We start from the raw sequence: 288,358 nt of genomic DNA on the forward strand, positions 1-288,358 counted from the left end.
TATATTCAGTGTTTCACGTGTTGAGAATAGGAAGGAATGCCTGCACCTGCTTTGTCAGTTATGTGACTGGAAGTGAACCCTTATTTTCTTTTGTAACTTTATCGATGCACATTATCACAGGATCCAAATTCCTCTTGAATAAACTAATGATAGTTCTTATACAGACTCTGTAGTTTTCAAAGTTGTTTCATATACTTTGTCTCAGTTGACCCATAAAACAATCTGTGGAGCAGATATGTTACATGTGTTATCATCCCTAACAGCTGAAGTAAACAGAACCGATGATCACACAGTTGGGAAGTGGGAGGACTAGGCTCCCACGGAACTGCCTGTCTCTCTGCTCCCTCAAAAGGAGGAACTCTAGAACTTATATGCATGTATGTATGAACAATGGACATGGACAACAAAGGTGGAGACAGGGTGGGGAGGGAGGGGTAGGGAAATCAGTGTGTGTGTGTGGGGGAGAAACATCTGTAGCAAAAATAAATAAATAAATAAATTAAAAAAAACTATCCCAAAAAAGGAGGAACTCTAACATAGTAATCTCATTTCCAAGTGATCAGTTTAGGAATGAGCATGAAGTAATCCTACTATAAAACAGATTTTTAAGGAATTCTGGAAAAAGTTGCCTTAGTTCCTAAGAAAGATACAAAAAGAAATGGCTTCTTTCTTAGTCTGAACATTGATGTTCTAATTTTGGAACTCATGTGGACACCTTTCTATTCACCCAAGATCAAACCAATGCCAAGAAAGGCAGAAGGAGAGATATAGGACCTTAAAGTTATTGAGCCACTGTATCAATAAATTCTGCAGCCTATTCTCCCCTCAGGATTTCCTATATGATATCATAAATCCTCTTCTTAGTATGCCGGTTTGAATCACTGTTTTGTTACTGGAGAATTAAAATATTCTAACTGATAAAAGTAGGATGGGTAAAAATTCTGGGGAGTCAAGTGACCCCAACAAGTTATAGTAGTGTCTAGAAATAATTAGGATAAAATTTCATCAGGACAAGAGAATGTTCACTTAGGAAAATGGAACAAATAGTACAAATAGCTGACATAAAAATAATATTTGCACATTTTAGGAAAAAGAGGAAAGCTGAAATGCAAGAGATATATTTAAACAATGTAATATGTGATTTTTAGACACAGTAAAATAGTGCCAGATAATTTTTTAAATGTTTTTATTGATTTTTTAGAGAGGAAGGGAGAGAGAGAGAAACATCAGTGTGAGAAAGACACATCAATTAGCTGCCTCCTGCATGCCCCCTTACTGGCCATTGAGCCTGTAACGTGGGCATGTGCCCTAACTGGGAATTGAACTGGGACCTCTCAGTCCATGGAACAATGCCTAATCCACTTAGCCACTGGCCCGGCAAGATAATTTTTATCTGTTGAACCAACCTTGCATTCCTAGGGGAAAACCTCAGCTGCTGGATTTGGTTTGAAAGTATTTTGTTGAGTGTTTTGCATCTATATTCTTAGGGGATATTGGTCTGATACCTATCTTGTACTCTTTGTACAGCAATTAGTCTTTCCCACTTTACATACTCTCCATTTGGTGAAATTCCACGCCATCATATTCTCCTGGTTTCCCCCCTAACTCACTGGTAGTTTTTTCTGTCTCTTTTGATGTTTCCTCCTTTTCTTCCTGACTTCTCTGTCTCTGAAGTGCCCCAGGGCTCAGACCTTGCTCCTCTTCTCTTCTTACAGTCCCCTTGTAATCTCATCCTCTCTTGTGGCTTTTAATACTGTATATGCCAAAAACTTCCAAACTTATTATCTCTACTGGACATCCTTCCCAAACTACTCACTTGCATCTTCATTGAATGTGTAATCAATATCTCAAATTCAACAAATGCAAAACAGAATTCCTGATCTCCCCATGAAAACCTGCTCCACCTACAGCTTTCTTCATCTCAGTTGATGACAACATCTTTCTACTTATTCAGACCAAAAATCTTGATGCATCTTTGCCTCCTCTTTCTCTTATCCATACCCTGTTGGCTCTACTTTTCTAAGTATATCCTGAAACCACTTCTCACTACCTCCACTGCTACTACCCTGGTTTAAGTCAATTTTTTTTTTGTTATTATTTTTTTATCCTCACCCGAAGACATTTTTCCATTTTTTGTTCAGATAGAGTGGGAGGGAGAGAGAGAGAGAGAAACATCAACGTGAAAGGGACACATCGAGTCTTTGCCACCCGCATGACCCATCCAGGGCTGGGGACAAACTGCAACCGAGGTACGCGCACTTAGTAAGAACTGAACCCGGGTCTCTCTGGACTGCAGGCTGCCACTCTAACCACTGAGCCAAACTGGCCAGAGCTGGTTTAAGTCAACTGTATCTCTCACTTGGATTACTTGCAATAGTCTGCCATCTGCTTAGACGCTTGACTGAATATAGTCTATTTTCAACACAGAATAATCCTTTGAAATTATAAGATCAAACCTATCATTTTCCTGGACAAAACTCTATAATGATCCCCCACTGCTGCTCAGAGTAAAAACCACTGTCTTGTCTTTTCTTTTTTTCAATCCTCACCCAAGGACATTTTTGCATTCATCTTCAGACAGAGTGGGAGGGAGAGAGGGAGGAAGAGAGAGAGAAACATCCATGTGAGAGACACATTGAGTGGTCGCCACCTACACGACCCCAACCAGAACAGGAGAGAAATTGCAACCAAGGTATGTGCCCATAGCGGGAACCGAACCCGGGACTCTCTGGTCCACAGGCCAACGATCCAACTGCTGAGCCAAACTGGCCAGGGCAAAACCACTGTCTTTGACATGGTCTATAAAGCCAATCATGATCTTGTCACCTATTCTCTGACCTCCTGTATGTCACAACCCCCTCCCCCCCATGCCTGGTGTCAGCCACACTGGCCTTTTTTACTATTCCTCAAATATCAGGCATTCTCCCCTACAAGGCCTCTGTTCTAGTTGCTTCCCCTGTCTGGAATACTCTTCTATCACGTATGTTTGGTTAACTCCCCTACCCTTTCAAGGCTTTAGTTAAATTGCATATTGCAATCTGCCTCTCCTCCCCAACTCTGGTACACTGATTCCTCTTACTCTTTTCTTTCTTTTAATTTATTTTTTCTTTATTGATTTTAGAGAGAGAGGAAGGGAGAGGGAGAGAGAGATGGTAAAACTGATTAGAGAGAACATCAACTGGCCACCTCCTGCATGCCCCCCAGTAGGGATTTGGCCCACAATGTGGGCATATGCCCCGACCGGGGAATTAAACCAGACCCTTCCTGGTGCATGGATCCATGCTCAACCACTGAGCCACACTGGCTTGGCCCTCTTATCCTTTTCTATCTTTGTTTTACTATAAAACGTATCACCTTCTGACACATGATATAATTATTTATCATATTATTATTTATTACCAGACTCCTCTCCAACTAAAAAGAGAGGCAGGAATCATTGCTTTGTTCACCAATGTATCTTAAGAGCCTACAACAGTGACTGGAACATAGTAGGTTCTCGGTAAATATTTGTTGAATGGTCATCTTCACCTCTAGCTTTCTGATTGCTAATCCTCATCCATAACAAGCTGACCCAGACATACAACCCATAAATGTGACTGACTTTAATGAAAAGTTGGAGGCAGAAATAGAATGGAGTCGATTACAGCAATATGAACAACTCCCATTTAAATGTTAGGTATGTCACTCCATTTTAAAAATGTCCTTTGGCCTCTCCTCACCGGGGAATCTCAACTAGCTTTTGAAAATTTAAAAAGAACCCCCATACTATTAGGAAAAGACTGACAGTTCTACAGCCTTGGTAACAAGTAATTACCAGGAGTGGTTGTAGATCAATTAACTCAATCAATGACATATAGTCATAGTAACAAACAGCAAATGTGCCTTTAAACAATTGTATCGGTCAGTGATAACTTGCTTCAGGAAATATGCTTCTGAAGCCAAGCAATCATTGACAGCTTCAACCTTTGAAAGTCAGTTACGCTTTGGCTGGTTTGGCTAAGCAGTCAGAGCACTGGCCTGAGGACCAAAGAGTTATGGGTTTGATTCCTGGTCAAGGGCATGTGCCTGGGTTGCAGGTTCAGGCCTGGCCCCAGTTGGGATAGTGCAGGAGGCAACCAATCGATGTGTCTGTCTCACACCCATGTTTTTCTCTCTCTCCCTCCCACCCTCCCTTCCATTCTATCCAAAAATCAATAGGAAAATATCCTTGGGTGAGGATTAAAAGGAAAAAAAAGTTAAGTGGTGGCAGATTCCCAGAAACATACTTCTACGGCTGAGGTCAACCTTAAAAAAAACCACTCTCCCAAACGTGATTGATATAAGTAGCAGTTTGCTTTGCCAATGAAACTATGTTTGGCCAGCATGGCTCTCCCTGATTTCAGATATGCAAAGGTGGTCTCACCTTTGATGTCCTTATGTCATCCAGTCCTGCTCCTCCCTCCTATCTGCCTACCCCTCCACTTTTCTCTTCCCTCCCATCTCAGAAGCAAAATCCACCCTATCTCTGATGCCATGCACTTCAACCATTTTTATGCCTCGGCTTCTACCAATACTCAAGCCCTTCTATTTCAAATAATTTAAGATGCTTTCACAAATATAGTTCTGTCCCCAAAAGAAATTCTGGTGTCCAGTAAACTAATTTTGTTTTGTTATACATCATTTCATTTTAACTAATCTTCATGAATTCCTAAGAAATAATTTCTTCTAACCATTATTTTGAAAGTAAGGAAATGGAGGTAAAGTGAATTTAAGTCATTTGCCCAAGGCATTAAAAGGTAGAACTATGATATAAACCTAGTCCCTTCTAAATTCAAAATTTGTGTTTTTTCCCTCTACAATATGCTGCCACCACAGGAGCCATATTTCTTCCCTATCTCTTTCCCTCAACGTCCATCCCCCCTACCATACTCCCAATCTCTTCTTCTCAATTACTCTTCTCTAATGTTTCCTAGAAAGCTGCTGCCTTAGGATCAACGTCCCCCAGGGCAGGAATAAAATCATGGCCCACACGGATGAGGAAACTGAAGTCACCTTGATGCTGAAGCTGAAAATCCTTGTCTCCCTATTTCTTCTTGTGGCTTCCTCTCTTGCATATTGATCTTCTGTTTTTTTAAAAATCTATTTTAGAGAAAGAGAGGACAGGAGGGAGGGAGAGGGAGAGAGAGGGAGGGAGAAAAAGACAGGGTGGGAGGGGAGGAGGGAGAGAAGTAAAGAGGGAGAGAGAGAGAGACACCAATTTGCTGTTCCACTTTTTTATGCATTCACTGGTTGATTCTTGTATGTGCTCTGTCTGGGGATCAAACCTGCAATCTTGTTGTATTGGGACGACGCTCTAACCAACTGAGCAACCCAGCCAGGGCCAATCTTCTGGTTTTTAATTACAAATGTCCTTGACTTACAAGAATTCGACTTACAATTTGTCGACTTTACAATGGTATAAAAGCAATAAACATAATTATATGAGATACTCAACATTTTATTATAAAATAGTCTTTGTGATAAATGATTTTGCCCAGCTACATTTAAGGTAGGCTAAGCTAAGCTACGATGTTTGGTGTTTAGTAGGTTAGGTGTATTACATGCATTTTCCACTTATGGGTTTACTGTGACATAATCCTGTTTTAAGTTGAGGAGCTTTTATATATGTGAACCTTCAGCACAGTGCACACCTACCCCTTGTATATCTCAAACACTGACTCTTGATCTGTCCAACTGACTTTTGGATAATCACTTATTCTGATTACACTACTGAGGTGCTCTACTTTTCAGTGGCATTCCTGTTCCCTATGGCTGTGCCCAGGATTCTACCAATCCATACCTCCGGGTATTGTAACTGTTTCACCAGGACACCCACCTTACGACTAGAGTTGCCAGTACCCAATACAAACACAGAGCAACCACATTAAATGAATAAAGCCCCTTCATAACCAACAAGAGAAAAGAAATTAGACTACAGTCAAGTAATTGTCATATTCATTTTCCACACAGCTAATTGTAGCTGAAATACTAAACTGTGTCATTCCTTTGCTTAACCACCTTCAGTGGTGACAAACTATCATTCCTTTGCTTAACCACCTTCAGTGGTTACAAACTATCTGCAGAATAAAATCCAAGTTTCTTAACATGGTATAGGAAGTGTCCCCTGATCTGTTTCCTGTCTACTTCTTCACATTCATCTCCTACTAGTCCCTGAGACTCAACTTAGCATTCCAGCCACTCTGAACTAATCATAATTTATTGCCCATAGCCTGCTGTTTCTTATTTCCTTGTCTCTGCTCACATCCTGAAATGCCTTTCTTATCCTCCTAACCTGCTGTCTTTTTCTGTCCAATTTCCACCTATCCTTTAAAATTCAGCTCCAGCATAACCTTCTTCATGAAGCCATTCCCACACCCTTATGCTGGCTTAGTTATTTCCTAAATGTGCTCATAATATTTCTATCACTGTGTTATCATACTGCAGGGCAATCATCTTTTATGTATATGTTTCCTCCACAGGAATATAAGCTCCTTGAGAACAGAGACTATCTTACTGTTTGTATCTCAGAACCAAACACAATGTCCATTGTATATCTAGTGATTGTTGGATAAATTTTGATGAAAACAATTAAATTACCGATAGCAATAGGAGTAGCGGTCAGTATTTAATCCCTAGCACTGACATATCTCGGCAATGCTGAGTTCTGATCACATTAACTCCTATCATGTCACTCCTGCAGCACCTAGCTCAGGGTTTGCTTGGTTCACAGCAGTGCTTAAAGACTATTTTCTCAACTGAATTATCAAAACTGGTTATTACTACTTCTTTGTGTATACTGGAGAGTGAAGCTGGCGTAGGGAAACAAGTCACTTAACTTCTCTAAGCATTATTTCCCTCACGTATACAAACAGTTGTAATACTACCTACCTGGAAGGATAATTTCAATAATATGTGAAAAGCCATTAACACAGGTTGGAACTGAGTAACTATTTATTTACTTTTAAAAATCCTCACCCAAGGATGTTTTTTTGTTTATCTTCAGATTGAGTGTGAGGGAGGGAGGGAGGGAGAGAGAAATATCAATGTGAGAGAGACGCATCTCTTGGTTGCCTCCCGCGTGACCCTGACCAGGGCCGGGGACCAAACCGCAACTGAGGTACGTGCCCTTGACTGGAATCAAACCCATGACTCTCTGGTCCACAGGCTGATGCTCTAACCACTAAACCAAACCAGTCAGGGCCTGAGTAACCATTTAAAAGCAATATTAGATTGACTTATGATGTTGAACAGCTGTAGTCCTCTATAGATATGAAAAAAAACTTTTTCTAGAATTCACATGTAAATTCAGTTTTGAACAGAACAAAACCTATCTGTTTAATTTAATACCTTCCTTCTGAAGATGAATAAATTGACCAATAATCTAGAGATAAAAGGAAATTAAAGACAAAAGTCAGGCCTGGCCAGTATGGCTTAGTGGTTGAGTGTTGATCCATGCACCAAGAGGTTACCTTTGATTCCTGGTCAGGGCACATGCCTGGGTTGCGGGCTCGATCCCCAGTAGGGGGCATGCAGGAGGCAGCCAACTGATGTTGATATTTCTCTCTCGTCGATGTTTCCGTCTCTCTCTCCCTCTCTCCAAAATCAATAAAAACATATTTAAAAAAAAAAAGAGCACAGCCCTGGCCGGTTTGGCTCAGGGGTTAGAGCATCGGCCTGTAGTCCCGAGAGACCCAGGTTCAGTTCCCGCTAAGGGCACGTACCTTGGTTGCAGTTTGTCCCGGCTCTGGTTGGTCGTGTGGGTGGCAGCTACTCGATGTGTCCCTTTCACATCGATGTTTCTCTCTCTCTCTCCCTTCCTCTCTCTCCCTCCCATTCTACCTGAACAAAGAAATGGAAAAGATGTCCTCGGGTGAGGATTAAAAAAAAAAAAAAAGGAGCACCAATGGGAGCTCAGGCTGAACAAGTTTTATGTATATTAAAATATAAAAATATATAATTACCAAATTTCATGCTTTTCAGGCAACTGTCTGTATTCTATTTCAAGAGATACAATAAAGCCTTGGCCAGTGTGGCTCAGTTGGTGGGGCATCACCCTGTGCACCGAAAGGTTGCAGGTTAGATTCCTGGTCGGGGCACATAGTTTTGGGCTTGATACCAGATATGGAGCGTGCAGGAGGCAGCTAATTGATGTTTTGCTCTCACATCGATGTTTCTCTCTCTCCCCCCTACTTCTCCCCCCTTCTTCCCTCTAAAAATAATTAACAAGAAAAAAATTTTTATTGTTATTTTTTGGTACATGCTCCTAGAGGGAACCGAACCTGGGACTCGCTGGTCCACAGGCCGACGTTCCAATGGCTGAGCCTAACCGGTCAGGGCCAAAATATTTTTTATAAAAGGGAAGACAATAAAATGTTAGAGGAGTAATCCCAATATCAAAGTTCCAGGATTTTATGTTATTCTTATGTGTGATATTGAAAAATAGGAGACAAGGAAATCAACCACCTTTTTTTTTTTCTTACCTTCTGTGCATCTGAGCTACCCTTTTCTGGAAGTGCAAGATTTTTCTGAAACCATGTACAAATCTTTAGAAGCACGATCTCAAAAACAACTCCTAGGAAAATTAAAATAAAGAAGATTGGTATCCAATCATTTTGAGAAGTCCAGGACTTTAGAAGATCCCTTAAGTTCAAAATGTATTATCATCCAATCCATTCATCACTGCCTTTTTAGATAAAAAATTACTTTGACATTTTTATATATGTGAAATAGATGTCTCACTGTGAAGTCCTCCTCATCTCATAACCACATGCAGTGCTCTGCTAGAAAAAAAATGTCCAGTGCTCCTCAGTGTCTTACCAAGGGCAGCAGGGATCAAGTAAAGTGGGGTATGTGTCATAGTGAGTATTTAACTGTGTTCAGAGCAACTTTAGCAATAGTGAAAGTTCATTTATGAAATATGTGGTGCTGTAAGTAGTTTTTTTACTTAAAAATTTTTAATAATCCTCTATTAATTCACAAAAAGAAACATAATTCTATAAAGAATCCCTTAGCATAGCTGGGTTATCATTGCCCTGCAATTCAAATGTTGAACAAATATGACTAGACAACAATTTTCTATTACCACCAGGAATAGTGTATTTTATGCTTCTTGATAATCAGGAAAATATAAAAATGTAGGGTTGCCAGATATAGAAAAGCAAAACAATATGACCCAGTTTAATTTAAATTTCAGATAAATGCCCAAATTTTTAGTGTAAGTTTGTCCCATTATTACTATGAAGGACATGATAGCTTGTTTCTTACAGGCCTATGGTTTTGTTTTTTTTCCTGAACCTTATAATATTAACACCTAATTTTATATTTATTTTTGCTGGAGGGTCCATTGGCAATGTTCCTCTTCAACAATCTATTGTTATGCTGAAAACCAAAGTTAGATTTCACCATGGTCTCCTGGCAAATTTTCCTTTACACCCTGTCTGGTGATTCTAAGGAGTAGCTACTTGTGATGCTTCCTGATGTCAGAAATAGGTGAGGCAGAGCCAGATTTAAGTCCTGCTCACTTTCCCTCAAAGTTTAGTCTCAAATAAAGTAGGACAGAGTCTGAACTATTAATGAGAATGTTAACACTACTTTGGATTTAGAGTACTTCCCCTTTGAAGATGTAATTAAGTAATACTTTGTCTTCACTTACTCAAGGTGAGTTGAAGAAAGAACTACTACTCTTTAAACCAGAGATAATAGTTCAGGACTCTTGGGTCATATACGTTTGAGTGCAAGGAAAATATATGGGGCTTTTACTTTCCCTGAATATTAAAGATAAGATCAAAGGCACATTCTAAGTGTTAGAGTTTACAGTCTTCCAGTCTACTGGACCATAGCTTCCAGGTAATTATGATCTTTATTTAGGTTTAACTATTATCTTGGAGTTTGGCTTTGCAGAGAACAGCCTTCCAGAATGCATGGTAGGCATTCATTACTTCTAGGAAAAACTTCAGCGATTTCTCTGGATTTTTCTAGGGTAAAGTACACCCTCCTCTCTGACTCCCCACCTTCGTACAGTCAGGGTGATATTTTTTCCCCCTGTGAAATACAATGCTGCTGGTAAAACACTCAATTTCTCTTGCCTTATGGCAGACATTCTCTAGTTCTTTTAACATAACTTCTTTAAGGGGGGATTCAATATTTTAACACTTTACTCTCTAGTTCATTAGACTTTTCAGAGCTTTATAGCACTGAATGCCTTTTAGTACACCACTGAAAAGCTCTTAGAACTGAAAAGGAACTTCTGTGTAATGCTTATGCTGATGCTCAAGTCTGCAGAGGTAAAGAGTATCCCCGTCCAGAGCTTTGTTATTCATGTTTGTTGCTTATGGACTTGCCTACTAATAAAAGTACAATTACCTAGTTTTCTGCACAAATGAAATACTTCTGTGCTTTGCGCTATAAACCTCTTATGTCAGTCTCAAGTAAGCAGCACTAAAAGTAAATGCTAGCTCTGGTTGGTGTGGCTCAGTTGCTTAGAGTGTTCTCCCATGTACCAGAAGGTGGTGGGTTCAATTCCTGGTCAGGGCACATACCCAGGTTGCAGGTTTGAGCCCCTGTCGGGGCACATGTTGGAGGCAACCAATTGATGTTTCTCTCTCTAAAATCAATAATAAAAAAATTATTTTTTTAAAAAAGTAAAAGCTAAGCTAAATTTATTTTTAAAAACCACAGACATTAAAAATAATGAACACCAGGGAAATCTCATTACTAACAATAATAGACACTACAGAAAAATACTCAGAAAAAAAGTTTTTAACAATCTTTATCTACTAATGTCACATTCTTTGAGCTATTTGGACATTGTGAACTAGGTTTTTATTCTATATGTACCAGGAAAAAGTCCCAATAATAGGTGTTTCAATAGAATATATAACCAGGATTGCTCATAATAGTTAGTAATTCTCCTTCTGTGAATATCTTAGTTCACTACAACAAATATTTATTGAATAACAGAAGCATAAGGCACAGAATAAGTAACTAAAAAATGCTATATGGATACAAAGATGAATAAAAGCTATTCCCTGACTTGAAGGAGTATATAATTTAAATAATATAGATTACCTATGTTAATAACTTACTGAGAAGACAAAGTGTGAATAACAACAAAGAACAAGATATTTGGTTGGGATAATTGAAAGAAAGCTATTAAGATGGAAAGATAATGAGTAGATTTTGATAACAGGCAAAGACTAACCAAGAAAGTTTCAGGAAGAGGAGACAAACAAGCTTTGCATAGTTTCGAAACTTTGTGTAGTCCATGTTATCTGGAGTACTGTGTACAGGTTCTGAGTATGGGGGAAATAAGGCTAAACTGTTAATAAAGGCTACTGTTGTGCAGAGCCTTGAACTAAGGACTTTAACCTTAATAATCACCTTTGGAGATCTTCACAAGTTTTTGAGTTGGAGGTGTCAAGTAGCTTACTAAACCAAGGAGATAATAAAATAGGAAAATCAATTAAGCTACTGCAATTATACAGATGAGAACTGTTAAGGGTCTGAATTAGTGACTAAATTTACTGTAGCAAAATAAGTGTTGTTTTCCTTTTTTAAAAAATGACACTTCTCTGCAACATTACTTTCTCAATTGCACAGAAATAAGACAAAAGTTCCACTGTAACAAAATTCAAATGTTTAATTTTTTTCAAACTATATTAATAAAAATAAATTATATTTAGACCATCTTCAATATTTGTGCATCATCTTTATAGAACTATGCTTTCAAAAGACATTTTGTAAAAGACATCAGTTTCACAATTAAAACATGTTTTATAAATGGGGGAACATTAAACATTAAATTAGTTGAAAATATACCTCATAATGCTGAGAGTTATGCTGTTCTTTATCAAATTAACTGTATCTGTATTCAAAATAACATGGTTTTTAACTAAAAATAATTATTTCTTGTCCATTTCAGTAATTTCCTGGATCCAAAACAAAATTTGTGTATTTATTTCTTTGAAAACATCATTTGTTGACCGTCCTTTCACTGCCATGGAATGATTTGCCTTCTCAATCCAGTGGATTTTATTAGGAGCTTGCATTTTCTGTGTGACTTTCTCCAACAAGTTCTAAAGGGGAAAAAAAGAGGATACTAGACTAATGCTCTACTTGTATCTAATAAAATTTCTCTCTTCCGCCCCACCTATGCTAGCATCCATTCACTAAATATTCATTAAATACCTACTCTACAAACAACTGTTGAGGTAATGGAATGTGCAAGGAAATATCTACCAAAATGACAGGCAGTCCCTCATTTCTCGGAAACAGCAATACTACAGAACAGATCAAGCATTTAATATAAATGATAAAAATGAAGTACACTGGAGCAAAAAAAAAATCCTTCTAAAAAATATTATTTCCATGGAAATTATATGCTCTAGGAAATACACTAAATTTACTAATATTTACAAGTTACTAATTTTTTCTCCAGTCAATTTTAGAATCCACTTGAAACTTGAAATGATAAACCAAATGTAGTCTAGCAATCCCCAAATCACAATATTCAGATTATTCCTTCATTTCCCAAGTAAAAGTTAATCCATTTACCACTCTTTTTACCGCAGAGGCAGGGCACATTCAGCCCGTGAGCCATATAAGGCCCCTAAAATTAATACCAGCTAACACCTTACACCTCACCAAATATACCAGGCTAATTTTTAAGTTGATAATTTTGTATGGCCCAAGAATGATGTTATAAATATCCAAATGGCCCTTGGCAGAAAAAAGGTTCCCTACCCCTGCTTTACAGAGAGATTAATTTTGTCATTATGCTTATTTTAAGTACTCCAAAGCAACAGGGCAACTAAAGAACAAATCTAGCATTAGTTAAATCAGCATCTCTTTGAAGAGACTGAATGCTGCAGGTTAATACATTGTTCCCAAGATTTTTCTCTTTCTTTCTCTCTCATTCATACAAATATCAAGTTGTAATTCACCTTTTCACACATTTCATCTGCTGAGCCTGACACAAATAGTACAGGATCTTTTATACGAAAGAGATCTTCATCTCTAAGTTTATGCCGCTGCTTTGGATGGTGCAGTGGATAAGAAATACAAATGAGACCGCGAACAAAATCATTAGCAGCATCTGGCTCAATATGACACATTACAGAAGCAGCTGCTCTTGAGCCCATTGAACGACCTAAAATCAATTAAAATTAAGTTCAGTTTGAAGTACAGACATTCAGATAAAGTAGTGGGGGTAATGTGGCAAATCAGATTTCATTTACTGTTTCACCATCATATTTGTATATCAACAAATTAACCTAAAAGGTGGCGATTAACAAGTTGCAATACCCATAATGGATAGCTATAGCCTCTGAAGAGCTAAAAACTAATCCTGAGTCAAATTATTTTAAAATAAGGAATTCATTTTTCTTCACGAAGGAATCATTTAAGAGGTGAACCAGATATACAAATAAAAGGAGAAATCTTTGGGTTACAATACATCTATATAAGGTTTAAATTTGCTTTAAATATATAAAATACTTTGATGTTATACAAGTGACTTACCAAAACAAAAACTCCTTAGCTTCCTGTAATCTATTTTAATTCTCAATGACCTATTCCTATATTATTATTAGGTTTCAAAACAAGTATTAAAACTTACCTCCAAGGAAAACACCTGCAAGTTTGTATTCTCCTGAGGTCCTGAGGTAACTCTAAAAAAAAAAAAGTCAATGAAAAACGATCAGGTCTTTTCCTATAAAATATTCCACTGGAAAAAAAATCAACATATATTTCTCATCATTAGTGAAATGTATGAAGGTCTTTGCTAAAATAACCACAAAATTTTAAGAGATTCTTCTTGAAAGAGGTAACCAGTTCTTTGCTCTTCTGGTTATGCCTTCACTGTCAAATCATATGTTGGTAATACAGGCAAATAGGAAAAGCAAAAAAATACCACTTCACCAGTCTAAAAAAAAAAAAAAAAATCAAGTACTAGAATATTTTGACAGAACAAGTTATGTAAATATATTTTTAAAAGGCCAGTTAAAGCTTTCAACTAATACAAAATTTGATAATACTAACATCACATTTAAAGCTCTGAAAAACTTAGCAAGTTTAAAGTAATTTGGATTAAAAGAAATTTCTAATTTACTTATCTGGGGATTTTTGTTTCCAAATAAGAAAACCATGCTAAATTTGTACATTTATAGTACAACAGGCAAAATATCTAGAACTGTATTCTAAACTTATATAATTCCAGTAAGAAAATTACATCACAAGTAGCTTCCTTGGCAGTATCATGGAGGACCACTTACGATGTGAGCACTCATCTCCATGGAAACTTCATGTACTGCTGAGTAATAAGAATGAATCCTCATTAAAAGATATGTAAATTAAATCAAATGACTGCTAACAAAAGGTGTCTTAAATTTATTAAGAATTTTAAAACAGAATTCTGTTATAAGTAAATATAAAGAAATTTTCTTACCAAAACTGACTTATATGCCTTAATTCTATGTACAATATTAAGGCCTTTACAGGTGAACCTCAGGCAAAAAAACCCATGAGATGCAAGATGAGATGCCAGTGACATCAAATGAGGAAGATTCATATCTCCTGAAGCTCCGTGTGTAAGAATTATTCCATATGTTAAGCTCTTATTAGGTACCAAACAAACAGCATCTAGTAATTTATTTCCAAATGGTATTTTTAATTTAACCTGAAATTCAAAAGAATAAAGGGATCAAAAATTACTTCCCTGCCTATTCAGACAACTGAATCACTATGTTTGTTCTCCAAGACGCATGATTCAAGTAACAGCCTCTGAATAAAAAGAATATTAATAATAGATAATAGTTAAAAAGTACTTAATTTGTCAGGTACTATTGTAAGTTTTTTATATGTATTAACTCATTTAACCTTCCTAATAATACTATGAGGCAAATACTATTATCTCCATTCTACAGATGAGGAAACTGAAGGCACAGTAGGTTAAGTAAGTAACATGCCCAAAATTTTATAGCCACTAACTGGATTCAAACTTAGGCAGTCTGGTCTAAAGTCCTTACTCTTAACCATTAATGCTATACTGTCTCTCACAGTACAAGCTGAAAATAAGAAAATTACTCTGAAACATATGATCCCCCAGTGCACCCCCCCACCCAAAGAACCCTGAAGAAGCAGAACATATGAAAATATGTATTACCTCTGTATGACTCATTTTCACTGTTGAATAACAAACTTAAAGTGCATTACATCTGAGAAGCAAAGGAATCTCCCTGAAAAGAAGATTCTGTTGTGAAAGGTTGGCAGACATGAATATGATACAAGAACTATGAATGAACATATTCAGTAGCTGAAATAAACACATTTCTAACTATTTCTCTAAGAACTGGTATCTTTACATATGCATTAATTATGTCCAACGTTCCTATGGGCACTAAAAATAGGTGATAGGTCAAGGTGTGGAGCTGGCACATGTCATATAATATAAAGCCAATGTGATACCTTAACACGAAAGCCTTAAAATAGGATTCTGTATACACACACACACACACACACATATATACATATATATATTCTAAGCATCTTTATTCTTTATTCTCAACTCTCTTTAACTTAATTTCATAGCATCTTTCTACTAACCCACTTCCTTTATTATCGTGCTTAACTCTCCCTCTCACCATGCAACAAAGTGTATATAAACTCTACTGACTTCGGGTTTGGTTGGCTATGGGACTTGCTTTAACTAATGGAATAAGTCAACATTTCACTGTGCCACTTATAAGCAGAGGAAGGGCAAATTTCCAGAAGCCCTCTTAATTCTCATCCTCAACCGTGACAAAAGCATGCTCCAGGTATTTTTGTTTCTTTAGCCTGGGCCTCAGAATGAAGACACATGGAGCAGATCTGAACTCAAAACTAAAGCTTGGAGTATAGCCTAGTCCAGATCTAAAACACTGAATAACCATGAAATGTTGACCTGAAGAACTAAGAGCATGAAATGTAAGCAGAGATTCTGTTACACAGCATTTCTTCCTACAGTAAGAGATCTTTTATTGTTCAGGGTATTATCAACATCAGGAACTCCATTATTCATCTATTTTTCTCCCCATTAACATTTATTTTGTAATTCATTGGATGAATATGGCTCAAAGCTCAAACAATACCAAAAACATACAGTGAAAAGTTTCCCTCACCCCACTGTTGTCTTGCCACTCAGATCTCCTCAAAGGCACCAATATTATCCATTTCTTACATATCTTGCCAGATATTTTATATGTACACACCTCTCCTTTTTCTTTTTATAAACTGGTGGAACCTTTCTTTGACTCCCACCACACACACTTAATATGTATCTCGGTGATTACTCCTTTCTTTATATAATGAGCATCTTTCATTGTTTTTATATGGCTACAGAATATTCCAAGGAAGGGTTAAACAATTTATTTAATCAACCATTATTAATGAACTTTGGGGCTGTTTCCAATCTTTTACTAAAACTGTATTGTAATGAATGGCATTGCACTTACATTATTTTCACATGTGTATAGACATATCTGTAATATAAATTCCTGGGAGAGTAACTGCTGTGTCAAAGGGTATATTCATTTTCAATTAATTTTTTAAAAGAATACATTTTATTTTTGAATGGGTAGTATATGCACATGTACAAAATTTTAAAAGAACAAAAATGTATACAGTTAAGTCTTCTCACATTCTTTTCCACCAGCCACCATGTTCCTTTCCCTTCCCATAAGCAACCACTGAGATCAACTTACTGTGTATTTTCCTTTACATGTGTAGGTGTCTGTAGAAAAATTCTTTTCGAGCCTGAAGGGTATTAGTCTGACTGCAAAAGTTCTGGGATATGAGTGGGAGAAGGGTGAAGGACTTCAACCTTCAGTGTCCATTTTCATAAATGTAGCCCCATAATTAACTGTGCCTGGGGTCCTGTTTTACTTTTTTTAAATTTTTTTATCCTCACCCGAGGACATTTTTTGTTCAGGTAGAGCGGGAGGGAGAGAGACAGAGAGAGAAACATTGATGTGAAAGGGGCACATCAAGTGGATGTCACCCGCAGGGCCGGGGACAAACTGCAACCAAGGTACATGCCCTTAGCGGGAACCGAACGCGGGTCTCTCGGGACGCAGGCCAACGCTCTAACCGCTGAGCCGAACCGGCCAGGGCCTGGGGTCCTGTTTTACATTAAGATTAAAACCTACAGTCTACTAATGGGAGAAAGGTGTGGAATTGAGAAAGCGATCTAGGTATCTAATTAGTTCTCAAATAGATTTCACCCAAGTCATCTTTATTTAAGCCCTCCACATCCATCCTCAGCACAAGTACCTTCGATGCCAGTCACCAAGGTGTCCAGTGCTGCCAGTATGTGGGCACTGTGAAGATTCTGTGGTTTACAGGAAATTATTCCACAGTATTCCCTGCTGCAGGTTTAGAATTTAGCTAATATTCGCTAAGACTTTTACTTTCTAATGCCCAATATTTTATTGCTTTTGTTTCCTTTCCCATTTTCTCCATCTCTGTGGGTTTGTCTTTTGTAAAAAATCCCTTTAGTGCCCGTGTGGCTCAGTGGGATTGAGCGTGGTCCCATGGACCCAGAGGCTGCAGGCTCGATCCCCAGTGGAGGGCGTGCAGGAGGCAGCTCATGGATGTTTCTGTCTCTCCCTTCCTTTCTTTTATAAAAATAAAAAACCCCTTTACTGTAACTCGAGTGAGATTTCAGGAGGGAGAAAAATTAAGTACATGTATTCAATCCGCTATCTTAACCCAGAATGGTGTCTACCGTCCCTCAACAACTCGGACTTTTGTTTGTTTTCGGAAAACTCTCCTCCCTTCCAGTAGATGGACAGCCTGTTCTTCACAACTGGTGCACACGTTCTGGACTACTTCGAAACACTGAACTGCTCCAGGATATGACCTCACCATGACCTGGTCTGGACAGTCTCGGTTCTAATCCCTGGCTTTGGATTCCCACAGGGCAGGGTTTGAAACCTGGCTCGGTCTCCACATCTTCCCTGCAAAAGGAGAAAACCCCACCAACCTCAGAGACGCTGCAATAATTAATCTGATAATCTCTGTATTGCATTTAGTAGTGTCCCCGCATCGTCAGTATTCGAGTGGCTTTTGTGACTAATACTCAGACTGCAATAAGCGATCACGTCTTAACGCTAAAGGGTCAAAAAAAATGCCACACCACTGCAGCTTTCAACTGGAAAAACGCGCACTGTCCATTAAGTCGACAGCCGTACGTTTGAAATTATGGGGCAAACAAAAAACGTCAGGAGTTCAAGTGCTGGGGGCCGGGGGTGGGGGCGCGGGCGTCCATCCTCTGGCGGGTCTGCAACAAACAGCAAGTGGTACAAGGGCGGAGGCTGGAAGCGCGGTCTCCGGAGTTTGGGATCAAAGGCATCGGAGAAATGGCTTCTTCACTCCGCCGACGCGCCTGCGCCGGCCGTTCCCGGGGGGCCGGGGCGACCCCCTGGCTCGGAGGCGGCTTCAAGCTGGCCGCCAGGGACCGGCTCGTGCGACCCGGGCGGGCCCGCACCGTCCCCACACGCCGGCCTCCTAATCGGCCGGGCAGATGGAGCCCCAGCGGCCGGTGCCCGCGGGCACCGAACTTACACCGAACGCCGCACGGAGCGGAAAAACAGCTCCTGAAAAGCGACGGCCGCCAGTCCGAAAGGCTTCAGGCGGGGACGCCAGGCACTCTAGCACTCCCTGGAGAGGCCGTTCCCGGCCCGGGAGCGCCAACCGCCGCCGCCACACTTACCGGGGAAGGGAAAGTGGCCGGGAGCACCTAACCGCCTTGACTCGCTTCAGAGAGGAAACTACCGCGCTCGAAGGCACCGTCTCGCTGCAACAGCCAGAGCGTTCCGTTGCGGCGCATGCGCGCGCAGTCCCCGCCCCTGAGCGCGCGGGCTGGCGCGCGGGGCACGCTGGGGGCGGGAGTTTTCCCGCCGCTGCCGGCAGTGACAGCCACGTCTGCCGGTGGACACGCGGGCGGCTGACGAGCAGCCTCCTGCTTTGCCCCACCGCCAACTGACTCCACTCCGGGCCCTTCCCCATCCCAGCTCCTCCATTATAACAATGACGCAGGTCAAGAAATGTGGGGTCAACTCTGATTCTCTTTCGCACGCCCCCCACACAATTCGTTGAACCTGTTGGCAGTGTTTGCAAATAGATACAGAATCCAACCACTTCTCAGACGGCTACCCACCATCACTTTAGCCTGGACTATTGAAATAGCCGGTAGACGGTCTCTTGTTCCTATGCTTTCCCCCACCTCTTCACTGTTATCAACATAGCGGCCAAACAGACCCTCACCTCTTATTTTTCCACTTCCTCCTATTCTTTGTCCTGGCTCCTTCAGCTCCAGGCACCCCCCTGGGCCTCTTTGCTATCCTCACGCTCCCCTAAACCCATCAGACATGCCCCTATTACAGGGCTTTTTTACTCGCGGTCCCCTCTTCGCGGAGCGTTCCCACAGGCTAGCTCGGCGTGTCTTCACGTGTCATTTTCTCTGCGGGCCTTCCCTGATCCCCCCAGTTTACATCCTTCCTCCCTGGTGACCTAACGTAGTGGGAAGTATCTGTCTTCTTCCTGGACGGGGAGCTCCCCGCGCAGGCAGGGTGTTGTGTTCTTGTTGTACCTTGAATCTCCTGCATATGGACTAATGCCTGGCAAATCAATTTTTCTTGAGTGAACGCATCTTTCCCAAGCCCAGTGCAGTTGGTAACTGTCCTTTGTTCCGCCCAGAACATGTAAGGAAATAAAATCCAGAAAACCACTTGTCATTTATCTCAAACATTTCCCTGAAGGAACAAATCCCAATGAACGTTTTTTGAGTCCTAACTTTCCAGCTATGCTTTTAAAAACAGCTTTATTTGCATGCCATAAAATTCACTCTATGAGTTCAATTCAATAATTTTCAGTAAATTTAAGACCAAATGCACTGGGTGATGGGGAATTCCTGCTAAAACTGGATTTTATAAGGAAGTGCATGGATGCACCTAGAAGGTTCAGGAGTCTCACTACATTTTGTCAAGCACAGAATCTTCGTTAGTAGTCATATGGGTGTTTTCTTATAATTACTTTAAAGCTGCAGATACATGTTATATTTCTGTATATAAGATACAACACAATTTTTAGAAATTCTCACAGACTATTTAACTGTAAGATGGATGGAAGGGAAACTTAAAGGAACTTATAAAACATTATATTATGGTTCAGTGTAAGGATTTCAAGTTTTAATTCTCTTCATCACATTTCAAAGTGATTTTCCTTCATTCAGTCATCCATTTAATATTTATCAAGACTTTCTAGATGGATGTACTTTATTAGATTAAATGGAAAAGCCTGGTCTCTGTAGTCAACTTGCTTTAAATCTGGTAAGGGAAAGAGACAACCAACTAGATCACTCCCACATAGCATGGTAAATGCAATGATACAAGTATACAGATGGGAAGATTCAGAGGGGTGATTCCTGCAATGAACACTGAAAGCTGTCTAAGCCAGAAAAAGAAGAGAGTGTCATGGCATTCCAGACCAAGAGGAAAGCATACACAGACAAGGTAAGAAGTCACTGAAAGAATGCTAAGGGATTAAGATTTTGCTGGGCTACAGAGTACCTAATTATGAAGTGGTGAGAGGTTTGATTAAAGATGCAGGCAGAGACCAGATTATGAAAGGCCTTGTAAAATGTATTTGCTAGAATTAGGTTTGGCTGTGAGTGACTAAATCCAAAATAATAGTGTAAACAAGATAGAGGTTTACTGCTTTATCATGCACACCACGTTTCTGGGTAGGTGGTGGCTGTTGTGATGTTCCACACTGAGTCCTGGACCCAGACCCCCTCTCTTTTTACTGATCTATGATCCAAGTACAGTTAATAACTAGCATAAGACAGGCCCTTAAAATAAAAGTGGTTTTATTACAAAATTCTAAAAATGTGCTTTAAAAGACAGTCATGGGAATACTGCATAGTAAGAAGAAACATATCTTCATAACCCAGACAATCACATAGCAGATTTTATATTGTCCGTGGACTTGATATTAAAAAACAATTCTTCTTTTCAGTTAAGAAGAGTCTTCAGAGCACCATTATTTGAAAGGGAGGTATTTTGCATATCAGAGTTCATCTTTGGTCTGAAATTAAGAAGCAAAATATTTAGAGTCATCAAGAAGTCATATATGAATTAGGAAGACTTATATTAGTCTATTAATTGTTTTCCCTTAAAGATGAAAAGGTCACGCTCTCCCTCCCAGGAGCATGCCCACATCTTTTTCTTCTCCCTTTTCTTCCCCCTCAGACATGAACCTCTTAAACTCTAGGACCCCACAAGACTTGCAGCCAGGAGGGCAATGGGCAGTGGCAGCTCATCCTGGGCTAATCCCCTGAACCTGTCCCCAAGGCTGCCTTTTCTCTGACTTCTCAGTGAGCCAAAGCAGCCCTGTCTAATCTCTCTCCTGTTGCTTCTTCTATCGTAGGCCCTTTCTTGTTTCACTGTCCCCAGTTTTAATAAACATTCTTTCAAAATCACCTAGGATTAAAAAAAAAAAAGAGAGATGGAAGAAGGTTAAAAAAAAAAAAGCCAACTTACTGCTATAGTCTTGTAGGATCTAGAACTGTTTTCGGAATCACCCACAGGTAGAGTTTTATAGGGCTACTGATGCAGAACCCAAACACCTAAAGGTCTGTATACTTGTAAAGGGCCTTGTAGATGAATGGTCAGTGACAGGGTTGGGTAGACAATGAAGAAGAAATAAACAAAGCTGTCATTCCAGCCCCCCTATCTGCTATAAATCAATGGAATCATTTGACACCCCTCAAAACACCTAGACAAAGATAACAAATAAAAAGAGGAGTGGAGAGGGGAAGCCACCCAGTGTCATTTGGAGTCCACGGAAGAGTCCTGACACCAAATCACTAACTTTGTGAGAGGGTACCTTTCAATTCAGGCAATTTGTTTTGTCACTGGCAATAACTAATTTATGGTTTTGCAGCATTGACAGGAGTTAACATTGGTTGATGATGAACCACTTCGAAGGACTACTTGGTGGCAAATCAGTTCTCAAAACAAAGAAAACAAAACAAAAACAGTAAAACCAAAACTCTATTATTATGATGTTGTTTTAAAATGTCAACATTTTTTAGATCATATATATAAATCAAAATTTTATACAGTATACATTCTGTCACACAAAAACAACTATAATCAAAACAACCCTACCCTACTGTGCTGTCTTTACACACAACCATGCACACAATTTGAAGATGAGAGACTCATTTTTGGTCCTTGCTTTGCTGTAATCCAACTAGCTGATTCTGAACTAAATTCTTTGAGATTAGTTTTGTTCATTGTAAATGAAGGTATTTACTGGATAATTTCTAAGGCCCTGTTTAGCCCGACCAATTCCTACCTTTTATGAACAAAATCAGTATGTAGTGGTATCAACAGAGATTGCTTTTCATGAATAATCATGGTTATATATTTTTTCATCTCTAAATTAGGATGATGAATTTTGCCAAACCTATCTCACAGGGAGAAGAGGCTATTAGATGATACAAGTGAAAATACTTTTAAAAAACTAAACATCTATTCAAATGCCATGTGATATGAATTCTCACATTAAAAAAAATACTTTCCTCCACTTTGCCAGGAGCTCCTATGTCTTCTCACTTAACTGCATCTGAGCACCCTTTCGTTCGCCTTGTTATTATCTATTACATCTGTCTCTCTGGTAGAATGAATTGCTTGGAGGCTCCAGGAGAAACTCAGCTGCTGCCTGACTGAATAAGGACTTGAATAAAAGTTACTTGTCACTCTGACACTGGCTAGTTCAGCTTACCTTTTTCCTATGGCATGTGCAAGGAAAGAGGTCATCCTCAGTCTGTGCTTCTACCCTCTTCATGCCCTCTCGGATCTGGGGCTCACTCACTTGTAAAATGGCATATTCCTGTACAGGCAACAATACAAAAAGTATTCTTTATATAATGCTTAAAGTATATTTACCAAATTAGATATGCTAGAATATGGTCCCATTTAACTAACACGTGTCAAGTTACAATACGCAAAGTCCGCCATACTCCCCTTAAACAGTTAACAATAGGGCTTCCAAGAAGCGGCTGTCCTTTGGACACTGGCTGCCTATTTCTAGGGGATCTCTCCTTATTCATCCTTTATTTATAAGACTTGCTTTTTTAAATTTAGTTTTTACTGCCTTTGCCTTGCAGTGAAAATAACTGTGCATGTGATTTTCCCTAGACTGGGAATTTGAGGACTGGGACTATTCGGTCTTACCCACCATGGCTTATACAGAGTCAGTCACCATCATCATTCATTAAGTACTCTGTCGGTGGCAGGCTCTGGGCTAGGTGCTTATACGCTAGTATATGAGATGAGTGAATGAACACTACCTTGTAGATCTTTAGGAATTTGGATAGTAACTCCCCTAGCTCCTTCAGTTTATACCTTCACCATCTAGGAAAGGTTATAAAGGGGGAGAGGCCAGTGTAGGCCAGAAAAAAGACTGACTTTGTTTCATAGCAGAGTATAAGACATGGGGTGTGATATCATAATTCTGAGATTTAAAAAAGTTTAATTTATGGCCTGGCCAGTTTGGCTCAGTGGTAGAGCATCAGTCTGGGGACCAATGAGTTGCGGGTTCGATTCCAGTCAAGGGCACGTAGCTCAGTTGTGGTTCACCCTGGCCCTGGTCAGGGTCATATGGGAGGCAACCACTCGATGTGTCCCTCTCATGTTGATGTTTCTCTCTCTCTTTCTCCCTCCCCCCTCCCACTTGATCTGAAGATAAATAGAAAAACATCCTCAGGTAAGGATTAAAAGAATTTTTAAATTTGTATTTAGTATAATTATTAGCAAATTACCTGCTTACTAGTGCTTAAAAAAAAAGAAACTTTAAAATTGTTAGATATGCTTTGGTTATGATCCCTAAGTGCTTAGGTCCATGAAAATGATTTCCAAAAAAAATCATGGCTCATATGGAGTCGGCACAACAGGTCCAAACATACCTTGCGCTATGTAGACAAAGAAATGGTAAGACAGCAGTAATATTGTACAAAGGAAGAATATAAATCCATGTACAGTAATTTTGCAAAATCAGATGCTAATTTCCTAACCACACACCACATAGTTCTAACATTTATAATTTTCCTTTAATGATGTAGCATTATACACTAGCTAATCTTTAGTTTTCTACTATTTTCATTATTATTTAATGTTTGCCCTTGATTTTCACCCACATTTATCTCCTTATATAATATACTTTCAGACATTAAGTGAAATATTATTTTCTACTAATATGATCAATTACAAGTTAGATGTCATTTTCTTAGAAAATACTGACCTGGAAAAGTTTAAAATAATAACAGAATATGTCATCACCCATGAGATTATTTCTTGCAAATTCTTGTCCTGTTTTTGCTATCTTCTTTGCCTAGGGGGACAACAATAACAAAATCCTTCAATAAAACACTTTCCCATGCACACATATGAAAACTGATCTTCAGAGAACATTTTAGTGAGACAATAGTGGAAAAAATGTCTTTGAGGTTAGTCTTTCGTGGTACAGGGAACAGTTAACAGAGTATGTTTATTTTAATTAAAGGGAAGTTTTTTTTCAGACTTGAAAGTTTAAGAAGTCATATTAAACCTTCTAGAATTAAGCCTCTCTTAGCGAGAAGATATACATTAAATGAAGTAAAAATGACTGTAAAGTAAATGCAGGATTAAGCTTAAGGTACTACCCTAAAATTTTTCAGGAATTAGTTTAAAGTCTATTTTATGCAATCCTTCATTTTAATCCATAGCACAGTTAGTTTTTCCTTCTGTCAGGCTGGCTATCTTAATTTTTATGTTCCTAGTAGACGTGAGCGGGTGCTTGAGGCTCAGATCAATTGACTAAAAGAGAGAACATAGTCAAGGCTAAGTTTTAGGTTTCGGTTTCATGTGCCTGTGTTCACCCTGAATGCAGTTGTGTTATCCATGGGGCTTCCTATTTATAGGTAACGGTTTATGTCTGAGAACACAGAGCAGACATTTAAAATGAACCCATGATGTTGGGGTACAAGGAGACTGCCTTACCTCTTCATCGTGATCTTTTGCCCATTTAAGTTTTTCTAGAAGATCGCTCAGGTTGCTTTTCACTGGAATGTAGTGTTTCCAGGGCTGCAGCTCATTGTAAAAGTGTTCGTAGTAGATGGAGTCCTGCTTCAGCACAACACTGTCGCCCACGAGAAGATACGGCAGGCGATATGCTGCGACAGTGCCATCAATGTTTATTTGATACTTATGCTAGGAAACAGCAGTAAAATATAAGAACCTCCATTAAATTTCCTTTATTTCTACTCTCATTATTCTCCTCCGCTGTCCACACAAAAGCCTTACTGTCTTCAGATACAAACTGGCCAGATTTTTCCCACTGTTTTCACCACTTAGGAAGTACTATTGCATAACATGCTGACCTAGAGTGAAAGGCTTATTTTGATGCTCTCCTAAATTTCACAGAGAGACCACAAGTCTAATGTTGAAGCAGCCAATTAAATAATAAGTAACTGTTGTCCTCAGGCTACAACCTAAGGAAAGATCGACTTATGGTACCTTTGTAATTTCTCTACTACTTAATTAATCACACCTGAGCACCTGGTGATGGCACATTCTATGCCATGTTAACTACCTTTTAAACATCAGATGGCCACATACAAGTCTCAAGGAAATTAACAAGTTCTGAGGCAAGCACATCTATGAATAAAAATATTCATAGCATTGTGGTAATCAATAGTCTTTAGTGGTAGCAAATTAAACAGGTAGGAATAAGGCGAAGACATGACAAAATACACTGAGAAGGGATGGCTGGTATTGGCTCTCTTTGATTTCAACCATATTTCAAAAAATCTCTGCAATATGCATATGGAAACAATGGCAACTCAGCCTATGGCATTCTTTTTTTTTTTTGGTACATGCTCCTAGCAGGAACTGAATCCAGGACTCTCTGGTCTGCAGGCCGACGCTCCACCCACTGAGCCAAACTGGCCAGGGCAGCCTACGGTATTCTTTAGGTCTACCTGCTGCCATGTAACCCATCATCAACAACAGAAGAAACAAACTTGGCCATATACAGCATAGAAAGAGCTTGCTAGCCCTGGCCGGTTTGGCTCAGCGGTTAGAGCTTTGGCCTGCGGTCCAGAGAGACCAGGGTTCTGTTCCCACTAAGGGCACATACCTCGGTTGCAGTTTGTCCCCAACCCTGGTTGGGTCCTGTGGGTGGCAACCACTCGATGTGTCCCTTTCACGTCGATGTTTTTCTCTCTCTCTCTCTCTCCCTCCACTCTGAACAAAATATGGAAAAATGTCCTCAGGTGAGGATTAAAAAAAAAAAAAAGAACTTGCTAATCACTTGCCTTTCTGCCCATCACATGGGACTTCAAAAACTACTCAGTGGTCTAGAGAGCAGGGTGAAAAGTGGAGTTGTTAGAAAAAGAATCACTCCCCAGGAAATGTGAGCAATCTACTTCTAGTTACAGAAAGTGCTCCCTAATCTCCAGAATTCCCAGGCAGACCATTTGGATGCATTTCTAGTCATTTCCCTACAAGAAAGCCTGACAAGAGACACCTGGTTTATATCTTCTTTATCTGTTGTCAAGCTGTGGCTCTGGGGAGAGGTATGTGTAAAATCATTCACATATATTTATCAATAAAAAAAAGTTTTGGAACTGAAATGTACTTATTTTGCGGATCAATTGCGGGGGAAGTGGGGGGGGCATCATAGCTCTGCCCTGGCCCCAAGCTCCCTGATGTATATTTAATGTCAGGACTAGGTAGTGAGTACAGACCCAGGTTGCCAAACCAATCCCCAGGGCCTCATGCCTTGATAGTCAGTGAGTTTTATGCTCATCTCTCCCACCCTCTGTAAATTAAAGGCCTCAATTTCTCTCCCCCAAATGAAGATACAGTATACCCTTGAAAGATATGGGGTTTAGGGGCCTGACTCCCCACCCTCCAGCACTGTTATAATCCTGTGTAGTGTAACTTTTGACTCCCCCAAAACAGCTGTCCCTTGGTATCCATGGAGGATTGGTTCCAAGACCTCCACAGATGACAAAAACCACAGATAATCAAGTTCCTTATATAAAAATGGCAAAATCAATGCACATAGTCAGCCACCTGCATCTGCAGATTCCCAGCCTCAGATGAAAATACTGCTTTTGATCTGTGGTTGGCTGAATCCATGATGCAAAAACTGGGGAAATAGAGGGCTGACCATATATGGAGAAAAACCAGCCTGTCAGTGGATCTGCGCAGTTCAATCACATGTCATTCAAGGGTCAACTGTATTTGGAAAAACAAAAAGTATTGGTCACAGATGAGAGCGTACCTTGAAGAAATCAAAAAATGAAATGTGTTTGACAATGGGACCATAAAGACTTTCATCGTGTTTAAAGAAGAAAAAGTTGGTGAAGGCAGCATCTATGAGTTCTGGGTGTTTCCTGCTGAGTTTAACCAGCTCAAGTCTCTCTTTGCGGCTGTCTCGACCTCTCCAGACAGCTGTGGAGTTTTTGCTTTCCCAGGGAGGACCTGTGTTAGCTTGCACAGACATCATATCCAGACTTACTCTGGAAGACAGAAAGTACAACACATTTTCCTTCCAAACCATCACATCGAAAGGTTGTTGGGAAAGAACTCACCACAGAAAACAAACAAACAAACAAACCACAAAATAAACAAGCTCTGGTCATCTGTGACCAATCTCTCACCGGCCCATGGTTTCTAGAACAGAGTCAGTCAGGTCATAGGTGGGCATCACGATGTCCTTGGAATCTGTGGAGCCACACCAGGAAAAGATCGGATGGATGTGTGAACTGGATTTCTTTTTTTCCAAAGGCCAATCTCCCAAATTAACAAAAAACTCCACATCAGGCATCCTCACCTAGGAAAAAGAAAAGAAAGAGCTTACTCACATTCTCACATTGTATAATGCCTTCTACTGATCAGTGTGTTGGGAAAGGTGTCTTCTGCATGCAGTCTTCCTTGGTCAAATAAGAACAGTCTAGGGCCTGGTACACTTCCTTACCAAGACAGAAGGAGCCCTGACAGTTTGGGCTAGGCTTATATATCAGTGAGGGAATGTACTATTTTTATTCTGCTTAAATGCAGGGGTCAGTGGGCCTTAGGCACCACCAGCTCGTTGTATTTCAGACCCTACAGGAAGGGGTCAGGGAGCTTCCACTACAGCAGGAAGTGGGAGGGTATTTGGGTGTGGAGTGGATCCACTTGCCCTGGGGGATAGCCACACTGAAAGGGGCTGAACCTTGTATATTCTCTCTCCTCTGTTCTAAGCAAATGCTGGACCACTTGAGCCTGGTGGACCTGTTGTCTATTCTTAGCAACCTGAAACAAAGCACTGGTCTCTTACTGGGTGGCACCTACCAGCCCTTTAACCTTGGCCACACTCATATTCTATTCTATTCTGCAGTACAACATTAACATACAGTGAGCAATGAAACACAATAAATATTTGAAATTGTACCAAATGAAAAGCCAAGCTTCAGGTAATGATAATTATCTTGATTTGAACAGTGGGAGTGACTTTTCAGAATATTGTCACATGTGTAATACTGTCATATTTCCTTTCTAGGTGCCCATATGGGCCAACAGACTTGCTTTAATAGGGATGAAATAATAAAGGTAATCTCTGTTCTGATATTGCCAACAGACTCTAAGATTATCAGAGAGAAAGAGAATTACTAGAAAATAAGTACAACACACTGCACTTGGGACTCTAACTTTAGTTTCTGGTTAATAAGCCAGATGCTTCTATTTTAAGATATACCCCACGTAGGTGATGAGAACAGGATTTGAATTTATTTATTTATTTATTTATTTATTTATTTATTTTTTAGTACATGCCCCTAGCAAGAACCAAACCCAGGAATCTCTGGTCCGTAGGCCGATGCTCCAACCGCTGAGCCAAACCAGCCGGGGCTAGGATTTGAATTTAGGAAGCCCAACTCTAAAGACTAACTTCCAAGCTAGGCTGCCTCTGCTGGCACAAACATGTTGAAAGAACCTAGCCATGGAAAAATGTTAGGGGTATTTGTAAAACAAGATTTTATATATATATAATATATATATATATATAAATAAAACAAGATACATGCGTGTGCATGTGCGCGCACACGCACACACACGATATATATGTATATATACAGGCAAGAACTGCACTGGTCAGTTTGAGAAGCATCTTGAGAAACTGGAGTCTTTAAGAACTTCCTTATTTTTTCATGGGCTGATGTAGATGAGTAAGAAATGCTTGCCAGCACTCTGATGTCTTAGCTTAAAGGAGGCAGAATATTGATGCTATATAACTACCCATGCTCAAAATTAACACACTGTAAATGCTTTGCAATCTTAGGAGAGTTAACTCTGATTTTCTATGAGTGATTCAACCAAGATATGCACACCGGTTGTTCAATAAATAGCTAGTAAACAATTGATAAAAATGGTGGTATAGTTTTTCACATCAACTGTTTTAGTACCGCTGTCAAGTACTCCACTAGAATCCTGCTAAAGAACATTATACCAAGGAAGAGGATTCAAAATATGGCAAGTTTTCTTTGGGCTAAAAGTACGTAAGGCATTTCCCTCTCAAAGGAACTATAAAGGGTTTGAGTGTGTAACCCCAAAAGATATGCTGAAGTCCTAAACTCCAATATTTCAGAATGACATTATTTGGAAATAGGGTTGTTGCAGAGGTAATTAGTTAAGATAAGATCATATTGGAGTAGGGTGGGCCCTTAATCCAATATGGCTGTCATCCTTGTGAGAAGAGGTGAAGACATAAAGACAGGGATAATGCCATGTGATGACAGAGGCAGAGACTAGAGTGATGCTACAAACCAAGGAATGCCAAGTATTGCTGGGCACCACCAAAAGTCAGAAAGAGACAAGGAGAGTTCTCCTCTATAGGTTTCAGAGGAAGCACAGCCCTACTGATGCCTTGATTTTGGACTTCTAGCCTCCAGAACTATGAAAGAATGAATTTCTGTTGTTTAAAGCCACCAGGTACTTTGTTACAGCAGCCCTAGGAAATTAACACAGGCATCCCACATGACACAAAACTTCAGAATAGCATTATAATAAGGCTCCAATATAGAACACCCCTGATATAGTTATTATTTTTAGTTTGAAAAATTATATTATAAAACTTGAGCTTAAATTGTCTATTATACATAAGAGAAAAGAAATACTTACTTTTCTAGTCAAAGAAAGTAGAATGGCATCCATGAAAATTCTAAAACCTACATGTTCACCATGAGTCTTGATATAAACCTAAAAGATAATTGAATTTTCATTACAACAGCCTAAAAGTACGGGCAGGCTTCACTGAGGTAAAGCTTATCACAATGATCCTGAAAATGATTTCTAGTAAAACTATGTAGCTAGTTGTAGCCAAATGGTCAAAACAAAAAATCGCTGAAACAAAAAAAGCAAACCTCATTCACATATTATACCTTGTTATCCTTCAAGGTATAATGACACAAGCTCTGCCTTTGTCCAAATCTCTTTGGGATTTCTGCTGCAATTTTTTCTGGATCAACAGTAGGAAAATGTGCCAGATCTCTCTGAATCTGAGCAATGGTTTCTGGGCAGTTCATCTCCCGCAGCCAGGCTGCACTATCTTCCACAGGACAGTCACAGTTCTCATGGTAAACCGGCCCTAATGACACACAGCAGCAAAATTACACAGTAATAATTTCACTCTGAATTTGAAACACATAACAAATATCTATAATATGACTTCACAAACTTTGCCTAGGTTATTAAAAGGGTATTTTGATGAAAAAAAAAATTAAAAAACAACATTTAAAAACAAAAAAAACCCTGGGGCATCACTAGTAAGTCGGTCTTCTGTTCTGACAGTTTTTCACAGTAAGGTTGTGATATTTTCACAGTCAGGCCTGCTTCACACAACTTCAAAAGAAAGCCAATGGGTACTAATTTTTGCTCACAGTGGTTATTACAGTCCATCATTTTTTATGTTTTGTGTACTTAAGAATAACCAAACATTGGTAAAAAGATATCGAAGGAGTATACCTGTTTTAATGAAAGACAAAGGTATTACGAAATTACTATTTCAATGTTCTCTTACACAGAGAGTTTCTTAAAGTGCCTAAGGTATTTTCCTCAATGGGTAAATCATCATCAATAACAATATAAGTAAACAAAGAACCCCTACTATGTTTTTTTTCCCAAAAATTATACAAAAATAGAGTTAATCTTCAAAAAGTTCATTCATATTGTAATGAATTTAATTGCATATTTATAGAAATAACACAACCATAATACAGCAGAATCTGAATTGATATTTTACTGTCATTCCTTTCTATAATTCTGAGATTTCCAGGCAGCGGTCGACAATGGAATCTTTTTTTAAGGTTTAGCAGATTATATTGTATCATGTGGTCCTGGTGGAATGTTGACACATTTTAAAACATTTGCATTTCTTGGAGGTGGGGAACAAGAAAAATGTGTGTCTCTGTATACTGACTGCTTTTCCACTGTTATAGGGTACTATCTCCACTGAGATGGAAGGATACGGCTCTAGGACCTAGAGTCCAGGTAATGCAGCTGCACTCTCATCCTATATTAAAAAAAAAAAAAGATATTTTTTCTGGAAAAATACTACTGGAACAAAGGCCAAAAAAAAAAACCCCCCAAGAAAGCAGTAGTCAACTTCCCTACTTTGCCTCAAGCCCTCTCTCATGCCTAAGTGATCAAAAAAAATTTTTTTAACCTTTTTTTTTTTTTATCCTCACCCGAGGACATTTTTTCCATTTTTTGTTCAGATAGAGTGGGAGGGAGAAAGAGGAAGAGAGAGAGAAACATCAATGTGAAAGGGACACATCGAGTGGCTGCCACCCGCACGACCAACCAGGGCCGGGGACAAACTGCAACTGAGGTATATGCCCTTAGCGGAACCGAACCCGGGTCTCTCTGGACCGCAGGCCGACGCTCCAACCGCTGAACCAAACCGGCCAGGCCGAAGTGATCAAATTTTAATAAGGATTATCAGTTACTTGTCAAATACCCCCAATTAAGTAAGTGTCATCTATATTGTATATAGCTTGGTTATTCTTGCTAATGTGTGTTCAGGGAGAAAATTCTCTATTAATATGTTCTTTTCTCTTTAGTGAATTATAATTTCCATTGAAATCTTGCATTTCTCTCCAGGGCTCTCAATTTAGCTTTCAAAGGGAAAATGTCTATTTTTTTCTTTCAGTGAAAAAAAAATCATACTAACTTGTTTTTATTGATTAAATGACATGCATCATTGTATTCAAATAGTTGTTTTAAAATTATGTTCCAAATTACCTTTTAAAATATATGGAGATTTGGCCACATGTTGACCTTGGAATTTAACTTCTACCTTCAGATTTTTGTAGCTTGCATACATTCTGTATCTGACTATGAAGGACCCATCCTTGCGGTCTAAAATCTGGACACCAACTCTAGTGAATTGCTCATCTGGTGCTGAGATTTTAATCTGGAACACCTTTTCACCTGGAGAAGACGAGAACCTGTGATGGGTAGAAGAAGAATATATAAAGATTATTTGGAGGAACATATGCACAAAGATTATGCTCTCCAGTCTGTGAATCTTACTATTCTCTTCAATGTTCTTCCCCTAACATACACTTATCTTCTCTTATACTTTTAGTACCAGAATGAATGATGGATCAGAGATTTTAAAGAGGATGACAATGGCCAACATAACATAAAACAGTTTCATTAGAAAATTGCAAGGCAATATGTTAATACAACTAATCTATGTTAACATAGAACATTTATGCATTTCATATATAAAAAATATTCTTATCAACCTATTTATTTCATTCCCACATCTGGAAATTTGTGATCAAATGGTGCCTCTAACGATATTTTGAAAAATCTCTCTCAATGATTCTTTTAAAAAATGAGTATTATAAACCAGCATGGGCAAAAGCTGGTATAGTATATCATCTAAACGACACTGTATGAATTTTTTTTTTTTTTGAGTCAGTGCTCTTGCTGTTAAGATTATATTTAATATAAATTTATATAATCTTTTCTTTGCTTTGGAAAACTTATTCCCAAGATTTTTTTCTTTCCTACAAAATATACATGGTCAGCAATAAAAAAAAGACAATCATTTCAGAAGTATGTGAATACTAGAAATAAGTTTTGAGTATAATTTCAATTATTGAATTCAATGGAGTGAAAAAACGTTTGTTGCAAACATATAGGAGATTCCTACTTGGATACTTTCTCTCTCATTGGTTCTCAGCCTTCCTAATGCTGCAACCCTTTAATACAGTTCCTCGTGTTGTGGTGACCCCCAACCATAAAAATATTTTTGTTGCTACTTCATAATTGTAGTTTTGCTACTGTTATGTCTTAGGCGACACCTGTGAAAGGGTCGTTGGACCACCAAAGGGTCGCGACCCATAGGTTGAGAACTGCTGGTCTAAACTGTAAAGTTTCAAACAGTACTTGATTTTTCTTTTTGAGTTTCAAAGCACGTTGACCTGCACATGTCTAACAGAGGGCAGCACCAGAAAAAGATGAAACCAACCAAGTTTTTAACAACTGGATTTACATTCCTTATAACAGCTTATGCAAAAGTAGTTAGAAATCGTACCTCCACCAAAGTGCAGGGTCTTTGTTTCTCTAATTATGTGGGAATCCCTGTGAAAATAGCTAGGAGAAGAGCTAATTCGTAATTATTTCTAAAGATCTATGAAAGATTGGAACGGAGAAATGTAGTTACAACCAGCTGTGGATAGCACCCAAATATCCTGCTGTGGAGAAACGAGTTCTTGGGCGTTTAAAGTTTGGAGGAAGTAACAGTAAGCTTTAACTTCATTCCAAAATAGTTAGGCAGCTGTTTCTCAACTTACTTATTTCCTGAGGTATCCACCGCCTGGATATAGAAATATCGCGCAGGAAGAACAACAGCTGCTTTTAGCCCTGGTCCCCATATTTCACTTTTCTCCGGGCTCAGTCGCCTCTCTCCGCCGGTCTCGGCAAACGCTGGAACTGTCCCCAGAAAGAAATAGTAAAGCAGCAAAATGCTAAACATTTACAAGACGGACTATCAAAATGATCCACGGATAAATTAAATGTAAGAGGTGGACGGAAGAGCCGTGGTTTGGGTAGGGGCACGCTGGCCGATCGCAGCAGCAAAGACGGCTCCAAGAGGTGTCGTTTGCTGTGCAGGGCGGGCGCGCGGGTCTCCACTTTCCCCAGGAAAATCACAACCCCAGCGCGGGCTTGTACGGCTGAAAGATGCCAGTCGTTCTGCTGAAACGAGCAAGAACCACACTGCTGCGCTTTCTCGGGACAAAGATAAATTTGGGTTGCTCCTGCAACTGGAGCATCATTAGGGGTGAATCCGTCTCAGGTTCCAGTCCAAGGTGCCAGGCGAGGGGATTGGCCCCGCGCGTCGGATCCGGCTGAGTAAGGCTTTCTCTAAGTGGATGGCAGAGAGGACACGCGTCCCGGCGCAGTGGCTTCCTGGGACATGTAGTTCGCAACAGAGCTAGCGGAAATCCTGCCAGGTTTTACCATCTCTCACTCATTTATTTACTTTGCAGTAAAGGCTTTCTACATACTAGATGTCCAATAGAAGGGCACGCTGGCCTGGAGGCACAGCTAAAATGTTGTTTTCTTTAAAGTGTCACTATATCCTCCGCACGTGCAGAGGTCAGGTGTAAAACACGATTAAAGGAAGGTGTTATCAATGATATCTGATGATTGGTCTCTGGGAACAGCCGTCCAGGGCGCTGTCTCCGTACTATCCGATGGGATGAGAGACGCCAGCCCCAGGGTAACCCGAGGAGTGTCGCAGGCCGCGCGCTGTAAGCTGTGATTCGGAATCGTAGTGGGGTTTCGCCCCGGCCGCAGCGACCCGACCCCACCGGACAGGCTAAAGGTACCCGGGGCTATGGGCAGAATCAAAGTGGTGGTCCCTGGCTGTGCCCCCAGCGCACCGGGTAGTGCGCCAGGCACCCGCGCGCTGCGGGCTGGGCCAGATGCGGCACATTTGTTCTAAGCGCCGCCAATGCCGCCTTGGCGGCCAGGGGCCATGGACTTTCCGGAGCCCAGAGGCAGTCCGCGTGGAGGTCACTGCGTCGGTGCTCGTTCTCCTGGGAAAAAGTGGGGTGGCCATCTGGGCCGCAGGACGGAGGGAAGCGCTAGGGAGGTAAAGGACGAGTCCTCTCGGGAACAAAGCCTTTTATTTGGAGTTGCCCCGGCGTATATTGGTGGCTAATGCCAGGAGCCCGTCTGTCTCCCAGCCGCGCTCTGCAGGGCCCGGGTTCGGAGCGCGCGGTGACCATCCCCATGCCCTTGCACTTCCCTCGCGTGGCCAAGGTGGGCCCTGGAGGAGTCACAGTCAGCTCCGGAATCGGACCCGGAGCCTCCTCCTCTTCCTCGACCTTGCCAGCGGTCCGAAAAACCCAGACGGACTGGATGATTCCGCCAGACAAAGCGGGCCTGGGCGGGGGCCATAACGGGGGTTTCCTTTTCTGCTTTCTTTTTTGCATTTCTCACTAGTAATGATGTAAACGCGTGCATTCCAAAGTTCGAATCGGGGGCTCTCTTCGCCGGGGGACAACTGTCCAAGTCCCACCAGCCCAAACGCCTAGAGCACTAGTAGCGTCCTGGGGCGGGTAGGAGGAGGTCACCCAGCCAGCCTCTGCCCACTCCCCCTGGCGGCAAACTGCGGCTTCCGGCTGAGAACGGAGGGCGGGAGGAGGGGCCTGGACGCCGGGCTGCGACGACGGAACCTGACGCCGGCTCCTTAGGAGGGCACGCGGGCTGGGGAGGCAGCGGGAGGGGCGTGGGCAGGGGGCGCAGCAGCTCTTTTTCCTCTGGGCCAGCGCCGCCTGCGTACAAACCGGCTTGGCGCTGCCGGCACCGGCCTGCTCGAATGTCTCCTCCGCCTCCGAGCCCTGCGGCGCTGCTAGCTTCGCAGACGAGGGCGGTGAGAACTCCGCTCGCCTTCTGGGGAGCCTGGGCTCGATGCTGCCCGATACGCGGGAGGACCCCCGGTAAACATCACAGGCCGGCACTTCCGCCAGGCGAGTGGGTTCAGGGCTGAAAGAGGAAGAGAGGCCTGGGGGGCGCGGGATGGGGCGGGGGCGCAGACCAGAAGCGCAGGGGCTTACTATGTCTGCTTTGGCCCTCCAGCATTCCACCGTTTGTAAGTTACTCATCTGCTTCTGTACCTTAGTGGCTTTCCTATACAGAATATAGATCATAATAGTTGTCATATGTGGAAAGCTTTTCTGAAGAGACTTTTTAAGATGTTTAGTTCTCTAAGAAAACTTGATCCTTAAAAATACTGATTTAAAATATAACTGGAAAAGAATGTAACCTAGGCAGCGAGTGTTCTTACAAATGAAACATTTTGTTTGCAAAACAGTGAAAATCGTTTCTCTAGAGGGACATTTATAGCTGGCCATCTTATAAAATTTTGTTTGCACACAGTGTTGTTGCTTGTGCCATGATCTTATGAATAAATCATTAATTTGAGCATTACATCCTGCAATCATTCTTACTAGTAAATCTTAATATAGCATCCTCTCACTTACCTGGATTAGGGGACTTCCATTTTCACAGGTGAGAAGTAGGGAGAAGAAGAGTCCCCTTGGCTAGGCCCTCCTGGAATGTAGGCTCTTAAGCCTGGGTTTACAATAATGCTTGATGTGATGTAGGCATTTAAAAATAAGTATTTGCAGATGATGCTTCTATAAATGCTGGGCCCTGGGAATATAATAGTCAGGAAAACCAGACTTCCAAGAGGCAGACATTCATTATATAAACACACACATGTATAAATGTAAAATCGCACCCGGGTTAAAACCTGTGAAAGGTGCCTGAGCATGTAGCATATACAGGGTGACCTGACCTATTTTGAGGAGCAAAGAAAGTACCCCCTGCTCCACCCCCAAATTAGTACCCCCCCACACCACCCCCAAAGTAACATTTGAAGGATATCTGAAGGATAAATGGAAATTAGCTAAATACAGGAGGGTGAGTGGGAGTAAACAGCATTCAGAGAATGGCAAGTTCCTCAGTGTGGAGGGAGCCAGGAGTGAGGAATGGGGAGAGGGAGGATGAGGTGGGTCCAAATCGAGTTGGCAGAGGGTTTTAGGCAAAGAAGTTATATGGTACATGGTTTACTTTCTAATATCTATGCACAGGTCAGATTAGAAATGTCATCTTGGGGGTGGTGGGGGCTAGGAGTGGGATTGAAATTGGGAATGGTTTATAAAAATAGGGACAAAAGCAGCTAACAAGAAAATAGAGCTGCAGGCTATGCAGTGGAGGGACAAACTGCCTCTCTGTACCTAACTTTCTCCTGAGGAGGCTATAATTACAATAGAACACAATAAAGGGCATCTATAATGTCTCTGTTATCTGTAATAACTTGTGCTTAGTTCACTTGTAAGAAAGCCTGAGGGCACAATAATACTAGCGCCCTTGGCCTCCTGGAGATCTCACTGAAGTGGGGAGAAAAGACAGGATCAGACAGATAATAAGGAAAGAAAATAACACTATATCAGTGTTTGGGTCTTAGGATTTGGATACTTTTTATTTTCTCTGTAATATCTTTTGGTACTTTGCAATATTTTTCTGTAATTTGTTTCACTTGTGTGGTAAACATCTATAAATATTAAATATTAGTTTTTCAAAGACAGATTTTCATAAACAGCGGCTCAGTGCTAAAATTTGCGAACCATGCTAAATTTACTCTTTGCATTTATTGACGATCAGTATAAAAGATGCTTTTATGTTGATGATCTTTGCTCTTTATTAATTTAATTTAATTTTATTTTGATAAAAGTGCAATCAAAGGCATCACTTTTGATCATTGACCACTATTTGAAGGCAATCACCGCCCCCCAAAAAATAAAACCAGACTGTTGAATTTTTTATTAATTAATTGCTTTGTTTTTTCTTGTCTTGAACTTCCAGAAGCTTAGCCCCTTTTGTAGGCAGGTGCAGTACTTTCCCTCTGCATGTGTTTTTGGTAACATTCTCCTATCTAGGTTCCAAATCAGTGTCTTTCAGAACATCCTCAACACTGCCACACAGGGAGCTGGTCCTACAGGTAAAATTCCATTCAGTCTGAGGAAGGAAGCTCTGGCAAAGTGGAAGCTAAGCTTGAGATGAAGCGATAACAAGGGCAGTGCCTAGAACATTTCCCTACCAGACTAACACTTCCCTACCAGACTAACTTCTGTGCCGGGGTAATTGCCTTTTCCTGTGACCATGTGCTGCTCTCTTTCATGCCTCATCTTATTACAAGACACCCGCACAACCTCTGTGTTACAAATAATACTTCTATCTATTCTATGGCTTTTAGAGAAGGCATAAAGATAACAGATGAAAAGTAGAAAATGCTCCTCTAGGATATCTGCTAAAAAAAAAAAAAAAAACAACTCCTGAGAAAAACACAGTTTGGTGTGCACAAAATCAGGTATTCTGCTTCTCTTACATCTTCCTCCACCTCTTACATCTTCCTCCACTGTCACCATCATGTCAGGAGATGAGGAAGAAGGAGAAAGCATAACAAATTCCTGTCTAGAGAGCCACTATACCTACTCCTAGGATTTGTTGGCTAAAAACTAACAAACAAACAGACACAAGAAAGTTTCTAAACCATCAGAAGTTCCATCTTTGTTGGTAAAGCTCCTGCCAAACAGATCCTCTTGCAAATAACTATAAACTCTGAACAAATTATATGAAGGTTTGAATAGAGGGCATGTAAACATTCCTTAAAATAAAAAAATTAAAAAAGGAATCTTTTCCAGGATATGTGGAGTCCTCCCAGTATGGAGGGCTATTTGCTTAAATTATAAGAAGGACATACAGTATCTTCATTAATTTCTCGTCACAGACTCAGGGTAATCATCTGTTATTTCTTATCGGCTTAGTCATAGGTTTTGCTATTCAGTATTTGTATTACGGGTTTTATAAAATAATTCTCCTGTATTTTGTGAAAGTTATTCTCATTTCTAATTTTTTTTTTTAATCCTCACTGGAGGACATTTTTTCATTTTTTATTTATATGGGGGGGGGGGGGGACATCGACATGAAAGGGACACATTGAGTGGCTGCCACCCGCACGACCCAACCAGGGCCAGGGACAAACTGCAACCAAGGTACATGCCCTTAGCAGGAACCAAACCCGGGTCTGTCTGGACCACAGGCAGGGCCAGGGACAAACTGCAACCAAGGTACACGCCCTTAGCAGGAACCAAACCTGGGTCTGTCTGGACCAAGGCTGATGCTCTAACCGCTGAGCCAAACTGGCCAAACTAATTTTTTTAAGTAAGCAAATGGGCAGAGATATTAACAGGTAAATGCCAAACTGGTCATCCAGGGTGGGTTGAATCTCTTGAATGCTGCGCTATCACTAAAGCCCTGCAAAATGGTTTTACTCAACTCTGGCACCTGCATTGGGTTGCCTCCTACATCACCTGTAATGGTTTTATTCACCCAGGTCTTCCTTTGGTATAAATCTACATCTTCCTCGATGCTCTCAGTTGCTTTTTAAATTTTTCTTCCCTCAAGGAATCAGTTTAGACTTGAACTTTAGTGTTCCTGAGACTGTTCAGAAATTGGTGATTATCTGGATTGGTCCTGTTTTTTGTGAGATACTTAAAAATTTAAATTCTGGAGAAATCCCAGATGGCAGTGGAGTAAGTGGACCTTATACTCACCTCCTCTGAGGACCAAATGGAATTGCTAATAAAATGTAGAGCAATCAACCTGAATAACCAACTGAAGACTAGCTGAAGAGAAGTCTTATAACTAAGAATTTACAGAAGAAGCCACATTGAGATTGGTAGGAAGGGCAGAGACACAAAAAGAGCTGGCCCCACTCCCACGAGTGGTGGCTGAAATTCTGGAGGGATAACTCAGATGCCAAGGTTCCCCCTGAAGTGGGATCTTTACCCCAGCCCAGAGCACCAGAGTCAGGAAGAGGTACCCACATAACATCTGGCTCTGAAAATCAGCAGGGATTCTGTCCATCAGGGACAGATAGGAGTCCACTAGAAACATAGGCACCCTTGTCAAGGGCCAATGCACAGTATCTCATTCACAGCCACCCACCCTGTGCTTTGGCAGAGGAAGGTTGAGTAGACTAGACTCACATGAGGAGAGTCTGGGGTTTGTCCCAAAATCTATGGGACACAACAAAAGCAATCCTAAGAGGGAAATTCCTAGCATTGTAGGCCTACCTCAAGAAACAAGAAAAATCTCAATTTAACATTACACTTAAAGGAACTAGAAAAAGAGCAACAAACAAAATCTAAAGCAAGTAGAAGAAAGGACATAAAGATCACAGCAGAAATAAACAAAAGAGAGTCTAAAAAACTACAAAAGATCAGTGAAACCAAGAGCTGGTTTTTGTTTGTTTTTGAAAAGATAAACAAGATTTACAAACCTTTAACCAGACTCATCAAGAAAAAAATGAGGACCCAAATAAATAAAATCAGAAATGAAAGAGGAAAAATAACAACTGACACCACAGATACACAGAGGATTGTAAGAAAATATTATGAACAACTATATGCCAACAGATTGGACAGTCCAGAGGAAATGGATAAACTCTTAGAAACCTATAATCTTTCACAACTGAATCAAAAAGAATCAAAATTTGATTAGATAGATTATAACTGATGAAATTAAAGCAGTAATAAAAAAAACTCCCAACAAACCAAAGTTCTGTGCCTTTACATGTGAATTTCCAAACTTTCAAAGACAAATTAACACCTGTCCTGAAACTGTTCCAAAAAATTTAAGAGGAGGGAAGACTCCCAAGCTGTTTATGAGCCAGCATTATCCTAATTCCAAAGCCAGATAAAGATACTACAAAGAAAGAAAATTATAGGTCAGTATCTCTGATGAACATAGATTCTAAAATCATTAACAAAACATTAGCAAATCAAATCCAGCAAACTTAAAAAAATCATGCATGATGGTCAAGTGGATTTTATTCTGGGGATGCAAGGTTGGTTCAGTATCTATAAATCAATAAATGTGATACACCATATAAACAAAATTAGGGATAAAAATTACATAATCATATCAATAAATGTAGAAAAAGCACTTGATAAAATCCATCACCCATTTATGATAAAAACTCAGCAAAATGGTAATAGAGGAAACATACCTCAATGTAATAAAGGCTATATATGACAAACCCACAGTCAACATCATACTCATTGGGCAAAAATTACAAGTGTTTCCTTTGAGATCAGGAATAAGACAGGGATCTTATTCAACATATTACTGGAAGTCATAGCCACAGCAATCAGACAAGAAGAAGAAATAAAAGGCATCCAATTTGGAAAGGAAGAAGTAAAACTCTCATTATTTGCAGATAACATGATACTGTATATAGTTTATCCTAAAGAGTCCATAAAAAAAATTACTAGAACTGATAAATGAATTCAGCAAAGTAGCAGGATATGAAAACAATATCTAGAAATCAGTTGCATTTTTATACACCAATAGTGAACTATGAGAAAGGGAAACAAAACAATCCATTTACAATTGCATAATACCACACACACACACACACACATACATACATACCTAGGAATAAATTTAACCAAGGATATAAAAGACCTGTACATGGAAAATTATAAGACACTGAAGAAAGACAATTAAGAAGATATAAATTAAGTGGAACCATATACCATGTTCATGGATATGAATAATTAACAAAATTAAAATGTCCAAACTACCCAAAGAAATCTATAGAATCAATGCAATTTCTATCAATATACCAATTGTGTATTTCACAGAACTAGAACAAATATTCTAAAAATTTATATGGAACCACAAAAACCCCAAATAGCCATAGCAATCATGAGAAAGAAGAACAATATTGGATGAATCAGGTTATTTGATATTGAACTATACTGTAAGGCCATAGTAATGAAAACAGCATGATACTTGCATAAAAACATACATATAGATTAATGGAGTAGAACAGAGAGCCCAGAAATACAAACCTTATGGCACTTAATATTTGACAAAGAGTCAAAAACATGTAATGAGGTAAAGACAGTCTATTCAATAAATGGTGTTGGGAAAATTGGACAGATGCTTCCAAATAAATGAAACTAGACCACCTTCTTACACCATACACAAGAATAAACTAACAATGGATTAAAGACTTAAATGTTATACTTGAAACCATAGAAATCCTAGAAGAAAGCAGGCAGTAAAATCTTGGACATTTCTTGTAGTAATATTGTTTCTGATACATCTCCTTGGGCAAGGTTAACAAAAAAAAAAGATAAACAGATGGGAGTCTATTAAGCTAAAAAGTTTTTGCACAGGAAAGGAAACCATCAACAAAAAGAAAAGACAACCCAATGAATGATAGAACATATTTGCCCATGATACATCTGATAAGGGGTTAATATCCAACAATTATAAAGAAATGACAAAACTCAACACCAAAAAGTGGGCAAATGACCTGAATAGACACTTCTCCAAAGAGGACATAGAGATGGCCAATAGACATATTCAAAGATGCTCAACATCACTAATCATCAGAGAAATACAAATTGAAACTACAATGTGATATCTCCTCCCATCTGTCAGAATGGCTATCATCAATAAATCAACAACTGTTGGGGAGGATGTGGAGAAAAGGGAACCCTCATGTACTGTTGGTAATGCAAATCAGTGCAGCCACTGTATAAAATAGTATGGAGTCACTGCAAAAAATTAAAAATGGAACTGCCTTTTGACCCAGTGATTCTGGGAATATATTCAAAGAAACCCAAAACATGAATGCAGAAGAATATATGCACCCCTATGTTCATTGCAGTTTTATTTACAATAGCCATAATTTGGAAGTAGCCCAAGTACCCATCAGTAGATGAGTGGATAAAAAACACGTGGTACATTTACACAATGGAATACTGCTTGTCCATAAAGAGGGAAATCTTTTGTGACAGTGTGGATCTACCTGGAGAGCATTATGCTAAGTGAAATAAGCCAGTTAGAGAAGGACAAGTACTATATGATTTTTAAAAATATGTGGAATCTGATGAACAAAATAAACTAACAAAGAAAATAAAAACAGACCCATAGATACAGAGAACAGACTGCCAACTCTCAAAGGGGAGGGGATGAGGGGACTAGGTGAAAAAGATGAAGGTATTAAGCAAAGGAAAAAAATAATTTGTCTATAGAGACAATAGTATGGGCATTACCAGAGGGAAAGGGGGCGTAATGGGAGGTAGAAGAGGGTAAAGGGATACATGCTGATAGAAGAAGACTTAACTTGAGGCAGTGAACTCACAATACAATATACAGATGATATATCATAGAATTGTACATCTGAAACCTATATAATTTTATTAACCAATGTCTCCCAATACATTCAATACATTTTTTAAAGTCTAAAAGAAAGTAGTAAGCTACAAAAATAAAAAAGATTAAGACTGCTTTTAAAAAGAATATTCTGTAGTTTTTGCTTATGTAAATCTTTGTTCATTAGTCATGTATCCTTTATGCCTATATGTTTATTATTATTATTATTTTGTGTGTTAATCTTCACCTGAGGATCTTTATCCATTGATAAGGGAAGGGGGAGAGGAAGGAAGGGAAGGGGGGAGAGGAAGGAAGGGAAGGGGGGAGAGGAAGGAAGGAAGGGAGGGAGGGAGGGAGGGAGGGAGAGAGAGAGAGAGAGAGAGAGAGAGAGAGAGAGAGACATTGATGTAAGAGAGACACATGAATTGATTACCTCCTGAGGAGCCTCAACTGGGGATCAAACCTGCAACCTAGGCACACGCTCTTGACCAGGAATCGAACCTATGACCCCCTTCTGTGTGGCCTAATGCTCTAACCACTGAACCACACTGGCCAGGTCCCTTTTTGCTCTTTGGATAACCTTGCTAATGACTTATTTTTCTAGACAGCTTTATTGAGAGAAAATTCACACACACCATCCAGTTCATCCATTTAAAATGTACAAGTACATGGCTTTTGGTATATTCACAATATTGTGTATTTATCACCACAGTCAATTATAGAATATTTTCATTACTTCACAAAGGAACTACTTTACCCCCAACCTTCTCTTACCCATCAGCCCTTGGTAACCACTACTTTAGTCTCTGTCTCTATGGAATGGACTTGCTTATTCTGGACATTTCATATAAATGGGATTATACACGATCTGGTCCTTTGTAACTGGCTTCATTTACTTAACATAACGCTTACAAGGTTCATCCATGTTGTAGCATGGTTCACTACTTCATTTAGTTTCATTGCCTAGTCATATTCCATAGTATGAATAATACCACATTTTATTTATTCATTCATTAATTGATGGATGTTTGGATTGTTTCAACTTTTTTGCTATTATCATGCTCTTTGGCTATTAAAATACTGCTATATGAACATTTTTGTAGGCATATGTTTTCACTTCTCTTGGATATATATGCCCAGGAGTGAAATTGCTGATTACATAGTAACTCTATGTAAATGTTTCAGGAACTGTTTTCCAAAGTGACTGGATCATTTTGCACTTGTATTAGCATTGTATGAGGGTTCCAACTTCTCCACATCCTTGACAATGCTTATTATTATCTGTCTTTTTTATTATAATTATATTGATGGATGTCAGGTGGTATCTCATTGTGGTTTTGATTTGTGTTTCTGTGATGGCTAATTATGTGCTTAATTGTTCTTAATTTTCATGTGCTTTTTGGCCATTTCTATATCATCTTTGGAGAAGTGAATATTCATATACTTTGCCGATTTTTAATTGGACTTTTTGTCTGTTTTATTCTAATGCATTATTTTAAAATAATTTTTAATAGGACACATTGTCAATGATCATAATTCTAGGCATTTAGTAGTTGTAAAATAAATACTTATTGAATGAAGGCATATGACACTTGGTACATTTTTTTTTTAAAACTCATCTTTATTGTTGAATGTAGCACAGATGTTTCTGCCTTTTTTTCCCCATTGACCCCCTTCTGCCTAATCCTGCCCCCTCCTGCCTTCCCCACACTATTGTCAGTGTCCATTAGTTATGCATATATGCATAGAAGTTCTTTGGTTTATCTCATCCCGCCCTCCCTGCCCCCATCCCTTTGAGGTTCATTCTAACAACCAGTTTATACTTCTTAATTCCTTCATCTTTTTCACTCATCCCTCCAGCCCCTACACATCCGGCAAGCAACAAAAAGTTCTCTGTATCTATAAGTCTTTTTTTGTTCTGCTTGCTCATTTTGTGGATTCAATTGTTGATAGATATGTATTAATTGGCATTTTATTGTTCACATTTTTGTTCTTTTTCTCCTTCAAGAAGACTCTTCAACATTTCATATAATACTGGTTTGGTGGTGATGAACTCCTTAAGCTTTTTCTTGTTTGGGAAACTCTTGATATGTCCATTGATTCTAAATGATAGCTTTACAGGATAGAGTAATCTTGGTTGTAGGTCATTGCTTTTCATCACCTTGAATATCTAATTGCCACTCCTTGCTGGCTTACAAAGTTTCTTTTGAGAAATCAGCTGACAGTCTTATGGGAGCTCCTTTGTAGGTGACGAACTACTTTCTCTTGCTTCTTTTTGGCATTTTGATGATGATGATATGTCTTGGTGTGGACCTGTTTGAGTTCATCTTGTTTGGGATTCTCTGTACTTCCTGGACTTGTATGTCTGTTTCCCTTCACCAAGTTAGGGAAGTTTTCTGTCATTATTGTTTCAAATAGGTTTTCAATTTCTTGTTCTCTCTCTTCTCCTTCTGGCACTCCTATGATGCAAATGTTGGCATACTTGAAGTTGCCCTAGAGGCTCCTTACACTCCTCATTTTTTTTGAATTTTTTTTTTTCTTTTTGCTGTTCTGATTGGGTGTTTTTTTGCTTCCTTATATTCCAAATTGATGGTTTGCTTCTTGGCTTTACATATTCTACTATTGATTCCCTGTAAATTATTCTTTATTTCAGTTAGTGCATCCTTCATTTCTGACTGGTCCTTTTTTATGTTGTTGATGTTCTCACTAAGTTCCTTGAGGTCTCCTTAAGTTCCTTGGAGGTCTCCTTAAGTTCCTTGAAGGTCTCACTAAGTTCCTTGAATGTTTCACCAAGTTCCTTGAGCAACTTTATAACCAGTGTTTTGAAATCTGCATCTGATTGATTGCTGATCTCCATTTTGTTTAATTCTTTTCCTGGAGTTTTGTTCTTTTCTTTTCTTTCTTTTTTTTTTTTTTATCCTCACCCGAGGATATTTTTCCATTTTTTGTACAGATAGAGTGGGAGGGAGAGAGAGGAAGGGAGAGAGAGAGAGAAACATCGACGTGAAGGTACACATCGAGTGGCTGCCACCCGCACGATCAACCAGGGCCGGCGACAAACTGCAACCGAAGTACGTGCCCTTAGCGGGAACCGAACCCGGGTCTCTCCGGACCGCAGGCTGACACTCTAACCGCTGAGCCAAACTGGCCAGGGCTGTTCTTTTCTTTTATTTGGGACATGTTTCTTTGTCTTCTCATTGTGTTGCTTCCCTATGATTGCTTCTCTGTGTTTGGTAGAGTTGCTATTTACCCTAGGCTTTGTGGGGTGGCTTATTATTGCAGATGTCCTGTAGGATCCAGTGGCACAGCCTCCCTGATCACCCCACCTGGATCCTCGAGGTGCACCCCATAGTGTGGACTATACACACTTCTATTGTAATTGAGTCTTGATTGCTGTTGGCACATCAATGGGAGGGATTTACTCACGCTGAGCAGCTGCAAGGACTGGCTTGGCCTACTGACTACTAGTCTTTGATTACCTTGGAGGATCAGCTGTGTAGGGGCCCACCACACAGAACAAGACTTACTTTATCAGGGTTCTGGTACCCACTGAGTCCACTCATTGAGTGTGTCACTTGTGGAGGTGGTTCGGTGGTGGTATTTCAATGTGGTCTGAAGCTGTCCACTGGGTGTGCTGGCTTTGGGGACAGGCCAGCCACTGCCTGTGTTCTATCTGGGGCCACCCAGCATAAGCTACAAAGTGATCTGCAGATAGCTGCTTCTTGTGCTGGGCTTGGAGATACCCAGGAAAAACCAAGTTGTGAACCCAGGCTGGTTGCTTCTAGTGCCAGGCCTGGGCCACTTAACGAGAGGTATGGGGCTGTCTGAGACCAGATGCTGCTTGTTTGAGAGATTTTAGGAAACTCTGAAGCAGTACCCAAGACAGGCCAATCCTGTGGTAAAGCCCTTGGAAACAGCTTGGGTGGGCCCGAAAGTTGGGTGGAGCCGGGCCTCGGGAAATCACCAGGGCAGGGCAAACCCTGATCCAGGTTGCTGCAGTCCCAGATACGGCAGCTGTTTGCCGCCTCAGGGAAGGGCTCGCCAAAGGAACATCAGTTTCCGCTAGCATGTCTGTCCAGGAGAAAGCTGTGTCTCCAGCCCTTGTCCCAAGACCAAACAGCTCAGTACTTCCCTGTATGTCTCTGGCGCCCCTCAAGCTAGCTCTCCTCTGAGCTTAGAGGGGGCAAGTCTGAGTAAGTCCATGTGCGGGCCCTTTAAGAGGAACTGCCTGGGGCTCCCGCAGCTGCAGCCTCCCTCTGACTCAGTTCCCCCTGGTTTTTCCAGCCAGAAGTGATGGGGATTCTCTTCCTGGCACTGGAACCCTGAGGTGGGCACCTGGTGTGGGACAAGGACCCCTCATTCCTCAGGAAGGACCTTCCCAGCCGAGGTGTCCTTATAATTTTTATCTGCCACACGTGGGTGTGGGACCAGCCCTTCCGGGCCTCCGCCCCTCCTACTAGTCTCGATGTGGCTGCTTCTTTAATTTTGGAGTTGTAGGCCTTCCATTCAGCTCGATTTCTGGTGGTTCTGAATGATGGTTGTGTTGCAATTTTGTTGTGATTTTGATGTGGTTGTGGGAGGAGGCGATATCGCGTTTACCTGCACCGCCATCTTGACTGGAAGTCTGAAACTTGGTACATTTTATAGGGCTCTTTGTAGTGTCTGGTGGATTGTTGACCTTTATTTATCCTCCCTCTTTTCCTAGGAGTCCATTTTGCAGCTCTCAAGTTTTTGTAGAATGCTGTAAACCATTGTCACAGTTTTTCAAGAAACAGAAAGAGTTGTCATTTCCTCCTCCTACTAGAACTTTTATAGTTGCATTCAATGCCTAACATTGCAGAAGCAGAAAGGGCAAGTGATTCCGGAAATGGTGAGTGCAAATCTGAGAGAAAGTCTCCTGAAGAGAACCTACAAGATGCTGTACAATCTTTCTGCACACATGCCTCAGGAGCACCCTTGGCCCCCAAAAGAGATGGTCATTATCCATGGAGCTGTCCAGTAACCCATACTCGAGAGAAAATTTATGCCATCTGTTCAGACTACGCCTTTCTCAACCAGGCAACCTCAATCTATAAAACTTCAAATCCGTCCCGCTCTTCTTGCCTCCCTGATAATACCTCTTTATCTGCTGGAAATAATTCATCAAGATACATTGGCATCCCAACTAGTACATCAGAAATCATCTACAATGAAGAAAATAGCTTGGAAAACTTATCCAATAGCCTGGGCAAGCTACCTCTCGCATGGGAAATTGATAAATCTGAATTTGATGGGATGACCACAAATTTGAAACACAAATCAGGTAAGGAAGGAGCCATAAAGTTCACATGTGAAAATAATAGGAAAACAATGTGTCTTGTTTAAACTTGATATTAAACATGTTTTTCTTTTATAATACTGAATAGGGAACATTGCTATCATTGCAGTTAAAAGATAACCTCGGACATGGGACATTTGGTTCATTAATGTGTTGCCATTGGAAACTTCAAACATTACCCTTGCATTTTGAGAGCTTTGAAAAATCTAGGCTGCTGTAGAATACAAGTATCACAGATAAATATATGTTGACTTAGAAATGGTTAATGAGGTGGTTAGGATAACATACTACTATTTTATAGTTTTGCAGGGAAATGAATTCATATTTTGCTATTAAATATCTAGTCTTCTCTTCTGCCATATAACATTAAGACTTTTTTTGTTATACTTTTTTGAGTACCCCACAAGGTCTCCAGGTACCACTGCTCTTTTTTTTGTTCTTTCTTTGGGTTTACTTTGGTCATTCTCTAACTTCCTGTTTCAAGAATTTTCTACTGTAAGCACTTAATGTTCTCAATTCTTTCTAAGTCCTGTTTTAGCTGTAGTCAACACATTTTGATATTCTTTATTATTTAATTTGAAGTGTTTTCTAATTTCCTTTATGATTTCTTCTTTGATACATGCATTATTTAGAAGTATGCTTTGTAATTTCTAGATATTTTGGGGATTTTCTAAATATTGTTGTCTAATTCAGTTCCACTGTGAACAGAGAACATTTTATCAGCCTTTTTTTTTTTTATCCTCACCCAAAGATATTTTTGCATTTATCTTCAGATAGAGCGGGAGGAAGAGAGGGAGGAAAAGAAGGAGAGAAACATCGATGTGAGAGAGACACATTGAGTGGTTGCCACCCACACGACCCCAACCAGGGCCGGGGACTAACTGCAACCACGGTACATGCCTTTAGCGAGAACCGAACCCAGGTCTCTCTGGTCCACGGGCTGACGCTCTAACTGCTGAGCCAAACAGACCAGGGCTATCTCAGTCTTTTAAAATTTACTGGGATTTGTTTTATAACTAAGCATATGGTCTATGTTAGTGAATGCACATGTGCTTGAAAAGAAGGTGCATTCTATAGGTGTTGGGTGTAGTGCTCTACAAATATTTCAAAGTGTTTGAAAATGTTTCTCTCATGTTCTGTGTTTCAACTTAATTTTAGTCTTATTCTATCAGTTGCTGACGATGGAGTGTTAAAAATCTCCAACTATGATCGTGGAGTTGTCTCTTCTCAATTTAATTCTGTTGATTTTTGTTATCATATCATACAATCTGAAGCTCTATTATTAAGTACTCACATGTTTATGATTTTTATTTCTTCTTGATTAATTGACCTTCTTATCATTATGAAATGTTCCTCATTATTTATGTCAATATTTCTTGTTCTGAAAGCTATTTTGATTGATATTTATATAGCTCAGTGATTTTCAGTGTACCGTGACACACTGGTGTGCTGCAAGAATTTTTAAAACATATAGAACCTGACTATTTAGTCAGTAGCACTGACCTCTCTTACTTTAGATAGTCAAATAAAAATATGACAACAGCCAACACAACAGTAGCCATCTGGTGTGAATGAATCAAAATTATATCTAATTTTTTTGTCAGATCAGCAAAAAATATATTTTTTGGTGTGCCACAAAATTTTAGTAATTAGTGTATTGTATGTGTGCCATGAAATGACAAATATTGAAAATCATTGATATAATTAATGTAGTTTCCTTTATACTAGTTTTTGCAGGGTACGTGTTTTTCCATTCATTTATTTTCAACCTGTGTCTTTTTATATTTAAAGTACATGTCTTAAGGATAGCTAAGTATATTCAGTGAATTGTTTATTTCAGATATTATTTGTTTTAGTTCTACAATTTACAGTTTCAAATAGTTTCTGTTTCCTATCTTGGATATGATATCTTTTCATTCATTACTAGAGCATTTTATCTATCTCATAAAGCATAATTATAATACCCACTTTAAAATCCTTATCTGCCAATTTTAAAGTCTGAGTCATCTCACCGTTGCTTCTTTTCCTTAAGAAAGTGTCACATTTTTTAGTTTCTTCACATGTTTAGTAATTTTGGATTGTGTCCTAAATATTGTGAATGTTATCTTATGGTGACTTTAGATTCAGATACATTCCTCCAAAGAGTGTTTTTTTAAAAATAATTAATTAACTTATTTAGCAGCTGTTAATTTGGTTGGGCCCAATCAACTCTGTTTCTTGAGGACATCTTAAATCTCAGTTCAATTCTTTTAGCCTTAGCTGTGCTGTTTGGGGTTTGCTCTGTGCATGCATGGTTCAGGGATCAGGTTAGGATTGGGCCAAATTTATACCCAGAATTTAGATCTCCCCTTACCTGGCTCTCTTCTTCCTGGGGCCACCCTACCTCACTGTTTAGTGACTGTGATTGTTCAAAACTCTGTCTTGTGGTTCTTCAGGTCAAAAAGATGGTGTGCATTCTATTTTTATTCACTCTTCTTATACCTTTCTCTAAAAGTCAGTGTGGTGAATAGAGGCATGTATATAATATGTATATATATTTGGTCCTGGGGCTCTATGGGTGTGTTATGGACAGGGTGAGGTATGGAAGAAGGAAGATGGCAGTGACTGGGGACAATGGGCAAAGGTTATCGGAGTTGATGAGATGTGGGAGACAGGGTCTTCAGGTGTCACTTTTTTTTTTTTTTTTATCCTCACCCGAGGACATTTTTCCATTTTTTGTTCAGATAGAGCGGGAGGGAGAGAGAGGAAGAGAGAGAGAGAGAGAAACATCGATGTGAAAGGGACACATCGAGTGACTGCCACCCTCACGACCAACCAGGGCCGGGGACAAACAGCAACCGAGGTACGTGCCCTTAGCGGGAACCGAACCCGGGTCTCTCTGGACCGCAGGCCAACGCTCCAACCGCTGAGCCAAACCGGCCAGGGCAGGTGTCGCTCTTTTATGTTCCCCTCTCACCTTAGCTTCCACTTTGACAGAGCTTTCTTCTTTAAATTGAATGGAGGCTTGTTTTGGGACCAGTTCTGTGTGGGGTAGTGAGAGATGTTATAAAGGATGCTCATTTGGAATATATATCCTTATTTATCCTCAGGGTCTTATAGGAGTAAGCTCAGAACAGAGAATAACAGAGGGCAGGCTTAGGTAAGCATTAAGGGAAAGTGTGTGGGTACAGACCACTGCTGAAGTCATAGATTACCATGCCTCATTGGCCTCTAAAATTCTAAGTGGCTGGAAAAACTTCTTAGGGAATGCATTATCGGGCAGTTAAGACATCTCAAGAAATGGTGGAAAGTAGGTTTTCCATGTTCTGTATCTCTAAGATTTATTTATTATTACAGAAAATTTGTCATAATGAGATTACTTGTCTTTTTTGTTTTTTTAATACATTTTTTTTCTTTATTGATATTACAGAGAGAGAGGGAGAAAGTGGGAGAGATAGATAGAAACATTGATGAAAGAGAACATCGATTGGCCACCTCCTGCATGCCCCCACCACTGGGGATCAGGCCCACAACCTGGACATGTGCCCTGACTGGGAATCGAACTGGCAACCTCTTGGTGCGAGGGTTGATGCTCAACCACTGAGCCACACCAGCCAGGCTACTTCTCATTTTTTTAAGCTTGTTAACCAGTGGTTGTTTAGCTCTGTGAGAAATTTTATGTTCTCTGAAGACTTAGGAAGAATAACTAGAAGGAAGGGGGAAAAACTTGTTTCTGGATATTATAGTGTTTTTTATTATGACATTTTAGAGAAATTTCTGTATAACAATAGTTTCTGAGTTCCAGCTGGTTTGGGGTATTAAAGGATTTCATTGTACAGAATCTTTTAAAAAATATGTTTTTATTGATGTTTTTAGAAAGATAGAAACATTGATTTGAAAGAGAAACGTCAATCCTGCATGCCCCCTACTGAGGATGGAGCCCGCAACCTGGGCATGTGCCCTGATAGGGAATCCAGCCAGGATCTCTCAGTCCATGGGATGATGCTCAATCCACTGAGCCACACCAGCTGGGTGTACAGCATCTTAAATGAATAAAACGGATCCTTTTCCATGTTTGTGTTCTGGGCATATATCTATAATTTATGTTTCATAACTGATGAGTAACTCATAAAAATAAAAATAGCTTTTATTTAACTTTTATAACAGATTTAATTATTTCACTTAAATATAATGTGTGTGACATTATTAACATATTTGAGCATAGCTATCTGAAGTGTTAATGGTATTTTAATGAAATGAGGCTTGGATGTTATTAAAATTTTAATTTATATAATTTTTTGACTGAACAATCCATTAGCATGGATCAGAAATAAAAAGCATAAAAATTAAACGCTATATAGTCTAACTCTCATTTTTATCTTTTTTCTAGATCCCAATCCTTCTCCCCCCATGGGTAACCACTTCCACTTTATTTGTCTTATGTGTCTTTTGGTGAGAGAGAGAGAGAGAGAGAGAGAGAGAGAGAGAGAGAGAGAGGACATACATGAACACAGAAAAGAGGCTTTGTCTTCCATTCTAGTTCCTGGTGTTAAAGTTGCATTTAAAAAAAATCCTCACCCAAGGATATTTTTCCATTGATTTTTAGATAGAGTGAGAGGGAGAGAGGGAGAGAGAAAGAAAGAAACATCAATGTAAGAGAGACATATTGATTCGTTGCCTCCCTGACGACCTTGACAAACCTGCAACCACGGTATGTGCCCTTGACCCTGAATCGAACCCTTGACCCTTCGGTCCTAAGGCTGATGCTCTAACTGCTGAGACACACCAGCCAGGGCTAAAGTCACATTTTGATAATGCACATATGTGAATCATTTAAAATCCATTTTGTAGGCTCTGTAGGCCTGGAGATATTTTTAAACATCACATCATTGCATTAGTGGATCTAATGTTTTTATTTTTAACAGAGTTACATTAATGTGGTTTTATTGTTTTATAGAAAGGATTCATTTTCTGGAAAGTGGTCTAGTTAAATGTTTTTCTGTTGGTAATTTGATTTTCTAAATTAAAGATTTTGTGATTGATTCTTTTACTAGCAAAGTGACCAGCTTAGGAATTGGAATATACAAATCTGACAGGAAATAATGTTCCTGGTTGTTTAAATTTGTTTTTATTTTCTCTCTTTAAGATAGGAGAGTATTTTTTTGAAGATACATTTATTTCTTCTGTATGTTTACAAATGTCATTTTTAGAACTAGTGGCAGTTACTTTTTAATTTTGTTCCATAATTAATATCATTGTCCTGGCAGTTTACTCCCTCTTAAGCATTTTGCTTATTTCCTACTGTTATATTCTAGGCAATGGAAAGAAACAAATTTCCAAGAAAAAAACTTCAGATAAAAAAGGAAGACATCAAAGGGAGGGGCCTCCGTATTCTCCTCTTGAAGATATTAAGCAGCGGAAAGTATTAGACCTCAGACGATGGTAATATCTAAAAGCTGTGTTTTTCTTCCTTAACCACAACACCATTGTTATACCTAATAAAATTAACAATATTTCCTTAGTATATGATTTCTGGGCTAAACTTAGATTTTCCAGGTTGTTCTGAAAATGTCTTCACACCTGGTTGTTCAATGTGGGACCCAACTATGAACCATATCTTGTGTTTGCTTGTTGTGGCCCATATGTCTCTCTTAATCTAGAACCGTCTCCATCTCTCTCTGCCCTATGTTGATTCTAGGATATTGACTTACTGAAGACACTTGGCCAGATAGCTTGTAGAATGTCCTATCTTCTGGATTTGTCTAAATTATTTATATCTGACCTCAATATTTCCTGAAAACAGGAAGTTAGATGTAAAAATGAATACTGTCTAAGTGATCGTGTGTCCCTCATGTTGTATCACATCAGGAGGTGCATAGTATCTGGTCATCCGGTATCAAAGATTCTAAGGGTGATTACTGGATTTAGGAGGTGACAGCCTTAGCCCATGTTGTCAAGTCACTCTTTCCTCTCTGCAACCATCAAGTAATCAGTGGGGTGACAGTGGCAATGGGCTAATATCCTATTCCTACCAAATTTTCACCTAGTGGTTTTAGCCAAATCCATTGACAATCCTTGCCTGAATCCTTGTTGTAAAATGGTGATATCTCAGAATTCTACTATTTTTTTCTGCCTTTATTAGCTGGCATTCTTCTAATAATAAGAGCTTTCCTTTGTCAACTAGGGCTGTTTGGATACCTTAAAATACAGTTCCTGGTCTAAAGAAAAACAGGTTTATTTCATGATAGCTGTAAAATTGCTAATGTCTGACTTGAGGTTTTTAAAACTCTTTTACATTTTTTCACTTAATAAATATTGGACCCTTAACTATGAACTGCAACTACAGAGATATGGAAAACATTGTCTTTCTTCTCTTACCGTTTAAAATCTAATTGAGAAGAGGGGACAAAGCAGAAAATGTAAAATTTATTTTTTGTTAAATATACCAGATGATGGGTATAAATAAAGAAACAACTTGAGCCCTGGCTGGTTTGGCTCAGCGGTTAGAGCATTGGCCTGAGGACCAAAGAGTTGTGGGTTCAATTCCAGTCAAGGGCACGTACTTTGGTTGCTGTTCATCCCCGGCCCTGGTTAGGGTTGTGCCGGGAGACAACAAGTTGATGTGTCTCTCTCACATTGATGTTTCTCTCTTTTTCTCTCTCTCCTATCTCTCCCTCCCTCCCACTCTATCTGAAGATAAGTAGAAAAATATCCTCAGGTGAGGATTTAAAAAAAAACAACAAGAAAAAACTTGAGAGGAAGTAATGAACTCGAGAATGCTTCACTGAAGAGTTGGGGCTAAAGAGAAAAAATCTGAGGGGATAGACGGTCTAAGGTCTTTGGATGAATGTAAGAAAGTGTCTGGCATGTTGGTAATGAAGGGTAAACCAGCTTGTCTGGAGTGAGGCTCAGAGAAGCTAAGAAAATTCCCCAATATCACATGGAGAGTAAGTAGATCATGTACTGAGACTGAAGAAAGCCAGACTCCAAAGACTGTGTTCTTTCTTTAAAACACCTTTCGTGATTTATTTTTTGGATATCAGGCTAAGGATTTAGATTTCTTTTCTTCTGGGGCAAAGATAAGCCATTGATGATTTCTCAATAAAAGGATATTTACAGCCTGGCCTGTGTGACTCAGTGGTTGAGCATCAACCCATGCACTAATAGGTCGCTGGTTCGATTCCTGGTTAGGGCACATGCCCGGGTTGTGGGCCAGATCCCTAGTGGGGGGCATGCAGGAGGCAGCCAGTTGATGTTCTCTCTCATCGATGTTTTTATCTCTGTCTCTATCCCTCTCTAAAATCAATAAAGAAAAAAAATTTTTTTAAACAAAGAAGGATATTTCAAAGATAAATTGGCAGTAGTTAGTATGAAAAGTGTATTGAAGAAGAAACACTAGAATAAAAAACAGTAATGTTAAATTCTTTGGAGCAAAACTTTGCCCAATTTTGCTTCTAACCCCTTAGACTTAATATTTGTCTTAACAACAAATATGAATAATTATATTTTAATAGTATAACATGTGAGGCCATAAAGGCTTGAATGAGAAAGGACAGACTGGAGAAATAACCTGAGGGGTCATATTACCAGGATGACAACCTTATTTCCCACTAAGACTATTATACAGGATTTGGGTTGGATGGGAGACCCTCAGAAGATGGAAGAATGTTAGTAAAAGTTTTCAGCTGGTCATGAAAAAGACCAGTAAAGAAGTTTGGATTGATGAAGAAATATAAAAAAATCTTAAGGATGCCTAGGCTATGTGAAGAATTGCTTAAAATAGAAGGGGGAGATTTAAATATGATAGAATCTAAGTTTTTTTTTTTAACTTCATTCCCTCCCTCAAACTCATGAAATTAATAGCAACAAGATGAAAAACAGGGAAGATGCTGTCTTTGTTGAAACAAAGAAATACCAAAGTCTCCAAACTATAGGCTCAAACCATACTTATCAAATTCTGTGCATAAACTGCTGGGCTCAAACAATACAGGTTTCCCTAAAGTTCATGTGACTGATGGTCTTGAAACCATCCAGTGACCCTTTGGTTTGATCTAGGGGTGTGAGAAGTCGCATCAGCACTGAACCATTGGAGTTATTCGTGGAAGTCCAGGTCAACACTGCAGAATTGCAGGGAGGGTTGCAGAAGGAGACATTGTGCTGATTGCCACTTGATTATCTTACTCCCCAACTTCCAGCTGAAGATACTGCCTCTAGGGAGTTGCTGAGGAAGTGGTGATTGCAACAGTTGAAAGCAGGCCACATACTTCCTGCTTTCAAGACATATTACAAAGATATAATAATTAAAACAGTGTGGTACTGGCCTGGCCAGTGTGGCTCAGTGGTAAAGCATTGACCCATGCACCAAGAGGTCGCTGGTTCAATTCCCTGTCAGGGCACATGCCCAGGTTCTGGGCCCAATCCCCAGTGGGGGAGCATGCAGGAGGCAGCCAACCATTGTTTTCTCTCATCAATGTTCCTATCTCTCTCTCTCTCCCTCTCCTTTCCTCTCTCTGTAAAATCAATAAAGAGAAAAGAAAATTAAAAACAAACAAACAAAAAACAGGACAAAAAGCACAGTGTGGTGCTGTAGTAAAGACAGACGTATGGACCAATAGAATAGAGAGTCCAGAAATAAACCCTCCTGTAAATGAGTAAAACATCTTTGGCAAGGGTGCCAGTACCATGAAATAGAGAAGGGACAGTCTCTTCAGAAAATGGTGCTTGGGCTCAGCCTTGTATTCGACAAAGGCAAATGAGAAAAGTGGAGAAGAATGAAGTCGGATCCTTACTTCACATCATACACAAAAATTAACCCAAAATGGATTACAGACATAAATGTAAGACCTAAAAGTATAAAACTCATAGAAGAAAATATAGGGGCAAAGCTTTATGATGTTGGATTTGGCAGTGATTTCTGGGATATGACCAAAACCACAGGTAACAAAAAGCAAGACAAAGGGTACTACATTAAACTTAAAAACTTTTGTGCGTCAACAGAAACAATCAACAAAGTGAAACGGCAACATATGAAATGGGAGAAAAATCTTTGTAGGTTATATGTCTGATAAGGGGTTAATATGCAGAATATATAAGGGACTCTTAAAATTGAAGTTGCAAATAATCATGTATGTAGCTCAACTAGGAATTTACACTGAATAGTTGGTGTCTAAATTTATATACCATTCTATTGGTTTGGATAACATCCACTTTAAGTAGTAGTCATACTTAGCCGCCTTGATTAAAATGAATGATTTATTGTTGTTATGCATTTATGATGCATTTAATAAATATAAACATATTTTAAGCGAATAAAGTTTTTTTTTTTGTTTTTTTTTTGGTGGTACATGCCCTAGCGGGAACTGAACCCGGGACTCTCTGGTCCGCAGGCCAATGCTCAACCGCTGAGCCAAACTGACCAAGGCTTAAGTGAATAATGATTTTATACTGATTTAAATGATCAAAATTTTCACTATGTTAACACTTTTAGTTGCCATGAGTGTTATATATTTATATGCCTATTTTGTATTCATTCAAGTCTTGTTTTCCCAGGTACTGCATAAGCCGACCACAATATAAGACTTCTTGTGGTATCTCCTCATTGATTTCCTGTTGGAATTTCTTATATAGCACAATGGGAGCTGGAAAGTGAGTATGTTAATTTATCGGTGTCTCTAAACTCCCAAGTTATTTGGTGTTGCTTTTTCTACAACGGAAGGTTTTTAAGTATAGATTTTTCATAAATTGAGAAAAACTGCTGCTTTTTGTTTTAAACCTTTTAACTAAAAATATAAGCACACATTATTTTTGATAAAATATAAATTAAAAATATTACATTGTTTGCAAATCAGACAGACATATTAACATTGAGACAGGTTATATTTGTATATGGTTGGAATTTTAAAATGAAAGGCAATGTTTCTTTTGTAGTCTTCCACCTATTACTCAAGAAGAAGCATTACATATTTTGGGCTTTCAACCCCCATTTGAAGATATTAGGTTTGGCCCTTTCACTGGAAATACAACACTTATGAGGTATGAAGCCCTTGCTTAGAGACAGTACTTTATTTTTAGTTCTGTAAAGTAATAACACTGTAGATGTATGATGATGATAGTAAACTATGTATCCAGCTGTCAGGCCCCAACCTGTAGTGGATACACAGAGTTGGACTCTGCCTGATTTTCTCTAGAATTGGAATAGTGCCATGTTTGTTATGGAACTGTTGCTATGAGCAAATCTTCTTGTTATTTTCAGATGGTTTAGACAAATTAATGACCACTTCCATGTAAAAGGATGCTCGTATGTTCTATATAAACCTCATGGGAAGAATAAAACTGCTGGAGAAACTGGTAGGTAAACCTACAGAAGATTTATACACATGTACATGGACATGCACATATATCCTTTAGACTATGTCCAATATTAGCTGTTTTGGTTATGTAAATGCTAAACATAGTCTGTTACTTTTATATCTCTTTATCAGAGGGGAAAATCATAATAGTAATTTGTAGGGTACTTTTCAATATACAGTTTAATATTTTTAGCTCTTCTTATCTTTGCATATAGAGCTTTTATTTTTATATATATTTTTTATTGATTTAGGAAGGGAGAGAGGGGGAGAAACATTGATCGGCTGCCTCTTGCATGCCTCCTACTGGAGATGGAGCCCGCAACCCAGGCATATGCCCTGACCAGGAATCAAGCCAGGACCTCTCAGTCCATGGGACGATGCTCCGTGCACTCAGCCACACCGGCCGGGCTGCATATAGAACTTTTAAGGCATGCCATAAATACTACTTTACTCTATTGTTTCTATTGTTTGGGTCCATGTGGTGTATGAGTGAGTGTATGTGTTTGTGTGCTCCTGCACACACGTGTGCTGGTAAAACTCAGAAAGTAGCATGGAATTTGAAGTTTCTTCTCCTAAAAGGGTATGAAAGGATTTTAGAATATTTGGTGTTTGACCTGCATAACAACATAACAGGAAAATGGACTGTGAAAGTGTCAAAGTTCTATTATGAATAGTCTTGGTCACAACAGAGAATAATGGAGTTGATTTTAAGGACTGTTTTAGTTAGGTGCTAATTAAATAATTTTCACTGTTTGACAATTTTCAGTTTTTAATTTGACAATAATCTTTTGACTTTCAAGTCAGGAAATTGTAATACAGTGTTAAAGAAAGATTATTCTGATGTTGAAATGAGGAGGATGATTTTATTTGAGACTGTTATAGTAGGGGAGAGTGAGAATTCATAGACAACTAGCAAGGTAAGAGGTCAGTGGATGGAGAATTAATAAGAGGAGGCATTAAATTTGGAAGAAGTAAATTTGGAATTCACATGTTGGTTTTTACGCATACTGGTTTTGTGACCTTGAACAAGGAAGTTAGACACTTACGTACTGAGCCCAGTGTAGACCTTTGTCTTCACATATTTGTACCCATGCCATAGGGTCATGTGGAGATAAAGGAGATGTGTTTGTAATACATTTAGCCCCTTGTTTGACACAGAGGACTCAATAAATGCTAGCTTTTATTTTTACTGACTAAATTCTGTGCAGGGCAGAGGGCAGCTTTAAATGGTGTGTTAGTATTTTTTTTTTTCAGTTTCCAGTGAGACTGTCAACACACCTCTCTTACTAATTGATCAGACAATTAAGAGCTATGAAAGGGCACATTTTCTAGTATACCTAAGCCGTTCTCATTTGAGGAATGAGATAAACTATGCGTACCCCCATCTCTACCTTTCGGCAAGGGAGAGGAGTGGTTGCTGCAATTCTTCAATGACATTTAATGCTGGGTTTTCCCAGTTTTATGCCAGTTCTTATTTTCCTATAACAATATTTGACTCCTCGTTTTTCTTTTTCAATGTGTATTTTCTGAAGGATGATTGATCTGCCTCCCCACCTTGGCATTTTCTTGTCTTCCTCTTCAATAAACAGTGGACTTGTGCAAACCCTGCGTTACCTCTGAAGCTTTCCCTTCCACTTTAGAAGCTGATTCCTCTTAGTGCCCATAGTAATGATTATTTGCGTCTGTCATGTAGCTTGGTTTATGTAGTGTCTTTTCAATGTGTCTGTCCAGCTCCTAGATCACAGGGACTGCCCTTAGCAGCCCTTTGACTCCATATACGATGCCCTATGACCTCACACGTATTACCCTAGAACTTCTGATTGTATTCAGAGGAAGAGCGGTCCATGTGTCAAGCAAAAGTCTTTGTTCCCTCTCAGTGTGGAAGAAAGAGTTGCAGAAATAGGCTTTTCTCATTTGTCTCTGAGATATGCAGTAGTGAAAACCATTGCCACTTGTTGCTGTTTGTTTAAAAAATACTTTGAAATGTATCTTCTCTTGTTGTTTCAGTTATTTTCTAAGAGCCTTTAGACTTGTTTTCCACAATAGGCTTTAAGTTTTCCTGGGGACTCTGCTTCCTTGATTTTATAACTCCTCCATTCTTGCCGACATGCTCATTTCCTCAGCTCACTCATGGAATAATAACAAAATCTGGAGATTTTGACAAAATTAACAGATTTAACTGTTAATATTCATTGTAGTATGTTATTCGGAGATGCAATTACTTATAATAAAAGTTTGTGCTAAAGTCATCAACATTAGTTTCAAACCATTGGTTCACTTCTTACTTTTTACTTACCATTATTATTATTATTCACTTATTATTATCCAGGTAACTTCCAACTGTTGGTTCACTTAGCTACCAACATTTGTGCCAGAGAAGTCTAGATTCATTTTTTGAGTCAGCTAGCTTGAAAATTATACTTTTTCATGTATTTCATTTTATTCTTCCAGTAATTATTGTAACTCATTATTTTTGCTTGACAGTGAATAGTTACTTTTACCCCATCCCGACATAACTCATATATACCCTCACTGTGTCCATTGCTACCAGCTAACTGCAGTGCATTAGCGCATCTCAGGTGGACTTTGCATTAAGATTTTATTTTCCTCATCCACTTATTTTCTCCAATTCATAATAGACACAAGGCCAGATAAATCTTTTTAATGTGCAGTGCTAATAGATCTCTTTCTTTTTAAAGAGCTCTCCAGTACTTGTTTAAAGCATAAATTCTTTCATATCATTCAAAGACAAAAAAGATTGGCCTTCCACAGCTATTCTACATTTACTAGTTGTATTTAAAATATTTCAAGCCAATAAGAGCCTTGCAGGATATTATGTTGCTGGATTATAGAATCTGGTTCTTGTCTTTGAAGGTATAAAAATAAAGTCTAATAAATTGTTTTAGAGTTCTTTATAGTTCTATAGATGATCGGGCTGTGCAGAACAAACTCATACTAAACTCAGCAAATATCAGAATGTTGATATATTAATTAGCGTGATAAACAGAATATCAGGAATACCAGAGTTCTCTTGTTGGCCGCTTCGGATATATATTCCTCCTCATAGTACAGCAGACTAGCCAATTCTAGTAGTTTTTTCCTCCTTTCTTGATACTATATAGATTAGGGCTGTACATTTGGTAGTGGTGTTTTGTTGCTTAAATTTCAGATTTTTAAGATATACTCTGGTCTAGAGTGAACATCATCTGAATTTAGTTTCTATCTGTAACACATTTATAATGTCCAAAATGGAACTATTTTCTTGGATGACCATTTGAATGTATTAAATACTGTCTTTTATTCCAGAGGGTGATCTTTTTAGGACCTTGTCCTAAAATTCTTGGGGTGCCTCTCTATACTATTATACCCTATATTCTAAACTAGACTACTTGATGTCCTTTGAATATATCCCTCCCCTCCAGTGATTTTGTTTTCTCCTCATGCTCTTTCCTCTATCTGGATTGTTGACATCCTCCCATTTCAATAAGTTCCATCTTGGATGCCACCCCTTCTTGATTCCTTAGACCTGATGTGCTCTTTCTTCCTAGAATTGTAAACCTTTATTGTGGTGCTGTCTTATTCTACCCTATATTAGAGTTACTTGTTTTATCCTCCCTATGAAGACAGCATGATATCTTGTGTTATTACTTTTTTTTTTTTTTCCCTGCAGCTCTGATATAGTTTGTAGGTGCTCATAAATTGCTTATTGAATTGAGTTAAATGAAATTTGCTCTTAACTCTAGACTGGTGGCTCTCAAAATGTGGTCCCTAAAGCAACATCAGCATCGCCTGGTAACTTGTTACACATGCAAATTCATGGTCCCCATCCCAGACCTACTGGGTCAGACACCAGTGACCTGTTGTTTAACAAATTTGCACGCTCAAGTTTGAGAACTACTGCTATAGTCTTTCTAAAAAAGGTGTTATCTAACCTCTTTATCAAGAGCTTGTTTTTCCATTGATAGGAAATCTGGAATATATTCCAGGACATTAAAGTAATTGCTAATCAAGTGCCTACCACAAGCACCTACTTCACAAGACTGTGAGAGAGTCCAGAATGAGACAGTATCTATGAAGATACAATATGCTTGCTGTTTTACTTCTTCTGGATTGTTCCATTCCCTAGAATTCACTCCCCCACATCCTTCTCATCTTTCATGTTTCAGCTTAAATGCCACCACTTCCAAGTGGCCTTCACTAAATATTAAAGTCTAATGTCTGGATCGTTATTTTAAGCCAGCACATTGTTTATTTCATTTCAAGCACAAATTACCATCCATAATTATTTTATTTCCTTATTGTTGGTTTACTCCCTGGACAGTAAGCTCCAGGAGGCCAGGAACCCAGCCTGATTGTCCTGTTCCCTCTTGTCTTACATGGGAGAACTCAATAAATATGTGTTAAAAAAAAAAAAAAGTAATTTCTAATCAGAGTCACACTAAAGAAGTCAGATGTTTTGTTTTCCACTTGACTTAGGAAAGGAGGAAAGTGTTAAATACAGGTTTCCATTAAAAAGTTATATAAAAGGTCTTTTATTAAAATTTTTAGTTATTTGGCCCTGGCTGGTTTGGCTCAGCGGTTAAAGCGTCGGCCTGCGGTCCGGAGAGACCCGGGTTCGGTTCCCGCTAAGGGCATGTACCTCGGTTGCAGTTTGTCCCCGGCTCTGGTCAGTCGTGCGGGTGGCAGCCACTCGATGTGGTCCTTTCACATCGATGTTTCTCTCTCTCTCTCTCGTCCTCTCTCTCCCTCTCACTCTACCTGAACAACAAAAAAAATAAAATAAAATAAAATAAAATTTTTAGTTATTTGGGAAAATGTTTTATTTGGCATTTTCAAAACTTTAAAACGAGTTCTAGAGGTTTTTTTTTTCCTACACCAATTACATGTATAAGTATTTTTTGTATTTATTGAATTTATGAGGAGTCTAAATCTATATATTTACATTTGCTTACTATCCTGGAACCTATCCATAATCAAGTTTAGCGATGGAAATGAAATATTAAATATCTCCTGCATTTTAGTTCTTATAATTTTTCATTTAGAGCTTCCCTTGGGTGTCAGTTTTTAAATTGTGAAGGAACTCAACCAGAAAGATTTATTTATTGTTATAAAATAGAGATTTTAGCAGAAAAGATCACCTTGCCATGCATGTATGTTCTAATGGTAGGCCATGAAGCAAAAATCTATGAGAAAGGTCTAGAATGAAACCTTAGAGAAAAAAAATTAAAGACAGAAATGTTATTGTTTCCATGGAACTCAACAAATTGTGTGTATCTGCAGGGGTGGGGGTGCTCCTTGGCTCTGCTACAGCCATTGACCTGCTGTTCTTAGTGTTCTTCAGCTACTGCAGTGGCTAGAGAGTCAATCAGAGAAACCATGGCTTGCAAGCTTTCATCTACTTCAGCTATTTTTAGGATTTCCAGTTAATAGGCTATTTGTTAATGAATAATTTAGTTTCTTCCAGGAGATGGAAGTTACTGAAACCTCAGTTAATGGTTGTAAGTATTCAGTAGTGGTAAAAACTTGTTGCTTATGATAATACTTTTGAAGTTAGCTCACAACTAATAGAGCCATGGGAAATATACGAGGAGGAGCATTATAAGAGGATGCCATATTACTACCAGTCTGTCTGTAGAGATGTTCTTATCTCATCTTGTGAAAGCTGTTCTTATACTCTGTGTAACTTTTGGAGAAAGATTAAATTGTATATTGAGCGGAAGTTTCTATATTTGGAACTTTATCATCTGGAATTTGTATTCGTATACCTCAGTGGTCTTCAAATTGAGATGTACACACTATAGGAGCTATGCAAGATGATTCCTATGATATGGAAAGAACATATTAGAATGTGTATATATTTTTTTATTCTCACCCAAGGACATTTTTCCATTTATTGTTCAGATAGAGTGGGAGGGAGAGAGAGAGGGAAAGGGGTGGGGGGGGGAGAGAGAGAGAGAGAGAGAGAGAGAGAGAGAAATATCGATGTGAAAGAGACATATTGAGTGGTTGCCACCTGCACAACCTAACCAGGGCCGGGGACAAACAGCAACTGTGGTACATGCCCCTAGCGGGGGCCAAACCCAGATCTCTCTGGACCTCAGGCCAACACTCTAACCGTTGAGCCAAACCGGCCAGGGCTAGAATGTCTATATTTTAATCTAATTTAAATTCCCACTTTTTGTATATCTTTTAAAAAACATTAGTACAGTTGTATATGTACATAATTTATAATAAAAAATGCTTATAATGGGCATGTTTATTCAGAAATTTCTTTTTTTTTTTATCCTCACCCGAGGATATTTTTCCATTTTTTGTACAGATAGAGTGGGAGGGAGAGAGAGGAAGGGAGAGAGAGAGAGAGAAACATCGACGTGAAGGGACACATCGAGTGGCTGCCACCCGCACGACCGACCAGGGCCGGGGACAAACTGCAACCGAAGTACGTACCCTTAGCGGGAACCGAACTCGGGTCTCTCCGGACCGCAGGCCGATGCTCTAACCGCTGAGCCAAACCGGCCAGGGCTATTCAGAAATTTCTAGTGACAGATGTGCTCAACCAGAAAAGTTGAGACCATTGCTATATGCACTAAGTATTAGGTTTTTATACAGTAAATAAAATTCATAGACAAGTATGTGTGTTATTAGAAGGATTTGGTAAGGAAGGAATATTTCAGTTATTTGGTTTGCTATTCTGTTTATCTGAATTTCAGTGTTAAGGGTAAAGATGAAAATATATTCATTAATATTTTTTTGTATCAGCAATAGCTTCTCATTTTTCCCCAGCAGTGTCATGTGTTCCAAGTAATGTCTCTTTCAGTTAACTAGTCCTTTGTGTAAAGCATGGATAGTGCTTTATGGTCCTCTGTTGTTGTTTTTTTGTAGCTTCAGGGGCCTTGTTGAAGTTAACTCGTGGATTGAAAGATGAATCCCTGGCTTATATCTATCATTGCCAAAATCATTACTTTTGTCCAATTGGCTTCGAAGCAACCCCTGTTAAAGCCAATAAAGCATTCAGGTAAGCATTTCTATATGTTATGTGGATACTTGGCCATAAAGTGTGTTCTAGAAAGCATTTAAGAAATACTTAGTGCTTAGAAATTACAACACTTAGTGATTTCCTTTCCTTACATGAAGTAAGATTATTCTTTAAACATTTGAGCCTGTTATTTTGCAGAATTGCATTTGATTAAATTTTATTTCTTTAACAAAATTGTTTATTTACTTATTTTAAAAATGAATTTATTAGGGTGACTGAATATTAGTACTCTTTTCCCTCCTTAGCAAGTTTTCTTCATGCTGGGTTGAGATAATGCCAGAAGAGTTAAAAGCAAAGGAAGAAGGGTCCTATTTGAGAATGGTGAAAACAGAAGCCAGGAATACTTCGAGGAAAAGTATCAATAGGCATGGTTTTTCTCACCCAGCTGCGGTTCTGTTTTTTTTGTGTGTGTGTGTTTTTTTCCACGCCTGGGTGGGTATAATTGGTAACTGAAGTGGAGGAAGAAGTTGTACTATTCTCTCAGAGAGGACCAAAGGTCAGGCTGGAAGACTATGGCTTGGTTATCTGGGGGATAGGATGGGTTCTTTGAGGCTGGAGGCTATGTGACCTTTGTATCCCACTCAAGGCACTTGGCTGGGGTTTGGGCGGGATTGGAAGTTTGTTGAGAGGATCCTGAGATGGGCAGGACCCAGCTGGCAAAGTCAGGAAGCTGGACATTGAGTTTTTGTGAATGTGGAGCAAGGGGAAAACTACTGGCCTTTCCAAATCTTGAATTGTTTTACTCATCTCCCTAGAGGTGAGGCATGTATGTTTCTTATGTGGTTTCACCCTGCAATGTCACCTTACTCCAGACGTCCATCACATGTAAGATGTGAAAAAGTAGGTGCTTCTATTTTGTCCCCGTTAGAGGAGAGTTTGTTATCTCTGCCTGTACCTAAGAACCACCTGAGATGCTTTTCAAACTGTGCTCCACTCCAGACCTATTTGAATTAGAATTTCCTAGGGTAGGATTAGGTCATCAGTATGTTTAAAAGTTCCACAGGTGAATCATTGCTTTAGGACTTTATTTTTAGGATGCCTTTTGAAACTTACTGAAAGCATAGTAAAAGGAGAAGAGTAGCTGGAGAATTCTAGTAGCACGGTAGGTTTTTTTTTTTTCCATTTAGATGCTGATAGGTAGTGTATGTCAACCTTTTTAGCCCTAGATTTTATAATAGGGATCAAGACTGACATTTAATATATGCTTTTTCTGTAATTGCATTTAGACATTTGCACAAGCCTAAACTCCAATACCTATTCTAGTGTTAATGAATTCCATCTTTCAATAAATTTCAATATTGTCTTTTAATAATATATAATTGAAGTACTATTTTTAAGGGAGCGAATGACCTTTATTAAACGTACTGTGACTGTATTTTACATCTAGCAGGGGTCCCTTCTCACCACAAGAAGTAGAATATTGGATCTTAATTGGAGAATCAAGTAGAAAACATCCTGCTATTCACTGTAAAAAGTATGTTAACTTCCATTTCCTATGTCTGCTAAAAAGCCTGTTGGAATTTTGATTAGAATACAATCCATAGAATCCATAGTTTAGTTTGCAGAGAATTATAACAATATGGAATCTTCTAATCTGTGAACATAGTATACCAACATTTAATTAGGGCTTTAATTTCTCTCTCGCAATATTTTGTATTTTTCAATATAGAGTTTATAGGTATATTGTTCAAATTTTTCTCTAAGTATATTTTCTGATACTATTATAAATTTTTTTTTTTTAATTTCTCAGTTATTTTCTGGTCATGTACAGAAATAGAGTTGGTTTTTCTATATAGGCCTTAAATCTTACATCTTTACCAAATTCACTTATTCTATTAATAGTTTTGCAATCCAAAGCAGTTTATAATTGCTTTGGATTTTCCACACAATCATGTTGTCTGTAAATAAAGACATGTTGCCCTGGCCAGATTTGCTCAGTGTTTAGAGCATCAGCCCATGGACAGGAGAGTCCCAAGTTCGGTTCCCGCTAAGGGCACGTACCTCTCGATCCTGGTTGGGGTCGTGTGGTGGCAGCCACTCGATGTGTCTGTCTCACATCAATGTTTCTCTCTCTCCCTTCCTCCCTCTCTCTTTCCTGCTCTGTCCCAAGATGGATGCAAAAATGTCCTTGGGTAAAGATTTAAAAAAAAAAAAAAAAAAAGACATGTTAATTTTTAAGTTGTTAGAAGTGTATTTGGCTCAAGAGTTTAGCCTGGCCGGTGTGGCTCAGTGGATTGAGTGTCGTCCGGTGGACTGAGAGGTCCTGGTTCAATTACTGGTCAGGGTACATGCCCAGGTTGTGGGCTCGATCCCCAGTAGAGGGCATACAGGAGGCAGCTGATCAATGTATCTCACATTGGTGTTTCTATTTCTCTCTCCCTTCCTCTTTCTCTAAAAAATCAATAAGAACATATGAAAAAAACATTAGAGCTTAGTAGGTGGAACAATCCTGAGATAAGAGACTTATTGCCATGGTAATGTAGACTATTGCTCATGTGAAAAGTTCCATTACAATGGTATTTTGTACTAAAAAGAAAATTGTGTTTTATTTTTCCTTCTTAACTGTAGGTGGGCAGATATTGTTACTGATCTAAATACTCAAAACCCAGAATTTCTAGATATCCGACACTTGGAGAGGGGGCTGCAGCATCGAAAAACGAAGAAGGTAAGAACAGAATTATATTTGAAGGTATTTCTCAACTGGCCCAAATGCAATATTTTACTCAGCACTCTAGATTGCAAATAGTAGAAACTCAGTTTAGAACATCTTAGACAGAAAAGTGAAAATTACTTTAAGGACACGGGGTAAAATGAAAGGGCAAGGAGTGTGGCCTGGATTCATAAGGGCCTGGCACTAGGTAAAAGAATATTAACAGGGCCCTGGCCGGTTTGGCTCAGTGGTTAGAATGTTGGCCTGCGGTCCAGAGAGACCCGGGTTTGGTTCCTGCCGAGGGCACGTGCCTCGGTTGCAGTTTGTCCCCGGCCCTGGTTGGGGTCGTGTGGGTGGCAACCACTCAATGTGTCCCTTTCACACCTCCCACTCTATCTGAACAAAAAATGGAAAGATGTCCTCAGGTGAGGATAAAAAAAAAAAAGAATGTTAACGGGGACCAAGTAGCTAGTCTGTCTCATTCTTTTGGGAGTTATACGTTGTTATCTTTTGATTATTTACTTCCTGAAGATCATCATCATCATCATCTTTATGTCTCTCTTTCAGATGAGCAGTCTAGACTGAGACTGGCTCGCCTCAAGCCTAGTTCCATAGTCTTGGCCCAGCTTGGGTCAGGTATTCACTCCTGAGCCATAACTGTGGCCTTGGGGCAGAGCCAAATGTACTAACAAGACTACTGGAGGTATTTTTGAGAGAAAGGTATATTCTATAGATTGAGTACACATCCCATTGATATGATCCTACTAACAAATGAAGTGTAGGAGAGGAAGAGGAATGATAGTGTTTGGATTAGGCAGAAGGGGAGGTCACAGTGTGTGTGAGTGGCATATGGAGGGAAGGTGTTTTGGCTCATTTGTTCCCTGGTTCACTCTCTGAAGATTCTCAGTAAAGAGGCAAAAGAGAAAAGACTCAAGAAACTAGTCCTTTCTATTGGTGCAAATGGGTGCATTGATTCAGGATATTCTTGACTTTCTTAGTTACTATCAAATATTGACCAAGGTGTGGGCATTGTTATAGGTTTAAAATGGCAGCTGTTCAGGTAAGATGCAGGATAATGTGATCTGATGATGTCTGAAAGGATAGGTACTGTTTTGAGGCAGGTGAAGGGGTAATTCATTTCCCATCATTTTCTTCACCCACCTTTTTTTTCTTCTCAGGTTGGGGGAAATTTGCATTGTATTATAGCATTCCAGAGACTTAATTGGCAAAGGTTTGGCCTTTGGAACTTTCCATTTGGAACCATTAGACAAGAGTCACAACCTCCAACACATGGCCAGGGAATTGCCAAATCTGAGAGTGAAGACAATATCTCCAAGAAGCATCATGGGCGCCTGGGCCGGTCTTTTAGTGCTAGTTTTCATCAGGACTCAGCATGGAAAAAGATGTCCAGTATCCATGAGAGAAGGAACAGTGGTTACCAGGGTTACAGTGATTATGGTGGGAATGATTGATTATACATGGGTACTGAAAAACTCATGTTACTTATTGGTCTATACAGAACTGCGTTAAGACAGTAAAAGATATTATGAAGTCTACATTAAATAGGAACAGAGCTTGTGGTACTCAACAACCCTGTAGTTCTCCAGTAAATAAGCTTGTATATGATTATGATGGGTGATGTCACATATATAAGCAGATAAGCACAGATTATCTTTTTAAATTTAAGACTATATAAACATTCTGGACAATTTAACAAAATCCAATACAATTACATATAAACAAATACAAATTTACTTGATGACATCATGATTTGAAATAGTTAAGCATGACATGATTTCTTATGACTTGATCCCCAGACATTTGTTGCAGATAGCTTTACTCCTAAGCTCATGATGTAAGGCACCATCTGCCCTTAAAAAAAAAAAAAGGATATAGATTTCTGGTTTTCTCTCACGGTTGAAGCTCATTTAAAATTATTCAGTGAGTCTAGTAATTCTTTTACTTGTAGCAATATCTTGCCTGCCTCATTTGTTTCCTGGTTAACTTTCTCAGGATTCTCAATAAAGAGGCAAAAGAGAAAAGACTCAAGAAACTAAACCTTTTTATTGGTGCAAATGGGTGACCTAATGCCTTGTTTCAGGATGATCTTGACTTTCTTGACTTGGTATGTTACTGCCAAATATTGACAAGAACTTTAGTTCTTGAAAGACTTCTATAAGTCTACAATATGTTTTAGGCATAGAGTAAATGAACAAGTGGCATCCACAGTTTCCATATCCAAGGTAATCTGTGAAATGAGATCTGATATTTGGTCCCTCAGTATGGAGTCATATATTGATAACAGCACTAAAAATGCATTCAGAATGCCATGTTACTCAGAGGGCAACTATCCATATTCCAAACTCTAAGCTGTTCCCTTTTTAAAAGCATATAGACAATTAGTGGTCTGAAGTGAGTGTTAAATAGTTCAGAAAGTGTGAATTTCATATATTTGAGCTCCTCTATACTTTCTTATGCTGTGAACCATGACTCACAAATGACTAGGATCTCTTGTTATTTCATTTCAGGGGCTGTTCCAGAACTCATATCAGTAACTTGATTATTACAAGGTGCTGAATATGTTGGTAACCATATTGCAATACATCTCAAAGAGAAGGTTCAGATTTTTATTTTTTAAAAATTTTCGTTTTCTTCTCTTTTGAATTTTATATCCATTTATCCACTCAGACATGCTTAAGCCTACAAAAAGGGATATATATTACGAAATGGTAATTTTTCTGAAGGGAATATTTTGCTTGAAATGCGAAGGACTGAAAGAAATTTGTAGGTTGTTGATTTTGTTACTTCATACTGGAACTTTTATGAAGTTTTCATCAAATAAAGTTTTGTTTTCTACTTTTAATCACGTGAATGTTTTGAACCTTTGTTTTAGGAAGGGGGTATTATAATTTTGTTTGAAGTACATGATAATTTGTTAATTCTTTCCAAGTAGTGTGTTATAAGAAACCATTTTGTATATGACTTTTATAATTAATGGAATGATATGTATTATGAATATAATTTTAGATTTCTATAAGACTTTGTAACGGGAACTAGGAAATTTAATTCTCATTAGCTTGAAACAAATGAAGTTTTCAGTTTTGTAGGTTAAACATGGTTGAATATGGGCAATTTCATATAATTCAAATATTTCAGAGATGAGAAAGAGCCAAGAGGAAATGAGACAAATGCCACATAAAATAAAGAATACAGTGACACCTAAGAAGAGACAGTGAGTGTATATAGATTGCTTATTTGCGATAAACACTTTTTTTTATAAAAGTCTTGATCTATAACATCATTTAATAACTTGACTTATATGTTTGACAGTTACTAAAAGCACATTGAAGTTTACAGAAAGTTTTCCAGAAATAATAAGCAAGTTAATGCACACTTCTCTTTCAATATTAGTAACATTCCTATGATATTCATTTTCTTGGTCAACTCCTTAGGGTCTTCATAGAAGCAGTAAGGGTTCAAATACTGGCTCTGCATTTACTAGCTGTATCTCTTTGGCTCAATTAAGATTAATTTTTCTGTGCTTGTGTCCTCATTGGTAAAATGGGGATAATAGTATCTATTTTCTAAATGGTTTTTAATAAGTAAGTTAATACATGTAAAGTGTTCAGAACATTGCTTTGTAGATAGGAATTGCTATTTAGGTGCTTGCTATTATTAATCCGATGTGTATTTTACCGTTCTGAAACTTGAAAGCCCATTAAACAGCATCTCAAGGAGCCAATTCCTTATAATTTAGGTAGACACCTCTTAGTTGCTGTTCCTTCGAAAGAATATTTTGTACTTTAAGAAATGTTGCTCTGTTTTTAAAAACACAGTATTCACATGCCCATACTGGCTACCCCCCCCCCCCCCAGCTCTGAGATAGTGAATAATGTTCATTTAATTAAATCCTAAAACTCTTTTTTTTTTTTTCATCCTCACCTGAGGACATTTTTCCATTTTTTTTGTACAGATAGAGTGGGAGGGAGAGAGAGGAAGAGAGAGAGAGAGAGAAACATCGATGTGAAAGGGACACATCGAGTGGCTGCCACCCGCACGACCAACCAGGGCCGGGGACAAACTGCAACCGAGGTACATGCCCTTAGCGGGAACCGAACCCGGGTCTCTCTGGACCGCAGGCCGACGCTCTAACCGCTGAGCCAAACCTGCCAGGGCAAATCCTAAAACTCTTTATTGCCCACTACTGTTCCCCATTATTAGACCAAGCTGATACAACTATAACACTTTCCAACTTGCCTTCTCCCAGACACTGGAAGGGCTCAGGCAAGGTGCTCTGGGATACATCATATTCTGTATCTTAATTTTATCCATAGCATTTTCTCCTGCATTCACTCAACAAACTGGGTACTATTACCCACTAGGTGTTTCATGTTAAGTCACTGATCTCAGAACAACCCCAAGAAGATGGTGGCATCTCCATTTTATCCAGACTCTCACTGGTGAAGAAACTTGCTTAGGATCATAGGGTATCTTAGTTTGCTAGGGCTACCATAACAAAATACCACAGACTGGGTAGCTTAAACAACAGACATTTATTTTCTGAGTTCTGGAAGCTCAAAGTCCAAGATCAAGATTTTTGCCAGGTTTGGTTTCTCCTGAGCCTTTCTCCTTGGCATACAGATGGCCTCCTTCTTGCTGTGTCCTCACATATGTTCTTCTCTGTGCACAAATCATTGGTGTCTCTCTGTGTCCTAATTTCTTGTTCTTATAAGGACCCCAGTCAAACTGAATTAGGCTCACCCTAACAGCCTTATTTTTACTTTTTTAAAAGTAAACAATTTTAATGTTGACATAGGCCCTCTCTCCAAATACAGTCACATTCCGAGTTAAAGGGGGTTAGGGTTTCAACATAATTTTGGAGGGGGACACAACTCAGCCCATTAACACAGGGCTATTATGTAGCTCAGGAGGGATCTGGACTAATGTCTACCTGAGAGGAAATTCATCAGGACGGTGCAAGATGCACTGAAGAGCTTCAGACTAGAAGCTGAAGAGGTCATTTAGACAATACTTATGGGATCCCTGCTAAGTGTCGGGGGGGGTGGGGCACACAACAGTCAACAAAGTAGTTTTTTGGCTTCCATAAGTTTAGTCTACTGTGGAGGGAGACAAAAATTGAATAAGCAATTAATCTCTATAAAATACAACTAAGGACAATTTCTGGGAATTATCTTACACATGGTAGAAATGCAAAAAAAGCACTTTAATGTGCTGACCCTTGATAGACTATTAGTTGTTACTAGGGTAATCTGTGAACCATCTGTTTGGAGATAGCATTGGTTTTGCTAAAAGCTAATTTTTGATACATATTTTTTTCTGTCATAAAGCAATCATTTAACAAAATTACCTGCTCATTTAAACCAGCCTTTTCATTGAGTCTGAATCTAGTTTCAATAGTTCAATTATGAACCAATATGCATAAGCTTATCATTTATTAACTACTAGTGTAAGCACTCTGCATACAATCAGTTGTGGTCCTAGGTAAAACAGTCTGCAGGATTGGTTTTATGCCCAGCTTATAGGTGATAAAACCTAAGTTCTGAACAAATGTTACCTGAACAATGCTATACATTATAATGTGGTGTGGCTGGGATCTGAACCTTGGCCTAAGGGTTCCAGAGCCACCTACTTTTCAGGAGCTCCTTTAGCAATTAGTTTCTCTTCATTTTTGACCAGCAGAATCCTAAATTTTAGATGGGAGGTGGGGACTGGGGTAGGGAATAAACTGTATTTCAAGGGTTAAGCTTTAAATCGTATTATTAGAAGTTATCTAGTTACTACAAATTATCAAGTACTTAATTTAAAAACACCAACAAAGTAGCCACCTTTCTGTTGTTGCTTCACGTGTAAAACAATACTTAATATTAAGTTTTCACAAGGCCCTGGCTGGGTAGCTCAGTTGGTTAGGGCATCCTCCATATGGCAAAGTTGTGGGCTGGATTCCCTGCTTGAGAACACACAAGCAGCAGCATATGACTGCATTAGTACGTGGAACAAATCAATGTTTCTGTCTCTCCCTCCCCCTCTCAATAAAAAAAGAATTTTCACAAGTGGGTAGAAACTGATACCAAGAAAGCATGTAGAAAACCATCACCTCAGCAAGTGCACACTTTGTGCATTGCTTTAACGTTGACTCCGACAGAATGCCAGCGAGAAGACAGCACAGCACTAACAGGACAAACATTGCAGCTGAACTGACCCCTCACTTCCGGGCGCGGCGGCGCATCAATATAGCGTAAGAGAAGCGTATTTCCGGTCTGCGCGCGCATCCTATCAGACGGACTCCAAGAAGCCCCACTTCCCGCGAGTTTACGCAGCTACTGGAAAAGATAGTCTATCCAGGGGCGCCTCGAGGCGGTATCTGTCTCCTGCGCTCTCCCCGCACCTGGTCTGGCGTGAGGAGCGCAAAAGTTGGCACAAAGCTCTGGGCGATAGAGGACCAGTTCCTCCCCTCCCTCGGCCATTCCCTGTTCGTCTGTCTTCACGGAGGCGGTGTCATCCGCTGGGAACCGCAGGTTGTTGTCCATCTTTCCTGAGTTGGAGCAGGGCAGCTCTTTCCGGGTTTGGCAGTGGTGTAGCCGGCTGTAGAAGAATTGGAATCACAGGTCTTCCTCGGCCCCACCACGGGTTGCGCTCTGAAGACACGCCTGCCTCATGGGAGTCCAGGGGCTCTGGAAGCTGCTGGAGTGCTCCGGGCGGCAGATCAGCCCGGAAACGCTGGAGGGCAAGATCCTTGCCGTGGGTATCCTTCACGCGGCTGGGACCTCGGACGCGTGATTGCGCGCGGATTGCGCTACCTCGTGGGCAGTAACTCCACTGCCCCTGGTTTTATCACTTCGGGGGAGTGCTTTACGCCTCTCAAAGCTTTAGTTCTCCCACTTGGAAAGTGGAGGTGATGGTATCTACACACAGAAGGTTGGTATGAGGAATAAAGGGATTATTTAAAAGAAGGAGGCTTCGGTTAGTGTCGGGCACTGTTAATAAGGTAAATATTATCCCGGCTGGGAAGTCAGCATGGAGAAAATGAAGTGGGCTTCCTACCCGTAGTTTTGCTTGCTGTTTTGAGCCCTCCATTTATGTTTATTAGAGGAAAGGATAGTGTGGTCAGGTGTTTGCCCTTTATTTTATTTTAGAATAGGAAATTTCTGTGGTACAATACTGCACTGAGAAAAAATTCAAAAGATGTACAGTGAGTTGTTTTACTCCCAAGACTTTTTAGGGATTGTTGTTTGTGGGCATGTTTGGCTAGTTTTGTTTGCGTCTTTGGAATGAAATATGTTTTTCTTCATTATCAAAACGTGTGAGTGCTGTTTCTGAAATTTCAGGGGTTTTTTTGTTAAGCATTTTTTTTTCTTTTTCTTGATTTCTTTTAAGTGTCTGTTGTGTTCTAGAAGCTGGTGGTAACTTACGAACCTACGTAATATGATTATTATTATACTATATTTTTTGCAATGTGAATAATCTTGAAGTACACCTGTAAGGGATTTATGCTTACAAGTTTTTACGCAGGATACCTTTGGAGAAAGGGAAAGTTTTGTGTCTGTGTTTTAAAGCATGTGTTGTATTGCTGCCCTCTAGTGGTTCCTCAAATCACTGCTTCCTAAAGATTTTCTTCATAGAGCTGGATGTAAATGAAAGCAGTTTTGTCATGGGAGCCCTTGAAACTACAGCAAAGATTTAGGTCATTTTACATTGCAGCTCATATGAAGAATAAATTATTTGTAAAATTATTGAGATGACACATGAAGTTCAGCAATCCAGTTTTTTAGGAAGTTGTCCAAAGTAAGGAAAGGCAAAGCATTTAATTTAGATTATGTATTTTCAGAAGTCTTAGAAGCTCTTTTCAGACATGAAATCATTTTCATAGGGTTTTGGGGCTTTTTTGAAAAGAATGAGTCACTTAAAAGGACTGTCAGATACTCAAGTTGTAATGATAACCTCATATGCATGTGTCTGAGGTTGTTATAACTTGAGTATCTTTGGTTCAATAATTGATTTTGTTTTGTTCATTTTCATGGGAATTCAACTATCTGAAATGCATTCAGATTTTTTGTTTTGTTATTGATGAAATTTTCCAAGACATACTAGGTTCATAATTTACTTTTAGATCCCTGAGTAAACTGGTCTTTTGACCATCTATAGCCAGATGTCTTGTTTATTTATACAATCTAAATGGGTCAAATAATAAAGAATAATTTGACTTGACTCTTATGGACCTTAACATTTGTAAAATGCATTAAAGTCTATTAGCGAAATAATATGCTCTCTTTAGTTTGAAATGTCTATGAGGCATCGGATAAAGATGTTAACTAGGCCATTGTTCTGGGGTCAGGTTGAGAACTCTGTGGCAGATGTACACATAGGGAGAGGGTGTGGTGTGGGGGGCCAGGGTAGCCTGGGTGGAGAGAGGAGGAAAGAAGATGGCCTGAGAGATAATTACTGAAGTCAACACTTCAGTGGTGAGTTAGATAGGGGAGCTGGCAAAGAGACTGAGAGCAGGAAAACCAGCAGAGTGTTAGTTTCTCTGTCTTACAGACAAATAGAAAATAATTTGTTGAAAACATTTTTTAGAAAACTTTAAAAATACAAGACAACTCCAAGAAGGAAACAAAGTTACCTGTAATCACAGCAGAGATGTCCTTCTAGTATTTTGGTGTCTGAACGACTAGTTTTTAAATATTTAACATAATGCATGTTACAAAGTGGAATTATATTTTCCATACTTTCAAAACCTGTTTTACTTCTTTTAATAATATTTTGTGACTATTTTATCACTCTATATGCTTCTGCAAGTTCCATCTTTAAGGGCTTCTTGGTATTCCATCAAATCAGCATATCATAATTTAGTTTTAAAAAAAGAACTCTTGGAAAACTTAAATTTTAAAATATTTTTGTTATTGTAAGCAAACATTCTTATAAGTAACTCTCAATGGAAACCTGTTATGATTTCCTGAGGGTAAATGTCCGGAAGTGGAATTTTTAGGTAAAATACAATACAGGTTATGTTTTTTGCTATGAATTACCAAGTTGTTCTCCAGAAGAGTTGTGGTAATTTACTATAATTCCGTAAGATTATTAGGTTTTTTAAAGTAACATTTTCTTCTTTTCTTTTTATTTTGCAATTAGACTTCTTAAAGGTTACATGTGTCTGTGTAAGATTTTAAAGTTAAGTATGTGAACAGTAGTAATAAGTGTTCAAATAAAGTTAATTGATTTTAGGTAGATTCCATCAGGGCTAAACATTTTTCAATTTCAAATGAATTGTGATGAGTCCTTAGTTTCAATGTTTAGATGATATCAGTTATTAGGAATTTGAGATTGGAAGGATGAGCTCAGAAAGAAATTCCAAAATGGTTTTCGTTAACAGTTCTTCTAGATATTAGCATTTGGTTAAATCAAGCACTTAAAGGAGTCCGAGATCGCCATGGGAACTCAATAGAAAATGCTCATCTTCTCACTTTGTTTCATCGGCTCTGCAAACTCTTATTTTTTCGAATTCGTCCTATTTTTGTATTTGATGGGGATGCTCCACTATTGAAGAAACAGACTTTGGTAAGAGTCATCAATTTTTTTCTTTGCACATTCTTAGAAAGACAGAAGAGTTCAGATAAAATTTAAATTTTCTCTTTAGAATTTTGGAAACCAAGACTTATTTTGACATATATCCAATTTAATTTAAATTATCTTGAACAAATAAACACTTTTTCTTTAAAAAAAAAAAAGTTTATATATGAGACTATATCATGAGTGCAGTGATAAAATTTAACTTTTTTTTTTTTTATCCTCACCCGAGGACATTTTTTTTTGTTTGTTTTTTCGTTCAGACAGAGTGGGAGGGAGAGAGAGGGAGAGAGAGAGAGAGAAACATCGACGAGAAAGGGACACATCGAGTGGGCCACCCCCACGACCCAACCAGGGCCGGGAACAAACTGCAACCGAGGTACATGCCCTTAGCGGGAGCTGAACCCAGGTCTCTCTGAACCACAGGCCGACGTTCCAACCGCTGAGCCAAACCAGCCAGGGCTAAAATTTAACTTTTAATAAAAATACTAAATTTTTTACAATTGGGGGTTTACCTTTAGAGTATCTTCTTTGGTGTTCTACATTTGTTTCAGTTATGTTCCTATTGCCCAGCGCATTATAGAAAACCTATAGGGGAAATGCCTCCCTGAATCTGAGATTAGAGATTCTTTACTATAGCGAGCTTTCTTTTAAAAGCGAATTGAATTTTAGAAGTGAGCAATGGTATGTGTTGCCAAGTTTGACTAAATAGATATAAAAGAATGAGAATGAGTTTCTTTATTCTGAGACTAGCTTAAAAATGTTTGAACAATATTGTGAACTTTGGAGTAATTGGATATATGACTTCTATATGTTGAAAATGTCAGCTCATTACCTTGTAATCGTACCAGAGAGTTATTATCTAAGTGAGGACATAGAATAAAAGTAAGGATTTGTAAATACTTGGGGACATTTGTCGCCTCAGACTTGAATGTTACAGTTTTTAATTATACTCTGTATCAGGTAGTCTTTGGAAGGATTAGGAAAAAAGAGAACTCCAGAACTTATTTATGTACTGGTTGTAAATTTACAAAACATATCTCCAATTCTCCCACTCCTGACACAGGAGTTAGCTCTACCTTAGCAGTCATATTGCAGTATATTAAATGTATCAAACCAACACATTGTACACCTTAAAGTATGTTATATGCCAAGTAAATCTTGATTTCAAAGAAGGAAAGGACTTTTGGAATTTCTGCCTTATATTCAATGATCAGCATGGAGACTTACTTTTCTCTACTTGGACATTTCTTACAAGGTATTCCAATACATTTTTGGATTTCTTATAACATAATCTTGAATATTAAAGGACAGAGTTAAGTACTGTATTTTTATGAAAACTAATGTCGGAAATTGGTTTTGGCATAGCAGTGACATTTTAAAGAATAAGTTAGTTAATGTAATTCCTTTATGGGAAGCATTTACTTAATTATATATCATTAAGTTTTAGTCTTCTTGAGGACATTTAAAAGAAACTGAAAGTAAATTAATAGTTTTTCAAATGTATAATATCCAGTCCATTAAGTAGTAGCTAGGTGGAGACTGGGTGTCCTTTACATATGAGAAACCTGAAGATATATCCACTGGGAAGGCGATTATAGGACATACCATAACAGCTATAGTCTATAACATCAGAAAACCAAATTCTATGGGGAGAAATCGCAGAAATGTTTACTATTCTAATACCCTGAAGTAAAATCTTGTGTTCATTCTTTTCACAGGCTAAGAGAAGGCATAGAAAGGACTTGGCAACCAGTGACTCCAAAAAAACTACAGAGAAGCTTTTAAAAACATTTTTGAAGAGACAAGCTATCAAAACTGCCTTAAGAAGCAAAAGGCAAGAGGGAAATTAATTTAAAAGATTTATTTAAGCCTTTTTAATTTTTTTGCGTTGAATTTATGTGGCTGCCTTTTCCTAACTTTAACTCTCAGCAGAAAATAGAGGTTGAAATGAGAGGAGTAAGTGCAATGTTCCTTTGATTTAGTAATTTGAAGTAATTCTCTGTTCTGTGTGAATTAGCTCTGATAATGAGAAAGAAAAGCTGTAGTCTTGCCCTACGTGTTTGTTTTACTTTTATAAGGCGCTCCTTGTGTCTACGCTGGAGGCTGTGACCCAGGCACTGAGGAGCTGCAGCAAGTTTCCTCTTTCTCTAGACTCTGCTTACTTTTCACAGCAGTGGCCTGGGTAGCCATTGTCCCTGTTTTCCCCTTTCTCACCTCCTCAGCATGGTTTATGTAATCAATGGGGGAGTACTGTTCATTCAAAGTACTGTTTCCTATCATCTCTAAGTGTGTGTGCACTTTTTAGAGATGAAGCACTACCCAGTCTTACTCAAGTTAAAAGAGAAGATGACATCTATACTCTGCCACCTTTACAAGAGGAAGAAAAAAATAGGTAAATGTTTATTTAAAAATATTTATTTTCATTATATTCGGACAAACTTAAACCTTTATGTTCTATATGCATATTAAGGCATGTGTGAATCAATGCATCTAAAATATACTTTCTTGACACTATTTATAGAGTATTTTTCAAAAGTAAATTTTTTTTTTTTATCCTCACCCAAGGACATTTTTGCATTTTGTCTTCCATAGAGCAGGAGGGAGAGAGGGAGAAACTTTGATGTGAGAGAGACACATCAATTGGTTGCCACGTACACAACCCCAACTGGGGCCGGGGACAAACTGCAACTGAAGTACGTGCCCTTAATGAGAACCCAACCCGGGACTCTGTGGTCCACAGGCCGATGCTCTAACCGCTAAGCCAAACTGGCCAGGGCCAAAACTAAATTTTTTGTTAGTCACTTGTCTTTGTGTTTCGGTAGTTTGTGGTGTTTTTTTTAATTTAATTTTTTCTTTATTGATTTTAGAGAGAGAGGAAGGGAGAGGGAGAGAGAGACAGAAGTATTGGTGAGAGAGAACATCGATTGGTTGACTCCTGCATGCCCCCCACTGGGGATGGGGCCCACAACCTGGGCATGTGCCCTGACCAGGAATTGAACTGGCGACCTCCTGGTACATGGGTTGATGCTCAACCACTGAGCCACACCAGCCGGGCTGTGGTGGTTTCTTTTTCATTTTTGTAGAGCCTTTGCTAGGACTGTTGATTTATAATTCATGAAGATGTGAATTGTAGTTTCTCTTACATTTTGATTACACTTGCTGTTTCTATCTCTTTCTCAGCTCCATGTCTTCTCTCTCACATCACCACGCTAAAAGACCACATTTAACAACTTCTTCGCTAAATCCAGTAGATGCTGTGCAGTTCTCAGTTTAACGTGGTGCCTGCTGAGAACCTCTCTGGCTACTCTTTCTCAGGCTTCTTTGTGAATTCTTTCTGGCTAGCTCTTAATTGTCAGCAGCTTTTGTGGTTGAAGTGCAGGTGGAGGACCAGTTTGACTGTGTCTTTCACCTGCTATCATTTCTTTCTGTGGGTGCTCCTGAGAGACTAGGTAACTTTTGAATCATCCCAGTTCTCTGTGTCTTTATCACTGCCACCATAATCTTGTCTCTAGGTTACTTACTGGCTTCCAAGTTTCTTTCTGTGTCTCTGATCCTACCCTTTTGTAGGAACCCCTCCCTCCCAAGCCCAGTATTTGCTTTGTAGTGTAGAGTCTATTAAATCCCAAGTCAGATGTTGTCATTTCTTTGCTTAAAACACTTCCTAGCTTCTTATTTATTTTTTTTCTTTTAGGATAAAACGTCAGCCCTTTAAATCACATGCTTTTTTAAACAATGTAATTGAGGAGATTCCAAAAAGCTTTCAAGACGTCCCAAATTTGAGTGAAGTGACTCTTCGTCATACTTTTGGCCACCTGCTCTTCCCATGTGATAGGAGTAATTAGGTCATACTGTGATTGCTCACTGTACGTGTCCCCGCCAGACTGTGAGACCAGTGATGGCACATATCTTGCCATCTTATTCACCATTGTAGCCCCAATAAGCAGAGCACCTTGAATTCAAGAAATATTTTGTAAGTAGTCATTAAATCACAGTGTAAATGTGTTTGACTTTCAGTTCCGAAGAGGAAGAAGAAAAAGAATGGCAAGAAAGAATGAATCAAAAACAAGTATTACAGGTATTTAAGTGATTTTTGAATTTAGAATTTATGCTGTTATTTGAAATGAATGGCATTCAAATGAATAATTTTAATGCGGCAGTATGAATTTATGAAAAATTTCTGATTAGAAATAATGAAGACATGTCTTTTATTGCATGTGTATGTGTGATATATGTGTGTGTACATATGTATATATAAAATACACATGCATACACATCTATGTGGAATTATGCATATCTAGATATCTAAAGTAAGCAATTTTCTTTTATAACCTACCTACCAATAAATAAATATAGTTATACATGCTTGTGTGAAATACAGAATATATACCACTCACAAATAACTTCTAGTAATATTTTGTTATATATTAGTCCATCCTCCATCCCTCATATGGTTAATTATGTATGTATTTGGGTATGTGTACATGTATACATTTATATATGTAAATGTATATCTGTGTATTATATGCTCCAGTTATCTATTGCTATGTAACTTAGTGGCGTGAAAATGGTCATTTATTTTCATCTCTCACTGTTCTGGGGATTGATGAATTGAGTGAGGCCGTTCTCCCTCAGTCTCCTGTGTAGGTGCAGTCATACTGTAGTTGGGGCTGATGACTCCTCAAAGGTCTCCTCAGTTGCATGTCCACATGTCCAGCAGTTGACACTGGTTGTCAGCCAGAACACCTGCCTGCAGCATCTCCACGTGGCTTGCGTTCTTTCATAGCATGACGCTGTGTTCCAAGGGCAGGTATCCCCAGAAGAAGTGCCAGAAAAACCTGTTTCCTTTTCTAGCAAGCTTTGGAAGTTGTGCAGTATTTCTTTTAGCACAGTCTGTTCATTACAAGCCAGTTAAGGCCAGCCCATGTTTAATGGGAGGGAAGTTAGACAAGATAAGGGACAGAGAACCTGTATATGAATTGTTAATTCATGGTGTTATGTTTTACTCTTTACAGGAAGAGTTCTTTCGTAATCCTCATGCAGTAGATATTGAGTCTGAAGACTTCAACAGCCTGCCCCCTGAAATAAAGCATGAAATCTTGACTGATATGAAAGAATTTACCAAGCGAAGAAGAACATTATTTGAAGCAATGCCAGAGGTAAAATATATAACAGTACATTAATGTGTAGAATTGAGAACTTCAGCAACATTTGGGTTTCTTAATTTTCCACCCAAGATCAGATCTTGTCGCCCGCTTTGTCTTCTCATAGTACCCTATAACTTTTCTTTGTACTTTTTAGCACCCAGATGTGCCTATCTTGCCCACCTCTGTATTTTCAGCACCTAGCTCAGTATATTTCACATAGTAAGTACCCATTATATGCTTAGTGGTTCATTTCTTAGGCTGGTTCATAAAAGTTATTTTACCCATAATATTCATTGTATAACTCTTAATATAGAACCCAATCACAACGGAGAAGTTTGCTCTTACGGGATATTCCACGTATCTCTTCCTCTGCTACAAGGCTGGAAATGCAGCTGTATCTCTATGTTTCCTCTTCCTCTTTCTGGACAGTGGTAATAGGGAATTTTGTGCTAAATTCTTCAGATTAGAGTGTCTGATAGTGGCTCCACAGTCACAGAAACCCCCAGTGAGGTAGTGTTACGAGTTGGATTTTGTTGAGCATGTCTCCTGATCATGCTACACCATTATCACTGTCTTTAGTTAATGAGTTTTGTTCTCCTTTCTACTGCTATCACCTATTATTACTAACATAGTTCTTCTTTAACTGTAAGACAGAATACAAATTTTCACACCATTAATAATCCCAATGAATGGATATGGTATTATTTTTTCTACAGGCTTTTGAACATTTCTTAATTTGATAACAAAATAGGAAAAAGTCAAGAGATACTTCTTTTCCCATTATTCCTTTCTGTTTTTCCATGAAGAGTGGGAACACAGGAAGTAGCTGAGGTATTCAGAAATGATATACAAAGGGCAGAAGTAAATTTATTTTTATTTCAGGTGAAAAATCCAAACTCAGTCTCTCAGGTGTTTTATTTCTTGAGTGTGAATGCATCTTTGGCTGGTCTTTGAAGAAACAGAATTTAGATTATGTAAACAACAGTGGGAAGGAATAGGAGAGAGACTGTCCTTAATGATTTGCTCCACTTGTTTTTCTTTCTGCCACCACAGAGCCTCTGGGATTGGTAGACTAGGGTAGTACCGTGCAGTAGCTCATTGGATCTGTAATTCTGACAGCTAAGAGAAGTTCTTAGATCCAGGTTGGGCTGTTGTATCATCTGCACATTGGGCAAATACATTATTGATAATAGTAATGATGATAAGGAGAGTAATAGTAATAATCATAATAGTAATAGAAGCAATATAATATAAGGGTTAATCAAAACGTCTGCTTTTGACCCCAGATCTACCACTTACTAGCTATGTGGTTCTAGGAAGGATAGTTAACCTATTTAAGTTTCAGTTTTTTTCATTTTTAGATTGGAGATACTGATATTTATCTCATCGGTGGTTGAGAATAAAATGGGATAATATATGTAAGATTACTTAGAAGAGTGCCTTGCACAGGAAATGCTTTGTAAATGTTAATTATTATTAGTATTAATAACTGTAGTTGCTTATGATTTATTTTTTATGGGCCAGGGACTATGCTGGGCACTTTCCTTGCCTATTTACTTGCATTCTAGAAAGTTGTCTCGTCTGATAAGCCGTAATCAAAATGTCACAGGGCCTGGCATGCATCACATGCTCAATCCATGCTTTTTGAATGAGTGATTAAATCATAAACAGTACCCATGGTTTCTTTTGTTTTGCCCAATTCTTTTTGCTTTAAAGATTATGTTACAGTTTTCTCCTAAGTATTCACATTTTACTTTTATAATATGAAAATACTGCCAATAAAAAAAAATCAATTTCTCTTTATTCACTTTTTGGGAAAGAGATGGATATATGGTAATATCTGTATTTAATATGAAGATTTATTTTATTTATTTTGCTGTAGGAGTCCAATGACTTTTCACAGTACCAGCTCAAAGGCTTACTTAAAAAAAACTATCTAAATCAACACATAGAAAATGTCCAAAAGGAAATGAATCAGCAACATTCAGGACAAATCCAAAGGCAATATGAAGATGAAGGGGGCTTTTTGAAAGAGGTGGAGTCAAGGAGAGTGGTCTCTGAAGACACTTCCCATTACATCTTGATAAAAGGTATTTGGCACCATCCTTTATTTGACAGTTAAAAGCTGAAAATATGTTGTGTCTCTGAATTCTATAAACTACTACCCTGGATAATATCAATGAAGTCCTACTTATGTAATAATTGTGTAAAGCTACTAATGGATTACCTATTTTAGTGGGTTGTATCAACCCACTTTAAAAAGGAAGGAATTAATCCACCCTGGCTGGTTTGGCTCAGCAGTTAGAGCGTTGGCCCGAGGACCAAAGAGTTGTGGGTTTGATTCCAGTCAAGGGCACATACTATGGTTGCAGTTTGGTTCCCGGCCCTGGTTGGGATCCAGGGGAGGCAGCCAGTCGATGTGCTCTGGCATCGATGATTCTCTCTCTCTTTCTTTCTCTTTCTCCCACTCTGTCTGAAAATAAATGGAAAAATATCCTCAGGTGAGGATTTAAAAAAAAGGAGCTGAGTTAACTCTTAATTGCTGGTTAAATGAAAATGTATAACTTCATTAATGAAAACCAGTATACTTTTAGTCATGTTACTAGAAGTATATTATTATACTGTAAATCTACTTAATGAAAATGTTTTACTTTTTCTTAAGGTTTACAAGCTAAGAAAGCTGGAGATGTGGATTCAGAGTCTTTTCCATCTTCTAGCAAAATGCACAGCATATCTTTTGAAAAGCTGAAGCCAGAGAAAGAGCCTGATGCTACCCCTCCTTCTCCAAGAACTATACTGGCTATGCAAGCTGCCATGCTGGGAAGTAGCTCAGAAGAGGAGTTGGAGAGTGAGACTCAAAGGCAGTACAATAAGAGGAATGTATCTGCTACTGTAGATGAAGGCTCTGTATCACCACTGACTGTCTTGGCTATTCAAAAAGCTCTTGATGATGATGAAGACGTGAAAGTGCATGCTGGGAATGATGTGCAGACAGGGGAGTCAGGAGCGAAAAAACTGTGCATGAACAGTTCTGATGAGGAAACTGATGAAGGACTTAAAATGAGAGATGGAAAAGGAATGCTGTTGACACCAGTGCCTTATTCAACCAGTGTGAACTTTGTAGAGGAGCATGTAACCAGCTCTAATAATGAAAAGGAGCTGGCAGACTCAGCTCCTTTGTCAAGTACTGTCTTTTGTCAAGGCAGTGAATCTGGCATTCCAAGAGAACAAATATCACGTATGCACATGGTTAACGAAGCCTTTCAGACAAGCAATGAGCCTATGGTTAATGGTAGGAAAGATCCAATTCCTTTAGAAAATTCGGTAGTTCTACACATGAATGCACCTGGACTCCAGAGTGGAGAACTGACATCAACACCTCTTATAAGTCCAAGTTCTGTATCAAGGAATGAAACATACACCAAAGTGCTTGATCTACAGCAAGATCTTCCTCCATCTGAGAGCAAATATGATTCTTCTGTTCTTTCAAGTGATGATGAAACAGGATGTGAAAAAAATCCTGCTTCTGAAATTATTAATACTATCAGTTTGCAAGAAACGAGGAACACACTAAGTGTTCCTTCAGAGGCAATAAGTAACTTAGAAAATGCTAAAGAACATGAGAATTTCCTAAAAATCATCCAAGAACATGAGCCGATGGAATCTGCAGGCCAGGATTTAATTTCAGCTCCAAAGTCCATGGAACCAGTGGAAACTGACTCTGAAGAAAGTGAATCTGATGGTAAGTGCGTATTCTCTGTTAGAGATAAGAATGGTGGTATTTCACTTTTGTAGGAACTGAGATATCCTTTAGTATGGTCCAGTTCCCACTCTGTTCTGGTGATGACCTAGAGACCCAGAAAGGTGAAATGACTTTCCCAAGGACACACAGGTAGTGATGGAATCTTGACCTTTCCTGTTTTGCTATTCTTTTTGTTGCTATTTTTAAAGGGAGGGAGTACCCTAATTGGAGAAGATAAAAGTGAGTTTCCTTAACTTTTTATTTTGAACTTAAAAAGTCAAAAGAATGTTATAATACCTTCTGCTCTTTCATCCAGTACCTCAGCGGCTAGCATTTTACCACATTCGCTTTATCGTATCTCTCTGTCTGTCTCTTTATATGTACACATGTATATTACATATCTCTATCTATTTTTGTATACAGTTTATATGACCAATCATCATTATTCATAGATTCCATATTTACAGAATTATATTTGTAACCCCAGAATCAATGCTCTCTGCACTGTCTTGTTTTTGTTGTTGTTGTTGTTAATCCGCACCCAAGGACATTTTTCCATTGATGTTTAGAAAGTGGAAGGAAGGGAGAGGGAGAGAGAGAGAGAGAAAGAGAAACATCGATGTGAGAGAGAGACATCAATTGGTTGCCTCCCTTGCGACCAGACTGGGGCCGGGGATTGAGCCTGCAACCCAGGTACATGCCCTTGACCAAGAGTCGAACCCGAGACCCTTCAGTCCATAGGCCGATGCTCTAACTGCTGAGCCATACTGGCCAGGGCTCACTGCACTGTCTCTGTGGTCTTTCTTGTACATGCATAGAGCAACTAAAAACTTGAGTCGACACACTGTTCCCAGCTGAAGTTGAGCAAGGTGACACTACCTTCGTGTTTCAGCTCTTCTACAGAGAAGACCCGAGGGATGGGAGAGAGCAGTGCAGTGTTGATCAAGCAGCTTTGGCTCTAGGGCCAGTTGGACAGAATTTGAATCCCAACTCTTACACCAGTTAGTAGAGTAGCCTTAGGCAAGTCTTTTAACTTCATTTTTTTTGTTTGTTTGTAAAATAAAAAAAATAGAATTTAACAAGATGGGTTGTTTTTAGGATTTAAGATTATAAATATATTTCCTCTAGGTACAAAGATTCAGTAGTCATGTATTTAGTGTTCTTAGTGACTTTATTAATAAAACATAAGTGCTGGCAAAGAGAAGAAATGACTATGCCTCCCTCTCCCCTAACCCCCACAATGGTAATTTTTTTCCTGGTGTCTTCCAGGTTTCTCTACTTTAAAGTTGCTATTTTCCCTTTGTAATTAGTAAGGATTTTATGGAAAAGATTATTGGGAGCTATATAAATATGCTGTTACTGAACAGACCTTCACCCACTTGTTTTGACATCCATTGATAATTTGGCTGTGATAGTAGCCTAATGGTAGTTTTCTAACTCCATTTATTATATATTATTTGATATCTTACTATAAGGAAGATCTTTCTCTTCTCCCCATTTATTATTTTTTTATATCAGTCTAAACTCATAGACTCCTGTTTCATTCAATGAGTTATGGTACTATCATACTTTGTTGCTTGAATTGTCTCAGCTTTGGCCAGTGGCTAGTTTGTCCCTTGAAGTTGGTTCCTGTGACTTTTGACAATTAGCCATTATAGTTTGAGCATTTCTTTACTTTCTGGCCAAGATATTTCAGGTTTACCTTATACTTTCCCTGCCCTTCCCTGAAACCAGCCATTTCTCCATGGAGCCCTGGTTCCTTGTAATGGCATGTTATTTAGAAACCAAGATGTGGACACTGAGTGTGCTCACTGTTATTGGGGTATCATTGATTTAGGTTCTCTCAGCAGCAGAGCCAGGACATATATTTATATATGCACACGTGCGCACACACATCTAATTTATTTCTATCTATATATTAAATTCCATAAATTCACACTGATACTGGCACTTTCAATCGAACATCACATATTTCATTCTGACTACCACCTTCTTTGTAATTTCCCTTTTTAACAGTGAGAAACCTTGCTTCCATTATCTTCAGTATATGTACTTATTTATTTATTCTCTCTCTGTTTATAACCATCTCCTGATCCCACTGGCCTCCTCCTTAGCTTAGCTATCTCCTCACTCCAGGCTGCAGGCCCTGAGAGCTCCTGCCCACTCCATCCTGATTGTCCTCAGACCCAGCTTACTCTGCCTGAAGGGAAGGAACAGAATCAACACAGTTTTAAAAGAAAAGACAAGAGAGAGAGGAAAGAAAGTAGAAGAGAAGAGCTGTTTTTCTTGAGTATTTATCCAGAATTTTCCCCTATTAAGTCACCACTTTTATTTTTTGCTACGTTCATAGTGAAATTGCATAAAAACTTATTTAATAACCTCCATGATTGTTACATATCCTAGTATTTCTCCTTTTTGATTTTTAAAACAGTAATAGTTAATTTAAGGAATATATTTGTGTAAAGTTCATATGCAAATCTTTGAAATCTTGGTTCCTAATTTCAAAGACAGTGCCAGTTTATTTAATTGAAAAGGTTTATTTTGAAGTTATAGCCATCTATTATTAAATTTATGTGATAGTAATATACTACAGTCACATGTTTTCTATTACATTTAGGTCTTTTTAGGATAAACAGTTTTTCATAATACTTTGGAAAGCTGTTGATGATTTTAGGATAATTTTAACGTTTCAGTTGTAGATCAAGTGACCTTATTATTTTTGTGTAGGAAGTTTCATTGAAGTACAGAGTGTACCTAGTGATGACGAACCTCAAACTGAGTTAGCAGAAGCTTCCAAACCTTCCTCTGGACAAGGTGAAGAGGAACTGATAGAAACTAAGAAGGAAGAAGCCATTGGTGACTCTGAGGACCTCCTAAGAGACAACTCTGAAAGTGAGCCAATGGGTTTTGAGTCACATGAACAAACTGAAAAAGATGCAGACGATTCGCTCAATGAATGGCAAGATATTAATTTGGTAATAATGTTACATTGCATTTTAACTTATTGCTAAGGAAGCCATATTAAGCAGCTTTTGAGTTTTAAGGAGTTACTGGATGAATATTTATTAGCTATTTGCATACATTTTTTTGTTCTGGCTGATGGTTCCTTTTTTATGTAGGTTATTGTCTGGGAAAGTCTCCATTTTTCACTGTGATTTAGTGAGGGAACTCTAAAGATATAGATTTGCTCAGAAATCCAAGTGGAAAACTTTATAAGGAGAAAAGCTTTATAAGGGGTAATTTCAGCCAGACTAAATGCAAGTATCTGTAACAAATGGCTTTAATTGGATTATTGGTGTTCTCTTTAAATGAAATTATTTTGTAGGAGGAGCTGGAAACTCTGGAGAGCGACCTTTTAACACAACAGAATTCATTGAAAGCTCAAAAGCAACAGCAAGAACGGATTGCTGCTACTGTTACAGGACAGATGTTTTTGGAAAGCCAGGTAGGTGTACCATCTTGGACCTCTTTTAATAATACCTACTGATATTTTTACTCCATCAAATTCCCTGAGGGAATGTGTTAAATAAAATGTTTAAGCACTTCTTCCATTTCTGGATCAAGGCCAGGTATTGCATTTCAGTAGTGGTCATTGTTTATCTGTAACTCTTCAGGAACTTCTTCGCCTGTTTGGAATTCCCTATATTGAGGCTCCCATGGAAGCAGAGGCTCAGTGTGCCATTCTGGATCTGACTGATCAAACTTCTGGAACAATCACTGATGATAGTGATATTTGGCTGTTTGGAGCACGGCATGTCTATAAAAACTTTTTTAATAAAAACAAGTTTGTAGAATATTACCAATATGTGGACTTTCACAATCAGTTAGGTAAGACTTCAGAGTATGATTACTTTTCTGAAGTTTACCTTCGGAATTTGTATTAGTAATGTTTTCTTTCTAAGGAACTAATTTGATGCATTAATGGAAATGGTAGGTCTGTACAAATTTTCATATAAGTGATCTTTTGCTTATTAGAGGAATAGGATTTTAAAATTAGAATTAAGAAATTAAAATCCTGGTATGTTTCAGTATTTTCTGCAATTGAATCATCTGACTTGGTTAGACTCTGGTTACCTGAGATCTCAAGAGTGAACCAAAGGTGGTAGAGAGGGGAGGCAGGTGGGAGTCTCTCCTGCTGGAATCATGAACCTCATGGCCTTATACTGGTGTTTCTGGAGGACTTTCATTCTCCCATTTATCCAACAAGTATATATTAAGTGATACTTATGTGCCAGTTGTTTTTGGCAATGAGGAAACAGCAGAGAATACAACAGTTTAATAGGAGAAACAGATGAGAAAAACAGACCATAATTGCACACTTAGTGGTATGTGCCATATAGAAAGCAAAGCAGTGAAAGAGGAGAGAGTCACAGAAAGTGCATGTACCAGTCTCTGTGGAGTTTTGGTTGGGAAAGGCTTTACTAATAGGTAATTTTTGGGCTGTGGTCTAAAGGAAAGCAGAAGCTAGTATAGATATTTGGGGGGTGAGCATATCAGACAAGGGACTAGCATGTGCAAAGGCCCTCCAGCAGAAGCTTGGTTGGTGTGTTCTAGGGAAGCAGGAGGTTATGTACTGAATTATGTCCCCTCAAAATTCATATGTTGTAGTCTTTACCCGCCCTGTATTTGGAGATACAGTATTTAAAGAGGTAATTATTAAATGAGGTCATCAGTATGGGCCCTACTTCATTCTGACTGGTGTCCTTATAAGAAGAAGAGATTGGGATATAGAGGAAAGAGGGAAGACCATGTGAAGACACGAGAAGACAGCCATCTGCAAGGAGAGAGAGGCCTTCAGAAGAAACTAACCCTGTTAACATTGATTTAAGACTTCTAACTTCCTCCCTGGCCGGTTTGGCTCAGCGGTTGGAGCGTCAGCCTGCGGATTAGAGAGTCCTGGGTTCATTTCCCGCTAGGGGCACGTACCAAGAAAAAAAAGACTTCTAACCTCCAAAACTGGGGAAATGAATTCCTGTTGTTTAAGTCATTCAGTCTGGGTACTCTGTTGTGACAGCCTGAGCAAACTAAGAAAGAGGCCAGTTTGAATGAATGAGGAGGAGAATGGGAAGACTTAATATTGGAGAGGAAGGAGGAGACCAAAACCAAGTAGGGTCTGTAGTGCTGTAGAAAGGATTTGTGGGTGGATTGGGTGTGTAATTTGAGAGAAAGAGAACAGCCAAGGATGACTCCCCATCCTGAGCAGTTGGTAGAATGGACTCACCAGTAACAAGATGAGGGACATTGGGGAAGGAGCAGTTAGAGCAGGAGAAATAGGAAGATCCAGGTTTGGATCTGTTATATCTGAGATGCCCATTACATATCCACATGGAGGTGTTATGTGATGAATGTATATGTGTGACTGTGGTTCAGAGGTGAAATCCAGGCTAGGTAGCCTAATTTGTGGGTCAGAGTATAGATGGTATTACAAGCTGTGAGATTGGGTGAAACTTGAAAATTCTTAATAGAATACCATTTTTAAAAAGGAGCTGTTTTCAAATAGTAAATAAGAGATCTTAGGCTATTGGATGAGACTCTATATACGTATATATTATTCATATAATAAAATGTCTATAAATGTTATGTAATGTTTATAAAATAAAATTTAAAATACATGATAATTTTTACTCTTATAGGATTGGACCGGAATAAGTTAATAAATTTGGCCTATTTGCTTGGAAGTGACTACACAGAAGGAGTACCAACCGTAGGTTGTGTTACAGCTATGGAAATTCTCAATGAATTCCCTGGACATGGCTTGGAACCTCTCCTAAAGTTCTCGTAGGTTCTTTCTTAATTTCTTTAATCCACATGTTCATATAAATACCCAGATTAACAAACATAACTATTATTTATACCATGAACTGTTATAAATCATCTTTCATTAAGAAAACTGGAGGGAATAATGGTTGGGATTGCTAAAGTGTGTTTTCTCTATTCTAGAATTCTGATGAAATTAGAGACCCTGTTTTTTGATGTTGCCAGACTTAATCCTAATTCAGGGGCATAAGCCAGTTCTGTGGGATTTGCTGGGTGTATAGAAGTTGCTGCTTCATTCATTAAATACTTATTGAATAGCTGCTTTGTGTCAGACACTGTACTAGACTGAGATGGAAAAAATGACTTAAGTTATGGACCATTCCCTCCAGCAGCTGCTATACTCTAGGCCAGCGGTTCCCAACCTGTGGGTCACGCAACCCCTTTGGGGGTTGAACGACCCTTCATAGGGATCACCTAAGACCATCGGAAAACACATATTTCCGATGGTCTTAGGAACTGAGACACCGCTCCTCTATCCATCTCCTGGCAGGTCCGCCCACATGCAGATACGCCCACATACAACATGAGGAACTGTATTAAAGGGTCGCGGCATCAGGAAGGTTGAGAACCACTGCTCTAGGCGGTGACAGAGAAACAAACACTTGTTCTGCTGTTTGTTGAGTGTTCTGAAAGATGTTGACCAGAGAGGAACTTTATATTAGGCACTGCTGTCCTTTTTCTCACTGCATGTATACTGTGATGTATGCAGTGCTGGGTGTATTCCACACAACCTAGAGTTGTCCTGGACTTGGGTGCTCCTTCAGTTTTGGAGATTCTGAGATGGTGGTAGTTATGAGTATGTCTTTGAAAGTAGCTATTTCTTACGATTGTCCCTTGATGGCGTCTTTAAAAAAAATGTTGAAGTATAATTTATATACCATAAATTTCATTCTTTTAAAGTACACAATTCAGTGACTTAGTCTGTTCACGAGGTTCTGATGACATTTTCTAACCATCAATTTGTCATGAAATACTATTTGGCAGCAGATTATTTAATGACTTTTTTAGAGTTCTATCCATTTGTATCTCCTGTATGTGAAAAATTCTGGGTTGTTTCTGGTCTGAAGAATCAGTGATGAGAATGAAAACTTAGATAAACAAGATTGATGGACCCTTAGCTAGACTCACCAAGAAACAAAGAGAGAGAACCCAAATACACAAAATCAGAAATGAAAGAGGAGAGGTAACAACTGACACCACAGAAATACAAAAGATCGTTAACAACTACTATGAACAATTATATGGCAACAAATTCGACAATCTAAGCGAAATGGACAAATTTCTAGAAACACATAGTCTCCCAAAACTGGATCAGGAAGAGATAGAAAACTTGAACAGACCAATAACAACTAAGGAAATTGAAGATGTAATCAAGACTCTCCCAGCAAACAAAAGCCCAGACCCGGATGGCTTCACAGGGGAGTTTTACCGAACATTCAAAGAAGAACTAATACCCATTCTCCTCAAACTATTTCAAAAAATTCAAGAAGAAGGAAGACTTCCAAACTCGTTTTTTGAAGCCTGCATAATTCTAATTCCAAAACCAGAAAAAGACACTACAAAGAAAGAAAACTACAGGCCAATATCCCTGATGAACATAGATGCCAAAATCCTGAACAAAATACTAGCAAATCGGATCCAGCAATACACCAAAAAAATTATCCACCATGACCAAGTGGGATTCATCCCAGGGATACAAGGCTGGTACAATATTTACAAATCAATAAATGTGATACACCACATAAATAAAATGAACAATAAAAACCACATGATCATATCAATAGTAGATCCCGAAAAAGCTTTCAACAAAATCCAGCGTCCATTTCTGATAAAAACGCTCAGCAGTGTGGGAATAGAGGGATCATATCTAGACATAATAAAGGCCACATATGAAAGACCTACAGCCAACATCATACTCAATGGGCAAAAACTAAAAGCATTTCCCTTAAGAACAGGAACAAGACAAGGAAGCCCACTTTCGCCACTCTTATTTAACATAGTACTGGAAGTCTTAGCCACAGCAATCAGACAGGAACAAAAAATAAAAGGGATCCAAATTGGAAAAGAGGAAGTGGAATTGTCATTATTTGCAGATGACATGATACTATCCATAGAAAACCCCAAAGACTCCATCAAAAGTTTATTAGACTTAATAAATGAATTTGACAAAGTAGCAGGTTACAAAATTAACGTCAAAAAATTGATGGCATTCTTATACACCAATGATGAACTCACAGAAAGAGAAACTAAGAAAACAGTCCCATTTACCACTGTGGCAAGAAAATTAAGATACCTGGGAATAAACTTAACCAAAGAAATAAAGGACCTATTCGCAGAAAACTACAGGTCATTGAAAAAAGAAATAGAGGAAGATATAAAAAAGTGGAAGCACATACCTTGTTCATGGATTGGGAGAATTAACATCATTAAAATGTCCATATTACCCAAAGCAATCTATAGATTCAATGCAATCCTCATCAAAATGCCAATGGCATACTTCACAGAATTAGAACAATTATTTCAAAAGTTTATATGGAACCAAAAAAGGCTTCGAATAGCCACAGCAATCTTGAAAAGGAAGAACAAAGTTGGAGGGATCACAATACCAGATTTCAGGTTATATTACAAAGCCACTGTAATCAAAACAGCCTGGTACTGGCACAAGAACAGGCATATAGACCAGTGGAACAGAACAGAGAACCCAGAAATGGACCTAAGGCAATATGCTCAATTAATATTTGACAAAGGTGGCAAGAGCATACAGTGGAGTAAGGACAACCTCTTTAATAAATGGTGCTGGGAAAATTGGACAGCTACTTGAAGAAAAATGAAACTAGACTATCAACTTACACCCTACAGGAGAATAAACTCAAAGTGGATAAACGACTTAAATGTGACTCATGAATCCATAAAAATCCTAGAAGAGACTGTAGGCAACAAAATTTCAGACATCATACGCAGAAGAATATTTACTGACACATCACCTAAGGCAATAGAAACAAAGGAGAAAATGAACACATGGGACTACATCAAACTCAAAAGCTTCTGCACAGCGAAAGATACAATCATCAAAACGGAAAGGCTACCCACTGTATGGGAGAGCATAATTGCCAATGATATATCAGATAAAGGGTTAATTTCCAATACATATAGAGTGCTCATACAACTCCTCAAAAGGAAGACAAAGAATCCAATTAGAAAATGGGCAGAGGAACTACATAGACAACTCTCCAAACAGGACATATAAATACAAAATTGTTTTAATGATTGCTGTCCTCCAGCCTTAGCACACATACCAATGTATTTTATTTTATGCTTTCTTTATATCTCTTTTCGTAATTTTATTGTTGAGTAAATGTACATTACTGGAGGTAAGTTATTAGGTGGCTTGTAGGTCATGATATTTAAATAACCTGAAAAACTACAAATAGCTTATACATAATAGGGAAATTATAAAATATGGATTAAAAAGATTACAGTTAACATTTTGGCTTATATAATTTCAGACTTTGCCCAGTATACTCCTATGTTTTTAATATATATATTATATTTGACTCTTGAACAACACAGGTTTGAACTGCATGGGTCCACTTATATGTGGATTTTTTTCAATAACTATACAGTATTCCAGATTTTATATCTGGATTCAACCAATCATAGATTGAAAACAGTATTTTTGATCTGTATTTGGGAATTGGCAGATGCAGAAGGCCAACTGTATGCCTTGTTCTATGCCATTTTATATAAGGGACTTGGGCATCCACGATTTTGGTATCTGCAGAGGATCCTATAACCAGTCCCCTTTGCATATTGAGGGACAACTGTGGTTAAGTTTTGGGGGAGTCAAAAATTACATATGGATTCTTGATTTCTGTGGGGGTTGGTGCCGCTAATCCCCTCATTGTTCAAGTGTGAACTGAATAGTCACACATACACACACACATATGCACATACACGTATACTCATGTGTGTGTTTATTATGTTTTTACAAGAATGGGATGATGCTATATACTTTTTATGTTACCTGTAACTCATTTGGTGAAAGAACAAGGCATATCATCAAAGTATAGATTTCTATCATTGTTTTTAATGACCCCATAGTAGTCTTTTGAGGTATAATGATTTATTTAATCAAATACCTGTTGTTATTTCTATCTTTTTAAATATAAACAAACATTGATTTGAGTGTTCTTGAGTTCTTATCTGATTATTATTTTAGGATAAGTGAAAATGATATGTAGCTTTTCAATTTGGTATCCTAATTATTAGTGAGGGTGATTTTTTTCATATTTATTGACATATTTTTTTCATATTTATTTCTGATTTAGTGCCTAGCCTGTTTGTGCCTCTTTTCTTTTTCTTTAACAGTTTTTGCTCCTTTGTTGCCAGTTGAATGGTACACTTTTAGAGTCAGCATTGGCGGTTTCTGCCTTTGGCTTCAGCTCATCAGTGCCAGATGCGGACAACCTATGCAGTGCATGGGTCGGCATGGGGACGCGTGCAGAGGGAAAGAGCCAGAGAAGCGGTGGGAGAGCCCTAGAATTGAGAATGCAACACGTCGCCCTGCTTCCCCTTCTCCTAAACAGACTCTGGCGAGTCACTCCCCCAGTCAGTGCAGCTTCTCATGACTCTTCTCAGTCATGGAATTGGCTACTGACATTTAAGTTTGGGGAGATTTCACAGAATATTTTGGATTTTCTTGGAGGAAAATGAGATCTGAAAATAGTGTCCTCAAATCCTGAATAAGCCCCCAAACAGCCGAGGTGGAGAATAGCAATTCCACTCTGTTTTAGGGCACAAATCTTTTAATATTATCACTGGTGCTACCACTTCCTGTTGTGTTCCTCACACTTCAGCTGATTGGCAGATGCCATCTTTCATCTTTGTGTTAAGTGCCTGATCCTCTTGCTTGAAAGAGGGGTGGGCTCAACTTCTGTTGTGCTTATCCTTCTAGCTGACAATTATGCTGACTGTTTCAGAGATGGAATTCAAACAGAGTAGGGGAGAAATATAGGTATTTTCTTTCTCAGCGCACTCTTGGAAACAATATTGTAAAACTGATGAAGAAAGATCTCCTTTTCTTTTTGCATTTTGATTATACAGTCGAGTCTGTAGTTAGCTTTTCTAGCTCTAGATGGCACTCCTGCATCAGAGAAGTAAGCTGGCTGAGCCAACAAATCTGAGTTGCTGATAACTGTGAAGCAGTGGAACATGAAATGTAGGGTTTTTTTAGGTTCTATTGAATGCATAGATTGGTGAGAGTTATATTTATATTTTAACTTCTATGCCATTCATTTTTTAAATTGTATACGTTCTTCTGGTTATCTATTGCCATATTATAAACCACCTTCAAGCATCAACTGTCATTGATTTTGGTCATGAATCCTCAGTATGGTCAGGCCATGTCTGGATGTGTCATCTCTGTTCTGTGTGTGTTAGGGCACAGCTCACCTGGACTAGAGGGGTCACTTGAGATGGCTCACACGTGGCTGGCAGGTGGTGCCATCACCTAGGAGCTCAGGCATAACTGGTCTGTTGGCCTTGGACCCTCTATCTGGACCTTGTTACAAGCTGGGCCTTCCTTAGAGCATGTTGGCTTGGCTGCTTCCAAGGCAAATTGTCCAAGAGACAGGATGTGGAAACTGTAGTCACTGAGGGCCTGGAACAGTGTCACTGCTTCAGTCGCAGAGCCTGGCTCAAGAGGAGGGATGTGGACTCCGAGGATATCTTTCCACTGATTTTTAAATAGAGAGGGAGGGAGGGATGGGAAGAGGAGAGAGACAGAGAGAGAGAGAGAGAAAGATCAATGTGAGAGAGAGATATCGAGTATCTGCCTCCTGCATTACCCCAACCAGGGCCAAGGATCGAACTGCAACCAAGGTACGTGTCCTTGACCGGGATTGAACTCACGACTCTTTGTCCTGCGGGGCAACGCTCCAGTGTCTGAGCCAAACCAGCCTGGGCTAGACTCTACTTCTTGAAGCGAGAAGAGTCAAAGACTGTCTGGCTATCTTTAACTTGCCATAATAATTGATGTTCATAATGGAAAAAATGAAAAATGAATAAAATATAAAGAAGAAAATGGACAGCAGTATTCTTGCCTAGCTCACAATGAAATAATGTTGCTTAAATATCTCTGTTTACTTTTTCTCTCTTTCTCCACTTCATTTTCTTCTAAAATCTGGATTATATTATACATAGAATTATGTTCTGCATTTTCATTTAATTTTCCATCACCATTTATCCCCTCTATGCCCTCTTCTACCTCCACGGTCTCCCCTGCAATCACCACACTGTTGTCCATGTCCATGATTTCTCTTTTTTTTTTTCTTCTTTTTTGCTCAATTCCTCCACCACCCCCCACAAGCCCTTCCCCACCAGAGCTATCTGCCTGCTATCTATGAGTCTATTTTGCTTGTAGTTTAGTTTGTTCATTACATTAAATTCGACATATAAGTGAAATAATAATACTTGTCTTTCTCTGACTATCTTATTTCCCTTAGCATAATGTTCTCCAGGTCCGTCCATGCTGTTGCAAAGGGTAAAATTTTCTTTTTTATGGTAGAGTAGTATTCCATCGTGTAAATATACCACAGCTTTTTTATTCACACATCTACTGATGGGCACTTGGGCTGCTTCCCAACCTTGGCTATTGTAAATAGCACTGCAGTGAACATAGAGGTGCATATGTTTTTTCAAAATAGTGTTTCGGATTTCTTCAGATAAATTCCCAGAAGTGGAATCATTTGCTGGGTTGTAAGGCAATTCTGTTTTTAATTTTTTGAGGTAATTCCATACTGCATTTTATAATTTAATATGTTCTTGGCATTTTTACATTTTATTAAATATTCTTGGGTCCATTACTGTAGCTAATTCAAAGTAAATAATACAGGTAGGTATATTATCTCCATTTTATCTCTGAGAAAGAGACCCGAAGAAATTGTGACTGTTTTATGAGTATGGGCTCTGGAGAGAGATTGTCAGAGTCTGACTGCACCAGCCCCAGCTGTGAAATCATGAGTAAGTGACCTCTGTTTGGGTTCAGTTTCCTGATTGGTGAGGTGAGGACAAGGATAGGTCTGTCTGTGCTCATGTGATGCTTGGGCATGTAGAATAGTCAACACAGTGCCAGACACAGAGTAACCTTTCTTTAATCACTGTTTGCCTCATTATATATTGTGGTTAATAGCACTAAAAATAATAACATTTGTATTCTCTAGGTCATAGGATTTGTTTCGAAATTCAGAATTGAGTTTTTGTCTCCTGACTTGAAGTTGAGCTTTATCTGTAGTGCATCTACTACAGTGCCTTACTACTTTATAAAGACTTGTTTCTTTGCCTTATAGAGAATGGTGGCATGAAGCTCAAAAGACTAAGAAGATAAGCCCTAATCCTTATGACACCAAAGTGAAAAAAAAGTTACGAAAGTTGCAACTCACACCTGGCTTTCCTAACCCAGCTGTTGCAGATGCTTACCTCAAACCTGTGGTGGATGATTCCAAGGGATCATTTCTGTGGGGGAAACCTGATCTTGACAAAATTAGAGAATATCCTTTTACTTAAAACATAAAGGAACATTGAGCCAAATTTGTGTTTTGGTTTAAAACTTATAGAACATGAACTTGCATTTTCTAAATATTCCATTTGTCTTAAGACATTCTTTTTAAAAATGTGTGTGTGTGTATGGTAAAATGCACATAAAATTTACATTTGTAACCATTTTAAGTATGCAGTTTAGTGGTATTAAAACACTGCCCTGGCCAGTTTGGCTCAGCGGTTGAGCGTCAGCCTGCGGACCAGAGAGTCCTGGGTTCGGTTCCCACTAGGGGCATGTACCACAAAAAACAAAAACAAACAAACAACATTCACATTGTTGTGTAACCATCCAGATCATCCATCTCCATAAATCTTTTCATTCTGTAGAACTGAATCTGTATACCCATTAAACAATAATTCTCCATCTCTCCTGGCCCCAGTTCCTGTCCTCAAGATTGTAGCATGTATCAGAATTTTCCTTCTTTTGAAGGCTGAATATAGTCTGTTGTAGATATACCGCATTTGGACACTGGGTGGCTTCCACATTTTAGCTATTGTGAATAATATACTTAATTTTAAAGAGAATCTTTATTTGAAATAAGTAGTGATAGAATTCATAGATACAACCACATGTTTAAGTATTTTGAAAGAATGGAAAGAGAATTAGTTTTTTTTTTTATTACTGATGTTCCTTTCTGCATATTTAAATAATCATTTGATTAGATGATTATTTTTTTAAAGGTTGCAATAGAATTAATTTACAGTTTTTTTCTTTCAAAGAAATATAATATCTGCGATGTTTTTATTCTAGGTTAATTTTTTTTTTGTAGTCACGAATCTTTGATGTCTTAAATAAGAGTTGGATATGTTTTATCTTAGGGGATATTGAAAAGAACTCAGTGTCAGATGATTATGTTGGAGTAATTTGTTTTGTTACTCCTTTTATCATTTATCTTTTTTTTAAATCTTCACCCAAGGACATTTTTGCATTTATCTTCAGATAGAGCGGGAGGGAGAAAGGGGGGAAGAGAGAGAGAGAGAAACATCAATGTGAGAGAGACACATCGAGTGGTTGCCACCCACACAACCCCAACTGGGCCAGGGACAAACTACAATCAAGGTATGTGCCCTTAGAGGGAACCAAACCTGGACTCTGTGGTCCGCGGGCCAATGCTCTAACCGCTGAGCCAAACTGGCCAAGGCATCACTTATAATCTTTATAAATATGAAAATCTTTGGGATATGGAGAATGGAATCAGGGATGGGTTTTTGGATCTTATTATTTATCACTTGTTTAAATATCTTTAGAAATGTGTATAAGTCTTAACTGCCTGCATATTTTGTCAGCGGTATTTTGGCTGGAACAGGACAAAGACAGATGAGTCTCTGTTTCCGATATTAAAACAACTGAACACCCAGCAGGTAATCATGGTGGCTCTTTTCCTAAATTCAGGATAAAGAGTTACTCTTATATTTTAGGGCTGTAACATACATTTAAAAAAAAATAATTAAATGAGAACAGAAGCAAACAAAAAAAGAAAAATTGGACTTTGTCTTCAATTTTTAATGTCACCCTTAGAGCTGGACTTTGGTGTCCTTTTGATTCATTCTGATTTGAAAAAAAATGTCTGATTGTGTATTGTACACTGAGGTGTTTATAATTAAATATTTTATCATTTTTGAACTATATTTATTTTTAACAAGTCCAGGAAGTGTCCGGTACAAAGCAATTCTGATCATTAATGTCTTGACTCTCTTTAATTCTGTGGAGGAATCATCAAAGGTAGAAGTTCAATCATTATTGTATATTGGCAGGGGAGACTTAAGGAGAAAAGAGGCCTTTGTATGGTCCTCAGTTCCCCTAAGTAGGTAACAGCATCTTGTTTATACATGAGAATGTTTCCACCTATACAGAAACCTTCTCCAACCCCAGAGAGAACCCACAAAACATGCATACAAGTAAACCATGCATGTGGAAATGAGGCCATTTCCTGTTTAAAGTAAATCTTTTTCCATTAGGTTCAGTTAATTTTTAAAAAATGTAAAATTGAAACAACATTTCCAGAAAACAAATCCTGTTGTTTCTTTGATGACTTTCTGTGCAGAAAACATTGTATGCCAGCAGACAAAGAAGGCTTAGTGACTGATAAACTCCCTAGCTTAAGATAAATTTTGTTGCAATACCTCTTTCCTCTTTTCATTGTAGAAATAATATAAACTTATACCCCAAAATTAGAAAGTAAAAAATGAATTAAAATTATTATCTACTTCTAATACAGATGTTAACATTTAGTTTTTTATATTTTCTTCTTCCTATGTAAATTTATGATACATAAATGCATTTTGATATATCTAACTCCCCCATCTTGTATGTAAGATTTTTTTCTGTGTATTGCATAATTTTCATAATTTTAAATGACCAGTTTACATTTTATCAGGGATTTAACTTCATTGGTTTAGTTCACTTAGTGGAATCATTTTTAGGTTTTCATAAATAATGTTGCAGTGTACATTGGGCATATAACTTTCCCAAATATAACTAGTTTAAAAGAATGTCTTCTTAAAAGGAAACTTGTTGATCAAAAAGCATGAATATTTTTATGACTCTTAATATATAATACTGTAAATTTGCCTCCTAAAAGTTTTCTGTAGTAATAATCTTTTCTTTTTTTTATCCTCCCCCAAGGACATTTTTCCATTTTTTATTCAGAGAGGGAGGGAGGGAGGGAAAGAGAGAGGGAGAGAGAAAGAGAGAGAGAAAGAGAAACATCGACGTGAAAGGGACACATCGAGTGGCTGCCACCCACACGACCCAACCAGAGCCCGGGACAAACTGCAACTGAGGTACATGCCCTTAGTGGGAACTGAACCCGGGTTTCTCGGGACCGCAGGCCAATGCTCTAACTGCTGAGCCAAACCGGCCAGGGCAGTAATAATATTTTCAAAAGAAGGAGATAATATAATTTAGGAACAGACTCTGTGAGATTTTGTTCCTCCAAAAGATGATGATATATTTGGCTATTATTATAAAATGAACTTTCTTTGAGTGCCTAGGAAGGGAATTCTTATTTGACATGTGGACAGAGGAGTTAGTTGACAGAGGTGATGCAACTACTACATTAAGTATAACCTTGAAAGTAAAATTTACTGTTACTTATTTGAGAGAGAACTGACTTTTGGGAGATAATAAATTAGTATTCTCTGAAGAATCATTTAATGCTAGTGATCGAGGTGCAACTCTCAGATTTGCTTCAGAAACTCTACTTGTCTGATTTATTATTATTTTATTTTATTTTTTAGACCCAGCTCCGAATTGATTCTTTCTTTAGATTAGCTCAGCAGGAGAAACAAGATGCTAAGGGTATTAAGAGCCAGAGACTTAACAGAGCTGTGACATGTATGCTGAGAAAAGAAAGAGAAGAAGCAGCTTCTGTTGCCATGGAGAAAGAATTTGGGTTCCCTGATAAGGCAAAAGGTAAGACCCAGAAGAGAAGCATAGCAAATAAATCGAAAGAGTCATCAAGCCTGAAAAGAACGAGGCTTTCGGATTCTAAACAAGAGAGTACGTGCGGTGGGTTTGTGGGGGAAGCCTACCTCGTTCAGTCACCTGATGCGTCCTCGAGTGAGGATGCTGAGGATGCTGAGTGCTTGTCTTTAATGAACACGCAGCAGGGACTAGCAGCTGGAGAGGCAAAAGTCATCTCTTCAGGTTTGCAGAACACAGTGAAACCTGATCCTGGAGGGGACGAAGCTGCCACTACCAGCAGCTCTAGTGACGAAGACAGAGAGAAAACAAAACCAGTCCTGGTGACTGCCAGATCTGTGTTTGGGAAGAAAAGGGGGAGACTGGGAAGCTCAAGAAGAAGAAAGAGAAAAGCCTAGTTTAAACATGTATTCTCTATAATTGGGTACAACTTATATTTTGTAATAAATTTGTTGTGAGGTAATAAAATTAAATGTATGCACAATCTTTGTATTTAGTGTGTGGTTTTTAAAAATATGGATGCTTGACATATATTTATTTTTCAATGTTACCTTTTTCTAGTGTTTTTTAACCTCATTGACTATTTCCTTGCATTCACAGACTTTGTTCATCTTTCTGTTATCATACAATGTCTGATGCTTTCTGACGACATTACAGAGAAGGAAAAAAGGTTTATATTGATCAGCACTCACTCTCAATACACATCCCTCTGACTTTCCAACCTAGATGAGGAGAAAAATATCCTTATTTCTCCTTTCACAGCAGTGGTAGTTATACCCAGCTCCATAGAGTCTTGTTCCCCACTGCTTCCCATTTTCCCTCAGGGTCCACTTAAAGGAACAGCAAGAGGGAATGCACCTCACTGCTGCAGCGTACTTGAAGACTATGTCTGCAGTGATTAGGAAATGTAAATGGGGTGCGTGATTCCACCTGTGAGTGTTAGCTGAATGGGAACTCTGTGCCATGATGTTCTGCTTTTAAAATACTTTGGTTTTCCCAAGCTGACTTCTGTGTAAATGTTGGGGGGAGGGGGGTGGCTCAAGGCTGTAGTTGAAGCCGTCTGTGTAGGTGGGTTAACTTTATGAGTGGCTTCCAGAGGTTGATTATTTATTTATTTATTTTTATCCTCACCCAAGGACATTTTTCCATTTTTCGTTCAGGTAGAGTGGGAGGGAGAGAGAGGAACAGATAGAGAGAGAGAAACATCGATGTGAAAGGAATACACTGAGTGGCTGCCACCCGCACGACCCATCAGGGCCGGGGACAAACACCGAGGTACGTGCCCTTAGCGGGAACCGAACCCGGGTCTCTCAGGACCGCAGGCTGACGCTCTAACCGCTGAGCCAAACCGGCCAGGGCCAGAGGTTGATTATTGTTAACAGAGAGGTCCAGCCAAAGTTAACTTGTGATTCCTCTGCTGAGACCTCTCACAATAAAACAACTCCTGACGTGCTGGATGATTAGAGTTAAGAACAGTCTGAGGATAGAATTACCAATTACTTTGAGCATGGGTTCTTTGGCCTTTGGGTTCTGTCTTCCCAAATCTGTGTCTTTTCTGGCGTTTTGGTGTTTCCATCTTTCCTAATTTCCTTCCCTCAGTCTTCAAATAGTTGAAAATCTTCACCAATGAAAATCAAATACAAATAAATACTTTTCAGTAATCTTTGAGTGATTTCCTGGATGTTTTTTATAGGCTCTCGTTTATGTTTACTTTTCAGCCCAACTCCCGAAATATTTGGACTACAGCTACTGTTTTTCTTTGCTCTTTATTCTTTCCAATTTAAAACGTCTCCTGCTTTTCAGTCTTCTCTAGCGGCCTTCTTCTCAAGTCAACAGGGACTTGCATGTAGATAAACTCAAGTCTTAATGCTTTTCTCTGGAGTTACTTGAAGCAGAACACTTTTGGGGGAGAGGGGGGAACTTTACTTTTTAAGTTGTTCCCAAAGCTACTTATAATAGGGAGTTTTCCACATTGTGTTTGTACGTAGGATAATACTAGTTTTGCTAAAGAAATTAATTTTGTTGCCTTTGATCAATAATTTGCATTTGTTTTATACTGTAATAGCTGGCTTGAAGGCTAAGCTGCTGTAACACGGAGATGTTCATAAACAGTGACCTGGATAAGCTGGATCATTATCTTTTCCTCAATGGTCTGGCGCATCTGAGCTGGTAATGCCGTTGTGTACCATGAGTCATTCAGGTCTCAGGTTCAGCCACTACCTGGGCTCCTATCTTATTTGAGTAGTCTCTATTGGTTTGCCGTTACATCTCCATTTCTAACCTGCTGGAAGAGGAAAGAGCCAAAGTTCAGGACAACCAGAACATTTTCTGTTAAAGGTGACTAGGAAAGTCACTTTTACTCCTTTTCCGTAGACCTGAACTGAGCATAGTGCTACAAATACTAAAAAATGCCATTTCTATTTGAGCCTTGTACCCAGGAAGAGGGGGGGAAAAGCGATGTGCAAGACTATTAGTAGCTTATGCCATATGTATAGTATTAAAAAAAATTTTTTTCCCCTTTATTGATTTTAGAGAGAGAAGAGAGGTGTGTGTGTGTGTGTGTGTGTGGGGGGGGAACAGCAATGAGAAGAGAACATTTGTCGGTCAGCTCCCACATGCCTCCCACTGGGGATCAGGCCCACAACCTGGGCATGTGTCCTGACGGTGAATTGAACTGACGACCTCTTGGTGCATGGGTTGATGCTCAACCACAGTATTTATAGGACAGTTTGATATTATATCCTTTTTTTCCCCTCTTAACCCTGTGACCAAGGTATATCCTTTTACAAGGGAAGAACTTATTTTAGAGATGCTAACCAGCTTTACCAGATTCACCCATCTAGTACGAAAACGTATCCTGAACCCAAATCTTCCAACTTGAAATTCAGGGTGCTGTTTTACCTATTTAAAAAATTGCCTGTTTAAAACAAACAGCAGCAAAGCAAATTTATCATTATTCATAGCAAGGTGGTATATCTATAACTTATTTAGGATAATGGCCATCGTATACAGTTTTTATAAAATTATCTTTCAGCTCATTAATATTTTCATTAGCTGTCTCTACATTTGCTGTTAAAGAGCTCATCTATTGAGCACTTTATTTCATTTATTATATTTTTAGTTTTATTTGACTTAATTTTATAGATTCCAGTTTCCAGGTGTAATTCTTATCATCAATTTTTGAACATTTTAATCACCATTACTTTGGAATCTGTGTCAAACAATTCCAATATCTGAGTTATCTCTGTCTTTGTATGGCTAGTAAATTTTGACTGAATGTTGGACATTGTGCATTAAAACTTGTAGATATTCTGTATCTTCCTCTAGAGAGGACTACAGAAGGTTTTCTGGCAGGGAGCAGAGGGTAAGATCACATCACTCTGATCTGAACTGAGTGACTTCAAGTCTACTTTGCAGCTTTTGCAAGACTCCCTCTTCCAGTCACTCCCAACCCCTGCCCCACTTTCTAAAACGTTTTCAAGGGGGCACCAACTCACAGCCAGGTGTTTTCTTTTGAGCTTTGCTTTTACCAACTTGATGCTTAGACAATTAGCCTCTTACCCTAAACATCTTACTGAGGAAATACCTTGAGAGGCATAGCAGGCTTACTTTTCTGTCCCTTTCTGGGATCTTGGACCTCCCCACCCCCACTCCCCAGTTTCTGGGTGCCTTGCCAGCTCCAAACACTTATTTTGTCTTCCCAGTTCTGTGTGATTGCCTAAAATCCTGCTGACATCCTTCCACATTGTCCTCTCTTTGGCTTCTCAGCCTCTTTACAACAATAATCAACTGAAGTATGGAGTTCTTGTCTGTCTGAGCTGCTCTCTGATGCCTTCTAGTGAGAGAGAGAGAAAGAGAAAGAGTTTAAAATCTGCTTTTCTAATTCTCAATATGAATAGAGCTAGCTATAAGCTACATAAGGCTGGAGGCAGAAGTCTGTGTACTTTAAACAGTGCAATATAATTAAAATAATTATTGTCATGTCAGTTTAGATCACTGATTTTCAAACTGCTGTGCTGCAAGAATTTTTAAAACATGCAATACTTGACCAGTCAGGGACATTGACCTCTTTTCACTTAGATTGTCAAATAAAAAATGACAATAGCCAACACAACAATAGCTTTCTGGTGTGAATGAATCAAAATTATACCTACTATTTTTGTCAGATAGGCAAAAAATATATATTTTTTGGTGTGCCACAGAATTTTAGTAATTCGTTTATGTATGCCGTGGGATGAAAAAGGTTGAAAATCGCTGGTTTAGATAGTTTAGGGATGCTGCCTCTTAAGAAATCCAACAATGAAGTTTCATAGTCTTAAATTTATCCTTGAAAAATACAAGTGATTTTTATGCACCAAATGAGTCTTTATTCTTGTTTTAAGAAGAGCCAAAAAGAGGCAGTATCCTCTGCCTAGAATTAATAGCCGATGAATAAGTTTAAATTGTTTAGGATTTTGCAGGTCCAGAATGTTAAAATTCACCTAGCATATTCATCCCATAGATACATATTATATGCCTCTTATAACCCTGTTTTATAGATGAGGAGCCTTGAAACATATTAAATAAATGCCTAAAGTCACAAGCTGATTATTGGCAGGAATGACCAAAATTGGGATCCCAGACCTCTAGTTCTGTTCAATATATCAACATGACCTCAGTTAAACTTTGTGTAACTTATGGAATGTGAAGTATTTCTCAGGAGCTGTATTCACACTCCTGAGTTTGTTTAATTTCACAACATTGCTTGATTTTGTTATCTATAATAAATTACTACTAAGGATATTTTCATTAAGAATAGAACTACCATATAATTAAATAAATCAGATGGAAGAGGACAAAATCATGATTTCACTTATGTGGAATATAAAACAAAAAGTAACAAATGAACCAACAAAATAGAAACAAACTCAGAGACAATAGAATGGTGGTTACCAGAGAGGAAAGGGGGTTGGGGGAACAGTGAAGTGGGCTAAGCGGGTCAAATACAGGGTCACAGAAGGAAACGACTTCAGGGGTGAGCATGCAAGAGTGTACAGCTGTTGATTTTTAATGCACACCCCAAAATTATCCTATTAACCAAACTTAACCCCAATATAACTTTAAAAAGATACTTTCAGTGAGCAGGGACATTTCTGTGTACTCTTAAATGCCACTTGCATCCCACGTGCAGGTGGACAGAGCCCTCAGCCTTCCTATTCTGAGTAGGACGGAAGCCTGGTAATTTGATGCCTGCGTCCAGAGCACAGCTTCACACGTTCAAAAACATTCTGGTGTGGTTGTCTGATTCTAAAAACGATGCTTGCACCCAGACAGTTGACACGAAAAATACGTGGCCTCTGTCTCTCAGAACGTCATAACTGAAGAGTCTTAAATAACTCTTGGCATCAAAATTAAAAAATGGACAGCTTCACCCGAATAATCTTCAGTCACTTGCAAGAGCGGTTTATATTCACCTATGAACTCTAGCTGTATTCATGAGACACGCACATGGACTATTCCTGCTGTTCTTCAGGCCCCTCATTCATGGGCATTCCAACCTCACCGCTGTATAACCCGAGGCTCTGAGCTGCAGCTGCCAGGATCCTTCTCCCTTCTGCGAGGACGTTGCCAGCGTGTACAGTAGCAAACTGCGAGCTTTGGTGCTGCTTTTCAGGTACCATCAGAGGTCTCATCAACAAAACAAAAGTTGTGGATGATACATTTTAACCTTCCAGAAATTCAGCTAACTCCTGTAGGTATGTCCAGACTTAACATTTAGTACAAGTTGACCTTCAGGCAGACTCATATAACAAAGACCGCTCTCTTGAATGGAAGAGAAACGAAACTGGGAACAAAATGCATGATCACTTTTGGTATTGTTTAACCATGTGACCGCAGGGATGTAATTTAACCTTTGTCTTTTCCTCATTTGCAAACTGTAGGGGAAATAATTTGTCTTCTAACTTACCGTAAAGAAAAATGTGGCTCTGAAAAATGTTTTGGGATCCTTGGAAGTAAGGAGTGCTATATAAAGTCATGGTTGTATAGTGATTATTATGACTCAGATTTCAGATATAAGACATCAAATTGTTGTTTTCCAAAGTTGGATAAAACCTTGTTTAAGCTTATTCACATGATATGCTCTATTTGAGCAGCATAAAATACTTTAATTTCTTCAGTTTTAAATATGTTTGCTGAGATGGTATGGATTCTTTAAATTAGAAGCACTGAAAGACCATTTGGCAGTAGGGCTATTTGACACGGGTGCATGCTAATGACGCTTTGATGGGAACAATGTGAACTCTGAATGTATTGCTATGTAGAAGCTTTATTTTAGATTAATACTATGGTTTTTACTACACTGAATAGAACCCACTTTCTTCCAGTGCTTTAATTACCTCTTTTTGGATTGCTATATAACTAGTAATATAAAGACCATGTCTTTCTTTGTGATAGCTGACATTGTTTCTGGTGAACAATGTGTTTTCTTTCTCCAGTAGCTTCTAAAATTTCTACTCCAAAGCCTTTGTTTGAATTTTGATTTGTCCTGGAAAAATTGTGTCCCCATGGTATTCCTTAAAGCATGATTTTTTAATATATAATTTTTAAATATATGATATAAGGAATGCTTTAAGGGTATTCCTTAAAGTATTTCCCTGCCATATTTGAAGTTAAACTTCATTATTTGAATATAAAAGCACTCCATACATGTTAATTGCTACCATTTGATATTTCAGTGTATTATTTGCCTAGTTTTTAAGAAATGATCAAGAAAACAACATATAGTCATCCATTAGTTCATCGGTTAATGGATACAGAAGCTCAAAAAGGTAAAAATTTTATGTTTCTTTATGTAATTTGACTAATTGCAAGATGACAAACAATAGAATATAAAGCCTTACCTTTTCAGTATTTATTAATGTCTTAAATGGAGCTAGGACTTTTATCAATTGCATATTATATCTTGGCTTTTGATTGCTAACCTGTAAATATTTCTAATACTGTTTTTATGTTTACTTCTATATCTATGGTCCTGATATGTTAGAGATAATTTTGAAGACAATAAATTAAATATATATACTTACTAAATATTTATTTTTTTAATCTGCAAAAGTGGAATAATTTCCCCCAAGTGCTATGCCCATGATTGTGATCTCAGTTATTTCATTTCAGATAAGCAGATTGTAAGAGAGATGAGAAGTCTTATGTAAAACTACATGTTTTTACTAATGCTTGGATAAAAGATGATTTTAGACTATAAAAACACTTCTAGCATTTCTTTATGGTCCCTCTGAGGTATTAGTTAGAGACAAATACATAATTTAATTTGACCTCTTGGGAAAGGAGAATTTAAGTTTGAATTCTACTACCAGTGTAATTATTTGAAATGGGGCCACCATTTTTACATCATATTAAATAGTGTGACTTTGCCTGGATTACATAATATAACTATCCCCACTATTTTGAGATAAAAAGTGAAGACATACACTCTTGACATAGACTAGAAGGATTATCACCATGTTTTTGTAGTATACATTTTTTATTTAGGCTTCTTTTTCTCTCTCCTTTAGCCACACACTGTGGATGTTTTCTAAGAACTATAGTCCTATTTTTTTTTCTTTTTTCTTTTTCAAGGCATACCAGTTGGCCCCTTCCTAGGTGAGCATCTTTCTAGGCCACAAAATCTGGGTGTATGCCCAGTGTTGACAACCTGTGGGGCTTAAACACTAATGGTTTTACTGTAGTGATTTTTGCAAACCTAAACATGTAAAGTTATAATCACATAGAGAATCCAGCCATTTAGATGATTTGAATGAAGAAGCAAATTTCTGTGTGGTTTATGAATACAGTTACATCATCATCAACAATGCTTCTGTGTATGATAATTTGGCAAATTACAAAGGAACAAAAGAAGTTCAAGGTAATGTTGAGGCAGAACTAGTATTAAAATATTTTGCAACATGAATGATCACACCCCATAACCATCTCCATAGCCAATTAAAGCTTTAAACACATGTCCACAGCACAGTGCTAAGGGGATTAAGTGTATGTTGTTGGGGTGGAGTCAGAGGGCATTTTGTTGGAAAGACTTTCACTAACCAGAGGAACACTCAGTTCTCAAGTACTAAAGGATGTTGATTTGTCCTGTACTAACTCTTTTATACTTAGTATCTTGTACGTGGAAAGGCTGGAGCAAACCCATAGCCCAGTTCTTCTATTTCAATGGTGACCTGAAGATCCTAGAATTACAAAATGTCACTTCGTTATAGTACACAGATTAAAGTTAGGACTATGGTGGATGCTAAAAATTCCTCTGTAGTTTCTAATGCTAGATTATAATCTAAACTGTTTAAAACCTCCTCCACATTATTTCAAATGTTTTTTGTTGTCTACCTCTTGCCAAGAGGCACTTCTCCAGTTGTTGGCGCTGGTAGCACTGTGTATAAACTCGTGGTATGCTCCTTAGGATCTGCACCTTTGGAGTGGGTTCATCCCAAGCCAAGGCTCAGTGATTCCTGTGCACAGCAACTCCTAAATGTGTCCCCTCCCCAAGCCTTTACTTGATGTCCTACATTCTGCCTTCTGTCAGCTTGGCTCCTTCAAGAAAACAGATGCAAAAATGGGATTAACTATTCAAGAGCTCTTACTGGGAGAAATGTTTGTGGAGGGTAAAGAAGGAATAGAAGTAATCAGGGAGACCTTCAGACCATGATGCAGGTCTGATACCTGTGTGAGAGAAGAGAGAAGAGGTTGGGTAGGAAGAGCCTCAGATGGCAACACAGTTCTGAGAAAGTCTGACAGGCTGACAGGGAGTCCCTGAGCAGAAGCTGTTCACTAGACGAGTGTCATCTATGGACTGGGAATGGGCTGGCTCTAGCAGGCAGCCCTGGAGGAAGCCTGGCCTCCGAGGAGCCCAGGGGACAGCAGCTGGCGCTGTTGTTAGCTATGCTCCCCAGAGCAGGCTCTCTTTTTTTTAACCCTCACAGGAGGATATATTTCCATTGATTTTCTAGATAGGGTGGATGGGAGTGGGAGGGAGAGAGAGAGAGAGAAACATCAATGTGAGAGAGATATAGATTGGCTGCCTCCCACACAACCCTAACTGGGGCCAGGGATCGAACCTGCAACCAGGTACATGCCCTTGATCAGGAATCAAACCTGCAACCCTCCGGTCTGCAGGCTGACACTCTAACTGCTGAGCCAAATGAGTTAGGGTGGGTTCTCTTTTTTTAAATCCTTACCAGAGGATATGCCTATTGATTTTTTAGAGAGAGGGAGAAGCATCAATATGAGAGAGAAGCATTGATTGGTTGCCTCCTGTGCACTCCCCTCTGGTTGAACCCACAATCTTGGTGTATTAGGACAATGCTCCAATCAATTAACCCATCTGGTCAGGGCCATAGCAGCTTCTCTTAATCTGAGTGGCATACATACCTCTGTGGCTGGCACTTCATGCCACTATTTTTTTAAAAAAATATGCATTAAAAAATCATTTTTCTTTGCCCATTTACCTCTCCACCTATATTTTCTATCTCAGTTTATGGTAACATCATTTCCCTGGCTATCCAGAAACCTGGAATCATACTAGTCTTTCCCCTTTCTTCATACCCTTCATTATTAAATCTCATTGATTTTACCTCGTCACCTGTTTGCAGCATCAGCCTTCTCCTCTTGATTATTATAACTACCTTTTAACTGGCTGTCCCCCCCGGGCTTGCACCCTCCCCCCATTTCTTTATTCTCTCTAGTTCTTTCTCCATAGCCTGAATGGTCTTTAAAAAATTCACATCTTGCTACATTTGCCTTCCATTGAAAAATTTTCAGTGCCTCATTATTTCTTATAGGATAAAGTTAAGACTTCTTAGCATGACATAAAGTGTTTTATCTCATGTTACTACCATGACTTATCCTACATTCTAGTTCTCAAAGTTTCCCAAATTGGAAACTTGGTCAAGAGTCTTTTTGCCAGAGGGCTTTTGACATGTTGTTTCCTATGACATGTATTGCCCTCTCTAAATTGACTCACAAAGTCATAATCATCGAGGCTCGGGTCATTCTTATTTTTTACCCTCACCTGAGGACAGTTTTGTATTTATCTTCAGTTAGAGCTGGAAGGAGAGAGGGAGGAAGAGAGAGAGAGAAACATCGATGTGAGAGAGACACATTGAGTGGTCACCACCCACATGACCCCAACAGGGCCAGGGACAAACTGCAACCGAGGTACATGCACTTAGCAGGAACCAAACCCGGGTCTCTCTGGTCCACAGGCCGACACTAACTGCTGAGCCAAACTGGCCAGGGCTGGTCATTCTTTCTTGAACTCTCTGAGACACGGAACTTTCTCTTTTTATTAAATTTTTTTTTCTTTATTGATTTTAGAGAAAGAGGAAGGAAGAGGGAGAGAGAGATAGAAACATCGATGAGAGAGAACATCAATTGGCTGCCTCCTGCACGCCTCTCACTAGGGATTGGGCCCACAACCTGTGCATGTGCCCTGACTGGGTATTGAACCGGCAACATCTTGGTGCATGAGTCAATTCTCAACCACTGAGACACACTGGCTGGGCTCTCTTTATATTTTTGAGTTAATTAATTGAGTCTCTATTATAGCACTGATATGCTTCTCTCTCCTTGTATTCATAGTGCCCAGGTACTCAATAATTCAGTGAATTAATGAATTAGGTATAAGCGAGGCCTATTTGCGGGACTTAAAATTTGCTCATTAGTGATGATTTTGTCTTTCTGGTCACCAGTCTGTTTAATCTTTTCAGGACCAAGTATAATATATTACTTAGTGAAATCATATAAAAATCTTTCACAAGGATCTTCATAAATCTGTAATAGAGTTGGATTAATGGGTAGTATGGCTTTTAGAAGCAATGTTGCCTTAATGTATGAAGAAGAAAGTTTTATTTGAGTAATTTTATTGCTATTTAAGAAACATATCAAACTATAGTCTGAAGCAGTATGTTTAATAAACTCGTTAGAGAACCATCACACCTATGATTTCTGAAGTGAGAATCATTCATCAAGACATTTTACATGTTTTAAAATAACCTGAGTAAGTATATGCTAAATAAGTCTAATAAGTTTCCCACATATTGAATAAAAAATAACTTAAATATAACAATCTGTCTCAGGGGTCTTCAAAAGTAAGGTTTAAATGTCAAGTCTGAGTGTCTCCCCTTCCCTGAGGGGAGGTCTTCTGCTACTTCACAGCTCCCAAATCCGCGCTTGGCTCCTGGATCCAGTGCTGCTGCCTTAGTTCAGACACTTCCATCTTTTGCCTAGATTATTGTATCAGTCTTCTAATTAGCTTCTCACTTAGCCTTCAGCTGCTGCTGCCAGAGGTAAGTTTTTAAATATCAATTGTGATCATGTTACTTTTTGTTCCAATGATCTTTATTGACTCCTCCTCGCCCTGTAGAACAGAGGTCAGCATTGCCCGCAGATCTGATCTCAACTTGCTCCTTCAGGCTTATTTTCTACAACACCCCAACATGCACCAGCTCCCCAGAATCTGATGGCTTTCCAAGCTTGTCTCCAGAGTTGGTGGATGTTCCTTGCCTTTGCTTCTTCCCTTCTCTGTCTGGCAGCCTTCTTCATCTCCCCAATTTAGCTCAACTGTCCCCATTAGAATGCTTCTCTAGCCCTGGCCAGTTTGGCTCAGCGGTTAGAGCGTCGGCCTGCGGTCCGGAGAGACCCGGGTTCGGTTCCCGCTAAGGGCACGTACTTCGGTTGCAGTTTGTCCCCGGCCCTGGTTGGTCGTGCGGGTGGCAGCCACTCGATGTGTCCTTTCACGTCGATGTTTCTGTCTGTCTCTCCCTTCCTCTCCCTCCCTCCCACTCTGTACAAAAAATGGAAAAATATCCTCGGGTGAGGATTAAAAAAAAAAAAGAATGCTTCTCTAACCTGACCAATCAGTGATGCTTACCGTCTTACATCGATGTTTTTATCTCTCTTTCTCTCCCTTCCTCTCTCTCTAAAAAAATCAATAAAAATATATTTTAAAAAGTTACAGCCTCTGTACATTCTCGAAATTAAGCAGACTTATAGACAAAAAAATAGTTTTTGAAATCCCAGAAATTAGTTTCAACATACGGGCCCAAGACCTTGACATTATTGAGGCATTCAGAATTCTCTTTCAGGTTAGCCTGTGACCATTTACTAATCTGAAAATATCTTTAACATTTTTTTCTTTTTAATCTCTAGATATTTCTTAAGAAGCAATGACATTCATCTTTGAATAGAAGATTCAACTGAATGACAGTCTCTTTCATTTAGTTGAGGGGTTTTTACTTTAAATTTTGCTGACAGGTTTCATGACAGCCCTCTAATGGAAGCTGAAATTCACTTGTCATAGCTATTAAGGATTTTTTTTTTTTTTTGGTGTATTTCTGTGATCCGACCCTTCCATTTATTATTGTTGTTACTGACCTTAAAAGCATAAAAGAGAAAAATACAGACAGACCCTCTATTTTTGAAGACTTGCTGCAATTCAGCCTTGGAAGTCAGTTCTCTTTTGAATTTTCCTCTTAAGAGAATCATCATCATAATGTGGCAAAATCTTGCTAATTTTCACTTCATAATTAATTCTCAGGAGAACAAGAACACCTGGTAGATTTTATTCACTATCAGCAAAGATTTTGGAGCAGGAAATGGTGTTAAGATGTGTTTTTTTAATATCAAAAAGCATTAAAATAGATAAGCTCAAGATAGCAACATAGTTGTAATACTGTCTTGATTATGTTTTATTTACAATCTGTTTTAATATTTATGTTTCAATATTAAATTCATTAATAAAATAATACTCTAAGATTATAGTACATAGTTTTTATCTAAAGGTACAAATATCAGGAGTATTTTGCTTTTTATATAAGAAAGCCAACATTCATCATTTTGTGTAACTACGAGATTTTAGTAGTTTGTCCTGGGGCCTGAGTGCTAGGTACCAAGGACAGAATATGTGTGGAAAAGTTATTCTTCAGAAATGTACATGAAATTTCATTGCATGATAATGCTGTTATCTTTTTGAGGCAGTTCCTCTTCAAAACATAATTAAAATCCAAAGAATATCTACTCACTTACTAATCTTCTCAAGATTCAATCCCTTATTCAACAGTAACTATGCAATTCAAGGGGTCACGTTTTTTGTATATTACGTTTGGATCATAGATTTTTCCATTTTACAACGACAAGGCAACTCTAGGGATTCCCTACACTAGTGCAGCTATTTTCATTAGATTCCAGTTCAGAGGGTCTTGTCCTCAACCTTGAAATGGGTAGTGATATTGTTAAAACTTAATATCAAATATGTCTTTTGGTTTAAATTAATAACTACTATTAACATTATGTCAAATCTTTAAATAAAAGTTAATGCTGAAAAACAGCAGTCAGGGTTTTAAGGTGGAAATAATTGTGTATGTGTGTATATTTGCTTTTAAAATCTCACATATCTAGACAAATTATTTTAAGCAGCCAAGTTTAGTATATTTTGGTTTCTTCGTATAAATTATGCTAATTTTTATGAGTGTTAGCTTCTTATGGAATGGCTGTGATGGTCATATAGTATGTAAATACAGAAGAGAATGTTGATATAAAACATTGTCATTTAAATTTTAATTCAACATGATAATGCTTTCTATATAATATGTGGTCATCATAGGTGTATAACTAACTTATAATTACCATCAAATGGGTAGAATTGTGCTCTTTTAGAATGGGTATGCAATTAATAATGGTTATTGTTTCATGAAATCTCTTTGAAGATTATTTTGGGGTATAAGTAATCTTTGTTTATAATAATATATTCACACACATATATATATTTCAAATCTCATTTTCTTATAAAAATAAAGATATGGCCATTCTTAAAAAGAAATAACTAGCTCTTTATGTAGACAACAGTAAGAAAATAGCAATTATTTGTTATTACAGTGTAGTTTTTAGAAGAAAAGCAGTAATCTGGCCAACTAACCTTTAAAAGAAAGTGTAAAGTCAGAGATGTCAGTTTGTAGCAGTAAATATTCACTAGAAAACTTTTTATATCAAAGATTGGAACTTTAGGAGATGCTCCTGGGATTTAGTGTACTCAAACATCTATTAATCCCTGATACCTTAGGTGACTTGTCAAAGAAGTGCTGCATTTACAAGGGTCTGCAAGGAGGCCCAAGAGGGCATATTCAGCTAAAGGTCAAGGAAGCAATTAATGTTCTCTGCTTTTCCCTAAAGAACTTCCACAGCAAACATTGCACCCTCCACACCCTATCTTAGCAAGGCAAGTGAATGTAGTGAAATGAAAGTTGAAGTTCAAATAAAAACATATCACTAATATTATTTGGTTCTTACAACTCTTCCTGAATGTGAATGCATGCCATTGTTTAAGGAGAAGGATCGTAAATATATTAGAAGAGGGGGCTCTAGCTGAAGAATATCAATTTTCATCTCTTTGTTTTCTGTGCATCTCTGCCAAGAGTCAATGTTTGCGGTGCGGGTAGAGTAGGTGGTAGATTGGGCCCTTCCGTAGTGTGTAGTGAAGTTGGAGTTCTTTGGGGGACTACTTGACTTTGCATGGCTCCTAAGCAGGACTCTATTAAGGGACCACAGAGTTAGGACAGGAAATCATCTATGAATTTCCCAGGCTGATGGGGGTTCTGTGCTTTCCTGTGACCTGCATTGTAACACTGTTCGTACAGCGTTGTGTTGTCCGTTTGCATGTCTCTCTTTGCACATCTGTCAGCTCCACCAACACAAGGACTATCTCCTTGAATTTTTTCATTCTCAGTCACTGGACAGTGTGTAGGGTTTAGTAAGTGCTCAGTGAATACTTGTTAATGAATAAATAAATGATTTTCTTAGTGTGTCATTTGGAACACATCTCTTCGGCCTACTGATGAATCATACTCTCCATTCACTCCCTTTCCTTCCCAAGTCTGATATCTCTCTCCCCGCCCCTACTACTGGCTTCCTTTTGCCTACTTTTATTTACTTTCTCTCCTATACTTCCTTAGCACATTGTATCTTTGTGATAGCACTTCTCCACATTATGGCATGTAGATATTTCATTGAATCGGGGAAATTAAGTTGTACAATGGCCCTAGCCCAGCTAGACCAAACACTAGTCTGATGTTTCCCTAATATCTTGAAACAATACTCTTCTGGTTTCTGTTTGATAGCTTCTGGGGACTAATTACTTACTTCCTTCTGAGGCAAGCCATTTTATTTTTGAAAAGGTGTGATTTTTTAGAAGAATGTTTAAAATCTGCTTTATTGTAATCCACCCCCCCTTGGGTCCATATTCTGCTCTCTGGGAACATACCACACACACACACCCCTATCTCTTCTATGTGCTACTCCTATAAATTTGTGTAAACTCTTGTGCTCCCTCAGATTGTTTTCTCTTTATAATGAAAATGCTGATCTTCCCAAACTGTCCTCATATGGCGGAATGTCAAGATTTCTCCCCTCCCATCTCCGCCAGTTTCTCAGTGGCCCTCTGAAATGGGGCTTTCCAAACTACAAATGTGACCACTTTCAAATAGAAAAGAACCTTTATCTCCCTCATTTAAAAATTATATTGTTAATAAGGCCTGAGTGTATTAGCTATTTTGATAGTTGTATTTTACTTTAGACTCATGTTGAACTTGTAGCCAATTAAATTTATATATATTTTCCTCTCCACAAATAGGTCAGCCTGAATGTGGACTTTACATTTGTCTAATCCACTGGTACAGCCAGCTCATCAAGATATTTTGTATCACATTTAGTTTTCTACTATAATTCCCCATTACACTCACATCATTTGAATATTTGATCACACTCTTTTTTTTTTTTTTATGAATTATTTATTTTTTTGTTACAGATATTTTACCTTTTTACCCCATTGGCACCCCCCACCCCACCCCACCTCTGCCCCGTCCCCGGCTTAGTTGTCCATGTCCATTGGTCATGCATACATGCATATAAGTTCTGTGGTTTATCTCTTCCCCCCCACCCCCAACCCCCCCACCCCCTCTTCTGAGGGATGTCAGTCTGTGCCCTACTTCCATGTTCCAGGGTCTACTGTATTCCTCAGACTGTTATGTTCATTATATTCCGTATATAAGTGAGATCATGTGCTATTTGTCTTTTTCTGCTTGGCTTCTTTCACTTAGGATGATACTTTCCAGGTCCCTCCATGTCGTCTCAAAGGATAAGAGATCTTTCTTTCTTACCGCTGCATAGTACTCCATTGTGTATATGTACCACAGCTTTTTGATCCATTCGTCTACTGGTGGACACTTGGGCTGTTTCCAGATCTTAGCTATTGTAAATAGTGCTGCTATGAACATGGGGGTACATATATTCTTCCTGATTGGTGTTTCAGGCTTCTTAGGGTATATTCCCAGCAGTGGGATCACTGGGTCAAATGGAAGTTCAATTTTTAATTTTTTGAGGTAGCACCATATTGTTTTCCATAGCGGCTGCACCAGTCTGCATTCCCACCAGCAGTGTATTAGAGTCCCCTTTTCTCCACACCCTCGCCAACACTTGTTGTTTGATGATTTGTTGATGGCGGCCATTCTGACAGGTGTGAGGTGATACCTCGTTGTTTTAATTTACATCTCTCTGATGATTAGTGATGTTGAGCATTTCTTCATATGTCTTTTGGCCATTTGTATGTCCTGTTTGGAGAGATGTCTATTCAGCTCCTCTGCCCATTTTTTAATTGGGTTCTTTGTCTTCCTTTTGTGGAGTTGTATGAGCACTCTATATATATTGGAAATTAACCCCTTATCTGTTGATCACACTCTTAATATTATCAGTCAAACCAGTAACAAAATGTCAGTCAGAGCAAAGCTGTAAACACCCATTTATTAGAAAGATCTATCCAGGTGGACATCAAAGCCAAGTACTTAGAGGATATTATGGAAAAATTAACAACCAATTTAGAGTTTCTTCTTGGGGAAGTCATGAGGTACTACATGTATTACTGAAGTTCAGACAACTGTGTCTAGGCATTTCTACTTTTCCTGAGGGTAGGGACCGTGTCGGTCTGGCTAAGGGCTGTCTTCCCATCATCTAGCACAAAGCCTGGCACATAGCAGGCCTTCAAGGCATACAGCTTTGTTGAAAAAGTAAATGGAAGAATCAAGAAAAAAATGTTCTGGCTTAAGTCTAAGAATGAATCTTTTCTGCCTATCTGTTTCTCTTTTAAAGAATTATCAAATTTTTCCTGTTCTTGGTTTCATAACACTATTTCTTTTTTATGCTCAAAGGTTAATCTTTATTTTCTACCTCCTCTCTTTTTTTTTTAATCCTCATCTGAGGACATTTTTTTATTTTTTGTTCAGACAGAGTGGAAGAGAAAGAGAGGGAGAGAGAAAGAAACATTGACGCAAAAGGGACACATCGAGTGGTTGCCACACACACGACCCAACCAGGGCCGGGGACAAACTGCAACTGAGATCCGTGCCCTTAGCGCGAACCTAACCCGGATCTCTCTGAACCGCAGGCCAATGCTCTGCTGAGCCACACCGGCCAGGGCTATTTTCTACCTTCTCTGCTGAAGAGAATGAAGCCTGGATTCATTAGTATTGAGTTGGGGGAGGTGGCAAAGAACAAAGACAAGACAATGGATTTTAAGGGTTGGTGTAAGAAATAGTTTCCCTATCAATAGAAATCATATATTAGATAAACACATACTTCCTTTATAAAGCCTTCCCTGAATAACCTCCATCACAGTGATTTCTCCCTTCTTTTTTTTTTTTTTTGTTCAGGTAGAGAGGAAGATAGAGAGAGAGAAACATCGACGTGAAAGGGACACATCGAGTGGCTGCCACCCACATGACCAACCAGGGCCAGGGACAAACCGCAACCGAGGCACACGCCCTTAGCGGGAACCGAACCCGGGTCTCTCTGGACCGCAGGCCGATGCTCTAATCGCTGAGCCAAACCGGCCAGGGCGATTTCTCCCTTCTTTATTTAACTATATAATCCCCCCCATGCATTATTGAGGTATGATTATATAAATTTAAGATGTACAACTTCACGCATCGTGAAATGAATACTATAATCAAGCTGGCATATCCATCACCTCACATAGTTACCATTTCCGTTTTTTGTGGTAAACATACTTACCATCTACTTTCTTAGTAAATTTCAAGTATACAATACATTATTATTAACTATAATTACCAAGGTGTACATTAGACCTCCAGAACTTAATCATCTTGCATAACTGAAACTTTGTACCCTTGACCAACATCTCATTTCCCACACCTCCCAGCCCCTGTCAACCACCATTCTACTCTCTGCTTATACGAGTGTGGGATTTTCAGTTGTACAATTCAGGGTCACACAATCTTGTTTTATCATTTAGTTTTATAACCAAAATATTATAAAAGCTACAATAATAATTTATTGAGCCCCATGTAATAGTAGACAAGGTGCTGAGTGCTTAACATGCATAATCTTATTTAAATCTCCTAACACTTTTTGATGTATTTTTTTCTGCCTTTTACAAATAAGAAATTGAAGGCTCAGAGAGAGATGTATATCTTGCTCCATAAATAGTTTAAAATTCTTTGTGACTATTAGGTTTCTTTTATAAAATTTTATTTTTTTTAATATTTTGATTTTTTTTTCTTTATTAATTTTTAGAGAGAGAGGAAGGGAGAGGGAGAAAGAGATAGAAACATTGAAGAGAGAGTTTCGATTGGCAGCCTCCTGCATGTCCCCCACTGAAGATTGGGCCAATTTGAATAGTTGGACTCTTTTTTTACAAAAAGAAAGAGAGAGAGAGAGGAAGGGAGAGCAAAAGAGACATGGGAACATTGTTGAGAGAGAACATGGATAGGTTGCCTCCTGCATGCCCCCACTGGTGATCGGGCCCATAACCTGGGCATGTGCCCTGACCAGGAATCGAACTGGGGACCTCTTGGTGCACGGGTTGATGCCCAAGCACTGAGCCAAACCGGCCGGGCGAATAGTTGGATTCTTATATCTCATCACCAACATTTCTTTTGTTCTAGATGAACATATTGGGTTGCCTTAAAATATATTGCTTTAAAAAACTATACAAACATTGGTTTCACATAACATTGCAGGAATAGACAGTGGTCATTTCAACTTCAATAAAATCAGGAAGATGTTGCCATCCGAATATATGAAATGTTACCTTATATCATGAATCATTTTCAAATAGTTTACCTTATAGTACCTTGCAGCTAAAGTCAATGAATGTTCAACTTAGAATAAGTAGAAACATGGCATTTCCATCAGGTTCTCCTTTTTCATAGTTTCACGGACACAACCGTAACAATCGCCTTTTTCTTTCCCTTTCAGAGGACAGAGAAGACGATGATGACAAGACAGTGGTTGAAGAGATCATGGCAAGATGTTTTTTTCCAGCTCTACTGACAACCACCTCCTGGGAGGGCTTTCATTTTGTTGGTCATGAGATTCGAATTACTGAAGCCATGGATTGTTATGGTGCTGTCGTTTGGCCATCGGTATAATTTCATAAAACATTTGCTACATTGCAGTTATTTTTAGTCAGTTTTGTTCATTATTTTGTACTATTTGGAAAAAAAAAAATGGGTTCCATAGTTCAATTTTTTTTTTTTTTTTTACCTTAAATAACAGTAAAATTTAGAAATCATGAAATTGGGAAAATGCTTTCACCAATTAATTCTACTTCTGACATGCAGGATTAATAAAAAAAATATTGTTTACACCTTGAGTTTTTTGTGACCCTAAGAGTTTAGAATAGTGAACATTTTATTTTCAATTTAACTGGCTCCATTTGAGATAAATAATTATAATGGAATTTAATTTACCAGTGTCAACATGGTATTAATTGTCCCATGAAGGGTGCAGACCCTTCACCACTATCTACTCTAACCCCACGCACTTCTTTGAAATGATTATTAGAAATTGCCTTCTTTAGAGATAATCAAACCTAAGCAACTGAACTTCTTATTTTTAGTTGTCTCTTTTCTCCACAACAAACCCCAAAGACTTTTTCTAGCCTAAATGTTGAGTCACTAGAGGATGTACTTCTGTTGATAATTTTCTGTAGTGATATCTATGTATATATATCAAAGCATTAGTGGGATATTTATTTAATAGAGTTCATGCATTCTCTTATTACTGGCCAAGCACTGTTTTGTTTTTGTTTTTATTTTTAACTCATAGGCCCTTGTTCTATGCTATTTTCTGGAAACAAATGTAAAGCAGTATAATATGGTTGACAAAAATGTGATTGAAATTGGAGCTGGAACAGGACTTGTCTCCATTGTGGCAAGTTTACTTGGTAAGTAGGTATTTTTGATTGAATGGGGTTTGAACTATTTAGTGATCAGATATTATTATCTGCTCTTACTATCTAGTGTACTGTGACCTGGGCTTATTTTTAACTTCTTAATTGTTGAATGCTCTTCCTCAAGAAACTATCAATTTTAAAGTCACCTTTCTGGCTTCTTCCAGAATTTTCTGTGAAGTTGTATTAATTCCTCTCATGGAATGCTAAGTCACAAATGTATTCTAACATGGAGGTGCAATTAAGTATCCTGGCTCCTAGAGGAGATATGTGAAACACTAAGTACAGACAGAATCTACTGCTGCTGACTCTGACTTCTTCATTTACATTTTAGCCCATTTTAACATTTCCATGTAGTCATATATTTCTTAGGGGTTTTGAAGTCCTATGCTTTTTTGAAAAAGCCCCTGTTAGAATAGAGAACTATTAGAAACCATGTATAAATCATGTCTGCTTCTAATTTTATGTATTTGCCCTTGAATTTATTTTCTCAGTTCATTTTCAGTCTTCTTTTACAATCTCTTGTTCTCTCATCAGAATTTTCTTTTCCAACTAAATGTGCGATGGTCTCCATGCATGCCTCAGCTTGCTCCATTTTGGTCTTTTTGTTGTTGTTGCTATAGGTTTCATTGCCTTAATTGAGCTGCCTTTTCTGATGTGTGCTACCCAAATATGTATCGATTTCCTTGATCTTCAGAAGTGCACACCTGCCACTCTAAAATCTTGAGAAGAATTCAAGATTTAGCAATTTACATCTTTCTAAACACTGGGAAACTATAGGACCCTTGAAGTTCCCCCAAATATATACACATATTTAATTTCTCTGACCTGATCTTGCATTCCAAAGCCACCATTACATTTTGTATGGATAGAGTCTAAGGTGCTTTTGATCTTATACCTGAAGGCTTCCCTATTGAGAAGCAGAATTTGTGTTTGGGAAGTCATTTGTTTCATTAAAAAGAATTATCCTTTTGGTATGCTTGTATGTCTGGACACAAATATCAAAAGATTGAAGCTTTCTTTAGTCAGCATTCAAAAAGTGATGGTGTTTGCCTCTGTAGACATAAAGATATTAATAGTCAGATATTTTATATTCACTGTAAGTAGGAGTGTATTCCTTATCTTGGGATTTTAAAAAGATTTGTTGAAAATGATAGAGCCACCCATATTAGAGTCGAAGATTCATATTTCTGTGATTCTAAAATGATGTGCATATTTTCCCTCCCATTTTAATGTTTTCCACAAAATACAATTAATAGCCAGGGAAACTTGCCACTGGGGCTAAGGAATGGGTTCTAAACTGCTCTGGGCTGAACTAGACTTTTCTTCCAGTTCTGCTTTCCCATTGCTTGCTCGAGAATGTTCTTTTTCTGATGATGTGAAAATGACCAATCCTAGATTTATTTACAAATAATTTTCAGGCTCTGCTGTGGCTTAAAGTTTACATTAAGGGACACATTTGATTGGTTATTAGTTGCTACAATTTTACCCCTTCTAATTTTCTCCTGAAAATGACCACCACTATTCACTGTTAACTCAGAAATAGTTTATGTGTTCTTCATCTGAGCATTCTGTTCTGCATCTGTGATCTCGGGCTGTATGTGCACTATATGCATGGTGTGGCTAGGTTTTAAATATCTTTTGATGGGAAGACTCACACTTAAAATGGGGTCAAGCTGAAACTTGAACATAAACATGTATGTCAAGATACTGTCCATGCATTGCCATTGAAAATCTTCTTTCCTTCCCCCACTTCTCATACTTGAGTACTTTCTATTCAACAATAGGATGCCCAGTGTTATATACACTTGTTCAGTCTCACAGGGCCGGGGCTCAGAATTCTTCTAGGGAAGAACCTGGTCATCTTTCAACAGTGACTTCTGAGTGTGCAGTAAGAGTACCAAATATTTTGACTTTCCCTTTCTCTTGATTATTTTTTTCTTTGCATGTAGTAGATAAATAGAAAACAAGAACAGCAACAAAACGCAAAACAAAGAAAAAATCAGGAGAACAGGAAAATACAATGGAGTGCAAAACTAGCATGGGGATCTAATTTTTTTTTTTTTAATGGGAGGCATAAAGCTGCCCTAACAACCCCTTTGAAAGGGATTTCTCTGCTGTGTGTACTGACCAGTTTTTTCCTCGGGACTAGCAGTTGTGCAGAATTGCAAAATGCATGTTGGCTTGAAACCTGATTGTTTGCTTTATCCCATGAGGGTAACTTTTCCTACTGCCCTTTGCTTCACAGGTGCACATGTGACTGCCACAGATTTACCTGAATTACTTGGAAACCTGCAATATAATATATCCCGAAACACTAAAATGAAATGTAAGCATTTGCCTCAGGTTAAAGAACTCTCCTGGGGCATAGCTTTAGACAAGAACTTCCCGAGGTCTTCCAACAATTTTGATTATATCCTGGCGGCTGATGTTGTCTATGCTCATCCTTTCCTGGAAGAACTCCTCATTACCTTCGACCATCTGTGCAAAGACACTACTATCATCCTCTGGGTCATGAAATTCAGGTTAGAGAAAGAAAATAAATTTATAGATAGATTTAAGGAGTTGTTTGACCTGGAGGAGATTTCTAGTTTCCCTAGCCTGCATATTAAGTTGTATAAAGCTCTAAGGAAAAATCGAAGGAGTGCATGATATCCTCGAAGGAGGGCTTGGAAAGCAAAGGCAGTATCTAGTAGATTATGACTTTACAGAAGACCCTGGATAATCTGATGTAGCACTGACATCCCCACGGGGGAAAACACATACACGCACACACACGCATGTGCGCGCTACACCCCAGATAGGGATTTTCCAAGATGTAGCATGTGGGTCTGAAAGATGGCAAAGCATACTCTGTGGTTATTGGTTAGGACAATGTCTGCCTTTTAAAATCCCTCCCTCCATAGCACCATTTATTATGGTCATTTTAATAAATAGTGCAATTATTATTGTTTTCAATGTATAACTGTAGAACAGTGGTTTTCAAAAATGCTATCTCAAAAATAAGTTTATATTATTCTCTCCTTAGAAGTAAAGAAATGGACTATAGTGGGATGTGCAAATAAATCCGAAAGGGCAGGTACATAACATAATGGTAAATGTTAGATTTTTGAGGTTTCTGTTAGTACCCGCCTATAGGCAGTCTATCATCTCTGCTTGGCAGGGTGGGCCTTCAGCACAACCTCCGCAATTAATCAAGCTTGTGGATCGGAGGTTACAGGCAAGGACATTTCACTCTAGTAAATGAAAAATGAATGGAAGAAACGTAAAAACAGTTGGGATTTTGGAGGAGTTATTGTTTTATTTTTAAGCCAAGTGTAGTTATTTTTCTTTTATCACAGAAACAGAAATAAATATTCAAAACTTTGGGTTGAAAATACACATAAAAAGATTTAGGCTCTAATCTCAAATAACCAGACAAATGGCTGTTTTGAAAGTCTAAAGTTCTTCTGATGAGCACGTATAGATCTAGATATTTGAAATCCTATGTGATTTTTTTCACATGGGCCTTAAGAGATTAGAATAAGTCTGAAGTAATTAAAGTCAGTGCAAGGAGAGCAAAAATTAAAACTTTGTACCATGTTACAAGAGTGTATTGGTTGGTAACTACTCTTCAGTGTCCCCAGGAATGTCTGCTAGGCTATCACTGTGCCCTCCAGTTGATACTTGCTCTCTCCTAAACCCAACCCTTGCTGCTTTGCTGGAGATTCTCAGTCCACTCAGGGTTGACTAAAGATTAAAAAGATGATTTCCTAGGACCTTGATTTGTAAGCCTGGATGCCAGTATGCTCCCGGTGGATTCTTTAGTATGTGCACTTCATAGGGCCCTCTCTCAATAATTCTCAGTATTTACATGGCCCTTGATAGTTGTCACCGCCTGTTTCATACATGATCATTTAGTCCTCACAACCATTCTAAGAAGTATACATAATGTATTATCCCTACTCACAGGTAAAGAAACTGAGGCTGGGAGCAGTGAAGGCACTAGCCTCAGGCCCCCAGCAGCGGAGCAGCGGTGATGGGGCGCTCAGGCCGGGCCTACTTGAGCCCAGAGCCTGTGTTCTTTACCACTGTACTTACGGCCTTTATGTATTTAAAACAGTAATTTTTACTCATTTTTAAATGAATAAAGTCATTTCTTCAAAATGAAATCAATACCCAGAAAGGTAAGTAAATACATTAGGAAATGATGAGAACTGTTCCTCCTTAAATCTTTTTCTCTTCTCCTGCCGTAAGTGGATAGTCAGTGTAGGCCCGTGGAAGGTGACATTTAAGCAAAGCTGGAAGTTGGTGAGAAGAGTAGAAGGCAGATACCTGGGGAAGTGTGCTCCAGGCCGAAGGACCAGCCATGCTAGGGCTGTAAGGCAGGAGCATGCCAATCCTCAAACACCAAAGCCAGGGTGCTTGGAGCTGGGAGACCGGTCGGATATGGCCTCACAGAGGCTGTAGGGGCTGGACTGTGTCAGATCCTTGTTGCAGCCTGGATTCTTGGAAGCAGACTTCAGAGGTAGAATTTGGCGTGCAGGTCTTTTATTAGAGACTGCCTTTGGGATCAGACCTGTGGAAAGGAGTGGAAGCAAGTAGAGGTCAAGCTGCAATGCAGGTCCAACCACAGCCACAGATGACCCCCACATGGAGTGCTGGACCTGGAATGGCTTTTCAGAGGTATCCCAGGTTGGGTTGAAATGTTTGGGCCTTGCTAGCCCAGGTCATTCAGTTACTGGCTGACCTGGGAAGTCTCTGTGACCTTGGGTGAGGTGACGCTCTTCACAGAGGCATCTCCCGAAGACATCGACAGCTGCAGGCCATCTGCCAGCAGCACTTCCAGCCACGAGTAATAAGTCATTCTGCAGGGGATCCGGGCAGCCCGTCATGGTGTCCTCCACAACCTTTAAAGGTCATTGAAAGAACTTTGGCTCTTCTTCTGGTGCCAAAGGAATCACCGGATGCTTTGGAGTAGAGAAGTGAAACCATATCACGCTGTAGGTAAGGACCACTCTGACTGATGTTTTAAGGATACTTATGAAGGGGCAAAGGCACCTGTTAGGAGGCTGTGGCAGCCTTTTAGGCAAGAGAGGATGACAATCTACAGTGGGGAATGTACCAGGGATGTGGTGAAAAATGGTCAGTTTTAGATGTGTTTAGAAGCTAGAGCCAGTGGTACTCCCCCACCATATTGAATATAAGTGTGAGGAGAGCGAGGAGTCAAGGCTGACTGAAGTATTTGGTCTGGGCTACTGGACATCAAGTTAGAGATGGTTTGTAAAGTTCATTCAGGGAGCAAGGGTGAATGCACAGACACTAGTTTGTTGAAGGCCAAGGGAGGGGGTGGTGGGTGGAGGTGGTCAAAGTGGGGGAAAAGGGGAGACACCTGCAATGATGTCAACATTAAACATTTTTATTTAAAAAAAAAAAAAAAGAGTGAGTACATAGAGAAGAAAGCAAGGACTGAGCCCTGAGATTGAGCAATGCTAAGACATCACACACACCTGTATTTGAGAATTTTTCCCCAAGTTTCTGCCCCCATCCGCAAAATGTATTGGTATCTGTTAACTCCGAGATGTGTTTTCTACCCCAGTGATTTTTGAACTGGTCAGTAGAAGTCCAAATTTCCTCAAAGCTGCCTCAAAGTCTGCTAGGAGTATTTTTGGTACCGCAGCAGGAATCTTGGGATAACATGTGAAAAAAATGGCTCCTCTCCTAAAAATGTTTGAATATCACTTCTGAGCTATTTTTAGGTGGAGTAAAGTATCCTTACTTCAAAGACTGTTGTGTTAGGACCAAACCAACCATATGGTTCATAATAGTTCCTCTTTCTCTAAGTGCCAATCTGTCAAACACAATGCTCACTATCCATTGTTTTATTCTGTTTATAGCATTCATTTGCAAATTTTAACACTCACACACTGTGTCCCTCCTGTCCCACTGCATTCTGTGTGCTTGTCTACTTGTATCTTTTTGGTGTAGTTTCTTCACACTTCTCTGTATTCAATTTTGCAACAATTTAATTTTAAAAGATATAATTTGAATAGGCTTTTTTCATCTTAGAGTTTTTCTTTTATGACTAATACTTGATTTGTCAACTTTAATCCAAGAGAGTTATATTGTGAATTTTGCCTTTATCTGACTTTTTTTTTTTTTGAGAAATAAAACTATGTTATTGAAAATCTCAAATCAATTCTTACAGTAACTTTCTGGGTTTCTAAAATAATAAATATACCGACTGTCAAAGTTTAAATAGAGGTTGTCACAGTATAGTTATTGCTCCACAGAAGACATATTAACTTGTTGGTGGTAGTCTTCAGCTCAAAATGTACATGTTACATACATGTGACACCCAGTTTTTGTGCCCCGGATGTTATCAACTGACTTTAGGAAACTAAGGACTATCTTAGAACTAAATTCTTCTGTCTTAGAATTTATTGATATATCTATTTTATTTGTACCAATTTTTGTCTACCAGAATATTTAAAAATTGGTTTTAATTAATTTATTTTTGTTACAGATGTTCCCCCCGCCACTGATTCCCCCTCCCTGTCCCCAGCTTTGTTGTCCATGTCCATTGTTCATGCATACATGCATATCAGTTCTGTGGTTTATCTCTCTCCCGCCACCCCCTCTTCTGGGTATGGTCAGTCCGTACCCTACTTCCACGTCTCTGGGACTACCCCATTCCTCAGACTGTTATGTTCATTATATTCCACAAATAAGTGAGATCATATGATACTTGTCTTTCTCTGTTTGGCTTGTTTCACTTAAGATAATACTTTCCAGGTCCCTTCATGTCATCTCAAAGGATAAGAGATCTTTCTTTCTTACAGCTGCATAGTACTCCATTGTGTATATGTACCACTGCTTTTTTATCCATTCATCTACTGATGGACATTTGGGCTGTTTCCAGATCTTAACTATTGTAAATAGTGCTGCTATGAACATGGGGGTATAGTAAATAAAAAAAAAAAAATAAATAGATAAAAATAAAAATTGGTTTTCTTTATTTACATTCTATTCTCTTTTTGGAGAAAGAATTGTAGTATTGGGTAACTTCCTAACAGATTTGGAGCAAAGGTGTGAACTCATTATTGTGAAAAGAAAAAAAACGAGGAAACAGGATGGAATGGAATGTTGTTCCCCTTCTTCCCTTTAAATCCTTAGATTTTAGGAGCATGGTTTTCTCTGTGAATGCCTGGTCTTTACAGAGAAAGACCAGGTCCAACTTGTTTTAAGCAGTGCCATTGGCATGTGAGCAGATAAATAATTTCTAAATATTTTTTGGAAATAAAACATGTCTACTGGGTAAGGTTTTGATGTACTAATTTTGAAAACAAACTGGGACCTTGGGTTCTAGAAATAAAAGATTAAATCAACCTTAAGTAGATCAGCTAAGTAATAAAATTGATAAGCTTAGAAGAAAATTAATATACTGTATGTACCTCCTTGCTTGACTTCATTTTAACTTAGTTTTCATGGAAATCTGCATGTGAAGAAAGTGAAAGTAGTCAAAAATTATATTTCCCCCACCAAATTATAAAGTAAAAATAAAAAACAAAATAGTGAATGGAGCAGGAAAAAACATTTTCAAAATGTAGGGAGATATGGCAGAACAAAATTTAAAAACCATAGACCTGTGTGAGTGTGTTTGTGTGTGGAACTCATTCTTTATATCTTCTTTCTGAAGCGAGGAAATAGTTCATAAATGATTTCCTCATCCAGGTTTTGGTGTTTTTGAATTCCTCGTGTGAAATTAAGTCTAGAATATTGACTTGCAAGCTCAATTTCAATATTTGCTCTGCTTCCAAGTTCCACTCAAGATCAAAGACTGTATTCTGTGTAATTATGTGGTCATATTAATGAGACAGTTATGTCTTTGGTGGCTTAGTTAGCATCAGTTAATTCTGTGGTCATATTAACTTCATTTATTAGGAGTTTTTGAGCTGGATATTAGTGTTTACTCAGATTGTAAATAGCCGTGTAGTATTTAGATTGCTGGGCACACACCATTGACTGCCTATTCGATTGAGTTAACTTTCGACCTCTATCATGAACAGTGCTTTTATGGCAAAGCTCAAAGGCCGGAGTTTTTCCTCTCAATTTCTTTGTTCTAAGGCAATTGTCTTTCCTTGAAATCCATTTAAGTTTTAGAGTTGGTACTCAACCATCAAGGAATTTAAAAGTATCACTAAAAATGACAACAGATGTTCAGATCTATTTTGTTATAAATGCAATTAATAAAAAAGAAAAGGAAAAAGAAAAATATTGGATATCTGCTGCTAACCACTAAACTTTACCATACCAAAAAATATTGTTTGGTTTTCCAAACAAAAGCACAAACCAAGTACAATTAAAACAAGGCATTCAAAAAATATTGTAGTAGCCAGGCATTATTTCATAATACTACAAATATAGGACATAAGGATTCTGAAAGTTACATACTTGGTAAATGCTAGGTTTTGTAGTTAAAGCTTTCAAAATTCTATATTTTCAAGTCCATATATTTATACACTTCTTTGTTCTAATTTAAAATTATGAGTTGGCCCCTTACCTTCACTTGATTTTTAAATTTATTTTTTGTGTTGTGATTTAATTTGGGCTTTTTTTATCTAGTGCCATAATTTAATTTGGGTTTCTTATCTCTTTCTGTATTTCCTTTGTTGGAAGAGTATAAATCATAATGGCAAAGGTTGTCTCTTTGTCACAAACCATCATAAATAAGCCCAAAGAACAAGCCATAAAAATGTAAGAAATTCTTAGATTAAAAAACATGAGTAATGTTTTTTTTACCCACCTGGTGTTCAGAGGTAAAAGTACAGTTTGCAACTAGTAAATTATTAACAGTTTTCTACCAAAGATTTCCTCCTTCCTTAGGATCTCTGTGATTAAAAGGTAGTCAATTTAAAAATTAGAAGGATGTCAAACACGATACTCACATTTTATAGTCAGGTATTAAAAAGAGGAATTGAGAAATAATTATAAGATCATAATTTATTATAATAATTGTGTTACAAGTCGTATAGTAAATATAAAATATAATAAGAATGTGAAGCATTGTTGGGGTGAGGGAGCACACAGAGTACTAGGGTTGTTGGGTGTGGATTTCATATTTTTTTGAAGGTAATTCAAGGAGGCTTAAAGGCAATTATAAGAATGCAAAATAACTAATTTAACTACCTTTTACTTTCCTTAGATTATATTTTTCTTCTCTAGGAAGTCATCTAATGTTTGTCATCCATTCTTCCTTCCATCTATCTATCCATCCAATATTTATTGAAAATCTACAATATGCCAAGCAGGGACCACAGACATACAATGAACAAAGGAGATGGGTCAGTTCTCCTGGAGACTCAAAGCTCAGTGCAGATGGTCAGATGCAAGGAAGTCAATGCGTGGTAGGAGAAACAAACACTTTTATAAAGTGTTAGGTGTCCTGATAGGAGGGAACCTAGTCCACAACCAGGGCGTCAGAGAGGGCTTCCTGGAGAAGCAGCCTGTAGCTGGGAAAAGAGATGAAGAGAGGAGAGGGGACATATTCCAGGAAGCAGGGACAACATGTAAGAAACTTTAGAGACAGCCAAGAATGACCTTTTTAAAGTACTCACTGTAAAAATTATAGCTGCTATTAACCCTTGCTGAAATAATAACTCTATTATGGAGTACTCACTACGTTCAGCTCTGTTTTAGACATTTTCCATACAGCACCTGAATGCTCCTGGCAATCCCAGAGGAATTAGTGTAGTTTACAAGTGAAGTGACTGAGGCTCAGCGGGGTTAAGCCAGTTCATAAGTTCATACACGTGCGCAGGGAAGGATGGGAACCTTGGTCTCTAAGGCTCCCAAGTCATGCTCTTCCCAGGGTACTGCCTCGTGTCCACTTTCCACCCTGAGCCCTGCAAAAAGTCCTCAATTTGATTTTTATTCTACCAATTTGGAGTTATTGAATTTAGTGAATGTTGTCTTTATTTGCCTTTAGAGCACAACTTAGTGTAAGTGGGGTACTATTGAGATGAACCTGTATGAACTCCTTTTCACAATATGTCACAAACAGTGTGATTTTATAAATGTATGTATCTATCCAACAAATACTTAAATACATCTTTCTTTGCAAGGAATATTGGGCTAATATTAGGTTAATTAACTTAAAAATATGTAATAGTCTTAAAATAGCCAGCATGAGGGTAAAAAACTGAAAAAGGCCCTCTTGTATAAAGAGTGCTGAGGTGGAAGGAAAAGCTGTTTTCTTGCAAGATGGCTCAGGCAGAATGAAGCAGAGAAAGTGTAGGGTGCCCTCAGGTGACTTTTCAGCAAAAATGGCCCAGGGGTGGGGTTGGACTTCAAAACATCATCGGATCTGTCAATGATGGCAGTGTTTATAAGCTGGTTGGTTACTAGGTGGTAAGCTCGCTGCATCAGCACAAAGGCAAGCCCTGGGGTGATGTGAGCACACCAGTTCCCAGAAACCACCTTTCAGCAATCTTTCAAGGAGAGGGCAGTATTAACTCAGGCAGCACAGCCTTCTGAAGCCCAAGAAGAGCGCCAAGGGTCTCTGACGAGGAGGTTGGAAGTACACCAGCTTGTCTGCAGCAAAGTGCTTGGCTAAGTGGAAATGGCCTTCAGCCTCTGTTAGCCTGAGGTTCTTCAGATGACAGGCACCTCGATTCTTTGAGGTTGATATTGCTGATTAAGCCCTCAAACCTTGGCTGGAGGTCTTGACAGGTGACAGGATGTAAGCTGATGCGGGTGTGGATGGCTCGGCCTGCTTCCATGATGTCAGAGGAGGGCAAGCTGTCAGAGGCTGTCTGTGAGGGCCAGGCTCAGAGGATGGACCATGCCAGTTGCCACTGGAGAACGACGTGTTCCAGAGTAGCCACAGAATGTTCCAGAATCGAAGAGGGAAAAATGATGTTCCAAAAGGCTGCCCTGGGCAGTCACAAGTTCAAAGGCAGGAGGGCAGGAATGAAAATCCTAGGGAGCAAACCTCAAGGTTATTGACGACAAGGAATCACAAGATAAGTTTCTCTGATAGTCTTTTTTATTGTATGTGTTCCTGGGAGATGTTGCATTCGCCAGCACACCTGAAGCCTGCGGACAGACATCTGCACTGAGCAAATGACTGGATATGGAGTCTGATACACGCAGATGTGGAAGCCAACATCTGGGGAAGGTTCATCTGGGATGCTGACATAGTCTGCCTCAGATAAAAAGCTTGCTTTGATTCTATCCTATGCTTCTACCTACTATTAGGTGAAAAGCTTAGAATTTGGTCAACTCCCGAATAAATCCGAGTCTGAAATTACCTAGGATTGCCACTGGGAGGCCCCAGTGATCTGTAAAATAAACATTTCCTTCTGAATAAATAAGTGAACATAAAAGAAATGATTTAAACAAACGAATTATGAAAGATTATATGCAAATGTATCAAAGGCGGTAAGGGGTAAATCCACAACAGTATAATGTGATAAATAGGTGATGCTGTCCTCCTTAATTAGGGATTGTTTAAATTCTACCCCTTGCCTCAGCACTGTGCACACATGGTGAAATAAACTCTCCAAGAAAAGGAAAAATAAGGGCTGATTTTCAGTCCTCTGGATGCTATACAGGGGTTCATTGGTTGCACGTGTGTGTGTGCGTGAGTGACCGGGGTGGGAGGGGAGGGAAGAAGAGAAGACTGTTAAGAGGATGAGGAGAGGTACCCGGAAGGGATACTGGATGGGGTGGGAAGAGAAGTTTTGATTCTTATAGCCTGAGAGAAGATAACTAGCCAGACCTATCAGATTTTGATTTCTTGTAATACATTGGTTCTCACACTTGAGTGCATCAGAACCCACTGGAGGGCTTGCTACGCTGGGCCCCAACCCCAGAGTTTCTGACTCAGTAGATCTGGAATGGGGCATTTCTAACAGGTTTCCAGGTGATGCTGATGCTCCTGGTCTGGGGACCACACTTTTGAGAACCACTGTTGTCACACATTACACTTCAGTATCAGTCATTTGAGACAGGGATATTTTGACACATAAGGGAGATGCCTCCATCTATTTGTTCTGTCTCCTCTATTCATTTACTCTATTGTGTCTGATGATTCACATCTTAAAATGTACCCTCTTCCTGGAATGAACACTCTTCCCCCTGAGATTTTCCATGAACCCTCTCAGTAAATTCCTAGGCTTCATCCTTTCTAAATTGTTGGGAAGACAACTTTGTTCAACAATGATACAGAATAACCTTATGGCTTTCACTTACTGTGTTTTTGTTTTTGTTTTTATGTTTATGCACCGTTTATATCCATTTTGAGTTTTACACTTTAAGCAGTTCTAAATAGTTTATGAAGTGAAGAGAGAGTGAGAAAATTGTGTAGAGATTATTTCACAAAGACTAAAGGTTTACTTCTTAAAATTCTAGCTTGGAGACTCTGAATATAAAATGCTTGAAAGTTATTGAAGAAGAGACAATGACAATGTTTAATTTTATTGCTAGTGTGTCATCACTCCATATTCAGACGGGCTCTTAATTTAAAAATGTGTTGATACTTCTAATAGCAGAGATGACTCCGAAACCTTACATTGTCTTTAGAGGGGAAGTTCTGATATGTACAGATAATGACAGCACTTGGGTTATGATTTCTTGTGGTACAATGAGGCCTGGGGTAGGAGCAGGGGGAGCTTAGTTAAGAATAATTCTTGATTTCATCATTGAGATATGTATCTGGGCAAGAACCTTGTTTCTCATGGTACATAAGCTAGAAGATGTTGGCATCTGTAAGTTTTTTTCTTCTCTCTTTACCACAAGTGAAGTATTCTGGCAGTGTGGGGTATAGTACTTAAAATTTTTTTTTTTAATTAATTGTTTTGAGAGAGAGAGACAGAAAGAGAGAGAGAGAGAGAGAGAGAGAGAGAGAGAGAGAGAGAGAGAGAAATAGATTTGTTATTCCATTTATTTAGGCATTCCTTGGTTGCCTCTTGTATGTGCCCTGACTGGGGATTGAACCTGCAACTTTGGTGTATCAGGATGACCCTCTAACCAACTGACTACATGACCAGGGCTTCTTTTCAGATTTGTGATGAAGTAGAGTCATATTTTTCATCAAATTAACATACTAATACCTCCAACTAGATAATCTCTATGAACTAATTTAAAAAAAAAAGAAAGAAATTTATCATCATCGTTTTTTTTATCCTCACCCGAAGACATTTTTGCATTTATCTTCAGATAGAGCGGGCGGGAGAGACAGAGGAAGAGAGAGAGAGAGAAACACCGATGTGAGACACATTGAGTGGCTGCCACCCACATGACCCCAACCAGGGCCGGGGACAAACTGCAACTGAGGTACATGCCCTTAGCAGGAACTAAACCTGGGTCTCTCTGGATCGAAGGCCAACACTCCGACTACTGAGCCAAACCAGCCAGGGCTATCATCATTGTAAAAAATAATTTTAAGACAAAAGCAATTAAAAAATTCTGGAACTGGGGGTGGAGGGAGGTGTTCATTTTCTTAATATAAGCACATACTCATTTGTTGAAATATGCTGGCTCAGAGCAGGGGTTATCAACCTTGACTGTCAATCCGAACCCCTGTGAAGTTTTAGGGAAATGCTTTTTCCCTGGCCCTGCTTCAGCCCACTGAATCAGAACTCAGGGACTGGATGGGTGCATTCTGGTGTGGAAATCTGTTGATTGTCATTTTGGGGGAAGTGTTGGTTTGGTGTACATGACTAATCATGTTCAGATTGTCTCTCTTTGGCCCTTTTATGCACTCTTCATGCTTTGTGACTTACTAAATCACTTATGAATTCCAAGTTTTCTCATTGCATGTAATTGCCAAATAGAGAATTTTCCACATGAAAGCCTCCAGTTGTATTGAAACCAACCACAGACACAGCCTAGGATACATTTCCCCTGGAGCTCAGTCAATACAGATTAATTGTTTTTGGAAGAAAGAAAACATACTACCTCACCTCAGCACTGAAATATTAATTGATCTAATCAATAGAAATTGGAATGTTACCATATTGGGCACAAACTATGATTTTTGCTCAATAGGCCACCACACCATTTTTCAAGAACCCAAGTTGTTCAGTGTCTCAGAAGGAGGGTTCTGCTTTTTGCAGAGCAGTGGGCAGGTGTGATCTAGGAAGGAAGATTCAGCAGGGAGTGCCGTATATCTCATTGGCTGTTCTTGTATAGAGAATGAATGAATGGATGAATGGATGGATGAATGAATGAATGAATGCTTGAGATATTTATAGCCCAAGAAGTACTAGTATTTGGATAATTACATAGTAAAATTAACTGATTTAACTTTCAGTTTTTTCATATATATATATATATATATATATATATATATATTCTTTAAATCAAACAATTACTGAGAAGCAACTAAGTGCCAGGCATTGTTATGGGTACTAGAGAGAATCTAGAGCTGAATGTTAGTAATAAAAGTTATGTGTTTGGAGCTGAGTCTATCTGATAAGAGTTTTATACATATCACATCATTTAATACTTACAATAATACTTTGAGACAGATGTTTCAATCCCTGATTTCAATTTATAGACTAAGAAGCCGAATTTAGCTAAGTAATTTACTGAAAATAACATGTGTACTTAATTATGGAACTGGGACTCAAACCTACTAGAAAACAGTCAATCCAGAAGAAATCAGCAAAGGAGATAGACAATTGGCTTAGGCTCCAGGCATATCAGATAATAGAAGTATTAGTGACTACAACATGATTAAAGGTATAAAGTAAAATATTTAGTATTAAAATGAGAACAAGACTATTGAAATCATCTAGGTATACTGGACAAAAAAGGAAATAGAATTTCTAAAAATAAAAGATATAGTCATTAAAATAAAAATCTCAGTGAATAAGACAAAGTCCAGGTAGAGGTAAACAGAGCTAGTGACCAAATAAAGAGAGAATTAGTGAACTGGAAGATCACAATAGTGGTTTTGGCATATTGGGCTACTTTTGAAGAAACTAATGGCTCCAGAAATGATTCAGGATTTTCATCCAAAACTTTTTTTAAGAATAATATGTTGTGAAATAACCAAATATGTAGACTATTAGGAACCTTGAATTTAAAGCTACCTTACAGTTTTAGGAGTTCAAACACTTATTTAGTGCAAAATTACCTTCTAAGTTGTTGCTAGCAGATGGTGAATGGGAATTCTTTCAGAGAGGGGACCGCTGTCTCTGATAAGGCAATATATTCTGATTATGAGAAAGTATGTCCTTATATGGAACAGAAACCTGCTGCCTTTTATATCCAACAAAAAATAATTATTTCCTACACAAAACAAACCTTTTCTACACAATTGTAACGAGGGAAATAAAAGACAGTTTATCGTCTTTAGGCTAAACATCTCCAGTTATTTTTCATTTATTGATTATATTCCTTGAACTTACTTCAATTCCTCAATATCTCCTCCTAAATTCTTGTCTCCAAAAATAGAAGCAGTGTGCAGAAGTGGTCTGACCAAGATGGAGAGAAATTTTTCTGAACGTCCTTAATACTTTAGCAATAGAATACAGGCAGTGACTCCACTTCATAGATATGGAAGGAATCAAGAAGTGCTGCTTTTAGGAATCGGACTTTAGCTGGTCTGTAAGAAATGTACAGGAATGCATTGGTGTGTATGTCTCCCTGGGATCCACCGAGGGAGACTATGATACATTGGATTTCTTGTGGAAATTCCTACCCTCTATAAACTCAAAGAATTATTTCCTTTGCAAGATCAGAGTCCACTGTTTCCCTTTTAGTAACTGATGAAATTACTCAAATCCATGCAAGGGTTGAGCAATATGTAAGAGGGAGTTATCTTCCACCAGGAGCAGCTGGGAAATTATAGGTACCTATCTGAACTTGGCTCCCAGATTAAGGGTCAAGAAGGAATATGATCTTTATATTTGACATTAGGCATCTTTCCTACATATAGATTCATTTAGGGAAAGTGAAAGCCATGTTCAATATTTTCTTAAAACTATTTGAGTTTTCTTTAGAAAGCTCAAGCTAAGTAATAGAAATAAACCTGCTTTTGAACTCTTCTTTTAAAAAGAAATCCTACTTGCCATTGAACACAGTCTGATTATTTCAAAATAGTTTGGAGACAAAGACAGCCATACTGACCGCTAGAGCTGGCATATTTAGGTCCACTTTTTATTTGAGGTGAATTTTCAAGGTCTGTTTATATTTTCCTATTGCAGACACGAGCCACAGTATTGGTGTAAAAATATATATACTTCTCACTTAAAGAAAGGATTAAGAACAAATTGTTATCTTCCAGTCTAGAGGGTTAGCAGAAGAATATCATATTAGATTTATTACGGCTCTGCTCTTTGGATTACTTAAGAGCTCTGGAGACTTGCTTGGTCCTGAGAAAATGAAGGTTCTTAATCCAGGGCAGTTGATATTATTACTATTAAGCAAATTGTGCTCTTTCAACATCTGAAGGACTCTGATTTTCCTGATGGACCACAGAAGTGACTGACTTTCCTAGGGAGTCAATGGAATCCTCTGTGCCCAGGGGTCTGCGTTTCTCATCCAGCTCCTTGCTCAGACCCCACGAAGCCATTTCCTACCGACAGCAGAGCTTTCAAAGCAGAGCACAGGCCTCCACGGTGGGATTGGGGAAAGATTTTTCTTTGCTAACTTGAATGCCTTCTAGAAAAAATTATTTCTCTTGTTAGATCATCTCAGCACACTATTTTGTTTTAAATTATTTTGAACATGAGATGTGTAACCTTAAATTTATCTAACTTTTTCACAATGCTAAGGATCAGCAAATGAAAACAGCCACTCAAGTGAAAAAAATCATTAGCAGACATAATTTCTCTCTTTTGTCCTGGTCAGTATCTGCACACAGGCCATTTTGCTTTTTATTAGGAGAAAGGTTGTAGCTACATTGAATGACCTTAACATTTTTGTCTTTCTTTCCTTTGATAGCAATTTAAATCCTCCAGGTTTGTGTGCCTTATCATTTTGACGGGTCCCAGCTCTGTGACGAACTTGAAAGAAGAGTGCTGTTAGAATTCTTGTTTTTATTCACTGAAGAAATACATAAAGACACTAATAAACTAGTGGATTTGGAATTTTAATAGGCTATCAGCAATACAACCAGGCAGCCGTGATTGGATGTCAAGAAATCTATTGCATTGTGAGTTAGACCCTTAAAATGTTTTGTGCGGGGCTCGGGAAGAGGGAGTTGTTTGCCACTAACACATCCAGTCTGGGCGGAGCTGCGGGGGGACAGCGTCAGTGGCCTTCTGTTTGAGGGTACTTGGCAGGAGCTCCCTTCACACCTCTTGTTTCTGTTTTCCTCAAACTATAAGAGTTCATCAGAAAAAGCCCTTTATGAATATAAAGGCAAAATACAAATGTCAGGCACAATTCATATGGGATTTAAATTCACTCATGCTTCAGATCATCTTCGGTATGTTTCGGACGGTAAATTGAAGAGAAAAAAGAACATGGCTTTGTGGAGGCCAAGTAGATTGTGAATAGTCTATTTGATGAGCTGTCCTGATAGGTGTTACCAAGAAATACAATAAGAAAAATTAAACTCTTCACTGTGAATGTGTTTAGTTAAAGCAATTTAGTCATTCAGCTTATTGGGTTTACAAATTGAAGTCAACAAAAGCAGAAATAAAGATTTTCTTTGCAGAGATTTACCCACACACATCTATCCATTCCTCAATAAACTATATATGTAGAAAAAAGAGCAAGGATATATGATTTTGTGTGAGAACATGAATGAATTAAAATAACTCTGAGAACCTTATTAAAATGCTTTCTGACTTCCCTGTGTTTACATTTGTAACATAAACATTAATACACATTTTATCCTTAATTTCCTGGGATTGTGAGAGAAAAGAGAGTAAGAACATAAAATGAAACCTTTGCTAGAGCCGGTTAGGAAGTAATAACGATTTTACTGTGTAGTTTTGATATATATTAAAAACCAAATGAAATAGCTCATTGTGCTGAACCATACTTAAGTAGCTTATAACTTTTTAAAAATACCTTTTCTTGGAATTGAGTAAAACTCCTGCATAGTGGAGTCCCTGTTAACCTAAGTATAAATTGAAAAATTTACCTGGTTTTGAGTATTTAAAATGTCTGAGGGGAAGCTTGGGAAAATGTGATTTTCAGGCACATTTTGCAATGGGAAAGCGACTGTTTGCATAGTTATGTCCATCCATCAGTTCGTGTATTTGAAAGTGTGTGCTCTGGGTGCCAAAGGCAAAATGAATAATGCACGGGCCTGGATCCCCAATGGCCTGGGGCAGGGGGGCCAACTTCTGCAGGCTGTGGGAGGGGGCCCACCCTCCACCCTGGCTCCGACGTGCTGCCCTCATTGTCTGTCTTATGTTCGTATGAAATGTGGTTCATTCACCTTTCTAGTTCTCCGTTTCTGAACCTTGAGTGGTTGCACAGATTTTTGAGCTCCCACTTCAATAAGAAAACTGATGCACACTCTTCGGTGAGATAAAATTGAGATTGCATTTAAGATCAGGAAGTTAGGAGTGAATGAACATGGGGCTTTATCACTGAAATGTATTTTCATCCTTAATTCCAAATGTCACATTTGCTTCCTCATCCACCTTAGACACAGAAAACCTAAACGATACCTCTGCTAAATTATGACATTTTAAGATAATACTCTCCTTGATTTCTGTGAGGCTCATTGGGATTAAAGTATCTCTTTCTATTTTCGGGCACTGACAGGAAGCATGTCATTTGTTTGTGCCTTTAAGCATATAATAGTTCAATGGCGATGAAAATTTTGAGGGCCAGGTGCCTCTTCTTTGTAGTTAAAAATAGAGGTTCTAGTCTTCTTCCAATAAGCATTTCTTCAACCATTTCAGCTGCCCTGCTAGAACCTCAGAGACATTTTCAAGTTCATCTTCTCTCGCAAACCTTGTCAGTTTTATTTCCTAAATATTTCCCTTAAAATAGCCATAAAACAATCTCCCTGACTTCATTTTTCTTCTACTCCAACCCATTTTCCACAGTGTTGTTTTTGAAATCCTCACCTGGGGATATTTTTCTATTTATCATCAGAATGAGAGGGAGGTAGGGAGAGAGAGAGAGGGAGAGAAACATCGATGTGAGACAGACACATCGATTGGCTGCCTGCTACACAGCCCGACCAGGGTTGGGGATGAACCACATCCAAGGTACATACCCCTGACTGGAATAGAAACTGCGACTTACTGGTCCACGGGCCCATGCTTCAACCGCTGAGCCAAACTGGCCAGGGCTCCACAGTATTGTTTTTTGTTTGTTTGTTTGTTTGTTTTTAAAAAACAGAATCTTATGGAATCTCTCTGCAAACATTTATTCATCCAAAGCTTCCAGAAGGACACTCAGTAGTGAATCAGGAACAAAATGAACACTGACTTAGTTGACCAGATTAGGTAAATTGTCCTCCATCTGATCCAGACAGGTCGCTCTCCTATTTAAAATTCTCTTGTGGTGCCCTGTTGCCTATAGATTGAAGTCCAAACTTGTTTCTGAGTAGCAGATAAGCCCTTGTCAAACTTTCTTAGCCATGTTTCCTTAGTCCCTACTACTTTTCTTCCCCTCCCCTTTCAACTTTCTGCCTCCTTCTCTATCCCATTCCATTTCCTTACAAAGCTGCTACTCAACTACTTACCCCGCCCCAAGGTCGCGTGCTCTCTCTTGGGCCATTCCTTGCCCTTCTGTCTCCTCTCTCAGCCCGGACCTCATTCCCATTTTTGTTTCCTTGCTCACTCTACAAAGACCTGACTCAAATATCCCTCCTCTGTAAACGTCCCTTACTGGGTGCAGCGTGGAGTAACTATTTCACATTGCTCTGTCATTATTACTCATTTCCACCCTCTCAACTACACCGACTCTAGCTGAGAGAGTCTATACTGTTTTTAAAAAACCCTCACCTGAGGATATGTTTTTACTGATTTTTAGAGAGAGAGGGAACAGGGGGAGAGAGAGAAACACTGATGTGTGAGAGAAACCTAGATTGGTTGCCACCCATACACGCCCTGATGGAGGATCAAACCTACAACCTAGGTATGTGCCCCGGCAGGAATAGAACTGCAACCTTTTGGTGTATGGGATGATGCTCCAACCAGCTGAGCCACATGCCAGGGCGAGAGGCTATGCTTTCTGTTTCTGTGCCCAAGTGCCTGGCACAGGGTCTGACACACCGTTGGTGTGGATACATGTTTGTGGATTGAGTGAATGAAAGAAGGTCCCTTCCCCAGCTAGTGTCACGCATTTTTCATTTCGCTTCAGGCACTTTAATTTTGGACTTGAGCCAAGAGCATCAGTTTGGCTGCATGGAATGAACTCAATTAGCTGCTATAAATTCTGTTCCTTTACTAGCCTTTAAGTGCCCATTCAGTTATTTATCCTTTGTCATCTTGCAAACAGTGTTGAACATTTGCTGTTGCCAGGTGTTTTGCCAGTCACTGAGAATAAAAAGATGTCCAGGCCAGATACCTCATTGCCTTCATCTGAATTCCTTCGAGGAAGGGAAATGAACACTAAGCAGAACAAATTCATCTTCCTACACACTTCTGGCAGCTTGGGTTCTGGGCTAATCTTTCAATTCCAACAAAAACTTGAGTAAGTTGAGGGCAGGACCGGTTGACATATTGATCTAGTTATAAATGGCCCTGAAAGGTCCCTCTTGGCTTTGGCTAATGTCTGGGCTCAGGCATCTCTGCAAGGCTGAATTATTTCTAGGTCAACCATTTCTTGGTTCTTTTATCCCAAGTGAATGCTTAAAAACTCACATAAAAACTATTTTCCAAGTAATGCAAAGGTGGAAAGTGAATAGTTTTTATTTAGTTTCAAACTTATTGTTCTTAGGAAGACAGAAAGGCATTACCTTGTATGTTGATACTGTAGTTTTTTGTTATGATTTTATTTATCAAATGCCCACTCCCTTTTCTTTTCCTCTCTGATCAGCCTTCAGAAAAGTGCTGGCATCTGAGTTAAGTGAAAGGGAGGAGCAAGTTTTGCACGGTGGCCGAATGCCAACATTCTTTTGCCTTCTGTTGTCTTGTGAGTGATGCCAAGTCATTTGGTGGCTACTTGCAGCAGAGGAAGGGATTATTAATTGTTCCCTGACAACTTTCTCAAGGATTTCTCAAACCACTGACTTAAAGTAGCTATGGTAAAGCTGTTAGAATCACAAACACATGGGTACTTAGTGGAATTAATATTGTACAAAAATAATAGTTTTGCATAGGTCTTATTTTACTTATTTTCACACCAACCCCCTTATCCTTCATGAAGCAAGTAGGATGAATATATAGAGAAGCAAAGCTAAGACAAATGACATCGCTTCTCAGCCACTGAGTGACCTGGTTACACAGTCATGAGTATAAACAGTGTGGGCTCAGAGCAAGGGAGAGAAAAATGCTGACAGAGTACCTGCTTTGATTGGATTTATAATATTTTAGGAAGAAACTGAAAGTGAGAGGGTGAGCTAGAAGGGGTGAGGTAATCTGTGGTGAAGATGGGGAGACCTATTTATGGCTGTTCAGTGTCATAACTCAGCAGCTTTGTTTTGCCCACTCAATGAACTGACCTTCCCCAATACTCTTGTTTGACAGCCTTAGAGAATAAATTCCTCCTTAATCCACCTCCTTGGCCCAACATAGATAGCAGGAACAGAGCAGCTCCACACAGAACCGATAAGTTCATTTCCAGAGGCGAAAGGGTAATTCGTCCTGCCTGCTCACTCCATCACTGACCTTTCCGTTCGACCGCTGCCCAGGGTACCAATTAGTGCTAATTGCTGCCGATAGTGGTGAAAGATTCTGTGACAAGTCTCTGCTGAGAAAAGGTCCAGGACCCCTAACTCATTTCATGTAGAGTATGCCCACGAGAGGAGGTACTTTGGGATAATTCAGCAATAAGTCTGGGCTGAGTAGAAGATCATTACCAAGAGCACAGTGGTTTTCAACAGGCCTGTCTCATTATAGTCCGCTAACAGATACCGAAAAATCACAATTTAATTAATTTTCCCAGAACGAGAAATTTTGCTACTTCTTAACCAGATCTTACTTTGATGTGGATGGACCAAAACTATCCCCAAAGTAAGACTCAATCTAATTATGTCCTGGGTGAAAATTTACTGCTTCAACTCCATCTAGAAGCAGCAGGAGATTTTTATGCCCAGCAAATAAATTTTTAACAGTCTTGCTATAATGTGTCAAAGTTTCCCCAAATAAAGTTGACTGAGTAAGCATTGCTTTTCAGATCTTTCAATTTGACTGACAAGAAAATATCAGTGTGGTGAAGTTAGGTATCCTTATATCATTGCAATTAGCCACATTATTGCTTTCAAAGGGGATTGGTGGCCCTGGTGTCATATTTTAATATAAAAAAGCTGCTTTGTATTAAACAAGGAGATGCTGAGTTTTCTGATTTGACCATTATACTGTTGAAAAAGCCAGTGTGTGTATGTATGTATATATATATACTTTTAGCCAGAGGTAGCTTCAATAATTGCCAACTGCCAGTTATAAATAGCTTTCCCATTAGAAACAAAGCCTCATCTTTCAAATTGCTACTTTTTTAAGTAAAGAAAAAAATCGTGAACTTCTTTCAGCACATACCAGCTGTTCCAGATGTTATGATTACATGTCTAGCACCACAATCTGAACTAAAAATATATGCAGGAGACTGACTTCCAACCTCCTTGGTAAAGTAACAACACAAATTATCCTACTTACCCCTTAGTTAGGTTCTAGAAGTGTTTGTAAGTGGTTTGTAAGGACAGGAATAAGTTGATACTAATTTTTCCAGGAAACGTTATGATTAATAATCAATTTCACTAATAAGATTGTAACCTAGTCCATTTGAATCTAATCAAGTCTTTGTTTTACTTAAGATGAAAAGCAATATAAGACCTGATTGCTCTTATATTTACAAAAAAAGGAAATAAATTGAATAACAGATGCTTTTAAAAGTGGAACTCGGAATAATTTGGAGACCAAGAAGTTACAAGACTTGGGGGCATTTTCTGGATCTGGGTATTTTCAGAAGCTATAGTATCAAACAGTTCCTATGATTGCCACCAGATGGCGATATGAGACCAGAGCTTTTTGTGTAGGCACATTGGTGGTTGTGGTGGTAACAAGTTTTCAGTAAATTGGAGATCAGGCAGAAAGTATGCAACTGCAAAGCTTTCATTTTTTGCTGCATCTCTTCAATTAGTTCCCTTCGAAACATCCATCAACCAGTGTGATATTTTATTTTTTGTTAATCCTCACCTGGGGATATTTTTCCATTGATTTTTAGAAAGAGTGGCGGGGGGAGAGAAAGAGAGAGAGAGAGAGAGAGAGAGAGAGAGAGACATTGACATTAATGTGAGAGCAATTAGTTGCCTCCCAATGGATGGTTCTGGCGACCCTGACTGGGGCTGGGGATGGAACCTGCAACCCAGGTGTGTTTCCTAGACCTGGAATCCACCCGTGAGCCTCTGGTTCTCAGGCCGATGCTCTAACTGCTCACCCAAACCACCCAGGGCAACCAGTGTGATGTTTTAGAGTGGAATTCAGATGATGACATTTTCTTGCTCAAAACTCTCCAGTGGCTTCCCAGCACTGGTAGAATAAACTCCAAACTTCTTATCCTGGTTTTGAAAGTGCTAATGACCTGGCCCATGTCCGCTTCTCTGAACTTACCTCAGAACAGCCTCCCCCTAATCTGACTGAATTCTAAACACACTTTTTGTTTTTGGAAAGCGCAAACCTGCCCCCTAAGAGCCTTTGCATTCATTACCCCATCGCCTAGATGCTCTCACCCACATCTTCAAGTGGCCGGTTCCCTCTTACCTTCAGGTCTCAGCTCAGTGTCACTGTGGAGTAACTCCATTCAACGTGAAGTATTATCCTAACTACTTTCCAACACATCACTTCAGTTTAGTTCTCTGGCTAAGCCTTGGTCAAGATCCATTTCCTTCTTTCCTTCCTTCCTTCCTTCCTTCCTTCCTTCCTTCCTTCCTTCCTTCCATCCATCATCATCATGTCTTTCATAGACGATCTTTGTTATCAGTTCCTCCCCACTGGAAAGCAAATCCCACGAGGGCTGGAACTTTGTATCATCCATTGCCATATATCTCATTGCCTATTCTTGTATAGAGAATGAATAAATGAATAAGTGGATGAATGAATGAATGCTTGAGATATTTATAAGTTAGACATTTATAGCCCAAGAAGTACTAGTATTTGGATAATTACATAGTAAAATTGATTTAACTTTCAGTTTTTTCATCTCTATATATTTTTAAATCAAACAATTACTGAGAAGCAACTAAGTGCCAGGCATTGTTATGGGTACTAGAGAGAATCTAGAGCTGAATGTTAGTAATAAAAGTTATGTGTTTGGAGCTAAGTCTATCTGATAAGAGTTTTATACATATCACATCATTTAATACTTGCAATAATACTTTGAGACAGATGTTTCAATCCCTGATTTCATTTTACAGACTAAGAAGCTGAATTTAGCTAAGTAATTTACTGAAAATAACATGTGTACTTAATTATGGAACTGGGACTCAAATCTATTAGAAAACAGTCAATCCAGAAGAAATCAGCAAAGAAGATAAACAATTGGCTTAGGCTCCAGGCATATCAGATAATAGAAGAATCAAACAGTGACTACAACATGATTAAAGGTATAAAGTAAAATATCTAGTATTAAAATGAGAACAAGACTATTGAAATCATCCAGGAATATTGGACAAAGAAGGAAATAGAATTTCTAAAAGGAAAAGATATAGTCATTAAAATAAAAATCTCAGTGAGTAAGACAAAGTCCAGGTAGAGGTAAACAGAGCTAGTGACCAAATAAAGAGAGAATTAGTGAACTGGAAGATCAGGCTAAGGAAGTGATCAAGAATACAGCACAAATGGAAATATACTAAACAGAAGTTTAGAGATGTAGAGCACAGAATTAGAAGGTCCAACACATTTTTAGTAGAAGTTTCAGAATGAAATAAGAGAAAGAAAAGGGAAGAAAATATTTAAAGAGTTGATGACAAAAACTTTGGAAAAAAAATTGATTAAATACGTGTATCTTCAGATTAGAGATTTCAATGTGTCCTGAGATGAATAAATAAAATAAATCCGTACCTAACTACACCCTGATGAAACTTTAAAACACCAAAGGGAAACAGATCTTAAAAGCAACCAGAGAAAAAAGATGTGGCTCATCTACAAAAGAATGAGTATTAAACTGATAGAATAAATATCAAGCAAAAATAGATGTTAGAATATACTGGAAGTATATTTCCAAAGTGCCAATGAAAAGTAATGGTTAGCAAAAATTTTATGCTTGGTTAAACTATATCTCAAGGGGCAGGGTAAAATGAAAGACTGAGCAGTTTACCACCAACAAAACTCTTGATTAAAAACATCAGTCTAAATTTACCTCAGGGAGAAAGAAAGTGAACCCAGAAGAAAGGAGTGAGACGTAGGAAAGCATGGTGAGCATGCGGACAAATATGGATAAGCATTAACTAAATAAAACACTAATGGTGGCAATGAATTGGAGTGGTAACATCAAGATGGGATGAAATTACTGCACAATCATAGTATATAAGATAGGGAGGGGGTGTCTGCACGTAAGTCATTCTAAGAATGCCTGAGGTTAGATATACCGATTATCATTGTACCTTAAATATGCCCTTGACTACCCTGAGGTATTGAATAACCCTGGCAGGTGATGCTCTTCGAAGTGCTGACTCAGCAATCCAGGCTTCTGTTCCGGGACACCATGGACGGACTAACGCACATGGCGTCAGCGCACACCATGGAAGAGGAAGTGCACCAAGTGGGCACAGGAGGAGGGTGGCCCGGTCTGGAAGCGGGACACCTAACTTCTGCCTTCATCTTTGCCTGGATACCATTCCTAGCACTCAACTTACCTGCCCTATTTTGTGTACCCAGAAATGGGGACAGCTTGTCAAAACAGTAAAACACTAAGCACAGAGAGAATAGGAATAGAACATAAAATGTCCAAATAAATAGAGAAAAGGAATAAATAAAACTTGACGAAACCAATAGAAAGAAGAAAATGAGAAAAAAAGATGAAAAGAAAACATACATTGAAATGGCAGACATAAGCACAATAGATATAATTACATTAAACTTACCACTTAATACCCAGAGATTATATAAGTAGGTTAAACATTCTTTACAGTTAAAAGGCAGAAATAAAAACACCACGCTAGCTGTATATAATTTATAAGGTACATATTTAAAATACAAGGACACAACAATTAAAAATTAACGGGTACAGAAAGAAATACAAGCTAAATACTAGCAAACAGAAAGCTACAGCCTAACTATATCACTGCCAAGCAACATAAGCCTTAAGGCAAAAAGCATGTTCAGGCTAAGGAGGATTACTACATTTGGGTAAAAGGAATGATTTAGGAGGAAAACATAAGAATATAACAACTCTAAACTTGTAAATCACCTAATAATGCAGTAAAAATGGGCATAATTACAAGGTAAAATAGACAAATCCACCATCGTAGTTGGGAGATTTGTAGCACCCTCCTCTTAGTAATTGGTAGATCATGCAAAACAAGAATTGGTAAAGCTATGGTAGATTTGAGCAATGCAGCTCAAAAGCTTAATCTAATATGCCTGTAGAGAACCTGAGCCCGATATGAAGAACACATATTTAGGAGCATGCTGCCATCATTTATTTCTTTAAGAGATGAAGATGGTCTAGACAAAAATAGTACCGATGGGTTTCTTTTCTTTTTTTTTTTATTCTCACCAGAGGACAATTTTGCATGGTCAGGGACAAACTGCAACTGAGGTACATGCCCTTGCAGTGACTCTCAACCTGTGGGTTGCAACCCCTTTGGGGGTTGAACAACCCTTTTACAGGGGTTGCCTAAGACCATCGGAAAACACACATTCCCGATGGTCTTAGGAACCGAGACACCTCTCCTCTAGTCTCCAGGGGGGTCCGCCCAAGTGCAGATACGCCCACATACAACATGAGAAGCTGTATTAAAGGGCCGTGGCATTAGGAAGGTTGAGAACCACTGCCTTAGTGGAACCGAACCCGGGACTCTCTGGTCCGCTGGCCAACGCTCTAACTGCTGAGCCAAACCGGCCAGGGCGTTCTGCTAGGATTAGATAGCAGTGGTGGGATTTGCTACTCACTGGACTACTTACTGCGTCTGGGCCAGGGAAGGGGAGTTGAAGGTGATTACAGCCAGCCCGGGGAATAGTGAGGCTGTGATGGAGAACAAAAAGGAGTGGAGGGAAGTTTGGGCAGAAGGCAGGGCGATGAGTTCTGGTGGGGTCTCCTGAGTTTAAAGTGCATTTCTAGTGGAAGCTGAACTTCAGGCCCCACTCTGGTTTCCTTTGCGCAGCTTCCTGGCACATTGACGTTTGCTGTTCAATAACAACATTGCGGACTCGTCTGTGTCTGATAGACACGTGTCAGTGGAAATGCTAATCGGACGATATTTAGAGGCTGCTGTCGAAGCCGCTGATTTTATGAGGCAGTGTTTACTATTAATTGATTAGAGTACTTCAGTAGGTAAGACTTTCCCTTTCAAGTAGATTACGGAAGTAACTGTTGATTCCTGAAGGTGATCTGTATCTCAGATCAGACATCGTAATAATGGCCATCATTTGTAAGCACCTGGCCACCGATGGACTCTTCTACGTATGCTCTCTCTTGTCATGGCCACAGCAATGTCCGGAGGTAGATAATAGGAATTTATCATTACACCCATTTTGCAGATGAGGAAATTGAAGCGGAAATGATACGACTGTATCCTCTGACCTTGAAGTTTCCTGTGGGTTTTACAATTCAGCCTTTGCCCACTGGCCTGTATGCTGGAAAGGTCGACGTGAATGAAGAGCCCCATTGGGTGTTTCTTTGGAGCTCAATGCAGAGCGCTTTGTCCCCCATCTTTTCGCTCACTTCAGGCTTGCTTTTTACATCCTGATCTCCATGGGGAAGCTTTGAGCCTGGAGCCCATGGAGACACTTACATGTGTGCAGACATCTTTGTACTTGCTTTCCGTTTGTCCCTTTTCTATGCTTTTTTGCCTGCTTCCCTCCTTCCAGTGTGCCTTCCCCTACTGTAATGGTGGAAAGATAAAAATTACAATTCCCAAGTGGATTCTGTTCTTTGGATTAATCTTTGACCAACGACGCACATGGACAGTGTTCCGGAGAGAGGGTCCACAACTTCCATCAATTCCCCAAAGAGTTCAAAACCAACCCAAATTAAGAACCACTGTAGAGAGGGAATGGAATAGTAGAAAAAAATGTCTCAAACAAGTATTAGATTCTCTTTTGCCCTTCCCCTCTCCCTTTGCACTCCACCTTCCCCCTTAGAGGCCATGAGGTCAGGGAAGGACTTAACATGGGACTTGGCGAAACAGCCAAAGTAGGGAGGAGACATTTCACAACCTGTTTATTCAGGAGCAAACGATACATTGTATTACTTTTCTCTATGGTCATTCAAGGTGAAAATGCCCCTAATATCCCATATTGTTTTTGATATCTCAGGACTAAACTACAGATTGCACAAATTCAGCTTCCAAAAATAAAAGTAATTATAATATTCTTTACATTTGTTCATCTAAAACTATGTTTCAAACGTCTTTTACCTCCACTGGAATTGGCACAGAAAGGTGGTTTAGGAGACTTTGAAGTGGCTTCCTGCCCTTTTTTATGCCTCTGGGCCTTCATTCTCTTCCCTCTATTTGAAGTGGTCTCGTCTGGTATTTCACTTGTCAAACTTATTCTCATCCTCAAGAGGAAGCTCAATTGTGCCTCCTCTGGGAAGATAGCTCTTCGCCATCTCTAGTCAGACGTAACCACTTTCCAGTCTTCTTACCTAGATTACGTTCTCCTTGGAAACAAGAACCATATCTTTTCATCTTGAAAAAAAAAATGTCCTTTGTAGCATCCACCATGGTGTCTAGCACAAAAAGAAATTAATAGTGTCTTATTTTTTCAAGTTTTGTGTGAGCAAATAGCAGTAAAGTGTGTAATACTTAAAGGTCTTGTCACTCAAAGATTTCTGAGAAAGCATGCAGGAAAAAGATGAGTGCATCGTTGAAAGGGAAAATGAACAATTTTGGTATCGTAGAGATTTGGTTGTGTTGTGACAGGGGGAATCCCAATATGCTCTCTCAGGTCAGTTTTGGAAAACAGTCTCAGTAGCCTGCCTTGCAGTGCCTCTGGCCTTAATATTTTCTTTTTGAATAAGACCTGAACACAGGAAAATCATGTTGATAATAAAAATTCACTTATTATTCACTGACGTTCATTCAAAAAATCTTTACTGAGTGCCTGTTGGGTGCCAGGTATGGTTCTAGGCACTAGAACTAAAGGAAAAAAAAAAAAAAAGGAAGGAAGAAAAATCACTCTTCTTATTGAATTTACATTCTAGGGTGAGAAGACCAAAATTTAACATTGAATATAATAAATAAGCAGATGATATACCAAAGTGACAAGGGTCATAAAAGAAATGGAGCAGCCCTGGCCGGTTTGGCTCAGCGGTTAGAGCGTCGGCCTGTGGTCCAGAGAGACCCGGGTTCGGTTCCCAGTAAGGGCATGTTACAGTTTGTCCCCGGCCCTGGTTGGGTCGTGTGGGTGGCAGCCACTCGATGTGTCCCATTCACATCAATGTTTCTCTCTCTCTCTTCCTCTCTCTCCCTCCCACTCTATCTGAACAAAAAAATGGAAAAATGTCCTTGGGTGAGGATTAAAAAAATAAAAAAAAGGAAATGGAGCAGCCTCAGGGGCACTAGGAGTTCTGTGTCAGAGTGGGGTGCCCCAGTTTTAAGTGGAGTGGTCAGGAGAGGCCCTGCTGAGAAGGTGACAGTTGACGAAAGATAGGGGGTGAGTGAGCTATGAGAGTATCTTGAGGAAGAGCATTCCTGGCAGAAGGGACAGTTAGAACCAAGGCCCTAGGGAAGGACTGTTCTGGGAGTTTCGAAGGAACAGAAGACAGTGGAACTGGAGCCTAGTGAGCAAAGGGAGGGTCCAAGAAGATGAAGATGGAGAACTAGGATGGGGGGGTCTGTGGGGCTGTGCAGGCCAGGTCGAGAACTTCCGTTTTTTTTCTCTGAGTGAAAGAGGAAACCACTGGAGGATTTTGAGCAGAGCTCAGTGATTTCAAAGGACCCCTCTGGCTGTTGTGTTTCGAGTAGGTGAGGGGCGAGCAGGGTTGCCGAAGAAGGGGATGCTGCAGTGGGCTGCGTGTGGCCTAAGGGGGAGCAGTAGAGATGGTGAGCCAAGTCTATGGCTCGACACAGACTTGGCCCCAGGTTTGGATCAGAGATGTGTGGCGGTGTCTTATTAATCCTGGTCAAACATGACCTTGAACTTCTGACTGAGGCATGTTTTAGAAGAGCTTCTGTGAAAGTATTAAGGTGGGTAATAATTTGGAAGGTTTTTGGCTAATGACAATGCTTAAGCTCCATTTAGACTAAAATCTTGCTTTGTTTTATATGAGCCTTCCTCCTAGAAAAGAACTACTATTGAGTTATTATCTGTACTAGGAGCAAAGTTCCTCAGAGCCTATATTATCGGCTATAGCATTCCTTCATCTATTCCATTTTTCTGATAGGAGAAATCAGGCGTGCTTTATTTGATGCTTCCTTTTTCCTTCTGATGCTCTTAACGTGTGTTCAGACCTTTCCACCTTATGGCTGTATGGCTGCAACTTCCTTAGGTGACAGCACCTCTGTGGGAAGTGGGTCAGGGCCACTGTGGCCTCAGAAAACCCAGTGCTAGAGAGACAAACTCCAGTCTAGCAAGCGGAGGTCAGTCCGGGTGTCATGGAAAAGAGGGGTAGAATGAGACTGGCATTAGGTGGCATTCTGGACCTAAAACCTGACAGGCAGGTGGAAGGAAACTTCAGTAGAACTGGGTACAGCCTGAAGAATACTCAGAAGATTAGCAGCTTTGATAAGGAACCTCTGTAGACTGAGGCCTTTTATTCAGGGCAATTCAGATATGTTTAGTTGGCAGTGTCCCAGGTAGAGATTTACCAATCTTGAAGGGCCCTTATCAGCTAAGCAGAATCCAGTTCCCTTAAAAGGAAAGGCTTCTCCTTATCTAGTTATATGTCTCTGGGAAGTGAATAAGAGAGGAGGAGCCCAGAGCTGGACTTAGGATTCTCCCCAGGTGCTTGTTCTAGGGAGTGGGTTAAAGCAGCACTGGGGAGTGGGGAGAGAGTGAGACTGGATGAGAGAAGCTGTTCACTTTTCCCTGGCTTGGGTTTCTCCCTCTGCGATTCTGTCAACCTGTAGAGCTAAACGGAGAGGTTTGGCCTAGGGCACATTGATATTTCCCATTTTCCAGTTTTTTCCAACTCATCTTGTCCCTACAAATCTCTTTGCACATCATCATCAGAACAACCTTCCTGAAATGTGGTTTGCATGACCTCAAAAGCCTTTAATGACTTTTCATTTCTGTGTTATAAATTCCAACCCTCTTAGGCTGATGTTCAAGAACCTTTACCATCTGGCCCCACCCGACCTCATTATCCCCAACACAGATCTTCCACACAGCTGCTCTCTGAATGCCCCACAGCCATTTCTGTCTTTGTAACTGGTTCACCCTGCTATCCCCCACTGAGAGTGCCTTCCATCAATCCCCTGCCCTTATGCAAAGCCCTGAAGATAAATGCACACACCCTGCCTCTTCCATGCGGCCTTCTCTGACCACTCTTGACTTCTCTCAGACCAGCTGGGTTCTTGGATTTCTTTCCATTAATCTAACTGAGTTTGGTGATTTCTGGTGAGAGTGGAAATACAAAGGATCCGTACGAAAGAACTGTACTTTCTAGAAGAAAGAAAGCAGTCAAAACTTATCCAAGAAATAAATACCTTTAAGACATGGACCTTTTGCTTTGCCCTCTTGAGTATCAAATGTCTCCCTCTCTCAACATGGCACTTGTTCAAGATCCACGGGGGGTATTTTTGCATTACTGACTTTGAACAGACTTCAGGGGCTCATGTGGCAGAACATTCTGAGGACACGCTCAGTGTCTTGAGTCCAGGACATTCTCAGTGACTTGCAGCTATCAGTTTTCTTTCCAAGTATGCAGACACTACTTATTCTGGTCTAAAGGTGTTTCCAGGACACTTGACTGTCAGTGGGGAAGCACATATGAGAATAACTAGGAGAAAAGTTATCGTGCTTCATACTTTAAACTCCGAAATTATTAGTTGAATCAAGACCTAAGACAGAGGTTCTTGGGGTTGTGGGCCAGGAGAGTGGCTTGGAGTGGTGGTAGAAAGTCCTCACGAAAACACAAAGATATAGTTTAGATCTCTAGGCATGTTTGCAATGCACACTCAATTATGTGTAGATCCCATACATGAATAACTGGAATTGACCAACTTTTCAAAATATTTGGCAGGTGGATTTTGGTCCAGGGATCAGAAGCATGCAGACAGTTCTGAAGGCATTGTATACATGCTTCCTTAATGCATTAAATGTTCTGTGGATAATACCTTCCTACAGAGTTACATCAGATGAAAACCAAGCTGCATATTTTCTTAGTACCTTAAGCCACGGTACTCTGAGTGTTTAACTCAAAACTCTTTAAGCCATAATGGAGCACCCTTAACGGATCGTTTGGTATATGTGTTGATGCTCTCATGAAGTAAACTTCTAAAAAATTTAAACTGAACCTTTTAGAAACACCCATGAGAGAGCACAGTTATATGGAAAGGTTATATAATTTGAGACATTAGAAGCCTCTTGTTAGTCTCTTTCATAAAGGATTCTTCCTTTTATTTTTCTGACTTCCTTTTTTTTGTCTTCAAAAACCAATTTATTATTTAACTAAATGAAAGATTTTCTGATGCATTAATTTTTCCCAGAAATCATATGTAAAAGTAATAGACTTTCATGGTTTCCATCCAGCCCAAGTTGCAGGCAAGTTATAGTTTATCTAGATTTTTCTCATCCCTTATTTTTATAGGTAAAGTGATATTTAGGCAAGAGTGATGGTATGCTGCTCACACATATGCTGAGACATTCAGATTAATTTGCATTTTGAAGAAATGTTTAGTGTCCTGGTTGTAAACATTTGAAAGAGATTTTTATTATAAAATTATTCATTATAATTATTAATTTTTAATAAATGTTGGTCCTGACATATTAATTAGTGTGATTGGATTTAAGTCAGTGATTTCTGTTGTGTATATGTATATATGTGTTTATTTTATGATGATGAAATTGGCATTTTTTTCCTCATTAGTTTGAGTATAGGTCCGTAGTTTCCAATACAAATGTAAAAAATTTAGCAAAGCAAACTGTCCCGTGGGATCCTGTGCTTCTACTCATATGAATGAGGTTTGATTACCCTTGTGTCACACAGGCTTAAGTTGAAGACAAAGTGCAATGCGGAGTGTTCCTGTAAAATTTTTAATGTTCCTGTAATTATAAGGAATATTGTAGTTCATTTTTCATTTGTTCATATATATATACAGCAATTTATTTTATATATAACCTGGACACATAACTCAGTAATTATGACACAGTTACCCCAAAGTATCTGGGCTATGTGAATTAAAAAGTGTTCTTAATAACCATGTATTTCTTTCTGGAGAACCTATAAAAAGGAATAATTGCTTTTCAGAGAGCCCCGGGGGAAAAAAACCTCTTGGTTTTGCTTGAGAATCATCCGTCTGCTGCCTTTCTTTGCACCTGTCTGCTAAAGCAAGCCAAGAGACTCACATTCAATTTCTGTTGGGGAGCCCAATGCCACCTTTGAGATGAACCCCATAATTTGTTACATAAGGCTCAGTTCAGTTGCTACCTGGGTCAAGACTAGAATTCTTCCTTGAAGCAAGTTACTGGGTTAAGATTCTATAATCGGAGACATCAGTGGCCCTTTGAGAATCTTTTTGTAAAAAATGGGTCCCTTCACGCCTGGAAGCCAGACAGGTTTCCTTGGTAAAGAGATTGGTGTTTTAATTGCTGCAACCACTATTTTATTTACCAAGACTTTAGGTAATGCTTACTCTTTGCCAGGTTCGTGCAAAATGCCTTACAAATAATGAACTCATTTACTCTCACAGCGACTCTAAGGTAGATACTGTGACTATTGCCATTTTACAGTTGAGTAAGTTGAGTAAGTAACATGCCTAAGGCGACAGAGCTGGAAAGGGGCAGAGCTAGGATGTGAACACTGGCAGGCTCCTCTAGAGACTGAGCCACAATCTGGGCTGACATACCGTTGGGCTCTCCCAAGTCACCCTTCTGTAACCTAAATGGTCACGTGCTCTGGCTAGTACCTCTAAGCCAGCCCTGGAGGATGCTCCTTCAGAATCCTTCAGCTCTCCCAGGAGAAATACCACAAATTTACGTACACTACACCACCCCCTTCCCCCCTTTGCCTGTTACAATCCAGCCACAGTGAATATCGCTGTCCCTTAACGGGAGAGGGTTGTCTCAAACCCGGCGCCATACTCTTCTCCTCACTCCTCTCTTCTAGGCGCCTTTCCCACCTTATTCATAAGACATCTTCCTAGTCACTTCTCAAGGTCTAGTTCAGTCATCACCTCTTCTGACCTCCCCCCTTTCGGCAGACTTAGGCACAGATGCTACACACACACATGCGTGCGCGCACACGCACACCCACACTCAACATTTCCCATTTGATCGTGGCCCTCTTATTTCTGCTTTCAGCCTTATTTGAGTCCCTTTAGGCTGGCTCTAAGTTTGGGGCCTGGCTCAAGAGGCAAAAGTTGGCTACCCCTCGAGTAACGGTTCGTTACCATTCTATGGCCACATATCCTTGGGTTGCTCGGCCCATCTGCCGAAATAACTCTCATAACCATAGTAAGTTGTTCTGGAGTGCAATCTTCCAAATACAGATATATCACAAGAAAGACCCAACTGTGCTAACTTTGAAAGGCATTGGTGTTTATGGGAAGCTGACCAAAATGCTAAAAACAAAACAAAAACAGAAACCCCAAAACATTCCACTGAGAAAATATTGATCTCATACTAAATGTAACTATCATATCCTCATGAATACATAATATTAGCATTTCCACATGGGCTGAAAATACTAAATAGTTAATAGTTTCCTCAGCAATTTGTTTCTTGTTACAACTTCTATAGTAATCCGTTATAGTTTTGGCAAAGTGCAATAGCAATATATTCCTAGAATCATAAAAATCTACAATGGCTCTTCATTTAGCCTGGTTTTGATATTTGAAAAACAGAGATATTAATGTCACATGCAAAATGAGGATAAGAAATTGTAAAACAAACAAACAAACCCAAAACAGTTTATAAGTCAAATATGTTTTATAACAAAGTTGTAAAGTTTTCAAAGATTCTTTTAGTAAATATACTTAAGTATACTTAGAGTTATTAATTTGTAACATTAAACAATTATTTTTCTTTATTGATGTTAGAGAGAGAGAGGAAGGTAGAGGGAGAGAGAGAGAGAGAGAGAAACATCAATGAGAGAGAACATTGCTTGGCCACCTCCTGCATGCCCCTACTGGGGATTGAGCCCAAAACCTGGGCATGTGCCCTGATCAGGATTCGAACAGGTGACTTTTTGGTGCATGGGTGAATGCTCAACCAGTGAGCCAAGTTCTTTTAAAATTGAGATATAATTGACATAAAACATTAGTTTCAGGTGTACAACATAATGTTATGATATTTGTGTATTTGCAGAATGACCACAATAAGTCTAGTTAATATCTGTCACCATGGAGTAGTTACAAAATTTCTTTTTTTAAATTCTCTCCCAAGGACATTTTTCCATTTTTTGTTCCGAAGGAGTGGGAGGGAGAGAGAGAAACATCGACATGAAAGGGACACATTTGAGCAGCCACTTCTCGCACGACCCAACCAGGGCCGGGGACAAACCGCAACCGAGGCACATGCCCCTAGTGGGAACCGAACTCGGGTCTCTCTGGACCGCAAGCCGACGCACTAACCGCTGAGTCAAACCGGCCAGGGCCAAAATTTCTTTCTTCTTATGAGTACATTTGACATCTACTCTCTGGCTTCTTTCAAATATGCAATACAGAATTATTAACTATAGTTGTTATACTGTAAATGACATCCTTCATAACTTGTTTATTTTAAATTGGAAGTTTTTACCATTTGACCACCATGACTCATTTTGCCCACTCTCCATCTCTACCTCTAGTAACCACCTATCTGTCTTCTACTTTTGCCCCACCCTGTATATACACATCACATTTTCTTTATCCATTCATACATTGACACTTAAGTTGCTTCCATGTCCCGCTATTGTAAATAATGCTGCAGTGAACATGGGGGTGCTAATTTCTGACTCTTTTTTTTTTTTTTATGAAGTAATTCTTTTATTTTTTTAATTAAATAATTTATTTTTGTTACAGATGTTTCTCCTTTTTCCCCCACGGATCGCCCCTCCCCCTCCCTCCCTGCCCTGTCCCCAGCTTTGCTGTCCATGTCCATTGTTCATGCATACATGCATATAAGTTCTGTGGTTTATCTCTCCCCCCTACTCCCTCTTCTAGGGATTGTCAGTCTGTACTTCACTTCCACGTCTCTAGGACTACCCCGTTCCTCAGACTGTTATGTTCATTATATTCCACAAATAAGTGAGATCATATGATACTTGTCTTTCTCTGTTTGGCTTGTTTCACTTAGAATAACACTTTCCAGGTCCCTCCACATCATCTCAAAGGATAAGAGATCTTTCTTTCTTATAGCTACATAGTACTCCATTGTGTATATGTACCACAGCTTTTTAATCCATTCGTCTACGGATGAACATTTGGGCTGCTTCCAGATCTTAGCTATTGTAAATAGTGCTGCTACAAACATGGGGGTACATGTATTCTTTCTGATTGGTGTTTCAGGCTCCTTAAGGTATATTCCTAGAAGTGGGATCACTAGGTCAAAGGGCAGTTCAATTTTTAATTTTTTGAGGTAACACCATATTGTTTTCCATAGTGTCTGCACCAGTCTGCATTCCCACCAGCAGTGTACTAGAGTCCCCTTTTCTCCACACCCTCGCCAACACTTGTTGTTTGATGATTTGTTGACGGTGGCCATTCTGACAGGTGTGAGGTGATACTTCATTGTTGTTTTAATTTGCATCTCTCTGATGATTAGTGATGTTGAGCATTTCTTCATATGTCTCTTAGCCATTTGTATGTCCTGTTTGGAGAGGTGTCTATTTAGTTCCTCTGCCCATTTTTTAATTGGGTTCTTTGTTTTTCTTTTGTTGAGTTGTATGAGCACTCTATATATTTTGAAAATTAACCCCTTATCTGATATATCATTGGCAGTTATGCTCTCCCATACAGTCGGTTGCCTTTCCAGTTTAATGATTGTATTTTTTGCTGTGCAGAAGCTTTTGAGTTTGATGTAGTCCCATGTGTTCCTTTCTCCTTTGTTTCTGTTGCCTTAGGTGATGTATCAGTAAAAATTATGCTGCGTATGATGTCTGAAATTTTGTTGCCTACATTTTCTTCTAGGATTTTTATGGATTAACAAGTCACATTTAAGTCTTTTATCCATTTTGAATTTATTCTTGTTTATGGTGTACGTTGATGGTCTAGTTTCATTTTTTTTGCATGTAGCTGTCGAATTTTCCCAGCACCATTTATTAAAGAGAATGTCTTACTCCACTGTTTGCTCTTGCCACTTTCGTCAAATATTAATGGACCCATATTGCCTTGGGTCCATTTCTGGGTTCTCTATTCTGTTCCATTGATCTATGTGCCTGTTCTTTTGCCAGTACCAGGCTGTTTTGATTATAGTGGCTTTGTAGTATAACCTGAAATCTGGTAATGTGATCCCTCCTAATTTGATCTTCTTTTTCAAGATTGCTGTGGCTATTCGAGGTCTTTTTTGGTCCATATGAACTTTTGACGTATTTGTTCTAGTTCTGTGAAGTATGTTGTTGGTATTTTGATGGGGATTGCATTGAATTTATAGATTGCTTTGGGTACTATGGACATTTTAATGATGTTAATTCTTCCAATTCATGAACAAAGTAAGTGCTTCCACTTTTTTATACCTTGCTCTATTTCTTTTTTCAATGACTTGTAGTTTTCTGAGAATAGGTCCTTTATTTCTTTGGTTAAGTTTATTCCTAGGTATCTTAATTTTTTTTTTTCTGCAATGGTGTTGATTTCTTGATGTTAATTTTGTATCTTGCTACTCTAATTTCTGACTCTTGAATATGTTAGTTACCTTTCACTTCACTGGAAAGTAAAATTTATTAATTGTAAGAAAATGAAAGGAAATGAAAGTTTTGGGTCAAATAGGCTACCAGTTAGAGAAATCTTACCTTAAGTGGAACCTGAGTTCTGAATCGTTTATCTGCATGAAAGACTTTTTGGGTCAAGCAGAAACAAAAGGTGCTGAGAAATGGGGGAGAGACATGTCACCATAACAGTCCTTCTTGGGTATAGGCTGTGAAGTGTACATTTGTATTTTTCCACAGGATGATTTTAGAAACAGCTGAAATAACATGAGACATTTTTCTTTTAAGTGCAGGGCTGTTTAGAAAAAAAGAGAGTAAGTAGGTGACCACTTGCAAAGTTTTAAAGGAATGTTTGGATATTATCTGCCAAAAAAGTTACCTTCGCTGAAGAGATTTGGATTTTCTTCTTTACTACTTTTTAAGTACTATTGAAAAAAGTTACTTCATGTCTTTGTTGTTGTTGTTAAGTGCTTACTTGTAGATTCCAGTGATTCTGATGAGGCGAGGTTTTTAAAGTAATTTGAAAAGCGGAATGAATGCATTACTATCAGATGAAGTACACAGTTACCAAAGATGTTTGACTTTTAACTTTTACCTTGAATCACTTCTCTATTGAATTGGACATAAACTTCTTTTGTCAACAGACGAAATGAAGCGAAAAGACATCTGTAAAGCACATGTTTCTTCCCTCTTACTGGTGACTGAGGTACTCATAGAGGGATTCATGCCTTATATTCCATTTACTATGGTTCTTGAAAATAAAATTTGTTTAAAAGCCTTTGTAAATATTCCTCTTTTACATGATAAAGGCTTTCTGTGCAAGTTCTTAAGTTGCTTTAGAAGGGAGGTCTAAATCTATTTGCTAGCACTCGTGAATTAGAAATTTTGCACCTATAATAAGTGCAGCCATGCAAGAAACAGCAACGGATCTCAACCTGAATTATTTCATCTGGTTTTCTACCTGGAAGGCTTCTTTTTTTCAGTGCAATTAGTTAAGCAAACAGCACCAATGTTGGTACTTCTGAGAGATTATAAGAACAAAGGCTTTTGCGCTGGGGCTCTCATGGATCGCATAAGTAGACAGGTCTTATAAATCCTGCATAACAGATCATTTGATTCTCCTTCTAAAGCTTTATCCTATTCCAGTTGGTACTCATCACCACGGGAGGCTTGCTACGTGCACACTTCTCTATTGCTGTTTTCATTTCCTCTTCAGTAATGGAGGCAATCAGTTTCTCATTATCCAGAAGATCCAGTTTTGGCATTTTAATTTCAGCCAAAATTTTCATAATTTCTCCATTATCAGCTGCTAACTCAGATGAAAATATCAGTTTGGAGAACATAAAAAAAAAGGGGTGGGAAACTTTTTGCAGCGTTGCTATCTAATGATCAAATATAGAACTTATTGAAATGAAAATGTGTTTTTTCTGACTTTGATTCTTATTAATACATTAGTTACTCTTGACATGTTTTTACATAAAGTTTGATAAGGATCTAGGAGAATTGTAGCATATAACACTGTTGACCTTTAACAGTGTACTTTGAGTATAGAACCATGTTAAATCCCGGAGAACAGGTGTAGGTCCCAGTGGAACAATGTTAGTACTGTTCTTCAAGGGAGGAATTTCAGTGATAGGCAGTCTGGCTGGGCCCCACTGTGAGCATGGGTCTCTAGTAATTTTGTGCTGATCCTCACCCCCAGCTCCATTCCTCATCATTGGCCTTGGGTGAACTGAAGAATAAGAAGAATGACTATTGAAAAGAAGAGATGATATATATATATATATACACAAAAACAAGGGGAAAAACATAGGTGCTGTGCAATTCAAATTTTTAGACAAACTATAAAAATAAAGAAATGGCTTTATTGTGATAAAATATAGAGTTCTTTACAAAGAATTTTTGGAAAATAATCTGTGAATATAGCCTTCAATATTCATTTGGTATTCAGTGGTCAGGGGACCAGTTTTAAGCTTACTTTTTAATACCAATTTGTGTGAACAAGTTTGAGTTTCTGTATAATTTACTTGATAAAATTTATTTTATAATTTTCCCTTATTAATTTGGTTTCTTAGTGATGTAATATTCATTGTTTGAACCTGTCTTTCTGGTAGTATCTCTACCGACTTTGGGGAGCATTTTATAGACTCTGAGGGTCATGAAGAGATTCACATATTAGTTAAGCTAGTGGGACCCCAGCCTATGAGCTTGGGACTGGGCAGGGGCACTCTCTTGCTGTCTGCTGGGATCTGTAACTGCTTGGTCAGAGAGGAAGCAATGAGACACTGTAGTTATTAGGAAAAGCAGCTTCCCTTGCCCCCTTGATGGCTGCAACTGCTCCAACTTGAGTCAGCAGTGTATAATAATGACACAGTGAGACATATTTACACAAAAGGAGACAGAAGTCACCAGTAGGGTTGCCGCCTGTGCTTCTGCCTGTGGCTAAGCTCAAGGTGCCAATTCTATTCTAATTCTGCTGACTCCTACTGTAGAGAGTCTTGCCTGAAGAAACAGGGACACAGTCATCTTTCAAAGAAGGTCCTGATTGGGGAGTGAGGTGGGTGTGCCTGGTAAGGGTGGAAGGGGCCCCAGGGAGTGTGGTCCAGAGGGGTGTGGGGAGTCACCGAAGGGAAGCACCAGCACACGTTTATTGGGTACCCACCATGTGAGGCGTTGCTGCAAGCATGGAAGACACAGGTGGGTGGTGGGTGGCCTCACACATGAGAGACTCTTCTTGTGGAAATCAGTGTAGTGATATATGCACAGTGCTGTAAAGGAGGAGCTCTGCTTTGGGGAGTCAGAGAAAGCTTTGAGAAGAAGTAACCTTTGAGATGACATTGTGGAATGAGGGGTTCACGAAGTGAGGAAACACAGGGAGGAGATGACATGAGCATTCCTGTCACAGCTCCCAGGACCTGCAAAGGAATGAAGTTCTGAGAATCCAGGATGTACTGCGGAAGTGCACTGGCTACCTGTTGTGACCGCGACATAAGGTACATCAGAGGAAGGGACAAGGAAGGAAAGTGGAAATGTGGGTTTGGTTCAAAGTGTGAAGAACCTATCTGTGCTAGTAGGAGTGTATTCTGTCAGAGAGGAGTGGGAGAATCATAAGCAGGCATTGCTGTGATCAAATTTATGTTTGGGGAAGCTAACTCTGGTGACTTTGGAGGATGGATTGAAACTGGAGAGAAACTGGGGGCAAAGTAAATTATAAAGGCATGTGCATGCCGTAAGTGGAGGACCTGAACAAAGAGTGGTATTGAGTTGATATACTGGATTTGAAATAAAATTTATGGGTTAAAAGCAATTGGACTTAGAAAATTGAGCAGAAAAAGGAGAGGCTGACTTTGAAGTATTGAATTTTGGGAGCTAGCAGATGGCTGTGCCATGAACAAAAGGGAATGCAGGAAGGAAGTGGGTTGGATTAGCATGGAGATGTAATTCCAAATTGTGGAACCCATACTCCACTCAACGTAGATGCAGAAACACATTTACTTCTGGAACCTGCGCCTCCCCAGCATGACCACTGGGACTGATACAGCCTCAGAAGGAATCAGTCTTCTGTGCACTGGATGGGAGTGCAGTGCTTAGCAAGAGCTGGTTTTGCTTTTTCTAATAGAAACTTAACTTTTAGAACAACTTAAAATTTTCAAAAAATCAGGAAGACAATTCAGTGATTTTCCATATACTTGCCACCCAGTTTCTCCCATTACTAGCATCTTAAATTAGTATAATACATGCGTTACAATCAATACATCCACAATGATACATTATTATTACTAGATTCCATAGTTTATTCAGATTTTATTAGTTTTAACTAATATCCTTTTTTCTGTGCCAGGACTTCACCTAGGATGCCACATCATAGTTGTCATGTCTCCTTGGGTTCCTCTTGATTGTGACAGTGTTTCAGACTTTCCTTGTTTCAGATGAACTTGAGAGTTTTGACACAGTCAAGTACTCATATTTCAATTAGAATTTGTAGGATGTTTTTCTTACGATTAGATTGAGGTCATGGATTTTTTTGGAAGATGATCACAGAGGTGAAGTGATATTCTCATCACATCATATCAAGAGTACATACTATCAACGTGACTTATAACTATTGATGTTGACCTTGATCACTTGACAGAGGCAGTGATTGTCAAGTGTCCCCCTTTCCATATCATACTCTTTGGAAGGAAGTCACTACACATAGCCCACAGGTAACAAGTAGGGGGTTATGCTTCACCTCTTATGAGGTATTATTTGAATATGTGTCTCTTCTCCTCCATTTATTTTTATTTTTTTTATCCTCACCCAAGGACATTTTTCCATTCTTTGTTCAGACAGAGTGGGAGGGAGGGAGAGAGAGGAAGAGAGAGAGAGAGAGAGAAACATGGACGTGAAAGGGACACATCGAGTGGCTGCCACCTGCACGACCAACCAGGGCCGGGGACAAACCACAACTGAGGTATGCGCTGTTAGCAGGAACCGAACCCCGGTCTCTCCAGACCACAGGATGATGCTCTAACCACTGAGCAAAGCCTGCCAGGGCCTCCATTTATTAATTTATTCAATCATTTATCTATATCTATATGGACTCATAAATATTTATTTCATAATTTGGGTTATAATCTAATACTACTTTATTCATTGCGTTGTCCTAGGTGTGGCCATTGGGAGCTCTGTCAGTTGGCTCCCCTCCTGTTCCAGTGAGGGTAGTTGTAAGCACATATGACATGTTAGTGCTGTGCTCTGTGCTAGAGTAATAGTTGGGAGGCTGCCATATCTGCCTGGGGATGGAGTGGGGTTTGAGATAGCAGAGGTTTGGAGGTCCCAGAGTTCTGAATGCTCAGCGGGGAACTTTGGTTCCTTTTTTATTTTTATTATTTTTGTTTAATTTTTATTGTTGAATGTATTACAGATGTTCCTCATTTTTCCCCCATTGACCCCCTCTTCCCCACTCCTGCACCCCTCCTGCCTTTTCCCACACTATTGTCTGTGTCCATTGGTTATGCATATAAGTTCTTTGGTTTATTCCAACCCCTTTCCTTTTGAGGTTTGTCAGTCTAGCAATAAGTTTGTACTTCTTAATCCCTTCACCTTTTTCACCCATTCCCCAACCCACCTCCCATCTGGCAACCAACAAAATGTTCTCTGTATCTATGAGAATGTTTCTGTTCTGCCTGTTCATTTTGTTTGTAGATTCCATTGTTGATAGATATGTATTCATTGCAATTTTGTTTGTCATATATTTTATCTTTTTCTTCAAAAAGATCCTTCGTCATTCATATAATAATGGTTTGATGGTGATGAACTCCTTTAACTTTTCCTTGTCTGGGAAACTCTTTATATGGTCATTGATTCTACATGACAGCTTTGCAGGATAGAGTAATCATGGTTGTAGGTTCTTGCTTTTCATCACTCTGAATATTTCTTGCCACTCCCTTCTGGCCTTTCAAGTTTCTTTTGAGAAATCAGCTGACAGCTTATGGGAACTCCCTTGTAGGTAACTAACTGCTTTTCTCTTGCTGCTCTTAAGATTCTTTCTTTGTCTTGAACCTTTTGCATTTTGATGATGATGTGTCTTGGTGTGGGCTTCTTGGGGTTCATCTTGTTTGGGACTCTCTGTGCTTCCTGGACTTGTATGTCTGTTTCCTTCACCAAGTTAGGAAAGTTTTCTGCCATTATTGTTTCAAACAGGTTTTTGATTTCTTGTTCTTGCTCTTTTCCTTCTGGCACCCCCAAGATGCGAATGTTGGCAAGCTTGAAGTTGTTTCAGAGGCTCCTTACACTCTCCTCATTTTTTTGGATTTTTTTTTTTTTTTGCTGTTCTGATTGGGCATTTTTTGCTTCCTTATATTCCAAATCGATGGTTTGCTTCTTGGATTTATGTACTCTACTATTGAATCTGTGTAAATTATTCTTTATTTCAGTTAATGCCTCCTTCAATTCTGACTGGTCCTTTTTTATGCTCTTGAGGCCCTCACTAAGTTCACTGAGGTTCTCACTGAGTTCATTGAGTATCCTTATAAGCAGTATTTTGAACTCAGCATCTGTTAGGTTGCTTATCTCCATTTCGCTTAGTTCTTTTCTTGGGGTTTTGTTCTGTTCTTTCATTTGGGACCTGTTTCTTTGTCTCCTCATTTTGGCTGCCTCCCTGTGTTTGTTTCTGTGTATTACTTAACGAGAGGTATGGGGCTTGCTGAGACCAGATGCTGCTTGTTTGAAAGAATTTAGGAAAACCTGAAGCAGGATCCAAGACAGGCCAATCCTATGGTTAAGCAACTGGCAACAGCTTGGGTGGGCCTGAAAGTTGGGTGGGGCGGGGCAGGGCCTCAGGGATTCACCAGGGCGGGGCTTCCAGTGTGAGCCAGGTTGCTGGAGTCCCAGATATGGCTTCTGTCTGCCGCCCCCGGGAAGGGCTCACCAAAGGAACAAAGGCCTCTGACAGCACGTTTGTCCCGGAGAAAGCCCCCTCTCCAGCCCTCGCTCCAGTGCCAAATAGCTCAGTTCTTCCCTGTATGTCTCTGGTGCCCCTCGAGCTGCCTCCCCTCCAAGCTTAGAGGAAGGGAGTCTGATAAGTCCGTGTGCGGGTCCTTTAAGGAGCTGCCTGGGGCTCCAGCCGCGTCAGCCTCCCTGAGCCTCAGTTCCCACTGGTTTTTCCAGCCAGAAGTTATGGGGACTTCTCTTCCTGGCACTGGAACCCTGAGTGGGGACCTCTCAGTCCTCAGGGAGGACCTTCCCAGCCGAGGTGTCCTTCTGATTTTTTATCCGCTACACATGGGTGTGGGACCAGCCCGTCGCCCCTCCACCCCTCCTACCAGTCTGGATGTGGCTGCTGCTTTAATTCCATAGTTGTAGGACTTCCATTCAACTTGATTTCAGGCAGTTTTGAATGATGGTTGTTCTATAGTTTAGTTGTAACTTTGATGTGTTTGTGGGAGGATGCGATACCGCGTTTGCCTACGCCGCCATCTTGACCGGAAGTCTTTTGTTCCTTTTTTAAACAAATGAAAGGTCCCGCCCTGGCTGATTTGGCTCAGTGGTGAAAGCATTGGCCCATGGACCAGAGAGTCTTAGGTTTGATTCTGGTCAAGGTCATTTACCTCAGTTGCAGTTCAGTCCCAGGTCCTGGCTGGGGTGATGCACGAGGCAACCGGTTGATGTGTCTCTCTCACATCAATATTTTTCTCTCTCTCTCTTCCTCCCACTCTATCTGAAGATGAATGGAAACATATCCTCTGGTGAGGATTGAAAAAATAAAACAATGGAAAGGTCCCCTACATTCCTAAATATGAGAATGACATGATGAATAGTGTGTTGGAAGATTATGTTGAAAGCTCCATGAATTGCATAGTTTCACTCATTCTTTTATCAAATGCTAATTGAAACCCTATTCTGCCACCCACTTGACAGGAGAGTGGGACATGATGGGCAAAGAAAACTAACCTTTACTGAGCATCTGCCTGGCATATAGCATTTTATACACTGGATTTCATTTATTCCTCACAACAACCCAATTGGATACTGTTTTTTTTTTTTTAACATTTTACAGATAAGAATACTAAATTTCAAAGTGGCTAAGTAAAGGGCTTATGGTTATACTGTTAGTAAGTGGCAAAGCTGGGATTTGAACCAAGTTCTGTCCCATTCTACATGAGATTGGTTAAGAAGGCCACCGATTTTTTGCTATCTCTTTCATTGAAAAGTAAAGTCAAATTTTCTGCCCTTGGAATCTGGGCTGGTGTTTTTGACTTAGACTTACCTGAATTCAGTAAAAGTGACATTCTGGAACTTACAAGGCCAGATCAAAGGAAGTTTAAAGTCTTCTCCCAAGTCTCCTAGAATAGATGTTGTCAGAGCTTGGCTGGAGCTAGAGAAGAGGCAGAACCAGAGCCAGCTTGACAAAAGAACTTGCACTAGAATATAGTAGAATTGCATTAGAGCTTGCAGAAGAAAAAGAGGATGAACTTGCTATCAGATAGTCTTTCTCACTTCCAAGATGTTTGACTTTGGGTAAATTACTTTAACTCCCTGATCCTCAACTTCTTTATCTTAAAGTTCAGATGATCTGATGCTAATACTATCAGATGCAATGAGGTAACAGCAGGTAGTCAGTAAATGTATTCCCATAGTTTTCTAAGCATGCCTCCTTTATAGTACCTGTAGCCTTGCATTGGAATTGTCCACCCCCTCCCCTAGTTTGTCTCCTAAATAGGCTTTGAGTTTCCTAGAAAAATGAAGTTATATTATGTATTTCTGTATTCTTGGTGGCTAGTATAGTAAACAGAGTAGATATTCAAATAGTTGTGAAATAAAAGAATGACTTGATATCAATGAGTAGAGCCTCACTGTGGTAGAGGAACGAAAGAAGGATATCTAGCCTATTTGGTTAGGAGATCAGAAGTAAAACTGGTTAACAAGGGAGACCAAGGCAAGAGAATTATAAGAACAATAGGGAGTTGATTAGTAGTAACAAATGCAATACTAAGTCAAGAGTGTTACTAAGCCCTGGGCAAGGTGTTTCAGGAAGAAATGTGTGCTGAAGAACAGAGGCAGCGCAGGGGTTGCCACGGTCCAAAGAGATGCATATACCACATACACAATGTATATGTTTTGTCCTCTGAGGAGTATATATAAAGGAAGGTAGGCACATTAGTTTGTACAATTCTTAAAGGACTTTTATTTACTCATTATTATTACATGTTTATGATTCATCTACTTTACTTCAGAATTGTGTTAGGCACAGGGGAGCATTGCAACAATACAAACAGGTAAAATGGTTCTCCCTCATTAAGCTTACAGTCGAAAGAGAGGACAGGCATTGAACAAAGCACAATCTAAATAAACATGTATTACCAACTGAAATAAGTCCAGTGAAGAGAAAGTATAGAGGCTGCTTGTTCTTTTTTTTTTTTTTTTTTTTTTTTACAAATGTACACTCTGCCTATCTTTTACAGCTGAATGTGTGAATTTCAGTTGGGAATACCACCACAAACATATCATCTCTTGTCCAGATGACTAACTTCTGGCCAATGGGCTATGAACAGAATTGATTTTTGTCTCTTCTGGGGAGTGTCCTAAAAAGTAATCATTCCTTTGGCGCTTTTCCCCTCCTGCTGGCCAGAAGATGATGATAACTGAAGCAGCATCCTTGGACTCCAGGATGTTTTGAAGATGGAGAAACCTCCCTTATAGCTTTGAACTCATGGATTATAATGTGACAGAGAAATGAACCTCCGTCTTATTTAAGCCACTGTCTCTTTGGATCTCTCTGTTATTGCAGCATAGCCCATGCCCTCATGAATGCAGGGGACTATGAAAGAGGGGAACCCAGTTTGAATGGGATTGGAGAGGTACGGAAATATCAGTGAGTATATCTATCTATGAAATGGAACGATGGAAGAGTAAGAGGGCTCCAGGCAGAAGGAACCACACACATGAACCCGGGTGTGTAAAAGGACTTGATACGGAGTAAGTAAGGAGATGTAAGGAATGCGGGAGACGGGAGGGGAGAAGTGATCAGAGCTAATCCTAAATGAAACAGAAAGTCATTGAAAGGTGTTAAGCACTGATAATATGGCCTGATTTATATTCCAAAAGATCTCTCCGACTCTATCAGAGGAAGGACTGAGTGGATGAGGGAGATCACTTAGCCTCAGCTGGAGATGATGGCAATTAGTATTAGAAGTGGAGATGCTGATGTAGAGAAGATATGGGTTTGAGTGACATTTTGAAAGTAAAATGATCAGGTCTTTACGATATATAGGATGTGTATCACTGAGAGGAAAGATGCCTTCAAACTGATCTCCGTGCAAAGAATTGGCAGAGGAAGTCCAGATGTCCAATTTCTTTTTAATGCTGTATGTTGAAAGAGACATAAAACCAAGCATTCAAATCCCATCACTGACAATTATCAGCTGTGCGTGACCTTGGGAATGTTACAGTTTCACAGATTTTTAAAAAATAAGGTTTAGAGCTTAAGAAACACAATGCTCAGCATTAAAACTTAAAATCTATGAGGTAACATGCCATGTAAGTAAAAGATTGAACTTCTAAACATTGCAGTGCGTATTGGTAGTTAACTAAAATGGACTAGAGTGGGCCATTTCCAGTCAGGCAACTACTGGAAATGACAAACTCAGAAGAAACAGAACGGCTTTAATATTGAGGCGAGATGTAGCACAGGCAGTTAGGGGCTATAATGCAAGGTCTGATCAAATAATATCAATCATACTTGTAGGGAATGCTGTTAACATAACCATCATTCAAGTCTAGGCTCCAACCACAGAGGCTAAGAAGATGAACGGAAAGCTTTTATGAATGTATCCAAGAAGAAATTGATTACATACCAAAACAAGACATGCTGATAATTATAGGTGACTCGAACACAAAAGTAGGAAATACAGTAGAATCAAATGTCATTGGCAAATTTAGAATATGGGTCATACATTAAGCAGGAGATCAGTTCATAGATTTCTGCAAAGCCAACAACTTGTCCATCACAAACACGCTTCAAGCAACCAACAGACAACTGTATACATGGGCATCGTCAGAGAGCCAGTGCAGAAATCAAACAGACTCTGTGATTGGGACTAGGAGATGCAGAAGCTGCATTGTTTCTATCAAAACAAGACCAGGAGCAAATTGCTGTCCTGACCACAAACTGTTAATATCAAACATTAGAGTAAAGGTGAAGAGAGCACCAAAAGAACCGTAGTGCTAAATATAATTTAAATAACATAACTGATGGAGTTAAAGTCCACATGAAAAACAGATTTGCATTGTTAAATTTAATTTACCGCGAACCAGAAGAACTTCGGGCTGAAACGAGAAATATTATTAGAGAAGAATGCAAAAAAGACAATGCCAGAAGTAAAAAGGAAAGAAAAATTGAGACAGATTGTTCTGACGGACAGGAAGCCACAGTCAGGACAGATATGGAGAGACAGAATAGTTTTTTATAAGCAAGGGTATCGGGCAAGAATGCATTTTATCTCCCTATTGTTTAATCTGTACACAGAACATATACAAACTGCTGGGTTAGGCTCAGAGGAAGTAGGAGTGAAAGTTGGTGGAAGAAATATCAATAACTTAAGATATACACATGACACCAATTTACTAGTAGAAGGTAGCAATGTTTTGAAATGACTTCTGATGAAAGTGAAAAAAGTAAATGCCAAAGCAGGGCTGATTTCAATATCAAGAGGACAAAATTATGACTATAGAAGAAAAATACAACTTTAACAGGGACAATGAAGACATCAAAATTATTAAAGATTTACTTTGGTCTATTAATCAGTTCAAATGGAGACTGCAGCCAAGAAATCAGGCTGAGACTTGGAACGGCAGCAGTGGAAGAATTGGAAAAGATCACCAGGAACAAAGATGTGTCATTAGAGCCCAAGGCTAAGATTATCTACAACCTCATAGTCCTGATTACTGAATACAGATGTGAAAACTGGACAGTGCAGAAGGCTGATGGGAAAAAACACTGATTCATTTGAAACATGATGTTGGAGGAGAGCTCTGTGGGACTGCCAGAAAGATGAACTAGTCAGTTGGAGAATAAATTAAACCTGGAACATCACTGGATGCAAATCACAAATCTGAAACTATCCTACTTCAGACACATCATGAGAAGGCAGGGATCCTCGGAGAATGCAATAATGCTGGGAAAAATGGAAGATGGCAGGAAAAGAGGAAGACCAAATATGAGATGAATTGACTCTATAAAAGAAGCCATAGGTACGAATCTGCAGGAGCTGAGCAGGGCTGTTGACGACAGGACATTGTGGGCATCACTCATTCACAGAGTCACCAGGAGTTGGAACTGAGTCAATGGCATGTAATACACACAAAATACCATAGTAAAAAGATAATGGGCCGTGGAGACGGATGCTCAGTTTATTACTTCCTTATTGGGCGACCTTCATAAAGTTACTGAAATTCTTAGAACCTAGAACTTCTCATGTAAAATAATAATAATAAATAAATAAACAAACAAATAAGAAAGCTTGCCATAGAGATAAAAAATGATAATTTTTATAAGATACCTTAAAAGGTGTCTGGCAAAGAAATGATGCATAAAGATATGCTCACTTTATATTGCTTCAAGTTGTTCTCTAGTTGAAACTGACAGTGGGTGTTTGGTTTATGTAGACATCAGATAATTTAGTCCTATATTTTTATACCAAAACTCAGAAAGAGAGGAGGCTGAAAGAGAAGTCCAGGCTGCCCTGCCTGGATTACTGCAATCATGTAATGACCCTTGTTCCCCCTTGGTCTGAATGCTCAGACTGGGAGGTGAGTCCCCAAAGGACCTTGAACTTGTACCCTGTGACTCATTGGTTAGCCTGCTCTGTTTTGCACATTTCCAGAAGGTAAATACAACCTTCTGGCAAAGTTATCATCAAGCTCTAATAGTGAGATGTGGAAGCAACTTCAACAGGTGTCATCATTTTTTAGATTTTTCATTTATAGAAACTCCACCTAACCCCTTGGTATCTGAGGACATTTACTCATCGTACTGTGGGGAAGTGTTCTGGGCCTAAAGCAAGAATACTACTTTCAAAGTTAAAGGACTAAATAATTAACAAGAGAACCTACTCAAAGGTGAAATTTTGCTAAGGTATTAGGACTAGCACACAGCAAAATGCCTAAGGTATATCATGGATATTTGATGAAAGTACTTGGTCATCACTGATTTTAAAATTTATCCAATGACCTGGATATTCTGAAAGATGGTTTTTAAAATAGATTTTTTTGGGGAGGGGGTCATCTCAGAGTGTGTTGCATTGACCAGAATAGATTTCTTCTATAGAATTACCTATAGGAGATGTCCTTCATCTTAGTGTGATAGGGGAAGTGGGACTGGACCTGGGGTAGCTGGACATTTATCTGAAGCTTGGTGAGAGAGCTGGTTTCTTTTGCACTTTGAAACAATGAGGGGTGGTATGCAATTTAGGATGAAACTTTTAGAAGCTTAACACAGGAAACAGGCATGGTGGGAATTTGCCTACATCGTGGTGTAATTTGATTGTAATCGGAAACAGGGATTTTACCTTTTAGAGAGTTTTGTCTCTATCAGATTATTATGAGTTCCTTCAACTTCGGAGGCATTCTTCTTACACTTTTTGAGGATGGGGGTTGAGTTTTCAGTATGCAAGGTACCACTTTCATGTCTCCTTTCTGGTGCTGGGTTTTAGCAATTCTCAAACAGAAGATCATTCTATACCCACATCTATACATAATACTGAGGAAGGTGAGAACAGGAGCAGAAAACTGTTTGCTATTTGTTACTTTTATTTTTAAAAAGAGTAGTTGACAAATGGAGAGAAATGGGAATGAAACTAAATTGTGCTGAAGAGAAATTCTGTTCTTTTATCTTTTAAACTTATTTTTGGTATAAGTAGATCATCTATAGGTTAAAATAATTATGAAACTGGAAATTTATCCAGTTCTGTAATTACAGAATTGCTTTGTTTAATTATGTGGTATTTTATAGGATGACATGTTCGACCTTTGTCACCAGCGCCAAATGGGAGACATAGCTCTTCATAATAAGTATCGTAATTCTAATTGCATCTAAAGTTTATTTAGAAGCTACTCCTTTTTAAAGACATGTTCTAATCTGTGTAACTTTTTTAGTAGGTAAAAATTGCTGAAGCAAATTGGTTTGTGGTAACAAAAGTAAAACAAGAGTAACTGCTTGTTAACAGTCTGCTCTACTATTAACATTTCTTGAGTTCAATGCTGGCTAACATAGACCCTGCCAATTCATTTTGAAACACGAGGCAAAGCCTTATGTAATCAAGTGGCTCATTAGAGAAGATCAGAGGATTTCAAAGGACACTGAAAAATCAGAACTAATGTCTGTACTTAAAAATGAGATCAAAGTGGACTCCATGTCCAGAAGACCCTTTGCATATATTATCCTCCTGTGTTGTCAGAAGCGACTTGCATTGACATTCACTGTAAGTCCATGTGCAGACTAATGGCAGATTAAACAGTTAAACCACCACATGTATTCATTCAATATGATTATTGAATGACTTATGTGCAAGGCAATGAAAACCCAACATGACATATAGTGTCTTTTTTGATGCTTTTGTCTTTAAAATGCAGCTCCAGAGATAGCACTTTATTTATTTACTTGAATTTAAATAGATTAAAAAAGTTCAATAGAAAAACAGAGAAATGCAAAAGAAATGTATAAACAGTTTATCAGAAGCAATTACTAAATTATGAAAATCCTGAAAATTATATGTTATAAAATTAGACTTAAAGCAATATAGTATACAGTGTTCTGTCTATATAGATTTTCCATTTAAGTTGAAAAGCAAACACATTGTCATTATAGTTTTTCTTTAGTAAAATCATCGCTAGTTTAACAATATTCCTTTATTTCAGCTCTTTGAGCTTTTAGGAGGTTGTGTTTATTTCATCTAATCCTCTAAATGTTAACACAGTAGTAGTATTATTATTTTTTTAAATGTGATCCCAAGGAGCTAGAAACTTATGCTAAAAATCAATAAAAGATTTTAAACTACATATTTTTTGCCCCTGTTTCCAAAAGACTTCTATGTCTCCCTGGTTAGTGAGCTTTATTCAAGTTAATTTTGGTGTGAAGTTAATTTTGGTGTAGCCAGGATAATCCTCTGCTGCAAAATCCTGTTCACGTGTTTGCACATGTGAACACTCACTGCCATACCGATTCTTACATTATCTGTGCTTATTAGGCTCACATCATGACCTTTCCTGCACGAAGATGGAAATAATTCCTAACCTCAACAAATTATGATCTATATGAGACAGTCATATATAAAACTAACTGCTCTACAGAATGGAATTCGGATAGTTGTCCATTCATTTAGTCATTGTTGTTTCATCTAGCAATGTTTATTGAATACATATTATAATACAGGTTCTGCAAAAGCTATCTCAGTTATGAAGACTAATGAAATACAGCAATTGGCGGTAATGCTTCTTATTCTTCCTACATTACCTCTGACCTTGCCCTATTTGAAGCCCTATAGTTCTTGAACCACCAAAAAAGACAATTGTCTACAGTTTTCCCCAGAATCTCCAGCCTATAGAATCATCAGCCTATAGACAGCTGCTCATTCTTCCTAATGAACAAATTGGTTTAAATAATTCTCCTCTTCAAAAGCTTTTTGTTGCACCCCATAACCTATGGAGTAAATTATAACTTCCTTAATTGGCAATAATTTAAGGGCCTTGATATCTTGGTCCCAATCTATCTTTTCATTCTTAAATAACTAACATGTTGTGGAGTGATTTACATTAACCCAGCCCTTTCACATATATATAATAATATATATATATATTATCCTAACCTTGTCACATATATTATCTTCATAATAACAATGGAAAATCACAAAGCATTGTATGTGTTCCCCAAAACTTTCCTTCCTGGGCAAGACAAAGTCTTGATTTCCAAGCTCCTGACATTGAGGTGGAGCCATGTGACTAATTTTGGCCAATGATGTGAACAGATTTAGTTTATGCTCAGGCCTGGTCTACGAACTATCTCCTCCTAAAGTTTCTTCTCCCTTCTGTGGTGAATTTGGGCACCATATGTTAGGGATAATGGCATCCCAGATGAAGTGTCTGGAAGTCACCCTACTATGGAGCTCCCACCCCACTTTTCCTCACTGCCATGCCCCCAAACCAAATTGGACTAGGCTGTTAAGAAGCATTTGATTTTTATTGCTTTAAATCATTGAGTTTTCCAAAGTTTTTTTGTTTTTCCCAAGTAAACTACTCTGTTTTGACAATGCAGCCAGAAATTAATTTGATATACTTTAGAAATGAGAAAACTAAGGTTCTAAATGGCAAATGACATCCAAATTCATAGGATTAATAAGTAGGACTGCGAATTCAGGGCTTTATGTAATTTTATGTGTCAACTTGACTGGGATAGGGAGGGGATGCATAGATTGCTGGTGAAACGTCATTTCTGGGTGTGTCTGTAACCCTGTTTCTAGAAGAGATTAGCATCTAAATCAACAGGCAGAGTAAAGATGATTCTCACTAAGCAGGTAGGCATTAGCCAATTCCTCAAGGGCCTTAATAGAATACAAAAGAGGAGAAGGGTGAATTTGCTCTCTGTGGGAGCTGAGACATCCATCTTCTTCTACCCTTGGATATTGGGGCTCCTGGTTCTTGGGCCTTTGGAACTGGACCTGGACTGGGATTTATACCACCAACTTTCCTGGTTCTACAACTAGCAGATGGCAGATCGTGGGACTTCTCAGCCTCCATAATCATAAGAGCCAGTTCCTGTAATAATCCTGTAATAATACACTTTTAGATCATTTAAACTCCCATTTTATCATTCCATGTCCCTGCATTCATGCAGTGATGCCCCTTATGTATCAATTAGTAAGAGCTAAATTGACATGCTTTCTGTTCCCTAAACGCACAGCACACTTCCCCATCTGCTGTGCTCTATTGTGAGATCTCTGTCTCTCTCTGTCTCTCTGTCTCTCTCTCTCTCTCTCTCTCTCTAGTATTGTATAGATTGATAGTGGAACAACTCAGTCAACTAGATATGAGGATGTATGACAAATGCCTAAATGTTCCTGTGCAGTTAATAGAATGACTTATTAATTGGAGCCGAGAACAGATGCACATACGCTTTTATAGAATTTCACTTTTTGTAGGTCATGAAGGTTTAGGACCACAGAATCCTACTCTCATAGACACATTTTAAAAGCAAATAAGCCTAAGACAAATTTTATTCTATTATAATTTTATTTGTTTGCTTATGTCAGTAATTTTAAAACAGATTAAAACCAACATTACTCATATCAGCAGGAGCAGAACAGTGATTCTGGGAAATGTTGATCATGGATTCCCAAAAAAAGGATATCTGATCCGATTGGCTTGAGCTAGGCTGTGTGCTAAGTTTCTGTTTGGTGATTCAAAACATTTATTGCCATATTAAAGTACTGAGAAGGGCTTCGGGGGGGTGGGGGACCTATTGAACTTTGCGGTTAACAAACAAATTTAATCGTACAAGGAAAGTCTACTTTTCTTTGCACACCAATAACATTACACTACATATTTTTCTTTAACATCAGTTTGGGAAGTACTGCATTAGTTAATTCAAAGGCCATGGTTTATATCATTAAAAATTTTAACTCAAAATGGACCCTAAGGCCAAACTGAATATAGCAGTTCCTCAAATAACGTCATTTCATGCAATGTCATTTCATGCAAAATCATTTTGTTATAAAGTTGATGAAAAGAATTGATTTCTGGTGAGGCCACTGTCTGTGTGGCATTTGCACATCCCGAAGATATGCATCAGGTGAATTGGGTCTACATTGTCCTGGTCTGAGTGGGTGTGGGTGTGGGTGAGTGTGCCCTGAGCTGGAAGGGTGCTCTATCCAGGGTGAGTTCCTGTCTTGTGGTTTGAGATACCAGGATAGGCACCTGCCCCTCAAGACCCTGAACTGGAATAAACGGGCTGGAAAATAATTATCTTGTCTGAATTAATACTTGTCTGTATTAATCTTTTAAAAATGTAGTATAGCTCATATTTATTTCAGTGTTTAATATTAGAAATGTCTCATGTCTTTATTTAGAAGTTTTGTGATGTTTTTGTGACCAGAAATATGCTGTTGGAACTTAACTCTTATTTGGATCAGTTAGCCTATGATAAAGATGTTGTTTTGCTTAAAGTCATAGTTTCCAAGAACCTATCAACAACTTTAACGAGCACTTACTGTACATTGATTTAGTTTCATGACTGTGTGCAGAACGCTTGATGATGATCTGGTCAACCTGTTCTTGGATTTTTCTTTTTTTAAATCTTCACCCGAGGATATTTTTCTATTTATCTTTAGATAGAGTGGGAGGGAGGGAGAGAGAGAGAGAGAGAAACATCCACGTGAGAGAGACATATTGACTGGCTGCCTTCCACACAGCCCCGACCAGGGCCGGGGACCGAACCTCAACTGAGGTATGTGCCCTTGACTGTAATTGAACCTGAGATTCATTGGTCCATGGGTCGACACTCTAAATGCTGAGCCAAACCGGCCAGGGCATGTTCTTGGATTTTTCTAAATGCGTTGTGTGGTCATGCATTCTTGCCCTTCCATGCGCTCTTCACTTCATCTTGTAGGGTGCTCTGTGGCTAACTTAGACAAAAGAGTTTGTTTTAGCTCACGTGGGGGTCAGGACTCATGAATCTCTTCCCTGGCCTCATCTAAATGTCAAGAGCTATGAAGGTTCTTAGCTTTTACACTACTTTCAAGCTAATTCTTCAGCCCATCACAATTTCATGGTTGCTTCTAAAAGACATGACACTCCTGGGTGACAAAGGACTTGATTACCCCCCACAGAGCAAGCAAGTGCTTCATGCTTGTGTCAGTTCCTTTTGCCCCCCTGACTCCCCAGTCCCAAGCCCTAGGGGGGCAACACAGAAGGTGTGAGATGCTGTACATGTACTGGTGTACTGGGTTTGCTTCACAGCTGGGAAACCCTGAGCTTGGGAAACCTCGAACTTTTGTAATAAAGGGGCTGAAAGAAAACCTGACCAATTTTTGCCCATGAGGGAGGCAATATTTTTGTTATACTGTACAACTAACATTTCTTCCCTTTGCTCTAGAAGGAGATATATTTCTATCTTTCAAGTCTGTTCAATTATAAACATCCTTAAAAAGAGAGAAAAGGTTTCCAGTGCTTCTGTGCAGAAGATGTGCAGACATAAGAAGGACCTATGTAGAACTTTCTTCCAGCATTAAAATCTATGTCACCAGTAGAGTGCTGTTCCTTGAATTACTACAACCACCTGTGTGCTATGTATATGATTATAGCCCTTGAACTGCTCTTAGGGTTGCTTTTCTGCAGGGGCTGTGTCTTTCCTTCTGTCTTTACCACATCCAGCTGGGTACCAGGAACAGAATTGGCATTGGGCAAAGTTTTTAAGATGCAGCTTCATGTGTTTTAAATATTTTCTGAATTAGTCTTCAAGTTGTTGCCTCAGCGACCCTAGGAGAAGAGATAGAAAGAAGGACAAGCAAGCTTTCGCTGAAAGTCCCAGGTGGCTTTAGTCGCTCAGTGGGAGGGTTTTCCTTTAGTATATAAGCACCAGAGCTACAGCAGCCTTGGTGGAGGTATAGGACCCAGCAGTCAATAGCTACTGAGACAGAGGGACCATGGAAACTGGAGTGCTGGCAGCCAAACAACAGAAGTGGAGGGACAGTGGTGACCATCAACCACAGTGTCAGAGACAGAGCTGCAACCAATACCAAGCAGCAGATATGCAAGACTTGAGGCCAGACAGCACGTGAATAGGATCTCAAAAGATGTTTAGGACTTTTCTGCTCAGAAAAATGGGAAGGGAAAACAGAACAGCATGTGGTAAAGATAGAAATGAAACATTGTATGTTGGGGGCCCCCCCCCAATACATACAGAGGTGAGTAGGTTTACAGTTGTTCACATGGAAAAAGACATACAGATTATGATTATTACAATAGCTTTGTTAATTCTGTTTCACATACTCACTATACTCACTACTGTAAACCTACACTCCCCCCCCCCCCCCCCGCCCCCAGCCGCGCACACACAACACACAGGAGATTCAACAAGGAACTAGCCTAAGTACTGAAGGGCACCTGATAGTGCTTCTGAAAGTTCTCCAGGGGTACTTCTGTGTTCAGCAACTGTTTGTCATGGGTCCATGAAAGGACTGAGTGCAACTGTTTGTCATGGGTCCATGAAAGGGAATCAGTGTTTTGGAACTTTCGAAGCAATTTGAAGAAGTATTTATGCCTGTTAAATCTAATAATAGAAATTTCAGACATGTTAGGCTTGTATTTTGTGTTTGGTTTTACATTAAATTTTTCAATAATTAATTTTTATTGTTTCACAAAATGTATGTTTGTGTCACTGATATTTGGTCAGAAAAAAACACTTTTTTGCCACCTGCACGACCCATCCAGGGCCGGGGACAAACTGTAACCAAGGTAGGCGCCCTTAGCAGGAACCGAACCGGTGTCTCTGAACCGCAGGCTGACGCTCTAACTGCTGAGCCAAACCGGTCAGGGCCTTGTTTAAAAAGGATACTTTTATTGCTTTGGTGAGGGGGTGCATGTGCTCAGGCGCGCTTGGTGGGGCAGGCCCCCTTCCTCCTCACCAGGCTTGTGGCAGCCACGCGCTTATCAGGGCGGTACTTGTTCCTGCAGACCATGTGCTGGCTGGTGCTGGGGTGGCCCCGGGCATTCTTGTTGATGGTGGTTTGCTCCTAGGAGGTGACCAGCCTTCCCTGGCCGGATCTCCGCTTGGTGACGACCACCACATCTTTGCTGGCTCCACGCCCGGCGTCTTGCGGTGATCCGGCCCGTGGTGGAGGAGGGGGTTGCGCAGCCCGCAGGTGATTGGGTTCCGTGCTGTACATCTGCCTGTCCTCTTGGCCAGGAAGCTGGCGCAGCTCCCTGCGACCATCCATTGCCGGTGCTCAGCCCTGCAGCAGCCCTGCGGGGACTCGGAAAGAAGCCTGCACTGTTCTGAAGTCCTGAGAGTTTGGGAAGGTGCCTCTAGGTAAGGCTTTTACCAGGAAGTGGTATATGGGGCTTTTGCACGTGCACTGGTTTCTCTGATGGCTGGGGAAGGACGGATTATTTGGGGAGGTGATACTACTGGCTGCATTTAAGTCAAATAGTGATGGCACTTGCACCCTAGAGGATGGTGAGAGCCGGAACTGAGGGAGCAGCCAGCAGAGACAGTGAGAAAAGGAAAGATTCAAGGGGCAGTGGTAACAGCTACCCCTTACGAAAGCCCTCGTTAGGCACCAGGCATAGACTAAGAGCGATCCGTAGGTTGTCTCATTTCATCTCCTATCGCTGATCAGGCGGCAGTGTTACCACCCCCATTTCACAGACAGCAAACTGAGACAGAGCGATTAAGGAACTTGCCTAGGGTCACACAGCTAGTAAAACGTGGTAGAGATGAAGCTTGAGTCCAGGTAGTCCAGCTCAGGCACTACCAGGCAAAATCAGCAAGACGTGGTGGGAATTATCTAAACAAAGCGATGAACCACTGCTAAGGAGATTCAGGCTTAGATTCGACTCTCCTGGTTGTCGATGCTGACAGGCGCGATGCAGGGGAGGGAGGAAGAACCTTTAAAACGAAGAAACATTATAGAGAACTATGATATAAGCATTTTGCTAAGTGCTTCAACTTAATTCTTCACCACAACCCATTAGCTGGGCAAGTTGAATACAAATCGGCAAAGGAAAAGGAAAACTTGAAAAGGACCACAATGTTTCCACAACCTGGATAAGCAAGCGGGAGCAAGTCAAGAGAGAAATTCTAAAACGGGAGTGGGTTTTGCTTGGGGAAGGGCGCTGGCAGCCCATTTCCCCTTTTAGTCCTTATTCTGGCAGATTCTCACTTGACTCGCTCCGGCTAATACTTTCGGACTGAACTGATTGGGAAAGAAAGGGGAAGAGGAAGAGCAATTGTATGGATGGTGCGTGGACGGAGAAGGGCGGTGCTGACCCAGAAGAGACTTACTACTCAGCAGCAGCACTTTGAAGAGCAATATATGAAGCACATGCAAATATTATATTTTAGGCTCATAAGAAGTGATACACTGTAGACTGACCTTTCATCAAAATGAATTAGAATATTGCCCAGAACTCAAATACAGGAGAAAAATGATCTGAGGTTTATTGGCTGCATGCCCAAGCCCTGCCTACTGCCCACTGGGTGAAGGAGGCCAGTGAAGGGTCATCTTGTGTTCCCCCCAGTGACCCTGATCCCATCTTTCATTTGAACTCTCTTCCATTTCTCCCCTTCCCCCCAATAAACACAGATCCAAATGAACAATGACACATCTGCAACTTTGCCAGGTGATTTTCAAAAGGAAACACTCTTCAGATTTCAGGAAACTTTTACTTGTTTATTCATTTTTTCTTGGTAAATGCTTCTTGAGGTAAATAGTTTTCAGAAATGGAGGTGGGGGTGGATGGCATTGATCAGGGAGGTGGGAGTTGTTTTTCTCTTCAAGACTGGCTGGGTTATTATCTCTTTGGCTTTTGTCCCATGTGTTGCCTGAGTGGCCATTGTCTTATTGATTCATTGTTGGTATAATTAATTAGTCTACATTTTCAGGTGCCTCATTAAACATTTCTGAGTTGCTGACATCTTTTGCCAATACAAAGGATGTTATTGAGCACCCACAGAGGATTTGGTAATGTTTTAGAGGACTGAGTTTAGTACTGGACTCTCCCAGTCTCCTTATCTAATCAAAGGACAATGTAAGGATGTGGGGAATGCACTGGGGGCAAGAGGTGGTGATTTAAGCAGAATGGGCCTATGTTACCTGGAGTTTGGAGCGCTAAAAAAGAAATAGCATGGTGTGTGTGTGTGTGTGTGTGTGTGTGAGAGAGAGAGAGAGAGAGAGAGAGAGAGAGAGATTTGGGGTTTCTTTTACCAATGGAGTTTACTTAATAGCACTTTACTGAACTCACATGTTCTCATTTTCACTCACAAACACCCTTCCATTTCCATTTTGTTCTCTTTATCTCACCTTAAATTACAAAAAAGCAGGACAGTTTGAAATATTTAATTTTCAGGTCTACATCTTGAAACATATTCCAATTTTCTCCGGATATTTAATGATTAGGTTTCAGTAATTACATTTAAGCATTTTGAAGTTGAGGATAGAAGTTAGCTGTGTGTTTAGTCACAGGCTGTCTGCGTTGTTTTTCTCCGGATATTTAATGATTAGGTTTCAGTAATTACATTTAAGCATTTTGAAGTTGAGGATAGAAGTTAGCTGTGTGTTTAGTCACAGGCTGTCTGCGTTGTTCTGCAGTCTCCTGCAATATATTCTAACTGCAGTCACTTCTCTCTAATGGCAACTCACAGAAAACCAATAACATCCTCAATAAAAGGGTTAATAATATTTCCTTCTCCTCTGGGGCCCTTAGATTTTGCTGAATCTCTTTCCAGTACTGAGTAAATCCTATTAATGGCAAAATAAAAGTAGAGTATGCTGCACCTGTCAGTGCTCACCCTGTCTCTGGTCAGGGGTGATGGCCAGTACCGAACCCATCTGAGCATCATTTGAAATCTATTCCTGTTAAACCCTGCATGTGACCAAGGAGGGATGATTCTGTCAAGCCTGCCCAATGAATCGAGTCCAGCCTGCAGTATTTCAGGTGGCCTCACATTTCCAGGGCTGTGTGCACAGAGAAACCACCCTCCCCACTTTTGAATTAAAATTGGGAGTAGGAGTGAGCAAATAAAACCACTCGGAGAGAAAGTGCAGGTATCTTTACAAATGCAACTTTGTAGGTAAGATACCTCCCTTCATTCCTGCAAGAGGAAAAAAAAAGGGTGGGGGACAACTTGGACAAAGGAGGAGCTATATTGTTCCAAAAGGTTTTGAGAATAAATAAAACATATGCTTTACTTGATTTTCCCTCCATTTTTTCACTGCCCTAGAGCAATGCTTCTCAAACTTTAATGTGCACACACATAACCTGGGGATCTTGTTAAAATGCAGCTTCTATCCACCAAGTCTGGGATGAGGCCTGAGATCTTGCATTTCTAACCAGCTCTTACGTGGTGCCATGGGCACACTTGCAGTAAAAGCTGGAGCAGGGGTTGTCAAACTGTGGTCCCTGGACCACCAGCATCACCTAAAAACTTCTTAGAAATGTAGGTTCTGGGGCCCCAGCCTATGGTTAATAGAATGTAGAATTCCCTCTCCACCCAAAGATGTCTACCCTTTAATCCATGGATCCTGTGAATATATTACATATAAAAGAAACTTTGCAGATGTAATTAAGGTTCACGGACTTTTAAGGTTATTCTGGATTATCCAATGGGTAGAATCTAATCACAGTGAGTCCTTAAAAGTAGAGAACTTTCTCTGGCTGGAGTCAGAGAGTAGGCTAAAGGTAAAGCCAGAGCGATTCCGAGTGAGAGGGGTGGCCTGCGGGGTTGGGCCGCAGGGAAGCCATGGGAAGGAAGCCGGGCAGTCTGGAGCAGCAGAGCTCAGCCCCTGACTGCCAGCCAGCAAGGAAATGGTGACTTCAGGGAACTGAATTTGCCTACAACCTGTATGGGTTCAAAAGAAGATTCTTCCCTAGAGGTTCCAGGAAGGAATGCAGCCCTGTTGGCACCTTGGTTTCAGCCTTGTGAGACTCGAAGCATCGACCCACTTGAGCGATGCTGCATCTGGGCTTCTGACCCACAGAACAGTGAGGTAACACAATTGTGGTTTGAAGACACCCAGTATGTGGTCATTTGTTTCAGTAGCAGTAAAAAAATTATACATCGACTGAATCAGAAACTCTGAGTGTGGAGCCCAACAATTAAAAACAAATATGTTTTTATTGACTTTCTAGTGAGAGAGGAAGGGAGAGAGAGACAGAAACATCGATGTGAGAGAGATATCGATCGGCTGCCTCCTGCATGCACCCCACTGGGGATCAAGCCTGCAATCTGGGCATGTGCCCTGATTGGGAATTGAATCGGGACCTCTCAATTCACTGAGCCACACCGGCCAGGCAACAATTTTTTCTTAACAAGCTCTGCAGGCCATTCTGATACATGTTGTAAGAAGATCATGCTTGAGAACATATATGGAACCCAATGTAAATGGGGATCTGCTACTTAATAGCTGTTGCAGCATTGGCCAATCTTTCTAACATCCCTAATCTTTATTTTTCTCATTGGTAAAATAAAGTTAATAAAACAAAGGGTTGATGTGAGAACTTTGATCAGAATCTCTGGTAGAATATTTAAGTTCTTATTGCAGCAGGTCTTCAGAGGTTACCTTCTTTCTTTCCTTCCATGGATACAATAAATGTAAACAGCACTGATGATGCTGATGTCAGCTTTCTGTAGCTTAGGACTTGGAACTTGACCTTGATTGTCATTGTGTAAATATAAGTTAGACAAGAAAAACAGAATCGCGGGAAGAAGATGCAGGTCTAATTCATAAGAAATTGCTCTGCTCAGCTTAATTGCTACTCTTCAAAAAGAGAAAAATGAGTATGTTTCTCTTGTTTTTAGAACAAAATAAGCACTGTTCAAATCTGAATATAGAACATTGGGTTCTAAATGTGACCTATAAATGGTGGCAAGAGTGTAAGCTGGTTATTTGCGTCATGCAGTCTTTGCTGTGGGACCACAACAGCTAAAATATATTTGTATTCTGTACATTCTTCACAGTGCAATGTACTAATTCTAATTTGCTAGTCTACTGGAGTGCTCTAATGCTCATTAATTAAAAAAAATTTTGAGTATATTTTCTTTCATTTGTGTCCACCTCTGAACTGAAAATATTTGCTAATTCTTTCTCCTTTTTCCACTCTGCATGGCGAACTGCTTCCTTGGGTGATTACATATTCTTCTTCTCCATGATCATCAATCACTGTGTGATGAAATTTGTTGATCGGGTTTATTTTGCAAATGATGCAGTTTGTGAAGTCCCAGGTTCATAGTCATTTTCCATTGCTGTCTAGACGAGACTAAAACTCTCAATCAATCAACACTTCTAGATTAATTTTTCCCTCTCTGTGAAATAAAAAAGGGAATTAAGAGTTAAATTAGGCTTCCTGGCTTATGTATTTATTAATCAATCAACCTTCCACATAATACTAAATTAATGTTTGTGGTACAATATCCGCATACCGATTTCTGTGTCTGCCAGCTGGAGCACAGTGCTGTGCTGAAGCAGGATTCTCTCTGTTGTGAGCATTTTTATAATGAGCTACAGGCCTGGAAACATTGAAACCCACTTAAAGAGTGACCTGAATAATCACTCAGAGAAAATTAAATGGGTGAAAGATCATGAATAAGAAGGAAATATATATTTAAATAGCATTAAGATGGCATCTATTTTTTTTACTGTACAGTTCTTGGTTTTATTGATAGAACACTGCATCTGGGTAACCTGTAGGTAGATTTGGAGGGATTCTATGACTTCCATATCCTCCTCTTTTAAATATACAGAGAGCCCAAATCTCCCACATCTACGTTGCATATCTTATTATTAGGTGTAGTAGGTGTGTCTAGTGCCCAGAGAATGTTGCTAAATATCCTTTTACGTGAAACATGTTGGTTCTCTCTAACAATGGGATAAAGAGGAGAGATTAGTTCACTAAACAGTGTGGTCCTCAGAACAGAAGCATCAACATCAGCTGGGAACTTGTTTGAACTGCTGAATCTCAGATTCCAGATCTTCTGAACCAGAATGATGACCAAATCCTAGGCAATTTGCATGTATGTTAAAGGGTGGGAACGGCTGGGGTAAAAAAGTGGCTGGGGTAAAAAAAGTGACTGGGAGGTGAGGGTGTGGAGAATAGGAAAAATGTGAAGAATAGACATGGCGAAAGACAGCATTGGACAGAAATACGCTTTTCACCTACTTGTCATCAAGTAGTGAAGGGTTTGCAATGAGTCTATTGTGCTGTCTTACTTTGTTCTTTTTTGTTGTTATTGTTCAGATAGAGTGGGAGGGAGAGAGAGAGAGAGAGAGAGAGAGAGAGAGAGAGAGAGAGAGAGAGAGAGAGAGAAACATCGACATAAAAGGAACACATAAAGTGGATGCATCCTGCATGACCCAACCAGGGCCTGGGACAAACTGCAGCCGAGGTACTTGCCCCTTGCGGGAACCAAACCCAGGTCTCCCTGGACCGAAGGCTGAAGCTCCAACAGCTGAGCCAAACCGGCCAAGGCTTACCATGTTCTTTTTTTTTTAAAATTTAATTAATTTATTCATTTTTGTTACAAATGTTTCTCCTTTATCCCCAGTGATTCCCCTCGCCGTCCCCACTTTGTTGTCCATGTCCACTGTTCCTGAACCCATGCATGTAAGTTCTGTGGTTTATCTCTTCCCCACCACCCCCTCTTCTGGGGATTGTCAGACTGTACGTCATTTCCACGTCTCTGGGACTACCCTGTTCCTCAGACTGTTCTGTTCATTATATTCCACAAATAAGTGAAATCATATGATACTTGTCTTTCTCTGTTTGGCTTGTTTTGCTTAAGATGATACTTTCCAGGTACCTCCATGTCGTCTCAAAGGATAAGAGATCTTTCTTTCTTACAGCTGCATAGTACTCCATTGTGTATATGTACCACTGCTTTTTTATCCATTCGTCTACTATTCGAGCTGTTTCCAGATCTTAGCTATTGTAAATAGTGCTGCTACAAACATGGGGGTACATATATTCTTTCTGACTGGCGTTTCAGGCTTCTTAGGGTATATTCCTAGAAATGGGATCACTGGGTCAAACGGAAGTTCAATTTTTAATTTTTTGAGGTAACACCTTATTGTTTTCCATAGTGGCTGCACCAGTCTGCATTCCCACCAGCAGTGCACTAGAGTCCCTTTTTCTCGACACCCTTGCCAACACTTGTTGTTTGATGATTTGTAGATGGTGGCCATTCTGACAGGTGTGAGGTGATACCTCATTGTTGTTTTAATTTGCATCTCTCTGATGGTTAGTGATGTTGAGCATTTCTCCATATGTCTCTTAGCCATTTGTATGTCCTGTTTGGAGAGGTATCTATTTAGTTCTTCTGCCCATTTTTTAATTGGGTTCTTTGTCTTTCTTTTGTTGAGTTGTATGAGCACTCCCTATATATTGGAAATTAACCCCTTATCTGATATATCATTGGCAGTGATGCTCTTCCATACAGTGGGTTGCCTTTCCATTTTGATGATTGTATTTTTTGCTGTGCAGAAGCTTTTGAGTTTGATGTAGACCCATGTGTTCCTTTTCTCCTTTGTTTCTGTTACCTTAGTAAAAATTCTGCTGTGTATGATGTCTGAAATTTTGTTGCCTACATTTTCTTCTAGGATTTTTATGGATTCACGGGTCAGGTTTAAGTCTTTTATCCATTTTGAGTTTATTCTTGTGTATGGTGTAAGTTGGTGGTCTAGTTTCATTTTTTTTGGGTGTAGGTGTCCAATTTTCCCAACACCATTTATTAAAGAGGCTGTCTTTCCTCCACTGTATGCTCTTGCCACCTTTGTCAAATATTAATTGAGCGTATTGCCTTGGATCCATTTGTAGGTTCTCTGTTCTGTCCCACTGGTCTGTATGTCTGTTCTGGTGCCAGTACTAGGCTGATTTGATTACAGTGGCTTTGTAGTATAACCTGAAATCTGGAATGTGATCCCTCTTACTTTGTTCTTCTTTTTCAAGATTGCTGTGGCTATTCGAGGTCTTTTTTGGTTCCATATGAACTTTTGAAGTATTTGTTCTAGTTCTGTGGAGTATGTCGTTGGTGTTTTGATGGGGATTGCATTGAATCTATAGATTGCTTTGGGAAGTATGGACATTTTAATGATGTTAATTCTTCCAATCCATGAACAAGGTATGTGTTTCCACTTCTTTATATCTTCCTCTATTTCTTTTTTCAATGACCTGTAGTTTTCGGCGAATAGGTCCTTTATTTCTTTGGTTAAGTTTATGCCTAGGTGTCTTATTTTTTTTTATTTTTATTTTTTGCCGCAATGGTAAATGGGATTGTTTTGTTAGTTTCTCTTTCTGTGAGTTCATTATTGGTGTATAAGAATGCCATCAATTTCTTGCCATTAATTTCGTATCCTGCTACTTTGCCAAATTTATTTATTAAGTCTAGTAGATATTTGATGGAGTCTTTGGGGTTTTCTATGTATGGTATCATGTCATCTGCGAATAATGACAGTTTCACTTCCTCCTTTCCAATTTGGATCCCTTTTATTTTTTCTTCCTGTCTGATTGCTGTGGCTAAGACTTCCAGTACTATGTTTAATAAGAGTGGCGAAAGTGGGCATCCTTTTCTTCCTGTTCTTAAGGGAAATGCTTTTAGTTTTTGCCCATTGAGTATGATGTTGGCTGTAGGTCTTTCAAATATGGCCTTTATTATGTCTAGATATGATCCCTCTATTCCCACATTACTGAGCATTTTTATCAGAAATGGATGCTGGATTTTGTCAAAGGCTTTTTCGACACTTATTGATATGATCATGTGGTTTTTATTCTTCATTTTATTTATGTGGTGTATCACGTTTATTGATTTGTGAATATTGTACCAGCCTTGCATCCCTGGGATGATTCCCACTTGGTCATGGTGAATAATTTTTTTGATGTATTGCTGGATCCGATTTGCTAGTATTTTGTTCAGGATCTTGGCATCTATGTACATCAGGGATATTGGCCTGTAGTTTTCTTTCTTTGTAGTGTCTTTTTCTGGTTTTGGAATTAGAATTATGCTGGCTTCATAAAACAAGTTTGGAAGTCTTCCTTCTTCTTGAATTTTTTGAAATAGTTTGAGGAGAATGGGTGTTAGTTCTTTTTTGAGTGTTCTGTAAAACTCCCCCGTGAAGCCATCTGGGCCTGGGTTTTTGTTTGCTGGGAGAGTCTTGATTACATCTTCAATTTCCTTAGTTGTTATTGGTCTGTTCAAGTTTTCTATCTCTTCCCGGTTCAGTTTGGGGGACTATGTGTTTCTAGAAATTTGTCCATTTCTCTTAGATTGTCGAATTTGTTGCCATATAATTGTTCACAGTAGTTGTTAACAATTTTTTTTGTATTTCTGTGTTGTTTAATTTGTACTTCTTCTCTTTCATTTCTGATTTTATGTATTTGGGTTCTCTCTCTTTGTTTCTTGGTGAGTCTAGCTAAGGGTCCATCAATCTTGTTTAGCTTTTTGAAAAATCAGCTCTTTGTTTCATTGATCCATTGAATTGTTTTTTGGGACTCTATGTCATTTATTTCTGCTCTGATCTTTACTATTTCCTTCCTTCTACTTGTTCTGGGGTTTTCTTTTTGTTTGCTTTTTAGTTCTTTAAGTTGTGAGGTTAGATAGTCCACTAGAGATTTTTCTTGTTTCTTGAGGTAGGCCTATAGTGCTATGAACTTCCCTCTCAGAACTACTTTCGCTGCATCCCATAGATTTTGTGTTGTTGTGTGTTCATTTTCATTGGTTTCCAGGAAGTTTTTAATATGTTCCTTGATCTCCATGGTAACCCATTCATTGTTCAATAACATGCTATTTAGCCTCCATGTGTTCAAATGTCTTTGCATGTTCCTGTTGCAATTGACCTCTAGTTTCATGCCATTGTGTTCTGAGAAGATGCTTGATATGATTTCAGTCTTCTTGAACTTGTAGAGACTTAGTTTGTGCCCTAATATGTTGTCTATATTCGCGAATATCCCATGTGCAGTTGAGAAGAATGTGAATTCTGCAGTTCTGGGGTGTAATTCTCAGTAGATATCTATGAGATCCATTTGATCTAGCGCTTCATTTAGAGTCTGTGTTTCCTTGTTAATTTTTTGTCTAGATGATCTATCCAGTGATGTCAGTGGGGTGTTGAAGTCCCCTGCTATGATTGTATTGCTGTTGATTTCTTCTTTGAAGTTTTCCAGAAGACTTTTAATATATGTTGGTGCTCCTATATTGCATGCATATATGTTTACCAAGGTTATATCTTCCTGTTGGACAGATCCTTTCAATATTATGTATTGGCCTTCTTTGTTTCTAGTAATGACCTTCATTTTGAAATCTACTTTATCATATATGAATATTGCTACCTCACCTTTTTTTTGCTTTCCGTTTGCGTAAAAGATTTTTTCCACCCCTTCACTTTCAACCTATGTGAGTCTTTTGTTGTGAGGTGGCTTTTTTGTAAACAACATATATGTGAGTCATGCTTTGTTATCCAGTCAGCTACTTTGTGTCTTTTGATCGGAGCATTCAAACCATTCACATTTAAGGTGATAATTGATATGTACTCATTTATTGCCATTTTTGTTTAGTGTGGTTCTATTTTTCATCCTATTTATTGTACTAATTACAGCAGTCCTTTTAGCGTATCTTGCAGTGCTAATTTGGTGTTAATATATTCCCTTAGCCTCTTTTTTTGTCTGGAAAGCTCTTTATTTGACCTTCTATTTTGGATGATATCCTTGCTGGGTAGAGTAGTCTTGGATTCAGAACCTTGTTTTTCATGACCTTGATTACTTCATGCCAATCCCTTCTGGCCTGTAGTTTTCTGTTGAGAAGTCAGCTGAGAGCCTAATGGGGTTTCCTTTGTAGGTAACCTGTTGCTTATCTCTTGTTGCCTTTAGGGTTTTCTCTTTGTCTTTAAATTTTGGGCATTTTAATTACTATGTGTCTTGGTATGGGCCTGTTTTGGTTCTTCTTACTTGGGGCTCTCTGTACTTCTTGAACTTGAATGCCTTCTTCCTTCACCAAATTAGGGAAGTTTTCTGTCACTATTTCTTCAAATATATTTTCTAACCCTTGCCCATTTTATTCCTCTTTGGGGACTCCTATGATGTGAATGTTTTTATATTTCCAGTTGTCCCACAGTTCTCTTAAACTATCTTCCTGTTTTTTTAATTGTTTTTTTCTTTTGGTTTTCTGATTTGTTGATTTTTTTCTACCCTGTCTTCTAATTCACTGATCCGGTCCTCAGCTTTCTCTACTCTGCTGGTTAGTCCTTCCAATGTGTTTTTAATTTCTGCTACATCATTCTTCATTTCCATTGGTTGGTTTTCATTGTTTCTATATCTTTACTCATGGTGCTGATGTCCTTACTCAGGCCATTGAGCTTCCTCAAGATCATAGCTCTGAATTCTATCTCTGATAATTTGCTTAGCTGCATTTCTTTTATCTCATCTTCGATAGAGTTCTCTTGTTCTTTCACTTGGGATTTGTTTCTTTGTTCCACCATTTTGGCTATCTCAGTGGGTTTTGGAGCCTACCAAATTTTCCCTGTGGATGGCACAGTCCCTGCTGGGTCACACAGGCCTCTCTGGTGCCACTGAACCCTGCAGGTCCTGTGGGCAGGCAGCTGGATCACACCAGTCCCTCTCAGGCTCCGACCTCCCACCGCTCTTGTGGGCTGCTGGGTTGTAGAGGCCTCTCTGATGCCCCCAAACACTGCAGGTCCCACAGCTAGATCACACTAGTCCCTCTCGGGCTTCATCTTCCCACTGCTCTTATGAGCTGCTGTGTCGAACACGCCTCTATGGAGCCCCAGGTCCCACTGCTGGTGGCTGGGGAGTGTTGTGGGGCTCAACTCATGCTCAACTTTTGCTGTAGTTTTTGGGGATGGGTCTCAGCTGCTGGTCTGTGCTTCTGTTGCCTGGGGATGGATGTCTGCTCCCCAGCTTCTATTGCTGGGGGTATATCTGGACTCTGATCAGGCTGCTACTATGGGGTTGGTGCTGGGCTCCCGGCTGTCCATGGCTTCAGTGACTGGCACCTTGGGAGCTCCACTACTGTGCACTGGTCTGTTTTGACACAGAGTGTCCACTGGTCCGATGGTGCCAGGTGCACTGGTGGGCTCAGGTTGCTGGGCCCTAGCCGCTCCCACTGCCTCCTCCCAGGGAAGACCCGGGATCTTCCAAAATGGTGGGACCTCCCTGCGGCACAGGGAGAAGCGCCCTGAAAGGTCGCTTACTGAGGTAGCTGGCTGCTCCGTCCACAGCACAGGAACCTTCTGCTCCGTGGCTCTGCACTGCTTGGGTTTGGTCATCCACTCTCATGTCCACTCACACTCTCTCACACCCTAGCTCACTCTCTCACACACTCACCCTCCCTCCTGTCCTTCCCGCCGCCATCTTCCGAATGCCTCTCTTGCCTTTTTATCCTAGTGTTTAGTAGGACACATATGTTTAATGGTTGAGTAGATCTGAGGGTGTAGTTTATAATTGTGCACTAGCAGAGAAAATCTATATGACTTTTTCTGTTTTCTAATGTAGCATGTTCTGAATTTTAGCATGACCATCAATGGAAAGTGGTGCGGGTGGTGGAAAACCCAAGGATTTTATGGCTATACTGAACTGGGTTTTAACTCTAACCCTGGTAACATTCTTAATTGTGTTAAAAGCTTTTTATATAAATAGTTTTTAAACAAATAAGTAAGTAAATAATTTTAGTACCATCACACATGGATTATATGAGATGATGCATAGGCAGTTTGAAGTTCAGCGACCAGAACCAGGTAGGTAGCTAACAAATGTGTCTTCTTCTTTGCTACTAATCATTGACTGGTCAATTCCATCCTCATTGTCATGTAGATATAAATATATGTGTGCAAATTTATCTAACATCTGTCTGTCTACGCATCCAACCATCCATCTATATATCTGTCATCTACATATCTAAACTTTCTTCTTTCCTTCTTCCTGTCTTTTCTCCTGTCTTTTGATGTAAGCAATCATTTCTTGTCTTGCCACCTTCACTACCTCCACTCCCTTTTCCTCCTACACAAGTGAAGCTATGGAGGCAAGTCAGGCACTTGGGGAGAAATGCTCCAAACAGCTGATCTTGCAAGGTATTGACTGCTACTGTATTAATATTACATATGTATTGTGTCCAGCTTCATGGATCACTACTTTATTTTCTCCTAGAAGATAATTGGCATTTCCCAGAGCCCATTTTATCCCTTCCAACATGTTCTTAGGAATCTGCTGGCTGAGTAGAATGGGCATCACTCTGGATTCGATGTTGTCATGCTCATTTCTCCCCCAGTTTGCTCCCCATTTTCAACATACTTCTGTAATTGTGTTGGGTGCACCCATAAATACCAGGGAAGAGGATGAGACTCAGTTTATTTAGGCTTTTGTTGACATTTAGGTTCTGCTCACAACCCAGATAATATTGGACTCCAATCCCCCCCTTTCTACACTGAGCATTCAGGGAGGAATGAGAACACCTACTTTGTGCCTTTATTCTTACAAGGCAGGCTTTGAGCTCAGGTGTTATTCAGGTAATCAGTGTCAGAATCCTGACATTGAGAGAACAAGATTTTGATACTGAAACTGATTTTCTAGTGTGAACTGGAATTATTCCCCCTGAGCCAAATAGCTCATTTATTGTGTATGTGACAAAAATCTGCTCCAGCACGTGGTTTCACCTTCGATTAAAAAAACACGTCCTTTTAGTTGCTAATTAAGACTGCTGGCTTACTTTAATTTGCAGGCTCTTTATTAACTTTGATCTATTTCACTTAAAAAAGCAATAAATGAGATTTGGTATTAGCTCCCAATGATTAAATCTCACAAGCACTGTTAGAAGATTTGAGGTCACTCTTTTGAGACTCTGCACCATTTACATTTAAGAACTTAGCATGCTTGAAGTGTAGGCAGAGTTCTCACACATAGTAGGTTCTCAATAAATGTTTGAAACCTTGAAAAGAAAGATGCGTACACTGTTGTCCCCATTTCCTTTAACACTCTTGTTCCTACAGGTAGGGGTAGCACATAATTTCTTCTTATTAAATTTCTCAAATTTAAACACGGGGTAGCAGTTACTTAATGTATATATGCCAGGTATTGAAAGCTGTACATTTGCTGATAGTGAGTTAACACAGTCAATTTCCTTATTCTCACCTTACTTAGCTAAAGGCAAGCAGGAGCAGGAGCTACTTCAAATAGTATGCCCATTGTGAAATAGAGAATGACAGTGTTTAGCCTATGGGATGTAAGTTCTATTAAACTGCCTTAGAAAAGACAGCATATTTTGATGAAAGACTATATATAATAGAATCCTTGAGACCTGCATTCTTGTCCCATTTCTACTCTTCACTGAATTGTGACCTTCAGCAATTCACTTATTTCTCCAGATCTCAGTTATTCTACCTGCAGAATGTGAGGTTGGAGATGGAAATCTTGTTTAGGTTCCACTGAGTTCTTAAGGTCTGCCATTTCCACTCATATCTCAGCCTGGTGTCAGAACCTGGATTCTCATTTGAGTTCTATCACCAACTTGCTGTTTAACTCAGGCCAGACATTCTAGGTCTTCATTTCCACATGTGTCATGGTAGTTTTGTGAGGGATAGTCCTGTCTTTTAGTAACCAGAAGAGACAGAATGCAGCGTGCCTCCTTGTAGTGACTTAGAGAGTGAGCTGAACACTGCACTGATATGTTTTGACATGTGTGCGTCCTAAGGGCCATGGAGGTGCCTTAGCCCATCACCTCAGTCAAGGACATGGAACTGTCATAGTATTTCTTGTCTTGGTCTTTCCCCTCTTGCTGTCAGTTGTTACTTCTTATGCTGTTGGTTACCAGGGGAATGAAGGTCACTAAATATAACATCAATGAGCTTAAATTTGTACATCATACTAAGCCTGTGGCTTCTGACTTAAGTGAGACTCCCTTTCTTTTTCTAGATGGCAAAGTGCATGGATTTATTGACGGTTTTCTTTGCAAGTTATAGACCTTTAAAACAGATTTATTTGATTGATGACAGTGACTTGAATGTCTAGAGTTGCCAGATGTAGAAGTTGGGGGTGGATTCTCATGTGCAATGGTATGCAAATATACACTCAGTAATATAGCATATTCGATACAAAAAAGTACCATATTTAAAAAATTGTTTAAATCCCACACAGCACTTAGCGCGGTGTCCTGTGAGTAGCAGACAGCTAATAAATTTTGGGAAAATGAAGTCTAAATTTGATCATGTGGGTTATAGATCCCAATTCATATATATATATATGTATATATATATATATATTTACTCTGAGATTCCTTAGGCCTCCCTGGGTTGTGGGAAAAAATGGGAGCACTTTAACAGGAATGACCCAAATTTCACTTGTCCTGAAATGTGAACATAGGACTTTGAATACTTTGGAAATTCCCCAGATGTGCTTATAAGTTTATCTATTACTGACAGATGCTAATATGACCTCTCAGCTTTAACAAGGCAGCCTCTGGGTTTTTCTGTGTTTGCAGATCACAGCCTTAGGGTGGGGTAGGGGAAGACAGAAACTGATTACATCTTATTGTGAATTAGTGAGTGACTACTGCTCACTTCTGTTTCACTCTTCCCCTCACCTTCATCATCATCATCATCATCATCATTTTTGGTAGGAGGAAGTTGGGCATTTTCCTAAGCGATGTGGTTTTAGTGAAATAGCTTTTCTGTTGGTTTGGCCTCACCTGCCCCACAGTGCTCGCTCTCTGTTTTACAGGCCTCAGTCAGGTGTTCAGTGTGGGCTAAATCGGAAGACAGAGCCAAGTAAGAGAACTTGTGCTGAAAATGCTCCAATGCTGAGGTTTTCCTCCAGCTGTGCTCTGTGTGCCTGCCTTCTCTTCCCTTTGATGAGAGCTCTAGGAGGCAGTTCCTCAGTAGCTCTTCCAAATAAGCTCCCGAAGAGCTCACCCTGCCAGTTCGCTGGACATGTCCCCATATGTGTGACTATCAGCTTAGGTTCCTGCTGGGATCCAAGCGACAGGCAATCTCTGACATGCTGGACATCGTAGAGGCTCATCCAGGGTGATAGATCAACAATATGGATAGACTTTGACAGTGCAGGCTCTGAGGGACAGCCGATATATATTCAGACCTTTATTTTACCTTTGTTAGAGCATGTCATAGTGCCTGTCTCTTGGTGAGTTCATGCTTTCTAAATGACTTCACCAACAGATGAGCAGAAACGGGGAGAAAGCAGCTTAAAATATCATTTTAGTGAGGTGTATGGTGAAGGAGGAGAGTAAGATGATTACATGAAATGACATGTTTGAAATCAGTGGCAGATCTCAATTACCTACCGGCCCCTTGTCCCCCCTGAGCACAGGGCTAACAACAGATGGAATATATAAGCACTTACATGTTCACATAAACACCAGTTGCCAAATAGAGCATTTCTTTTCATTCCACCTGGAATATGGTAGAAAGATGAAAGACTAACTCCTGTTGCTTTTTCAACTCTCAATAGCTGTTGAGAAACTGTCTCTGTTATGTTTCTATTTTGTGGAATAGACATTGTAAAATTTCAAAAGTAAAACCAAAATGTTAGTGGAAAAGATCTACATGAGTTTGTGTGTGTTCTGTTTTCCACAGCTGTCATCTGCTTTGTAACGATGTTCTTAAAAGATGCAGACAAATCCAAGGCATTACCCATGATACACTTAGGCACTTAGCCTTGAGCCATACTCAGAATGACCTTCTCAAATCCAATAAACAGTAGCTCTATGACTATTTTATTACATGCTGTGATGCTCACAGTCATAAGTGATTACCTTGAACTTTGTCCCCTTTTTGGTTTTCAAAGTTATGAATCAATGAACTTGAAGTGATGTATATAGAGGAAGTCTGCTCTAACCTGTTCCCTAATGGTTTACCTATGTATGCTGTCCTGAACAAAAGTAAAAACTTGTTCCACAAAGTAGATGTATTTCTGTTGTAAATAGTATAAAAGAAAAGGGAGGATAGAAGAATAAAATGGAGAGAAATTATATTTCAAAAAAATGTCTTTGGGTTCTCATAAAAATACTAGGTTTTATGATGGTGAGATGGCTCCCTAGAAATGCCACCCTGAAAATATCTGATATTTATTTATTTTTAATCCTCATCTGAGGATATTTTTCCATTTTTGTTCAGATAGAGTGGGAGGGAGGGAGAAAGAGGGAGAGAGAGAGAAACATCCATGTGAGAGACACACATGGACTGGTTGCCTCCTGCACGACCCTGAACAGGGCTGGGGATGAACTGCAACTGAGGTATGTGCCCTTGACCAGAATCAAACCCGTGACTCATCAGTCCACAGGCTGACGCTCTAACTGCTGAGCCAAGCTGGCCAAGGCAATATCTGATTTTTTAAAAACATATTTTTATTGATTTTTTAGAGCGAGAGGAAGGGAGAGAGAGACAGATAGAAACATTGATGTGAGAGAGAAACATTAATCAGCTGCCTCCTGCACACCCCCTACTGGGGATGGAGCCCACAACCTGGGCACATACACTGAGCCACACCAACCAGGTAAAAATATCTAATTTTTATGGAACTTTATCAATTTACCAACCAACCAACCTACCAACCAACAAGTAAGTTGTTTGAACACTTATTATATGTTTACGATTACTAGATTTTATTGATGAATGAATACATTTATTTATTGGATGAATATTTATTGACTGCCTTCTTTGTGTTAATAAGGCATAATTTAGTTGCCAAAACAACAGGGCACAGAGGCACGGACACTACAGTCAAGATGCTCCTAGTTTATTAAACCATGAATGCATAGTTTAAATCCTATAGTGTAATCATAGAAATATTCTCAGGGTATTATGAAATTCATTCATTCACTCATTTAACTTCTGTAATGTTCTCATTCTTGTTCTAGTGTCTGGAAATAACAATGTTAAACAAGACACAATTAGCAATTGGCTCTCATGGAATTTGTGTTTTCATGGGGTAGAAGGGCATTACATAGACAAACAAATAAATGCATTCAATAAATACATTTAAGTAAGTAAAAAATAAGCATCACAAAATTGTGCTAGGTACTAGGAAAGAAAGCATGAGAATTTATGGGAGTGTATAGAAGAGGTCCCTAGAGGTACTCATACAATGAAGCTGCACTTTGAGTTACCAAGTATCCATATGCCAAGGAGTGTGCTTTGCTATGAGTGGGGTTATCAAAATCTTGAAGAATGTTAAGGCCCATTGCAGTGTCCAGGTTGGGCTGCACACAACTAGGATGTATAGTGTGCTAGGAATTAGTTGATATGGTCAATAGTCTTGGCTTAGATACTGATGACCTAATGACATCATTTAACATTTCTGGGTCTCAGTTTTCTCACTTATAGTCTGAAAATTACAGGAGACTGAGAGAGTTGGACGGGTCATTTGTAAAATCCTATCTAACCATAAAATTCAACAGGATAAATAAAATCCAATAGGATAAATAATTTCCCACTTCTCTGCGAAAGGGCCAATTAGTGACAAATATGTGCATGTGATTGGTAAAGCTTAGAGCACCATGCGATATAGTCGCTGAAGGAATTAGGCTGGACAGATTAACATGCACATGTTCAGACCTTATACGTACAGGATTTGGAAGCAGGCACAGTTCACCAAAGGCACCTCTGCTCCAAAGACCATGTGCCTTGTATGGTTCATAGGTCTGCTCACTTTTTAAAGGTTGGATGGAGGCACCATTTGTATACCTCTCACATTTTTGCATTTACCAAAATTGGGGGAGATGACTATGGGGATCTTAGGGTGAAGTAGAAAGAAGCAGAAGAAGAAATGGATGAAGAAGATTCAAGGTATGGTGTGTTGAGCACTGGACCAGGTATTTGAATACTTGGGTTCCAGACTAAGTTTTGCCACTTTCCAGCCTTGACTCATTGGGCAAGATCTTAAATCTTGTGCCAGTACCATCTGCATTAATTAGTGGTGTTACAACTTCATATGCAGCATCAGATACTCTTTCCAATCAAATCATGCATGAAACTCCAGCATGCCTATCAGATAAGAGTGAAGTCACATTGGTTGAGGGAAAGGATTGAAGGCTTATAGCCCCTTAACTGGGCCCTTCTCTCTCATTCCTAAAGCAGCTCTGAGGCAGGAAGCCAAGGCTTCTGGAAATTCAGTTTGGAAGCTGCTGGACTAAAGGATGTCTGTGTTGTGTTGATGACAGTCTGGTGATATCATGCACAGTTGCCAACTCACACACTAACTTTTCCCTTGTTTGTACTAACTTATTAAGTAAAAGGACATTGGTGCATAGAAGAGGCTTTCTTTCTTGAATGATTTCTGAGTTCCGGTGGCTTTCGAGTGCTGGAGAGGTTGACTACAGTTCTATGCTTCACTTCTTCCATATTCCAACTACTCTTCTCTAAGTGCATGCTGGCTGGCATTTAGGACAATCTGGAGGGTTAATTACAATCCGCACCAGCTATTCAGTCCTGCATTAGGTAAAGACGCTGTACAGACTGTGGAACACTTGACTTATGCAAATATGACCTTACACAGATTGTTCTATGAGGCCCATAATAACATCTTAGAGATGGAAATTTTCGTTATGCCCTGTGTGGCCAATTGCCGCCAAGCCAGGGTGCTGGGCAGACAGCAGCCTCCACCAGGCGAGGGCCTTCAGACATTGCTTTCGTGTTATTCTGTTTTCCCCATGGATTTTTGCTCTGGCTGCATGTGTTATTTTAGTATCATTTGTGTTATTACCTCTTTTATGACATTCTAACTGTGATTGAATTGAATGTACTGCAAGGGGTACATTAGAAGAAAAAAAAAAGAAAGTTTAAAGAAGCTTAAAAGTACCAAAGCCTTTATTCCATTTTGTGTGGTTTTCCTTAGGCTACCTCAACATTGGAAAGTATTTTGCACAAAAGCACATGCATAAAAAGGCATGTAAAATTTTCTGCACGTGGTGTGATGCTTAAGAGTCTAGGTCTTGGATCTAGACAGATGGGGTTCTAAATTTGGGCTCTTAGCTATGTGACCTTTGTCAATGACTCAATGTCTCCCACCCTCAATTTCCCATCTATAAATGGGTGTGATGATGTCAGCACCTGATAAGATTGTTCTAAAGATTAAATGAGATAATACATGTCAAGTGCTTTGCTTTCTACCTGGTGCTTAACAAGTCCTACAATTCACTATTTAACGTCATTCTTTATCCACATTATTGGTAACATTTCCACTTAATAAATAGCTTGTACTTTGGTATTACTATGGATTTTTTGAGTACTTACAAAAGCAGAATCTAAATGGAAAAGTAAGCGATAAATGCAGATAAGGATGACATTTAAAAATGTATAGGATGCATCACAGGGATATAAAGTACAGCATAGGGAATATAGTAAATAATACTGTAATATTACTGTAATACATACTGCTATGTATGGTGTCAGGTGAGTACTAGACTTACTGAAGTGATCACTTCATAAGTTATATAAAGGTCTAATCACTATGTTATACACTTGAAACTAGTACAACATATCAAGTAACTGAAAAATTTTTAAAAAAGGGATACATTTAAATGATGATTAAAGCAAAGAATTGTCATATATTGATATAAAGATTTTTAATGCAATGCTGTGATTAGCCATGGGTGGTTCAATAGATTTAAAATTTGCAGCAAAGCCCGGCCAGTGTGGCTTGAGCGTCATTCCATGGACTGAGAGGTCCCAGTTTGATTCCCTGTCAGGGCACATGCCGGGTTTCGGACTCAGTCCCCAGTAGGGGCCTGAAGGAGGCAGCCAGCCGATCAATAATTTCTCTCTCACATCAATGTTTCTGTCTTTCTCTACCTTCCTCTCTCTCTAAAATAAAAAATAAATAAATAAATCAATAAAAACCTATTAAAAAATAAAATAAAATTTGTAACAATGTTTAAAATGTAAAAGTGAGAGGTTGAGAAGTCTAGTGTTGTTGTAACAGCGGCAAAACTATCCTAAAATATTATGAATAAGGGGATAATGGCATTGCACATACATTTTTATTGTGAATAAAATTGGGCTGTTTTAAGCAACAATTTCAAAAGATATTTTAAAAGCAGGAAAAACATTGTCAGTATTAATGATCACCGAAGCTAGTGAGGCATGTTTTGTTTTTTTCTGGAGGCTCAATGTGTTAGCTGAAGCTGAAACAAGCACTTGCTTATCATTTGGAACATCCACATGTAGTTGAAGGTCTTGGCAAGGCTGCATATGTATATGTTTTTGAGCCAAATGCGCATCACAGGCCAGCCTCAGAGTGGAATGAGGGTGAAAAGGGGTGTGCGTGTGGATCAGTGTGATTGAACCCAGGACAGGGCTGCAAGACAGCGTTTTCATTTTTTGAGTTCTTTGGCAATGAAACACCTTCAGTTCTAATGGCTTAGTGTTGCCTGAGGCTCCCTTTCCATTCTGTGAGTTTATATTTTTATTTTTCTGACTTTCAGGTGCTTATGGGTTCTTCTAAATTGACTGCTTACATGATTACTTGGCTTGTATTTACTTGGAGTACACCTGGATCCTTTTGAGAGGGACCTTACTTAGATTTCCTAAAATGAAAGCTTTATTTACTTATTGCCAAAATAACTTATTTCTGCCTAGAAGTAAGGCTGGCAAGGCCTCTGAAGCTGTAAGTCGACCTTGCCTAGGTTGGTCTTCAGTCTCAGAACCCCACTGGCCACAGTTAATCTTGCAGCTGCCCACTGTGTCTGATCACCTGGGAATTTATTCCCTTTGCCTTGCACAGTGCCTGGAACATAGAAGGAACTCAACACACACTCTTTCGGTGAATGGAAAAAAAGGATTATGGTCAAATATACATATTTTCCAATAAAATTTACTCATGGCTAAATACTAAGGGGTGAAAAATGATAGTTTTGAGAGCAGTTACAGCAGCATTTGTTTGCTGAGAGTTCACTGCATGCCAGGCATGGTACTAAGGTTTATATTTATTTAATCCCCGCCACAGCCCTATTAGATAGGTATTATGATTCTTATTTTACAAATGAGTTACAGTATTTTAGTTTGAAGAATAGCCAGAAAGATAATCATTATTGTTGCAGTTGAGCTTGTGCATTAGGGATTACAGAATAATTTAGTAACTATAATTCTACTTCCTCCCTTGCCCCTGGACCTGATAGATGGAGGAGCAGATCACCATAGTCACTCCCTGGGCACACTTTTCTCTCAGAACATCGGTACATTTTGACACTCAGTTTTGACCTTACCACTTTGGGTGACATGGTTATTTTATCTGTATCTGTATCTGTATCTGTATCTGTATCTGTATCTGTATCTGTATCTGTATCTGTATCTGTATCTATATTTTAATCCTCACATGAGGGCATTTTTCTATTTATTTTTAGATAGAGTGGGAAGGAGGGAGGGAGGGAGAAAAAGAGAGAGAGAGAGAGACAGAGAGAGAGACAGAGAGAGAGAGAGAGAGAGAGAGAGAGAGAGAAACACTGATGTGAGCACTGATGTTAGAGAGACACATTGACTGGTTGCCTCCTGCAAGACCTCAACCAGGGCTGAGGACCAACCGCAACCAAGGTACATGCCCTTGACCAGAATTGAACCTGCAAGTCATTGGTCTGCGGGCCGACACTCTACTGCTGCACCAAACTGGCCAGGGCTATTTTAGATATTTTTCTACTTTAAATTGCAAACCCCTAGACAGGTGATTTTTCAAAATTAGTTTACTCAGACACATTCCTGGTTCTTAGCACTTTTCATTGTTCAAGTTCAACCATTTCAAGTTGATTTACTGCTGAACTTGGATGAATCAACTGTTCTCTTGGAGTAGGAATTTTGCCTCTTGTTCCTCAAACAATGCCCTTGAGTACCCTGTGAGACATAAATAGCCAAAATGTATCCTGGCATCCTGGAATGATATGAGGTAGGGAGGCAAGACTATTCTAGAATAATTTCTGAGGGAATGTCTCTTTTTTATTTCCTCTCTCTGTACATTATGGAGCACCAGTCTCATCAGCAATGAAAAAAATCAAACACTGAAAACAGTTGTGGTCAGAATAACTCTAGGGAACAATTCTTCAAGAAATGTCACTGCATGCCAAGCACAGACTCCATGAATGAGGCAGTAGTGTACTCCTAAAGTATCTGAATCCGCCTCATATCCTCCAGCAGTATATAAATAGAAAGTCCTTTTCCTCCTAATTTAAAATCAGAAGTTGTTATTAAAAGTTAACAAAAAAACCAGCTCAAGCTTATTTTCTGTCATTAATTTGAAGCAGATTTTTAATGCTTTATAAAAATTGCCCTGAACTATGGGCCTGTGAAGAAAATTCATGAACAGGTGTTCTGGGTTGAGTTCAGAGACATTAGGTTTCTAGAAATGTGTTTCAAGCAGTTGGCCCAGGCATAGGCACACCTTTTAATTACATTGAACTTATGATGGGTCAACACTTCAGGGTTTATCTGAATTGTGCTTTACTTTGAGCACTGTCATCATGCTAAAGGCAATCATTGACCTTGAAAGCAGAGAGTTAATCATGAAAAGCAATTCAGCAATTGGCCATGTCACTAAATAACTGAGAGAGAGAAAGAGACAGAGAGGGAGGGAGGGAGGGAGAGAGAGAGAGAGAGAGAGAGAGAGAGAGAGAGAGAGATATCATGGTTTAAAAATGTGAAGTGAATGATTTTGCATAAGTAATCCCCAAGTTGTATGCTTTTTCAGGTGGGATGGGTGTGCACCGAGCCATTCATATTTTCTTTTGTTTTCCTTGGGCCCTTTAGGAATTCTGTCTGTGACCATTGCTTTTTTGTGTGGAGTAACCTGGCTTCCATGGAAATGAAACTTGCTTGCATTGTGCCTCATGCACACTGGACAGCAAATGAGTGTAGAACTGATCTAACCCTAATTTCACTGGGACCGTACCCCCGAGGAGTGTATGTTGATTGCGTCACAACTCGGAAACTCAGCTGCACATAAAAACTCATGATATGAGTTTTGAGTCCCTTTTTGAAAAAAAAAAATTGTTCTTAATTTCTCTTTGATGAGGAGAGCATTTTCAATGTGGAAAAAGAATTGTCGCACATTATTTTTTTAAGGCACAAAATGATTTTTTTTCCATTATCTTTCCAGTATTGTGAAGTACTGCTCACTGTTAAAACTATAGATTATTCAAATGGTTCCATAAATAACATGTAAAGTACTGTCTGTGCCTCACCTGCATGTACTGAGGGGAAGGCAGAGGAGGCATGGATCACCTGCGTGCCCCAGGTGAGCTTCTCTTCCCATCATACTGTCCCCATGCGCTGTCCACTAAAAAGTGCCAGTGTGGGCTCTCTCAGTCCCAACCTCACCTCACTGACAAGGCATCTGTGGAGACAGACTAGAAGAATTCCTGCCAAGCAGCTACAGAATGTAAAGTGGTGTATGAATATGTAATAGCAGCCATTATACGATGATGCCCCTGTCTTTGGAAAGAATCATTTCATTGACTGTGGAGAGAATGAGGGGCAATTTGAAATGGCCTGAGGTAAGTAAGTGGCATTTCGTATATTGCCAATCAAATTAACCTTGAACCTTTCTCTTCTTATTCTTTTTCTTCTTTCTCCATCACTGAAAATTAAGATGATGTGTATAAAACCACTTTTCGCCCGACAATATTGCATTTTATCCTCCTTTGCCTCCCCAGGGAGGAGAGAGATGAACAGTTCTGCGAGTCAATCAAACTGATTGAGACTTAGAGTGGGAAAAAGTGAGACTGTCACCAGGTCCAGGAGACACTACGGTACCTCGGCTTCAACAAAGCAATTGCTTCTACTGTCCTCCACCGCCTTCTAAAATCTGATCCGAAAATGCAGCCAGATCTGAGCTCGGAACCCTGATCCTGATCAGAGCTGCTGAACATGAACATGACATTCTACAGGAGTGTGGACCCAGGGCTATTTTGTCTCCTGGTTCTCACACAGAGAGTTTGAATCTTTGCCAGAGAGTAGACCTCTTTGGAGCTCCTGGTTGATTTTGTCTGAGCAGAAAGCAGCCATTGTGTGAATAGTCTATAAGCCATTGTAGACTATTCAATTCCTGCATTTTGCAAATGAGCACTGAATAATCATGTATATTTTCAGTAAAATTGTAGGTACACTCACACTCTTACACAAATGCTGTGAACATATGTATTTTCCTTTCTCAATCTGATCTTCCTGGATAGAAGAGGCATACCCCTTCTAGACAGCAAATGTCTTACCCCTAAGAACGGTCATTCTGCTGGTTTGGATTACTGTTTTATCCCAATTTTACTCTCTAATTTCCAACCCCTAGACCTTTATTTATGTTGCTCCCACTAGAGATCCCTCTGTCTCAACATCTCTGCCATTATTTAACCTCAGAACCCATTTCCACGCCCTCCACCATCGACGAATTCTTTTGTTTTGTCCACATTTCTGCACCACAGTGGAAGTGATTTTTTTCCTTCTTTTGAACCTTAATAGCACATTGTTTCGACTTCATGGCACTTTTTATATCATAGTCTCTCTGATAGCTCTGTGGTTTCTATTTTCTTTATTGTTCTAAATTCTAAGGCCTGTAAGATAAGAGCCATCTTTGATTACTCGTGTGTTTCCCATATTATGGCAGAAAGATTTAAAAGAGACTTACAAGGAGTTTGTAGCAAGATAAAAAGATATTAAAAATAGATGGGGAAAATGAGGCCAAAAAATTTCCTTTGTAGCTTGACAGTATCTAAAACTGTACCATTTAGGCAAAAAGATGGGGACCGTGTGAGCCCCAGAAATGTAGTGGAGATACTGGCAGGACTTGGGCGATGCATTTTGTTAGTGATATTCAGTGTAATGTACAGCTGTCTCTGAGCAAATAAATGTAATGAACTTTAAGTAATGTACTTTTACCTCTAGGATCTGCCTCCTGCGAGGTAAAATGATGTGGGATCAATAAGACAAAGTGAGTGAGTGAGCCTTGATCTTTGTATTGGATATAGTGATACACTGATTGGCAAACAAGAGGCAGTTATTATTTGAGGAGTCCTTTGGGCAACTATGTTAAGGCAGTACCAAAAAGTGTGCGGTGTGTGTGTGTGTGTGTGTGTGTGTTAGCTGGATTAGAAGGGCCAGGTTGAATGATGCTGAGAAACAGTGTACTTAAACAGTAAACAGTATCCTGGTTACTCTTACTAAGACCGAGGAATATCAAAATAAGATGAGATGGTTTTAAGATTTTACATGCATTCATGTCATTACTTTTTCTCTAAATACTAATCCACTAAACATCAGGGTGAACAAATGATTTGTTTTCCAAACTGATGCACTTTTGCAAGCAAAGGTGGCACTATTACTGTTCAGGGACTCAGGCATGATCTCTGGCAGGTGGGCACACGGTCTCCCCCTGATAGTGGTCGGTCTGCATGTGCGGCTATCAACACCTCAGTGACGTACGGCATGTTTTCTTATAATGAAAATATTTTAGGCCTGCCTTTGGATGAAAGGCCTGTCTTTCGTTGCTTTTGAAAAATCTGATTAAAGAAAAGCACAGCCCCTGAGAATTACTTCTGGTCCATATCTGTTACTCTGTACATTAGGTACACGCAGTCACTTTTCTATAGTGATTTCCAAACACTCATAGGAAAGCTGAGTTACCGCACTGAGTTCTTACGTACTTCCTCTGTGACTATTTTCTTCCCCTTGACTTCCCTCAGAATAGTAGTTCTGCAATTGTTTTTCTGTTGTCCTGGTTCTTCACACTTCCGCTTCTGGGAAGCTGTACTATGACAAAGAATGCTGTAAACTATGGCTATGCATTTGATGATTTTCTTTGGCCAGTCAAAATACCATAGGGCTTGAGGTGATATTGATTAAATTAACCAGGAGGCTGAATATGAGAGAGTCTATTTTCACTACCCATAAGGAAAATTACTAACAGCGCAGTAGAGTCTATTGTTTGGTTTGGCTAGAGTAGGCTGCAATTAGAATGGCAGGTAGGTCTCAAAGAAAAAACAAAGTAAAGTTTTCCCTCCAAAATTTGTCCACACTGACAGAGAGAAATATAGAGTTATTTATCTGGCAAAATCTAGGCTGAAAACTTTTTAATACCAAGGACTAAAATTATACTGTCTTGAATCACCTATATTGATAGCTAACATTGATTAAGTCCTCTGAATTATTGCCTAAAGCTTTATTTTACTTATCTAGTGTAGAAAATAATGCAGAGGGACTGTATAATCGAATACTTGGCAATGTGAATCATGCTACTCAGAGGGTTTCCAGTCTCTTAAAATTTCACTCCCATTTTGGGAGCAAAAAGTGGGAACAATAGTAGTAAAAAAAAATCTAAGGATGCAGTTTAGAAACTAAGAATATAACACTTTTTTTTTTTAGCTTATTAGATTTTGAACTGAAAAAATTGTTCATCTTAACATTCGAGAGCAAGCTGGAGACAAATGGAACTCATGAGCTCAGTGTTTTTTGTTGTCACTGTTGCTTAGGAAAGGGGAGACAGTTGAATTGATGTCTTACATGCCAAGAGTGCGTAAGAGTCCACACGTAAACAGCATATTAGTTGTTTTACAGTATATAATAACCTGTAAATGGATACTGATTTACTATAAAAACAATTATCCCTGTACAAAATGTCTCAATAGGTTTATTGTGGTTGCTTTAGATCAAGGATCAAATCTGGTTGCATAAGAGACAGTATGATTTGCCTACTTAGGATATTACTGCCCGACTCTGAGCTTTCCTGACAGCCGAACACTGGCTGATAGCAGACGCTTTAGAGATATGTCAGAGGAAGCGGAGAGAGGGGTTCTGACAGCGTGTCTCTCCTCTTCCCAGTGGCAAAGACAAGGCTGGCAGGAAGAATCCTTCCTTTTATGTAATTATATCTGGGCGCTCCAGCAAAGCAGAGTAATTTTTGTGCTTTCATTTTTAAAAGCCAAATGCTCTGAACAGTTCATACTCAGTTCATAATCAGTTTTCACATTTTCCATTACTCAGAAGAAATGGGAAACCTGGATTTTGGATACAAACAATCAAAATTGGTTATTCACTCTTTATATGTTGCTATTGATTCTTAGTTAATATTGTATAAAACAAATTGAAGGCCACAGGAAGGAGGGTGGAAATGGTCTAGGGGATGGTGTCCGTTCAAAATCAGTGTGAAAGAGAAAAGTTTCTGTCTTCAATTGGAAGAAAAATTGGTGAGGACTGTTACGTGGGCAGGGATGTAGTCAGCTTTAGACTTTCATACCTCTAATTCATCCTGTGTTGGTTTTGGACAGGGACTCATATAAAAATTGTGGTGTTTTAATTCCACTCACCTAATCTGCTTGGTAAATTTGAACATGCTAATTATTTTCCTCTGAGCCGTTTTCTCCTTTGTAAAAGTGACGAAGGAATTACTTTGTCTTTCGCATCAGTTGTACGTAACTTCTTACTTAAAATCACAAACACAAATAGATTTTCAAGCAAGGAAAGAAACTTTAGAATCGGGCTGCACATTCTTTCAACAAGTATTGACCTTGTGATGAGATAAGAGGAAAAATTTGGAACCATATCTTCAAGAAGCTTAACATCTAATAAGGGAGAAAAATGCACAAGTGGTACTTGTCACTATAGTAGAGATGTGAAATTCTGTATGAGAGGTACAAATCCAGCCTTATCTGATTTTAGATACTATTTCTGTCCCGGAGAGACTTGTGGTGGAGGAGACATTTAATCTGGGATACATTCAAGAAATATATTTAGAATTTAGACACTTGGAAAAGGGTCAGTTACCTAATAGTTATTTATTAGTTGTTAGTTACTGGTAGCTATATTGTTATTTGTTATTTACCTATTGCTGCATAACAAATCACTCCAAAAATTTAGTGGCTGAAAACAGCAAACATTATTTCTCACAGTTTCTGTAAGCCAGGAAATGGGAGCAGTTTAATTGGGTATTCTGCTCAGGGCCTTCATGAGGTTGCAATCAAACTGTTGGCCAGGGCTGCAGTCAATCCGAAAGCTTGACAGGGGCTGAAGATTGTTTCCAAGATGGCTCATTTTCATAGCTGTTGGCAGGAGGCCTCGGTTTCTCACCACGTGGGTTTGTCCATAGGATTGCCCAAGGATCCTCATGACATGGAGCCTGGCTTCTACCAGAGCCAGCACTTTGAGAGAGAGAGACGTTGAGAGAGAGAGAGAGAGAGAGCACGAAACTTTTTCTGACCTAGTTTTGAGGGTCTATTTGTTTGAAGTGAGCCACTAAGTGTATCCCACAGTCAAAAGGATAGAAACTAGATTCGACCTCTCAAAGGAGGATTACACAAAATTTGTGAATATATTTCTAAAACTCTTACAATGGGGCTGGGGAAGATAAAGGGGTGAGCATTTAACTTGGGGGAGGGGGTAGGCCATGGTAAAGATCAATACTTGGAGATTTGTGCAAGGAACTTGAGATAATCCAGTTTAGTGAGCTTTAAACTAAAATTATAGTAGAAAATATAGAGGAAGAGATTTAGACACTATAGGGCAGGGCTGAGAATCACGGAAGGCCTATGAGCAGGTAGAGGCATAATTATAGCCATGTTTTAGGGAGATTAGTCTAGCAGCAGTAAGAATGAAGGTTGAGAATGTGGGAGAGAATGAATGAGGAGCCCAGTTAGAAACCATTCCAGTCACGCAGAGGAATGGGCCTGGAAGGGGATAGTTGGACCATGGTTCCAAAACAAATGCTTTTGATTGCTGCTATTTTTATTCTCGTGGACTCCACATCATACAAATAACTGTAAAGATTAATCCATTTTTATGTGTCTGATCCAACTGTTAATGGAATCTGCCTGTGTTTTAGATGCTGTTCCTTATGGGTTAGTGAATTGAGCTGTAAGCTTGCTGCACAGTAGCAATTCTTTCTGTGCTGATTGAGTGCAGTGTGTCCCAAGGATGGCAATTGCACTTAATGCCCACAGGGCACATTCCTAATTGAGTCTGTCTCTTAACTGTAGGGAAAGCCTGATGTTATTGCTAGACTAAAACAAACCTAAATTGGAATTCTTCATGGCAAAATTGCTGCCCCTTTCTCCCTTAGTTACCAACATCTCCATTACCAAGTATTATGTCATTCTTCCATAGGCAATTAAAGTGTTCATTTACCCAGCTTGTATATTCATTTACTTCCATTTACCATGTAGAAGCTGCCTTGGCTTTTTGATGATGTCCATTCTCATCACATAGGCAACCCAGAGCACTAAAAAGCTAGGCACATGGCCAGAGCAGAATTCCAGTACTAATTCTTTGATTTACCCCATTGTTCTTTAGGAAATCCAGTAATTCCAGACTCTAGGAATGTTTTTCTTTCTCTCCCTGGATTTATCTGAATTTACAAATCTCTAAGAATTTAGCATTTAATAATTTTTCTAAATGTGGGTTGAGCATTAATTCATTTTCTCACCAACTTGACTACAAGCTCACAGAATGTATCGACCAGTATTTTGTGTATTCTTTTAAGTGGGAGTGAAGTGTTTGTGCTCAAAACATTGTGAGTATTTACTAAATTTAATTGACGAACACCACTTACATGAGACTGGTACCTTTATTTTATCTTCTCAACACCTGCATCTTCTACACAGTACTTTATTTCCTCCCTTTGGACCTCCACATTCCAACTGCAGTTCAAAGCAAGGACTGTAATTTATAGCACCTGCCCACCCCCTTCTTTATCTTGGCTGCCTTTTTGACTTTATGTAATAACTAGATGAAAATTTAAAGTGACCTTTAGTTTTTCCAATGTCCATTTGTATGTTGATTAATCTAAATAGTGATAATGTCATGATTCTTAATATTCGGTTGTTTCTCTGCATTGTAAATTGTTGATGTTACCAAGCAAGTCACACAATGCAATTCATTGCTCATTAAGTGGAGCTTCAAATACTATCTTATATGATTCTTAGTATGTGTACAAAAGTTCAGTGGGACAAAGCCCTTCTCTTATACTGTTTTTTTTGTTGTTGTTGTTGTTGTTGTTACTGCTTATCACCAGTGGAGTGTTCTGAAGCCCTTAGAAGATCTAACTCCTGGAATATCAGTAGATACAAACTGGAGGTTGAGGGGATTATGATCTCAGCACACCTTTCTGCATAGGTAATTATATAGGTAAGTTGTACAGTTTGCAAGAAACCATGAATAACATATTCTGAGGGTGATCAGAGAACCTCTAGCATAATCCTTTCATTTTACATGTGAAAAGAGTTGAATTGCAGTGATGTGGAGTGGTATCCTATGATTTAAACCAGGTTTTCTGGATTCTGTGTTCTATCTGATAAAAATAAACTAAAGAATTTCTCACCTCTCAGAAAAAAAAATCCCTCCAACCCTTTTCTCCCTAAATTCAACACCAGCTGAACCCAAAATGAGAAATCTTCCCTTGCTAGTTATTTTATTTTATTTTTAAAAATAAAGAGTGTCTTTTATTTTCCACGTCCTCCATGTCCATGGAAATTGTAGAAGAGGCAGGCAGACACGTGTCCTTCTCTACCTTCACACTTAAAGTAGTAAATATCAAATACCAACTGCAATTTGTAAGAAACTGTCTACATTAATGTAGAGTGGAGTAATGAACAGGAAGCACCTCAATTCCTATCTGAAACTTGGGAATTTTTTTCAGGTCTAAGCACTCAAAATATATTTTCAAAATATAAGTATTTTGGAGTGTGCGGATGTCATATCAAAGCTGGTTTTAAAAATAATTAATTCTAATAGTAGTGAGAAAACTTTTATCGAGAATTTGGATTTCACAATGTTCTCTAAGGAGGAAGAGGAGGAGGAGGAAGTGAAGAAGAAGGAGGAGGAGGAGGGGAAAGAGGATGAGGACGAAGAGGAGGAAGGAAAAGAATGTGCTTGAATAATGCAAAGGTGGCAAGCAAGCATTTTCCTATATACCAAGCCACAAGTAGATGGGCATGTTGTTAGTGTTATTAGGGTCAATTGTAAATAAAATGTATGAGCTTTGATTTTATCTGAAACTAAGATGTTATTCAATCATGAATTATATCGAGATCACAGTGGTAAAAAGTTGGAGTGAGCATATCTGAGAAGGTGGGCAGCAAGTTGGATGTTGCACACAGGGGATTGGGACTGGATATGCCAGTTGTTCGAATAGAAATGTTTGAAATGGAAACCAATATGTTAGACCACTATAGTTTGAAGAGGATCCATCAGGTGCTGAAGGTGTGGTAATCCTTGCAGTCTAGAGGGATATGAGTTATTGTATCTGTGGCAGGGAAAAAAAGGATATCCCTACAAGACATGTAGGAACACAACATGGACTTGAAGCAGGGAAAATAGAATATTGGTCAGGTCATGATTCCAATAGTTTAACAAGGGATGAAAAGGCCCGCTAGTTCCCAATTAACCTCTGTAGTGCATGAAACAGTATGTGGCATGTATTAGGCATTCAAAAATATTTAAAGAATAAATAGACTAGGAATTTGTTCTTGCATTAGGGAGAGCCAGAGAGATCTGATAATATAATGGAGGAGGGAGAGCAAAATTTTCAAATAAGAACAACATACCAAGTCAAAGAGAGTCTTAAATGGAAGGTTGCCAAGAAGATGGATTTAAATGCATTCCACAAGAGCTGATGATATTTGAGGGCAATGGCATTGGAGCTGGGATGGAGAATATCTGGGGACTTGAAAAGTAAAGCACCCGCTGGCAATTATGTTTCCTTCTGTGTCAGTTCTGGAACCCATTTCGATTCTTTGACATGTTTGTGCTTTAGCAGAGTCTTAGATCCAAAGGCCTTGAGGCCTTCTAAAGACTCCATTCGTATGATGTTGTAACCTCTAACACAGTGTCTATGTGCCAAGAAATGCTTAATATTTAACATGCTGCTGATTTCCTTAATCATCTTTCAATATCAGAATCCCGTGTTTTATCAGATAAGTCTTTTTAGCGTATGGCAGGTGATATTGTTGGATCCAATCACAAGGCACCCATCTCTGGTGATGTTGTCTTCAGTGCTGATTCAGGATCTTTCACCAAATTCTAATGCCTGTCCCTTACCCAGGAAGGAAGTTGGAAAAAGATTACAAGGTGAATATTGATTTGCTATCTCATCCTGAAAATCTGAGATGAATCAGATACTGAAGTATCTGATAAAGTAGATATGGATTGTGTCCTATGGTTGGCTATATAATGTGGAATGGCTGTGTGCAGATATTTTCAGACTTCTTTTTAAAAATCATAAAATACTGCACTTAAAAAATTATTCTAAGTAATGTGCAAAACAGATACCACTACTGTATATCTGAGCCTTACCCAGTTACTGAATCTGTTTCTGGGAGTAAGGATCGAGGTCTGAATCAGTGAAGGAGGGAACCATTCAATTTCTGATATGTTATGGAATAAAAAATAAAATTAGTGCTTTTAACATTTTGTTAGTCCATTTTATATGCACCTGCATACAGAAACAATGAAATGCTTGTGTCGAATTGTCCAGAGCGTTCTGCTTTATCTCTAGATAAAATGAGACAGAGACTTTAAAAAAGAGCCTCTTACCTTCCTTAGGACATGAAAGGTCCTGCTTTTGCTCTGTTTTATGGAGACTGTATAGATTTTTTTTGATTCAGAACTCATATTCTTGCTAGAACTGACTTGATTACCAAGATGTCACATGTCACTTAGTCATTCAGTCTTGAGCTGGGTTAGTTTCCCTGATAGGAAGTCTGATATACTCCCTCAACATCACTCTCTCTATTTCAGGTTTTAAACTGATGAATCATTTGTATGAGGAAAGAGCCATACCATATTAACAGCAAAATATATACTCCTGTGTCTTGCTGGGACTGGTCTGGCATGTAAGTATAAATAACAACACTGCATGGCAAGTCTACATTATCAATAGTACTTCTACCAATATTATCTTGTAATGTAGAATGAATGGCTGTAGTGAAGACAATGAGATCTTCACTGGCAAATCTGTACTTGCTAAGTTATACCAACTGACAAGTTATTATTTATAAAAGGAACAAAATATATGCAATACATAGTTAATGATAATTATAACAATAAAATGTTTCATTGTCATCATGCACAAATAATAGGGGAATTGGCAGGGCCCTACTTAATATATCTATTCCATTTCTTCGAGTCTACAAGGATTAACCTTGCACTGAGTTAGGTTATTCTGACCCTCATCCAGAGAGCGAAGGGTTACGTGGTGAAGGCACGAGGGGAGGCGCTGTCAGATCCAGGCCCTAGTTCTTTCCTCAGCTCCAGCCAAGCAGAGATGTTACAGTTTATATTCTAAAGTACTATGTACATAACAGGAATGTCCAAGTGGAGTGTGGAGAGTGAAGTGAGGGGTTGTAGCAGCTGGAACGAAGGGAACATTTTTGTCGTCTGTGTTTTTTTTCCTTTTTGGTGTTCATTTTACTTTTTATTTTGCCCCAGCTTTAATGAAGTATAATTGACAAAAATTGTATATATTTAAGGTGTACATGTGATGTTTTGATATATGTCTATATTGTGAAATGATTACTGCAATCAAGCTAATTAACATATCTATCATTCTACATAATTACCTTTTTTTGTGGTAAGACTGGTCTCTTAAGATCTAGTCTCTTAGCAAGTTAGTTAGATCTCCAGAACTTATTCATGCTGCATAACTGACACTTGTACCCTTTGACCAATATCACCCCATTTCCTTCTCCCCTCAGCCTCTGGCAACTACCAGTCTGCTCTCTGCTTTTACGAATTTGACTTATTTAGATTCCACACATAAGTGGAATCATGTATTATTTATCTCTTCATGTCTGACTTATTTCACTTACATAATGTCCTCCAGGTTCATCAATGCTGTTGCAAATGGCAGGATTTCCTTTTTTTTTTTTTTTTTTTTTAAGGCTGTGTAGTATTTTATTGTGTGCATGTGCACACACACACACATATATATATATAAAATTTCTTTTCTTTATTTTTTTATTTTTTATTTTTTTTTTCCTCACCCGAGGACATTTTTCCATTTTTTGTATAGACAGAGTGGGAGGGAGAGAGAGGAAGGTAGAGAGAGATAGAAACATCGACGTGAAGGGACACATCGAGTGGCTGCCACCCGCACGACCAACCAGGGCCGGGGACAAACTGCAACCGAAGTACGTGCCCTTAGCGGGAACCGAACCCGGGTCTCTCCGGACCGCAGGCCGACGCTCTAACCGCTGAGCCAAACTGGCCAGGGCTAAAATTTCTTTTCTTTATCCATTCATCTATTGACAGTTAGGCTGTTTCCATATCTTGGATATTGGGAATAATATGCAGTAATGTGTGGGTACAGATCTCTTTGAGAGTGATTTCACTTCCTTTGAATAAGAAATAGAGACACTCATAGATAGAGAGCAGGCAGACAGCTCTGGTGGTGGAGGTGTTGGAGTTGGGGGGTTGGTAGAGCAATTCAGCAAAAAAGAAAAAAAAGAGAGAGAACTCATGGAAATGAACAACAGTGTGGCAATTGCAGGGTGGGAAGGAGGTGGGTGGAAAGGGATGAGGGCAAAGAGGGGATAAATGGTGATGGGGAAAATGGGATTACTGGATGATATGGTAGTTCTGTTTTTAGTTTTTAATGATGACACCAATTTATATCCCCACCAACAGTACATAAGGATTCCCTTTTCTCCACATATTTGCCAGCAACTGCTATCTTTTGTCTTTTTAGCATTTGAATAAGTTTGAGGTGACATCTCAGTGTGATTTTAATTTGCATTTCTCAAATAATTTGTGATATTGAGCACCTTTTCATATACCTGTTTGTCATTTGCATATCTTTTTTTTGAGAAATGTCTATTCAGGTTCTTTACCCATTTAAAAAATTGGGTTATTTGGGTTTTTGCTATTGAGTTGAGTTCTGTATATATTTTGGACATCAACTCCTTATCAGATTTGCAATTTTTTTTTTTCCCATTGTAAGGTAGGGCATCTCTTCCCTCTATTGACTGTTTCCTTTGTGCAGAAACTTTTAAGTTTGATGAAGTCACACTTGTCTACTTTTGCTTTTGTTGCCTGTGGTTTTCCCCAGTGTTTTCTTCTAGTAATTTATAGTTTTAGGTCTTATATTTAAGTCTTTAATCAGTTTTGAGTTGATGTTTGTATTTGGTATGAGGTAAGGGTCTAATTTCATTCTTCTGCATGTGGATACCCAGTTATTTCAGCATCATGTACTGAAGAGACTGTCCTTTCTCCATTGTTTTCCTTTTTTTAAAATCTTCACTTGAGGATATTTTTCCATTTATCTTCAGACAGAGTAGGAGGGAGAGAGAAAGAGAGACATTGATATGAGAGAGACACATTGACTGGTTGCCTCCCACACAACTCCGACCAGGGCCAGGATCAAACCGTAACTGAGGTACATGCCCTTGAATGGAATTGAACCCGAGACTCTGGTCTGTGGGCTGATGCTCTAACCACTGAGAAAAACTTGCCAGGGCTCTCCACAATTGAAGAGCAGTAGACGGTAAGCATGTGGATTTAATTCCGTGCTCTCTATTCTGTTCCATTGGTCTGTGTGTCTTTTTTCTTCTTCTTTTTCTCCAGTACCATACTATTTTGATTAATGTAGCTTTGAATATATTTTAAAATCAAGAAATAGGATGCCTCCAGCTTTGTTCTTTTGCTCAAGATTGCTTTGGCTATTTGAGATCTTTTGTGGTTCTACATGAATTAATATATATATATTTTTATTTATATATTTCTTTGAAAAACATGATTAGAATTTTAATAGGGATTGTGCTGAATCTATAGCTAAAGAGTGACATAATCTTATTGAGATTTAAATAATTTGTCCCAGCACTGTGTATCATTTTGTTTGAAGATGAACAAAAGTGGGGGTAGGAAGTCTAGTTAGGAAGCTATTTCATGGTGAGTAGAATGAGTATCTTGGTTAGTTCATGATGTGAACTAAGATTGTGAAGTGATAACAAAAGGTTGGATTTTGGTTAGATCTTGAAGGGAGAGCCAATGGGGTTTGCTGAGGGGTTGGATGTGAGGTATGAGAATAAGAGAGTAGGTTTTGGCCTGAGTAACTATGGGGATGATGGTACCATTTCCTGAGGTATGAAAAATTGAGGAGAAGCATACTTGGAAGTAAAGGTAAAGAGGTAAGAAATTCTGTTTTGAATGTGCAAAGTTTGAGATCCTGATGAAATATATCAAGTTTAATAATGTACTCAGGAGGACTCGTTTTGTATATAGGGCTTTAGAGGAATTACTCCATATTGGGATTTCATTCTCAAAAAAATTTTTAACCAATATGTAGTTTATCCTAGTACACGTTAGTGCACTTCTTATCCTGTCAAATTACAGACTCATTTGTTATTGGACATTTCAATTTAATAGTAGTATACTAGCTGTTTGTTTAAAAAACTACAAGTCTGGTTTCTTGGGTCAGTGCCTTTCATGAGGGATATGTAGACTTGAGATATGTTGATTCTATCTTAATCCACCATGATCCTCTTCACTTCTTTGGAAAACAATAATCTGGAATTGATGAGAGATATATGTGGCTTTTTATTGATTTTTCCTCAGGCTTTAATTTTTTTATTATTATTATTTTTTCTGGCTTTGATTTTGTAGGTTTCGGCATTGGACTAAGCTGCATGAGGGGCATGAATAAAAACATAGTTATATTCAAACAAGCTAAGGAATCCTGCCAGATGGAAATATAAAAAATTTTTAATGTGTGTTAAATAAAGATGCTTTCTGGTGTCTTTGAAAGTAGTCTTAAAGAGCATACAGCACTTCGAGTGGGTTGGTTAACTTTTTTCTCCTGTAGAAGATAGAAAGCCTTTCATGGTGTTGGGCTTGATTATCTTGAAATGAGAGTGCCCAGGACAAGATACATGATGACCCTAAGAATTAATTATTAACAAAAGAAGGGCCACAGATCCATATTATAAAACCAAAGTTACTATTTTGAGTACTCTTTCACCAACATTTAATTGGTTCACAAAAATAATTCAACAAGGATCACATACACTGTTCTGCTCACTTTATAGCTTGTGTAGGGGAGGGCTTCTCGTTGCCGTAAGGGAGGTGTATGGCTGCGTTGTTGATGTTTTTCCTTGAGCGTGGCGAATTTTATTTACACTCACTTTTAGAGTGTTCTACGCTGAAATGTTGGGAACATGAGAGAAGAGTAGAACTTTTGGTTCTGGTACGCTCATTTATTTTTATGATTCACAATAATATGCTAAGGAGAATTTTGGTCTTGCCTGCAGCTATGCTTTGGCTCATCTTCTCAGAAAGAAGCAATGATTTTCCTGTCAAGCATGAATCCTTGTTAAGCTCCATGGTTTTCAGAAGAGCTGTCAGCTTTACCCCCAGTGTGATCGGTAAGGCATATAGATTTGTGCCAAATGAACAACACAGACCGACTGCCTTGAAATAGGTGTTATACAATATTTTTTTTTAAACTCAGTTGGGGGGATATTTGAAGACTATGCAGTCCATCTGTTCCTTCTGATATTCTAAAACCCACCAAGTTAAGTCACATCGGAAGAGAGCTGGGCGCCCAGACCTCCTAGCACTGGCCATCTGTAGAATTGCTTTAGTCTAATTTGGGTATGATAATCTCAGCCTATAATGATGACCAAAATAAAAAAAAGAGCCATTTGAAATTTACGATTATGTCAATTGTAAGAATGTAGTCGAAAATCTTGCTCAATACAACACAAAGCCTTTTCTATGATCTTTCCAGCTTTCACTACCAAAATTGTCCCCTAATTTCTCATGAGATAGAAGAGATTCCAGGCTACAATCTGCCCTTTTCCAAACACCATTAGTTCTCCAATTCTATTAACTTAAACATTATTTTCCTCAGAAATTCTTTCTTTCACTACGTATTGATATAGATTTTTTTCGTCCTCCTTTGTTTCAGTATTTTGGAGGTGTAGGGGTAATTTTTTTCTTTTCCTCACTTCTAAGATTCATATAAGAAAGATTGTATTTTCTCAGTTATAATAGAAAAGTCTTGACTAAATGGGTAAATTGTTTCAATATTCATTTCTTTGATTAATTACTGAAGTAATTTTTCTTTAAAATATTTATAAACATATATACATGTCCTCATTGATGAATGTCATGTTTGTGGACTATTTATCTATTGGGATCTTAGTGCCTTATCATATTACATAATCTCATCATATATCAAGGAGCTTATCTTTGGTGAAACATAATTCTATATATTTTTCACTTTGCTTCTTATCATCTGATGAGGTTGTATTTTGAGAAATAGGTTTACATTTTTATGCAGTTAAATCAATCTCTCTTTTCCTTTGTGATTTATTCCATTGCTTTTACGTTATCTTTTCATGCAAATTAAAAAATTTACTCCTTGAGGGTTTAGACATGGTGGTACATAATTTTTATTACATTTATTCCATAAACAGACCTAGTATAGTGCTTAGGGCACAAAAATGCACAATAAATATTTGTTGTTACATTGATAAATTATACTAAGTTAATCTGTGGAATTTACATTTCCTGCAATGTTACATTGCAAATTTTTTTTACTCAGAAACACATAACGTTCATTTGCATCATCATTTCCTTTTGGACACTTAGAAAAAAATGAAATAAAGTCATGCTTTTGGGCAACATTAGCAAATGTTGCCTTGTCAATATTTTTGGTTGAATAGAGGAAGAACTCTTTATCATATCTTTCTATTTTCCTGACTTACCAAAAAAAAAAAAATCACATCTCACTGTGTTGAAGTCCTGGAGTCCAGCTTTGCCATGGAAGCACCTGGCAGGAAGATGGGAAAGGATTAAATTGTAACATGATTTGTTATCTAGTGAATAGATTTCTATCAATTTTTTGTGCCTGACAGTGACATTGTTGATTTGGTTAATGCTACATTTGGGGTCCCAGAAGACTAACTCCCAGAGAAGAGAAAAATCCTAAAGTTACAAGAAAAATCAAGGCTTGACAGCATTATGATTCACTGGGTGGTGGTGGGGCAGGAGAGAACCCATTGCCAAGAATCCAGAAGTAGAGAAGTATTTTGCAATGAAAAACAATCATCTCATTTTTCCTTTTCCTCACTTCAAGGTACTAGTTAAGTGTGAAGAAAGGCCGTTTTATAAAAATCAGGGTCACTACTTCTTGCCACATCTTAATAAGGAATGTAGGCAGAATAAGCCAACATACATATTTTGATAAATATATATAGATGGCAAAATCAATGCATCATTTCCCCTACCACTGATTAGTTGATCATAATAACCTCTAAGTTTGAGAAATGGCTGCACTATAAAACTAAGAGAAGTTCTTAAATCTTGCCCTTGGTTTCTGCATTGATGTCCGATCCTGTGCCTCCTCATTCTGGGTCAATGCTACTGCGATCAAGGGCATCTTCTCCAGCTTAGTTTGTTGCCCCAATGGTGTTAATTCCTGCAAGTGCCTTACATTACTAATTTGGACCTTACACTTTTCCTAGCTTTTGAATAACTTTATGCTTCCAGAGGTCACCCCAACTGGGATCTGGCCTTTAGTTTTTCTTTGCTGACTCGGGGCCATTCTGCTGACTCCCAGTTCAGACCTTACCTTGTTTGTCTCAGAGTAGAAGGCAGAAGCAAGGAAGGGAGGCAGGGTTTTCTCAATGCCTTATGGTTTAGGGCCTCAGAGACAGTGCCTTTAAGTAGCCCCTTCTGCTATGTCCTATAACTCTGACTCTTATTGCCAACTGGGGGCTGGATGCACATTGTTCAAGGGCAAAGGAGACAGCTTGGATTTTTCATCACAAGTTGATCCACCTGCCCTTTGCTCTAGTGTCCTGCAGTGGCTAGTTGCAAAACAGGGGAAACTTCCAATGCAGACCTGATTTTGGCCCCTTTCTTGCTCATTCATTCCAAGTGCTTGACCACTGGAGGTGTCACCCACCGACAGCTGGAGGAGCTGCAATCAACCAGAGCCCAACAGGATTTGTGTTGACAAACCACAGACCCTCTTCTCCTGTATCTATTCTCCTGAAAATGAGTTTGTGTCAGTCCATACGATGGACCAGATTTGCAATGTGATGAGAAGAAGTTAGGGTTACTTTTTTGAACTGGACCGTCAGAGGAGGTCTGGGATGTGGGCAGTTAGGGGGTGACTGGAACTGGAATAGAATGACAAGTTCTGTGGTCTCAGTTCCAGGAATTACTAAAGACTTTTCTGTGAAACAAAGGGATGTGAGCTTCTTTTTGAATTTGAATTTTACTTTTTTTTTTCAGCTTTATTAAAGTATAATTGTCAAGTAAGAATTCTATGTACTTAGGTGGTACAACATGATTGTTTTAAAGATACACAGTGTGATGATTTGGTGTATGTATAATGTTATGGAAGGATTACCACAATCAAGTTAATTTACACATCCATCATCTCACATATTTACCTTTTCTTTCTTTTGGTGATGAGAACACAAAACTTACTGTTAGTAAATTTCAAATATACAATACAGTTTTTTTAACTATAATCACCATGCAGTACATTAGATTCCCCAGAACTTATTCATTGTATAACTGAAAGTTTGAACTTCTGAATCCAAACCTTATTGCCATCTCCCAACCACTGGAGGACAGAATTGTGGCTGTCAACACACACTTCTGGGGGGGGGGGGGGGCTTTTCCCCTGTCTATCAGGAAAGGCTGGGAGGGAGGATTAGTGGTATGCCAATCCCAGAATGGAAATCCTAACCCTTTTATTAATTTCTCCCCAAATGTACCTCCATAAACAATAGAGAACTACTTACTGTCAAAGCTGCCTTTGAGATATAGAGGCAGTACAAGGACATTTGACACCCAGTGACTGCACATGGATGACTGCAGCCTGGGGCAACCGCAGCAAGCTGGACATCACAACTCGTACCGAAAGGGGGAACCTTTCCCATTGCTTTGAGTTTCCAACCCCTGTGTTGGTTGAATAGTGTTCCTCCATACTCATGTCCATCTGGAATGTGAATGTGACTCTTTGCAGATGCAATCAAAGTAACTGAGGTCATACTGGGTTAGGGTAAGCCCTAAATCCAATATGACTGGTGTCCTTATAAAGAAGAGAAAAATTTGGACACACCGGCATAGACACACAAGGAGAATGCCATATGCAGTGAAGACGGAGGTCGGAAGTGGTGCAGCTACAAACCAGTGAACACCAAAGATTGCTGGGAACCACCAGAACCTGAAACAAACAGAGCAAGATTCTTCTCTAGAAACTTCAGAGGGAGCAAGGTCATCCTGACAGCTTCATTTCAGACTTTTGGCCTCCAGAACTGTGAAGAATAAATTTCTTTCTTATGAAGCCACTCAGTTTGTGGCAATTTGTTATGGTAGCCCTAGGAAATTAAGATAGTCTCCCTCAGCAGATGCTCAGCTGGAAAAATATGGCATTTTGGTTTAATTGCAGATAGTGAAAACCATCCATGTGATTGGTGCAGTCAGTGCTAGGGTCACACATGTTGCCCCTAGAGAGGGGTTGAATGCTGGCAAGTCCTGCTGGGTGAGCTTTGTAATTAAAACTTGGCCAGTTACTGTGGCCCATTCAAGGCCATTGAATATTCATGGTCATGTGGAATTCTGTTGGCCTAATATTAGGGCAAATCAGGGATGTTGCATTATAGACCTCCTGTGACACCTGTGTCCAGGTTAAGGACTTCTCAGGAGGAAATCTGACTTCCTGAGCACCTCTGAAGTATTGCTAATCTGGACTTTTTCTCTCCCCACCCCACCCCCACTTTTTTTTTTAAATGTATAGTGGAATATTTGTTTATTTCCCTTCAGAAGTTTTCCCTTCCCACATACCCTAACATAGAGTTTGCCCACCTATGTGTTTTTTGCACCAGGAAGATTTTTGTGGCAGGGTGAAAAGCAGAACCCATCTGCAAAACTTCTTGATTTATTTTGTTTCCCGAATCTGAAGTCCCAAGGGGAGGAAATGAGGGAATGCCTTACAGAACTTAGCAGAGATGCTTGGACCAATACACCAGAGAAGTTTTCCCTAGGTCAAAAGAAGTCCCCAAATCTGGTGGATAAGGATGAAAAAAGCACCAGGCACTTTCATGATTTCCCAGAGCAGCACCCAGAGGATGCAGCTTGCCCAGTGCCTCCTGGCTCAGAGAATTCATGAACGGCTTCCGCTAACGTGCTCCTGCCCTAGGCAGACACCGGAACTGCAGAAGTCTGTTGGAGAATCCTGCAGAAGGAAAGGGAACATCTCAGCTGGATTCCTGTAAAAGGCATGAAACCTTGCATAGCCCTGGATTGGCCCGGGGGACCTCAGGAATGACTTGGGTTTCCTGAAAATATGGAAGAGAGTAGACTCACGTTTGTAATAAAATTGACTTAGGGAAAGTAGATATGTGCCATTTCTTGCACATTTGCATTTGTGGACTGCAATTCACACCCCCATATGGTATTTTTTTTTTTCTAGGAGAAGTTGTACCTACCAAGAAGGCACACTTCATTTGCAGTATACATTAGTCATAGCAGATCTATTTTCCTACGAGCACTTCCACATCCCTGGACTGTATCACCAGTTTTTCAACAGCAGACCTCATTGGTCTCCCGATGTTGAAGGGCACTTTTTGAGACCTCCCACATTTGTATTTACTGTTCACCACCTACCACCCACAAACCAATGGCCAAAAAAAGCACATAAAAAGGGTACTTGACAAATCCCTGCTATGGTTATACCTTTTAACCACTTAAACTGTCTACCACAAAATAACATTTTAGCTGCATCTCATCCACATAGAATGCTGTTTTGGCATTACACCCCAGTCCTTCTGGAGGACAGCCAGGACTTGAATGTCTTAGAAGGATCCTGAAGTTCATAAAGGAAAGACCGACCATCCAAAGTAGGCAAAGTCATAGAATCACGTCTGGTCCTTTCCTCCATAAATCAACTCCACCTGCCTATGCCAGTCATTTCAGAATGTTCTCTGGGACCCTTCAAGGTGAAAGGAGGTCATGTCTGTGGCCTGTAGATTTCAACTGCCTTCTTGCTGTTGACTCCATCCTTTCCCTGATGCACCAAGTTCCTGCCATTCACTTTGACTCTGATGCTAGGCTTGATGAGAGACAAAACAAGTACGGCGTACACAAGGTACTGTAGCATGAGCAATCCACTAAGAAGACTGCTTCTCATTGAAGGAATTAGGAGTCTGCAAGGTTCACCCCCAAGTGGTTTATAGAAACTCAAACCATGTTTTGTTATGTAATCGTGCAGTGGGGTGGGGTAGTGGTGATGATAGTTGAACCAACAGTCCTTATCAGCAGTTTCTCTTACTCCAGTCTTCACTGAGGGCACATGACTCAAAGGGAATTTTGTTTTACTTTGTATTCTGAGCACATGCAATTGCCGGTATTGTCTGAATCACCACACTTTGGATCTGATGCCTATTATGTACCAGGCACTTTTCCAGGTCATGAAGAAAAATATTAATGTTGCCTTAATCTCTTCCTCATGAATTAGACATGTTTGGACAATTTCTTACTTTCGGAGGCCACCTTACCAGACTTGCCTTTTCCCTTCACCCTGTGAAGACAGGTGCAGCTGCTGAGAACTCAGCCTGGGCTAGAGCCCCAGGTCTCCCCTCGGTTCCAGAGGAAATGCTCTCCAGGCCCTCAAGCATACTCAAATAAATTGTACTTGAGGGCAGCCATAAAGCATGGTTTTTGCTCTGGTTTTGATATGAATCTAGAGTCTAAATAGTGCCAGTTAATTTATTTTTATGGAGAAGAATGCTTAAGAGTAGGACAATAGCTCACAGAAGAATCCTCACTGAAGTTAACAAAGGCTTCCTTCTGTTGAAACTTGAGAGCCAAAAACATTAATTCTGTTCTCCTCAGTACGTCTGTTACCTTAGCATTTAGCGGATTTATGTAAATGCTTTTTGTTGTTTCTCATAATATCACAGAACTTTAAACCCAAAAAGAAAAAGGAAAAGAATAACAAGCTATTTCTTGGTGAGATGGCGAGAACACCCAGCCTGCCTCCTCAACCTTCACCCAAATGAGATTTTTTTTTTTCTTTTTAATAAAGGGTATGTACTTTCCCAGTCTTTCAACAGAAAAGAAAATATGGGTGTTCCCTTGGGTGAATTTTCTGTTAGGAAAGCAAATAACTGAAGGAGGACTCTGATCCAGAAAAGATTTTGTAAATACTTCCCCAAAAGACATGCCTTACCGAGGAGAGAGAATGAAATGTGAAGTTTTGGGTGAAGGAAAGCAGTTTGTCTGCTAAGTCCTGCAGAACCATCTGTCTGGTCTCAGCCTGGGTTCAGCAGCTCTTTCTACTCTGTGAAGCAGGGGTTCTGAACACCACCTGAGGTTAGTAATAGGCTGTGTATGTTCTTCTGCATCATTGCTGGGATCCAAATCATGCCTGATAAGTCCATTTTACTTTTACTCAACAATTATTTATTGAGCAATTACAGTGTTTCAGGCTTAGTGCAGTTGATAATTTCCAAGTCAAGGCTTTTTCCTCGTTGTGACTTTTGGGAAGATATAAAGTGAGTGTTAGAATAATGCAGACGTTTGTCATTGAATTATGAAATCTGAGATAAAAGAGTCATTAAGTATCAACTGGTCACTTTGGTCCACAGCCTGCCCAAATCCTCAGGTGAAGTATATGAATCAATTTAAGTGCTAATATACACCAAAGAAATAACGGGATCAAATAGAGATAAAAAATTGATCATGGAATAATACATCCAACACTTTCCAAAGGGACCAGTGGTCGACATCTCTTTAGTGCCATGGTGGGCATTTTCTAAAGCATCTGTTTTAAGGTGTGTGAAAAGGTCTTGAGAACTTTTATCTATAATGAGGGCATTGTGAGCATATAATTTGTAGGTGGCCACATGGAGACAGTCTGATTTAAGCTAGGTGTTATGATTAAGTTTAAATATTGCTGAAGTCATTTGTTGATTTGTTCATGTCTATTCTTTAATTGTCTGAAAATCTCCTTATGAGAAGGAGGTAGTGACTAATCTTGGATATGAAGAGGATGAAGCATATATGGGTGATAGGAGCACCCAGATTATTTGAGAGGCATTTTCTTAGTTTCTTTCTGCCCACTGTAGCCTGGTCTCAGAAGATCTTTGGTTTAAGACATCCCCTCCAACAAGGTTTATTCTTTATTTCTTGGCAAATGCCGATTAAAGAGTGCTGGGAAGTTCCCAACTTGCAGAAAATCTTGAGTGGGCAGAGTTAGGTGAAGAATTTGGGAGTGGGTTCTCACTCTCCTCATACCTCCTTACTTATCTGTCTTAGAGATAAGCCCACAGACTGACAGGAAGCATGTGGCTTCTTCCCCTTTCCTTAAGAAATGATAGGCTTAAGAGAGATTCTTGCTATATGAGTCATGTTGGCCATTGCTCTTTAGTCGAAAAGATGATGACTTGATAAGCAGGCAACTAGTTGTTCAATTTGGACTTCCTGTTTCATATTTATGATCATATGAGCAAATCACCAACTAGGGTTCTTTCCTAAGAAGGAATGTGTAATAATAAGTTCCTATGGGATGAATTGTGTGGGAAGTGACTTAAATAATGGAGTCAAAATCTATGGACCAGAAACCATAGCACTTACCTCTTCCTCTTCCTGCTGCTCTCCTGCCCAGGGCCTCTGCAGAATGATGAGAAAGGGCAGGATGATTTTGTCAGTGGAAAGTAGCTGAACTAGAAGTGATCTGACTGGTGAGAAATAACAGTCAGCAACTGCTTTACAGCAAGGAAACACTTCATGCAATCGAAGGTCTTTGTTGAAGTTTCAGAGTTTAAAAGACTATTCCTGTATTGTATTACTCCTTTACCTGCGAAGAGTCATACATGGTTACATAAAAAGAGAAAGATGGGCGTGGTAGAAAAACCCTAAGATTTAGAAAGAAACAAACCTAGGTTTCAATATCACTTTTGTCACTTACTGATTGTTTATTCTAGGGCAAGTTACATCACCCTATTGGCCCCAGTTTTCTTCTCTGTGAAATGAAGATACTCGTAACATTCATCTCACAAGATGATTGTAAGCACTAAATATATAAATATGGTGCTTTGTAAAGTAGAATGTTCTCTAGAATCTTAGCCATTCTTACTCTCAGTAATAATAGCAATGATAAAACCTCACCAAGAGGGTCTTTGAGATGTACCTAGTCTAGTTGAGCAATGGAAAGTTCTGTTCTCTTAGGCTGCTATTTTGTTTAGAGTGAACATAAACACACACATTCATTTCTTGAGAAATTTAATCTTCTCCACTTGTCAGCCTTGTGCAAAGCTCAGTTTAATATTGATACCATACTAGTTGTGTGTGGTGAGTGCAAGAGCAGAGTTTTAAGGCAGCCATAGGATAGCCCCAAGTGTTCGTCTTGATCAGCAGCAGACAAAATATGCATATGAAAATCAGTACCTATCAGTTATAGGAATTTTAAAATATCCTCAATTTGGAAGCTGCTATGTCTAATATAATATCCAAATGAATTTCTGGGTGAAACCAGGTCCCAGAACTACTCTCAAGTATACATAATTCTGAGGCAAGAGGATCTCTAATGGTTTGGATGAGTCCTCAGGTGGTTGGCATTAGTCTAAAGTTTTAGGTAAATTGGAGGACAAGGTATTTCAACAATTGGGTTTCACAGCATCAGTTTTTAGGCAGTACACCACCTAGTTTACTTGGACAAGAAACATTTTCAATGTCATTAGATATCCCCAACTATATTTCATAGTTGTAAGGACCATCAGCTTCCTCAGCTGCTGGTTGAGATTCATCTTTTAGTAAATAAGATAAATAAAACCCCATTTTTCATGTACATGAGGTCTTGGCACATGTACAAATGACCAGCTAGATTTTAGGGCCAGCATAAGAATTCATTTTCACATCTCTGGATTCAGTTTGAATAACCATGGTGAAAAACACTCAAGAACCAAGATTAAGTCTTTAAAATGTCAATGTCTTGTTTACTTCTATCATTAATTATTAGCTTCCTATCTTTGTACTTTCATAGAATCATCTATTAATAAGAATATATCATGGTCTTAGGAGGGGTTAAAGTAAAATATTTTGCTCTTGACATAGATGCCTGACTCAATAATTTAATAACTTTCTTCTTTTAACACATGGAGCTAATTGTGCGTCTTCTTGAGAGAAAGTTTGTTTTCTTTAGCCAGGCTTCTGTGTTTGGCTTCAGCATTTCTGTCACCAGCAGCCCCGCCACCACTATTGAGCAGAAACTCTAGCCACCGCACTCAACAAAGAGGTGGCAAGCCTCCAAGAAATATATTTCCCACTAATACACAGCCGAGAACATTAAAAATTGGGTAGGTCTGGTTTATGTTTGGTCCACCTCTGAATGTCTCACATGTAACTTCTCAGTTGAATGAATCAGTGACAATTCAGCAAAATCACTCAAGAACTCTGGAGTTACTCTTCTGACATCCAGCACTTTAGCCTTTGTCTCATGTGGTAGCATAGCGTTTGCTGACAGAGTACATCAAAGAATGGGGACCTGGTTGGGGACAGTTTGCACTGTCTTTAATCATTTGCTGAAAGCTCAGGAGGGTTTGTTCAAATTCAGCTAAGTAAAAATCCTCCACTTTGGAACCTCATTCAGACAATATGAGAACCAGATGGGTTTCCACACGCTGCCTGATTGCTACTGTCTGATGTAGACAATCAGAACTCTACACATCTGTGCCATGACACTGCGGAATGCCGCAGCCCTTTATTTTGCTCAGTAGACCACACTAGAGCATTTATTTTGTAATTCGTGGTGGAGTGAAGACCATCATTCAAAAGGCACCTTGTCCTAGTCATTTGTAAATTAATTTGTTAATGAAACATTACATCAGGGTAGCACTTTACAGTTTACAAAGTGCTTTCATTTCCTCATTTAATCCTTAAAATAACCTTGTGAAATAGGCAGGACTGTTGAAAGAGGTTAAACAGTTGAGGAGAAAATCCAATATGCTACTATTCCTGTTTTTAAATGTTTGATGTTAACTTATATATGGACTAACATTGAATTATAGCAAAGTATAAAATATGTATGACCCCCCCCCCCCCAGGATATGTTTCTTCCTAAGGGATTATCCTTCTTCATACATAATTTATGGAACACTGGATCCTCAGACATTGACACACCCATAACTGTATAGAAAAATGACTTTGTCCCTTGGGCGTGGGGGTTGGGGGTGGGTGCTTGGGAGAAGAAACTGAGTTGCAAGTTACAACATAATGTTTTGAAGTCACATTTTTTAAAATCTTCAAATATCATACTGATTTTGAAAAATACCTACATGTTTATTTTTGTCAAACAATTTTGAACAAAATTAATGCATTAGGAATGTATATCATACTTATATACATCTGTGTATCCTAGCTTGAGAAACTTAGATTATTTAGCACATCATATTTGCTCAAACAAGAATAATTTCTTTTTCATATTCTGTAAGTGGCCAGTGCGAACAATATTAGAATAGTATTGGGATAGATTATTCCTTAGATTGTTTGATTCTTCATTTAAACTTTGTAGTAAGATGCCATGCTAATAATATGGCTATCAAAATAATAGTTAGCTGGCATCTTCATGGAGAAAATTCATGTGTTCTGCAGGTTCTGATGATTTGGATGCAGTTTTCGTGAATCAGGATCCTGAACTAGGCCTCTCAACAGCTCCTTACAAACAAATATGGTAACAATGCACCTCTTTTCACAATTCTTAGCCTGTGGAATCAAATCTGAGTCTTTGCAAGAAAAAGGCCTTTCATCACCTGACCACAATCCATTAGTCTATTTTTATCTTCTGCCACTTATACTTTTCTCTCCCCCAGTAGTTGAATTCTTGCACTCTCTGAATGCATGAGAATTTCTCATGTTTCTGTACTTTTCTTTTTAAGTTACAGAATATATTATTAATTTTTAAAATTATAATCTTGAATATAACAATTTTAAAAAGTGATGTGACTGTACTCTTGGGGTTCACTAGAAGCAGTATTCTGATAAAATGCCATTAGGAATGTCCTATAAGAATAAATGACAAAATACTAAGTTATAAAAAATCATAACATGCTCACTAATTTATCAATTAAGTGGCTTCATTGTTGATAGTATTTATAGGTTGAGATAGAGTAGAAGCGATAAAGTTGTAGAAAATTATGGTCATATATATAATATGGCTCACTTTACCCAAATTATTACTCCACTTTGTTGTTCTTGGTAAGGATGTATCTTTGTTGTTAACTTATTTTTTCACAGTTCTTCTAAGGTGCATTGTGACCTCAATGACTTATTACAGGTTTTAACGTATGGTACATTATCACAACCAAGAAACCAGGATAAATAAAAGGCCAGAGCTGTGCATGGAGGGCAGGAGTATGAGTCTATAATTTTCTCTATAATTTTAGTTATTAATGATAGGATATATTGCAGCTCTTAATTATATTAAACTCCAAAGTTAGGATCTTAGCAGTCAAGCTGATTAAATGAGCTTCTTCAATCTTACTCTTTTTCTTTCTGTCTCTCAGATTATGAATTGGAGAACTATTTAGAACACCATTTAAGATTGCCCATTTTGAACTGGGCATTCTTAAATAAAAATAGTAAGATCATTAAGGATGGTAATGCCTGGCTGGTGTGGCTCAGTGGTTGAGCATCGACCCATGAACCAAGAGGTCGCTGGTTAGATTCCTGGTCAGGACACATGCCCAGGTTGTGGGCCAATCCCCAGTGGGGGGCATGCAGGAGGTGGCCAGTCGAAGTTCTCTCTCATCAATGTTTCTATCTCTCTCTCCCTCTTCCTCTAAAATTAATAAAGAAAAATTTTTTTAAAAAAAGTATGGGGCATATCTATAGGATTGTCTAGGAGTCACAAGCACATATGAACCCTGTCTACTTTAAAGGATTATTGAGAAAAGCAAATGATCTAAGTTAAGTGAAATACCTGAAATCAAATTAAAGAAGTTACTTAATTTTTGTGTTCAGAAATGGCATTGTGCTTTAGTCTGTTTAGGTTGCTATAACAAAATACCACAGACTGGTTGGCTTATAAACAACAGAAATTTATTTCTCACAGTCCTGGTGGCTGGAAGTTCAAGATCAGGTGTCAGCCTGGTCAGGTGAGGGTGTTTTTCTGGGTTGAAGACTTTTTGAATCCTCTCATGATAGAAGGGACTAGGGAACTCTGCAGGATCTCTTTCATAAGAGCACAAATCCCATTTGTAAGGGCTCCACACTCATGACCTATGCACCCAAAGACCCCACCTTCTAATACCATCACATTTGGTATTAGGATTTCAACATATGAATTTTGGAGGGAACATAAACATTTAGACCATAGTACATTGGATCACACATGAATGTTCACAGTTTCATTTATTATTTCTTAGCAGCCAATAACATTTCAAGATCAAGAAAATAATTTGAGGTTACAAAGAGTATACTCTTATAGTTTTAGTTTGTAAGTAGAGATGTATTCTCAACGGAATTCTTTGTGAACATAGCCACTGTACATATAGTGTGCATCTAAAGTATGTCAGTGGAACCGTGTTTCCAAGCAAAATGATTCCGATAGTTATTATTATTATGAAAAATGATAATATATGTGATGTTAAAATCCTCCTTCTTTCTATGTTTTTTTTTGTTGTTTGTTTGTTTGTTTTTTTAACCAATAGAAGCATTTTTCCCCCCATGGCATCAAGTCTTCAAAGATGGCCCAGATGAACTGTGCCTTGAGGTATTCACATCTCTTTAGTCTTCTCCCACAGTAAGTCTGTGCTTGTTGTATTTACCATGAAATATAATGAGAGTCACTCTGTGTTGGTTCCAGGCCTAGCTTTTAAGAGAATGGCAGCTTCTGTTTTTCCCTCTTGGAGCATTCACTTTTTGGGTCCCCTGAACCACCATGTAAGATGTCTGGCTGTCTTACTGAATAAACCATGTGGAGAGTCCCTGAACCTTTAAGGAGAGGGGAGGGGCTCAGTCTCCCAACATCACAATTCAGCCTCCAGATGACTTTAGCCCCAGCCAACACCTGATTACAATCTCATGAAAGATTCACAGAAGACCATTAGAGCAATTTGTTATATAACAATAAATACTGAAATAGTATCAAAATATCAAAATCACATCACAAAATCTCTGGTATAAAATTGTGCATTTAGGAAACTATTGATTCTTAGTCTCCAAGAGGGCTCAAACTGCTTTTGGGCAGGCTGAGGCTGTTGGAAGCCTGGTTTAACTCCGAACTAAGGTGAACCTCGTATTGAAAAGATCCAATAACTTACTTACAAAGGTCCTAAGAACCCCAAGATGACCTGGGTAGTTCATAAATAAAGGATGTTTTCAAAGATTCTGTTCTTATTCCCACAGATTAGCCTTAGAAATAAAAATTCTTCCCAACACTGTTTTGGCTTCCCCAGCCCTCATACTTTATACTTGCAATCAAATTCTTCTTAACTTCTTCTAATATTCATACTTTTAGTCTTTGTCAGAAGAAAAAATAGGAAAAGGATAAAATGTGCCAAGATTATGACTTTGTAAAAAGATTGAACCTACAAAGACCTAAGGCTAGATAGATGGGTGAGGAAGAAAGAAAAAAGGAAAAATGTAACTAAAATGAATTAGCTCTTTCTTAAATCTCAGATCTTATTTTTTACAACTTTGGCAATGCTTTATACTTTTCAAAATACTTTTCCCTTACAATAGATCATTTGATTCATTTAAACAACCCTGTGAAGTAAGCAGGATGTTATTCCTCCTAGGATAGAGAGAGGTTTGAAAATTATTTTAAGTAGTCGGAACCCCTTAATTTTCAGGGGCCACAATTAATAAAAGTGATGGCAGTGGAGCTATTCTGGTTCAGCGGGGGGATCAAGGGGTGGGATGGAGCCTCCTTTCTGTTGGTCTCTTTTCAGCTTCCTCTTCATCGCTCTGCAGAGAACCCTGGGACACCTTTGTAGAACTAGAGCAATACTCAACCCTGCATTTTTATTTCACCCCAAATTTTTGAAACAAATATACTGTGCTTGCCTGAAGACGTCTTCCAGCAAACTCTATTCATGTCTAATCCAACTTTGTTCTCCCTTGTCTCTATGGATTTTCTGTGTCCAGCTGATGCTGCTACTGGATGTCAATTGAGATTCTTCCACTCTGTAGACTCATTTGTGGCATACAACAACATCTTAGGTAATGGTCAGTAGTACCATCCAACTATTTATCCATCGACTTTTCCATTCATTCACTGACCATCCATCTATCCATCCTCTCATTTGTCCATTTATATAGCCTACATCTAATTACTCACCTCTTCATCCGTCCATTTGTTCATCTATTTTTGTCAGATATAAAGCATTTGGAGGAAAGGATAAGATATACCAATATTATGGTATTTATAGATATTATAGTCATCTATCCAGTAAAAAACACAAAATGTCTGCCCCCATAAAGCCTAAATATCCAGCATAGATTATGACTCTCACTTGATTATAAAGTAATGGATACATAGGCATCTTACTTCACTGTTTAGAATGATGCACATATTTTAAAAAGTAGATTAATCATAGTTCTATTTCTGTTTTCCAAGGCTTCTGTGAGGATTCAAGAGACAGAAGATGCCAGTGGAACAATCACCACAATTAATGCTCACAGTAACTTACAGTTATGGCCCTGAAGCAAAAACCAAGGCAGATTATTCAAGTCCAGAGTACTGAAATTTCGTAATGATCCCCCAGAGAGGAAGAAATGGAAGCAAAGTTGTACCCAAAATGATTTAGTCGAAATAAAAAAAAAAGAAAATTATTTTTGGCTGTGATAATTTTCCTCTGTCTGTCCTAAGAATGGGGATGGTTGACCATTATGGGTTGACAAAAAGCAAGTGAAGAAAGCTGTTGAATTTACAAGTCACTTTAAAAAATAAGTTGTACATGGTGATAGAAAGAGACTTGACTTGGGGTGGTGAATACACAAAACAATGTACAGATGATGTGTTTTAAAATTGTATACCTGAAACCTATATTACTTTATTAACCAATGTGACCCCAATAAATTAAATAAAAATGAAAAAAAAAGTTTTACAGTACAGGGAATTGGAATAGTTTGTCTACTACTCACGATCACTGTTGAAACTTGGATACTTACAAATGCTGGGAAAAGGTGAGGAAATGAAGTAGTTTTTTAGGCTCAGATTCAGGAAAGAAACCTACCCAGACTCTGGATGTAATGTCTGATAGGAAACAGTATATTCCCTTGCTACCTGTGGAAATGCCACTTGATAATGAGTTTTGACCCAATTTCTTTCCTTATGGCAGCGTAATAATTTCAGTCACTGGGGACACATTCTGAAACCTTTAAAAAAAGTTATTCTCTTCGATTAAACAAAAATGGCCTCTTTAATCCTACCTAATCTTACACAGCATTCCAGTCTTACAGTATATTTTACTCATGATTCCAGTAGTTTTGGCCCACAAAATATTAACCTTTAGATCAATTGTGGTTTAGGGTTTTTCTGGGGTTTATTCTTGGATATGCCACATAGCCATGAAAATTCTATTTGTATATTATTTGCAGAGCATTTATATATATTCACCTAGAGTGACCCCCGCCCCAGGTTACTTTCAAGTCAAAACGCAATCAATGGTATTCTTAAGGCTGTTACTTCCTGATGGAAATTTGGTAAAATTTGCATTCATTTAAAAAAATTTTTTGTCTTCTCCTAGTAGCAGAGGGGGAACTAGACCAGAAATACTGAGCACTCACACAGCAAGGACACTTAAAAATCATGACTGGTTTGTGTGTACGTGTTTCACACACTGTTTCTCAGAATGCACAGTGATGCTCATTTCTGTGAAGGCTGCGCGGTCAAATTTTGAAAAGAGCCTCTACTTTTAATTTGTATTCATGTGAAAGGCAGAATGGGAAAGGACGAAAGGAGTACAAGTGGGGGATGGTATCCAGAGCAGTGGATGAAGTGGGGCATGATGGGATATGAAGCCAGGTAGGAGTTTAATCCTGGTGCTCTTACTACCTGTGTGAGCAGCCAGTTCTCAACCTCTCTGAGCCTCCTTTTTCTTATCTGTAAAATGAACGTGACAATTAAATGGGCCCGGAAAACCACAGAAATGTTTTCCAGTTTGCAAATTGATGAAGATGATGAATCAGGTTGCTTTCATACTGGTTGGCTAACAAACCAGTAAAAAAAGAAAAAAAAAAAAAAGTAAAGGATTCGTGTGATAGATTCAGGATACTATGGTGGAAGTGGATCTCCGATGTGTGCCCTTGCTCCCAGGAAAACTAGGGAAATTCCAGCCAAGTAGGAGGAATCCTCCTGGTACTTGGGCTGGCATGTGAGGGGTCACTTCTGTCACCCTGCTCTTACCTTGCTTCTCTTGCTCTTTTTTGGACTGCTTCTCAACCACTGTGACTTACTTTTGCTGCCTGCCTAGTGATGTGATTCCCGAGAGCTCCCTGTATGTTTTTGCATGTCCCCGCCCACCCCCTTCTCCAGGCTCTCCTTTGAACAACCTGACACCATTTGACACCCAGCATTTCCCTGGCGTTCACTGCCACCTACACCTGGAAGGCACTCAGTTTTATCTTGATGCCCTACTGGACACCTCTGCTTTCGTATCTCAGAGGAAATCTAAATCCATTGAGTCCAAACTCAGTCATCTCGAAACAGAGTCTCTTTCAGTGCATGGCACCAGCACTTCATTCTTTGAAGCTGGAAGTTTGAAAATCCCCACGCATTCCTCACTGCTCCATCCTGGCTCAGGCTACCTGTGTTCCGTACTAGCTCTTACCCGAATCCCTGCTTTCTGCTGTTGTAGTTATTTTTGTAATATTCAAATTAAATGATATGGTTTCTCAGTCTGAAATGCTGCTACGGCGCTACACTACCCTAAGGATAAAGTCCAGATTTCTTTGTAGGACAATCAGTCAGACCCTCCATAGCAGGACTGCGGCCTCCTGCCTCATCGTTGTTCCCGACTCCCCTGTGCACAGCAAAGGCTCTTTCTGTGGCCGAGGAGCCCAGTTCCCTGCACTCAGCATTTTTTCTCTCATTTCTGAGTCACCTCCTTCCGTTTTTCCCTCCAGCTCTCTCTGCCTTAAATGCTTTTCTCTCTTTGATCCCCATGGCAGACTTCTAGTTTTTAGTTTATTTCAGGGTCACTTTCTTGTTTATTAGACTGTACTTTGGCTGGGATTTCTGTTTTCCTGCAGCACTCCTGAAATACTCTTTCAAAGCCTTTGTCCGGCCGGTGCTGGCTAATTGTTCGCTCTCTCTCCCCAGACCTTCCGCCAGAGCCTTGACAGCAGAGACTCTTCCTTTCTCTGCTCACCTCTGGCCCTGAGCAAAGGGCCTGGCACATAGTAGAAGCTAAATAATGCCTTTGAAAAAAATACATTTATTTAATAAACTATCATCCTGAGACATTGCTTGCATTGCTGTTTTGCAACTGTGCTGTTACTACCATTGTGTTTGTGATAAGGTTGTGTCCTCATCCACATGGAAAGTCCCTGTGAGAAACGACTGTGGGTTGTGATGCTTCATATGCGTTCATTATCAGCAAATCGGGCCCTCCTTTTTTTCTTCTTTTTTAGTGACTGCATTGATGAATATGAGATGACTGAGAAGGACACAGGTAGACAATACCATGAGCTGGTCTGAAGCGTTCCTCTCCCATTAATGCTGCAAATGAGGTGACCCGAGAAGGGATTTTCTCTTTATTTAGTCTCCAGCTCATCTACCACCGAAGCTTCAGAGGTGGATGTGGTAGAAGACGGAGTAACTGACGGGCTAAAATGCAACACACTCGATGTAGGAGGAGGAGAAACCAAAGTGCAGGCCAGCCTCGGCGTTGGTCAACCCAGCAGTGTTATGAAGACAGCATGGGAAGCAGTATCATTTCCAAAGAAGCTGTTGAGCCTAATTAAAGGCAGGCTTTACTCATATTTCTCAAAAATAACATGTTCCTTCAGTTTGAAGGAGTTACTGGAGGACTCTGGTGTGAGAGAAAAGCCTGCCTGTCGGCTGAGCCCGCAGGAAGCTGCGGGTGCCCTCACCCCGGAGCGCAGACGGCACAGATAACTCACATGGCGGGACCCGGTTTCCTAGATCTTTTCAAACACAATTAGGTGGATCTGAAATAGAATTTTAAGCTCTCACAACACCTTGATGTCAGAAAACCATGAATAAATAAAATTACAAAGTCTAAATGCAATTCAAAAGGAATCCATGTGATAACACCTTTTTCAATAACTGCTGCAGAAAGAAAACGGTGTGATAAACCATATCGTTTCAATTTTCTCCTCAGGGATTGGATATCCATATGCTTTTATGTAGGAAAATAGGATTTAAAACCAGCTCTGCCCCTATGACTCTTGAATGCCGGGTAGGTGTTCACCGTGGGGCCGGCATGGCGCAGCTGCCCGCGACCTGGGTTAGGCTGGCTGCGGTTTCCTGATGACATATCCTGGGGCTGAAAAGGCTCTGCCCCTACCTGCTCAGTTGCCTAAGTTTCTCCTTCCAGGAATTTTCCCTTGGGTTAAGGTATATTTCTAGGAAGTTCAGGTTAAATAATAAAACATTAGCAGGGACAAGCAGCACATGAATCCAACCACAGGCATAAAGACCTTAACGCAAGTTTTTCTAACATGCACTTTAACGCATGCTATTTTTGAGAAATATAAGTAAAGGAAGGGGTCTATGGGAAGATAAGCTTGGCAAACACTGGTTTAAACAGAAACACCTTCTCTTTCTCCTCCCCCATCTCTCGGCCATTCTTCTTTTTTTGGTTATGAATTTCCCGAGGGCTTTAGGATGTATAGAATGAATTTCCAAGAAGGGAATATAATCAACAGTTTTTAAAACTTATCTGAACTTGAAAAGGCTTTTATTTGTGTGTTCAGAGAAACAGTTTGGATCATCCTATCTTTGTAGCAATTAGGTTGTCATACTTGGGAGATGTGGGAAACGGAGGTTCTGATATCCAGTGGGGTGGGGACTGCACACCTGGGAACGGCAGAGAGTAAATGAACTAATCCCCAGCTTAGAATAAGGCACTGAGCGCTTGGGAGGGGAAGCGGAGGGCAGTTCAGAGTGCAAAGAAGACACATTTCTTTTAGCTCCCGGTGTATACCTTCTGAGGAAAGGGAGAGGGAGAGTAAGGAAGGAGGAACAGGAGTTAAGTGTTTGTTAGGAGCCTCAGTTTCACATCTGGTTTTGCGCTCAACTCAGTAACTGCAGGAGGAATCTGATCTGAAAAGATCTGGTGTAGGGATGAGTTTGGATCTACTCCAAATCAACTGGCCCTTTTGGAGAGCTGATTGGCTATACGTTTCTTGGTTTTTCCTAGGCCCAGGGTGATCTCACCCAGTTCTTCTGGGATGGCTTTGGGGTCCTGATGTGGCGTCTGGGATTACGGTGTGGGAAGCAGACAGGCAAGCAGCATGCCATCAGGAAAAGAGAATGAGTTTGGGCCTTAGACAGGATGGGTTCTGAATCCCAGACACATGTTTAGTCTGAGCCCTGCCGCTTACCCAAGAGATGACCTTGCCAAATTACTTTAGCTCTCTTGCTTCAGGTCTTTTCTTAGGTGAAATGTGAATATATAAGCTAAGGTCTCAAGGTTTTATCTGTTAAGTAAAATCATTACATTAGATGGCCTGTAAAATTATTTCTAGTTCAAATGTTCTGAGTTAGATTTTATGTATCTATATCTGTATCTATGTCTATCTATATGTATATAGCACATGTACATATGTGTATATGCATATACATATATAAATGAATAGTTCATCAAGCAATTTTTAGTAATAGAGAAATGTCAAAAATAATTTATTTGTTCAGAGGAGTATAATATTTTCTTCTCTTTACATCTCAAGTATATTTTGAATAACTATAACAAAAACACACTTTCAGAAGAAAAGAAGGTAATATCTATTAGAATGATTTTAATTAAGTAGGGAACTTTTAGGGTTTAATTATCAAAATTATAAGTTTATTTTTTGACTAATATATGGATCAATAATAAAATTCTAAGTTATAATTCATGAAGTTTTTGATAAAAATGATTAATTTTTAAGGTTAGTTGTTTGGCTGACCATAAATATTTGCAAAAATGACCCTGGCCAGTTTGGCTCAGCAGTTAGAGCGTCGGCCAGGATGCGGGTTCAATTTCAGTCAAGGGCACAAACCTTGGTCGCGGTTCGGTCCCCAGCTCTGGTCAGGGTCGTGCGGGAGGCAAACAGTCCATGTGTCTCTCTCACATCGATGTTGTTCTCTCTCTTTCTCTCCCTCCCTCCCTTCCTCCCTACTACTCTATCTGAAGATAAAAGGAAAAATATCCTCAGGTGAGGATTAAAAAAAAAAACCTTATAAAAATGGTTATGTGTCCCAGCATACTAATTTTTGTTTGTGTGGCAATAGTTTTGCAGGACTCCAATTATTTACAAATTCTGTCTCACTCATTTGCAAAAACACTTATGAGATAAAGAAGGGGAATATTTAGCTTTTTCTGTTTTGCTAGATGTGGAAGCAGGGTTATGTAGTATCAACTCTCTCAGAAACTTTGAAGTTGGAGATAGGACTTGGAATTAAACCAAACAGCCTATTTCTCCTAGCTTCCTAATCTTTGATTGGCCAACTCATGAGTCAAGACTTAGTGCTCTGTCTTAATAATGAAGAAGATGATAATTCTAAAAATAATGCTTGAGTTTCTTACTTTACACAAGTTTTCTTCTTTCTCACTTATTCTAATTTAGGTCATCTTGTGTTTTATGTGTCATTATAAACAAAATTTAATTCTTTTTTAGGTGGGGAGAAACAAATACAATGAATTTTCTTGAAGAAGCTCAGTGTTTATTTTTTTATTTTTATTTTTATTTTTTTTATCATCCTCACCGGAGGACCTTTTTCCAATTTTTGTTCAGGTAGAGTGGGAGGGAGAGAGAGGAACAGAGAGAGAGAGAAACATCGATGTGAAAGGGACACATCGAGTGGTCGCCACCCGCACAACCAACCAGGGCCAGGGACAAACTGCAACCGAGGTACGTGCCCTTAGCGGGAACCGAACCCGGGTCTCTCTGGACCGCAGGCCGGATGCTCTAACCACTGAGCAAAACCGGCCAGGGCTCAGTGTTTATTTTAATTGAGTTTCTTCCCATTAAATCATAAACTAGGCAAATCTGTGATAAATTGTAGTGTCTCCATCTAATACATAAAGAAACTGATAGAAACAAGGACCTAATTTCTGGATTCTATCTATTGGATTAGACGATTGCTGTTTCTTTTTTCCAAGTAAAAAAATGTTAATGAGATGCTCTTGGCAAAGATAACATATTTATTTATTTTTTTTAAAAAAGCAACATATTTTTTGTTTTGTTTAATTGCAATGCATAGCCCTAACTTCTCCAGTTCCTGATCTCAGTATATTTTGGCCTCCCACACAGAAGATGAACTCTGAGGTTACAGTCATTAGGTGGGGGTGAGGGAGTGTGAAATAATTTAATAGTGGAAACCCACCAATCACACCTGACCCCAATCTGTCCAGACATAAGCGTAAAGAAACCACTTACAAATTCTTTTAGAGTGATACCAAATCAGAAACACTTAATGTGCTCTGAAAAAGCCAAGTTAAGAATCAAATTCAGACATGTAGAGGTGTGATATCTACAATGAGAGCCAAGTTAGAAAAGAGTTAGCCCTTAAAAGGGCCAAATTAAACAAGACACAATTGAGAGTAACTCATCCCTCTAGGCACCTATAAACCTACACGTGGGAACTTTTGAAAATGAAGTTAGCACCGATTGTGTCTTATTTTGCTTGGCCATTTAATGGCCTAACCCTTTAGGAATTTGGCTCTGACTGGAGATATCGCACTTTTATGTGTCTGACCTCCCTCCTCAACTCTCCTTTTTTTGTGTATATATAGAATTAAAAAAAATCAGATATGGTGTTACATTGTTAGGTTTAATAAGAGTGAAAGATAAAAACAAAATATGGAAAAGAACAGAATGTGTTGAAATAACAATGTAATTAGACTACCAAGGACACACTGCTTTCTTTCTGGTCTACTTCACAATTAAGGGCCGAGTTGCCTAGCACTGGTTAAGTTCAGCAACGAAGCGACTTGGGGGAATTCTTAAACGCAACCTCACTAGCTCACTGCCTATATACTCAGAAGCAGGCATGCTTGAAAGGGAGCGCTGAGTATATGGGCACAAGAAGGCATGTGTTGAGAGTCACACAGTAGACAGATAAATGTAGTTAAGGCCAAAGATGGCTCCTGTCCAAATTTTTCAGTGTTTGAAGCGAATATATTGTGTGTTGTTACCGAAGAGCTGGCAGTTCCTGGGGCTGTGCATAGGCGGAAAAGAGGAGCTTGAGAATATTATGAAAAAACTGCTTTCAAGGGTGTTTTTCTCCTAAGACGTTCTGTGCTGTACCTGTCAGCACACTTCCCCTGCTTGAAGCTGTAAATTTAAACAGCTGCTCGCCAATACAGTGCTGACTGCATAGATTATTGGGAAAAAAATTTCATGGCATTTGATTAACGTGAATTTTTATTGCAGTGCAATAGAGAAGGCATCTCTGCTGAAATCCCTTAAGCACTCAATTCTGAGCCACCATCCCAAGTGACCTCATACTGAGATACATTTACATGGAAAACTATACTTTATTTTGGGGCCAATAACTAAGTAATGATACTTTATCATTCCTTTAACAAGGTATTCAGTTGAAAGAAACATAAAGTTTAATAAGTTAAGATATATAAATATATATATATAAATATATATTTACTCTTATGTTTTCTGGATATGGGTCTTGCAAATTGCTATTTTCCCTTTTACCATTTGTGTTTCTCAGCATTGCTGTACCTAAGTGAGAAATAGCCTCAGTTACTTTTCATGGTCTGATTTAAAGTCTTATCCTGGGGTTGATTCTGATGCAAAACTAGTGACATGGTATTTTCTACTGTCAGACATTAGGCAAGATTCAAGGCACTGAGCCCAGGAGAGGGCATTATATAAACGTGCATTTCAATTTTTACTCAGCCCTGTGATTATTGTGCAGCTAAGGGTATTTCTCTCAAAAATTTGCTGGCACTTTTTAAAAATTTTTTGGCAGTTTAGTGCTGAGGTAAATGTTGGCAAATGAACAAACAGCTTCTGTTCCAGTTTCTCCATGTTCTGTTCCAGGTCAATCCCAGGATTCTTGCATAATCTGAGAAGTTCCTGCTGGTCTCCACCATTTCTGGTCAAGAAGGCCTCTGGGAGGCTAGCTTAGAACTCTGCTAAACCCATGTTCATTGGATGACTAAGTTGGCAATCTGTATTTCTCCATGCAGATTTCCTGGATATATCTATTACTGAAATTCCTAGACAAAGACACCATTTTATGATTTGACTGGCCATTGTTTTTGTTACTTTGAAAACTGGGGCTAGTTTTGCTAATACCTGTTCTTTTAGTCTTTGTCTAAATTCCCCAGGACTCATTTCTAAAAATCAAAGACCCCTTTGAAATAGCTCATTCTATTAAATTACTAAACCTTTACTTTTCTCTTTCTCCAAACCCCTCACAATTTCTCTAGTATTGCTAATGGTCTTTATAACTTTGTAATTGGTTTCTCTTAATAACAAAACCGGTGGTATGCCAAAATGTACACTGAGAATTATAATGTATTGGAAAGACTTCATGTAGAGAGATAAGAAGCTAAAGGAAATCTTATGCATTAATTATACAGCTGCTCTGTGCAAGGCGTGTAGTTGATGCATATTTACATTTACATTTTAGAATAATCTAGATATTGTATACGATTGATTAGGATGCGCTTTATTTCTGTGAACAGTGTGGTTCAACCTATTTGTAAAAGGGTTTCCTAGGAGAAATGAATCTATTGCTTGAATTTGAGAAAAGCAGTTTTGATTTAGTAAAAATAGTGAAAAGAATATTTTCCAAGGATGGGCAGTATGGCAAAAATAGTGAAATAGAAGTTTAAAAGGGCAAAATCAAGTATGCATTTATGGCATAGAAGTTATAACTAATTGACTTTGCTAAGATAATATATTTGATATTTTAAAAAATGAAGTTAGATAATAATGTTGGAGAGGTATGCTTATGGAATACCTTCAAGTTAATTTGACCATATCAAACTGTTGAGAGGTTATTTATTTATTGATTTGAGGGAGAGAGGGAGGGAGAGAGAGAGAGAGACCAAGATTTGTTGTTCCACTTATGTATGCATTTATTGGTTGATTCCTGTATGTGCTCTGACTGGACACCAAACCACAACCTTGGAGCATCAGGCTAATGCTCTAACCCATTGAACTACCTGACCAGGGCTCTGAGAGGTTGACTTTAAACTCATGCTCAGACCAATCTTCTGGAGTGGCAATTGTTTCTGTCTTTGATTTGCTAGTCAGATCATCTTAAATAAGAACTGCAAATATAAAAGACAATCTGCAGTATTCTAAAGAAAGACATTTGATATACTCCCAATGCCTAGCACAGTGCTTAGAATATAATGTTTGCTCAATAAACAAGTAATGTTCAGAAGGATGAGAAGTCTACAGTAAGTTTACCTCTTGGGCATGAGAATTTTTTGCACATACTTATAGTTGATCAGCTATTCTTTCACTGAATAATTACTACTCTTCATATTTTGAAATCTCACTCAATCAATTTATGGAAACTTAGAAACTTTTCTTAATAAAAACACTGCATCTGAACAGTGGTAAATAAGATGTTAAAGTCTGCATAATGGAAAACAAATTATGCATAGGAACTGTGTGCATTGACTTAGAAAGAAAAAAGTTGACAAGTTTTAACCCACTCCTGCTTCTTTAATTGTTTTGGCATGTGAGAATCAGAGAGGCACTCAGGCATGCAAATTTTAGCATCCCCAGAAGGCTGCTGCATGGCTGTTCAGATCCCTTTATGGTATACCTCCACACTGCAGAAAAGACTCCAATAGCACCAAGCAAGCAAATGTTACGTTTGAAAGGACTAAAGGTGGTTTTGAACTTTTTAATTGAAACCTGTGTCATGGGTTAAAGACTTCAGTGAACCATCGGATCATCTCCAGAACCCAGCAGGTTGTTCATAACTGGGGTCGGATACCCATCAAGGATTACAAAGTGGTATTTGACAGTAAAGACTTTTGCAGTATCATTTGTTTGGGTCTTTAAGACTGAACATACATATTATAAATGTTTCCTTTCTTTTGTTTTTACTGCCTTCCCATACTTTTCTTTTATGAGTGTGGAAGAAAAGCTTTAGAAAAATACAGTGATAAGAGTCAGTAAATTTTCTACAGAGAGTTTAATGGGACAGTTAAAATTTCTGACATAAAGAATTGTTTCTTGCCACACACATGGCTGTTCTTTTAGTTATTGATGGAAGGGGACTACTAACAACACCACAACCCTGACAATAACAGAAACAATACTGAAAATGGCTGATGGTGTCCCCCTTTTACAGATGCAGCAACTGAGGCTGGTGGAGGACAAAGCCTAGGTCACACTTCTACTGCTAGTAAGTGACAAAGCCACATTTTGATTCCAGGCCCTCGGGCTCTAGACCACTCTATTGCATTTATTAAACAGATGTTTACTGCACTTCCAGTTATTTCCTAATACATGTATGAAAGTACTCATCTTGGTGGATGAGTCATACAGTATAAAACAAAGCCCTGCTCTTAAGAAGCTTATACTCTAGTCAGGGAGATATGAAATGTTTAAACAAAAACTAATTAAAATAGACAGCAGAAATCAAGATGTGAAAACTTAACAGAAAGTCCACACAAGAAAGTGGAGGAGAGAGTTAAAGGAATAGGTCGGCATTTTAAACAAGGTGAGCTCAAGTTTTTGGCCCAAACCACTTGTCTTCTGAAATATAAAATATGGTATCATTCTACCAGGACAGGCAGACCTACTTGAGGAGAGAAGATACGGCATTCGCATGAATGTTACAGCTCTGTAGTGTTTCCAAAGACTCTGATATGATCAAGGAGGGGTCCACAGCAAGGTGGAACTTGAGTGGGACCTTAACCATGGGTGAAATTTAGATGGGTGGAGAGGTGAGAGTGATGGTGTTATGATAATCTGGTTATAACTTAACAGGAAAGGAGTAAAGGGAAGACTAGACAACATAGGCATGCCATTTATACAGCTTTGCCAGGAAGCTGCAAGTTAATACTTTCCATGTTTATTCCCTGCAGATCACTGGGAAAAGGGACTGGACAGAGACAGTTTAGATGCATGCCCAGTAAGGTCTGGGTGATGTGGGAAGATGCCTACCTAGAAATAAGTCAATGGCCAGAATAGATGTGGTTACTGCAAGTGCACCAAATCTGAGATATATAATCTCCTGAAAGTTGCCTCTCTTGCCTCTTGGTTCTCCTGGCCCTTTTGGGACTCCTGTTGTAGGGGGAGTATTCCCCTGTATTTACCCACATGGGCCACGGCTATGAGAACTTTACACAATAGACTGACAGACTGAATCTTGCCTGATATTCCGTCAGACCCAGTTTTATCATGGAATGAAAGCTCTGGACCACTGGCCCTGCTTCTAGCTTTGCTGAACACACAGCTGCCCCCTTTTCAGGACTGGGTTAAGGAAACAGACTTTACAACCCAAGGAATGTTACTCCACAAAAATAAAGTATTTTACTACATCTCATTCTCTTGTGGAGGCCTCTAAAAATGCTTATTCTATTGGTACTCCAAGAACCCCACACCCACTAGTGATAGGGAAATCTGGCTCACTGATTTCTCCTGCAGCAAAAGGAAGATGTTGGAGGTTACAGAAAGGTTCCCATTAAGGTATGGAGTTAAGTACATTTGTGGAGTGATTGTAAAACATTGAGTGGGTTGGCCTTTTTTTTGGAAAATACGTTTTCTGGGGAAGTGATATGAGATAAGACTAGAAATTTGTAATGACCCACAGGGAGCACCGGGCAGGAAGAGGGCAGCAGCATACAGAGGAAGAGGAGACACAGCTCACCACACAGCACGGTCCGGGGTGGCTCTGTTCACATACTAGTGTCTTTGTCTGGGGTTGTTCCTTTAAAACTCTTATTTATTATTAAACACCAAAGCCAAATGAATGCTGAAATAATAATTAAAAAAAACAGGAGATAAAGATTGGAGAATTATTTACGTAAACAGCAGGGTATTTCCTGATGCTAAAAAAAAGTGAGTTATTTCCTTTATCACTTTTAATACTTTACTAAATGCCCGCTATTCTTTGGAGGGTCATATCTTTAGTCATTCTTATCTTTGAAACTTATCTGATAAGAGTATTTCCAACTTTTGAGTTGCAGGGACAATTATCCTTAATAAAATTATATGGTACTTTATTTAATTTCTGATTTTTATCTCTATTTATTGTCTTTTTAAAATATTATTATGACTGGATGCTTTTTAAACACGGGTTTTCAGATTTGTTATTTTTAAGTATAAAGAAAATCATCAAATTGACTACTTTTCTTTAGATATTTATTATATAAGAACAGGAGTAAGTTTATGTATATATTTTTTCCCTTTCAACTGAATACAAATAAACAGAGTTAGTCAATTTTGGCATTTCAGGATGCAATAGTAAAAAAGTTAAAATATTCTGTTTCTAATTCTGATTTTTTTACTCTTCTTCCTATTTCATGGCTATACATATAAGCATTTAGGAAGCTCTACTTGAGTTATATGCTTCACATTAGTTGGTGTAGAATGTGGGTTTTCTCTCCTTTCAGGAGGAGCCTTTTATGGGTAAGTTTGTTCTACTTTAAAATGTATTTCCTTTTTATTCTTCATAGGAAGTATACAAAGGTAAAAGAAAGTATGTAGAAAGTTAAAGAAATACCTAATCATTTACAGCATTGGAGTCAGTCAAGCAGAGACCTTAAGACATAGTATCCGTCTTGCAGGATTATGTAAATCTTGCCGAGGGACAAAGACATATGTGCTGGAAACAATGGAGTGACATTGCAGATTAGAATGCCCAAACTTATTAGTGTTGTATAGGAAATGTTATAGGAATTCAGAGAAGATGGACGGCTAATGAGTGGCACAAGTCATTCTAGACATTTATTCATGGAGGTAATAGGGCACATTTTGCATCTGTGAAAAGCGGGGCAAGGTGGAGGAACAAGTACTTTTCAGAGCTGGAGAAACTTGATACTGGCCCACTTAGAAAAAGCTATCTGGGATAGTGGAGTGGTTTGGAAAGAGTGGACAAAAGTTGGAATCAGAGTGTAGACAGATTTGAAATCTGAGTTGAGACGTATTGGGACAGAAGTGACTATTATGAACTAACTCATTATCTAAGGCATGTCATAATAATATTTTAATCTATTCATTCATTCATTCATTCATTCATTCATTAAACCGGTAGTTTTTTTATTTCTAATATTTGTTGGATATGCTGTCAAGTGTTGGATGTCCGGGATTTGGGAAGGAAGATACACTGGAGGAAAGGAAACCAAGAGACTAATATAGTTGTTCAGATATGAGAAAATGAGGGTCAGTATTGGAATATGGTGATGGAAGCAAAGAGGAAAGGCTGGATTTAGGAGGCTTTTTGAATTAATGCTAAACTGATCATTTTAGCTGTGTGGTCATTGGTTATAGGGAAATAAAGAAAGGACACTAGAAGATGCTTCCAGATTTTCAAACTGTGCTAACTTGGAGAGTACTATTGATAGAAACAATGGGTTTAGGTAAACTGATACAACTTTAGTATAAAGAGGACAGACATTACTTTACAGTAGTAGTGTCCTATATGCAGTTAGAAATATAGGACTGCAAATATATGGAGATCAGGGTTGGAAATATATACAGTAGAGTCAGTAACAGTGTAAAGGTAAAGCCATTAAATCTAATTTACTGGGACAAATTATGTATTTACTCTAGTTGAAGATCATTGAGCCAAGAAATAAATATTGGAGATGGTCACAGCTAATATAGGAAATTATGAAAAGATGAAGAAAATACATATAATAAGGAAAGTGGAGGAAAATGGGAGAAGCAAAATATTTCCGCATGTTATTTTCAGCAATAGACTTTCATTTAACAAATATTATTGACCACCTATTATGAGCTAGGCACTATTTTAGATGCTAAGGTTATATGATTGATTTTAAAAGTCCCTGACCTCAGGGAGGTTATTTATTGGTGGGGTGAATGCAAGAGAGGTTGAAATACTCTAATGCCATGTGACACAACACAGATATTTTAATGAATGAGTGGGTATCCAATAATATTATGAAGACTCAAAATATGGGTTCAACCTTAAATAGTATAAAAGATATTTTAAATGGGATACTTTTCCCTTAGTTTTATGATTCAGTGATCCCAATGACAATAAAACAAGAGTCATAAAAAAAGAGATAAGATGGAATGTGGAATGAACAGAACTTTAGGTGTATGACTGATGTCATCATCAGCATCATCAGATATAATACAGTTTCTTTACAAGTCTATAAAATGCTCAAGTCCTTGAAAAGGGGAGTTGTAGAAGAGGTGGGGCAGGGACTAGGTACTTAAGACAGATTGCCTTAGGAAATGAAGCTGCTGAGTAGATTCTAACTACTACACATGGCATTTTCTGAATTGTCAGAAGTGAGTGTAATAAACAAAGGCAAGCAAGCTTCAGCGAGACAGACAACGGCATACTGAAGTCATAATCAAAAGTTCTCTCCTTGCAGCTTGCCTTTGCAAGGAGAGTGTTGTTTGTCATGGCAACATCTTCCTCATAAATACCAGCATCCTGTTTATAGTAATTAGACACATGCACAGACACACAGGCATAGTTATACAATTCTCCCTTTGGTAACTGCTGTCATTACTTTTAGGTCTTTCCAAGGATTGGATGAGCCCTAGATAAATGCTTGTTTGTTTCTCCAGGAAACTTTTGGTATAAGAAAATATAACTGTAAGTGGGCTGTTGGTACTTATGTGTGAAACCAATGCATATTTTCTTATAGAACTAATATATATTATGTTATAGAACTAATACATTTTTGAAACATTAGGTATAAGAAACCTTTGGCCAGGTGGCGTGGAAAAAGAATGAAGCCACTTTGAGCCTTCTAAAGATCTATAATACTTTAATATAGTCACACACTGTTTAACGATGGGGATGTGTACTGAGAAATCAGTCCTTAGGAGATTTCGCCATTGTGTGAGCATCATAAAGTATTCTCATACAAACCTAGATGGCATAGCCTACTACACACCTAGGCTATACGGTAAAGCTATTGCCCCTAGGCTATAAACCTGTATAGCATGTTGCTGTAATGAATCCTGTAAGCAATTGCAACACAATGGTAAGAATTTGTGTATCTAAACATAGAAAACGTACAATAAAAATATGGTATGAAAGGCTAAAAATGGTACACCTGCACAGGGCATTTACCATGACTGGAGCTTGCAGGACTGGCAGTTGCTTTGAGTGGGTCTGTGAATGAGTGGTGAGTGATGTAAAGGTCCAGGACATTACTGTACACTCCTGGAGACTTTATAAACATGGTCACACTTAGGCTACATTAAATTTGTAAAACAGCATGAGATTAAATCAAGCACAAAAGAAAATGATGTGATTAAGAAACATGGTAAACTCAAGATGTATGAGGCTGCTGCTGGCGTAACGTGGCATACTGTTTTAGAAAACATTTTTTTTTTATAAGTAAAAAGAGTGCATCTTAAAATGATAAAAGGTATAGTATAGTAAATACATAAATAGTAACACAGTTGTTTGTTATTATTATCAAGTAATATATACTGTACAGAATTGTATGTGCTATATTTTTGTACTATTGGTAGCACGGTAGGTTCGTTTACACCAGCATCACCACAAACAAGTGAGGTATGCATTGAACTAAGAGATTATGACAGCTATGACTTCACTAGGCATAGGATTTTTTTTTTTTTTTTGTACAGATAGAATGGGAGGGAGAGAGAGGAAGGGAGAGAGAGAGAGAAACGTCAATGTGAAGGGACACATCGAGTGGCTGCCACCAGCACGACCAACCAGGGCCGGGGACAAACTGCAACCGAAGTACGTGCCCTTAGCGGGAACCAAACCCGGGTCTCTCCGGACCGCAGGCCGACGCTCTAACCGCTGAGCCAAACTGTCCAGGGCAGGCATAGGAATTTTTCAGCTCCCTTTTAATCTTATGGGATGACCATCATATATGCAGTCTGTAGTTGACTGAAAAGTCGTTATGTAGTACGTGACTATATATTTATTAATCAGCAAATATTTATCAAACCCTAACTATATAAGGCTTGGAGAAAGAGAAAGAAAACAAACCAAACAGGCTTTTGGGAAGTTCCAAATGATAGTGAGGATAATAAAACCTGGGGGAGAAGAGAATGGGATAACCAAATCTGAAAATTAAATAATCTTCAGCATCTTGGTCAATGTGGTGTGTGCTATGTAAGATAAAATGATTCCTCCAGAGATTCCAATTAATACTGGACAGGTGGTTTTATCCTCATCTCCTCGGTCTCTAAGTAGATGGAGGATTTTCTAATGGGAGGTTGGATTTAGGAGCAGCTTCAACAGTAGACCTTCTCTAATGGCCTGGGGGAGGCATCAATATTTGGTTTGAGGAACCTTCTCAGGTTCAACAGTAGAAGCTCCAGATGAAGACGAAAGAGATCAAGTTCCAGAGGTGTTGGCTGGAAGTATGGGGAGACAGTGTATGGCGAGTTTAGAGACCAAAGGTAACAAACTCTTTATAGTGTTGGTGATTCATTCATGGCCCTTTATGTCATAAGAATGAACACTTGACTTATAAAATTAATTATATCACTTCAGCATTTTGGAGATCATTAACACAGTTCATTAAGAATCCCTAGCATAAAAAATATATTACTTTGGGATTCTAGAGAGGTCTAATGAATAAATATAACATTTAAGCACATTCCTGAGAACCTAGTCTAGGTTCACTTGAGAAACTAGATAAGCTCACTGTTAATGGGCTTGCTTTGTATGACTGAGTTAATAATGAGCTTAAAATCACACCTAGTGTCTATTTACTCAATAGCCAAAGAACAGTCTGAGTGATGAGTCTATGTATAGTTGGAAACCCAATATGTATAAAAATGTATGTGAAAGCTTTGAAAACTATTATTAAACATTAGAATTACATAGTTAAAATTTTTATTTTCTGTCCTTTTAATTCCACATGATCACTATATGTAGGACTTTGTTTTATTATAACTAATGAATAGTGTAATTATCCTATACTTTTATACTCCACAGTCTGGGGAGAATTAATAAAAATTATAATTGTGCTGTGTACGAAGTGAAATATTCCAACACATAGCTTGGCAGTATTTGGAAATGAAAAAAAAAAAATCTAAAATAACACAAAAGCAACTTCTGTATTTATGAGTTTTTATCAGTGGTCTATCTTAAAACATTTTTTTTTCTTTTTTTAATGCAAGGGTTGGCAACTTGATGGGAAGCTCTTTCAGTTTTGTTGAAAATAAAAAATTGGAAATACCTATTTTCAAAATGTTTCTGGAACAAGCTCTTTAGATTCAGTTTCTAGAACTGAACACGCTTTGCTAGATTATTAAATAGCTCTTAGAACTGTAGCTCTCTCTCTTTACCTCAGTATTTTCAGAGAGGTGTGGGAAAAACAGAAAGGATTTCCTTGCTACAGCTTGACCAGTAAAATTTTAAATCAATTTTATTAATAGTATAATTCACATGAAATAAAATTCACCAATTTTAAGCCTACAGTTCCGTGCATTTTGACAAATGCTTAATATTGCATAACCACTACACAGTCATCCATCACCCCAAAATGTTCCCTCGTGCCTGTTGTAGTCAATTCCTTCCGCAGGTTTCGGGTCCCTGATCTTTCTGTTACTACATTTTACTTCTGGTAGCTGGGTAAATACCTAGGAGTGAGATTGTTAAGTTATATGGTTATTGTGTATTTAATATAAGAAATTGCAAACTCCTTTTTGAATGTAACTGTGAGATTGCTGGGTTATGTGGTTAGTGTTTGTTTAACTTTGTAAGAAACTGCAAAATGTTTTTTGAAAGTAACTGTACTACCAGTTATTTATGAGTCATATTTGATAATCTCATCAATACTTGCTACCATCAGTAATTTTTTATTTTAGCTATTTTATTGAGCATGCATTGGTATACATTGTGGTTTTAATTTGTTCTTACCTAACTATTAATAGTGTTGAGCATCTTTTCATATTTATTTGCTATTACCATATACTTAATTTGTTTCAGTAGCCATTTTTTTGCTGAAATTTGTTCAAATTCTTTTGCTCATTTTTTAAAAAATTGTTACTTATCTTCTTATTGGGTCTTTATAATTCTATATCAATTATTTTTATGATGTGATTTTGATATTATCATGGTTTTCATATATATTTTTAAAAACTTGGAGCTGCCCTGGCCAGTTTGGTTCAGCGGTTAGAACATTGCCCTACAGACCAATGAGTTGTGGGTTCGATTCCAGTCAAGGGCACGTACCTCGGTTGCGGTTCGCCCCGGCCCTGGTTGGGGTCATGCGGTAGGCAGCCACTTGATGTATCCCTTTCACGTCGATGTTTCTCTCTCTCTCTCTCTTCCTCTCTCTCTCTCTCTCACTCTATCGGAACAAAAGTAGAAAAATGTCCTCCGGTGAGGATAAAAAAATTTAAAAATAAAATAAATAAATAAAAACTTGGAGCTACAGATTTAGCTCATCTAATTTATGGAAAATACTCTTCATATTTCTTAACTGGCCAAAGAAAGGCCCTTTTCAAACCAATCAGTCAAATCAGACTTTCTGTCAGGAAAAGAAACAAAACAAAACAAAACTAAACAAAACAAAACCCTGGCTCCATTTGTCTGTTCTAACCAATACATCAATATGAGTCCCTGTGTTAGGCCTCTCATATCTACAATCCAAGATAAGTAAGTTTCAGACATTTGCCACAAGTTTGGCATCCTTTGGTTGAAAAAAAAAAGTGCTTTTTCAATGTTTCAAACCAATGCTCTTCTGCTGGCTCTCACAGGATTGCCCTCAAGAGTGATATATTCAAGATACCTTTTGAGGGTAAATAGTTGAGGATGGAAGTACTAGGATGATAATGGAAATTTGTCTTCACTCCCAATCTACTTTATAGTATTTCTATATTCAAAATAGTCCATTTTTAAAATTCTTAAAGAAGAAGGTATGAAACCAAGAAAGATATGAAGCCTTTCTCAAACATCGATATTATGGATTGTTCCTTTAGCTGGTGTTCAAAGTCTTTCAATCCTGAGCCAACAAACCATAATAAGATTAGGGATGGTGAGAGTAAGGTATTCCTTTTGTAAGGGGGTGTTTCCTGCTATAAAGAGTAGGTGGACCCCGCCCAGTGGCTTAGTGGTTGAGTGTCGACCCATGCACCAAGAGGTCACCGGTTCAATTCCCGATCACGCCACATGACCAGGTTGTGGGCCTGATCCCCAGTGGGGGCATGCAGAAGGTGGCCAATCAATGTTCTCTCTCATTGATGTTACTATCTCTCTCTCCCTCTTCCTTTCTCTCTCTCTAAAATTAATAAAGAAAAAAAAAGAGTAGGTGGAATAAGAAAACTCAGGGTAACCCAAGCCTTTTAATCAGGTCAGTTCAGGAAAGTATACATATGGAAGTTGAAGACATGGAATCCTATTTCCTACCTGGCCTGCATAGCCCTAGGAGAACTTCAGGAACTCTCAGTAATATTCATGCCACAGTTTGAAGACCCTTTTCCCAAACTTGTGTGGATTTTGAAGCAGTAAAGTCTTTTTTTTAATTTCATACATCTTTTATTTTTTTAATGAATTTTTTATTTATTTTTTTGTTACATATATTTTACCTTTTTACCCCATTGGCACCCCCCACCTCACCCCACCTCCGCCCCGTCCCCGGCTTAGTTGTCCATGTCCATTGGTCATGCATACATGCATATAAGTTCTGTGGTTTATCTCCCCCCCACCCCCACCCCCTACCCCCTCTTCTGAGGGATGTCAGTCTGTGCCCTACTTCCATGTTTCTGGATCTACTGTATTCCTCAGACTGTTATGTTCATTATATTCCATATATAAGTGAGATCATGTGGTATTTGTCTTTTTCTGCTTGGCTTCTTTCACTTAGGATAATACTTTCCAGGTCCCTCCATGTCGTCTCAAAGGATAAGAGATCTTTCTTTCTTACCGCTGCATAGTACTCCATTGTGTATATGTACCACAGCTTTTTGATCCATTCGTCTACTGGTGGACACTTGGGCTGATTCCAGATTTTAGCTATTGTAAATAGTGTTGCTATGAACATGGGGGTACATATATTCTTCCTGATTGGTGTTTCAGGCTTCTTAGGGTATATTCCCAGCAGTGGGATCACTGGGTCAAATGGGAGTTCAATTTTTAATTTTTTGAGGTAGCACCATATTGTTTTCCATAGCAGCTGCACCAGTCTGCATTCCCACCAGCAGTGTACTAGAGTCCCCTTTTCTCCACACCCTCGCCAACACTTGTTGTTTGATGATTTGTTGATGGCGGCCATTCTGACAGGTGTGAGGTGATACCTCATTGTTGTTTTAATTTGCATCTCTCTGATGATTAGTGATGTTGAGCATTTCTTCATATGTCTTTTGGCCATTTGTATGTCCTGTTTGGAGAGGTGTCTATTCAGCTCCTCTGCCCATTTTTAATTGGGTTCTTTGTCTTCCTTTTGTGGAGTTGTATGAGCACTCTATATATATTGGAAATTATGATGTTCTCCCATACAGTGGGTTGTCTTTCCATTTTGATGATTGTTTCTTTTGCTGTGCAGAAGCTTTTTAGTTTGATGTAGTCCCATGTGTTCATTTTCTCCCATGTGTTCATTTCTGTTGCCTTAGGTGATGTATCAGTGAAAATTCTGAAGCAGTAAAGTCTTGAGAGGCAATAGGATGTCAAATATTCCAAGAAAGATAAGTTGTTTTCTCCTGGAAGAGAGAGTTCCTTAAATGGAACACAGAGTGATGTCTTCCAGTAGAAAATGAAGTTCATAGACTGAATTTCTTTAAGTCTTGTTGATGAAAAAGTTTAATGCACTGGCACCGTAACAGAAGTCTCTCTCTCTCCACTTTTTTTTATAGGAGGTGGCGGTAGACTTATTTATAAGTACACATAATACTCTTATTATTATTTTGAATCAGCTATCATCATCACACTATTTTTGAGTCTGATTTATGCTCCCCTTGTTTGGTTTTCTTGGGGACAACCTCAATATGATCAGTGGGAGAATTATTAGAGTGTTTAAGAGTTTCTTTTAGGTACTTTTCAAAGAACAATTTAATATTTGAGAAACCTCACCTTATTTGTATCTCTAGAATTGAATAGTGAAGAAATCTTGACAGTTGTCACAAAGACTCAAAAAGACCAAACATTACAAAAATTATTTTTATTTATTCAAGCTTTTCAAATAAAATATTCATTTAATATGATACTCACAGAGGCAATAAAATATATAATTTATTCGGCTTTTCAAAGTCATTTAAAAATAGAGAGCTGTCATTTTAAAAAGCTCAGCTGTTTTTCTTCCCTCTAGCACATTAGGAAAAAAATGCACAACTCAAGACACCACATCATGTAAGAAAGCCAAGTTCTGTCACACTCACATATCTTGATGAACAGGGAGGAGAAGCCGTCTTGCTGCAGCTGCTGGCAACCAGGCCCTTGGCTTTGGGTGTGTGGGAATTATGATATGAATTCACGGGTGTCCTTAGTGCACCTGCCCGTTGTCTATTTGATGAAGAAAGTGTAGGAAGTACTTCACAAATAGACTGAAAGTCTTCCTTTTACACTGTGGGAAGCATATTCTTTGACACTCCCTAATAAGAAAATCCGTACCGCCTTTCCCCTACTATCCTTTAGTAAAAGTTCCTAGTCCCTTGTAATATAGTTGTCTAATGATGGAAAAATATACAGGCTTTATTCAGTTGTATATGTGCATCTTGTATAAAAAGATATAAATGTTACAACATTGCAGAGCAGAATCCCTCCCCCTCTATTGAATGCTAAATTAAGAGTAGATAGATATCCGTGTTCTGGTAATGCTAAGGTGCACCAGCGGATCTGAACTCACATTATCTAAATGCAAAAGGCCATTTGGAGCCAAAACATTTGAAAGGGAGTCAATGAGGCAGAAAAAAAATGTCCAAATGGAAAATGGAAGTAAACCACTGTGAACTGAGTTAAGAATGTACCTGAATCTTGCTGCTGAATGAGGAAAATTAAATTAGACACTATAATTGAGAAACCAACCATCAGCCATAATATCCTGTTGCCACTGAGCACATCCTCCTTGCTTCCTCTTGTTACACCTACTACAGCATTCAAGGAACTCACTCAGCAATGCCTTTCCTACTTCTGGGCCCTGGGCATGTCCTCTTTTTTCTCAAATACTGTTTAATACTCACTTCCCCCATGGCTCTCTGACTTCATTCTTCTCATTGCTGTTTTCTTCTGCACATCTACTTGACTCTAGTCATGCATTCGAGTGGGTTTGTTATTTGTGCTTTTTCATGTCTTAACCATTATCTCTCATTGAATTGAGTTCACCCACTGGAGTAATGGTGTTTCTTCCAATACTTCTACTGTCTTTGTGCCTCTGGCCACATTCCTGTTCATGATGCCTACTGTGGGGCTTCGCAGAAACCGAATGAATGGCTGTCATATTAGCCGATGTGGATCTCCCTCCTACAGGCAAACCTTGAGGAAGTCCATTTTGGGGCTTACAGAATGCTTTGCTAAAGTCAAGCCATTTTTTTTTTTTCTTTTTTAAAGGAAAAAGTCTAGTGGGTATACAATATCACTGATGAGTATGGCCGTGATTCCAATTTGGTCACTGAATTCTATTTAATAGCTCTTCTCTTATTTTTGCTTTTGGATGATCACTTAGAGAAGTGACAATTTCTGTAGTTTTAAATACAGGAAGTCATACATTTGCTCATATTACACTACAAAGTTATATAAATAGAGTGCAACATTTTCAAAATAATAATATGTGAGTGGAAGACATTCTTTTCCATCTTTTTACAATCATAAATACTGGAGAAACTCTTAATCACCATAATAATAATTTGGTGGATCTATTTTAACATACAAAAAGTCAAGTGCTCATCTCTGAGTTATGAGATTCTGGGTAAGAATTCAGTTCAGGAGTTATGAGGTTCTTGGTGTTACCATGTTTAGTGGAAGTCTGAGGATATTGTTTTTGACATGTTTTGAAGACACAAAAATATTTATATACATATAAATATTTATCACATTAAAGATTTGGACTACCAGTCACCTGGTACCAAAACCAATAAATACATGGATTCAATTGGAATTTAAGTTTTCACTTTAACTTTTCCTGACAAATGTCCCATCAAAACAAATACTTAAATATTGTTCTAGCTGGAGCATGTTCTTCTTTCTTGTCCACTTGGTGTCTACTTTTCATCCACTTGAAATCCTTCATTCACCTTATAGTGTGATGACTCGGAGAGTGTTTCGTTGTTTTTGCTCTCTTGAAATTCCTCGTTGTTTTTTCCGTAACATTTCTTATATGACAAATAAACTAAAAAAAAAAAAAATACACGGGAGGTTAAGCAAATTTTATAATAATTAGCTACAAACTTACTTTACACAGTGATTATAAGCAAGAGCTCAAAAAACAGTTTGTACATTCTGGAGGGTGGGGCTGCCTGGAGTGAGCAATCACCATGCCTAGTTCCACGAACACTCGTGCAAGAGGAATGGCTGCACTTCAGGAAGACCTAGCATACAATTGTACAAGACACTTGCTCCCACGACGTATGCAGGTGGTACTCACCAGCAGCAGCAGCAAGCATTTATTGCATACCTACTATTTTCCAGTTAGTGTGCTTATCTTCAGGACCTTGGTCTAATGGTCTGTGTGGGAGGACTTGAGCTGGAATAACCATCCATCTCTCCCAGCCTTCATTCATTCCTTCCCTTGAAGAGGAGGGGTTGGCTGATTGGTGATCAGCCTTCCTCTCTTCCATACAGCTGCTAGTCTCTGGTGGCAGCCACTTCTCAGCATACTTTTGAGATCAGCTCACCTGGACAGACTGCCCTGCAAGGGGACACCTGCAGTTTATGTGTGTATATGTGTGTTATGTGCACGTGTGTGAAGCAGTGGAAGGGGGCGGTATTAATAAGCCCATTTGGTCACAGTTTCGAGCTATATTTTCTAATTGCTTTATCTGTAATAAAAGTACTATTTTGCTATCTAAATATCTGAGTTTTTCCCTACCTCTTAATTGGCTCCAAAGTCCACAGGGGAAGACAAGGTTTTATTTACCTTCAATTTATTCTCACTTAAAATTGGTGTAACAATATTTTCTACCTCATAGGGCAAGTGTGAACATTAAATGGGATAAAATAGTAAAGTGCCCAGCTTGGCCCTAGGAGGATAATAAATGCTCAGGGACTATGATACACAGTGGAGAGAGACAATGTCCTGCTTCAAACATCTTAGTATGTCAAGGTCAGTATCTCCTTAGGTTGGTCCCTGCACTTTTAGTAATATATTAGATTAGAAACTACTGAGTTATTGAATCTATTGAATTGAGCTAGTGGTTAATTAAAATATCCCAACACTTTTATTGTAAACACTTTTGAGCGGGGACCTCAGCTTATACTTATGTCACTGATTTTATTTATACAAAGTGTTTCCTTCCTTCCTTCCTTCCTTCCTTCCTTCCTTCCTTCCTTCCTTCCTTCCTTCCTTCCTTCCTTCCTTTCTTCCTTCCTTCGTTCCTCTCTCCCTCCCTCCTTTTTTTATTCCTAAAAATATTTAGATTCAAATTCTTTCACCAAAATATGTTTCCAAGCATTGCATATACTTAATAAAGATGTCTTTCTTGTTTTCAAAAACAATATGTGGATTCAACTGGAATTTAAATTTTAGTGCTAAAACTGAGAAATCATGAGACCAATACTAGTGCCTGCCTTTCCATCATTCCTTCAGCTTATTCATTAATTCCTTTTAAGTTAGTTATTCAACTAGCAAATCTACTGAATGGCTCTATCAACCAGTCTATTTTCTTTGGCTTGTCTAGTAGACATCACTAGCTAATCATTTGGAAAAATCTAAAGATGTACTAAATTGGGTATGTCTGCATCATACAAGAAAACAAAGTAGTTAGGTCATGAACCCCTGTTTTCTGCATCAGTGATAAATTAGTGGAAGGTTTCCAGTGGTTTCTGAGAGTCCTATACTAGGAGGTAAACTCTGCTTTGAGAATGACATTCAAGGTGGTAGTGCAGAGAATGATTAGCACCCGAAGACAAGTTGAATACTTATTAGAGTAAAAATGTAAAGCCAAACCCAAACAAAACTGTACCCTCCGGGCATTTTATAACTTAACATTTACAACATTTGTGTCATTCACCTTCACTATGCATCCCCGGTTAAAATGCCATGAAGCTCAAAATAGCAGTTTCTATATTAAAAAAAAATACAATTTAAAAATAGAGGTTAAACATCATGAGTCCTTGGAAAACACATTGTAGAAAAAAGTTTCAACTAGGTGAAGGCCAGCAGTTGGCAGGACTAATGGATCATAGCTGTGTGCTATATCAAAGTAAAATTAAAAATCAGGTTAGCTATGCCTAGTACTTGAAATAAAGAGCACATTTGCTTCAACTAGTTCAATTACATGGGTATTTAAAAAATATATGTATATATACACATACACATATGCACACACATATATCTGTCTTCTAATATAATTTCGCTTGATAAATATCTTTTTTATATGGTCTTTCTGATAAATATCCTATGTTTACAGAGCATGTAAAGACAATGTTTGAGTAAAGTGACCGGTTCAGGGTTCCTGGAAGTATGTAGGAAGGAACACAACAAAATTCTTTGAAGTTGATATGCCTCCCTAATTCTGAGGGAAAGAAAGTCAATGGAGAGACTCGATCTCCATTACTTTAGACTCAAAAATAATCTTTACTAGAACCTTTTGGTAAAATTACAATAATTTCATGAGCAGTTGGAAAGTCATGATAATATTATGGCTGGCTTTTCCCACTCATTTTTTTCACTGCCAGAAAAAAGGCATTTAAGTTAATTTATATAATTCATTGCCAGAAAAAGATTATTAGTAACTCTAGGATTCCTCAGAGAACACCATAATGAAATGTGATTAGCATTATTCCTTACTTCCTAAGAATATTGCTGCGAAGGCGATCTGGAAAATGCTGTAGATGAGTGGGAAGGTAAACACCTGATTGAGCTCCTCAAGGCTGAAGGAGAGCTGGACCACGGTGGAACACAGCTGAGTGTTCTGCATCCCGGTTTCCAAAGCAACTGTTCGGCACCTACAAGAAATGTTAAGAGAATATATGTTTTTATTGTTTGGCTTTGCTTTGTTATGGTATTACATTAAAAGCAGATATAATCAGAACAAGTACATATATAAGTGTGTATATATACATACATATATGTATGCTTTTAATATATATTTATTCAATATGTAATTTTATTTATATAAAATAAGTATACAACATATACCATTATATAAATAAATATTCTCCCTCCCTCTCTCTCTCTATATATATATGTGTGTGTGTATATATACATATATATATGTGTGTGTGTGTGTGTGTGTAAAATATTGCCCTAGTCATCTTTTATGATTGTTATGATGGATATAAAATGGATATGAAACTCTACAAAAGTTAAAAAGACATATGCAAACAAAAGCCATGATTGTTGTTATTGTTTTTCTTTTAACATTAAAAGAACCCCTGGAAATTATAACATCTTTTTGTCCAGGGAAACAAAAAATACCAAATAGCTTATTTTGTTCCCTGAGCAGTGAAATATATCCATATCTATATATCATTTATATCTGTATATTTATATACATAGATAATATTTATATTACAATCAATATATAATATTTATTAATAATTAATGTATATTTATTCAATATAAATAAAGTATGTATTTAATAAATATATTGCATTAAAGGTAGGTATATATGAATAAATAATAATATATATAATTAGAGCAACTCATTTATATTAGTGTTCCATAAATGGCAAAGGGGAATCATTTCACTCTGTTCCAGGTGTGCTGCAAGAATTCTTAAACCATGCGATACCTGACTAGTCAGGGGCACTGACTTCTTTTTCCTTAGATTGCCAAGTAAAAAGATGACAACAGTCAACACAACCGTAGTGGTCTGGTGTGAATGAATCAAAATTATACCTATTTTTTTTTGTCAGATTGTCAAAATATATAGTACATGTTTGGTGTGCTGCAGCATGTGAGTAATCGATGAAGAGGTGGAAGCGCGCTGCTCTGCTCTGTGATGTGCCTGATAACAGCGCAGAACGGAGCAGGGGCCGGGAGAGTCAAAACAGAGGATTTGTTCGAGTTGTTCAATTGGTTTTGATTTTAATCATTTAAACTTGGTTTAAAAAATCCTCAAGGCAGCTGTTACTGCCCCCATTCTATGGATGAGAAAAGTCAGAGAAAGAGTAAGTGCCTGGCCGCGGTCCCACAGTTGGTCAGCGGTTGGTTGGAGGCAAACCCAGGTCAGCAGGACTCGAGGCGCACTCTTTCCGCTGTTCAGGGCTGTTCATCTCTTTCCAACCTCACATATGGACCGCATTTCCCTCTGCCATTGATTCAGATGCCCTAGTAGGAGAGGCCATGTTTTCTCTCAACCTCAAGCCCATAAATGCTAAACCCTGTTCCAATAGCACCTTTGGATGGTGAGTTTATCCTGTTGCTGGCTGGAGAAACTTTTGTATATAACAAGGCCAACCTCAGTGCTTTTGTTGGAGTTATTTGCTTGGAGAATAAGAATGGACGAGGAAGAGCTCAACCTACACTGTATAGGAAATGGTCTAGAAGAACTTCAGCAAAAGAGAGGCAGTCAGTCTTTCCTTTCTGGGAGACTTGCATAATTTAGGAATGAATGAATCCGTTTAGAATGACAAAGGGAGAAATAAGGTAAATGTTATTACAGGGGAAAGATTTTGTATTTGTCATCAGTATTTACAGCTATCATGGCTTGAATCCTCCCAAATGTGACCTTATTTGGAAATAGGGTCATTGCAGATATAATTAATTAAGATAAGGTGATTAGGGCACATCCTAATCCAATGACTGGCGTCCTTATAAAAGGGAGAATTTAGACACAGAGACAGCACTGAAGGAAGACAAGGTGAAGAGAAACGGGAGAAGATGGCAAACAACAAGCCAAGGAGAAAGGCCTGGGCCCATCCCCCGTCACATCCCTCAGAAGCAGTCAGTGCTGCTACACATTGTTTTTGGACTTCTATCCTCCAAAACTGTTAAGACAATACATTTCTGTTGTTTAGGTGAGCCCGTTTGGGGTACTTTGTTACAGCAGTACTAACAAACTAATACAACAGCTATTATTGAAAAAGAAAAATCCCAGTCAGCTTTACCAAAATACTATACCTGTTCCAGGGCTGACCAGCTATCCTAGCCAGAAGAAACCCTAGAGAGTAACCGGCCACAGGAAATATTGTTCCTACAATCCACAGTTTGGGCGCAATGATCCAGGCAGACTGGTACAGTATTCCTCCCACCACAGCGATGAGCACGATAAGGATGGCACCTGTGATGGACCCAATCTGAAAGAAAGACACAAGCAGACCCAACGATTGGGATCATGAAGTTACTTTAGGAGAAAACAGGACATATAGTGTCCTTGCATGATTCGCCCAAAGAAGATGTTCTACCTTGCAAATTATCCCTGCCAGAGAGAAAGAAAACGCTCAAGAAAAACTGGAAGACCTGGCTTCCAGATTCCACTCCTGCTCTCCTTATTTTGATTGATCATGAAACCCCTGTCTTTGTCGCTTCATCTGTCATTGAGGATAAAATCTTGCCCGAGTCACCTTTTATGATTGTTACAATAAGAAAATGGATATAGCCCTGGCCGGTTTGACTCAGTGGTTAGAGCGTCGGCCTGTGGTCCAGAGAGACCGGGTTCGGTTCCCGCTAAGGGCATGTACCTCGGTAGCAGTTTGTCCCCGGCCCTGGTTGGTTGTGTGGGTGGCAGCCACTCGATGTGTCCCTTTCATGTCGATGTTTCTCTCTCTCTCTCTCTTCCTCTCTCTCCCTGAACAAAAAAAAATGGAAAAATGTCCTCGGGTGAGGATAAAAAAGAAAAGAAAAGAAAAGAAAATGGATATAAAACACTATAAAAGTTAAAGACATACATAAACAAAAGCCCCTGTTGTTATTGTTTTCTCCCTTCCCTTTCACATTAAAAAATTGGATTTTAGAACTTTTATTTTTGGCAGAGAAGCAAAGTACCAACGAACTCTTTTGCCTCCCAGTCAGCGGGATATGTCTGTCTGTATCTATGTTTATATATCTTTGTCCCTATCTACAGCATCTTGATCCAGATCCATGTCTTCTAGCTAGAATATAGTTGGTGAAGGGAAATGAATGGTTACAAAATTATATCTATCACCTACTAATTACCAGGCACTGAACTAGCCTATGGATGCAGAGGTAAGAAAGATATGATCTCTATCTTAAGACCACTGTGTGGATGTATTTTATAAAACAAACCCATATAAGGAGAGAAGAGCAAAGTGCTGTGGGATTACAGAGTAGAGTAAAGCCACGAAGTGATGTTTGAGTTGAGTATCTCAAAGGGTGACTAGAAATGTGCTCTGTGGATGGAGAGGGGAAGGGCATTCTAGGAGAGTGGACTGCACTTCTAATAACTTTAATACTCAGCCCTCTAGAATTCGGTTTATTCCATAATCAGAAAACCAATGTAGTAGCTGGAAAGCCCTATCATTTCAACTTACACCGTGGAGCGTTTGACTGGGCAGCCTGCAGCATGGGCCACTTACCTTAAGTATGATCTTGGCTTTCTGGGGCCACTTGTGATTAACAAACATTCCAAGGGAAACAGGAACAACGAGAGCCACCAAAGATGTACCTAAAAATGACAGAAGAGCAATTTGATCAATAGGACACAGAGCAAGGAAAGAGGAAAACAAAAGAGTAAGCAGCCTGAAAAAGGTTTAGGTAGTATACCAGTCTCCCTTCTTGAGTACATACCACAGAATTTAAACAACACTCTTCTTCTTCATCCACTTCAGTAAACAATTCAATATTACTGGAAAAAATTGATAATACTGATATAAATCCTTTCCCTAAATCCTAGGTTAACTTTTTAGAATTTCTTATACAGATGATCACTGTATTTTTAGTTTCAGTTTGTCAGAATCTTGCCTTATTTGGTGTTTGGATCTTAATATTCTGGGAAATACATTTTCAAAGTGTGTGTGTGTGCATGTGTGTATGTGTGTGTACATGTGTGTGTGTGTTTTCTTGGAGAGGCATAGATATTTTACATCTGTCTCTTCTTAGAAGTAGAAATAAAAAAAAGTTCTAACTTCTTCACGCTTTTGGTGGGCTAATGACTTCTGGTTAAGACTGACTTCAGTTATTCAAATATATATAAGAGAAGTGAGAGAATAGATTAAAAGGCCTGCTTTAAATCTTCTGTGAGATAATATATTTGGTAACCCCTCAAATAATTATAATTCTTTGCAGGAATGTGCTCACCCAGCCAAATAAAAGAGTCATACTTCACTCTCACCATGTTAAATTTACTGCTGTTCCCGTGACGTGTGGTTTGCTTCTCTATATTATTTAACACTCATTTGTTCAATAGCTGCTTTTATATAATATAGCATCAACAACTTCTAACTTCTCATGGGATGTTTCTTTTTCAAACATTCTTTTAAATCAGTAAGAGAAAGTGGAATTCAATAATGAAATTCTGAAAGCAGATGTTGCTTACTATTAAAGTAGATTGAACTAGGACTGGAACACAACTTCTAGATTCCAGGTCTGTTAATATGTGAATATAATGATAATAAAAACATAAATTTTGTAGCCTTCTGGTGGCTAAGCGTACCAGGAGCAGGACAAAGACAATAAAATAAAATAGAAAGATGGCGAGGAGAGTGAGGAAAATGATGGAACAGTGGACATGTAGAAGGTCATCTATAGATACACTGGTAAGAGCCCTCAGAAGAGTCCTGTTGGGTCCTTACATCCTGCTACTTTGAGAGACTTCCTCCTGTAGGTCTCCAGACTATTCCCTAAATTGTGTGAAGTTTATATGCCTTGAATTAAAACATCTTGATATGAATTGACTATACTGTGGTAGCTTAAACCTAGGTGCAAATACCATGCTTGGAATGTGGTTAGGTTTTGTAATGTGTTTCTTAATGTGTTAGATCTGTGAAAAGGCAGCCCACTCCCATATTTGACCCCTCTTGCTAAGAGGCTTTATCTCTTTGGGACAGCCCAAGGCCACTGAATAAATAGGCAAGGAGGGCCATCTGCTGAAATCCATGGCAGATTTTCTCTCCTGACCATATGAAGCAGACAACATTTTTCTAGGATTTGAAGTTGACTGGAAAAGACTCTCTTTGCCCTTCACACTCAGAGCGCGTGGCTCCTGCCTGGAGAGGTGGGTTGTTCTAACTCTGTCCTCCTCAGTGAGCTAGAGGACCTGCTCTTTTCCTCTCCCAGGCTGTTTGTTTCCTTCTTCCTCATAAGCCTGTGCTTTCTGTCAAATGCCGGACTGTTCACCTGCTCACAGTTACGCTCTTTGAACCATAACTTGGTGTTTAATCAAGTTCACACAGCAGATGTAGGAGGAAAGAAAGGTAGAAAGAACAAAGGGAATGAAAGAGAATGGTGGCTGGAGTCACCTGTTGGAGCCTGGAGCCAGTCAGTCTCGGAGCTGAACCTTATTCACAAACTGTGGGGACTGTGCAAATCAATTAAGCCTTCTGAGCCTTAGTTTACCTGTTTGTGAAAGGAGTAAAACTTTGTCTATCTCACAGTGTTTTTGTGAGAATGAGGTGATGAAATAGATACACAGTTTGTGGAACTGGATACTTTCCAAAGTAGGGTAGAGAGGAGTAGAAGAACGACTTGCTACAGTGTGTTTCATGGTGTCAGCTAGATGAGCTGCCTCCTCCTCCATCCAGATGTCAGCATCTAAAGGAGCGTGGCAGGTGTTTACTGAATCTTCAGAGCATGGTGAGCACTGTGTGGACCCTGGGCGAAATGGTCTTGCCCACAGAGCAAAGTGGACAGCAGACCAAGGGGCTATTTCCAGTCCCCTGGTCATTTGGACAAATGAAACACCCTGAGTCTTAACTTCCTCATCTAAAAAGTGGTGATAACATCTTTTAAAGTAATTAGGTTGTTTGTTTTCTGCATTAAAGGCTTAGGAAAACCAATAGCAAGAAGGTAGGTTAGAAATAGGCATTAGTAGAATGGAGAGTAAACAGAGTTAATATCTTTGCTTTTCAAACTCTCATTTAAATTTTTTAATCTTTTCTATAGTCTTCATTTTAAAAATTTTACTTATTCTTTGATAACCCTTTCCTCCATTCCTAATTACCCTTTCTCACTTCCTCTTTTCAAAATTTACTCACATTAAAAGAGGTGATACAGTCATTTACACCATAGTTAGAATCACTAATATTGCTATAGGGCATTTTCCAGGAGGAAATGCATATGAAGAGCATAATATAAGGCTTAAATACTTTTCTTAAATAATGAGTAATATAGAATTAAAGCTCTTTATTCCCCAGATAGCTCCTTTGACAGGTATACGGTCACGCTCCCTTAAACTCTAACTGCATTCTTTAACTCTAAGGAAGGTGTCCTCCAAGGGAGCAGCTGAGAACTCAGCAGCATGAGCATAGGCAGGGGCTTATGGAGGGTCATTCTAAAACCTCTTTGCAGCAGGAGATTAATTCTGATATGGAGGAGTTCCCAAGGGATCAGTAGAAGGACCTTGTTCAGGGAAATCCCATACAGAACATGATATGTGAAAGAGGAACAGTTTAAAAAATTGTTTTCAGCCCTGGCCAGTTTTGGTCAGTGGTTAGAGCATTGGCCTGCAGAACAGAGAGTCCTGGGTTCGGTTCCCGCTAAGGGCACGTACCTGAGTTGCAGTTTGTCCCCGGTCCCAGTTGGGGCCGTGTGGATGGCAACCGCTCGATGTGTCTCTCTCACATTGATGTTTCTCTCTCTCGATCTCTCTTCTCCCTCTCTGTCTAAAGATAAATACAAAAATGTCCTCGAGTGAGGATTAAAACAATTTTTTAAATTAATTTTTGTTTGTTTGTTTAATGGCCATGGTAGGAGTGGGGAAAGAGAAGAGACTATTTGAAAACATTGCAATACAGATTGTCAGTGAGTGTTTCAAAAATTTGTTCTAAGTCATTTGTGTAGGCCCTGAATCATATTTTATCACAGAAAACAATCTTCCTTAGAAATGGAAGGGATTTCGGGTACCATCTAGTCCAGCTTCCCATGCCAACAGGAATCCCTTCTACAAACATCCTGCTGTGTGACTATTTAGCCTCTACTTACATGCTCCCTTTAATGGACACCGACATACCTCTTTGAGGCAGCCCATGAGGAGACATTTGTTTCCAAGTACAGCTAAAAATAGACTATTTAGCATGTAGTGTACCTGGGGACTGGCACCAATGCACTATTTCACCTGTATCTATCTCATCTTTTATGATGGTAGTTCTCTGGGAAATGCCTGGCTTTGGTAGACCAGAAACCATCTTGTTCTTGAGACCATGTTACCCCAGCAATTCAGTCTTCCACATCATTTATTGTCCCAGAAACAGAAAGAATCCACGGGAGGAGGGTGGATATCTGGGAGCTGAAAGGAGTGGATTCAGAGTCATAACTAGCAAATGTGACTTCTGGGGCATGACGCAGACTGTGCCAGTAAACCAACTTCTGAATCAATGTGTGGCTCACAGTTTAGTGTCAAAACAATGTTTTATCCGGCAGTTTTCTATTGCCACACACGTGATTGCTCACTGAGCGCCCTCTTTTAAAATCATTAGTGGAATGTTATTTGTATTTCTTCAATCTGAGTGTCTGGGTGCAAACTCTTGTTCTGAACTAGTTGCACTGTGAGTTAAGGAAAGTGTAGCAACTTGTCCTCCCCAGGTCCAGACAGCTGTGCTAGGGGACAGTTTCAGCTGACCCCTCTCCTTAGTGATGATGGAGGAAAAAGAAGGTTCTTGCATGGTGTCCAGATTTGGAATTAAGAGTCTGCCAACTCAAATTCAAAGGCAGGGTAACTTGTAATGAAAGCCTCACTAGGCACCAACTGCTGCTGGTCAAGAGGTAAACACTAGCTGGGTCTGAGCCTGGCCCGAAGACCTAGCCAGACACACAGAGAGTAGGAGAATAAGATTCAGAAATCTTGCAGAGGAATGACTTACCTATGTTATCATAGGGAATTATGATCGTCCCCGAGTCGACCCACATTTTGGTATAGATTAAGAGGCACAGCGGCATCATTCCCAGGGCCAGTAGCGTGGAGCATGTGGTCATGCTGACGCTGAAAGGAAACGGGCAGGTTGATATGTCCACCTGAGTCTAGGGGAGAGGTTGTTTCATCTTCCAGTTCATGGTTAGAGAGTCCTACAAAAGGCTGTCTCAACCAGCAGCACCATCCAGTCTGATGGACAGAAATACACACTCCCCAGTTTGTGCAGGGTTCAGCCTCGGGCAAAATTGTGAGATCTGTTTTTATGTTTTCCTATTTTGTCTTGTGCCATCTCTCCCTTCCTGTTGGTCCTCAAGAATCAGAGAAGATATATTGAATGTCTTCTTAAACAAGATCCGAGGTGCTTGGACATGCCAGCCTTTGAACCTTCAATCAGAGAACAGCTAACACATTTACACAGAAGAGACATCAGGGGCTTCATTCACCCTGTCTGCCTGTGTTGGGATGAGATGGGCCTCCCTGGGCCCTTGGAGGAGAATGCATGTCTAAGAGAGGAAGACTCAGTGTATTGTCTTAAAGAGAAAAATTATTGCCTCAAATGCTTATGTCTTGAGAAAAGAAGAGAAGCTGATTCCCCCCACCCTCCCCAAAAGAAAACACGAGCAGTCAAGGTGAACTTGGATTCTATTTCTGCTAAGAAATGACCAAATGTGTATTCAGAAGAACCAGGGTCTGTTACATGCGTCCTGAGAACATCTGTGTTTTAGTGAGAGGAACTGGCTAAGTGAGTGGATTCTGACTTTTGACATGGAGATTAACTTGGAATGATGTTTTTCAGCACTGACAATGGATGGAAAAGAGGCTTCTGGGTAATGGGTCTTTGTGCTCCCATTACAGTGCCCTGTATACAGGGGTATGGTTTTTGCTCAGGAAACAGAACCTTAAATAGCTGGGCCAGATACTAAATTCAGACACTACCTGGGTTGGAAGCAAGCATGGCCACTTACCACGTGACTCTGGGTAATTTGCTTTACTTCTCTTTGCCTGTTTCTTATCTGTAATATGAGGATCATAATCACTGCCACCTCACAGACTATGAGGACTGACTAGCTAGTGAATCAGTACTTAGAATAAGGCAAAGTGCTCACTAAAAGCTGGTTGATGTTATTATACATCCAGCCACAGTGTGTGCTATATTACAGTGTGATTCCAAATCAGAAAATTGGAGCCATTTTTATGAAAAGCTATCTCTCCAATAACTGTAGCACTGAGACTATCAGAATGATAATTTCTTAAAACTATGATATGTAGACTTGGAGGAAGATACTAAATTATTTACACCACCTGCTTCCCCCAGAAAAGGAGCAACATATACAAGTGCCTTACACAGTGCTAAGGAAAACAGCTGGTGGTGAGGACTTTTGTTTCAATGCATCTAACTTAGCACAGTTTTGGCAAAATAAAGGGTGGGGGCAATGTTTATCAAGGGTGTTTACTTCCCCCAATAATCATTTAAAAAAATTAAAAACCAGAAATTACCTCACTTAAAGTGTGTTTTAAAGAATTTAGGAAAAAATATTTGTCTTAGTAGAGCTAGAATAGTGTAACAATGATCAATGTTAGAGTGTATGTAAACTATTTCTAAGAAGTTCAATTGATTACAGTGACAAGTTAACTTAGATACAAAAGAGGATGCTAAGGCAGTGTCCTACGGCACAGTCCATTCGTTTGCTATACATTGTACCGTGTCCTACTTAGAATGGAAGTACTGGGTGTGTTAAAGATGTTCCCCACTCTCTCTAACCTCCATCGCTTGCTATGCCATTCTCCTTTTTATCTTTTATTTTTTAAAATAAATTGGAATAAATTTAAAGTTGTCCCATCATTAAATTACTTTTAGTTATGTGCATCCGATAAGCTTTCTTGAGTGGAGAGGACGAGAGTCTGGTGGAGGAGGAGGGCAGTATGCGTGACTTGCATCAGAGTGGAGAGAGGCCTGAGAAATTTTGGGTTTAAACTATGAGAACAACTTTCGGAAGGAAGTCTGTTTCCATGTTTTTCTTTTATATTTCCTTGTGAAAGCTTCAGTGCTGAGTTCTTGCTAAGACAATTGATGATGTTGTATCATGATTTTGAGTTTGGCAAGAGGAGTTTCTTAAAGGCCGCAGGAGGGATAGGAGAGGAAGGAGAAGGACAGGGTTCAGCTTCAGTGGGACATCTGGACAGGGAGGTGCTGCGAGGAGACCAGAGGAGGTGGCTGAGGTCGGTGCATGGGAACTAATATGAGAACCCATCAAACCACTCAAAGTGAGGTGAAAAACAATTCACAAATAATTTTAAGAAGCAATGAGGGGAATTCCTTAGTTTTAAAAAAAAATCATTTTATATGAAAGAAATGTGAAGTTCTATAAAGAGCATAGTTGTCAATAATAGAAATACTGCCATGAATTTATATTGGAATGAGAGAAAATGTAAGAAAAAAAACTCTTGTCTTTAATTCTTGGCTTTAGCTCAATTCACCACTGGAAAAATTTTTTCCTTTTTTTTTTTTTTTTGTGAATAAGAGCAATAAATGAGAATTCAGTGGATGTTGAAGAATTTGGTGAAGTCAGTGATAAGAAATGCAAAAGATTATAATCATCTTAGAAGTGAAACATCAAGTTTTAAAGATCAAAAGGAGTGTACATAGGTGATGCTAGAAAGTGGATGGGATAAGTTATGGAAATAATATTGAGTAAAGGATAGGAGTCTGGACAGGGATAAGTAGACAGGTCTGGATTCGAATTGTGACTCTGACATGTACTGATTCTGTGACCTTGGTCAAGGTTATGAGCCTTACTTTTATCATCATTCACATGCAGAAGACAACAGTTCTGACCTCAGAGGATTAGTCTGAGGATTAAATACACCAATGCATGTAGAGTCCTTTCATTGTACATGCCTAACAAATATTAGCTAGTAAACTAAAAATAGATGCTACATGAGAGAAACAAAGCTTGGTCACTTCGAGGAAAAATAGAGTGTTGGTTAGTTCTTAGAGAGGAGCTGGACGTCTATGTGGTTGAAATGGGAGTGATTGCTTTACATTTACAATAAACTGAAGGGACAGGGGTCTTGAACAACTACAATAACAGGAAGATGAGTAATGGGACAATATTTGGCCACAAAACAAAGGATGTGGTAGGAAAATCAGAAACTATTGAATCTAGAAAATAATATAGGGAGTGTAGAAAGCACATCGCAGTAGGAAACTGAAGAAAGGATGTGAAAGGAAAGTGAGGGAAGTGTGGCTGGGTGTGGCTGAGGCCATGCTGAGAAAAGAGAGACTTGAATACGGGGAATCTCTGGGGATAAAGCAGGCACAAGAAAGTGGGATGTCTTGTGGCCCCTGCACTGTGGGCCTGGGACTCAGCAGATACACCTGAAAATGTCACCTTTATTTCCCCATGAAACAGTGTGTGCAAAATATGCGCACGGTACAGGTAGAACAGGTGAAAATACCTGTGCAATGATCAGATGCCCACTACTTTCTAGGCTGGAGTGGAGGAGCAGTCAGAAAAGAAGCTGAAATATCAGTTACTATATTTCAAGGAGCAAGGATATAATGAGCAAGGTTTGTTATTTTTTTTATTTTGTGTGTGTGTGGATTCTTTTTTCCCTTCCTTCCTTCCTTCCTTCCTTCCTTCCTTCCTTCCTTCCTTCCTTCCTTCCTTCCTTCCTTCCTTTTCTTTTCTTTTCTTTTCTTTTGTCACTAGAGATTTCAAAATACAGTGGTTTTCCAGGTTTGGAAGAGATGATAGAGTGAAGGAAAGATGATCTGGTTTCTTCTCCCGGGAACCACATCCAGAAAAGTTAGAGCCAGGTGGCATTTTGCTGGGCCTGTGTGGTATCTGTCCAACCAGTGCAGATGCCTGTTGGTATAATCCATCATATGACTGCCATTGATACAGTTCAGGTGGACATGGAGAAGGTAAAGTTTCAAGAGAACAGACTTAGAAATATAAATGGTAGATAAGATCATATCTAAAAAAATTATCAGGAGACTTTAGTTATCCGGTGTTCACTTCAGAAGGATGAAAAGTGTTGGAAAACTGTTTCCCAATAGCTGATGTATTACTCTCTTAATTGACTTTAAAGAAATATTTGAACAGTTTTCCCTAAACATATGCAATGTATAATGTTATCTTGTTACATAGCACTATATAACCTCCTTACAGTGATTCTGGGTCATTGTGATGAACACTGTTAGCTCCGATAAAATACATGTCTTGTGAGTGATTGTGTTTGTCCCTAAAATAAGCGACGCAGAGTCTGCTGTGCTCAATGAGTTATCCTCATTACTCGGGAGACATGTTGGTGTTTTCTCTTGAGGTCAAACTATTGGGGTCACTTGCTGCTGTGGGACTCAGGCCTTCTTCTTGAGCCCCACCTTCCACTTCTTGTTTCTCATTTTCTGGGTTGAGAAATACCACAATAGAGTGTTAGGTTAGGAGAGCAGTTAGTTTCTGTGTAAGGAATATTTTAAGATGAAATGAGATTTATGTTGGATGTGCAAAGTCTCTTACTGGGTCTCGTTTGAATTAGAGATAGATGAAGTTGCTAGGGAGGTTACTATGCAATTGGAGAGGTGTTGGTGTTCTTTCGAAGACAAGGGAGATTTGTGGAGTGAACACATTTTAGAATGATAACTAAAATTTTCTGTGCCATCCCGCCTGTGATAGGGCTTATTCTGACTTGCTGAAGGATAAGTTTACAAATTTTGCCTTTGGTTCTTATTTCTTAATATTTTTTCGTATAGGAATTGTTATACAGTGTAGACTATGTTATACAATCATCTCCTGTATCAGAAATAAGAATTCCTTAAAACTACAGAAAAGTGTAACTTGGAGATTTTAGTTTAGGGTTTTATGGTTTTAGCCAGTAGGAGAAAATTTGTTTCACCAGCCAAACAACCCAGCATCACATATGAGTACCTGGGTGGTGTTATGTTGAGGTACAGGACCCTTCTATTTTGTTAAAAAGTTACAATTACTTCTGACCCTTGGCCAACTGTTAGATTTAGGAGCATTGACCCCCTGTACAGCAGAAAATTCACCTATAGCTTTTGACTCACCCAAAACTCAACTTCTAATAGCCGGAAGCTAACTACTATTGACCGGAAGCCTCGCTGATAGCATAAACAGCCAATTAACATATATGTTGTATGTTATAGGTATTATATACTGTATTCTTACAATAGAGTAAGCTAAAGGAAAGATGTTATTAAGGAAATCATAAGGAAAAGGAAATACATTTACAGTATGTATTGAAAAGAATCCATGTGTAGATGGATCTGCACAGTTGAAACTTGTGTTGTCCAGCAGTCAACAAGTGTTATGTCAAAGCTGTTTAGTGGAAGCCAAAGCCCCATATTTACTTCATTCCCTTCCACTAGCTTTCAGAATTCTCACCTCTGTGTGCCTATGTCCAGGTCAAACCAAGCTGAAGTCTAAAAAGACCTGATTGCTATATGGTGGTTCACAAATTAAGCATTTGGCATCCTCTGTTCTTTACAGGACTGTCCTTAGAAAAAGTAGTATATTGCAAGGAAGATACAGTATTTCCTTATGTGGAAAATATGTACTGCAAAGGTATATAATTTGTATGGTTTCTCTACAGCTCATGGTAAAATCAACACTACCTAAGCTGTGGGGGCTGGCTCCCAGTTGCTCGCTAGGCACGGGGTCACCCTGGAGTAGTTTTATATTTGCAATGGTTATATTTCTACACTTTGAGCTCCTCTCTTCTGAGTATAGTATCTGGTGATTAACAGAGCTGATTGCCTAGTGTACAGTGTTTAATAAGCACACATCACATTAACACCTGGCTGGTTTGCAGACATACATACCTTTCACAGGAAATAAGGGATTGTGAGGTGAGGAAAAAGACATTTGTCTATTTGACTTGCGGCATTAAAATTCTCAGTCTCCTCACATTAAATGCTTCGTCTTATTTCTATTAGTTTTTTCCTAGTGCTAGTTCAGACTGGCGCAGGATGAATTGGGAAAACATTGCAATGTAGATTACTCTCTGGGAAGCAGAGAAACCATTTTCTGTTTATATCATGGTAAGGTAAGCATAGTTTTAGAAAAAGAAGCTACTGTATGTATTTTTTTAAAGTACCAAGTAAAACAAATGTACAAATGATTTCTTTGTCTTTATACTAAGAAAAAGCTTGTCCAAAGAAATAGCTGTGTTTTGTGGAGCTGACTATTGTCTCATCATAGGTTCTAATGTCTAATGAACAATTTGATTTCATAACTGCTCTCAGAGCTGCTCATCACCATAGATTTTTTCCTCCTTTCTGATACTGACAAGAAAAACTTTTGCAGCTGCAGCTCATGGGGCTTGGAAAAGATTTCTTTTTTTTTTATTTGAAAAACTTTGAATCTTTCCCAAAGATAAATATCAATTATCCAACTCCCTGTTAACCAAGTTAGATTTAAAAACAAAACAAAACACACAAACAGAAAATCTTAGCCACAGATTTCAATATGTAATCTCAGCTGTGCAAGAAGGTGAGTAAATGCACTTACTCTCTTCTGTTTAATTCCCCAGTTGTACCTTAGTTCAGTGGCAAAACAGCCATAGGCCTCTGAAAGATTAATTCAATGCGATTGCAGTCTATGGAAGTTTAGATATCTTACCTCAGATCCATGTCGCCATCGACCCAATAGGCCAAAATATTGGAGGCAGTTCCTCCGGGACAGCATCCCATGATCAGCACCACTACAGCCTGGATGGGGAGGATGTCAAAGGCCACTGACAGGATGAATCCCACGAGAGGCATGATTCCAAACTGACAGAGGAAGCCGATACATATGCCCCACGGCCGCTTTATGTGCCCCAGGAATTTCTTGATTTCCACATTGCATCCCATGGAGAACATCACCATCGCCAACAGAATGGTCAAGACGGTGCTCAAAACTATACTCAGAATGGCATTGAAATTGCTGTCAGGTACCACACAGGAGGAACCGTTGCAAACTGTTGCAGTGGCCAAACAGCTCGTTGAATTATTCATTGCTGGGTTTTGGCTCAAATGGTCACAGACATCCACAGAAACACCAATCCTCCGGTCCTCGCTGGGTAAGTAATGCCTACCGCAACCACGTCAAACTTTTAAACCCTTTCTAAACGTGTCATTTGGTGTCTCTTTCAAAAGCCACCTCAGAGAGGCAATAAAAAAACAATAAATGCCAGTATGTCAGTTTCGAGAGGTAACATTACAACACAGCACATATTATGAATCATAAAAGTCCTGCCAAATTATTGGTCCAGACAGAGAATTATAATTAATCATTTATCGGCATGGTAATGAACCGTGCCATATAAAAAGAGCTGTGTTAATGTTTAATGCTGGCAAGGTTTGTTGAATAATTCCAGTTAAGTGATACTCAGATATTACAGGACATTGGAGGGGTTAAGCCCTAGGAAAGCATGTTATTCATTCATCTCCTTTTCGTTAAGGGGTGGGGGTGGACCGGTCCTGAAAAGTCGAGTGCCCTGTGCCAAGTTAAATTGCAAAATTGTGTCAGTGTCAGACACCGAACTGAAACCGAGACCTCCAATTTCCTCCCCCAGCAGTTTTTCTATTGTAGTCATCTGTCTGCTCCTATTGGTCTGTAGTGTTCATGAAGAGAATGTAAGTTGAAGAAACTTGTAGGGCCTTGATGCAAACCTATGGGAGGGGAACAAGTGGGAGGCTAGAATGCTTTCTGTGTTGTCTGATGGGAGGGCAGCTGACCAGGAGAGCCACCCTCAATTACTCACACACCCAATCATGTATGCATTGCCATAGTAACAAAGTGCTTTAGTGATAGTGACAACACAATTATTTAGAGGGATGAACCTCAGAGGATTAGGTCAAAGTGACAGGAGCTCTTTGTGCTTGGAGTCAGGAATTGAAATTGGAATTTTTTTTTTAAGAGGGGAGGCAGTGGGAGGTTCCAAGGGATGTTGATTTTTGTAAATGTCAAATAGTCAAGCTCATTATGGGCAGAACACTGCACTTGGTGTATAGGGAAGATAAAAAAAGGTGGAGAGGGAATTGTTCTTGTTCTCAGGAGTTCATGATATAATCAGTTAATGAGGATGCAACATAAGAATAAAATCGAAGCCCTAGACAGTTTGACTTAGCAGTTAGAGCATTGGCCCGTGGACCAATGAATTGTGGGTTCGATTCCGGTCAAGGGCACATACCTCGGTTGCGGTTCGTCCTCGGCTCCGGTCGTACAGGAGGCAACCATTCGATGTGGCTCTATCACATTGATGTTTCTCTCTGTCTCTCGCTCTCTCTTCCTCCTTCCCACTTTATCTGAGGATAAATGGAAAAAAAAAAAATCCTTAAGTGAAGAATACATAAAAATAAAATTAAAAACAGAATAAAATAGAATGTTTTGATCATAATTCACAACTTATAGGACAAATTCTAATGTGTCATTCAATTAAATCACCCTCAATTAAATTGGATTAGCACCCTCATTTTACGGAGGAGAATTTGAGGGTTGAGGAAGTGAAGTCTTTAATTTAAGGTTATCCAGCTGATAACTGGACATACTGAGACTGAAACTCAGTTTGGCTTGGAGGAGATTGAGAGAGATACCCTAGAATAGGGTTTCTCAAAACTCAGGGTGCACCTGAAACCCCTGGGGGTCTTGTTAAAATGCAGATTCTGATTCTGGAAGTCTGGGGTGGGCCCCAGATGTCTGCATTTCTGACAAGCTCAGAGGTAAGTATGATAATACTAATTCAGAGACCACACTTTGAGTGTCAAGGTTTTAGAATACCAATGTCAGGGTGACAACTATCCAAACTGGTCACAAGTGAAAACAGCATTTACAGAGCAACTCAATATGGAAAACCAAACTTGTGTATAACTGAGTAGACAGGAGCTGTAAGCAGTGGAGTGGGCCACCAAGCAGAGGCATAGATGGAGTTCAGTGTCCCAGCTGCTGGGGGGCTAGGGATAATGTCCCTCTAATCTGGGATTGAGCTGCTGGGAAAACCCTGAGCCATCCATCCTCCAGAGCGACAGCGATTCCACTCACTGTTGGTGCAGTTCCTGTCCCAGGAGTGCTCTTTCTCAGCTGTCAGACTCCACTGCCTGCTTAGCTGCATGGGTGGGCTGCCATTAGCTCTGCCTGGCTGGCTGCCAGCTCCTGGAAGATCCTCCTGTCTCTCCCAGCACCCTTTCCACTCCCACAGCTATATGATTAACTAGGTGATTCCCAGAAGGGCTCCCCTCCCACTTTTGGATGTGGAATGACTTGACCCTGTCCTGCTGGCCCCCTCCCAGCATCTACTGGGACTGACCTCTGGCTCACTTCTTCACTCAGATGCCAGTAGGCCTTGGGTCAATGAGCCAAAGGCGCCCCCTGCTGCTGTACCTGGGTACCTGTCAGTGCTGGCTCTTTGCCCCAAAGCCTGGGGGAGGCAGAGCGCATAACTGCAGAATTCAGAGTCGGACACATCTGTAGTGTTGATCAGCTTTCAAAGCAGCTGCCTTGCTCTGACCTTAAACATTATTGAGAGGACCAGTCCAAAAGCTGGCCCAGGACCTACCCACAAAGAGGCCAGGTCCGGTCTGCAAAAGGAAATTCGAGTCTTGTAGGTTGGAGGGAGCAATTCAGATTTTCCCCAGAGTCCTCCAGGTTCTGGCCATGCTTGGGGTTGCCAGGAGAAGTCCATACTAAGCCTTTGGTCCACAAGCAGAGGAGAAAGTGAAGAGGGCAGATAGCATGTTCAGAACAAAGCTCTTCTCAAATTTCAGAAGACTTGCTAAGGAGATTTGAGGCTCCCAGGGGCAGAATGCTTTGCATATAGACAACTTGCAAATGAGCAGTCTGTTTGACTAGACAGAGTGCTACAGTTCTGCTTTAAAAAATGTGCCAATGCATTTCTAATTTTCACATCATTTTTACATAAATTTGCACATTAGGCTCGAGAGGCCTTATATTCAAGTATTGGAGTGATTCACAATTAACTAGTACCCTTAACATCAACTGCATGAAAATTCAGGCATCAGATCAGAATAAATGGAAAATATCTGAATTTGTTAAAAGCATTCTCTTTATTACAACGCAGACTCTGGGAACAGATGCCCACCTGAGTGGGCCATCGGGAGGTTGGGGCTTGATTTCCATTGTCATCTTTCTCAATCTTTTCTGCTCAATTTCTTTATGCACTGGATTCAGGTACAGGCCATCTTCAAGAAACCAGCAGCAAATTCCTGCTCCTGGTCTCCTGGCTGGACACACAGCAGGTTGTGTGTCAATTTGACCTATCAGGCTCCCTTTTAGTTTCTGTGAATCACTTTGGAGAAGTAAGGGTTTAATAGTTTTCCAAGATGTTTGTCCTGAAGCTCACAAGATAAAAGAAGAGCTTTCTATTTCTATTGTGTTTCACTAGCTCTATGCAAATCAGCAGTCCTTTGGGATTTCAGAGATGCTGCTAAACAGTTCCCTGTGACTGAAATAATATCCTTTTCTCCTCTTTCCCATTCTTTCCCATGGACTGAACTTTTATGGAACCTGAAAGTATCACAATTAGAGTTATTATTAGAAGTCTCCACTGACCCTGTTTGAGGAAAAGATACCTGGGAGAATAGCTCGTGGATGACTAGCTGTCCATTCATCTGAGTGGTGTTAAAGAAAGAAGGCGGAAAAGTGTTGGCAAGAGAAAAGAAGTGTTTAAAGAGGGTTTAAAATGTACTGAATGCAGAAAGCAATGGCCTTGGAATCAGAAGATATGAGTTCTAGGGCTGCTTCATTTGTAAATATTATGCCAACGGTTAAGGCTTTTATGAATGAACGTGAAGCCTTAGAAAGTCTGGAGGATGGCACAACCACTTTAAAAAACAATTACAGTGAAACTTACGCATGTCCAATATACCCAGTCATTGTAGTTCTAGGTAAAGGTCTAAACAAATTCATAAATTGAGTTTTCAGAAAGACATAAACTATAATGTTCATAGTGTTAACAGCAAACAGCACCAGATGTTAGACCTCAGTTCTTGACTTTGGCTAAGACAATAACTCAGAGCTAAAGAACTCAAATACAACAGGACGTTTATTGTCATAGGGGAAGAAGTGAGCCAGCTGGGCTGGGTGGACTCAGGGAACAAATTACAGAGGCAAAAGAAGGGCCCTTGGAGCCTAGGAAATGAGCCTGGGGGAAGAAGGGGAAAGACACTGGTGAGCTCCAGAGAGAGGGCAGACCTGGGGAAAGAAGTGGGTGGGGAAAGGCATAGGCATGCTCTAGAGAGAGAACACAAGTGTGCACTGGGTTCTTCATCTTCAGGGCTTTTATCTGGAGGTCTCAGGGAAGGATCTCAATAGAATGTCCTCAGCTTTCCAGGTGTGCCTCTTCAGGGTCTCCACTGATGGGTTGGCACCAGGGCAGGGGATCATTAGTCATTGCAGCTGGTCCTGATGTCAGCCATGGCATCACCCCTCCAAGCCTTGCTGCTTTTCTGGGCCTGTAGCTAAAACACTATTGAGGCCTAGATATTATCCCTAGTTTGACTAAAACTCTGGCTCTGTGGTCAACAGATCCAAGGCTTTGTTCCTAAGATTATTTGATGTGAGTCAGAACCTCATTGTCTTGAGGGCTTAATGCTTAAGGGAGTGGTCATGTAAGGGCTTGTATGGAAATCCTATAAGGCAATTCTCTGGCCCCTTGTTCCTCCTCTACAGCATGACTAGGTCGGGAAGGTCTGAACTGAATGACCAGTGATATGCTAGGGGAGGAAAGGTCACCTTGGGAGCTAGGTCCCACCCCACTATACTTGACCTCCCAGTTCTACCTGTTGCTAGGAACTTGGGGCTTTCTACCCTGGTGACCTTCCTTACATGGCTTATCATTTCCATTCTGCCTATGTCTGTCTAACTGCCTACTATATCAATAATAACCCCATTCATAATAGGGCTAAACTGGAAACTATCCAAATGTCCATGAAATGAGTAAATATATTGTAATCTATTCACACAGTGTAATTCTATACATCAATTAGGACAAATGATCTACCGCGACAAAGTTAATGTTGAGTGAAAGAAACCAGACACACAAGAGCACATATAGAAATAGGCAAAGCTAATCTATGGCATTGGAAGTTGGGATGGTCTTTATTTTTGGGGTGTAGGAGAGCAGAGACTAAAGGGTCACAAGTATACCATATGTCAATATAAGGTTAAAGAAAAAATACCACTTCTCTTCTGGAAAGGACCAGGCAAAGATATATGTCCTGGCCTAGGAAAAGCAAGAGACAGAAAGATAACATTAGACTTGAGAAGGTGTCATGGGAGAAATAGCAGGGGGTAGAAGTGGTGGGTAAGAGGGTTAAGGACTAGGAGGGCATGTGAAAGACGGATATTTTGACTTCGTAATTTTAACAAACATTGGTTCTATTACCCATCCTATGGCTTAGTAATTTTGTTGTCAATGTTTGTTTAAAAACATTAATCCCTGTAAATCTTTAATAAGGTCCATTTTGGTCAATCATTTCTAGATAAACATTCAAGCACATCCTCCTTAGAGAAGCCAATGTTTGTGTCCTTTTTGGTTCATTAGTAACTCATAAACTATAAGTGGAAAACTGATTTATATGTTTTGTTCGCATCTTCTGCTGTCTGTTGTGGACTTGGTAAAAGGCTAGTTACTTACATTTTTGAGTTTATATTTAGAACCTTAGTGAGTAGTAAATTTCTAGGAATCCCTGACATACCCCGTGGTAGATTGTATGATTGCTCTTCATTTATTTGGTTCCCACTCCCCTGTGATGGGATTACATAGCCACGCCAATTGAAATGGGTTTGCAGTGCTCCCCTGTTGAAGGAGCATACCTTAAGCATGGGTGTCAAAACCTTGAGAATTGCCTTAGCCAAGTAATTCTCCCCACTCTTTTCCTTTTGCCGTGGGAATGGCAAGTCCTAGGTAAGAGCTGACCCTTCATCTGTTTCTGGAATGAGAAGATACATGGAGCAGAGTGACAGTTGCCCACCACCAGTGAAAGAACAATAGTCTGTGACATGGTGAGGAAGGTATTGTCACCAGTCTTACAGAGGAAGTAACTGAGGCTTGGAGGAAAGGAGCCATTTGCCCAAGAGCACACAAGCAATATGTGAAAGACCTGGGAGTATCATCCCCATGTTGTTGTTGTTGTTGGGGGTGGGGCCCCGGATTTTTCTCAAAGCCTTGGATCAGTTTGGGCAGGGGGTTGGTATTGAACAGGCATGAAGTGATTTGCATCACACTGTCTTGGCAACTTCCTATTGTCAGTGAGAAGAGGGGCTGTGCAAACATTTATTCTTCTTCAGGGTGTGCGCTCCCCCTACCTCTCCTCACGGAATTCTTATGGCTTGGCAGCAAAGGAAAAGGCTTTTTAGGATGGAAGAGGAGTGCTGAGGCTGGGGGAAGTTCGTGACTGACGTAGCAAGTGAGGGTAAGGACAGATTCTGTTATTTGCATGATGTGTAAGAGGATTTGGACTTCTTCCTACATAGGGTTTCTATCACGGCAATGGAACTGAGAAGCAGAAATAAATCTGAGATACTAATTAAAATTAGAAACAAAGAATGATTGATAAATAGTTGCCTTGTTAAGACAGAATGAGTCAAAGATCGATTTAAATTTCAAGTTGCAGTTTGATAAGACTGCCTCATTCTTGATGAAGCACCAGAAAACAAGCTTGGAGTAAAAGGGATAAGGCTAGTCATTTTGTTTTCTTTTTCTTCCTTTTTTTTTTGGGGGGGGGCCTGTTGAATATGAGTTACTTTTGGGACATCTAGGTAGAGATATCTCATTAAGCAGTAAGTAGTTTATATTTTAAATTTGACTTTTTAATTTTTACAACTGATACATATTTATTATGAAGAATTTAATTAATGCAAACAGGTTCAAAGAAGGAAGTAAAAATATGTTCAAATCCCAGACTCCAGAAATAACCTTTGTTAATATTGAATGTCATTCTAGATGTGTTTCTGTGCAGATAAACAGAGGGAAGGATAAGGTCTTTCTGTTTGCATAGAAAACAGATAAGCTTACGAAAATGGGATTATATATGCATACTCTTGAAAAAATTAGATGTGTTAAAATTATTTTCTGTTGAGTTTAACAGAAAAATATCAAATAAAGAAATTTTAGAACTTCCGATAAATATTGAGAGGGTATTACGGAAAGCATAGGATGTTAAATGCATTTTAAAACACTTTGGATTTTATGCAATGCCTTAGCATAAAAGATAGGAAAATCAGCATTCTCATACTTCCCTGCTGCCTGACTTCTAGCTTCCTAATTGTATCAATCCCTGTATTCTGAGCACCAACTCTGAGCCAGGAATGGTTCTAGATGTTTGGGATACCTCAGTGAATGAAATGGACACTAAACTGGATGCTTGCCCTTGTGGGCTATATTGTATTTTCAGGGAGAGATAGAAAATAAATAATGAAGGGAAACATGATAATAATTTAATAAACAAAAAATGAGTGAAAATAGACAAACAAAGGGTAAGAAGGAGCAGGAGTGCCAGGTATGGGAATGAGAGAAAAAGGTTGTATTCTCAAATAATTTATTGTGAAGGCAAGATTGCAGATCAGTGGTGAGTGGGGTGAGATGTCCTGCTAAGCACTGTAGCACTGAAAACCTAGGTTAAGTCCCTATCAGAAGGACAGCACTGCTGGAATGGAGTGAGTGAAGAGGAGAGAAATGGAAGTGGACAGAAGTTTACAGGATGTCAGATGGTCAAGTAGAGCCCTATAGGCCACTGCGAGGACTTTGGCTTATACTCCGAGTGGAATGGGAGCCATTATGAGTTACAATATTTATCTCAGTGCAGTCACTACAATATTCACATTCTGCTTCAGAGCTATAATTTTCGTAGATGTTTAATTTTAAAAAATGGATTTAGTGCTTACTATCAATCATTCCATGTGAATGTTTTAGTTTTATAATGTGGTGTAATAAAATACCCCAAAGCTTAGTGATGTAATACAATAGCCATGGCATTATCTCCCATGATTCTGTGGGTTGACTAGAACATCTAACATGGTGCACTCACTCACATGCTGGCAGTCGATGCTGGCTGTTGGCTGGCGCTCTGCTGGGGCTACCAGCGGGAGCAATACATGTGGCCTCTGCATGTGGCTAAGGCTTCTTCCAGCGTGGCCCTGAAAAAGAGCATCCCAAGAGTTCCCAGTCCTATTAAAGTCTAGTTCTGGAACTAGTACAGCACCATTTCTACTGCAGATTCCAGTAGGAGAAAACAAAAAAAAAACAAAGTCTATTTTTCATTGGGGAAAATGACAAAAATAATTGTGACCAATTTTAATTCACCATAGACGACTTCTCTATTTCTGCTTTCTCCTTTAATTTTTTAAAAATGTTGATTTCCTTTTCATTGTATTTAATTGATTAGTTTCATCTAGGAGAGCTCATCATGTTTGCATTCCATGTTCTTTCCTGTTTGACAATGTACATCTTATTACCTTTCTATTGGAATAACAACTTCACTAGGGAAAGTATTTTCTCAGACCTTTATGGATATTACTGTACTGTCTGCTGGCATTGAATGTTGCTGTTGAGAAGTCTGAGACTGGCTCAATTTTTTCCTCCTTATAAATAGTAAATTTTTTTCTTGCCTGAATACTTGAATTTATTCATTGCCTTTAAAGTTAAGAAAGCAATCAGACCATCTGGGTTGGTTATACTGTACCAACATATCTTGGAACACTCTATGTTTAGATTCAAATATTTCCTTTTTTTTGTCAAGAAAGTTTTCTTATATTTTATCTCTGAATACTTTCTTTGTTTCATATTTTAACTTTTATATCTAAAGAAAAACTATTTAATTTGGACTAACTGTGTTGGCACTCCATTTCTGTTATCTACTCTCTAATAAAAACAAAACTAAAGCTGCCCCCTTCTTTTTCATTTACAGTGATTGTATTGAATCTTTTATCTGTTTTATTTCTTGTCATTTCCAAATTACATTTTTAATCATGGAAATGATATATCTTTGTCCTCAAATTGTTTACTTAGTTCTACAATGTACATTTTCATCCAATTCTGTATTTTTGACATTCATTTTATTGAATTTATCTTTAGTTATTTTATAGTGGTAAGTACTCACAAGCAATTTTTTTCAGTTCCTTGCGTTAGGTTTCTTCCAGAGTAGGTTCTTTATTATGTCTTGCACACACTGTTCCTTTCCTTCTCTTCTCCTTTTCCCTCCACATTCCTGTTCCTTTCTGTTCTTCTTTCTACCCTCTCACATTTGTGTATTTAATATGCAATTTCTTTTTATTTTACTTATGTTTGAGTATGAATCTTCAAGAGTCCATAACTTATATTTCCTCTTACACAATTTTGGCGATTTTTCTTTTACCTTTTGATACTGCATCTGGTATATTTTTCTTAAATTCTCTGAGAGTTAGTTTTAGACTCAGTATTGTATTCTGTTAAAATTTGTGATGCATAATGCGCAGAACTTGGTTAAAGTTGTGCATTAAAATATCTGGGTTCTGTTTACTTTTTAGATTTTGCTAAATATCCTTCCCAGAATTTATTCCAGGAACAAGGAAGGTGTATTCTTGTACTTGAACTTGGGGTTGTTTTCCAGTTCAGTATGTACTTTAAAATGTGCAGTGACACAGCTGCAAGCAGTTTGCCTCCTCATTCACCCCTTTCTCCTGGTTAAAAAAATGTATAAAAATAAAAATATATAAGAATACTACTTCAGCTTGCTTGGTTCTATATTTTGGAATACTAGTGATCAATTTTATGATAAAGCCTCCACATTATGGGAGAATGGATGTGGTTGGGAGATGGGTTTAGGAGCCCTGCTACAACAGAATCTAGAATCTTCTTTACCTTACCTTAGATACTACATGTTGACATTCTTAGCTTTGTGTTATGTATCTCAACTTCTTTGTTTCCAGATGATTCGGGGTTGGGGGTGGGGAGGGCTGGACTTGTCTATTTTTTGAGGCAAAATATTACATTTTGATATCTGTTTCTAGATCTCATTACTTTTCCTTTTGACTATGGGTTACATTTTTCTTTTGTTCATATGGATAGGCTTTGTTTTCTTAAGTGTTCATTGGGCATTGTGCATTATGTGTTGCAGAGACACTAGTTATGGAATCTTCCTCTGCAGAGTGTTGCTTATCGACCCAGTGCGCAGTTAAACCACCAGCACATTACATTGA

General features: G+C 39.0%; 5 protein-coding genes across 8 annotated transcripts; 2 read left to right on the forward strand and 3 right to left on the reverse strand.

The window, feature by feature from the left end:
- Positions 1-8,048: 8,048 nt before the first annotated feature.
- TEX30 (testis expressed 30) lies at positions 8,049-18,867 on the reverse strand. Of its 3 annotated transcripts, XR_004957991.1 has the most exons (8): positions 18,764-18,826; positions 15,179-15,251; positions 14,462-14,692; positions 13,634-13,685; positions 12,960-13,165; positions 11,836-12,092; positions 8,499-8,590; positions 8,049-8,072 (listed from the first exon to the last, which is right to left on the reverse strand). XR_004957991.1 is itself a non-coding variant. In XM_036249517.1 (6 exons), exons 2-6 carry the CDS (start codon positions 15,191-15,193, stop codon positions 11,919-11,921), a joined length of 678 nt encoding a protein of 225 aa, XP_036105410.1. In that variant the 5' UTR covers positions 15,194-15,251; positions 18,764-18,867; the 3' UTR covers positions 11,639-11,918. The 3 variants fall into 3 exon arrangements, 2 of the variants coding, with proteins under 2 accessions (XP_036105410.1, XP_036105411.1); XM_036249517.1 differs by lacking the exons at positions 8,049-8,072; positions 8,499-8,590 and having other exon boundaries at positions 11,639-12,092; positions 18,764-18,867; XM_036249518.1 differs by lacking the exons at positions 8,049-8,072; positions 8,499-8,590; positions 12,960-13,165; positions 18,764-18,826 and having other exon boundaries at positions 11,940-12,092.
- A 2,033-nt stretch (positions 18,868-20,900) lies between these two features.
- POGLUT2 (protein O-glucosyltransferase 2) lies at positions 20,901-34,465 on the reverse strand. Its single transcript, XM_036249516.1, has 10 exons — positions 33,950-34,465; positions 32,385-32,590; positions 30,524-30,729; positions 30,264-30,341; positions 27,767-27,939; positions 27,388-27,625; positions 25,098-25,307; positions 24,361-24,450; positions 22,843-22,950; positions 20,901-21,138 (listed from the first exon to the last, which is right to left on the reverse strand). Exons 1-10 carry the CDS (start codon positions 34,129-34,131, stop codon positions 21,121-21,123), a joined length of 1,509 nt encoding a protein of 502 aa, XP_036105409.1. The 5' UTR covers positions 34,132-34,465; the 3' UTR covers positions 20,901-21,120.
- Positions 34,466-48,108: 13,643 nt separating this feature from the next.
- LOC118622255 (DNA repair protein complementing XP-G cells) lies at positions 48,109-104,518 on the forward strand. Of its 2 annotated transcripts, XM_036249617.1 has the most exons (23): positions 48,109-48,705; positions 54,015-54,141; positions 58,249-58,344; positions 58,627-58,731; positions 58,952-59,046; positions 65,931-66,063; positions 67,472-67,558; positions 68,653-68,749; positions 69,913-70,144; positions 78,132-78,307; positions 80,038-80,153; positions 80,625-80,711; positions 82,334-82,394; positions 83,332-83,475; positions 85,346-85,553; positions 86,126-87,205; positions 89,933-90,180; positions 90,531-90,650; positions 90,820-91,033; positions 92,839-92,983; positions 100,369-100,569; positions 101,896-101,980; positions 103,859-104,518. In XM_036249617.1, the coding sequence occupies exons 1-23, from the start codon at positions 48,228-48,230 to the stop codon at positions 104,438-104,440; spliced, it is 4,917 nt and encodes a 1,638-aa protein (XP_036105510.1). In that variant the 5' UTR covers positions 48,109-48,227; the 3' UTR covers positions 104,441-104,518. The 2 variants fall into 2 exon arrangements, with proteins under 2 accessions (XP_036105510.1, XP_036105509.1); XM_036249616.1 differs by lacking the exons at positions 48,109-48,705; positions 54,015-54,141; positions 58,249-58,344; ... (4 more) ...; positions 68,653-68,749; positions 69,913-70,144 and adding an exon at positions 75,034-75,497.
- A 4,836-nt stretch (positions 104,519-109,354) lies between these two features.
- On the forward strand, positions 109,355-127,293 carry METTL21C (methyltransferase like 21C). The gene is made up of 5 exons (XM_036249618.1): positions 109,355-109,777; positions 110,759-110,851; positions 123,348-123,514; positions 124,200-124,317; positions 126,572-127,293. Exons 2-5 carry the CDS (start codon positions 110,785-110,787, stop codon positions 126,973-126,975), a joined length of 756 nt encoding a protein of 251 aa, XP_036105511.1. The 5' UTR covers positions 109,355-109,777; positions 110,759-110,784; the 3' UTR covers positions 126,976-127,293.
- A 132,935-nt stretch (positions 127,294-260,228) lies between these two features.
- SLC10A2 (solute carrier family 10 member 2) lies at positions 260,229-278,181 on the reverse strand. Its single transcript, XM_036250512.1, has 6 exons — positions 277,802-278,181; positions 271,108-271,226; positions 266,668-266,756; positions 265,253-265,428; positions 262,976-263,133; positions 260,229-260,356 (listed from the first exon to the last, which is right to left on the reverse strand). Exons 1-6 carry the CDS (start codon positions 278,176-278,178, stop codon positions 260,229-260,231), a joined length of 1,047 nt encoding a protein of 348 aa, XP_036106405.1. The 5' UTR covers positions 278,179-278,181.
- Positions 278,182-288,358: the final 10,177 nt, after the last annotated feature.

The sequence above is a fragment of the Molossus molossus genome, unplaced genomic scaffold (assembly GCF_014108415.1).
Source record: "Molossus molossus isolate mMolMol1 unplaced genomic scaffold, mMolMol1.p scaffold_m16_p_9, whole genome shotgun sequence".
Classification (NCBI taxonomy): domain Eukaryota; kingdom Metazoa; phylum Chordata; class Mammalia; order Chiroptera; family Molossidae; genus Molossus; species Molossus molossus.

Bases quoted from the DNA above. Each gene is read 5' to 3' on its own strand.
- TEX30 (XM_036249517.1), bottom strand. The intron at 13,686-14,461 runs GTAAGAAAATTT...TTTTTTTTTTAG, and splicing joins AGGCATATAAGTCAGTTTTG to AGTTACCTCAGGACCTCAGG. The intron at 12,093-12,959 runs GTGAATTACAAC...TTTCCCCTTTAG, and splicing joins CAGATGAAATGTGTGAAAAG to AACTTGTTGGAGAAAGTCAC.
- POGLUT2 (XM_036249516.1), bottom strand. From the start codon at position 34,131: ATGTTTAGCATTTTGCTGCTTTACTATTTCTTTCTGGGGACAGTTCCA. The intron at 32,591-33,949 runs GTAAGTTGAGAA...TACCCATCACAG, and splicing joins GTGGATACCTCAGGAAATAA to GTTCTCGTCTTCTCCAGGTG. The intron at 22,951-24,360 runs GTCAGTATTTTC...TTGCCTGTACAG, and splicing joins ATTATTTTAAACTTTTCCAG to GAATATGCCATTTTACAAGT.
- LOC118622255 (XM_036249617.1), top strand. From the start codon at position 48,228: ATGCCTAACATTGCAGAAGCAGAAAGGGCAAGTGATTCCGGAAATGGT. The intron at 48,706-54,014 runs GTAAGGAAGGAG...GTTATATTCTAG, and splicing joins AAATTTGAAACACAAATCAG to GCAATGGAAAGAAACAAATT. The intron at 101,981-103,858 runs GTAATCATGGTG...TTTATTTTTTAG, and splicing joins AACAACTGAACACCCAGCAG to ACCCAGCTCCGAATTGATTC.
- METTL21C (XM_036249618.1), top strand. From the start codon at position 110,785: ATGATCAAGAAAACAACATATAGTCATCCATTAGTTCATCGGTTAATG. The intron at 123,515-124,199 runs GTATAATTTCAT...TTTAACTCATAG, and splicing joins GTGCTGTCGTTTGGCCATCG to GCCCTTGTTCTATGCTATTT. The intron at 124,318-126,571 runs GTAAGTAGGTAT...TTTGCTTCACAG, and splicing joins CATTGTGGCAAGTTTACTTG to GTGCACATGTGACTGCCACA.
- SLC10A2 (XM_036250512.1), bottom strand. From the start codon at position 278,178: ATGAATAATTCAACGAGCTGTTTGGCCACTGCAACAGTTTGCAACGGT. The intron at 265,429-266,667 runs GTAAGTGGCCCA...TCTTTCTTTCAG, and splicing joins AAGCCAAGATCATACTTAAG to ATTGGGTCCATCACAGGTGC. The intron at 260,357-262,975 runs GTAAGGAATAAT...TTTTTTTTTTAG, and splicing joins CGCAGCAATATTCTTAGGAA to TTTATTTGTCATATAAGAAA.